We start from the raw sequence: 234,232 nt of genomic DNA, 5'->3' as shown, positions 1-234,232 counted from the left end.
TTGACAGATAATATCAGATCATGAGCTCTTTCTTCGAACTTTTCTCTTCCCATCATTCTGGTCCAAATGGTTTCATCTGTCCAAATATTATTTTCCAGAACTGTGCAGATGCTTTTAGATGTTTTCTGTCAAAATCTAATTAATCTGTGCTTCTTGTTCTTGAGTGTACTGAGTTTGCACCTTGTTTCAAATAAACCGGAGGTTATTGTACTCAGCCCTACAAATCTTAGAAACGTGGTGTCTAACCAGATACTTACTCTGTATGGCACCTTGGGCTCCAGTAACACTGTGAGAAATCTTGGAGTAATTTTTGACCAGGATATGTCCTTCAATGCACATATTAAATAAATATGTAGGACTGCTTTCTTGCATTTGCACAGTATTTCTAAAACATGTCCTGTCTCAGAGTGATGCTAAAAAACTAGTTCATGCAGTTATTATTTCTAGGCTGGACTATTACAATTCATTATTATCAGGCTGTCCTAAAAGCTCCTTTGAAAGCCTTGAGTTGATCCAGAAGTGAGAGTATTGACAGGAAAGAGAGACTATACACTATATTGCCAAAAGTATTCGCTCATCTACCTTCACACACATATGAACTTGAGTGACATCACATTCTTAATCCATAGGGTTTAATATGATGTGGGCCCACCCTTTGCAGCTTTAACAGCTTCAACTCTTCTGGGAAGGCTTTCCACAAGGTTTAGGAGTGTTTATGACCATTTTTCCAGAAGTGCATTTGTGAGGTCAGACACTGATGTTGGACAAGAAGGCCTGATCAAAGTCTCCGCTCTAATTTATCTCTAATTCATCCCTGTAAGGTTGAGGTCAGGACTCTGTGCAGGCCAGTCAAGTTCTTCCACACCAAACTCATTCATCCATGTCTTTATGAACCTGCTTTGTGCACTTTAGAAGTGAGGAAATTTCACGACTGGACTTGTTGCAGGTAGCATCCTATCACAGTACCACGCTGGGATTGTCCGTGGACCTAACTGTAAACAAGATTACAGTGTTCAGGTGGTCAAGCTGGAACCAGGTACTTTATGTAGTGATTACTAGTTTAAAAAGTGGCAATATGTGATTTTATGTAAATTCTGCAAGTAAATATAAATACAGTGTATCACAACAGTGAGTACACCCCTCACATGTCTGTAGATATTTAAGTATATCTTTTCATGGGACAACACTGACAAAATGACACTTTGGCACAATGAAAAGTAGTCTGTGTGCAGCTTATATAACAGTGTAAATTTATTCTTCCCTCAAAATAACTCAATACACAGCCATTAATGTCTAAACCAGCGGCAGCTCTACAGCTCTCACACTCTCTCATACTGGTCACTGAAAGTTCCAACATGGCACCTCATGGCAAAGAACTCTCTGAGGATCTTAAAAGACGAATTGTTATATAAGTTGCACACAGACTACTTTTCATTGTGTCAAAGTGTCATTTTGTCAGTGTTGTCCCATAAAGATATATACTTAAATATATGCAGACATGTGAGGAGTGTACTCACTTTTGTGATACACTGTAGCAGAGAAATGTGTTGAATTTAAAATATTACATGTGTTATGTTAAACTTTTTTAAAGGAACACATATGAATCTCGGTGTGAGCTGAGAGTAATACCACTCTCATTTCTGACATTAGGCAAAGGGCTACAAATATGACTACAAATTAGATTTTATTGTAGTTCATTCTTTCTCCTGCAGAGGGCGGAAGATATACATGAAACAAAAGCAATTTAGAAGCAGATCAATGACCCACTTCTTAAATGTGAAGCTCTTCTGCTTTTTTGATTATAAGACAAAATTCCTTTTTCTTTTAAATAGCTGATTTAGAGAAAAGAGTGAGAATTTTATTTTTTATTTTTTCCTGATGGTAAAGTTTCCCTCAGATCTCATTAGTCCAGATAGAAGAGAGCCCTTGTGGTGGGTTTTTGTTTTGTTTTGTTTGTTTTGTACGTGAAAAATCAAGAAAATACAGCCCTGCGACAGGCTGATGACCTGTACAGGGTGTACACTGCCTCTCGCCCTATGTCAGCTATAGGCTCCAGCCTCCCTGCGACCTTGAACAGGATAAGCGGAAGTGAATGGATGGATGGATGGAATCAAGAAAATAACCTGAAGATTAATTGATAATCTTTGTAACAAATTAAACTGCATTAGGCCCATAGAACAGTCTGGATCCAGGACAGTGCATGCTTATTGGCTAATGCTACAGTTGGACTATAGAAACAAGATCGCAGCACAACCAACAGAATTATTACCATATGCAATGAACTTCTGTACTTGGTGACAGTGGAAAGGAAAAACTCCCTTTTAACAGTAAGAAACCTCTTAGTTTATTCCTAGCTTTGTGATTCAGAAGTGAAAGCTTACCAGCATACAGTGCACCCTCGCTCGTCATGATTTAAAAAAACAAAGATGGCAACGCTTAAAATGCTCAACACAGTTTTTCAAAACAGGAGTTCACAGTCTGAGGAGGAGGAGTTTGCCTTGAAGGCACTTTTCTGTAGAAAGCAAAGATATCGCCAGTCATTTCTGCTTTTTGCAGCAAAGCGCTTTCTGCCAGAGAGACGCTTGGCAAAAGAGGTTTTAGAAAGTCAGGTGACAGTTTAAAAAGTGACTTAGAGAGAATGCTGAAGTGGATGAATGATTCAAACACAGGACTAAATTTACTTCATATTTTATTTCCAGTTTTTCTTTCTGTTTATATTTTCAGTGGTCAGTGACAGTTTGTTTAGCTTTAGACACCAAAACAAAGTGGTTAGGTTTGGGAAAAGGTCATGGCACAAAGCTGAGGTCAGAAGTCTCCCATGTTTAATGCTTGTTAAAAATTATACTTTAGGCTGCTTGATCACCAGAAGTGACAGGATTATGTATCACAAAAGGATTCTGCTACTTTGAATTTCTATTTAATGCAGCACTGTGCATCTTTTGTGGCTATGAGATTCAGAAGTAAATAGTGTATCAGCATGCAATGATTAGTTTCACAGCTGGATCCACCATCACTCATCATTGACTACAAAAGCAAAGATGGAAACGGTCAAAATGTATTAAAGAGTATAAAAAGCTGGTTCCACGGAAAAATGGGTACGCACACGCAGGCTGCAGAATAAATTTTACAGGTTATGAACAAAGTCACACACTCTGAGCTGGATGTACTGAACAGGCACCATGCTTTGTTCTTCCTATTAGTACATATCAAAACGTATTATTTTCTTTTTTATACACACCAATATCTGATTAAATCTTGTCTCACTTTTGTTGTTTAAAAAAGCTCAAAACATCTTTTAACTTCTTGTCACAGAACTGAAAAATCTTTGTTTTATCATTTCTCACACCACATTCATAATGTCCAACAAGTTAATTGTATTTTTCTTTATATTGTAACTCTTTGTGAGATCCTTTGAAGTCTAGCTAATATTTGAGGCCAGAAAGATGGATGCATCAATTGACACTATGAAATCAAATCTGTGTTTCCAAAAACTAGCAACACTGAATTCTTCCTCGATGAGAAAATCTCATTCAAAGGATGTTTAAATCACAAGGTAAGAGGCTCTTTTCTTATGGACATCCTTATGATCATATATGGTGCTCATTATGGACAAACAGAAGTCACATAGAAGTCCAATAACAAAACATCACTCCGGTTCGGATAGATCAGACAGGCTGTTCCTCCCACGCCCCTAAAGGTCACTCTGTCATTGTTCACATGAGCGTTGAAGTCTCCAAGTGGGACGATGGAGTCACTGGATGGAGCACCCTTGAGCACCCCACCCAGTGACTCCAAGAAGGCTGGGTACTCTGAACTGTCATGACCCTTTCCCCTGTCCAAAGGCACAGGGAGGCAACCCTCTCATCCACCGGTGAAAACTCCAACGTGCAGGCAGCAAGCCGAGGGCATACAAGAATACCCACCCCAACTCGCTGCCTCTCACCGAGGGCAACTCCAGACTGGAGAAAGATGCTCGAGAAAGATCAGTTTTAGGAGGTGCAAAAGGGTCGAGTTAACACTGAAAGTACAGGATTTTTGAAAAAGTCTGTTTGGAACTCAGCAGCAAATGTTTGTTCCTCACTGATTAAGTTACAGACTATCTGAAAGTGACGTAGTTTTTAAATCGAGCCGGGTGGTAAAATAGAAAATCCAAATGAAAAAGCATTTAAAAAGTTTAATGGTACCCTGTGATTGCCTTTCTTCTCATCTTGTTTACCTTTTAACACTACAGACAATCAGCCTGATGAACAGCAATTAATTATTCAAAATCCACAATTTGCCTTTTTTTAAAAGCATTTGTTAAATAACTTTTTAATGCCTGCAGTCAGCGTGCATATTATGAAATGAAAACACAACAAAGGAGCCCCCATACAGTTCAGCAGCTGAAATCAAGAGCAGGCACAAACATTTTACTTTCAAAACCACACAATACATAAAATTCAAACTGAGCATGTAGTTTTCAAAAGACATGAAAATGCTCCTGGGTCTGCCCCGGGGCCTCTTCCAGGTAGGACATGCCCGGAACACCTCACCCAAGATGCACCCAAGAGGCATCCTAGTCAGATGCCCGAACCACCTCAACTGGCTCCTTTCAATGTGGAGGAGCAGTGGCAGGTTACTCCTACTTGGGACTACCAGACCTAACCTGATGTTTTACACACACTGTTGAAGAAAAAGGAGGCTGTATGACTTAAGTACTACTCCAAGAGCATGGAGAGCACATGGGAGCTGTATTTTATTTGTCTACAAAACTTGATCTAGGAGTTGCAGGCCTGACAAGGTGCCTGTGCACAGTTGCTGCTGCAGACAAAGGTCTGATTTGACACTTGTTCTAAATGCTGTTTTATTAATATTGTTAGAGCAGAAAACCTCACACTTGTCTGCTGTACATTGGCTAAGATATGACGCACATTATGGAAACAGAAATTTCCCGATTTCAGATATTTCACATCAACATGTCGTGTCTCAGTTACTGGATGCTGTCCTGTTCTCAAATAAGAAAGCAAATCCTAAATATGATGCTCATACCTTTAACACTGATCCAGTTCCACAGTGTGATTTTAAGTGGGTGATGATTCAGCTTTGGGAACGATGACAGCGAGCAAGCAAGTCAGTCAATTTTCACTCTGGCAAAAAAGTGGCTGCCTTCACTGATGGGATTCGGTATGGAAAACCCTGTCGTCCTAAATACCTGTTTTCACCTTAAGCAAAGTTGGCACATGATTAGATCATGAGCCAAAACAGGAGATGACTGATATGACACAACAATTTGCAAAGCATGCATTATAAGAAAGACAAATATTAATAGCAGCTCACCCACCACCTGACATGTTTTTTGGTGTCTAGGGATAGATGTAAGGACACATTATGCAGATCATCCCTCCAGCGAAGGCCCTGTAGAAAGGGAAAATGCTACATAAAAAAATAAATAAATTAAATAAAAACCTTGCCAAATGTTGTGAGAAAATGAGTCTGACATGGACAAAGGTTAACCTGCCCCTGGTGCTCATGCAGATCAGAACCAGAGGCAGCCTAAATATGGTCTTAGCCCTTCTGAAGTTCTTTTTAGTCGACCACTGAACTCAGGTATTGGACCAGTTAAAAGGAAATTTCCATCAACAGATCATTGTGAAGATGGAATGATTGTGCAGCCTTGTCCTCTGTTTTGTCTGATTTCTGCAGACAGGTAGAGAACATTCTTCCAACTCCAGCATCAGGACCTCTACTAGACCTCAAACCTGGAGACTGCGTTGTGCTAACAGATCTGAAAAAGAAGGCATTGCAGAAAGTGGCAAAGAGTAATGCGGATTCATGACAATTACTGTAGACAAGTTCCAGGACGAGCACACAACTCTCATCCTGACTTACACACTCACCACGAGAGCCAGAAAGAGTAGAAAGCAAAGTTAAGCAGTCTACTCCACCAAGTGGCATGCCAAGCCACGCACAGGTAGAGGGGACATTGTTAATTCCCACCACTACCTGATATCCCGGCTGTGAGGGAGGAGTATTGATTGGGCTCAGCCTGCACTCCAAGTTACCTACCCACCAAGGTAACATGGAGTCTTCCACTCAGCCAGAGCAGCTTGGCACAGAGAAGACCAAAACCTTAACATTTTTTATTACATTCCTCCCTTTTGGTCCTTCACTGATGACACAAGTGCATCACATTTACAAATATGGCACAAACAGACCTAAAAATCTAGACATCACTGTGTGTCATACAGATAGCATAGTCTGACAGATGGTCTGACAGAACACTGTCAATCAGTGTTAGTCTAAGAGACAGAACTACACAGCAGAGAAACAGAGTTAACACTGAGACGACATATTCAGCTCACAGTGCTGATAATATTTACTCTATATTTTTATTTTAATTTTAGTTAGTTTCCCAAATTCACAAATTTACTACAATACCCAAACAGCACATTAAATCACAGCCTAAAAATGTTTGGCAATAGATAGAAAACAAAGATGCATGTTTAAAGTTAGAGTTCCTCTAATTCATTATTAAGGTAAAGTAAAAAATTCTCTCACCACTTGTCCTGATGCCTGAGCAGAGTGAATATAGTTGCCACTAACCTGGGGAGGAGCTGGAAACTTTCACTTTGTCTTCAACATAGAGAAGGTAGGGTATCGTGTGTGTGTGCTGTAAGTGTGTCAACTTCAGGCGTCAACTGAGTGACTCCTGTGCCTCCCCCTAGTCTCAGTCTGCCTCGCCATGCTTGCCATCAGCAGTGCTGTCCCTGTTGGAGCTGTCTCCAGCCCAGTGCCCTCTCTAATAGCACTTGAAACAGATGTCCTGGTCATATCCATTGTTTTGTAGCCACCTCTTCCTCTGGCAGGAGCTTGATACACGGTTAGGGCTGCCATGTGGTGCTCTTTTTTTCCATTTGCTCCTTTTTCTTCTTTTCCTGGGCTTTGAGGTTAGTCTCAACATGAATGGCATGAAACCTGACCTCCTCTAGTCTGGCCTCTTCCCAGGAAACGCAATTTCTCCTAACCTGTGCTGCTATCTCCCCTTGAAGACCACTGATAAAACTGTTTCTGAGGTGGGCTGTTTCTGAGGTCCCATTGCCCAAGTCTGCAGGGTGGTCAGTGTCACTGTGTATGGTGAGCACTTCTGTCAGACGAGCATAATATTCCTGAACAGACTCATCATCCCTTTGTTTTTGCATACAGAGATTTTTGCAGTGTCATTATGCGGAGGAAACACCTTCTCCAATTCTGTTACAAGCTCCCTATATGCCTGATTGCTATCATCATCATCCCAACCATGATGCTGTCTGCAGATGTCTCATGTAGGATATTTGCTAGAAATTTTTGCCCAGTCTCTTGCTCCCAATTTTAGCACCAGCAGGAGCCACAGCTCTGCCATGGTACAGATAAATTATCTGTAGAAACAACCAACTCTTCAGCAAACCTCTAACCTGCAAATGAGTCATGGCTTCCATAAAATTCAAAAGAAGGGGCAGTCCATTGGGGACCACCACTTCAACCACAGGCATTTCAGGGCAGCTGGAGGGTCCGCACGCCAATGTCAAGTGTGGTGGATTATGGGAGAAGAGGTGGAGGTGGCTGCGGTTTCTGTCGAATCACCTTGTTGATGTGAAACCTACTGTGGTCGGCATACTGCAGCTGGTTAGTCATTAAAAGAGTCTGCCCGTGCTGCGTGCGGCCATGTGGTGGCAGTGGCGGTTGAGGCTGAGCAGGTGTAGCCACAAGGAAGGATGCAAAGGATTTATTTGTTTCATCCTCATCCTCCTTTTTCTTCTGAGTGTTTTCCTTAGCTTCTTTCCTGTCTCTACACTCTGCCTCATAATTTACATCTCAATAAACTCCTCTCTTTTAAATTTTTTTTTATTGGTTCTTATCTCTTATTTATTTTTATTCTATTTTCTCTTCCAGCTTCATTAGCTGTCTCACGCTGAATGTTCCTCCTTGTGTAAACCCAAACTGTTTTACCTAAACATGCATAACACTGATAGCTTTTTTCCCCTTTATATGAATCACAGTTGAAAACATGAAATCTACCCCTTCACTGGGGTTGGGGTTTTGTTTACCAGACTCGTTTTCATTGCTGACAGATGTCCAGTTTTCTCTACTCTAGACGCAATCATCACCACAAATCCAAACCCTCTTTGGATTTGGTGAGCCAGTCAGTACAGTGAGGAGGACCCAGGCTTCAGTTACTTTCACTCTTTGAAACCAATTCCATGTGTTCCCAGAACACTGGGTTTACTCAACCCTTTAATGACCTGTGGACCAGATGTGAACACGGCCCTCTTGTCTCTCAACTACGTGAGGGTAGAGGCTGGAAAGGCTTCTTTCCAGGGTGATCAGTCACCATCGTGTTGACCCCAGAATGCACATCAGCAAAGGGATCCCACACCAAACTGTTATGGACCAAACTGTTATGGGTTTTCTCTGTGAGGTTTTAATTTGCCTCTCAAAAGGGGTCCAACAACAATACAGAGTTCAATTCAATTCAATTCGTTTGACAGCAGTCACCTCAAGGCGGTCTATATTCTAAGGTAAAGACCCAACAATAATAGAGTGCGACAGCAGTCTGCATGACATTTGACAAAGAAGAATAACAAGAATGCAAGTATTGCAAGTGGAACTCCTCACCCAAGAGGTCAGATGCCCGAACCACCTAAACTGGCTCCTTTCGATGTGGAGGAGTAGGGGCTCATCTTTGAACTGAATTCCTCAATTTATCGATAAAGGTGAGGGTGGATCAATGGGAACTGTTTGAGTGGATCTGTCCACCTCTGTTGCCATGGTAACACATACTTATTTTGTAGTTACACTGGTTGAGTACGCAGACTAAGCGATGTATTACTGACACATGCCGAAGTTTAATAAATGGCTGCCCAGTTTAGTAAGAATCGAAGTTTCTGCAGTTATTTTGAGTAGAAGAGGAAAAAGTCCAACATGGTGATGCAGGTAGTGGACTTAGTCTGTGGTATGAGCTCGGGATGGGATACTGGGGAGAAAAGGACAATGGAGGAGAAAAGTGAGGATCAGCATAGGGAGAGAGACTGAAACCACCACAAGGTTTTGTACCTGGACTGCAGTAATTTAGCGAGGACCTGAAGAATGAGTGTGTGCTCTATGTGGACTTAACAAAGGCGACAGAAGACGAAAATAAAAAAGTCAAACTCTTCAGCTATCTCATCGGGGCGAGTGGCACGGAGCTGCTAGACGCGCTAATGGGCAACACTCGGAAAGATGCTTGGAAGGTAAAGAACATCAAAAAATTTGATCTTTACTGCACTCCAACTGTAAATGAGACTGCAATACTGCTTCTTTATGAAGAATCAGGGTGCTGTGCAACTAATGACAGTAGAGCTGTCTCGGGAGAACAACCACGCCATCTCGGGACAGGAGGTTCATGGTGTTCAGGGCACAGCAAGCCAGAGATAAACCAGCAGCACAGTGGAGTGCAGGTACTCTGGGAAATCACATGAAAAAAATAAACTCAAATGCTCAGCATACGGTACGAAGTGCAAGAAATGTGGCGGAGACCACCACTATACAACTAAATGTAAAGCAGACCCAGAACACAGAAATCTTTTCACAACGTAGCAGAATGTGAGAGTAATGAAGAAATCATCCATGTTACTGAAGCAGTGACAGAGAATGTGAATTTATTGGGCACTAGGCAAGTGAATAGTGCTCAGCTTTGTGCAAGCATGCTTCTGGGCAAGAATGTAGTGAAATTCCAAATTAACTGTGGCGCTAATTGCAAAGTAATTCCAATTAGTTTGCACAACCCTAACACAAAGCTCAAAAACAACAACAAAAACAAACTGAAGCTGCTGGGAAAATGCAAAGAGAAGCTAAGAAATCCACGAAACTGCAAATTGTGTTCCAGGTGGTAGACTAGGAAGGTATTGTACCAGCAAATGAGTCAGTGAGGCCATGAAACTCATAAAGGTCCACGACGAAAACATTCTGTCAACAGACAGCATTGTTACCTCAGAAAAGCCCACAAGCAGACAGTGGTTGATGCAACAAATAAAAGCAGAATACGCTGATGTGTTCACTAGATTAGATTAGATGTCTACTGCCCCATGTCTTCACTAATTAGTTAGTTAATCAGGGGTCCCTCATAACCAATGTGACTAAGAAGGGAAGGGAGTTGATGGGGGTTTGGTAGTGAGTTAGGTAACAGCCTTCTTTGCTTTTCTTTTTTGTTTTTTCCAGCTTGCAATCTGTCTCTGCAGTGTTGGACGTGTCTTGGATCATTTTCTGGTTGCTGGCATTTTTAAATTGAAGTATTGTGAACTGGTGAGTAAGTTCGCATCAGGTTAATTGTTTTTCTTCACTTGCAGATCAGACCATTGTAACAGTTGCAGCTTGTACAGTGTTACAGTGTGACTGGTGCTTCTGCTGCTGTCTGACGCTGCAGGTCTGTGATCAACTCAGAAGAAAAATTTGTAGAAAAAGCAGGAAGCAGCTGAAACACATGTGAAACTGTAATATGTTGTTATTATTTAGATCATTCTCCAAAAGATCCATAAGTTTATTATCTATTATTTTTTATTGAGGATGTATTCTGTGGTGCTTTAAGCTTGATACTACGTATTACTGACGTTTTAGTGTAGAATAAATATACATAAAGATAAGCAAAAATATATAATAGTACTGATATATTTGGTACCCTTGCCATTTGTTTACTATGATTGCATAGTTTAGACTCAGACTTTTCTTTCCACCTCTTTCAAGTAAAGGTTTCCCTATACTATAAGAGTATAGCTAAAATAGTATTTTGTGTAGTCATTGCATGATTTGTTATTCTGGGTAATATTCATGAGATTTGTTTTCCTACATTTTTACAGATAAAATGGCTGCTGACCAGACCTGCAGCTCCTACTTTGTAAAATTTTACACTGGGGCAAAAGCCACAGTGTGCAATATTTCTATAGATCAGGCAGCAGTGGTATATAATGCCTCAGGTTTGACTTTTCTTAACTTGGCAGCCATATTATTTGGTACTTACTTTGATAATTAGATACCGTATTAAATGGATCAGACCATTTTTAAACTGTGGCTTATAAATGGCAGCTCACCTACAACTGCCATTTGCTGTTAGTTCTTGATTGACCTTCTCTCTCTTTCAGAAATAATTTATGGGACATCATTAAGGGCTCACCACTGTTGAAGCTTACGGAAAGCTGCTGTTCAAAGCTCAAAAGAAACATTTCCAGAAGCAACAAACTGACCCTTAGATCTTGTTAACATTTCATTAAAACTATAATCATTACTGGTGACTTTTGTTGATTTGACCTGTCACAGACTGTTTCCATCCTGATAAACCTGCTAAGTTTAATTACAAACACTGTGTATGTATAGACAAGTTTTCAATTTATAATAGAGGTGGAATTGTAGAGCAGTGTGAATGAGGGAAGCGTAGCAAGCATAGAAGGTGATTTTGCAGAGATGCATGTGTGTGTGTGTGTGTGTGTGTGTGTGTGTGTGTGTGTGTGTGTGTGTGTGTGTGTCCAAACATGCATGTCTTAAAGACATGAAAGCCTGGATCACCTCTAATTTCCTGCTTCTAATTTTAGTCTTAAAACTTTCCTTTTTTGATAAAGCTTATAGTTAGGGCTGGATCAGGTGACTCTGAATTATGCTTTAGTTACGCTGCAATAGGATTAGGCTGCTAAGGGGCTTCCCATGATGCACTGAGCACATCTTCACTCATCTCAGTTCACTGTGTGTGTCTACACCATTACTGCATTAATCAATAGCAATGATTAAACTCTGGGTCTCTCTCCCATTGGTGTGTTGTTTGTCCAGTCTTTTTCTGCTTTCTTCTCTTTTCCACCCACAACCAGTTGTGGCAGATGGCTGTTCTTCCCTGAGTCTGGCCTCTTCCCACTGTTGCTAAGTGCATGCTCATAGGGGATCATCTGATTGTTGGAGTTTTCTAATATTTTATGGTTTTTATCCTACAATATAAAGTGCCTGCTGTTGTGAATTGGCAATATAAAAATAAAATTGAAGTGAATTGAATTGAATTGTGATTCTGACCAGTCACTAATTTAGTAGCTATGATGTTACACCTGGGTGAAACTGTTCCATTTGACTGTGGATCAGATTGATTTGAGCATACTGGCAAGACCTCATAGTCCCATATCACCCCAACAGAGCACTTCGCTCTCAGACTGCTGGCTTTCTCATGGTTCCTCGGATACTTAAGAGTAGAATGGGAGGCAGAGCCTTCAGCTTTCAGGCCCCTCTTCTGTGGAACCAGCTTCCAGCTTGGATTCGGGAGACAGACACCCTCTCTATTTTTAAGATTAGGCTTAAAACTTTCCTTTTTGATCAAGCCTATAGTTAGGGCTGGATCAGGTGACCCTGAACCACCCCTTAGTTTTGCTGCTATAGGCCTAGGCTGCTGGGGGGTTCCCATAATGCACTTTTCATTCACCTTATTTACTTTGTTTATACTCCACTCTGCATTTAATCATTAATTGTTATTAATCTCTGGGTCTCTTCCACAGCATGTCTTTTCTGTCCCCTCAGCCCAACCGGTCGTGGCAGATGACTGCCCCTCCCTGAGCCTGGTTCTGCTGGAGGTTTCTTCCTGTTAAAAGGGAGTTGTTCCTTCCCACTGTCACCAAGTGCTGCTCATAGGGGGTCGTTTTGACTGTTGGGTTTTCTCTGTATTATTGTAGGGTCTTTACCCACAATACAAAGCACCTTGAGGCGACTGTTTGTTGTGATTTGGTGCTATATAAATTAATTGAATTGAATTGAATTGAATTGGCATCCTGGTTCCATGTGTTGGCTAACACACGGAACCAGGATGCTTCATTCACAGTTAATGTAATGAATGATTCATTTGGCCGCTTAAGCATCCTGAAAAGCTACAGCTTTAAAGCCTCCTATCTAAATTTGTGCAGGTCCCTTTTCTGCTGCCAAAACAACACACGAGACCTGTGGGTTTTGTGGGCTGCTTGGTGGGAACTCTGCGCATATGGCCTGTTCTGGTATGTTTCATGGATGTTTGATCACACTGATTTCTGCATATTTTGGAGGCATATTGCCCTGCTGCAGGGAGACCAAGATCAGAATTCATTGTCCAGGTACAGTACATGTAAAAAAAATTTTAAAGGAAATGCAACAAGAGTCTCAATAAGAAGCCTATGAAGGTGTTGCAGACTAATTTTCTGCAGATCTGATGTCCTTTCTAACTTTTTTCTAGACTGCTATTTCTTTACATGATTTTATGTGACTATTCTCTCCGTTAAGTTATATGTGGGACTAGTAGTGTCACATTTCCCATCACATGAGCATTTATTTCATCTCTGAATGTGAGGAAATCCGCTGTAGGTTTCCTCTTCGCTGTCTTTTATAATTACAGATCTGCTTTTAATTCCTTCACCTGATTACTGAAAATACACTAAACATTCAGACTGGAACTCAGTCAGTGTAGCGCCATGACAACACCATCCATCCTTTCCCTTCCTCCTCCCCAGCATTTAAACTTGTGTGATGTGAACCAACACTGGTGTGATGAAGAACAACATCGATCTGTCACATTACAACTGCTACTCCTTATGTGCTCCTTCAGGGAACCACAGAGTTGCTCTGAGCAGAGTGTCAATAAATAAAAGATGTTTTATTCTGGTGAACCTCAGACTCTAGTGGCGTCATGTTATCCCCCCCATCCCCTCCGCCTCTCAGACAGAAACTTACTGCACATACACACACATAAAGATACACAAACACACATATTCCTCCCTCAGAGACACCATGGCCTCAAGACAGGCACCATCATCTTCGGAGTTCCTCCTGAATAAAATAAAAGCCCTCAGGTTGAAAACAGGTAAGAAATTCAGCTGGCTCTCCTGCATTTAATTTATAATTCAGGACAGATTTTACATTTATTTTTTAAAAGCGATCATAACTTCGGAGACAAAACCTCCACAAGCTGGAACAAAGGCTGTTAGCAGCCAGATCAAAGGCAACACTACCGTCAATAATTCACAGAACATGAAAATGAAGAAGGAGGAGGAGGAGGAGGAGGAGGACAGGGATTTGCAGACAAAAGAGAAATGGAACAAGACTTATTGATAAAGGGGGTCAGATGAGAGAGGTCGCTGGTTAAAATCCATGGCAGTGTATTGTTCAGGGCACTAAAATTAGGATATTTTCTTGAAGTAAAATTAATGTCATGGTTGGATTTGAAGGATGCTAAATTCCAAAGTTTCAGTCGGCTTTTATGTAACCTCCTCCTATCTGCTACAGATACAGAAGACCCACATTTCCAGATAAATTTGAGACATATTTTGCCTTTGGAAACTGGAAATTTGTCAAAATTACTCGTGTGTATGGATACTTTTCTCATCGCAGTAGGAGGCTCATTAATTGAACTGAAGTTTAGATTAGGTAAAGTAGGATGTCACTATGGGAGAAAAAAAAAAAAAAGCTCAAGTCCTTTTACACTACCATAGTAGTCTCTGGAGCTTGGAAAGAAAAAAAGGTAACTGAACTTCTTAAACTCCATTTTAAATGCATAGACCAGTTACCAAGTGCAGCCTCAGGGTGTGCTCCTTGAGTTTCCAGATGCTGTACTCAAAACAGACAAAATTCTTTAAATTAAAGTTAAAGTTCCATTAAAGTTACTTTTTATTCTACTACCTACAACATGTGACTCGAGGCATGACTGGTAGTATTCTATTGTGTGTTTTTCTAGCTTAAGATTTTCAGTATTTCCAGATGTATCTAGCAATAAATTTTTATTTTGGCCTGAAGCATTAAATCCGTATATGTTTACTAGGATACAATAATGCTCATCCAGTTTCAGAACACACATAAGCCAGTGACCATTCATACTAGATTTAGTGGTTACAACATTACCAGGAGAATTACAAAACAGAATAGCTAGGCCTGCTGATTTCCCAGAGTCATGATCAAAGAGAATTTTATCTCCCCACAAATTTTCATTTTCTGGCTTAGAATGAGTTTTTTGCAAAAAAAAAAAAAAAAAAAAAAAAACTCAAAATGAGATTAGCTTTCTCGCCCTTACAAAACAAAAATATAGATTTTCTCTTGGTGATGTCTCTTAAGCCCCTGACATTAAGTGAAATACAACTAAGACAAACATTTATAACAAAGAAAACTAGAAATCACTAAAGGAAATCCTAATAATTAACCAGCAAGAGCTACAAAGTAGTGTAAAAAACTCCCAATAGGAGAAAAAAAAAAAGAAAGGGAGGTGTGTCCCGTTAAAGTCAAAATTAGAGATTTTTTGCCAAAAAGAATCAGGTGTCTCTTTAAATTAGCCATTAGTCATCTCTTACGTGTCCTCTAAGTGATTCTTTTTCTATTGATGTACCCATCTCCTCCTCTGTAGTAGGCTTGCTTGCCCTCCAATCTTGCCTGCTGGATCTTTGGCCAGATACTAGCATGTGCCTCCATGTCAGCCTTGCAGAGATCTTCCATGAACTGAATATTCAGTTCCTTACAAAATGCTGACTCTTTGGTCATCTTCCACATCTCGTCCTGATGCGCTCTTTGGGTGAACTGGATAATAACATGTCTAGTTCGGTTCACCTCCAGTCTGCCCAAACGATGCACTGAATCCACAATGTGATGAATATCTTTCTCCTTTAACCCTCGAATCTTCAAATTCCATCGGCGCTTACACTGTTCAAGCTCCACAGCACGTCCCATTGTCAGGTTTTGGGCTGTGGCAAGCGTGGTAGAGGACCCCAATGCAGGACTCAGACGAGGAGGTTATCATTAACTTAAAGCTTTAATCCAAAAGACTAGAACGTAGCATAAACATGACCGTGGCATAAAGCACACAGCAGGCAAATAAAACAGAACAACATAGTCCAAAAAACAAACCAAGGAAAGAAACAAAAAGCGGCAGCACAAGGCTGGAAAAAGAGTCCAAAAACAAAACATAAGCGACGCAGCACACCAAAGACCCAACCATTCAGGGGGCCTGCCAGGGAAACCACAAGGGTGGCAACACAGTTCATGGGGCCGACCGCAATCCCAACGCGGCAGCAAGACAAAACAGGAGGCTGGCCGTGCTCACAGCGGCGGCGGTGAGGACGAAGGTGAGCAGGAGGCCAACCGCACTCCCGGCGGCGGTAGCGAGGACGTGGAGACGAGACTGGAGGCTGGCCATGCTCTCAGCGGCGGCGGCAAGGACGAGGGACTGCGCTAGCTAAGGAGACCAATATTAAAGAAACTGGGGAGACCTGAAGGATTGAGGGTACTTGAGGCACTAAAGGGGCCGAGGGCACTGAGGGGGCTGAAGGCACTGAGGGGGCTGAAGGCACTAAAGAGGCCGAGGGCACTGAGAGGCCTGAAGCGACTGAAGCTGAGGAGGCTGAAACTGCAGAGGGAACCTGAGTGGCCAATGAGAAGGTTGCAGAGGAGACTAAAGGGACTGAGGTAGCAGGAGAGGGTAAAGGGACTGGACTGACCAACGCAGAGGGACTTGAAGAGACCGAAGCAGAGGGGACCAAAGCTAAGGGGTCAGCTAAAGGAACTGAAGCTACTGAGGGGACCAAAGGAGCTGAGGGGCTGGAAGGGACCAAAGAGACCGAAGTTGAGGGAGCTGAAGGGACCGAAGCTGAGGGAGCTGAAACTACTGAGGGAACCTGGGGGGCCAAAGAGGAGGGAACCGAGGAGGGACCTGAGCTGATGAGGGACCAGAGAGGAACGATGCTGAGAGGCCTGAAACTACACGGATCAAGGCCGAAGCGACTGAAGGGAGTGAAACTAAAGGGACTGGGGCCGAGGGACCCAGGGAAACCGAGGGAGCAGATGAGGGGCCTGAAGGGACCGAATGGACCAAGGGGACTGGAAAAACTGAGGGGCCTGAAACTGAGGGGACCGAAGCTACAGAGGGAACCAAGGGAGCTGAAGCTAAAAGGACTGACACAGAAGGGAGCAAAACTGAGGGGTCAACTGGGGGGACCAAAGGAGCTAAAGCTGAGGGGCCCGAGGGAACTGAAGCTACTGGGGGGACCAAAAGAACTAAGGATGAGGGAGCTGAGGAGACCGATACCGGGGAGACTGAGGGGACCTGAGAGACAAAAGCGGGAGCTGGGGGGACCTGAGGGACTAAAGCAGGAGCTGGGGGCACTGAGGTTAGAGGGGCTGAATGGACTGAGGGAACGGAAGGGACCGAAACAGTGGGGACCAAAACAGATGGAGCTAAAGGGACCGAAGGGGCTGGAGCAGAGGGAGCTAAAGGGACCGAAGCTAAGGGAACTGGAGCTGAGGGAAATAAAGGGACCGAAGCTAAGGGAACTGGAGCTGAACGCACTGGAGCTAAAGTTGAGGGAGCAGAGGCTAAAGGAGCTGGGAGAACTGGAGCTGGGGGAACTGGAGTTAGGGGGACTGATGCTGAGGGGAGCGAAGACAAAGCTGACTGAAGGGGAGCTGCTATAGCTGGCGTGGGCATCATGGAGCATGGTCGTGGCTTGGGTGCTGCTACTGCAGGCAACGTGGTCATCATGGAGCGTGGTCGTGGCTTGGGTGCTGCTGCAGCTAGTGGCTGTGACGGCTGATGAGGAGACTCTGAAGCTGGTGGCTCTGGCGGCTGACGTGGGGCTGCTGCAGGCGGCTGTGACGGTGGACGTGGAGGCTCTGAAGATGCAGAAGATAATGATGTTAGTGGGGTGTACTCAGCAGGACGCACAGCTGTCTCCTCTGACAAGGCTGCCGAAGGCTGCCGATTCCCTCGTTGAAAATCAAGCTTCCTACTCTCGGAAGCTGGCGGCAAGGTGACGGATGGCATAATCCATGGAGGAGGCGAATAGAAATAGCCACCCACCGTGATTGCCGTCGGAACAGGCGGAGGGGTTGCAGCTGGCGGAGCGATCAGCTGCCGTGGCAAGGCCGGGGCTCGAGGCTGAGGTGGAGCGCGACATTGCTGGGCCTTTTGCCAACTAGCCAGCCCACCCAGGGCCAGGCGAGTGCCAACAAACTTTGACTGGCATTCAGGGGTGAGCCAGGGCTTCCACCTTGCTTTTTCACACAGGTAATAATCCATTACCTCTTTGCGCTCCTGTCGATCATAGTGTAGCGATTCTCTTAGTTAGAGAGCGTGTTGATGTTGTGGGATTTCGGACTGTTCGGGAGGTTCGTGAAGGCAGCATGGAGAGAGAGAAAAGACCGAGAGCTTGCCTGTGTGTGTGTGTTGCTGTTCCGTTGTTGTAGTTGTGGTTGGCGTGGCTGTGGCCTACAGCAGCCGTTTTTCTGCTAATAAAGACGACCTTTGTTGTGAACATCGCCGACTGTGGAAGTGTGTTTACAACGTTACATTGGTGTCAGAAGTCAAACTGCTAACCGTCGGCTAGCCCTGCTTCGGCTACCTCAGTTGACAGCCTGCGCTAACTATGGCAGCGCAGCGAGATGTGGCCGGGGCCCGCCCGAAGATCAAGAGAGAGGCTATGGACAGTGACTTTGGGGGCACGCTGGGTCCTGAGGGAGCGGACAGTGCCGGAGAGCGTTTGGCCCGCCTCAGACGGACTGCCAGAGGCCTGGCGGCCGCCGCTGGCTTTAGCCCATCGACTGCAGGAATATACGCGGGCGCGGAGACGCCCGCCCCGAACAGCGCGGGGCCCGTGCTTGGCGATAGTGGCGCCCGGCCCTGCCAGGCAAATGTGAAAACCCCCAAGTACTCCGGTAAGGCTGACTGGGAGGCCTTCCATGCTCAATTTGAACTGTTAGCGCATGCTGCGGCCTGGTCCACAGACACTAAAGCACTCCAGCTAGCCTTGTGCCTCACTGACGACGCTTTGGCATGCCTGCTGCTGCTTAGCCCAGCGGAGAGGGGTGACTACAGGGCTCTGGTTGGTGCTCTGCAGCGGCGGTTTGGGCAGTGTGGCCAGCCTGCTGTCCTGCGGTCCGAACTGACGAGTAGACGGAGACAACCGGGTGAGCCGCTTCGCGCTTTGGCTAATGACATTGAGATGCTAGCGAAGAAAGCATATGCCCACATGCCCATCGACGTGCAGAACGAGCTGGCCAGAGACCAGTTCATCCGCGCCATTATCCCTGGTGAGCTGCGCATCCAGACTCAACTTTCCCACCCCCGCAATCTGCACGAGGCCCTGGAGATGGCCTTGGAGAGGGAGGCCGTGGTGGCTTCTGCGGGGTGCGACCATAGCGAGTATGACCCGGTGGTGAGGGCTGCGGTGCCGGAGGCCCCGGGCCAGGGGGTGCCAGCTTGGGCGGCCGAATTGACCGAACTGGTTCGAGGCGTGTCTCTACAATCTTCACGCCGCGGTACTCGTCCTCGCCGAGACCCTCCTGTTTGCTGGACGTGCGGACAGCTGGGCCACATCAGCGTGCGATGCCCAGACCGTGCCGGTGTTCAGGGAAACGCCTCAGGGCCTGCGTAGGCGGGACGGCGAGGGTCCGTGAGGGTGGTGGGCTGGACGCGTGCAGGGGATTTTTGTCACATCCCCATCACCCTGGCAGGGGCTCCGTGCATAGCTCTGGTCGACACTGGCTCCACTGCGACCTTGATGAGACCTGACGTGGTGCCGGTAGGAACCCAGTTGGAACCAACTACAGTAAAACTGCGTACAGTGACTGGTGAGTTAGCCCCGATGTTGGGAAAAGGACTGGTCCCTATTCAGGTGGGGGGCCTGGGAGTGAACTTGGAGGTGTGGGTGGCAGCGGTGCAGGACGTTTGCATATTAGGCCTGGACTTTCTGCGGGCCTCACAGAGTGTCTTAGACCTGGGGAATAACACGCTGACCTTTCCAGGGGGCCCCATGGTTGACCTGGTGCGCCCCGCACAGGCCCCGAACCTACACCCGCCAAAGTCGAGAGCAGCGGGGGTGCACCATGAGGCACACCTTCCGCCCCCGATCTACCCCCCTGCACCCCTGTCCCCTGACCCTGATTTAGCCACCGTGGTGGGTTCTCCTGCCTCAGACCAGCACACTGTAATGGGGGAGGGGGATAAACTGGCAGTAGTGAGGGACATATGGACACGTAGCTGCCAAGATTTAGATCATCCACAGCGGGAGGAGCTGTGGCAGGTGCTGCTGGAGTTCAAGGACATTTTTGCTCTGTCAGAAGACGAGGTAGGCTTAACTCACCTCCTGCAGCACGACATTGACACGGGAGATGCACGGCCTGTGAAGTCACGCCCTCGCCGCCTCCCCCTGGCGCATCAGGCTGCGGCTGATAGTGCGATCGGGGAGATGCTCAGGGCTGGCGTCATTGAACCCTCCGACAGCCCCTGGGCCTCGGGGGTTGTGATGGTTAAAAAGAAGAAGAGCCCCAAAATGAGATTCTGTGTCGATTTTAGGCCGTTGAACAGTGTGACTAAGAAAGACTCATACCCGCTGCCCCGCATCGATGAGTGCCTGGATTTGGTTTCTGGCTCTTCCTGGTTCTCCTCGCTGGACCTGCGTAGCGGGTATTGGCAAGTGCCCCTCAGCCCCGCAGCCAGACCAAAGACTGCTTTCAGCACAGGCAGGGGGCTGTGGCAATTCCGTGTTCTCTGCTTCGGCCTATGCAATGCGCCGGCCACGTTTGAAAGGTTGATGGAAAAGGTGCTGGCCGATATTCCCCGACAGGAATGTTTGGTCTACTTGGACGACATCCTGGTCCACGGAAGTTCCTTCGAGGCAGCTCTGGCATCCCTGCGGCAGATTCTACAGCGGATAGCGGCAGCGGGCCTGAAACTCCACCCTGATAAGTGCTGCTTTATGAGGAAAGAGCTGGAGTTCCTGGGACACAAAATCGGGGGTGAGGGTATCAGTACGCTGGAGGAGAAAGTGCAGGCGGTGAAGGACTGGCCAACCCCCACAAACTTGAAGGACTTAAAGAGCTTCCTTGGTCTGGCGTCCTACTACAGGCGGTTTGTAAGGGGGTTCTCCTGTATTGCTGCGCCCCTGTTCCGCCTGCAGAAAAAGGATAGTGACTTTGACTGGTCAGCAGGATGTGAACAGGCTTTTGAGCGGCTGAAAAACGCCCTAACAGAATCTCCCACCCTCGCCACCCCCGGACCCCAGTCTGCCGTTTATTCTAGACACAGATGCCAGCGATGTCGGAATGGGGGCAGTGTTGAGCCAGGTGGGACCAGCGGGGGAGAGAGTGGTGGCGTACTTCAGCAGAACCTTTAATGAGGCTGAACGACGCTACTGTGTGACGCGAAGGGAGCTCCTGGCCATAGTACGGGCAATAAGTCACTTCAGGTACTACCTTTGTGGCCTGCCCTTCACTGTCCGGTCAGACCATTCAGCCTTGCAGTGGCTAATGGCGTTTAAGGAGCCAGAGGGGCAGATTGCACGCTGGCTGGAGGAATTAGCGCCATACGTCTTCGAAGTGAAGTACCGAGCGGGGGCTCACCACGCCAACGCAGATGCCATGTCCCGCCGCCCCTGTGCTCCAGCTGGTTGCCGGTACTGCGAAAAGCGGGAAGCCCGGGAGGAGGAGCTCCGGGCTGCGGGAGAGCATGATTCCGGGTGTAGCGGAGGTGAGCTGGCCTGCAGAGTGGCACAGGTGATTGACCCGCTCGAGTGGAGAGCGCAACAGGAGCAGGATGTTGACCTCCGGCCAGTGCTACAATGGGTGGAGTCTGATCAAAGACCGCAGTGGAGCGGAGTGGCTGGATACTCACCTGCAACTAAAGGACTGTTTGTGAAATTTTCAGCTCTCCGAGTAAAGGACGGAGTGCTGCAGAGAGCCTGGAAGGAGCCAGCTACGGGGGAGGAGAGGTGGCAGGTGGTGGTCCCCAGGGCCCTGAGGGAGGCAGTTTTGAAGGCCTCCCACGGAACCGCCGGGGTGGGGCATTTTGGAGTTTCCAAAACCCTTCGGCGGCTCCGGCAGAGTTTCTACTGGGGGCAGCTCAGGAGGGATGTTGAGGACTTTTGCCGCCGGTGTGACCTCTGTGCAGCGCACAAGGGTCCCTCAGACCAGTCCCGGGCCCAGCTACAGCAGTTAGCAGTGGGAGCCCCGATGGAGAGAGTAGCAGTGGACGTGATGGGGCCTTTTCCACGCACAGACAGAGGAAATCGTTATGTCTTAGTTGCCATGGACTACTTCACAAAATGGCCGGAGGCATATGCCATACCCGACCAGGAGGCGGAGACGGTGATCGACAGGCTGGTGGAGGGCATGTTTGCCAGGTTCGGGATGGCAGAAACCATTCACAGTGACCAGGGAAGGAACTTTGAGTCGGCTGTTTTCTCTGTCATGTGTGAGCGCTTAGGGATGCGAAAGACCCGGACGACACCGTTACACCCGCAGAGTGATGGGCTCGTCGAGCGCTTCAACAGGACCCTGGCGAAACAGCTGGCCATCCTCACTGCAGAGCACCAGCGTGATTGGGACATGCATCTCCCCCTTGTTTTGTTGGCGTATAGGTCCGCTGTGCAGGATTCCACCTTGTGTACGCCTGCCCTGCTCATGCTGGGGCGAGAGCTACGGACGCCAGCGGAGATGGCACTGGGGAGGCCTCCGGACGCTCCGGTAGTCGTACCGGGTCCGGAATACGCCAGGAGACTGCAGGACCGGCTGGAGTCGGCCCATGCTTTTGCCCGTGATCAGCTGGAGAAAGCGGGAATGAGACAGAAAAGGAATTATGACTTGAGGGTAAAAGGGAAAGACTTCAGGGCCGGTGACCTTGTGTGGGTGTACAGCCCGAGGAGGAAGAAAGGCCGGTGCCCTAAGCTGGACTGCCACTGGGTGGGGCCTTGTGTAGTGGTAGAGAAGCTGGGGGAAGTGGTGTACAGGGTTCAGCTGCCGACTAGGGGGAGACGAGTGGCCCTTCATAGAGACAGGCTGGCTCCATATAAGGGTGATGTGCGCCCGGTCCAGTCGACCCCCCTGAGAAATGAAACAGCCACAGCCCCAGACTCACTGACTATGCCCCCTTCTACTGCCCCACAGCTTCCTCCACTTTTGCACCCCATCCCAGATCAAAAGCAGGGTGCTGCAGGACAGCAGACACAGCCCCAAGTGTCGTCTACAAGGGGGCTGCAGAGGCAGAGAAGACCCCCAGGTCACCTCAGAGACTTTGTACGGGATCCCTCGGGGCGAGGGATTTAGTGAGGGGGGGGCAATGTAGCGATTCTCTTAGTTAGAGAGCGTGTTGATGTTGTGGGATTTCGGACTGTTCGGGAGGTTCGTGAAGGCAGCATGGAGAGAGAGAAAAGACCGAGAGCTTGCCTGTGTGTGTGTGTTGCTGTTCCGTTGTTGTAGTTGTGGTTGGCGTGGCTGTGGCCTACAGCAGCCGTTTTTCTGCTAATAAAGACGACCTTTGTTGTGAACATCGCCGACTGTGGAAGTGTGTTTACAACGTTACAATAGCCCGCAGGGTCCATTTCCTGGTCGCGTCCTACTGTCAGGTTTGGGCTGTGGCAAGCAAGGCAGAGGACCCCAATGCAGGACTCAGATGAGGAGGTTAATAATAACTTGAAGCTTTAATCCAAAAGACTAGAACGTAGCATAAACATGAATGTAGCATAAAGCACACAGCAGGGAAAAACCAACAACGACGCAACAAGGAACTAAACAACACAGAGATCTTAAATACCCAAAGGGATAACGAGGGAAAAGGAACACAGGTGACAACACAGGAGAACGAAATACACTAACGAGACAAGGGGAAGTAAATCTAAACACAAAGCACAAGGAACACAAAATCATCAAAATAAAACAGGAAGTAACTGATCAAGATACACATGTAAACTTAACAGTGGTAATCTAAACCAGACCAAAACAGAAAACTAGATACAACACACAGGGAACACTGGGATGTCAAACCAAACACAAAAGGGCCAAGACACAGGCAATACACACAGGAACACAGGGAAGACCAGAACTAACATGGAAAACTAAACAAAGGCAAACTACAGTCCTAATACTAAACTATAACCAAAACTAGAAATAGAACAAAACAGAACTTCACAAAAAGAACTCAAAACACTGAGCCACCGGCCCAGGATCATGACACCCATAAGCTGCGCGTTGTCTTTCTCCACTGTCTGAAGATGCGTTTTGCAGTCTTTAATTTCTTCCGCATTGAACTCCAGGGCTTTAGCTATGTTGGCTAGCATTACTGAGTTTTGTTGCATTTGGGAGCCAAATGTGTCTATCTTATCTGTTAGGTGTTTTATGGCTTCCAGGACAGTTTTCAGGCAATCCGAAGCACCACTGTCTATGCATGTGTCTTTTTTTTTAGTTGCTGGTGGGTCTTTTCTTTTCGTGTTACGCACAGGAACTTCCATCTGAGCATAATAAGTTAGCGGAGACTCACCACCACATGTAGCCAGGAGGTTCTTGTTCGACGCCATGTCTTCCTTGTTCTTACTTTCCTTTTATCTTTCCACTGCAGTCAACAAGAGTTACTTAAAGGTCTACATAACAATGGCTAAATAACAGAGTTGGACTTAAAATTTGGGACAAAAAAAAGGAGCTCAGACTCGGCACCCGGTTCTCCATTTTGTGCCATCTCCCCTGGCCTTTTAGTCGCGGACACACTGACCTCCAGGTTATTAAAATCTCAAGAATTTGAAGAAGGTATTAAATCTATAATTGTAAATGTAGCATCTGATAATACTATAATGTCTTATTCCACCAAATGGGAATTCTTAAAATTTTAAATACGAGAGTACTCTATTCAATTTGGGAAAATTCTTAGCAAGAACAAATCAGAGGAAGGTAGGATAATCAAAGAAATAAACAGTCATTATAGTAAGATGACACCCTCTGAAGAAGATAAGCAGGAATTACAAGCTCTGCAAATTAAACTGGATGAAATTTACATTAAAAAGGGGCCTATGTTAGATCTCGAGCAAGATGGATAAAAGATTCTTACTTTTGTCGACTGGAAAAGAGAAGACAAGAAAGAAACTCAAAGCATTAAATATACAAGGACAAGTAGTAACAGATGCTCCTCTGATCACTAAGTTCTCAGCTTTTACAGTCAACTTTATTCCTTATCTTTCTCTAATGAAAATTTTTTGGCCTTCTTCAGTCATATACATAACCTTATTCCTCGCATTGATGATGACTTTGCAAAACAATGTGATGCTGATATTACAATTAATGAATTAGATAAAGCTGTAGAATGTTGATCTTTAAACAAATCCCCTGGTTGTGATGGTCTCACATCTGATTTTTATAAGCACTTTTGGAATCTCTTAAGAGAACCACTCTTCTATATGGTTAAAGAAGCCACAGAGAATATGGTGATCCCTCCAACTATGGAACAAGGGGTGATTTCTCTGATTCCTAAACCTGGTAAAGATCCTAAAGTTTTGGATAACTTCAGACTGATTACCTTATTGAACACTGATTATAAAATTTTTGCTTTCATTTATACAAACAGGCTCAAAATAAATTTGCACAAAATTATAAGTGATTCTCAATCGGGCTTTATGAAGAATAGATCTATTCATAATAATATACGTTTAGTACTTGATCTATTAGATTACTACCATTTATTAAAGGATGATGGTTTTATTTTATTCCTCAACTTCTGCAAAGCCTTTGACTCAATTGAGTATCAGTTTATTTTTCTTTGTTTAGAACTTCTAGGCTTTGGCTCTAAATTTTGTCAAATTATAAATTATCTCTACAAAAATACAAATAGTTCAGTTTCCCTACCAGGCAGAACTTCACCTCGATTCACTGTCAGGGGTGAAACAAGGCTGTCCGATTTTACCTTCTCTTTTTATAATAGCTGTGGAAATGCTCTCAATATTTATTAAAAACTCGAATGTTGCTCCACTGGATGTCATTGGGATGCCAATAATTATTAGCCAGCTCGCTGATGATTCAACAATTTTTATAAAACATATAAGTCCCAAAGATATTGAAATTAGTTAATGTATTTTCTAAACCTTCAGGCTTAAAACTCAATCTGAATAAGTGCGAGTTAATGTCTATCCATTCAGCTCATTTGGTATACCCATAAAGTCAACAGTGAAATACTTAGGAACTTACATATCCAGTGATTTTGCTGAAAGGGAAAATATGAATATATGAAAAATAATAGATAACTGCCAGTCTAGACTTAACTCTTGGTTATCATGGGATATTAGCCTCTTGGGTAGAATTTTCTAAACCAAAATGGAAAGCGTTTCAAGATGCATCTCAGAATCAGAATCAGAATCAGAAGGTTTTATTGCCATATGGGTGAACAGGTTCACAGCATTAGGAAATTGCTGCGGTACTTCGTGCTTACAGAAAAAAACAAATAAGTATAAAAACTATAAGACAATATACAAGTATACAAATTGCAAATATACAGAGATATTAGAGCTATAACTATAGCACAATATTACAAAATTACAAAATATACAGTGCAGAGACTAATTAAAAGATAAAAGAATGTAGACTATATTCCACTAATATGTACATCAGTGCAATCAGACAGGTGCATAGACATAGGGTCATCAGCGTTTGTGGAGGGTGGTGGTAACAGTCTTAGGGTAATTGTTCATGAGTCCAACAGCAGAGGGGAAGAAACTGTTCTTATGGCGGGAGGTTCTGGTCCGTATGGACCGTAGCCTCCTGCCTGAGGGGAGAGGGTCAAAAAGTCTGTGCCCAGGGTGAGAGTGGTCGGCTGTGATCCGACCTGCACGCCCCAGTGTCCTGGAGGTGTACAGGTCCTGGAGAGATGGGAGGTTACAGCCAATCACCTTCTCAGCAGAGTGCACAACGCGCTGTAGTCTCTGTTTGTCCCTAGTGGTGGCTCCAGCGTACCACACAGTGATGGAGGAGGTGAGGATGGACTCAATGATGGCAGTATAGAACTGCACCATGGTCCTTGCTGGCAAGTTGAATTTCTTCAACTGCCGCAGGAAGTACATCCTCTGCTGGGCCTTTTTGACAACAGAGGTGATGGTGGGCTCCCACTTGAGGTCCTGGGTGATGGTAGTTCCCAGGAAGCGAAAAGAGTCCACTGTGGTGATGGGGTGTCAGTCAGGATGATGGAGGGTGGAGGGGCTGTGTGCTTCCTAAAGTCCACTATAATCTCCACTGTCTTCTGGGCGTTCAGTACCAGGTTATTGTGGCTGCACCAGGACACCAGACGTTTGACCTCCATCCTGTAGGCCGACTCGTCCCCGTCTGAGATGAGTCCGATGAGAGTCATGTCGTCTGCAAACTTAATAAGCTTGACAGACTGGTGGTCAGAGGTGCAGCAGTTGGTATACAGGGAGAAGAGCAGAGGAGAGAGGACACAGCCCTGAGGAGTGCCAGTGCTGATGGTCCGGGAGTCCGAGACATTCTTCCCCAGCCTCACGTGCTGCTTCCTGTTCATCAGGAAGTCAATGATCCACCTGCAGATGGGATCTGGCACGTTCATCTGGGACAGCTTGTCTTGGAGGAGATCAGGGATGATGGTGTTGAAGGCAGAGCTGAAGTCCACAAACAGGATCCTGGCGTAGGTTCCCTGGGAGTCCAGATGCTGTAGGATGAAGTGCAGAGTCAGGTTGATGGCGTCGTCCACAGACCTGTTGGCTCTGTAGGCAAACTGCAGGGGGTCCAGAAGGGGGGCTGTGAGGGACTTGAGGTGGGACAGCACCAGACGCTCAAATGACTTCATGACCACAGAAGTCAGTGCCACAGGTCTGTAGTCATTTAGTCCAGTGATCCTTGGCTTCTTGGGGACAGGAACAATGGTAGCGGTTTTAAAGCAGACAGGCACGTGGCAAGCCTCCAGTGAGGAGTTGAAGATGTTCGTGAACAATGGGGCAAGCTCGTTAGCACAGTGTCTCAGTGTGGCAGGTGAGACACCATCTGGACCTGGAGCTTTGCGAGCTTTGACACTCCTGAACTGCTTTAGCACCTGGTCCTCCTGAATACAAAAGACTGTGGGGGTGGGGGAGGAGGGGGACTCTGGGGTGGGAGTCCTTGATGATGTGGGCTTCTCTGAGGTGTGGGGAGTGGGGGAGGTTGGGGGGTGAATATTTGTGTTGGCTGTATTGTGGTTGGGACTGGTGGAGGTGTGAAGGCTGCTGAACTGACCATCAAAACGACAATAGAACTCGTTCAGTCTATTTGCAGTTTGTAGGTCGTCTGTGGAGTGGGGGGTTTTAGGCTTGTAGTTGGTAATCTGCCTAAAGCTTTTCCATACAGCATATTCAATGGCAGTCTCTAAAAGAGCAATCAAAAAGATCACTCAGGTTAACTTTGATTATATCTTGAGAAGGAAAGCTCACTACACTAAAACAGTACTGTTAATCAAAGAACATACAAGCCATAGACTTTGATTTTATGAATGGGACTCTAAAAATTAACTGGCTGAAATCCCTCCTAAATTCTGATAATCTGTGGTTCCACATTTTCCAGAGAAACTTTTAAGAAGCTGGGAGGCATGGATTTTCTACTTAGACGTGATTTCTCAATCCAGAGACTCCCTATTAAATTTATCTCTTTTTCACCAGCAGTTCCTTTTGTACTGGAAACTTCTCTATAATCATAATTTCACCCCCCACAATACACCGATCTGGAATAACAGATATGTTACTGTCAGAGGCAAATCGCTGTACAACAAGGAATGGCTAGCTAAAGGCATTTGGTCACCAATTCACTTAGTAGACAATTCTGGGCACATTCTATCCCTATAATGATTTCTGCCTCAAATATAAAAATCTTTGCAATGCTAAAACACATAAAACTATAATTATAGCAATCCCTGATGCTGTTTGAGTTTGATTAGAGGATCGTTAACAGTACCGGTCTCTCCTCAGCTTCCACTAATACTGATTGGAAACTGCAACTTTACTGAAATTTCAATCCAAAACAAAATAATTAGAAAACTATTCTGTTACACCTTACATCCTAATCAGTCCTATAAGAATTCAGTCTCTCAAATATTATGGGCAAACCTATGGGCAATTTAGAGTAGCCAATCAACCTAACCCCAGTAAGTGCATGTCTTTGGAATGTGGGAGGAAACCGGAGTACCTGGAGGAAACCCACGCAAGCACGGGGAGAACATGCAAACTCCACAGAGAGAGGGAGAGGCCTGGGCCAAGGTGGAATCGAACCCAGACTTTTTTTTTTTCATTTTAAGATTCTGAATGGAATTTATCCGTCCAATGAGTTTCTGCACCAGTGGTTTGGCTTTGAAACAAACTGTTGTATATTCTGTGACAATGACATTGAATCCACTGATCATCTGTTTGTGCATTGTATGTTCTCTGAAGCTTTGTGGCTTGACATTTACGACTGGCTCTTTTTTAAGTACCTCGGTTGCAAAGGTTCTATCAAAAGGACATAATTTACAGTTTAATTATGGACAGTGAAAAAGATGACTTTTTAGTAAACACCATTTTGGTTGTAAAGAAAGCATATTTACATAATTCTAAGTTTAGGAAAGTTATCCCTAATTTTTATGCTTTCTATAAGGGCTTCTTATAGACCCTTTTACTGTTTGTAAATAATGATGACTATGTAGCGATGCGTGCGCATTTTGGAAATGGAAATATGGCGGAGTACAATAGTGTTTCAATCTATGTGAAGGGATTATCAATGAAAGATCGTGAAAACTATCTGCAAAAATTAACTTTGACCACTTGCAACCGACTTCCCGATCCCTGTGGTACGTTAGCAAGTGGGCCAATATCCGTGGGCGGATATATACGTGTATTTGGTGGAGAAACCCAGCGTATACACCAAGAGAAGTTGCACAAGTCATATATACAAGTCACTGGATGCTTACAATTATGTTGTTTGCAGCCATGTACCGAACGCCAAATATCATGATACAGACTCTGAGTTTTGTGTCTTGAAGGCAGAAGTTCTTCCAAGTCAAAGACAAGGAAACAGTACCACTGTGTATGAGGCTTGGGTCATTGTAAACAAGTCAGAGAACTACGTCCTCACAGTGAATTGTACCTGCATGGCAGCATGAGTACTTTGTCAAATTGCTTTTCTAGCTTGCTAAGAGTTTTCCGGCTCCAGATATTATTGATTTACAATGGTAAAAATATATACGGTTCCAGTCAAAAGTCTGGACACACTCAACCATTCATATGTGAGTCTGCTCAAACTTTTGAGTGGCATTGCATATTGGAATCTACAGGATATAGGATTAAATATTAATTTAAAAATCAGGACTCTCTGAGTCCAGCGATATCTCACCTGTAAATAGCCAGCCACACTACAGTTTAAAAGCCAAAGATAGATATTAGTATTTATCTAAACCTGACATTCTGGTATAACCAGAGTAGATAACTTTACTTGATATAAAATGGATGCTTCAAACGCGAGCATTTCTGATCGTGTCCTCAGTCCAATTTTTATCAATACATTTGATGGCTTGCAACCACAGGCGCCTCCGTTTTTTTCTCAAACAGCCATGATCCTGTTGGATTCGGTACAACTTCAGTCCGCTTTTGGTAGAGTAGAAATTCTGACAGCCAAACATGCAACAGCCTGACATTTTGATGCTGATATCCCTTTTAAATCATGTTTAAACGCTGCGCAGTCTCCTTGTTCTTATTGATTTGAATGGAGTAGCAGTTCACTTCCGTTGCCAAAATGCGCGCGCATCCTTTGATGACGTAGGCTGTAAAAGGGTCCATTGTATATAAAAGCCCTTAAAATACCCACTAAGCTATCCAGGTACTTTTAGCCTGGTCCCTTATTTATAAACATAATTTTTCTCCACAGAGATGTTACATCTGGAACAACTCTAACATACTATACAAAAACAGGTCATTATTTTTTCAAAAATGCTTTAATTATGGCATTATTCAAGTTAATCAGCTATTTAATAATAAAGGCCTTTGTTATGTCCTACACTTATGACATAACTATTTAGACACCATGGAACCTTCAGTGGAGCGTGACTTCCTTTTTATTAGCCATTTGCAGAAGAACACAGCAGATCAATGCGCACATACGCCACACTTGGTGCTGTTCTACTTAAACACAAAATAGTGCCACTGAACCATGTATTTCTAATGCTAAATACATAACAGTTCCTCCCATCCAGCTTTGATGAACCACAATTAACATCAAGCACCAAAATATATTCTAGGAAATGCTGTAACCCAATAAATTTGCTCCAGAGAGTGTAACAGAAACATAATAACTACTCTGAGATCTACAACATAGTGGCAGATTGTTCACTCTAAACATTTTAACTGTTTCCTTATAAAATGAACTGGAAATCTATAAATTCAGTCTCTGAGGTGCTCTGCGATTTCTCTCAGGGTAACGTCTGCCAGAATGGCCAGAGTCCATAGTACTCTGTGTGGAAGGTTCGGCTGTTTGGGCATCAGTGGTTTCACCTAAACCCTGAACTTCAGGAGGTGTTGCGAAGATAAACTCTTCTGAATCCTGAGATGTGGATGTGCTCTCAGGTTGCCTTGGAACCATGTGGGTTTCTGCATCTACAATCTGATCAACATGTCGCCGCCAGATTAAGTTGTCTCCAACATTAATGTTGTATGTCAGAGGTCCAGTCTGTGACAGAATCATGCCAGACTGCCATTTCTGATTTGGGCCTCTATAGTCTCTGGCAAGAACTTTTTGTCCAATGTCAAATGATCTGGTTCGGTTCTTTGTTGTTTCCACCAAAGAAGATTGTTTGCCCTGGACATTCTTGCGGATGTCTGGTTTTAACAGATCCAAACGTGATCTCAGATTTCGTCCCATGAAAAGCATTGCAGGTGTGTGTCCAGTAGTTGCATGAGTGGTGTTTCTGTAAGCCAATAAGAAGCTGTCGATTTTGTGTTGCATTGGCTTTCCCTCCAGTCGGCTGGCTTTCATTGACCGCTTGAAGGACTGAATGAACCGTTCAGCTTGTCCATTTGTTGCTGGATGATGGGGAGCTGAAGTCATATGTCGTACACCGTTGTTCTTGAGGAAACTCTGAAACTCCTCTCCAGTAAACTGACGGCCATTGTCACTTACAAGCTGTTGTGGCAAACCTGTGCGTGCAAAGAGTGATCGAAGGATGCTGACTGTGCTGGCAGCTGTTGCTTGCTTCACAGGAAAAATTTCTGGCCACTTTGAGTGAGCATCAACCACAATCAGGAACATTTGGTCCATAAATGGTCCAGCATAGTCTATATGAATGCGTTGCCATGGAGTGGATGGCCACTCCCATGTGTGTACAGGTGCTGGTTGAGGCTGGCGCAGTGTCTGCTGGCAACCAGTGCAGGATTTAGCCACGTTCTCTATTTCACAGTCTATGCCTGGCCACCAAACATAGCTCCTAGCAAGACTCTTCATCTTAACAACACCCAGATGTCCATCGTGTAGTGAGTCTAGTACCCTTGTACGTAGTTTGGGTGGAAGGATGACACGGGTTCCCCACAAGACACATCCTTGGCAAACAGATAGCTGGTCTTTGCGGGTAGAATACACAGATAATTGAGTGTCACTGGAGGATGGCCAGCCATTCACAGTAAAATCATACACTTTGGATAAGATTGTGTCTCGGCTTCCATCTGGTTCCATCTGTGCCACGTGAAACACAGTTGCTGGGTCAGTGGTTTCTTCAGTGGTTTGCCTTTGTGGAAGGCGTGACAGTCCATCTGCATTCCCATGCAGTTTTGTCCCTTTAAATTCAATGGTGTAAGTGTGTGCACCAAGGAATAAGGCCCACCGCTGCAACCGTGCTGCAGCCATGGTTGGAATGCTTTTCTGAGGGTTAAAAATGGACACCAGCGGTCGGTGGTCTGTAATCAGGGTGAAGTGTCTTCCATATAGATACTGATTAAACTTCTTCACTCCCCACACTAGACTGAGCGCTTCTCTGTCGATCTGTGCATAGTTTCGCTCTGCTGCATTTAGGGACCTTGAGGCAAAAGCAATTGGTCGTTCCAATCCATCAGGCATTTTATGAGATAGCACAGCACCGATGCCATATGGGGAGGCATCACAGGCAAGGCGAAGGGGTAGGTTTGGGTCAAAATGCGTCAGCACCTCCTCTGACGTAATGAGCTGCTTGGCACCATTAAATGCCTCTTCACATTCTTTTGTCCATTTCCATTTGACATTTTGTTGCAGCAGCAAGTGCAGGGGGTGCAGAACTGTCGACAGGTTCGGTAGAAACTTGTGATAATAATTAATTAAGCCCAAGAATGAGCGTAGTTGGCTCACATTTTTAGGTTCCGGTGCCTTCAAGACTGCGTCAACCTTGTCTTTGGTTTTGTGGAGTCCATGCCTGTCGATCTTATGGCCACAATATTCAATGGCATCCTGGAAGAACTCACATTTGTTTTTGTTTGCTCTCAGTCCATATTTTTCTAACCTGGCCAGGACTGCTGCTAGGTTAGCCAAATGAGTCTCCTCATCGACACCTGTGACGATTATGTCATCCAGAAAACATTGCGTTCCTGGAATGCCCTGCAGAACCTGATCCATAGCGCGTTGCCATACTGCTGGGGCACTGGCGATACCAAAGACCAGTCTGTTGTACTGATATAGGCCTTTATGAGTGTTTATCACTAGATATTTCTTGGATGTCTCTTCTACTTCCATCTGAAGATAAGCTTGAGCAAGGTCGATTTTTGAAAAGTGTTTGCCACCTGCCACTGCTGTGAATATGTCTTCTATTCGTGGGAGTGGGTACTGATCGATGCGGAGGACTGGGTTCACTGAAACCTTAAAATCACCACAGATTCGCACACTATCACTTGCCTTCTTGCTCACTGATACTATTGGTGTGGCCCAGTCTGACCATTCCACCTTGGTGAGTATTCCTTGCTCTTCCAGGTGTTGGAGCTCTGCTTCGACTTTGGGCCGTACAGCATATGGTACAGGACGTGCTTTGTGAAATCTGGGTTTTGCATTGTCCTCCAGTATGATCTGTGCTTTAATATTTTTCAGAGTGCCAATACCTTCCTTGAACACCTGAGCATGCTTCTCGAGTGTCTGCTTCAGTCTTTCATCCACAGGATGTGCACTCAGACCATGTGCTAGTCTCATGGACTTTATTCCTTTCCAGTTGAGGTGGATGTGTTTCAACCAGTCACGCCCAAATAATGGCACACCTCCATTTTTCAGAACATAAAGTTCCAGGTTGCACTTATCCTTCTCATATTCCACTTTCACTTTCAGTTTTCCCAAGGGAGTTATTCTTTCACCTGTGTATGTTTTTAACTTCACTGAGGTGTGTTTTAGTTTCAGATTGGGAAATTTATCTCTGTAATCTTCATATGAGATTAGTGAGAGGGCTGACCCAGTATCCAGCTCCATCTTTAACTTAACTCCTTGTATTTTTGGTGTGAGCCATATTGCATCATTATCTTTCCCCTGTATTGTGTTCAGCTCAAGACATGCCAAATCCTCTTGAGAATCATTTGAGTCTGTTTCATTTAAGTCATGCAGCTTCCTTTCTCTTTTCCACATTTTGTTTTTCTTTTTATCATACTGCTTTGATTTGCACATTTTCTGTATATGCCCCTTTTTGTTACATTGCAGGCATTCTTTATCCTTAAACCAGCAATTTGCAGCGTCATGTGACTTCTTTCCGCATCTGTAGCAGGTCTGTGACTTATCATTACGCTGCATGCGCATTTTATTTACAGAACGCGGTTCTGTGTATTTTCCCTGTAGCTCTCCTGCATCTTTTGCTGCTGTCTCCATAGATATGGCGATCTCTAATGCACGGTTCAACGTGAGATTATCTTCTGTGCGGAGTCGTTTCTGTATGCTTTCGTTGTGCAGCCCGCAGACGAAACGGTCTCTCAGTGCATCTGAAAGCCCCTCCCCAAACTGACAGTGCTCCGACAGCCGCCGGAGATCCGCGATGTACTCTGATGTGGACTCCGTTTTTAGCTGATGTCGTTTATGGAATCGAAATCGCTCGGCTATGACCAGTGGTTTCGGTTGGAAATGTTTTTGAAGCACCTCCGTGATCTCCTTGAAACTTTTGGCTGCTGGTTTGGCCGGTGTGATGAGGCTGCGCAACAAGTTATACGTTTTTGCTCCCATCACACTCAGTAACACAGCAACTTTCCTCTCATTCTCTACTTTATTAGCCACACAGTATTGTTCCACTCGCTCTACATATGTTGTCCAATCCTCTGTGCAGTTATCAAATATGTCCATTTGTCCAACACCGCCCGACATTTTCTGTGTCTTTATCAGTGTCCTTCACTTAAGAAGAGATGTTACTCACGCTGTCTATGCAGTTCGCTAGCAGGGGTATTAGCATCCACACGAAGGGTTAGCTTTTTCTCTTTTTTTTTTTTTTTTTGTCTTGTCCGTCACTTCCACAAGGATTTCCCCCTCTCTGTCGTCTCATGCACATCAGGGATCCGTTTTAATCTCGTCGCCAATTTGTTATGTCCTACACTTATGACATAACTATTTAGACACCATGGAACCTTCAGTGGAGCGTGACTTCCTTTTATTAGCCATTTGCAGAAGAACACAGCAGATCAATGCGCACATACGCCACACTTGGTGCTGTTCTACTTAAACACAAAATAGTGCCACTGAACCATGTATTTCTAATGCTAAATACATAACAGCCTTCTTTATAGCTATGAAGAATTTCTGACTCAGTACAAGGTCCCTGTCACTCCAAGAGAATATAGCATTGTCTTTGATGTTGTCCTATCTGGTTTCCTCATGTTGTTCAGCGATGTTGACTTTTCTTCCATCCAGCCTATGAGCCCTCTTGACCCTAAACAGTCCGCTGTTGGTAAGCTCTGTTTCACAACTCAACTAAAAGCTGTTAATTCCAAAATCCGTTCTTTATTCCAAGAAAATCTGGTTTTATCCCCATGATGTGTATCTTATTGGAACTCCTTTATGCAGAATGTTAATCAGGAAAAAGTTTGGTCTCTCCCACACAAGTTTTTCTCACTAATAAGGTCAAAGAAGTCTCTTTTAAATAAATTCATAAATTGTATCCAACTAAGCACTTTCTTCAGAAATACAAAACTGATATTGATATTTCCTGCTCTTTTTGTAAGCTTTACCCAGAAACTTATGTTCATCTGTTTTGGAACTGTATGTGCTTGAAGAGGTTTTGGAAGGACATTGTCGCTCTGATATCCAATTATATTCAACCAGATTTCCTTCTTTATTTTGGGAAATCTTTGTTTGGTATCACAGATCTCAAGGCGAAAGATTCCTCTCCCACATACCTTATCAACCTAATACTGTTTCTTGCTAAGTTTCATATTCATAAAAGTAAAATAATACACAGGAAACCACTTTTTTGACCTCTTCGTAATAGATGTAAAACTGTATCTTGACTCAGTCTTGAACTCAATTAACAAAAAGGCTATAAAAACATAAAGTATTTGGAAAGACTATAACTGTCATGGTCCGGGGTCCACTGGACCTTGTGTATTTTTGGTTTGACTTTAATTTGTCTGTTCTGGGGTTTTTCTTTTGTTGTGGGGTTTGTTTATGTTTGATTTTCTAGTTCCTTGTGTTTCCCAGTGTTCAGTGTCAGGTCTGCGTCTCTGTTCCCTTGTGTCACTTCCTTTTTTTATTTTGACAGTCTCGTGTTCCCTGTGCTTTGTGTTTAGTTTTGCTTCCCATTGTCATTAGGATCATTTGGTTCACCTGTCATTCCCTGTTGTTTTCACTTGCCCTAATTTCCTTGTGTGTATTTAAGCTCTCAGTTTTCCTCTGTTCCTTGTTGCATCATTGCCATTGCTTCCTCCAGTGTTCCACTCTTAGCTGTGTGTATTCCAGTTTAGTATTTTTGTGGTTTCTTTCTCCCAGGCTTCGTGAGTGTTTTTTGACTTTGTTGAGATTTTGTTGCATTTTCGAGTTTTGTTTGTTTACGATTTGAGAGCCTTCAGCAATAAAGCTGTCTTTGAGTAAAGCTCCAGTTCATGCGTCTTGCATTTGGGTTCACCCCTTCCCAGCACACAGCCCCCTCTGTGACAGTAACTTATTTTTGTAACTTGCATTTATTTGTGTAATTTATTTTTTAATCTTTTGTTCTGTTTTGACAGTTGTCTTTGTGTTTTATGACTATATTCTTCTTTTATATTATGTCCTATGTTTATTACTGTACAATTTTTTTTTCATGAATGCTGTTACTGTAATTGTTGTAAGATTATAAATAAAGCTTATTTTCAAATAAAATAATTTTTTTAATTTTATTTATTTAAAAAAAATTTTATTTCAAATAAATAAAAGCCCTTAAAAGATTGGGGGGGGGGGGGGGCTAAAATGCTATCTGATATTATTGAAGAATACAAATTACAAGAAAAGCCATGACATGGCTAAGTTTTAAGTTGCCCTTTTTTAATGTTTGTTTTTTGTTTTTGTTTTTTTGTTTAGTTTTATTTTTGTTGCGCCATTACAACGGTGCCTTAATTATGTACTTATCAGTATTACTTCACGTGCCTTAATGTTTATACAAATTGTAAATAATTGTATATAAATTGTTTGCAAAAAAAAAAGTTTTCTGTAAGAGCGTACATAAGTTGCCACTTCCTTTTAGGGGCCTAGAGTTTGTGCTCCTCTGTAATTATAGTATTCCAAAAATAGCTATCCAGTGTAGCTATCCAGTTTTCACCAACAGGTAATTTTAGCCTGGTCCCTTATTTATAAACATAATTTTTCTCCACAGAGATGTTACATCTGGAACAACTCTAACATACTATACAAAAACAGGTCATTATTTTTTCAGAGGTGGTTTATTTATGGCATTATTCAAGTTAATCAGCTATTTAATAATAAAGGCCTTATTTATCGCTATGAGGAATTTCTTACTCAGTACAAGGTTCCTGTCACTCCAAGAAAATATAGCATTGTCTTTGATGCTATCCCATCTGGTTTGCTCATGTTATTCAGGGATGTTGACTTTCCTTCCATCCAGCCTATGAGCCCTCTTGACCCTAAACAGTCCGCTGTTGGTAAGCTCTGTTTCTCAACTCAATTAAAAGCTGTTAATTCCAAAATCCGTTCTTTATTCCAAGAAAATCTGCTTTCATCCCCATCTTGTGTATCTTATTGGAACTCCTTTGTGCAGAATGTTAATTGGGAAAAAGTTTGGTCTCTCCCACACAAGTTTTTTCTCACTAATAAAGTCAAAGAAGTTTCTTTTAAATAAATTCATAAATTGTATCCAACTAAGCACTTTCTTCAGAAATACAAAGCTTTTTGTAAGCTCTACCCAGAAACTTCTGTTCATCTGTTTTGGAACTGTACATGCTCGAAGAAGTTTTGGAAAGACATTGTCGCTCTGATATCCAACTATATCCAACCAGATTTCCTTCTTTTTTTTGAAAATTTTTTGTTTGGTATCACAGATCTCAAGGCGAAAGATTCCTCTCCCACATACCTTATCAATCTAATATTGTTGCTTGCTAAATTTCATATTCATAAAAGTAAAATAATGCACAGGAAACCACTTTTTGACCTCTTCGTAATAGATGTAAAACTGTATCTTGATTCAATCTCGAACTCAAATAACAAAAAGGCTATAAAAACAGTAAGTATTTGGAAAGACTATAACTTATTTTTGTAACTCGCATTTATTTTTGTAATTTTTTTTCCTTTCTTTTTTCTTCTGTTCTGTTTTGACAGTTTTCTTTGTATTTTATGACTATATTCTTCTTTCATTTTATGTCCTTTGTTTATTACTGTACACTATTTTTTTCATGACTACTGTTACTGTGACATTGTGACGATAAATAAAGCTTATAAAAATTTTTTTTTAAAAAGTTGCCACTTCCGCCGTCCGGTTTATACTTCCGGGTACCCGGGGTCAGAGCCAGCGTTAACGATAAAATTCGGTTTCTTTGTACTGTAACGGGCGGCTTTATTAGTTCGAACATGAGCTCGGGTTCAACTTGTGCTGCTGTCGGTTGTTACAACAATACAAGAAAATTGAAAAATGAGTTAGAAAAATTTTGCTTCGAACATCATCAAATACGAAAGGTTTGTCCGTGCCCAGCGCCCTACGCACTGCACTCTATGCCGAGGAAGGAGGATCGGAAAGCAGCGTGGCTGGCAGCTTTAAAACTCAAACGCCCGCCGAAGAGAGTTTATGTTTGCTCTTTTCATTTCATTGACAAAAAGCCCACTGAGCTACACCCCGACCCGGAGCTCTATCTGGGCTGTGACCGGCCATCACCAAAGAAAAGAAAGCGTGTCATCCGGACCATCTGGAGCCGGACAGCCTCCAGCAACATTAACAAAACGACCGAATCTGTTCCCGGTGAGTGAAACTGTAAATGTGGTTTGTCCCCGTTTCACATCCTTAGCTTTTACTGAATTATACCCTTTGGTGAATGGCGTTAGCATCAGCGCTAGCTGGTTGCAGTAAAGTGTTATGCAGTGAAGACTGGATGTTAGCACGTTATTAGAAGCCAAGTCTCAATTTTAAAGAAAAATTAAGCCCGTGGTTAGTAATTAACACCAGTTAACAGATATTTGCTGGCGGAAGTATACATGGCTTCATTCAACTGTCCCAGAATAGGTTTTTATTCAGTAAGCTAGTAAAATTCAACAATCTACTTCCCAAATACAGGCAAAACAATTTTTTGTGTATGCTGGGACGTCAGTAGGATTGAAAGACGGGCTGAGATTAGCCCCCAGGGCTTTAAACGTCTGAGGTTTGTGTTCATAAAGAATATGTTAAGTTATTTGAGGCAGTTATTTATTTTTCATTTATTTAAAACAACTGCAGATGTATAAAAACTCCAGTTAAGCCCAAGTTAAAAAGGTTAAATGCCACCTACCACCAAGTGATTTTTTTTTTTTTTAAGAAAGAAAAAAATAACATCTAATCACAATATTTTAACAATATTATAACAAAATTTTAGGGGGCATAGGAACATTTCAGGGGGCCTAAAGCCCCCCCTGAAACAGCTCTGTTGACATTTATGATTTTGTGAGTGTGTAGAATTAAAAATTTCCCTCATAAAATGTAATAAGCTAATTGACACTTTACAGTTTCTGTTATGCTAACATGCTTTACTTGAGTGTACATTTGATTGTATTTTTGTGTTATTCAGGCTGCGCTGTGGATGCAGCTTCAGTCATCCAAGACCAGGCCAGCATCTCCACACAACCTCCTGAGCCACATCTGCACTCAGTCCAAACACAGTGGAAGGACCCTTCACAACATGATCATCAATACTGCAACACGTCCCACAGAAAAGATGCCCAGGACAAGATGACTCCGTGTGATGAAGCTGCAAATTTTATTCTTCAAAATGACGCAGACACTTTGCTGTACACTGGTATAGCCTTAGAAACATTTAACACTCTTGTGTCGACACTGGAAGGATATGACAACAGTGAATTTACAATGCCTGTACGAGATCAAGTCCTACTGACACTTATGAAATTAAAGACTAACCGTGTAATAGATGACCTAAGCCGCCAGTTTCATATATCACACAGCATGGCTAGCAAGATCATCTCATACTGGTTAGACAGACTGGAGGAACTTTTCCGACCATTAATTCCATGGCTGCCAAGAGAAACTATTCAAGCAACTATGCCTGCATCCTTCAAGAAGAACTTTCCAAATACCACATGCATTATAGACTGCAGTGAGAGCCTTTTACAGAAACCCAAAAATCTGGGCTCAAGAACAGAATCATACAGTCACGATTCTTCACACAACACAATCAAATATTTGGTTGTTATTGCACCATGTGGACTAATAATGTTTGTGTCTGCTGCATATGATGGTCGATGTAGTGACAAATTTATCACAATGGACTCTGGGGTATTAACATGCCTGAAACCTGGTGATGAAGTCATGGCAGTTAGAGGTTTTACAATAAAAGACTTGCTCTTTGAGAGAAAAGTTAGCTTAGTAATTCCTTCTTTCACAAAAAAATGCGGACAACTAACTGAGGAACAGGAAACATACACGCGTCAGATTGCAAATGTCAGAGTCCATGTTGAAAGAGCAATCAGACGTTTGAAAGTCTTCAAAATACTATCACAAACTGTTCCTATCGGCATGGCTCCTAAAATAGACAAGATTCTGAGAGTATGTGCTGCTCTAGTCAATTTAAGAGAGGATCTCATCCATGATACAGAATCATTTTGATGTACAAATATGTAGAATGTAAATAATATCCAGGTCTCCCTTTTTATCTTTTCTACACAGTGTGAGTATTTTTGTTTAAAAAAAAAAAAAAAAAGCTTATGAGAGACAGTTCACATATAGTGCAATCAACTGAACAATGAATATTTTCTTTATTCAACCACAAATGGCAACAAATGGGTTTTCTCAAAATGACAAAGGTCAGTTGTGCAGTCCTGGCATTTTATTATTGTCTTGGAAGATTTCAAAAATAAAGAACTAATTGCAACATTTTATGTCATCAGTTTGTCATAAATTTCCCACCTTTTTTTTTTTTTTTTTTTTTTTTTTTTATAAATTATGTTCATTTTTGTTGGGGTGAAATTTTAAATGTCTTCTTTCATTCAGAGATTGAACTCTGCCTGTATGTTAATGTCTGACGGTCTCATTTATAGTTGTCACATGAGCAAATGTGCATTAAATCTTGCCCATTATCTTCAAGTATCTCTCATTGAGCTGAAATCTTCCTGCTGCATATTGTTCTACAAGTTGAAGCAAGAAACATGAGAAGTAAAACCCTCTCAAGCACTTTACTTGTTCCTTTACAAATGCTTCATCATATTGCACTGTAAATGAAACATGCTCACTAGGTGTCAAGATCACAGGTGTGGCAGTCTAGACCTGTGCAAAACATTGTAAGCTGCACTTGCATGTCATAGCCTCTGCTTCCAGTTTTCTGCAGCAGCTCTCCATCTACCAATGTGATACTGTATCGCTGCATTTTTGGGTAAGCTGCTCAGTGAGTGAAGGAGGGGTTGGTACACGACATTTTATTTCTCAGTCAATGACCCCATCAGGACTAGCAGAGAGCCAAGGTTCCTGGATGCTGATAACAGTACCCATGTGAATGATGTTCATGCCCTGTTCTTACAGCTGATTATAAGCTCTAACTTCATTTTCTTTACTGTAGTTTTCATAATTACCATGAAAGGAGGGGTACATGTGCTCAGATAAAAACTTTTTGTGGTTGCTCAATATATATATATATATATATATATATATATATATATATATATATATATATATATATATATATATATATATATATATATATATATTTTTTTTTTATATATATATATATATATATATAAATAGCTCAATATATATATATATATATATATATATATATATATATATATATTTTTATATATATATATATTTATATATATATATATATATATATATATATATATATATATATATATATATATATATAATATAAAGAAACAGCCTTTATTGTCCCACAGAGGGGAAATTTGGGTGTAACAGCAGCCGCTGTTATAAATATAATAATTTACATTATTAAGAAAAAGAATACATATATAAAAACAACAAACAAAGATTAAACATAATAATAACAATATATACAATTTACATGATGTGCCTGTGTGTTGAACCTTAACAGGCTGGATTGTTTACAATATATTATATATTATCCTACAATGTGTAGGTTATTGTGGTTTTGTTGGGAGCAGTGATGGTTATACAGTCTTACAGCTGCTGGGAGGAAGGATCTACGATAATGCTACTTTTGTGCATTTAGGATGCAGCAGTCTGTCACTGAAGGAGCTCTCCAGTTCAGCAACAGCTTCATGCATGGGGTGGGAGACCCTGTCCATCATTGGTGATGAGCTTGTCTATCCGCTTCCTCTCAGCTGTAGATAAGCTGCTGCTCCAACATACTACAGCATAGAAGATGGCTGATGCTACTACAGTGAGAGCACCCCCTGCACTCCAAAAGACCTCAGCCTTCTCAGCAGGTAGAGTCTGCTCTGACCCTTCCTGTATAGCGCATCAGTGTTATGAGTCCAGTCCAGTTTATTGTTTAGGTGAACACCCAGGTACTTATAAGAGTCCACTATCTCAATGTCCACTCCTTGGATGTTCACCGGTGTCAGTGTGGTGGGTCTGCGCTTGCGGAAATCCACCACCAGCTCCTTGGTTTTAGCGGCGTTGATCAGGAGGTGGTTCTGCTGGCACCAGTCCACAAAGTCCTGAGTCCACTGTCTGTACTCTGAGTCATCCTCACCTGTGATGAGGCCAACTATGGCAGAGTTGTCAGAGAACTTCTGCAGATGGCAGCGTGGGGAGTTGATGGAGAAGTCTGCAGTGTGGAAGGGTGAAGAGGAACGGTGCCAGCACAGTTCCCTGTGGGGCCCATGTACTGCAGACCAGCCTGTCAGAGACACAGCCCTGTGTCCTCACGTACTGTGGGCGGTCAGTGAGGTAGTCCAGTATCCACTGGGACATGTGGTGGTCCACTCCTGACAGCTCCAGCTTGTCTCTCAGAAGTCCTGGCTGGATGGTGGTAAAAGCACTGGAGAAATCAAAGAACATGATCCTCACAGTGCTTCCCAGCTTCTCCAGGTGGGTCAGAGCTCGGTGCAGGAGGTAGATGATGGCATCATCCACCCCGATGCCAGGCCGGTAGGCGAACTGCAGTGGGTCCAACGAAGACGACACCATGAGGCGTAGATGGTTGAGGACCAGCCTCTCGAGGGTCTTCATTAGATGCAACGTCAGGGCTACCGGCCTGTAGCTGCTAAGATCCTTTGGATGTTTGGTCTTTGGTACCAGTACCACACAGGAGGTCTTCCACAGTTGTGGTACTTTCCCCAGCTTCAAGCTCAGGTTGAACATGTATCCCATTATGCCACACACTGTTGATCTGCGCAGCACCTCAGGAGCCTGGAGCTGATGCCGTCTGGACCTGCAACCTTTCACACCTTGATTTTACGTAGCTCCTTCCTCACATGATGAGTTGAGAGGGACAAGATGGAGGTGGGGGATGGGGGTTGTGAGATGGAGTCCCCTGAAGTGAAGGGGGAGGGTGATGGCTGAGAGCTGAGAGGTGTGAGGTCCCGAGAAGAAGAAAGGTTGGCAGTCATTAAAGATGGTGGGGCTGACAGCAGGGGGGACTGGGCTGGGGGAGGGATGGGTGGCTGGTCAAACCTGTTAAAGAACTGGTTCAGGTTGTTCACCCACTCTAAGTCCCCCATGACCCTAGGGCTTGGTTTGTGGCCTGAAATTGAGTTCAAACTCTTCCAAACCCCACTGATGTTGCTCTGCTGTAGCTGGTCCTCCATCTTCTTCCTGTAGATGTTTTTTCCATCCCTGATTTTCCTTCTCAGATCCTTCTGCACAGCTCTCAGCTCCTCCTTATTTCCAGTATGGCAGTGAGACTTGGACCATCCCCAAAGAGGTCTCCCATGGCAAGCTAGTCTCTGGCAGGAGAAGCACTGGACGTCCACAACTGAGGTTTAAGTATGTCTGCAAGAGAAACATGAAGGCTCTTAACATTGACGCAGAGTCCTGGAAAGGGGTTGCAGCCGATTGTGTGAGGTGGCCCGACACCTCAAGTCAGGAGAAGAAAAGCTTATGTACACAGCGGCTGACAAGAGGGCATGGAGAAAGGCTCAAAACAATACCCACAGACAGGCGACCACCAGTGACCACATACAGGTGTGACCTTTGTGACATTCTCACATTGGTCTTCACAGTCACAAGCTTTGCTGCTTCATCCAGACACGTAGGATGTATTTTCCATGGGCAGCATTGACCGACGGAGCTCTACAAAAAATGTAAAAATGTATGTTGCGACCATGGTAGTACACTAACTAAATTATTTCTACCACAGCGATTCATGGCATGAGGATAAAAACAGTCAAAAATCCAAAACCATGATGTTAATAGCTAAGGAAGAAGAAGAGTACTAAGGCATTTTTGCTGATATCACACATCCCGACCTTATGGCTGAGGTGAATTGCTGCTACAAACTAAAGATGTTTCTGTCCTTAAAAAAAAAGCAGGAGAAAGCCAAGAATATCCAGTTTCAACACTTAGAGCATCATCACAAAAGTCAACATCTGTATGTATTATTAACAGAGCAGAAATCTGCCTTTCATCAATAATACAGAGTGCTATCAGGATAAGCTGAGATCCACAAACTGAAAGTTTTTTCTTACTGAGGTCTGCAGTTTTCCCATGCTTCCAGTCTTTGTGCTAAGCTAGGGTGGGAGACAGGGAGTAGGTCATTAAATACTGGACTGCTCCTTTAATATCTCTGAAAGCACAGACATATATTACACCAGTCTTCATCTTTAGTCTGTACGGGTATCTATCTATCCATCCATCCATCCTTGTCAATCGCAACTATGGGTTAAAGTAGCCCGGAACAATCTGGAACGGCATTCCAGTACCTTCAGTTATTGAGCAATTAAATCCGGGAGGCAGATCAATACATAATACAGTCCAGGGAATTAGCCTTTTGTGTACTGCATCCTGGAGTTGCTTCCAGCTGACAGCTTGGAGATGGAGTAATAGAATAATTGATGTGATGCGTTCATGGTGCACATGTCAGTACTCAGCAGGTAGTTTCCAGTGAAACTACTATGTGAAACAAACAGCTCAACAAATATCAAACACAGACTGTTTCTGTGCATTTTGTCCCCAGCTAGTTAAATGTAGGCATGGGATGCTCAATACTGACATTTCAAAACTGTGCTGAGATTCCAAAGTGCAGATGTTTCAAAACACTGCTCCTAAGTGTGGTTCAAAACAGCCACATCACATGACCATAGCTAATTGAGGTTCATGTGCGTCTCACCCCATTTTTCGACAGGTAGCTTACCTGTTGCTTCTCAACAGGCGAGGCACCAGGATTCACATTTTGTAAGGACCAGATTATTTTGGGCTGGGCCTTGTAATGATCAAATTAATGTTTCTGATACTACTGCTTCTATTTATTACAAGCAGATACACGCACATATACAATACCTGAGCTATTATTATTTTTGTTTTGCTGTGGATTGGGAAGATGAATATACAATATCTAGTCACTTAAATGCCGAGATCCAAAGTGTAATTAAATAAATATTGGCTTATTCTAATGATTACTGTCATATAGATGAGAGAGAAAGAGTGAGAGAACAAAATAGACTGCTGGGTGAGCTCCAATGAGTCGTATCAGCATAGAGAACCCAGCACACTGAGCTGTAAATTCATTAAATTACCTCAATAGAAACCACCTGCTTTGAGAAAATAAAACAGATCTGTTATCGATTTTTCTACTAAGAAAACAACAGCCATTAATCAGATCATTCTCATGATAAATTATGTTTTTTTTTTTCTTTTCATTCACCTTGACACTTCTGATGTAAATATAAACAATCGCTGAAAGGTATTCAGGTAATCAAAACCTCAGACTGACCACAGACTGAGTAAAACATCATGCCCATGTCACAAGATATGGCTCCCACAGCAGTATACAAGCAGTATCCTCTGCTAAGCAACCTCTGAATATCATGTGTTTGCTCAGATTTAGCAGATAATGGTTGCTGTGAAATGGACTGCTGTCTCTGGACAGAATTAGCCTACGATAATGAAATAAGTGTTACCTTTTAGCTTCTTTATAAGGAAAAACACTCATTCTTAGGTTAGATCAATAGTTCTCAAACTGTGTGTGGTGGGATGTGAAAAACAAAAAAATATTAAGTTAAATTAAAGTGAATTAAAGTGAGTTCCTGCCCCAGATGTAGGAGCTTAAGTATCTCAGGGTCTTGTTCACGAGTGATGGGAGAAGGGAACGGGAGATTGACAGACGAATTGAGGCAGCGTCTGCAGTGATGCAGACGCTGCACTGGTCTGTCGTGATAAAGAGGGAGCTAAGCATCAAAACAAAGCTGTTGATTTACAGATCGACATCCCTACCTTCACCTATGGTCATGAGCTCTTGGCCCTTAGAGACAGGGTGAGGAGTGAAGCCTTTTGGGAGGGGCTCAGAGTAGAACTGCTGCTCCTCGATATTGACAGGAGCCATTTGAGGTTGTTTGGGCATCAGACTAGGATGCCTCCTGGGCACCTCCTGGTGAGGTGTTCCCCCCACAACCCCAGATAAGTGAAAGAAAATGGATGGATGGATTTTTAAGTGATTCTTTTCCCACATTGCATCACTACATCCAATCTTAGGCTTCCCCCATCTGCCAAATCTAGTGTTAACGCCTGATCACAAATCATTAGTCAATGCACATGCACTGTCCCTGGGTCATTCCTAAGATTTGGCGCATTTGAAGGTGCTAACGCTGTATTGACAAAAATATAAAATTTTGTAAAAATGTTAAAATTTTCACAATTTCCTTCCATCCATTTTCTTCAGTCCCCTTATAGCTGCAGCAAGAGCTTGGATTGTCAGCAATAAGCTGGACTTGTTTCCAGTGTTGGACTCTGCCAGGGCTGCCCTTTACCACCAATTCTCTTCATAATTTTTGAATATATTTGGTGACAACAGTCCTGCATTCTGAGTCTGAAGCTTCAGAATGCAGGACTTGGGAGTCAGGAAGTGAACAGAAAATGACGCTTTAATGCTGAACTCTTTCCAAATGCAGGATACAAACAGAGCAGGACTGGAACTAGGAATTCAGACTAGGAACTGGAACTGAACTGAGGGACAACATAACAAAGAACAATGAGAAACACAGACCATTTATACACAAGGTAACAAAGAGGAGGAGAAGAAGAAGAAGCTGTTACCCACCTGTTTCAATGACTACCATCCAGTTGCACTTACCCCTATCCTCATGAAGTGCTTCGAACAGCTAGTCATGCAACATCTCAAGCCTGCCCCACAACAATCTTTCTCTGAATGTGAAGAAGACTGTTGTGGACTTCAGGAGGGTGCTCCCCCAGCATTCCCGTCTGACCATCAACGCTTCTACTTTCTCCGCAAACTGCGAAGAGCCAGAGCCCCAGCCCCCATCATGCACACTTTCTACAGGGGCACGATTGAGAACATCCTGACCAACTGCATCACAGTGTGGTATGGTGCCTGCACAGCATCCTGCCACAAGACCTTCCAGCGCATCGTGAGAGCAGCTGAGAAGATTATCATCGTCATCATCATCATCATAAATGTCCTCACTTTGTAGAAGAGAAAAAGATTTTGGTCCACACTGATATGACAGCATTATGCAGTAACTGCTGGTGACTGCACATCCATGATGTCAATCTCCCATTCAACCAAAGATGCTCTGCTGGCTTGAGCTCTGATGATTGTGGAGTAGGGCTGTGCTATAACATAGTGTCCCTGATAATACTGATATGGCAGTGGTACGTGATATAAAAATGTTGTATCACAATATCATTGCATTTGTACACAAAAATACAAACCCATGGCATGTATGGGAGTATGCCAGCCTCTGATGATTTAGTACCAAAAAGGAGATATTTCAACAACCTTCAACAAAGGACAGTAGTTGGCAAAATTGACAAGAAACGTGCTTCCGCTACTGGAGCGCTGGCCAGCTGCACTATCAGGAAGAGCAAATGGTAGATGTTAATTTCTGATGTGATTACATGGGGAAAAGGAGGGCTTTAGGCAACTGCTTTCCTATTAGCTTGAAGTAGTCTATTCATCAGTCTCTGGCATCAGCAAGAGAACTGCCACTCATTGGATGTTTTCGTTTTTCCAGACCAATCTCTGTAAACCCTAGAAATGATTGTGTGGGAAAGATGCCAGATCAGTTTCTGAAGTACTCAGACCTGCCAGCAACCATGTTCAAAGTCACTTAAATCAAATTAGCAGTTTGCCTTGACCATGTCTATGTGTCATGTGCTTAGTTGCTGCCATGTGATTGGCTGTTAAGATATTTGTGCTAACGAGCAGTTCAACAGGTCTAACCTAACAAAATGGCCAAGACTGTATATAATACCTTTCCAAAAATGTGCTTACGTTCTAAAAAAATTTGTTTTGTTTTTCTTCTCTCTGTTCTTTGACACTTCTTTTTCTTCTTCCTTCTTTATAGTCTCTCGTGGTGTCAGTCATGGCATCTCCTGCAAAAACAGACCATCTGTTTGCCTATGGCTAATTGCTCTGTTCTGGTCCTCTTCAGAGACCATTAGTAGCTTATACCATTCATCAGGAGCTGGAGCTCTATTACAGTCAAAACTCTATGCAGACACTTTATTCGTCTAATATTCTGAGATTAAGAGCTTCTGCATGAACACTGGAGCTTTGGTGCTGATCGAAGCTTCAGACAAACTGTGGGATTGTTTTTTTTCGCTGAATGTAAAATCATCAGTTTTATTCAGATCACACAAAACAATGTAGTTTGTTTTCTTTAGCTTAGTTTAAAATATACATGTGAGACTTAAACTATCAGACCTTCCTGGAATACTATACCACTTCACACTGTGTTTGAACACAATGTTAGTTTTGTCAGTTTCTACATTCAGGATTCTGTCACCTGTGTATAAGCCAGTCACTTTGCTGCTGTCATTTTTAAAAAGGTTTCTGTCACAGATCGATGTGGCCCTCCTTCACCCTATTCACCTTCAGTTTTCATCAACTTCTCATTGAGCTCATCCATAGCCAACTCCACATCACACGCATCCAGATCTTCAGCATGGTTCTTATGGCGAAGCAGATTAGGGGTCTGGCCGGGTGGCCAGCAGTGAAGGCGAAGCAGTTCGAGGGCCTGGCCATGAGGCCAGTGGTGAAAGCGAAGGAGTTCCGGGGGCCAGTGAAGTCGGAGATATTCAGAGGCCCAGCTGCGGGACCAGCAGCGGAGACATGAACTCAGGAGGCTGGCGGGGGGGGCCAGTGGTGGAGAAGGGAAGCTTCAGAGGCCAATGTCGATGGAGACAGCAGGTCCTCTTTAGAGGCCTGGCAGGAGGCCGGTGTTGGCAGGGTGGTCCTTCTAGGGGGCGATGTCGACTAAGAAGACAAGACCCATCCAAAGTTCGACAGTGGAGGAGATTCTCTGGGAGCCGACAGGACCTCTAAGACATGGCCAACATTGGACCCTCAGGCTCAGGACATTTGGGTGGTGCGGGACCTGTCAAACCCTCAGGCCTGGGCTCCAGACCCTCTGGGCACTCGGGCAGAGTGGGACCCATCGGCTCCAGATCGTCTGGACACTTGGGTGGAATGGGACCCATCAGGAGGAGATGGATGCAGTGCAGGGCAGGACACTAGCCACTGATGACCAGGGCTGCAGCAGCTCACACTTGAAGCAATCAGAATACTTGAAACAGCCAGGATACTCCGCAGAGCTCACAGCTGTCTCCTCAGTTGACTGGGGCTGCTTTGCAGGTTTCTTGGAAGGCTCTGTAGACATTGAAGACTGAAGAGGTGTTGCTGCAGGCTCTGAAGACTATGAAGGCTCTGATTGCAAAGGGTGCACCGGAGGCCTAGACTAGGGCGGCGCAGGGCTCATGGCCAACTACACTGATGGCTGGGGCACAAGGTGCTCACAGCCGACTCAGACTAGACTCAGATTAAAGATCCTGTGGAGAGCTCGACACAGTCGGGCAGCACAGTCCTTAAGCAGCCTTAGACACACAGCATCAGGGCCAGCAACCTTCCCAGAGCATAGTCTTCCTAGCTCCAATTCACCCCTGTCTCTGAGACAGACAAGGGTGGACAAACAGGTGTGAGGGGGGAAGTAGCTGCCACATTAGAGATGCAAGGAGATGAGGTAGCTGTTGTAGAGAAGCACACTTGTGGAGGAAAAGACTGAGTAGGAGTGAAGATTCCCACATGTTGCAGAAGCTCTGCAAAGTAGCATTGAAAATGTCAGGTAATTCAACCCAACTTACACTCCACCACCACAGAAGAATGATACGTCTAATTCATTATAAGCAATGGGAACTAGAACATTGAGAAACATGATGAAACACTGGTACTAAGACTACACATGATTTCAGACTGCTGAAGTGACATTATTTACTTGCTACAGGATTCCAGAGGCACTAAAAGAAAAGTGTAAGCACAAATTAAACACACACAGCAGTAGAGGCAGATAGCTGGGTGTCTTTTTTAGTAATTGTATTGATTAAAGCTTGGTGCCTCCCAGCTGTTTGAGCAGACTTCCCCAGATGAAGCAGTGCTGCAGGGAAATTTGTTATTATTAATGTAACTCTTCCATAGGGCATCTGGACAACATGTGAACTAAAGCTCTATGGAAGAGGAGACTGTTTGGTATTCTGCTGCTTGTCTCTGCTGCTTTGCTGTAATGAAAGTGTGAAATTAGAGAGGTTTGGTTCCACAGTGACTGAACCTCGAGTCCTGAAGAACTGAGAACAGCTCTTGATTGACACATCTGAGTTAAAGGACACGAAGTAGTTAATAAAAGAGTACACACAAACTGGATGTCTCAAATTTTCTTTCAATTAAAGACAAATAATGAATAATCCACATTTTATTGATTTACTCTTTGGTTCTGTTGAAGGTGTTATATTATTCTGTTTTTCTGGGGTTTTATGTTTAATTTTTTTTGTTTGTTATTTTTGTTTTTCTTTTTACTGATTTTTTGTTTTGTTTCCTGATGGTCTGGGAGCAGACACAATCTCTATCAGTATGAGGTTTTAGGGTGATTATAGGAGCAGAGAAACTGCAGAGAGGCGTGTAAAACTGCAACTCTGCTTCCTGGTCCAAACTCTGAATAGTTGCCTTTTGGCATGTTTAATAAATTTGGTCAGATTTCTAGAAATGAAAGCTGCTCCATCTAAAGTGGGATGGATGCAACAAGTCCTCCAATCCAAACGACAGTATCACTGGTTTCTGCAGACCCTGAAATACGACCCACATCATTTTTTGGACACCACTCAGAGTCAGCAATTTTAATGAGAACTTGTGGCTAAACATGCCACTACTGGTCTGATTGGGGGGAGACCAGAGAAAATCTGACATTGTTTTAGCAAACTTCCACCCCGTCTCAGTATTTTAGTGACCTCCGATTGATGCATTTTTTTCTCAGATTGTGTATTTTTACTGCCAAGGTGAAGTACAATATTCTCAAATCTGCGCTTACTCTTGGTCAGCAGTTTCAAATTGGATTCAGTCACTGGCTCTGGCCCCAGGAATACAATCGACTATGGTAGCTTCATGTTTCTAAGTACAGAGTGGGCAATAACCAGAGTTTTTTTCTTGATGGGTGTGTCACTGAGTGGGGACCATGGATTTGAAACATGAATGGGTTGATGGAGTACCCGGGGATTCCGTTTCAGACTGCGCTTCCTCCTCACAGGCCACCAATCCAGTCCAGTCTACTAGAAGCTAAAGCCATTTTAAATGAGGATCAATTTTTTCCAGTCAGGATTGAATTTAGTGTAATTTAAATCTAGGATTGCCTGAGTTAAACACAATTTTAATCCAGCATAGAGTGATATTAAGTAATATTTACTTGTTGAATATCTTTAATCCAGGTCCAATTAAATCTTGAAAATTTTAATCTTTAACTTACTAAGTCAAGAATAATTTAAATCCAGTATTTACTTAAAAGTCTTTTAATCCTCAAACAAACTAGAAAACAGCACTGCAGATTCCCACAGCAGATTTCAGTGTGAAATGGGTCATGTTAAATTGGGGGAAATTTCTTTTGTTTCATTTAAGTTTATTGGGTTAATTTCCTTTTAATCCCCTACTCTCTCCTACTCAGACATGAAGGGGAAAATCCCATTAAAGTGTTGTAATGGTGCATGGAGCTGCTGCTGCTCTAGATCTCTTTAGTGTGTGGAACTGATTGTATGCGGGGAAAAAAAAACCTTATCTGAATTCTTATTTCTGTGTGTGTCACCATCTAATTCAGTCTCACTCTCCTTAATGCTCCCTCTCTGCTATCTTTAATTATCAGGTTGAGGTGATTTGGTCACGATCAGCCAATCACCAGACAGGAATGGTAATAATGTCTTTAGTATTCATTCCTTTGGAGAAGACTGTATTATGTTAAGAATTCATCTGGCCATGCCTTTTTAATTTAGTCTGAACTCAGACTGAAACATACTGAGCATTTAAAACAAAGAGTTTCTGATCTCAACCCAGCTGAATGTAAGGTAAATATGACAGTACAACATCCTGTTGTGTCTTAGCTGAGTTTAATTAAAAATGCTGCTAGTTACTGGATTACAGTACCAGTCAAAAATTTGGAGACATGCAAAAGATAAACCTGTTATCCAATCTGTAATGCATGTAACAGCATTTAGGCACTGCCTCCACATTTTTTAGATTTTTAAATAAAAGAATATACACAAAATACATTTTCCTGTGTGGGATCCTCCTACTAGAGACATTTCATTGAGTTTTAAAAAACTCTGAACAGAACTGTCATGATGAAGACAGGCAGGACAACCCAAACACAAACTGTTCCAGTTCCTTATTAAGGCAATTAAGTTCCTTAAGGGAAGAGCAGAATAACTTCTGGAACAGAAATGATGCAAGGCTTTGACAAACAGCTTGTGAAAGATGGCAGGCACGCAGAGCTCAGTGGGGAATGGAAATAAGGTGAGGTGGGAGGAAAGTCTGCACACATCTCGTGAGAGGATGGTGAGTTACAGGGGACAGAGGTGAAAATTGTAAAAATAAACAGAACTGTGACAATAATTATTACAGACTATGCTGCACATAAGCCTGGTCTTCCAGGCACATCAAGTTTGGTTAATAAATCTTTGGATACTTACATTTTTTTTCCAATAATTTTGGCTTGGTGTGCCACCACAATAGAATGCAATAAAAATAAAACTAACTGCAGACTCAAGGAGTTGAAAAAAAAACATTCAAATACCAATTTAAAGCCATTTGCTGACATATTACACACATTTATTCCCTGTTTTCAGGAGCAATCTGTTTAATGAGCGGGTGTCGCCTTGTTACTACTACTTCATGTTTTCAGTAATTTTGCAGGTAAAAGGTTTTGGAGTTGATTCCAAGTGTGGCAATTTGCATTTGGAAGCTGTGAACCGAGACCAACCAATCATAGGAGCACTCACACCATCCTTTGCAAACAGCAGAGGAACCGGAGCAAATACACCAGAGTGAGAGCAGGTACATTAGGAGGGCACAGCTGAGAATATAAAAAGGCCTACATGTCTACAGAAGATGAGAGTCATGAATGATCACAGGATCCTTTCCATGGTAAAGCAAAAAACACGAACAGATGCAGTCAAGATATATAACACCATCCCTGATTAGACAAACACATCCAAAAAAAAGGAAATCCAGTTTGGAAACATTATTATTTGTAGAGATGGAACTAAGATCAACCTCTACCTAAATGATGGTAAGAAAAATATATGGAGAAGCCTTGTAATATGGCTCATGATGAATGCTTCTGTAACGCATTGGCCCCTAGTGGTGCTGGACTCTGAGAATGTGTAGAGCTATACTTTCTGTTCAGATTTAGTCAAAGGCAGCAAATGTTTGTTCTGTTTGTCTTCTTGGATGGGTGTTCTGTTAACTGTAATTTCCCCATTGTGGGATCAATAAAGTATCATCATCATCATGAATGGAAAATGCTTGACAGGATGGTGGCGCAAAACATGCTGTGAAAGCCACTCGGGAGATTTTAAGAGTAAAGCGTTGAGTGATCTGCAATGGATGTCAGTCAACTGATCTTAATCCTATCGAGCAGCATTTAACTAAACTAGATAAGGTCATTCAGTCACAACACCTGAAGGCAGCTGCAGCAGAGCACAAAGGAGGAAACACACACTCTGGGTTTCCTGCTTTGTGATGCTTGTTGGTTTGGCCCCTGGTTTGGTTCCAGCATGTCCAAAAATTCTTAAAAAATAAAAATAAAAATAAATAATTAAAAATAATTTTATTTAATGAGGATTTTTGAGCAAGATGCCCAACATCACTACCTGAAATACAGCCCCAAACCATGACAGAGCCTCCACCGTGTTTTACAGATGGATGTCGACACTCACTGTTGTACCTCTCCTGACCTCCTCCATACATATTGGCGATCAATTGATTTGTGTAATTGGGTATATCTCAGCCCCGGTTCCCTTCCTTAAGTATGGTTTCTTGACTGCCACCCTTCCACTGAGATGTTTTCTTATGAGGTTGTGGCACAGTAGCTGGATAAACTGAAGGGCTAGATGCAGCTGTCAGGTCCTGTGTCAGATATTTCTTAAGGACATGACTTTTAGATCTTGTTCATCTGCTGTTGATAGTTTTTAAATCTGTTTTTTAAGGACACACTGCACACCATGCTGAGATATGCCAAAGGATGGTCTTGTGGTGAAAAATACTATTTTATGCCTGTCAAACTTTGTTATGTTTTAGCATATTTTGTGGATAAATAAATAAATGAGAACAAATGATGTTTTAGCTGCTAGTAACAAAGTGCCTAAAGATACAATTTAAAACGGGTTCTTTGCTAAGTTGTCTGTTATGTGCAGACACAATGCGGGTAAATAATTTACCCCAATGGCTTTATCTGTGACTTCAGTAAGTAAATACCTAGAAGTCTGTGTCTTGTTAAAAACTTTACAATTTGCATCAATCTTTCTGTTTTTAGGGTGAGCTGACATCTTTCAGGGCTAACACACTCAACTCTCCAACATCTCGTCCAACACATTTACAGTAAAGCTGCACTCACTTGCACACACGTATGTACATAAATACATTTTTATTATAAAAGCAAGAAAAATAAAAGTCCAGCTTTCTAAAATTAACTAGTATAAATACAAAGTATTATCTTTTGCCTTGGATAAAATATTTGTTTTTTAAAAGGAGTGGTATCAGAATGTTTTCTGATACTGTACATCAGAAAACCATTCCTGCTATTTCACCACCGACCTCAAAGTTGAGTAGAGAGCAAAACTGAACGTCTGTGTCAAACTGACCTGTCTTTGCTCAGCAGTGTCAGGATCAAAGCTGCTGATGACAGCTCAACCCTGAGACCAAACAGGACTTCTTACTTAAGGAGATCCCACTTTCAACAGGATTTTGCAAAGATGTCTAAAGGAGAGCATTTGCAGGAAACCCACCAGAACAGAAGTGCATGTCATCATGTGCTTGCTCAAGGAAAAGGCAGGAGGTTTTTGACCCTACCACAACAATCATCACGTACCACATGCCCTGCTCACAGCCATGAATGAGTCACATATGAGTGTCAAATACCTCGATATTATTCCTGGCATGCTACAAATGATATCAGGAATGTTCTCCTCAAGAAGCATTAATTTGTTTATTAGATTTTATTAAATTTTATCAATTATCATCCGTCCGTGTTCACTGAGACCTGGATGTAACTTGCCTCCATCAGTCTGCTCCATCGCCCTCTGCTCCCGCCAGAGCCTTGAATTATAACAGAACATCAAACACGTGCGCAGTGAGGGCTCGCGCTGTCATTTCCATCATGCATGCCGCCTACAGGCGCTGCTTGTCTCGTGAGGAGTTTTGTCCTTTCTCTCTCCACCACAGGTGCAAAAGGAGAAGCTGTTGGTGAGGCTTCGCGCGGCAGAGTCCTGGATTTGTGTCAAACCAGCTGCAGTTTGTCAGGAAGACACCGGAAATCAGCCCGTTTACTCGTCAAAATAATAGCCTAGCCCAGGACTTTACTGTAACAATACTCTCTGCCTTCCCCAAAGTTTCTTTTTTAAATTTATTTTATGAAGGTTTTTTTTCTTCTTTGTTTTATCTTTTTATCTTTTAAAGGTTTGTCAGCATTAGTCTTTTAGTCAGTCAGCTGAAAAAAATGTAAAAGATCTGACAAAATAAATTAGTCCATTACAAAATAAAAAAAAAAAATTAAAACATTGTTCAGCCACTAAACACTAAACTAATACTTTTTTCTGTTGTTAATCTCATAACCGAGTTTATTGTGCAAAGACTTGGTCTCGTACTAGAAATACAATCCTTTGCTCCTTTCCTGATCCTTGTGTCAGTAATCCTCACTAAACTTCATCATTTTATTAGTAATTTAATTGATTTTAGGAAAATGTAAACCATTTGCTGCTTCTAAGGTCTCAAATGAAGAATTTTTTTGTTGTTTTTCTTACATACATGCAATATTGGGGGGTAGGACTACTTTTAATTTTATTAATGTCTCCTTGGACTCCTTGCTATTTTCTGAGGTCTTATCAATCAAATGATTAATCAGTTAATGTTGTAAACAGTAGCCTGATGAATTGAAAATAAAGATCCTTTAATTCCATTCCAGATTAGAAATCATTCCAACCAAAGCTTTCACACTCACACCTGGAAAACATAATCCATGTACTTATTTTTTTCCTCTCTGGTATGAAGTCACTCCTACCTACAATCCAGCATTTCACCTTCTTAATATTATAAGCAGATGATGTTACATTAACCCTCATCGTCTCTCCAATGGCTTTCTATAAATTATAGTCTTGATCTTAAAGTTTTACTGATCACATTTAAAGCATGTATGGGTCCAGGCTTAAATCTTTAGATGACTGTGCTTTTCCCATCAAGGCTCGAACAACCTGCTTGATGAGATAAGGCTGGCAGAATCAGTGATGTCCTTTAAATCACTTCTTAACTTAATAATAATAATAATAATGAAAGTTTTATTCTGTGATATATTTTAAATTTAACTTTGGTGATTGGATGGGTGAATTAGTCAAACACCGTTCAACAGTTGGCGGATGAGTTTTACTTTGAAATAAATATACCGGAAACCGCTCTGTTCTCCATTCCCAGCGACTTTACTGCTCTGTTCGCTGGGTGACGTCTCTCACCGACCGGTAAAATCCACCGACAAATCTACCGGGCTGACCGCTTATCTTTCTTCGCTGGGACTCACGGCAGCACAACGGCATCAGAACCCTGACTGTCCTTTTCCTTTCCCCGGCCTGAAGGGCCGCGACGAGCCGCTGACAGCTAGGACGGGACACAGAGCGGGTACCGCTTCTCCGCAGGATGATGGATGTAACTCCGGTGCTGACCAACGGACACGCATCCCGGCGGACTCGGCGGACGGGCAGCGCACACTTTTAAACAGCCCTGTGGTCAGAGAACACTGACGCACCGGCTGTTTTCTCCTTTAATGTTTATCTTTTTTTTTCTTCGCAATGTCATCATCAAGGAGACAGTAAAGCATCTGCTCTTCCTATCCAGTTTCCGCTGGACGTCATTCTCGTCAACTGTTTCTGACGGTTTTAGCAAACGTTAGTTAGCACCGGTATGAGCAGAACCGGATCTGCCCGTCCTATCTAACCGGGGTCGGAGGGGTGGTGGCGGGTCCTAGTAGGGAAACATTTGGATTTGTGGATGAGAGCCGGTCACCGGGTTGGATTCTGTACGGAGGTACGCTGGCCGGAGCGGAGGAGGAGGACGGGGGAAGAGCAGCGGCGGCAGAAGCAGCAGCGGAGAACCGAACTGACAACCTCATTCCCGGAGGGGGAGAGAAGCAGCGACGAGGCCATAGGACGATGTGAAGATGGGTTTAGTTTTCGGTCTCCTTTGGCTGTTTACCGGCTACCTGCAGGGCGTGCACGGCCAGGGCGTGTATGGTAAGAACGTCATTAGCATACAATTAAAATATTTTGAGTTAAGGCGCACCTTACAGATTACATGAGTACGATTTTGAGTGCACGTAAGCAGCGTTTATCTCGGAGTACTACCCACAACAACTTGACCTTGTGAGGGATTTAGCTCCTGTGTATCCTTTATGTGTGTGTGTGCGTGTGCGTGTGTTTGTGTGTGTAACTGCTTTGCTCATTCAGTCATGTCATATTCATGCCTGGCCTCAAGGCACAACAGGTAGGCTGCTATACACAGCTTTGTACACAGGGACAGCCGCAGTGATTCCCAATAAACATTCCTGTGGTGATCCTGCATGATGGCTCTTTGTTATTCAGCACTAACAGTGTCATTTTTAGATGTCACTGTGGTTTTAATGTGTGCCAGTGGGTCTTTATGAAGCAGCCTGCAGGTCTGTGCAGTATCTCTCTGGGACTCAGGAGATGGTGACATGGTGTTGCTGCTGCTATTTTATTTTTATTAGTCCTGGCATGACTGGAATATTCTTGTGGGGACTGGAAATGACCTTTATTTCATTAGTATGATGTAACACATCACAGTTCCTTCGTGGTGGCCATTCTTGTACTGTACACATACCGCAATCTTCTCATTTTCCTTCACTTGCACATTTCACGTGTTCTGATGTACTTATTATCACTTTTTATTAACATCATGTGACACATGATTATCTTGTTGTACTTTAATCCTCCAACAGAAGTTAAGTTCTATGTACTAGCTTGGGACTTTAATGCGACAGTCTTTTTCAGCAGATGTTGCGTTTATTTCTGACCCGTGTTGTGGCTGTTACCCAATAATAACCCACCATTAGCTCATAAAGAGCACGCTAGTCTGATTTAAAATGCACAAATCATCTCCATTAGGCTCTTTGTCTGACAACAGAAAAAAGTCTTACATGTCAGCTTGAAAAATCTGTGTGAAATCAGTAAATAGGTGTCTGGCGCTGTGGGTGCTCCACAAGGAAAAGCTTTCTCTCTGAGTGGACCGTTCAGCGCTACAAGGAAGATGAAAGAATATGTCAAACTTTGTGCAAGTCCATGAGACATGAGTAGCAGCAAAGCATGTGTCTGACCTGCTGCAGAGAAAAAAACAACAGAGATTTTCATACATGGCAGAGTCAGCATGAGCATAATTCTCTGACTGGTTTGGGTAACGCACTGCAACAGACTGGCGACCTGTACAGGGTGTACCCTGCCTTTTGCTCTGTGATAGCTGGGATAGGCTCCAGCCACTTTGGTGTTAATGAAATTAACAACAGTTCGCTAGAGGGGCAACAATGAGACAACCCCAAAAACAGGAATGGTTTACAGGTGGAGCCCACTGACATTTTTTCCTTTCTCATCTTTTCTGACTGTTGTTTTTCACTAGTTTTGTATTTGGCTGGGGTCAGTGTCACTACTGATACTATGAGGTGATACCTGGACCCTACATGTGCAGTCTCTGTAGGGTCCAGGTATCACCTCATAGTATCAGTGTCACTACTGATACTATGAGGTGATACCTGGACCCTACAGAGACTGCACATGTAGTCCAACTCCTCCAGGATGGGACATCTATACCTGACATCCTCTAATGGGCCCTGTGCTTACTGCCTGGCACTGTGGAACCCAGTTGGTATTTGCCATAGAATACCAGTATTGGCAGATCCACCACCGGTATCTTGTTCTTTTCACAGATGAGACCAGGTTCACTCTGAGCATGTGACAGATGTGAAAGGGTCTGGAGAAGTCGCGGAGAACGTTATGCTGCCTGTGATATCGTTCAGTATGACCGGTTTGGTGGTGGGTCAGCGATGGTCTGAGGAGGCATATCCATGGAGGAACGTACAGACTTCTACAAGCTACGCAGCAACATCCTGACTGCCATTAGGGATTTGGATGAAATCCTTGGACCCATTGTCAGACCCTGTGGGTCATGGGTTCCTCCTGGTGCACGACAATGCCCAGCCTCATGTGGTGAAAGTATGCAGGCAGTTCCTGGAGGATGAAGAAATTGATATCATTGATACCCCACCCTTGCCTGACCTAAATCCAATAGAACACCTCTGGGACATTATGTTTTAGTCCGTCCGATGCCGCCAGGATCTCAGTGATGCCCTGGTCCAGATTTGGGAGGAGATCCCCCAGGAGACTATCCATTGTCTCTGCATGCCCTGATATTGCCAATTGAGATCTGGTGTGTTTAAAAAGTGTTCCTTTAATTTTTTTGAGCAGTGTAGAATCGAGGCGTAATGAGAATCTGGGAGATCAGTATGTAAGCAAGTAAAAGGTGTACTATTTGTGCAACTTTATTATTTTTGTAAATACACCATTGCGCCAAATTGTCATCGCACAGCTATGCTCCAGATGGCCGTACCTCCAGGGTCTGAAAAATTAAGTCGATATGGAAGGGCTTTAAACCTACATTCTTTTATATGGCCACCAGGGGGTGATAACTGTGGTTGCAAAAAGAATTCCTATAGAATTCTATGGAGGAATGTGTTTCAATTTTAAATCTATATAAAAACCTACTGATATAAAAATAATATTAAGCAAAATTATATCACAATATACCATGAAACAACTAGAATCTAAAAAAAAATACAGTAGTGCAAAAGTCTTGAGCCACCACTCTTTTAATGATACAGTATATAGGAATATATATATAATTCAATTCAATTTTATTTATATAGCGCCAAATCACAACAAACAGTCACCTTAAGGCGCTTTGTATTGTGGGTAAAGACCCTACAATAATACAGAGAAAACCCAACAGTCAAAACGACCCCCTATGAGCAGCACTTGGCGACGGTGGGAAGGAAAAACTCCCTTTTAACAGGAAGAAACCTCCAGCAGAACCAGGCTCAGAGAGAGGCAGTCATCTGCCGCGACCGGTTGGGCTGAGGGGAGAGAAAAGACATGCTGTGGAAGAGAGCCAGAGATTAATAACAATTAATGATTAAATGCAGAGTGGAGTATAAACAAAGTAAATAAGGTGAATTAAAAGAAACAGTGCATTATGTGAACCCCCCAGCAGCCTAGGCCTATAGCGGCATAACTAAGGGATGGTTCAGGGTGACTATAAGCTTGATCAAAAAGGAAAGTTTTAAGCCTACTCTTAAAAATAGAGAGGGTGTCTGTCTCCCGAATCCAAGCTGGAAGCTGGTTCCACAGAAGAGGGGCCTGAAAGCTGAAGGCTCTGCCTCCCATTCTAGGAACCACAAGTAAGCCAGCAGTCTGAGAGCGAAGTGCTCTGATGAGTTTATGGGTTCAGTTGTTCATTCTCCAAGTCATTTAGTGAGGACTAACTAGGGTATGTTTGCTGGCTAATGATTTGTGATTGACATCACAAACCATCATCTATTCTTTTATGTCATCTTTTATGCTGTTTTTTTATGTTTTGGTCTTTACTTTTTTAAATTAATGCATTACTTTACTTATTTACTATCTGTAAATATTAATTTGTTACTTTGCTTTTGTGTTACTAAGTGGTATGACCTGTGTGATTGCCAGTACAGGGTTTATGGACAGGGTTTGTCCATAGACTGTGTTAAAGACTGTGTCCTAAAAGTGATGCCTTAAACCTACTTTCTTTCTTTGTAATGGCCAGCAGGGGGTGACTGGTTGCAGAAAACCTTCTTGTATAGAAGTCAATGGGAAAACCGTCCTCAGCTCTCTCACTCTGTGACTTCAGTAAACACTTTCCTGGTGACTTTACAAGCTTTCAGGTAGTATTAAACAAAATTTGAAGACAAATTTGTATGTTATGAGTTTAGAAGGTCTCACACACATAAGTGGAATTGGTCTGTGTATAGAAAAGGTGAGTCTGTTATTTGACATACATCTGCATTTTCCTATTATTGCTGACTGTTTAATAAATAATTGTCCATTATACAGGGATAAATATACCTTAAATATCCAAATTAACAAAATTAAGTAAAATGATCTTGCTATAATGCTCTTGATTTTCCTTTGGCTCTGGCTTCTGATAATTTTTAAAAATATAAATATTCAATTAGAAATATCAAATGGTGATTTTAAAATGAATGGCATTTTTTTAAAATGATAAATAATTGCCTGCAGTACTTTCACGGCCACCCAAGCGGCCACACTTTGGGAATTTCTACCCAGTTCCGCAAAGGAGGACATACCTGTTCAAACATTACCAAAAAGCTGACAGCAACGTTGTTGAAAAACACCCCACGGAGCACTTCACAGACAAGTGTTGTGTTGCATTAATTTTACTCTGGGAACAATAATGAGTAGAAAGGTGTGATCCCACAAGCCTGTTCAGCTCTACTTTTATTATCTGCTGAAAATGAAGCGTGGTTGGAGCTGGTATGCACTCTCCTTGGGCATCTCGCTGTGTCTGGGGGCTCTGTTGCTGCTAGCTTTGTCTTAGGTTTCTCATAGGTTTTGTGGAAAAGAGGTTATCATGTTGCTTTCACATGTTGCTTGGAGAGTTGTGATATAATTTTCAAAGCAATGGATTGTTGTTTCTGGGCAGAGCTCATTACTATTCCTGTCCCCTTCAAGTAATAAGTTAAAAATAAATCAATTTTTCCTTAAAAGTTGCAGATCACTGTGATCACTTTTGTCCCATCTCCTGAGGTCAAGTAATTGTTGTGCAAGTGCATAAAAGAACCAACTGATCCTTTATTTTATCTACCCATAATCTAGATAAATATATAGATAAATATAATTTGATTATAAATTATACCAGCAAATGACAACTCATTTGTTAATTTTACTAAAATGAATATCCAAATTATTGGATTAAAAAAATTGCTCCTTTTTTAATGACTTTTATTGAATCTATCAGCTTTAACCTCTTAACATCCAGCAGATGGCCACTTTGATCATTCTGCAAGGTTTTGCTTACAAAGAGAAATTTTTGGTGTTCTTCAAAGCCTTTTTTTTAGCCAGCTCCTAAGGAAAATGCCAAAATGATAAAGTGGAAAAAACTGACTCTGCGAATGTTTTTAATGAAATACACACCTGCTGAACAAGCAGGACATACACTTATTATAATACTATTATTTGAGTTCCAGCGGTCAGCTCTCCTCTCATCCACAGCTGCTGTATTTTACACAGATGCTGGATGCGCTAACAAAGCTGCAGTGTTTTGGTTTTGACTGGGTCTGACTTTTATACTGCTCATGGTCTCAAGGCTCCGCAGGAAATGCTCTCAGTTGCAGTCCCGGTTCTGCTGGTTAGTTTTATCTGTGGTATATTACAAGGGTTCCCAACACTCACCTAGTGTGACACACACCTCTTCATTGTTTTAGGCTCTGCAAATCAGCACCACTACTGATCCAATTCATGCTTTCCCAGTGTTTGAGCAGTTTCAGACCCAGTGGATTAACTTATCTTCAATAGCAGTGTATCCAGGAAAACCACTGAGACTACTCAGACAGTAAATTTGAAGTCACACAAAACTAAAGCTTCTTCTTAACTATTCATAACAGTTCATAGCTGACAGGTCTTTAGAGGACACTGGTAACTAACATTACCTTGTTTTCAAACTGCCAACTTCATGGAAAGATGAAGTATGACTCAAAACACATGTTACACACAGAGTGAAGGGATATCCTGTAGATGACAGTGTACAGTATAAAAAACTAGGGTGTTTTTAATAAAACTATTCTCATAGAGCCCCCACTTAATAAATTTCTAGTGGTGTAAAGGGCCACATCACCAAATGCCAGATGTTAAAAAGCCTCCTTGGTGAGAAAAATGGAAATGATTTGCTGACAGAGGACTATAAAGCATAACCCATGCTGACTCACTGGATGAATCAGTGAATGCATAGGTTTCTGTCAAATAGCAATGCGACTGATTGCTTTAACTGCCATGAGGTGTCACCACAGAAAAAAACCCTGATTTTGTTTTTACAGCGTATATGTGACACAGATATCTGATGAAATATTAGACAAAAAAGTCATATGCCTAAAATGCTTTATAATATAGTTTAGTCCAGTTATTGCCTACTGGTGTTGGTTATGTGGATGAACATATTGGCCATCACTGATTAGTCAAGTCCTTATCAGTTTGATTTTTTGGGGGGATGTTCACTCTCCTCCAAAAGTATTGGAACCGTGAGGCCAATCCCTTAATTTTTTGCCGTAGAATAAAAATATTTGAGTTTGACATTAAAAAAACAAAAATCAAGACAAAAGATTGACATGTCAGCTTTTATTCCCAGGTATTTACATCTCGATCTGATGCACACTTCCGAAGAAAGCACCTTTTGTTTGAACCCACCCATTTTTCTTGTGATCAAAAGTATTGGAATAGAAACTTAAAATAGATTAAAGTGAATAAGACTTAATATTTAGTTGCAAATACTTTGCTTGCAATAACGGCATCGAGCCTGTGACCCACTGACGTCACTAAACATTTGCATTCTTCTTTTGTGATTTGTGATTTTTTAGCAGGTAAAATGCTTTTGTTTTTGTTAGTTTTATGAATGAGTGTCCAAATATTAATGTAGATAAACTACCAACAAGCTGCTGGAAATTGTAGTTCAACTTGTAACTTATTTACATGTCGCTGATTAATCCCCACCACTGTGAGTAGGTTAATTGATAATGAAAATATTCATTAGTTTCAGCACTAGAAATCAGCTTTAATGATATTCTTAAGCATTTAGTGCAGTGCCCTTTTTTAGCAAACTTCTACATATATATTCCAATAATAAATGATATTTCTGACAGTCATTATTAGTATTTATGATGCAACTGAGATATTCCTGTAATGTTTGCATAATAATGTGATAAGGTGCTGTGGGTGGCAAAGCAGAGGACCCCAATAGGAACACAGGGACACATGGATTCAATATATCTAACTATAACTAACACCAAAATACAGAACACTAACCAACTAAGAGTCTAAACAATAAGTAAACTTGGACACACAACAAAATAAAACCATAAGGGCAAGAACGCAAAACGCTGGGCACACGACTCAGGACCGTGACAAATAACCCTGCATGAATGTATCGTTTGATCTGTTCAGAAATTCGACTCTTGTATTCCCATGGACCCACACTGGCCTTATAAAAATACATTAGTATATTAGATTGCGCTCCTTTCTCTGGCACATCAGTAATAATCCTGTTATATTCCAAAAGTTAAAATCAGTGACTTTACAGCTCTCTCATCTATTCTTATGGTCGTGTTGTATATTTAATATTTGCAGTGGAGACTTCCAGTCCAAGCTATATAACTATATGCTTGTTGCAGTGTCCTTGGGAGCCATGTTATATGTGTCATGTTGGTCTTGTCTCTCTGCGCAGTCGTGCATTAAAGCATCAGTCAGTTAGTCAGCAGTGCTGCTCCTGTGAGGAAACACTCAAAAGATTATTTTTCTGTTCGCTTTGTGTCCAGCTGCAGAATATACACATGAAGGATTTATAGGAGAAAGTAATATGAGTGTCGGGACAGTAATGTAACAGTTGTGGGAGCACTATAAAATATGAATTTTTTTTTTTTTTTTTTTTTTTTTTTTGGCAACAAGTGGACCCAATAGCAGGACACTGACACAGGCTTTAAAAAAAATATTGCAGAAAAGCCTTTAGAGAAGACTAGGCGCTTAAGGTGAATTGGCATTTGGAGGGCACTGAAGGATGAGGGATGAAGGATGCAGGCTGAGCAGACAGAGAGGGGCACAGGGAATGGAGGATGAGTATGGGGAGGTGGGTGGAATGCTTAGAGTGGAGCATGGCTGGAGATGAGCTCGGGAGGCTGACAGGTGATCGTTGAGTGAAAGAGGCAGCTAGTTGGCACATGAGAGAATCTGGACCTAGAAAAAATACTTGTTAACATGAAGAGTCACAAATGATATACTGGTGGAATGGGTATTGTGGTAATGTGTAGTAGGCTGTTTCTATCTATGGAGGCATGCTTACTCTAACAACAGCCTGCTGGTCTAAGTTGAGCCTTTGATTTTTAGGATCTTTCTTTGCATATAAGCTATACCTGTTAAGTGAGCTAATGTATGTAATCATCCTACTGTTCATGTTAGTTGCATTTACAAATATGAAAAAGTGACTGAATATTTATAAAGAAATTGATATTAATCCACTTCTTAATATTTATGCTGAAAGAGCTAAATAAGAAATGCCCTGATGTCGCTCTCTTTTGATAGCCAGGGCTGCACCTATGCAGCTCTGCAGTAAACTGAATTCTGGGGGGTTCTGTCTTTTGGCTAAATACTACAAGCTCATTCAAAGATTCAACTTGGATTTCAAAAAAAGATAATGATGCTCACTAATGGCTAATTATGTCATAAATGGTTTATTCATGCTTGTCGAATAAAAATAGTTCTTTATGACTTGTATGTAGGTTTTTGCATTATGTCATAGTTAATGAGACACAATAAAAATTCCATTCTTGAGACAACTGCACTGTAAACTATAACTTATTGTTTCAATATAAAATAAGGGCTACCTTAAAATTTAAAGTTCAGTTAAGAAATAGAGTTTGTTCTTGAAACAACCAAATGTTATGTTGCGAAAAATCAACTCACAAGCACTTTCTAGCAGTGAGTATCCCATTCTTCCTGCACAAAATGTGCATCAAACATGAGGACAATATACAGAAAAAAGGATGGTGTCATTTATTGATCATAACTATGGTTTTACTTGGGCTATCAACACAACTTAAAAATGGGAACGTAGTTTGAAGTCCGCACATTTGATTCATGTTGAAACTGTTGAAACAGAGACTCAGCGAGGCAGCACCCTGACGCTACATCATCTGAAATCGTCAATGTTCTTTGGAAGCACTGCCACGTTCGTCGACCCCAGAGGGTTAAACAGTTAGTGAAGTACTTTTGTTAAACCCCGTGGAGTTTGCAAGCCATGGGCTAAGTGGAGACAGAGCAACTCCGGAGGCTTGCCAGGGGATTGCCAATAGCTGAGAGATGGGACCCTTCTGGAAGCTTGGCTGGCAGCTGACCGTGACTGAGGAAATGGTACTCCTGAGGACAAAGAGGTGGAAGCCAGCAGTGGGGCCTTTCAGGGGATTAACTAGAAGGCCAGTGATGGAGTCCCTCTGGTGGCAAAGGTGGCAGAGGAGGAAGCTAGCGATGACAGAAGCGACGGGGCAACCCAGATGAAGGAGACGGAAACTCTCTGGGGCTGGTGGAGGCAATTGGACACCACTGACAATGATGGCAAAGACCCTCTGATGGCATGGCCAGAGGCCCATGATGCTGGTAGAGGTGGAACCCCCTCTGGTGGCATGGCTGGTCTAGGTGATGGTGAAGGGACACCTCTGGTGGCTTGACTCGGGGCTGGCATCTGCGGCAATCGAGGAGACAGAAGTTCTCAGGAGGAGACAGAACTCTTCAGGAGGCTGACCAGTGAAGACCGAGACCCTCAGACACAGGTGGCACTGGACCCACCGGCTATGGTTGTTATGAACCCCATGACAAACATAGCCTGTGGGTTATGGTTGTCATGAACCCTGGTTCATGACAACCATAGGTTCATTTACAAAGCTAACTCAAATACACAGACAATAAAAAGGCAAATATAAAAGCAGCAATATTAATTAGCTGAGTTAGTTTGTCAGCAATAAACAAATGTGTAACCTTAAAGCTATTACAACATTTAATCTGCTTTTGATTTGGTCCTGTCTACAGTAAATACATTAAAAAAGGATAGCTGTGATAGTTTATTAGCTTAGGTTTCAGCATAACACACAAGCCAGACCTTCTTGGCTAACATTCCATTAGGCAAACCTTTTGGTAAACTTTGTATTCCAGAGAAAAAACACAAGTCACGCCTGAACAAATTCTAAAAATTTTCCAGCTTTTGTTTCTTTCTGTCCGTGGACTTATCACCAATTCTACTCCCCTTGAAAGCAGACTGTAATGGCGATGATGACACAATGTCCAAGTAATATGAGTAAGTCCTTAACCACCGATCCTCCATGATGCACCTCGATAACAGTCATGGAAACATAATGACATGAGCCAACTGTCTGATTTATTTACATGCTTGAATTTTCAAGTTATCATTTTTGTGTAGTTGAGATGTTTTGAACTTGTAATTCCATGTTATAACAACCACTTCAGTAATCTATTGTCATACTGACATTTTACAGCTTTTACACATAACATTGTATATTGTATATTGCATATTTGTGAATGATAATAAACTCTTGTTGTGTTGTAAAGGTTTCATTACTGATCACTGAGTCTGGGTGTGACTCTTTGACGCTGTTTGGTTCCTCTGCATGGCTTCAGATCACACCGGGAGAGATTAGTCTTCATTTTTTTTCTTTTTTTTTCATTTTGTCAGTTGACTGGATTTTCTGTGCCAGTCCTGTGACTGATTTCCTGCCCTCCTGATCAGGTCTGTGCTGCTCAACCCAGCTTCTGTCAAAATTAGAGCTGGCACTGTTTTAAGCACCAGAGCAGAGATTACCTTCTGAGGCGCTCCTGGAATACACCACGATGCATGTTGTGAAATCTCAAGCATTGCCTTTAATGGATGTGATCAAATCTCGTGGCCAGAACACCACACAGCTGCACCCAGTGTGTTTAATTTGTCTTTCCCCCCTTTTGTGCTGGTGGATTTTTAAAAAAAATTAAAACAGAGTAAAATAAAAAAAAACTCCTAAAGTCTTTTAGCTCTTTATCACAATATCCTGAATGTTTTGCCAACACTATTGTGACAGAAGATTATTGATCAGACATCATTTAGTGGAAATGATACTTTCAGCTGCTCCCTTGTCACAAGGAGTTGCCACAGCAGGTCGCTCTGCATGTTTGATTTGGCAGAATTTTACGCTCTTCCTGACGCAACCCCAAAGGGGAGACACCATCCTGTGAAAATGAAACTCAATAATGAGTTTCATTTTAGCAACCAGTCTTCTATGGGTTCAGTATCACCTTACGATTGCAGTGACAGTCAGTTTGACTTTTACGTTACTGAACTGTGAAATTAAAGCAAATACAGATATAAAAATATGAATATAAATATAATACAGTTATAAACTATAATATTTAGTTGTTTATAATTATTATTATATAACGCCAAATATGAGAACATAATTTACACCGTGTGTTATAAACCATTTAATGAGTGTTTATATACTCCTGCCTGTAAGCCTCATATTGATATGAACATGTAATAAATTTTCCATTTTTGCTTTAAACCAAGATAAGAAGTTCAAAATTTTCAGTTCAATTAAATAATTAAATAATTTTTCATTGGCGTTTATGGTCTTCCGTACATTTACCTACTAATTCTGTGTCATAATAAAAGCACGGTGGCAGTGTGTGTTTGTATGTGTGTGTGGTTTCCTTTTGGGCAGCGTATGACTCTGTGACGTCACCTCACAACCAGATTATCTGTAATCTTATATGTAACAGATTAGAGGAGAGGAGGCGTATTACATCACATTCACTGTTACTTACATTCACAGAGTTTACGGGCCTGATGTGTCTGCAGAGTCATGCTGATGAAACTCTAGGCTCTTACCAAAACTGCTCCTCATGTTGGGGAGAGAAGGATTCTTTCAGCTGTGGGGATACAGTGGAAGAGAGGGAGGAAGGAAAGGAGGGGGGATTAGGATGCGACATCTGTGTGCTTGTATTTTAACATTTGGTGAATGGAGGCTGATTGTTCTCCTGGTTTCTGTGTGATTCTGGAAATGCTACAGAGGCTTTGTGACAAGCTGAGCTGAAACAATAAGTTGACTAATCTATCAGACAGAATATTAATTTGAGAGTTGATTATCTTTTACCTCAATTTCAGAGCAAAAGTAGGACAATGTCACTGGTCCAATCTAGGGCTGTGCCATATCATATTGTCTGTGATAATACCGATCTAAATTTTTACGTTATAAAAAAGTGTTCCTTTTTTTTCCACTGTTGTTATGTGACAGTGTTGTGCAGCTCCTGCAGAGTTATAAGTTACATATACATGATACTTAGTTATAAAACAATACCTGGGCTACTTTTGTGCTTGCATTTGATTTATGCTGTGTCACTGGATAAAATGCTGTGTCACTACTATTGCACTATAATGCTGCTGCAGCTGTGGCACCTTGTTTCAGAAGATTCACACTTCAAATAAGGAAATCCGTGTTCAGTGACAGTAACTCTTTGGAACAGATGGATGAAAATGCCCTTCATTTACTTACACTTATCAATGCTGCTGCCTGCAATCTGCATCATATTTTTCCTATATCGTCAGAAATATCATTATAATTTTCTTGAAATATTGTAATATAATTTTGAGGCTATATTACTCACTTTTTTTAATATTCAATAAACCGTTAACAAAGAAAATCAGAAAGTAATGTTCAAGATTTTTATTTGATATCATTTTGATCGTTTGATTGCTTCACCTAATACTTATTTTCATCAAAAATTTATATGTGGATTGTTTTTGATACATTAGTTAATAGTTGAGACTGTTTAAGAAAATGCTGATAAAATATCCCTGTCGCACTCCAAGGTGCGACAGGGATATTTTATCAACTTCTGCTTTTATTCAAAGCCCAAACAGATTCTGTTACAGTTTTACACTTTGACTCTGAACAATTTTTCCATATTTAAAAGATCCAGAATTTCCCATTAAGCTTTATGTGTTTGAAATACTTTTGAAATACAAGTTGTATGAGTTTTTGATGCACATTTTGTTGCTCAAAGCCGAAACTGAAAGACGATGTAGACGAAAGATTGGATTTTGTTTGGCCCGGGCAGCATATATCGTGAATTTGAAGGTCTGGAACATTTTTCTTGAAATGAGATGTGAGATTCCTCGGCTGTGTGTCAGAGCCTTTCCACAGCTGAAAATTATTTTTCTGTCCTCTCACATTATCTCTGTCAACCTCTCTGAAAAGACATTTTTGTTGTTCACATTTTCTGTTTTTCTTAACCTGCTGTATGTTCTGTATTTGCTGTGACATTCCAAACATTACAAAAACTATAAAAAGAAAAATATATAAAGCTTCATGGATCATGGTATAGGGGAGGTTTCACAGCTGTGATTTTGGTTTGGTTGAAACTAAAACACTCATAAATCTGTACTAAACAAATCTGCTTTCAACGCACCCTCACACCACTGTTAGCAAACCGCTGCTGTTAGCTTGAACGCAGACCAAAACGTGGGAGTCCTATTACTTACTGTGAGATTGGTTCAGCGTTGCAAACTCTGATCTCAAACACGTGTGTACAGTTAGCAGAATCTCTGTCTGAAACAAAAGTGGCAGCTGGACATTTACCAAATAATCCCCAGTGACGCCCTGCAGCAGCTGCTGTTTGTTCATGTGGCTCAGCTACTCCTGGTGATTTTCTGACCAGAGCTTACAGCATTTAAAAGGCTACCGGCTTAACTAGTCGGGCCTTTCCTTTGTTGGTCTGCACAGTAAGGCCTGGGATCGCATGTATAAAAGAGGGCATGAAAGAGTATGTGAGCACAAAAGGCAAAAATCTTATGGGCAAAAAAAGTCATTTTAATTAAACTTGTGTATCTGCATTCAGTTTTTCCTTTTTTTTAATCACAGTCCACCTTGATGTGGGTCAGTTTGTATGCAGACCTTTAACACCAACATTAAATCATAAATAACACAAAGTTCTTTATGAATGTTTTTGCATATAAATCAGGCAGGTTTTGCTCAAGCTGTGATGGTGCAGCATCCTGAAGCATTACACATGAGTTACCTCAGTAGTTACGTGTGCGTAATGCTTCTAGTGACTGTGATACACACTGGTATCCCACATCCAGAGATGTCATTTCAGAATGACATATTTGGTGAATGTAAATTTATTTGAATTCATTTGAAAGATTTTGTCATGAACTTTGCCAGTGCTATAATTAGCACTCATAAAGCAGATGTGCGGTGTTAGAGCTGTGTGACAGCACCACTGGATTATTTCTACTCAGTTACTCAGTCCTTACCTCCAGGTGGTAATACTGTACAAGAAGACCAGTGTTTCCTTAGACAGTATACATGACAGACAGAGCTTCCAGGTCTGAAACATGACGTGAACATGGGAGTGACTCTTTAATGGCCACCTCTGCACCATTGACTGCAAAAAGATTTCTGGTTTTATAGAAGTGAATGGGGAAAAAAATAGGCTCATTAGCTAATTAGCTAACTTGTCAAACACAAGTGAGCGTGTGTTTTCACACACAGATCCACTCCTCACTTGTCACATCCAGTTTCAGAACCAAGATGGCGACTGTGAGAACTCTCAGCAAACAAACCAGTGGGTGAGAGCCATGGTGGTTACATCCATCTTTTAAACCATCTGTGGGTGTTTCTCATGTGCTCTGTGCACCTGTCAGCTGTTATGTTCACAGAAACCAAATGAAAATGCACAGTATTAGAATTCAATTACTGAAAACTACACTCTGTTCCTCAACTCTTTTGCTGAGGATGATTTTACTAGCTACCCTTGTTGGGGGTGAAAAGGACTCGTTCCTCATCCAGTTCTCAAAATTGTGAATCATACATAGAAGAGACCCCACCAACTAGATTGAACTTTTTGGATGGTATTCCCTAGTTTTTTCCACCTTGCGAGTACATTCTCCTACAGTGCCTTAGAACTTGTGTGTTCATCACAAAACTCTTCAGTTGTCTGGCGTTCCCAAATATCCAGGAAAATCTTCTAGTCCCAGAAAACCTCCTAGAAAACTATGTTGAAAAACGTTGTTCAGTAAAATAATGTTAGCAAACTTTAGATGAACGTGAACTGTCAGATTTGTGGAGCAGCTGAACTCAGACTGCAGAGACAGTCAGGATGAAGGCAGCAGTATTTGAAGGGCAGTCGATGGTTTCATGGTGCCTTTACAACACAGTTTGTGAAAGATTGCTGACTATAATGAGCTGACTCTTGGGACCCAGCATTAGTCCTGGACCTGATCCTGCTTTGACACAGCAACCTTATGAAATTGAAACTGTTATGGAAAATGACTTCTTGGAAAGCGTAAACCTTGGTTAGTCCTATGAATCAGCTGCTGTCATCCTCCGATGGCTCCACCGTCACCATCGTCACCGTTGTTCAGCCTGCAGTCAGTGCAGTGAGCGTGCAGCGGTCTGTGTTGTTGTCGTTGTTGTGCTCTCTGGCAGTCAGATGTGTTGTTTGATTTGTTGTTGGTGACACTGATCTGATTTCACAGCCATATGGGCTAATTTTCTGCCTCATAAACTCTCCTCAGCACAATGCAGTTAAAGCTCATTTGGATGGAAAAGGTCAAACAGAAACAGCCAGTCTGCCACTCACTCACTCTCTGTTTGGCAGCTTCTCGCTGAACGCCAAATGACAGGGTGAGGAGCCAACAGCGGCTCCTACAGGCTACTCCATTCACTGCAGGCGCCAATCTTAATTATTCATATCATTCATACAGTCATCTTAGTTTGAGACCAGATCCATTTGTGAGATTGAGGATACTAAGAGGTCATGTATACAGTCATCAAATCCAGGACTTTTTTGACCTTATAGATAGATAGATAGATAGATAGATAGATAGATAGATAGATAGATAGATACACAGTAAAATGGGCAGTGTTAATGCAACACTAAAAGAGTCAATTTTAACACTGAGCCAGTGAACATATGGTCCCGCCCTGTACAGTGTTAAAATTACACTGAGCTCAGTGTTACATTTTCAGAGTTGATTTTACTCTGATTAGAGTTAAATTTAGCTATAGAGTAAAATTTAATCAGCACTCACACTGTTAATATACTTTTACTCTATGACATAAATAACACTCACAGTGTTATTTAAATATGACACTGCTACTTTAAGTGTTATTCTAAATCAACTCCTACAATTTTTTCTTAACAAGTGTAAGATCTATTTAACTGTTAATTAAATTTAACTCTAAACAGTGTTAATGTGTAACCAATTCAGTCAGTGTCAAAAAAATTTACACAATTATATACTGTTTTTATAAACCTATTGTTAATATTTCTTACGACATACAGCCAAAGATATTTGTAGCACAAAAAGAACCCATCTTCCTTGTCTTATTAATTTATTAAGTTCAGTACAAAAATAAAATGCACTTAAAGGCTTCTCTGCATTTTCAGTTTGATTAGAAAGAAAAAACTTTTCTAAGACAATGTGAATTTACTGGAACATCTTTATCCATTTATCTAAGAAATACATATTTTTTGAAGAACTTGACATTAGTGCCATTTTTAACAAACGACAAATATCAATTGGTCAGTGACAAAGTTAAAAGCACCCATTTTCTTAAGGTCACATAAAATTTTACACAAAAGCTTTTCAAATTAGATCTTTAGATTACCAGTGACCAATTAGGAATATGTTGTTGCCGATGAAATTCTGTAGCCCCAGTTGAAAGTAATTTTGTGTTTGACATGGAGAGAGAGAGTGTTCACTACAAAGTTCTGAAGCAATTTCAGCACCTTCCTTTAACTCTCCAAGTTCCAAGACGTACATGTTGTGGAGCATTTGATTATAAACAGTTCCAAATACGAAGTGAAAAATTTCATCAAAAGCTCCAAGTGAGCTGGCTGACTTGCATGGTACGACCTGCTTGTCCAGAACAATGAAGAACTCATGAATGGTGCTCCTCTTTGTCCCAACAGCAAGTGGGTAGGGCTGCGTAGTGGAGTTCATGGCATCAGCATGTTCCTGGACACTTGTTCCACTCTAAGTATGAAAAAAAGGAAAAATAAGTGGGATTTAAAATTTCTGTCAAAAACTGCCAGAAGCTTTCCCTGTCAAAGTTCAAATCAACACCTAACCAACACTCTCTGCCCCCAAATAGAAGAATACATAGCAATAAAAGGAATGAAATTGGTTCCATATAATTTTAAAACAGAATCCATTTCATATATGAAAAGAATCATAGCAAAAGAGGAGAAAGGGAACAGGTAATAGTTGTTGCAAAAATTAACATACATTACAAACCTTCTGGAAGACCACATGGTGCTCCTCATCCTGGGATGGAGAAACCTTCCCACGTCTTTTGTAACCCTGACAGGAAGGAGGAATCAGGTGGAACAGGAGAATGATGGAAGCAAGATCACTGTCCCAGCCTGTGAGAACAGAAATAACACAGAACATGAAAATAAAGAAAAAAAATTAGAAGGCTATTCCTTTAAAGCCGAAACATAAAGAAATCCAATAGAAAATTCAATTAAATAAAAAATTCTTTACAATTCCTCCAGCTACTATTAATACTTAGGTTTAAGTCCTACAGAATAAAACTACCAGAGGTAAGGGTCTCATCCAGTTCCTCCTCACTTGAAGCTCCTTCAGCACAGTAGATCACTTCTTCAAGGTCGGTTGAGGTAGGGAGAGTCTTGCTCTGCTGGATCACTTTATGCTTGAAAACAGTCGGCCACCTAAAGTAAAAGGCATTCTATTAATTGAGCACAGAAAATAAGACAAGAAGTACAACACTCATCAAAAATAATAAAAAACACATTGAAAATAATCACTGCAAACCATACACTACCATGTTGAAAAATTATGTAAAATAAAAACAAATGTATTCCAATATAAAACGAATGTTTGCAGTTTATGGGGGAAAAAAAAACGTTGGCACTAACCTCTCCAAAAACCTGGAAGCTACATCTTCTCCAAATTCCAGAATGAAGTCTTGATCAATCTAAACATATGGAAAAAGAGCTTATTGCAATATAACACAAAGCCAATTCATCTCCAGGCCTTTATTTCAGGGGCAGGTTTGTTTAAAGAGGTTATTAATTTAAAAAACAAAGATCTTACTGGATTGTGTGATCAACTCATGATCAGAAACTAACTTCTTTGATTTAATTTTTTTGACCAAACCTACTTAGGTAAAGCATCAAAAGTAAAGTGTGGAGTTTGCCCAAAATGAGATGTATAGCTATTTTAGAAGGTTTTCATTTTAGAGAACAAGTCAATTCACTTATGAACACACAATTGTACATCAACAGGCTATTTGTGTAAAATGCTGAATTACCAAGCCTCTGACATCTCTGAAGCGAGGAAATTCAGTCAAGACGCTGGATGATCTGTTTTCGTCCAGGACCATCTTGCAACGGTAATCAAACATCATCTTCATTTTGTTCCTGATGGCGGCCTCATCAGAAGAGTATTTCATGAAGGAATTAGCTTCCTTATATGGCTCTTCTCTTAGGGTCACCTCAGGGTTAAATGAAGCATCTCCTCTGGCTGTTGGTCCACACCCAGTCAGCTGACATGATGATCTTCTCCCCTCTGATAAGGTGCTCTTCCTCTGGATGGTTTTAAGCCTCCATGCTAAGTAGCCACTTTAACCATAATAGAAATCTTCCTTTAAAATAGGTTAACAGGCTATTTTATTAGAAAGGCAGCATTTGGGTCAAAAGATAAAGAATTTAAAACAACTTGGATATTGGATTTAATACTTACATATCCATTTTTGGAATAAGGATCACGCAGGTTTGGGAACTTTTCAATCATGCCTTGAGCATACATCTCTCTCACATGTTGTGGTGGTGCTGTCCTAAAGGAGCAAATTAAATTAGGGCTGCAACTTTAGTAATTAAGTATTCTATCGATAATTCCATTGATTACTGAAGTAATTGGATAAGAATTACAGTTCATCTGCATATTTTAACTTCCGTACAGCAGTTTTTCCCTGTGTGAAACAAACAGGGTGGATGAAGCAGCTACAAAGTTGTCTTTTCTTCACTTGCTGATCAGGTGGTTGATGGAGGACTTCCAGCTGCTTCCCAGTAAACGTTTAATAGTGGGTGGTTCGGGGGGGGGGGCTTCTTTTGGATGCTAGAAAAACGTCTCCTTTTGCTCCACCTGAGCTCACGTCTCAGTAAGGGCTCCGCCTCTTTAGGTGTGTATGAAGCAAGCAGCAATAATAGCAGCGATCTAGCCGGTGTGGAGTCCGCGGGGTGTGCTCCTGTCTGCTAAATGCTGTGACAGCAGAATTCTGAAAGTAAACCGATTTTCTCAGCCCAGTGCAAGGGCGTCTCAGCGCCTGGCGATCAACGACTAAAACACTGTTTTGACTCAAGAATTACTTTAAACAAACCACAAACGTAGTTGATCATTTGATATTCATCTGAGGACGATTTCATGTTCGTTGATAGTAACAAGCATAACTTTAATAGAATACCATTAAAAAGTAGAAATAGCTGAGATTTAATTAACACCGACGATACATTTCATGCTGTTTCAGAGGAACCGCAGCTCCCGCAGAAGGAGTTTCCCCCGAGGCAAATTGAAAACATAACCCGGGGGAGCTCGAGGCAGGTGTCTGAAGTCAATTCCCAAAATCAGCCCTGAAGTATATTTTATAGGTTCCTATCAACGTTTGGAAGCGTAGTGACCCGTTAATGCAATTTTATGTCTAAAATGCCATCTTTATTTAATGCTAAATATAGGATAACATTTTGAAGGTTTAAGCTAGCTAACAACTCCTCAAACATCTGTCACGTGAAAAGCATATTTTTTTCTGTCTGAAGAACCATGTTATTTTAATATGCTGCTTTGAGTGTAACGACAGTGAAAATTCAGGAAAAAAATGAAAAATTGAGGAAACTTACCGAGACTTTTCCAGCAAGGCGGAGAAGTTGAAAATGGCGCCGATAAAATTCTCTTCGGTCTGGCACAAAGTGCAAGGGGGCGGAGCTTTTCAGAGTACTTTTTTACACTCAGTTTGGAGAATTTTCATTAACACTGCATTATAGTGTTTTAGTAACTCTAACCGAGTGCATTTCCTTTAACACTTGACAAGTTACACTGTAAAGAGTTATTTTTAAAAAACCTGTTTTAACTCTGAATATTTACACCAACACTGCAGAACATAAGGAGGCATTTTACACCCACTGGTGTTGAACTGACTCTTATAGAGTTTACATGTTCTGACACTGCTTATTTGACACTCAGGATTTTACTGTGTAGATAGATAGATAGATAGATAGATAGATAGATAGATAGATACTTTATTGATCCCAAAGGATCAATAAAGCTTAACATGTGCAATAAATAGAATCCAAACAATGGAGGTATAAATTATACAAACTATGCTAACAATACAGACTAACAAACTATACTATTATACAAACTATACTAAGCTGCAGGGGCTTAGTGCTCTGAAAACAAGGAAAACAAAACAAAGAATACAGGGATATGAATGAGTCCGGTAGGGCAATATACATATACAGATGGATGGTCATTAGTGTAGAGGCAGATGTGCAAACAATGCAGTGCAGTAATATACAGTAGTAAAGTGATAAAGTGTCTGATTTAACATCTGATGTGAGTGAATATGAAGGTTTTATTGTGTGTATGTGTTTTGTGGGTGTGAATGGGGCTAGAGGGTTTTCTGGCTTTTTTTTTTCATATTTCATTATTCCCTTTGGTCACGATACAGGAATATAGGTGGGAAAAAAATCATCTTCTGTCTATGCAATCTTTTTTAGGTAGGATATGTCAGAAAATGAATATTACAGTACAATATATAACAATAGAAAGCGATGTACACAATCGTGTGCACGGTGACTGAAGGGGTTATACTACTCTACTTGTACCTTACATTTTCTGTCTGATTTATTGTGTGTAGCAGCCCAGAGAATTCAGATGAAAATTGGCTCATGAATGAATCTGGTACAAGACATCATTTTCTCTTGTGAGATACATTTTTTTGTGCATTGTCGCTCAAAAATACTTTGACTTTACACACAATCCAAATGGAACAACAAATAACTGAATAACAAATAAATACTTACAGTAATTTTGAAATAGCTCAGAGTAATTTGTTTCCCCCAATGTTTTCATAATTGGTGGAAACAGAAATCATAACTGAAATTAAAATCCAATTAATCACCTGCCTGCACTGTGTATATATATGACTGATAGGAATGGGAATTGCCCTACATCAATTCTGATGTTTCTAACTGCTGGAAATATGAGAAAATGTTTTGAAAAATCAATGGAAGCCTAACACAACTGTGCACAGTCATTTGAGAGCAAACCAGCATGTGAAGATCTGCCAAGAATAGCCAGATAAGTCTTACTGAATACTGAATGTACTTTTGTCTTGAAATGCCCATCCAACTGCTATGATACTGAATACTGACACTGATAGACTGTGATAGATGATTGTGGAGTCTGTCTGAATTTGGATAATGTGGGTTTTCCAGTGTGTGTTTCCAGTTAATCTGCTCTTTCAGCAGCACACTTAGGCCATCTGTAACATGCGTGTACACACACACACACACACACACACACACACATATCTTTGGAGTATTACCGTTGTGAGGACTGTCTTGTCCTTACCCTGAACCTGATTTGTTCCAAAGCCCTCAAACACAAGTCTGAACCAAGTCCTGTAAAAACTGGCCACTAATGCTCTTCCTGACGAGGTTTGAATGTGGTCTTGTGTGTCTTCACAGTGAAAAGACATGCAAGTGCACATTCACACTACCCAGAAATGCATACATTCACCCACCAGAACAGAAAGTGTGTGTACGTGTGATTACGATTTGGACACATCTGTCACCTTCAGTTACACTCCTGCCATCTGCCACAGCTGCAGCAGGGCCAGTCAATCAACATACAAACACACACATTCATGTCCTTCTATGCTTGTGGGACAATCATTGACAAAATACATTTAAAGTCACTTAAACCTAAAATGCCAACCTAAACGAAGCTGAAGCCTAAACACAAACAGCCTCAGAGTGCAAACATGGCCTCACAACAATACATTTGTGATACTCAGTATTCCAGAGGACATAATGTACTTTTTTTCCAGCGGTACTTTTACCTGATAAGTTACACGCAAAAGCTTTACAAAGGTTAAAACCTCCAGCACGTTGATTTTTCAGCCCAGGAGGATGTCATTTTCTGATTGCTTGTATATCCAGCCTTTCCACTCATCTTTTCAATGTGTCATTTGTAATGTAAAAATATTGCTTGAATATAAGCATATTTGTTGTTGTTTCATAGTGCAGCAGATAACTTATTATTACAGAGAAATCATTCACAAGTAGACACAACAGTGGCGTTCAGTCAGGAAAGGCAAAGTCAGTAATGCCTGCCTAGTCAAATCTAAAATAGACGCCAGTAAAATGTACCAAAGTGACATTTTTAATAACTGCACGTTAGCAACGAAAGCCTCGATGATGGAGAGGAGATATTAAATCCAGTTTAATAACACAGGCAAGTGGAACAGGTGGAGGCTCAGCCACCATTTTCAGATTAGTGTCTGAGAAATCACTAGTAAGTTTAACCAGCTGCTTTGCCAACACAACACCTTCATTTTTCATTAATACTTTGTATCCTTCTTCAGACATTTACAGTTAACCATGTCACACACTGCTTGGGCCTATTAGTTCAATTTCCATTCAATTTACATGCAAGAATTTTGAAAATGTGTCTGTGGATGCAGCTTGCAGTGTAAATCTGTGTTAGCCTGTTAAAAAAGAAAATGATAACAGGGTGTGCCAGCATGAGAAAGCTGAAGAGTAAAGGAGCCTTCATGTATTGAATGTTGAATTTTAAATGTCAGAAAGTAGTTATGTGCGTCATAGTGCTATCAAAGGGGTAAAAGGGTAATCCTGGCACAGCGCTGTACGGCTGCATTGAACCACTGGAACAACATGTAACGTGTGTCATTGCAATTTTGCTGTTTTACTTGAAACTAAGAAGCTCTGAAGAAGTTTATAAGTTTATAAGAAGTTTGTAAATTTGGCATGTATCCAGTGGTTGACATACTGTAGTAAAACAGCTATTTCCTAGGATGGAAATGATAGCTAAATGGAGTTTTTTTGCAAATTTTTTGCCCTTGCATCTTTGCAAGATTTGCACATTCAAAAGATTGTTTCAGTTATCTGCTACATTACAGATAAACCTAGCTTTGAAAGACTTCTTAATTTTGATGGGTTTTGTGGTAGTGCACTCATGCAGCAACAACACATCAAAGGATGTCAAGCTCTGCTCCCTGCTCCTCCAGGCTTCACTATCACAGATATAATTAAACTAAAGAACACCTACAAGCACTTTATTATCTCCACATTTGCTTTTATCTGGGCTGCTGCCTGGATTCCTGCCACCCAATGCTGCATTTTCTTGTCAAGGATGAAGAGCAGAGATTCGGCCAGCGTTCAGTTTTAATCCTGAAGTTTTGGATAATCCCTCTCTCTGTGTGGAGTTTGCATGTTCTCCCCGTGCTTGCGTGGGTTTCCTCCGGGTACTCAGGTTTCCTCCCACATTCCAAAGACATGCACTTACTGGGGTTAGGTTAATTGGCTAATCTAAATTGCCCATAGGTGTGAATGTGAGTGTGAAAGGTTGTTCGTCTCTCTGTGTTGGCCCTGTGACAGGCTGGCGACCTGTTCAGGGTGTACCCTGCCTCTCGCCCTATGACAGCTGGGATAGGCTCCAGCCCCCCCGCGACCCTGACCAGGATAAGCGGAAGTGAATGGATGGATGGATGGATGGAAGTTTTGGATAATCCGTATCCTCTGGGGCCAAGAGAAGGGAGGAAAGGAGGAGGTCCAGATTGCTCTATGGTGACAAAAGTCAGGAGATGGTTCATTTGAGTGTTCATGAAATTGTGATGAAGAGAACAATAGGAGAAACTGAAACTGACCTCTCAGGGAAAGTTCATCCGTTTCTAATGCCTTAATTAAATATTATACCTTTCCTTGTTTTCCATCATGCACTGTTCCACTATTCGAACAGTGCATGAAAAGTTTTAAATGATCAAGTCAGAGTATAAACAAGTAAACCTTGTGAGCCAGAGATGCCAGTATAAGATAAATAGAGATTATTTAGAATTGTAAACCATGCAAATATACTCTTAAAGTTCAAGAAAAAAATAAGCTGGCATAGTTTCCATGCATTAACCCTTTTACTACCACAGGGGTCAAGGTCATCGGTGACCCCTGTGGTAGCTCAGGCCACAGACTGGCTGAATTCAAACACTGGACTTACAAACTAGGTGTTCTGGTCTAAACCCAGTCCCTGGTTCTGCTGATCTCTTTGAGGTGAAGCAGACATGACTTTGTCAGTGATGGAGTGTTTAACTCAACTACTAGCTGAACTTCTTCATATCACCTCCTCCTCTCGCACCCTCCGGTCTTCCTCTTCTATCCGCCTTACTGTGCCCTCTGCCCATCCCAGCACCATGGGGAACAGAGCTTTCTCCCACTCTGCTCCCCAGCTGTGGAACTCACTCCCACCAGACATTCGCAATATTGACTCTCTTCATGTTTTCAAATCACTACTCAAAACTTACTTGTTCAAGATCGTATACTCGCTTTAGTTCCTTTGGTCATTTTAGTTTCTGTTTGTGCTTTATGTGTTTTGTTTTGTTCTAACCCCTGTAAAATGTCCTTGGGTGTCATGAAAGGCACTTATAAATAAAATGTATTATTATTATTAGGAAAATGTATTTCCATTAATGTAAGGTTTAGTTTAGGCTCGTATTAAAGTTAGGGTTAAGATAAGGTTAAAGTAAAATTTAGGTTATGGTTAGGCTCAAGGTTAGTGCTATAGGTTTAATTTAAGGTCAGTTTATGCTTAGGCAGGTTTAAGTTATGGTCAGGGTTAAGATAAGTCTTAAGGTAAAGTTAAAGTCAGGTTATGATTAAGTTTAGTTAAGCTGAGGTTTGGGCTAGTTTCCAGAAAAAGATTTTCAGAGAATACCATGTCCTCTGAAGTGACTGAAACACGTGTGTGTGTGTGTGTGTGTGTGTGTGTGTGTGTGTGTGTGTGTGTGTGTGTGTGTGTGTGTGTGTGTGTGTGTGTGTGTGTGTGTGTGTGTGTGTGTTTGTGTGTGTGTGTGTGTGTGTAACTCTGCATATTGGACCTGCTCTTCTCTGGGCAATCGGGATTAATTATGATTGTTTTATCATTACCCTTTGTCTCCCAGCTGTGGAGCATTTTTCTCACAGATAGAAAACACCACTGCCCTCTCTCCCCCCTCTCTCGTTCCCCCTCCCGATGAGTTTCTGTGTTTATCAAGCCATTAGCTGTTGGTTTACTGTGTTAATAAGTGTTAATGTGCCATAATGAGAACAAAGCACTGCAGATTACTGGAAGCGCTGTTGGCCCGCCTCCCATCTCTTGTCGGCGGGCTGCTCAGTGGAGAAGTAGGAGGAGAGGAGGAAGAGGAGGAGGAAGAGCAGCATGACTCAGGTTACTAAGTCAAGTCTGCTGCTCAGAAATAAGTACCACTAGGTGTAGGAAGGAGAGCAGAGTACCTTCATGCTATACAGTACACAGCACAATAAATGATAACATTTATTTTTTCCAGTATCAACAAAATATCTAAGCCTGCTGGTGCACTCATACTCAGCTTCAAAATCTGCAACCTTTTCCAGGGCCTGCAGGGGAAATGAGAAAGTTTTTCATTACTGGATAATTATTGTCCAATCAGGTTTCCGCTGTAAATACAGCAGTACTTTTAACTGTTTGGTGTACTGCTGGTGTAACATCACCACTGATATCATTCATGTCACCCAGCCTCAGTTTTTTTTTTGCTACATGTGTACTAACCTGAACATGAATGCATAGTTTTACAAGGTTAGTTTGAGCTACAAATGTTGATTGTGAAAGTATTTGTGACCCTTAAAAACAGTATTGTGTGACAATAAGCCAAAAATCTTCAAGGTCACAGTATCTTCTAATATTTGAACAGGCAAATTATTAATTTAGAAACTAGCATTGAGATTAATTGATAGTGAAAATCAAGCAGCAACCCCTGGGGGTGAAAGATGAAGCCAATTCACAAGTGCCAAAAACTGCATTTCCTTCAATGGTCTCTTGAGGCTCGCTCCAAGTGAGTCAGACCCCATAGACTGTCACGTTGCATTAAAAAGCATGTTTACATTCCTTCATAACCTGATGCAGTTGCAGTCTCTGGGTTCTAGCTAGCAGCTGATCACCCAGTGCTGCGCTGGGCTGAGGTACTGTCATGCTGGTAGCTAATCCTGTGACAGTGTTCCATTGTTTGTTTTTCTATATAGGTATGCTTTTTTCTGTGTTCATAATTCCGTCAATTTTGACAAGATCTCAAACATGGCTGAACTGCAGCTCCAAACAGAGCCTCCACTGTGCTTTACAGATGGCTGCAGACACTCAGTGTACCTCTGTCCTGACCTCACTACATAATTCATCACTGCATAAGCTCTTTTGCCTCTGATTTTCAGTCCAGCTTTTCTGTAATGTGGCATACCTCAGCCTTTTCTCCATTCCCCTTCCTTAAGAATATCTTCTTGACAGCCACCCTTCCACTTAGACCATTTCTGATGAGGCTTCAGCAGACAGTAGATGGGTCAACTGAAGCGCCAGATGCATCTCTCAGGTCCTGTGTCCTCAGGTCCTTGCTGATTTTTTTTTCCTGTTTCACTAAGGTCATGACTTTCAGATGCTGTTCATCTGCTGATGATAGTCGTTAGGCCTGCCACTTCTACTTTTGTCCTCCACTTGTCCAGTTTCCTCAGATTTTTTAAGGACACACCTCACACCATGTGGTGATATGCCAAGTTTTTAGCTAATAGCACTTTGGGAATCACCTTGTTGATTGCAAAAATAATATTTTATGTCTATCAACCTGAAATGGGAACAGCTGATGAGTTTTTGCCACAGGGTGCTAGCAACAGTTTGTCCTATCAGAAAAATTCAAACTTGGAAAACTGTTGCTTGAGACCACTTTAAGAAATCATGAAGTCTGGCAAAATATAAATAAATGAGGGGTGGCTGAATACTTAGTATTTAATACACAGTACTGTAACTCATCTGTAGCTTTACTAATAAGGCTTAGCATTAAGCTGTTGGTTGTTTTGATTGACAGGTGTGCTGATACAGACAGCTACGTACAGTCAATAGCTGTCTTCTAGGTAACTGCTGTTGGTACATTTTGGAGCATTTTGAATCAAATTAACTGACAAATAATATGACCTAATGTGTGGTACTGATGTTCCAGGAAGCTTGTGCTCCAGTTTTGGTAAATAAAACATGTTTATTATGATTTTAGCACTTGCTCATGTAGAGTAGAAAAACACATTTACCACTCAAAGCACTTTATACAGTATGTGTCATTCACACGCATACTTTCTATCCAACATTCACACTATGATGAATGCATCTGAAGTAACTCAGGGTTCAGTATCTTCCTCAAGGACTCTTTGGCATGCAGACTGGAGCAGCTGGGGATCAAACCACCAACCTTCTGATTAGTAGATGACCTGCTCTACCCCCTGAGCCACAGCCATCCTCCAATCTCTAATCTCATTGTACATTCTGTATAATGACAATAATAGGCATTCTATTCTATTCTATTCTATTCTATTCTATTCTATCTACATAGACAGTCATATAGAGACAGATGGAGGAACAGGAACAGACAAGGAAACACTGAGGAACCATTAATAAAAATTATAACTTGACACAGCATGCAGGAGAGTAAAAGTGAAAGTCATCAACATACTATAATGATCATAGCACATGTTTGTATGTTCCCTGTCTCCCCCGGGTTTTGTTAGTAACGTGAATAACCCTAAAGAAAAAATGTTATCAAAGGCTTAATGATAAAAATAACACCAGAAATAAAATTCACAATCTACTGGAATAATAAAGAAATCTAAAAAGAACCCAAAGTTCAGCAAACACAAAAATCAAAACTTCAAACACTAGAAACATTATGGCTTAGATGGAAACCCAAACTCAAATGCATTCACTAAGAATTCAAAGGACTGATACAGCCATGTCCAGTTTCACAATTCTCTTCACATGTTCCATAAAAATTTATTACAAAGGGATTTAGACACTGATGGTAAACCATGTGATAAACCTGAGCTCTGCTGTCTTTGGGACATCAACTTTTAAACACTTAGTACATGAACTTTTGACAGTCGGACTGCAGTCGGATGTGTTTGTTTTGCTGCTTGGAGCGGGCTGTTGCTAAGCAGAGCGATGCATCACGGCTCTGTGAACATCTCTGTGTGTCTACCAGCCAGCGTGACGACTTCTTTTCTCTTCCACTAAACATTTGGGTGAAGAAGTTAACCAACATGTCCGCTCAGATCTACTCTGGATGGGCTTGGCTGTGCTGAGCAGTGGAGGAGAAGTAACTTCTCTGATGGTAAGAGGAGGACTTAAACTGAGAGAAGAACGACTCCCCAGGTGTCAGTTTCCTCATATCCTGTCTGGCTGGATTAGAGAGGCCACCTGGTAAAGTAGCGTCAGCATTTCTAACCCCCGGCACTTCTTCAAAGCAATTTCTCTTACCACCAAATCGTGTCTGTGAAGCTGCTTGTAGCTTTGATTGGACAGTTAGATGTCAGACTTTACTGTGATGTCTTTTAGTTGTTTTTTTTTATCATGTGTCTGATTAAAAAAAAAAAAAAAAAAAAGATGTCATGTTTACTCAGCACTGATCACTACAAATTAAACATGTTTTTAAATGCTGACCTTTTAACACTTTTTTCTTGTTTGGTCTAATTTTATGTGTTTGGAAGTGTAATATAAAACCCAGGCTGAGTAGGCTGCTGCTTTGCTAAAATGAGCCAAGGATTGCTGTCTTTCCTTGCGGCTTTGGCATCAGATTTGGTAGACATGTAGTGAAGGAGTTTTTGTTAAAATGTTCATTTTTGTTGCATTTTTATTGCTCCCATCCCAGCAATCAACTCATTATATTGCAAAATTCTCCCTTGTTTCTGCTGTGCATCCAAGTTTCACAGTTGTCTACTTCTTACTGAGTGAATTTGGTTTGCAGAAATTCCCTCATTTCAACAGCTATAGGTGAAAAAATTATTTGTGTGCTAAAAAGGGAAGGTTTTTCTTTCACTGCCGGGTGCTCTCTCTGGAAGATTTATGTAGTAGTTTTTGTTCTCCTCAGAGGATGGGGAACTGACAGGAAGTTGGAGGTGAGACAGACATGACCCCTGACAGGCTGTGTGATACATAATGTGTAAGCGTGTCACATTGATCGTGTGTGTGAGTGTGACTGTGGGTTTGGCTATGATTCATATGGAGGTAGAGGAAGTTTATGTCCTCTCAGTCATCACCGTGACACAGATATAGGTCCTGTGTGTGTGCGTGATTCATGGAGAACGTTACGGAGCACACTTAGTCACACGAGCTGCTGAGAGAACTGTACATCCTGCAGCACGAGCACAAAGTAGTCATGTGTGCTGAAAATGTCTCATGTGAGATTTAATCCATCATAATGAGCCTAAGGCAGCAAGGAGGCTTTAAAATGATCTCTCCATACATTGTTTTCACACAATCACATTCCTACAAAAGACATTGTGCACTGCTTGAGAGTGTGACAATGTATTTTAACCTCTGAACATCCAACAGGTCACCGACAAACCACTCAGGGTTAAGATGACGGGTAGTTTGTATTTTTGCTATATGATAAACAACTTTCAAGTCTCTTATCCAGCTTGTCCGTATCAAGATTTCCATTTGGTTATGCTAAAGTTCTCTTTAAAGCCCTAGATGCAAGCTTAACCCTGTCACCAGTGCAGAATACTGTTAATGTTTGTTGTTTCACATATAAGTCTAGTCTACAAAGTAAAAAATGACTCATTAAAAACAGCTCTGTAATGCAGGTCAGAAGCTTCTTTCATTGTACTTGTGTGACTAACTGCTCAAACACATTTAGAATCTTTTATATTTTTTAGTTTTCTTCAATATCAGAGTATTCCAGTGATAGCTGTGTGTACATCCATGGAGACAGTACAAACAGGATCTGCTAATACATAACTTTGCATACTGGTGCTGTTTGCTGTTAACACACTTCCAGCAGATATTCGACTTTCTCTGCTCTTTTCCTCAAAAGCTGAGCTTCAGTCTGATGTGCTGATTAAAAAAAAAAAAGCTGACAGAAGGAATTTAAATTTCAGGGAAAGCAGCCAGGAGGTAGTTTTAAGTGTAATAATTACTCAGCGGACTGGATTAAAATCAGTGAGCAGGGCAGATAATATTGAAATAAGCCATCCTCCCCTGCAGAGTAAAATGATAGCAAAATGACTCATTTCTTTATGAACATCACACTCTGCCATGCATCCTTCTAAAAAAGGTGCAGTGATGAATGATTGGCCTTTATCTCACAGCTCGCTGCAGACGAGGGCTGGTTGAGTAAAGAACGTGAGCAGCTGTGATTTGTGTCACTGAGGATCAACCGTGGGGCTTTCAGGAGCACGTAGATCAAAGAAAGAGCAAATGTAAACGTGCAGCAGCATCGCAGCACCTCGTTTTCAGCAGCTGAAATACCACCTTGGGGAGACTCATCTCTCCCAGTGTGAGGATTAAGGCCATATTTGGAGAATAATACATTGCGTACAATGTGCTTATGTAAGCTGTCAGCATGTGAGTGTGCAGGCTTGTTCAGCCTCAATCCACCAGGACGTGACAGAGGCAAAATCTGCGTGAACAGGTGGAGGTGATCAGTTCAACAAGTCCTCATCTGCTAAATGACACCAAATGCTGTAACCAAGGTTGCAATAAAGTCTTTTGTTTTGTGTGGTTTCAAGCTAACTACTGAACTGTGCTGCAGCTGTCAAACATCAGAGCTTCTTCTAGCTATTTCATCCTGGTGTACTTCCCATTGCTTTTGTATTGTGTTGTTGTGGCTCGTGGTAACTTTGCACCCTCCACCTCAGAGCAGTGCAAAACAGACCCCAGATTTCATTTTAAAGGCCTCTGTCTGACTTAAAGCAAATACAGAAATCAGATCAGTCATTTTGCTAACTATATTAAATCTGAATCGCTCCTGGTGCAACGGTGTTGGATTTCTCCAGATGCATCACCGTGCATTTTGGAATGCTTCAAATGTTGTGTGACTGTCTTGTAGTATAGAGTGCTTTGAGTGAACACTAAGATTGGAAAGGGCTATATAAATAAATATATATAAATGCCAGTCTATTTCGCGACTATGCACTAAAAAAGAAAGAAAAGCTTCTTTTTTCAAACTCCATGTGTCAGCTATCTGTTGAGCAGAAAGCAGGCTACTTCAGCATCACTTTAACATCCTTCCCTCTGCAACTCCTTCCATCTGGGAAAGGTTACTGTGCCAATATTTACTTTTGTCTTATCCTGATGCCGGTCACATTGTGGCTTTCCTTTATTCCTTTCATTTCTTTGGTGAAGGGGACCACCAAAGTCACTATATGATAGAACATAGGCATGATTCTTCATGTCTTGAGTCTGAAGATGCAGGCATAAATTAAAATTTGCCTCCAGGACACACAAATGCCTGCAAGTTCTCTTCTTCTCTGCCTTTGGCGTAGTACGTGTGGGGCCGGTCTCTAGCCACTTACATGAAACGTGATTAGGCAGAATGTGATGTCCATCTCGCCACTGTATTCAAGATGGCAGGGCAACATGGCGGCTCCCACAAACCGGTGCCCACTCCTATGTATTTTTAAGTGATTAATTCTAAGTTTCTTTTGTTGTACATAAATGGACCTAAATGTATGGATGTATATAAATGCATCCGTATACATCCATATGTGGATACGTAAAGGTATGAATGTATAATCAAATCCATGTATATTTCTGAATGCAAATATTCTTTTTTTTTTTTTTTACTATTAAATAACCTCAAAAAATGGCTGAAACACCTTTAAACTGGACACCGTGGAGCCCTGCTCGGCTCTCTTCCACAGTGTGTCTTTTGTCCTGTCTCTCTCCCCTCAGCCCCAACCAGTCTCAGCAGATGGCTGCCCCTCCCTGAGCCTGGTTCTGCTGGAGCTTTCTTCCTGCTAAAAGGGAGTTTTTCCTTCCCACTGTTGCCAAGGGCTTGCTCATAGGGGGTCACTTTGATTGTTGGGTTTTCTCTGTAATTATTGTAGGGTCTTTACAATATAAAGTGCCTTGAGGTGACTGTTTGTTGTGATTTGGCGCTATATAAATAAAATTGAATTGAATTGCTCTAAAAAAAACTGTCATACATTTAACTCTGTCTGTGAAGCTGGATTTATGACAGAGTGTTGGGTAGTTGTACTGAAATGGGAGACTGCACCTGTTTAGGGTTTGTGGAGCACTTTATAAATGAGGACTGTGTGGAGGACAGCCTGTTTGAGTCGGGTGCACTGGTGGTTCACCGGATTAAAAATTATCGCTGTTCACTTGGAACCACAAGAGACACTGAAAGCGCTGTAGTTTCCATGCTGCATCAAGCTGCAGAGAGCAGAGGAGGAGGGAGGGAATTCAGACACAGGCATAGACAATCCAGTCAGTTTTCAAGTTTTAAGACTAAACCTTTTCTCTTCTGAAGCAATCCCAGTGTGAACTGAAGCATCTGCAACATGAAACCACAAATAACACCCATACATTCCCAAGGTGTGGATTTCCCATGCAGGGATATCAGCCTGCAAATTCTGTGACAAAATCTTTTACACTTTGGGACTTTAGCAAAGATCAGCTAAAAAAATATGGCTGGACAAATACACATAAATACTGTTTCCACTATTACCACAGTTAGATTTTAGTCAGATGTGAGACAGTCAGGAAGGATAGTGATAGGATAATGAAGACTAAGTAAATACACCAAACTGAACAGCTGGAAGTTCTGGAGGTAGACAACCTAACTTGTCCATTAATAATGCCCACCCATGTGTTCTTGAACCAAAAGAAACATGGCTGACATCCAGCAGTTTTCTCTGCTTCTGCACAGCAGTATTTGTTCTGAAGAGACCAAAGAGGAAGAAGAACCTGGACAGTTGTGAAAACTGTGGAGCTACAGTGGGCCCACTTTGTAAAACTGTGCTGCACCCTGCTTTTATTAAAGGGGACCTATAATGAGGTCAGCGTATGTCAAAATAATCCCTGTGACCTAAAAGCCCAGGCTTCAAACTGCTCTAAATACTGAGTTTTTTTTCCACTGCTGGGTTTGTAGGTGGGTTTGTCAATGAGACAAGACATTCGTAATATGATCACTCAGAAGAAGGACAGCTTCAAGTAACCAGAAGGGAACTAAAACAGCTTGTCTGTGACACAAGGCCCACTATAAGGCTTTTTGAACTGCACATTAGTGGAGTCACAGAACAATAACAAAATAGCTGGACATATATGTTGGACAGGATACAATAGTCCCCCTTAATTAAGACTAAATGATTGAAATTACAATTTCAAGCTCTGTTTGCAAATTATCAGCTAGATAGAAGTATATAAATGATGTAATTGTGCCCCAATCACCGATGCTTGCTCAGGAAAAGACTTCACCTTTGTATTTAAATTTCAGATTGAATTTACCATTTACACGGGTAGTCAGGGCCATAATAAGGATGTGCATGACTAGAGCTAGTGATTAGCTCTTGCTAGATGGCACCTAAAATGGTAATCTGTTAAATTAATTATTGTTAATTAATCAATAATATGTACAATGGCAGTTACCTGTTGGTTCAAAGATGTTACAAAGCCACTCGCCACTTATGTGTCTTCAGGCCCGAGAGCAGTAGTGTCTCGGTCTGTCTGTGACAGGAAGTTGCAAATGAACAAGGTGGAAAGTAAACAGATGGGGTGGCTGTAGCCGGTCTTCTACTAATCTGAAGGTTGGTGATTTGATCCCTGGCTGTTCTAGCCTGCATGCATGCAAGATACTGAATGCCGAGATGCTCCTGATGTGCTCATCGGAGTGTGAATGTGTGCGAGAATGTTAGATAGAAAGCATTTAGATGGTGAAGTGCAGAAAAAAGTACTTATGTAAATCTGTGTGTGAATAGGTGAATGAAGACATGCTGTTTAACCCTTTAACAGCAAGCTATTGCCGCAGATACACCTGTTAGCTGCCCTTACTTGCTGTGAACAGCTGGTTAACGCCGAGCATATCACCGCTGAGACGTCTCATCAAACGCACTTTGAATTACTGTAATTACATGACCGTTTGTCCTATCAGAAAAATTCAGGCGGTTTCTGAAAGCTGAGAAATTGTGCTTCACACCCATCGTGGGGTTATTATGGTAATTGTTGCAATTTAGAATTGCCAGTTAACCTAACCCCATGCATGTTTTTGGACTGACAGAAGAAGCAATGAACAAATAACAAAAAACAAACAAATCAAAAAGCAAAACATAAATACAGCCTAACTCAAAATATATGAAAATTTTCCCTTTTGGCTGCTCATTTTTAAATGATAGGCCATAAATGCAGCATTCAAATTTGACTAACATGATTTGATTTGTATGCATTAGACCTGAATGAATGGAGAACTCTATATATTTGTCCACTCATCTCTTGAATGTGTTGTCAAAGACAAATGGTCATTTCATAGTTTACATCACATTCTGCTTTTTCACGTAGCATTGCTCTTAACACCATCCCTGCCATTAACAACATGTTCCAGCAATCAGTGTTTTCATGTTATGTTATAGTTTACAAAAAACATTTCTGCTTCTTCTTTTGATATATATATATATATATATATATATATATATATATATATATATATATATATATGTGGATGTGCATATATTAATAGAACAAAAACATTGTGGGAGTCTTGAGTGAATCATGAGTGGCTGGTAAATTCAAAACACTACACTGACAGGGAAATTGTTAATTATACAGTTACATCACAAATTCATCCCTACTGATTGACAGGCAGAATCACCTGAGACACAGTTCAGGTCAGCTGTTGAACCAATTTCATTTTAAACTACATGTAATTATAACAGCAGTGCAGATGCTCCTGCTACAGTACATATTAACCTACTAAAGGACTCCAAGAATGTACTCAACCAGTAAATGCCATAAAACACACACACACACAAAAGGGGGGCTGAATACAGGAAGGGAAAGCAAAGGTTCAGCCCAGAGGAAAAAATCTTTTCAGTCAATCCAGTAAGTGCAAGTTTAGAATTTGGAGGAAGGAAAAAGGGACAGGTACACAGCCTGTATATCCTCCAGGACAACTAAAACCTTTTCAAAAAAGAGTACACTCATCTTTAGGACCTGTACAGCATTTGAAAGGTCCTCAGAACCTCATTAAGGATCTCTTCAATAATGTGTAGACCCTCTTCAAGAACCTCAGGATGTCTAAAACATTCTCAAAGACTCAGTTCTCTTGGGTATGTCCTTTAAGACTGCTCAGACCCTCTTGGTAATCTCTGTAAGAGTCCTTAAGGACTCAGGAACCTTAGAATTATTTTTCTTTTGTAGCTTCCGTTGTGCTCTTCTCTAGAACTTCAGCAAACCTCTGAAAGACAATGTAAAATCTTTCCAAGGAACATCATAAAGTCCCCAAGGACTGGCAGAATATTCTAAATGTTCCAACAGGTTTTTCAGACCTCGAGCACCTCCTGCAGGACTATAACTTCTTTGCCCTGAAATTTACAAGGACTCAATGACTGCTAGAACCCTTCCTCCTATAGAACCCTAAGAGCAACTGGTCCAAAGAGCTTTTAAACTCTCAAAGACCTTAAATAATTTCTCAAGGACTTCTGGACTACTTTAATCTCTACACCTCTAAAAAGTTGCTTTTGTCATAATGTTCAGTGAACAGGTGGGACTCAAAACGCAGGATTCTGATGAAAAGCTCACAAGTTTATTGTCCAATACTGGTTTTGGGACTGAACGGGGAATCTCCAGATCCAGTGGGGGTTCCGGTTTCCGAGCAGGATTCTCCGAGGTCACTCCTCTCACTCTCGCCTCACTCAGGGGAAAACACACAATCTGGTAGGCAGTTGAATATCTGTGCAGACAGAAGCAGGTGAGTGATACAGCTATTGCATTCAACAGTGCAGGCAGTAATACAGGAGTCAATCCAGCACTGACAGAATGACCCGCTTCTGCTTAAGAAGCCACAGTCAAACGAGATAATGAGCCACAGGTGCGATCATCCTCTCCAGGTGTGCAATCAGCTCCCAGGAACCCCGCCTCTGGTATACCAAGACAGGACACCAACTTCACACACACACACACACACACACACACACCACTGAGGAGAGGGAGAGAGAGCGAAAAAAGGAGAACAGAGCACCAATCCAAACAGAACAGGAAGGCCCTGACAGCTTTAGCTTTTGAAATGATTCCTACTTCCAGACCTTCAGCACTTTCAAAAGAACTGTGAAACTTTGGTACCATTATTAAACTTTTTCAACAGCTGCTGGCCTCTAGTCGCACCTAAAAAAGCAATCAGAGCACAGTGACAAAGGTTAGGGCACATTGGGACTTAACATATATATTTAAATGTGATGGCTCAGTTGCACAACAGTAAACAGTTAATGATGTTTTGCTTACATTCACCCTTCTCCTTGTATCCCATCGAGTATGCAGACAGGGCCCTGTACTGCCAGCCAATTGGAAGTCTGTTGTTATTTTTAACTGTCCCACTGACTGAGCAGCTTTCTTTGTGAAACCCTCCACTACAAAAATAGAGTGAAACAGCTTACATAACATAGAAAGAAGGAGAAGGGGATGGGGTGGGGGTGACATCCAGTATGAATAAGACTGTAAAATCTGACCTGAGATCAGAGTCAAGTTTTAGAGGGGAAAAAAAGTCAAGTTTTAGAGCGAACCCGTGTGATATGGAGACATATTTAGATGTGGGACAAGTAGTGTTTTTTTAATATTTAGTTTCACGTCTGTGTTCTCCCTCCATTTCTGCTCTTTGACATAAATAAATGAAAACTGCTGTGGTACCTGACTTAACTCTGAGAGTAGACCAAAGAAGCCAAACCAGGTCCCAGATCATTCAGAGCTGAGTGGATGTGGTTCAAAGTCTGCGGTTAGCTTACTGAACAGAAACAGGACAAGAGACTGTCTGTGGTTTGTTCACTGTCTGTAATAACAACAGGACAGTTGAGCATCTTGGTTAATTCAGTGTCTGTAACAGTGACAGGAATGCAGAGTGTCTGTGATTAGTTTGCTGTCTGTAATGTGTGCAGAACAGCAGAGTACTATGGGAAGTGTGCTGTGCATAGTAACAGCAGGGCAGTCAAGCATCTGTGCTTGGTTCACTGTCAGTAATGACAATGGGACTCTTAAGCATTTATGTGTAGTTTACTGTGTGTAATAACAGCAAAACAGTGGAGCATCCATGGACAAACTGTCAGTCAGGACAAATAATTATCATCTTTTCTTTTAATAGTTACATTTAAAAATGTCTATTTAGTAATTTAGATTTATCAATTTGCCAGGTCAGAGGTCACGGTTAAATTGTGTACAAGCTGTCATTTTCAAACATAATTAACATGTACAACATCTGCTGTATGAATTGACACATGCGTACACACAAACAAATGCACACAATGCTACACACAAAATGGGGCTGCAGAGAGCAGCTCTACTCTGCTGGATGATGACTCACTGTGTGTCGACATCACATACACACATACAGACACACAGAAACAGCGGGTAAATCAGGGCGAGCTCCTGCTGCCCTCAAAGACTTGCTGCTCTACTGTACAGGCCTGAGGCTAACTGTGTGTGTACTTGCTTTACTTGTGTTGTGGGGACTTAAACCTGTTTACGTAAGCTGAATAGTGGAATTGGATGATATTTGCCCTTTAACTGATATCAGCATATCTTTGTTTCCCTGGAACAATACGAGAAAAAAGAAAATAAAAAGACTTAAAAAATTTTGGCATTGGCTACTGGCCAAATCATAATCGCAAAGATCATTATTGGTATCGGCCCAAAATTTCACAACCTTCCTTCCTTAAAATTAATGTTTTAAAAAACTCCTCATGTAATCTGGGTTATGTGATAATGTGGTGTTTTCGACTTTGGCCCTTATCTTCACCAAGTAGCCTTGTTAATATCCTGTATTAGTGTGCATGTTGTCCAATATGCAGCAGCAAAAGACTATGAGCCATTATACTGATAACAATACTGGAATCTTTAGTACACAAAAATCTGAATGGAGCAGAGAAATTCAGACACTGATGAAGGAAAAGAACCTCAAGTTCTGTGTCGTCTTAAGAGTGGTAATTTTATGAGCTCAGAATATTTATGCTTGTTAGGAAGCACCATAGTAAGTCTTTAGGCAATGAATGTAAGTCAATGTACTGTCCTCCTAAGTGATGAAAATGAGTGTGTGTGTGTGCGTGCGTGCATGCGTGTGTGTGTGTGTGTGTGTGTGTGTGTGTGTGTGTGTGTGTGTGTGTGTGTGTGTGTGTGTGTGTGTGTGTGTGTGTGTGCAGCATTCAGCTTTCCCCTGAATTAAATGGATAGAGAGATTAGAGTGTTAAAGGGGAGGAAACAGATCCCTGATTCTCCCTGCAGGGGGCCACTATGTTTTGAAACAGACAGCTATATCCCACAGCTAACCCACAGTTCCCACAGTAATGAGAATACAATGTATTATGTAAATGGTCTCATATACAGCTACACATCTGTCTGAACAAGCCAATATCATAGAGATTACTGTCACATGTAATCTGTTGTCCATATCAAATGGAAGCTTCATATTCATTTACTCTGGTTCCAACTGTACAAAACCACAACAAAGACAGGCCCAGGGTGCCATCTGTTAAACACAAATTCACAGCCATGTGAGCACATATGTGAGGATGAAAAGCAGTGCATTCAGTTGTTGAGAAAGACAAAGCTGTAGCAGGTTTTAAAAGTCTGCTGTAGGTACTGACTGATGTTATAACATCTTCATCTGACTATAGCAAAACTGGCTGGAAAATTGCCAGTGTTTCTGTTTCAAACCTCTGACCTTGGACCTTAAATCATTTCATCCATCCATCATCTGTTCCTTTTCCAGTTTTATTTGTTGATAGCTATGATAAGGAATAATTGTTATCAGGATTGTAGCTACACATCACACCAGTGAATTTGTTTGTCCAAAGATATTCTTTCTTTATTGTTGTGGGGTGAGGTATGTACAGATGCTTGTATGTATGGATGTGTGCAAAGGCTTGCATATAATGCGTAAAAGTCACCAACACGCTGTTGACTCAATAGCTGCAGAATTCCAAACCTGCTTTGGCATTAACATCACCACAAAAATTGTGCACCAGGAGCTTCATGGCATGGGATTCGATGGCTGAGCAGCTGCTGATGTAGTGTTTGGGTGACCCAGAACTTTTGTCCATATAGTGTATTTTCCTTATTTGTGACAAATAACTGAGGAATACCATCAGCTGTCTCTTCAGTGAGTCTCTCCTTCTGTAGTTGAAATCTAATTCCTCTGTCTCAGACTGCAGCTGGTAGCTGTATTCCTGCAACCTGAGTGAGTTTGGCTTAACTGCACATGAACCTATTCTCCACCTGTTGCAGATTGTGGTTAGAGTGGCCCTCCAGCTTGCAGTGAATCTTCAGATCAGACAATGAATCGCTGTTGCCAACTGCACTCCAAGATGATGGAGTTGGATTCTGTTTTAAAGTTGGATGAGAGACTCACAGGGGAGGCAGATGGACAACGGACTGCCACAACAACTGCAACTGCAACATAAGTCCCAGTAGGGAAAACATGAGATGGGAAGGTTTCAGGCTACCTGGTTTGCAGCAACAGAGCTGTTTAAAGTTAATTTCCCACTATTGGGATCAATAAAGATGTCTGTCTGTCTGTCTGTCAAATAAGAGCAGGAGGATTGTCCACTAGTTAACTGATCATGGAAGGTGTTGGAGGAATGAAAAAAGAAAAAGAAAAGCTAAAGCGAGTCATCAAATGTATTCAGACAGCCATTAATATACCTCATAAACTACAGATTTATGCACCCTCTGTCATGAAGTGCAAGTTTAGGACCCAAATGCAGGACTCTGAGTCAGGCAGACGCAAAACAGAAAATTATTAAAGCCAAAGAAAAGTCCATGAGTAGAAAAATAAAAAACAAATGTCCAACAGGAGCAATGTAAACTGACTGTAAACAGACTAGAAACACATGGTGATGATAAACAGCCACTCTGACAAAGACACTAAGCAAAAACCCAGGAATCAATGCACCCTGTTGTATTTTAATAGTTATTTTTTATGACTGACCTGTGTGCCCCTTTCCAGGTAAACTATGTGTGGGACACACTGTGACTGAGAGGTTTTAACTGTTGACTTTAATATTTACATTTATACTACAAACCAAGTGAGAATGTCTGAGAAAAGTGATGCAGTCATAAGAAGACCTCTCAGAAGCTCAGTGAATTCCAGCGTGGTAACGTGATAGGATGCCACCTGTGCAAAAAGCCCAGTCGTGAAATTTCCTCACTACTAAATATTCCACAGTCAGCTGTTAGTGGTATTATAAAAAACTGGAAGCAACTGGGAATGACAGCAACAAAGTGGTAGGCCATGTAAAATGACAGAGCAGGGTCAGTGAATGCTGAGATGCATATTGCACAGAGGTCACCAACTTTCTGCAGAATCACTGCAAACCTCATGTGGCCTTCAGATTAGCTCAAGAACAGTGCATCATGGTGTGGGGGTGTTTTTCAGGAGCTGGGCTCGGCCCCTTAGTTCCAGTGAAAGGAACTCTTAATGCTTCAGCATACCAAGACATTTTGGACAATTTCATGCTCCCAACTTTGTGGGAACAATTTGGGGATGGCCCCTTCCTGTGCCAACATGACTGCACAGCAGTCCACAAAGTAAGGTCCATAAAGACATGGATGGGCAAGTTTGGTGTGGAAGAACTTGACTAGCCTGCACAGAGTACTGACCTCAACCCTTTGGGATGAATTAGAGCAGAGACTGTGAGCCAGGCGTTCTTGTCCAATATCAGTGTCTGACCTCACAAGTGAGCTTCTAGAACAATGGTCCCATAAATGCACTCCCAGAAGTCTTCCCAGAAGACTTGAAGCTGTTATAGCTGCAAAGGGTGGGCCAACATCATATTCGACCCACTGGATTAAGAATGGAATGCCACTCAAGTTCATACAGGTGTGAAGGCAGGTCAGTGAATACTTTTGGTTCTATAGTGTACTTGTTCTTAAAAATCCCCTCAGTAGTGATGGGAATCCCTGACAATGAACACTTGATTGATCTTTGATGTTGGGTGATGACCTGCAGCTGTCTTTGTCCTTACTGAACCTAAATGTTGCCTGCTTAGTGTAGGGCAGGTGTGATGTCCGTCTTCAGTTCAACAGAGCTGCATTCATCCAAGGTGAGAGCAGATGCTTCCTTTGTGTTTGTTCTCAGCGAAGTGTCAGCCCTTTAGTGCGATTTCTTTCTCTTTGCTCTGATGTTAACCCAGACGCAAACAGAAAACCAGAGGGCCACAAATATCCCAAATATAGAGCTCGGTAATCGCAGTGCATTCTTGGAAGTTGCCGCCATGTTGTTGTTCACACAAAATCAAAACAAAGACAAATGTCAACACGTAATAAGGAGAAAAAACTCAAACGAATACTGAAAAAAACACCCAAACACCTGTGAGAAGATCAGCAGCACAGTACGATACAGAGAAAAGCAAAATGAGGCAAAGGAGTGTTATTAGCAGGCGCTGATCCATATGAACACAAAGAATGGTCACTTTATTTTTAGGAGCTGCGGATGGTCAAGTGCCGTGACATTTTCACAAAAACCATTTGTGGTGAGCGCATGCACATCAAACAAGTTAAGAATTATAAATGGCTTCAAGCTCGCATTCAGGCGTGTGGGACTCGGTCCAGCAATCTCAGCCACTGAGCCATGGCTCTGTGATACATGCAGATAAGCATGCATCACTGAGCCATATACAAAAGACATAGTTTATTTTACTTAATATTTAATACTGTACTGTAGTATTTTTTTAATCTTTTCAATTTTGTATTTCAGTTTATATTTTTTCATCTCATAGCACTCCATACGCACTCATAAAGCATTGCGTTTTCTTGGTAATTAGCACCATAAAATTATCCTTACATGTTCTACCTTGTAGTTGCACTAAATTGTATTGTGAAGCTTAAAAATGAAAGTAATTCAGATGTGAAGTAGTTTTATATCTGCACTAGAACACAGCACGTGCAGGAGCTCGTAGCGTCTTTGTTCTCTGTTCATAGCAGTCAGAAGCAGCCACAGTAACTTTTGTGTGTCTGAGGTGTAACGATGTTACACGGTCACAATCACACTGTTGCATTTCATAAGCTGGTTTTGCCAAAAGAATAAAGATGTTTTTTGCGTTAGCTACGCTGCAGCAGTCCTGCAGCCTGTAACCATGTAACAGTCAAGTGTGCCTCAAGTGTAATGTTAGCACCCGGTCAGCATCACACTGGCGCTTTCCTCAATAGTTCTTGAATTTGTACCAAGCGCATGTACACAACAATCAGCAGTTTCTGTTGTCTAATAGGGCACATGTCTTGTTGAATCACTATGTGATTTGCACTGCTTTTACCATAATTGCTCACTCCCACTGAATGCGTCATTCCTCAGAATGTCAAAATTAGAGATTTGTCCTTTGTGGAAACAAACTCTAATTTCATAAAAACAAAAACAAACAAACAAATGAATACTTAAATTCAGAATAAATCAGCAACTCAGTTGAATTAAAACTGGCAACATGTGTCATGTGGCATAGCATCAGGGACTGCATTGAATATAGATATACAGTTTACTTTGTTAATCTTTAGGGGAAACTTGAGGAAACTAGAGTTCCAGTGATCTGATATTTGGATCACTTATCAGTGTAATCCTGGCTCAAAAACCTGGATTGGGTTAGAAAGAAAAAAGCTGGTTTGGTACCTTTCTAGTGGTAAAGGGTCCAGGAAACAAAATACTTCCAAGTCTTTTTAACTCACTCACATGTTCTGAAGTAACTTAAACCAAGACCTCCTGTGCTTATACTGGACAATTCACTAGACATTGTACGAAACAGCTCAGTTCATGGATAGTTCAACAAAGGTAATCTAGCCAAGATGTCACTGAAACAGAAATCTCACAATTGAATTTCTCCATCAGGTGGGCTTCAAACAGAGTGAATGATTAGAAAATGGTGACTGGGACTTTCATGGCACTGCACCTTTAAATGCTCCTCCTGCATCCAAACTGCATAAACTCCCAGTGTTCCAGAGCTGCACTGCTGCTCTCATCTGTAGTCATTTATCCGAGAGGATTAGATTTGATCTAATTCCTGGTTTAGAAGTGATTGTAAAGCCCGTGAGGGGGGGAGTGTAATTCCTGAATTTAAGAGGTGTTGTGTGGGTCTCTATGTGTTTTGTTTGCTGCAGCTTGTAGTGTGGGGATCAGCCGGTATGCTGCATTCAGGCTGGATTCATCACTTATTAGAACGTGAATGGTTTGTGGTGCTGTAGAGGGTGCAGGGATTAGTCTGATACCTGGTTTTAGAGGAGAAACACCTGAGCGAGAACAGGATCACCGGAAAGAGGGGATGAAGCGAGAGGGAAATACTGATGAAATGTTGAACTCCTTACTCCTTCAGTAAGTCATTGCTGAGAAAATGTAGCTTTCTTCAGATTATTTAATGATACATTGCACATTATAATACACTACATTCAGTTATCATCAGTGTGTGACGTATAAAACAATGAATCGCTGTCAGTTTAATGTGGCAGATTTTATTTTTTCAGATACTAATCACAGTCAAACAAAGGATGAATAATGAAAAGGGCCCCTCTGCACAGACTTCTATCAAAGCAAGATGCCCAGACTGGAAGAATCACAAAAGATTTCACACGTTGTGTGTCTGTTAAGTCAGGTCCATCTCTTTCCACTTGTTTCCATTCTTTTCATTTGTTTCACCTTTTTAATGTTAATTTTGCATCTTTTTTTCAGTTGGACCTCTTTGGATGTTTTTGCATTACCTTTTGGCCTTATAGGTGTCACTGAAGTAGGGCTGAATATGGCAAAGACCATAATTGTGATTATTTTGGTAAATCACTGTAATCTTGATTACTTAAGATTATTTATTAATTTAACAAAATCATGCATTTATTGAACATTAAAAAATGTCTTTATATGGGATTTTCTTGAGCTCTAACATAACTGATAATCACCCAGTCCTAATCTAAAGTTATTTTCAGTCTCTTTGTAGGTATCTGTCTTTTCAATTTTGTGACTGTTTTGTTTCTGTTTAGCCAAGTAATCCTTTCATGTTCCTTTTCTTCATTGGTTAATGTCTCAGTTATTCTGGTTGTTAGATATCTGCTGGTTCAAGGGGTTAAATGGGATCTCATATAGAGTACCAGTCAAAAGTTTGGACACACTCACCCATTCATGTCCAAACCTTTGGCTGGTACTCTACGTACTGTTCCAGTGGTGTTTTTCATATTAAAAACAGCCAGTAGTTTTCCTACTTTTGGTTCTGTATGATGTCGATAAGGGCAGATATCTCAAATATGGTGATCTGGATCACCATCTCTGGCTGTGAGCCCCCTGAAAAATTGACCTTTTTATTGAGCCAGTAGCACAAACCACTGCTGTGCGATGATATGCTTTAACTTTTAACTTGCAAAATCAAGTTACAAGTGAGGGTTATCTTCCAGCTTGCACACAGTATAAAACCCTCAGCAAGGGTTTGAGCGGTCACTTGAGAAAGCATGAAAACAAAAGAAATCATTTTAGACTTAAGAAAAAGAAGTGTTGATACTCACAAAGCAGGAGATGGATATACAAAGTTATCACAGTGTTTCCAAATGTCAAGAACTAAAGTAAGAAGTATCAAGACATTCAGAGAGATCCACACACAGTACAGAACAAGCCTGGCAGAGGTAGGAAATGAAAGATTTCAAATACTCTGGAATACAAAATAGTGAGAGACACTTCTAAAGACCCCAGAACAACTGCCAAGATACCAGTGAATCACCTTGAAAATCTGTGGGGTGAACTCAAGTCTGTGCCAGAAGACCATCAAATCTGGAGGATCTTGAGAAGAATGGGCTGGGATTACTCAGGGCATGTGAGTGTGTGAGACTACAACAAATGACTGCAGGCAAAAAGGATATGCTATTGACTATTAGCATCAGGGAGGCGAATAATTTTGACCCTAGTAGTTTTTGATTTTTTGTAAAATAACTTTGTTCCTGTGTGCAAAGTAAACTAATGAACACACCTAAAATAAAACTGTTTGGAAAAGCTGTGTTAAAAATTCCTGCTCTGTTAGCAGCACATGTGAGATACATTTTTTTTTTTAATTACATTTTCATGGGGATATTTCTGTCCTTATTTGTATGATGCTCTTGCATACAATTTATGAAATGCAGTAAAGGTTTGCAGCACTTTGTGTAAATCCACCTGGATGTGCATCCTGAAGTTATTGTTTGTAACAGTAACAAGGACAGGAATGAATCCAGTCAAACATTCCCATAGCTGCTGTTTCATTTGACCTTTGTAACCCCATAGTGACATAAATTCTTTGCTGACCTCTAACCTGGATACTCAGAGCCCTTATGTCCTTCCATCTGTCAAGTTACCAGCAATGACAAAAATAGAAACTCATCTGTGTGAGTCCAGTACACGTCACAGGTTTGGCAATGAGGAGGAGGGAAGAGGAGGCAAAGAGAAAGGAGGTGAGGAGAGAAGAAAAAAGAAAGGAGAGAAAGACAGAGGAGAAGGAAACAAGAGAAGATGGCAGCAGTAAGATGTGTTTTTATTTAAAAAATGTGTTCACTGTCTATCAGCTGTGAACATGTGAAGAGACACAGCTGGTTCTCAACACAAGTGTCCTTGGCACAACACTGAACCACAGATGACTGATCCTTTTCTGGTAGCTTTAATGTGGATAAAAGAGTGACTCTGATTCTTCAAAGAAATAACATCGACACATAGGCAATTTGGGGTGGGCCAATTAGGCTCTTTACTGAGTGCCCTTCTAGTTAGTCCACCCATCCATCCATTTTTGCGACTTCAGCTTTGGGTGGTGGGGGCAATAGTTTAAGCAGAGATGCCCAGCCCTCCCTCTCTCCACTTACCTCCTCCAGCTTATCTGGGGGCCTCTGCCAGACGCTCCCAACACACCCTCACTACACGTTTGTTATGAACAAAGTGTGATTAGCACAGAAGTCCAACAACATAACACATACTCAGGAGTCCCCAGTAGGGGCACCCTCAAGCACCTCATTCAGGGACTCTAATGGTGACATGCCATGTTCCTAAAGCCAGATTCATCAACTGGGGATCAGATTGCCAGGACCTCTGCCCCTGACCTCCACCCAGCCCAAAAAGCACTGAACCCCTGCTGCCTATTCTTTCAAGTGGTGGATCCACAGGCGGGCAGGCCCATCTGTTGCTTTTGGGCTGTAATCGGCCAGGCCCCATGGGCTAAGGCCCAGCCACCAGGTGCTCTCCCATAAGCCTGGCTTCAGAGTGGGGCCCCAGTAACCCCATCCTGGGCAGGATATCCATGTCCCTTGGTTTTGTTTCCATCATAGGGTTTTTAGTTTTTTTTTTTTGTTTTTGTTTTTTTGGGGGGGTCAGAAAAATACACAATATTGCATAATTAGTGAAGAACAAATATAAAACCAGAACTGAGGTCTTAAGGGTTTTTACACAGTTAAAATTACAGTTGGATCTACATTATTTTTTCAGCTGGCCCTTGTCCAGTCTCACTGACCAGTCAAAGCTCTACTCTGTAAGCCACATTCATACAGTGCATTTGTGTAGGTGTAGCTACATACAGTGCCTTTCTTATAATACACTTGCAGAGCTGTGCTTTGAGTGAGTAGGCTGCATTATGAGTTTAACATGTTACAGTTGTATCTTCTTTGTTCTGCTGAGTGTACATCTGTGTGTTTGGGGATTGGGGAACACTGGGATGTCTTACTGAGCTGATAGTGGGTATAGGTATGTTACACTGGCGCATTCAAATGACATAACAGCTTTAAGATGACGTAGCAGCAGAACGCAGCCTCACTGAGTCTCCGTTACAACTTGTGTCAAAAATGCGGAGCTTCAAATTATTGTACTGATAGGCCAAGTAAAACCAGACTTATCATAAATAATTTATTCCATGCTTTTTCCTGAATATTGTCATCACATCTGATGAAGAAAGAAACTGTAAAAGGGGGATATCACTATGAGGGGCCGTTAGGGACATTATTACTTAAACGCGCTCACACACACTACTGAAACGCTCTCACACACACACTACTGAAACGCCTTCCTGTTTAGCCAAAACGCCTTCCTGTTTACACGAAATGCGCTCACACACACTACTGAAATGCCTTCCTGTTTAGCCAAAACAACTTCCTGTTATCACAAAACACCTTCCTGTTCACACAAAATGCTCACACACACACACACACTACTGAAACGCGCTAACACACACTACTGAAACGCGCACACACACACTACTGAAACGCTCTCGCACACACTACTGAAGCGCTCTCACACACTACTGAAACGCTCTCGCACACACTACTGAAGCGCTCTCACACACTACTGAAACGCTCTCGCACACACTACTGAAACGCTCTCACACACTACTGAAACGCTCTCGCACACACTACTGAAGCGCTCTCACACACTACTGAAACGCTCTCGCACACACTACTGAAACGCTCTCGCACACACTACTGAAGTGCTCTCACACACACTACTGAAGCGCTCTCACACACACACTACTTTTTGGCTTCATTTTTCAGCAGAAGGTTGCCTCTTGTTTAGGGCCCTTAGTAGCTGGAAGTTCACGGCCTGTTACCTGCAGTTCTCCATCTGATAGCTCAATGTGGCTTCATCTACCTGTTCTGTTATTCTTTATGACATCTTTATTTTATCCCATGTTCAAAAATGACCATTGTCTTGTTTTCTAGGCGTTCTTGATGAACTGTACTAATAGGTGCTAAGTTCACCAACAGACGCATTGCATTTCCTGAGACACCTTCATAATAAAAGCTCTCAGTGAGCTGCAGCATAAAGAAATGTTTGGTTTGAATAAGCAGTAGCTTAATACACCATGTTTTTCGGGACTATAAACACAGACCCCAAGTCATAATACTGCCAATTTATAAATTCACTTTATCAGTTTATCAGTGTATTACAACATTCTATGATAGTGACTTAAAAATGTTTGCTGAAATGAAACTCTTTCACGTTGTGAGTAATGTATCGAATCTCTGCTGTGGTTCTTTTTAAACTGTCCTGTGGCTCTGCTTGAATTCTGCCTGTTGTGCTGCAGTAATTTCCTACTGTCAGGTTCTCCTACAATAGTTTTGCATGATTCGTAGCCCTTCAGTTCATCCTAAACCTGATACACGACAGATTAGCTTGTCTCCCTTTAGTGGGTGGGGCTTCTGCACTAACAGCCAGAGCTTTTTGGCCGAGATCTCCATATTATCAATATCTGCTCTCAGTGATGTCATAAAGATTTAGGAGTAGAAAAAAAACTTGAAACAGAGTGTTTAGAGTAGTCTGAAGCCTAATTTTTGTTCTTGTTTAAAAAGACCATTCACCACTGTAATAGTATTTATATGACAGACAACTTGTTGTAGTTATCATTGAAATGGTACTTGTATCTGTTATAGTGTTTTTGTTGAAGTTCTATCCGGATATTTCTGGTGTAATTCTGATTCTGTTCTGGTCCTGTTGGTGTCTGTCAGTGGTGTTCTGTATCATGCTGCTATCTTTTCAGATAAAACCTGATTAAAGCGCGTGCTGGGACAGAATCAGTCCATTGGCGGGGGGGTATTTGTGTATGTCTGTGTTTGATGACATCAGCAGGAAAACATTAGCAGAGTCACTGGAGAATGGGAAGAAAATGAGAATCTAAAAATAGAAAAGACAGAAAAAGTAGGACAACCAGATTATCCATACCTCCTGCTCCCTCTTTTCTTCACTGTACTCCTCTAATCCTTCTTCTCACCTTCACCCTGGTCTCCTGTCCGTCACTCATGCTGCTTTCTTTGTCCATTTTTCTCTAGTTTTCCTCTTCTTTTGTCATCACCTCCTTCTCTCCTCATTTTCTTAGGCCCTTCATTATTTTAGCTTTCTTCTCTCTGTTTCCTCTCATCTCTTATTTACTCCTCTCAGCTAGTTTCCTTCTCCCTCTCACTTCTCTTCCTGGCTACAGTTATTATGTTTCACCTTTAGGTTCTCTCCTTTGATGAGCTAAAGGTATTGATCGGTTTGTTATTGCATTAACACTGAAGGCTCAGGGGTGACTTAATGGTAACATGTTCCAAGCAGTGGGAATACAGTTTACACTGGCATTCAGTGTTGTTAGAGGCATTCAAGCCCTCTGTGATGACTCTCAGTGTTTTTGTACTGTGCACATCCACCCACATGTCAGAATACTGTATCTCACAGATGCAGCAGGTCAGGCAAAAATAGAGGTGAAGTGTAAAAATAAAAAAACGAGTGGTACTTACAAGATGCCTCGCAGATGCCTGCTGACACAGAAATTCTGAATAACTGCTGCACGCTGCTTGCAAACAGTGCATCAAAATTGTACTTGTAAGGCTTGCAGCTGAATCCACATCAGGGTTAGTTGTCCAGTCTGCAGCCCATCTGCACCACTTACACTCATGTCAATTAAAAATTAATTTCCTGCTGACCTTTTTCTCTGCTGCTCATTTATAATTTCACAACTTTAATTAGCTGAGCAGCATGTCTTCACCAGCGATTGGCCTCAAATCTGACCTGGAACTCCAGGTGGGTGTAGTCTGACACTTTCTGAAACCTACATACACATGGGAAGTAAGGGATATTCTGAGTATGAAAACTAATGTAAGTACTCCTTTCAGGAATACACTCATCAGAGTTTTTCAGTCAGCTTAGGTCAGTGTTCTTTCTGAAAGCAGAGAATTGTTCGTGTAAAATCTGTGTGTGTTTGTAACCAACTGAGGTCAGCTTCTCTACTTTTATTTTCACTTTCATTAGTCATCATTTTCCAAGCCTTTTATAAGTGTGTGGGGCGACACTGATACCCAGCACATTTGATTTGGTCTGCATAATGGGAATAAAGAGAGAGAGAGAAGAACTTCTGACAAGTGTCACCACAGAGAGAAGAAAGCTAAAGGATATTTATTCCCATATATATATATATATATATATATTTTTTTTTTTTGTTTGTTTGTTTGTTTGTTTGTTTGTTTGTTTGTTTGTTTGTTTGTTTGTTTGTTTGTTTTTACCTTGCCCCCATGAGCAAAAACTCCCTTTTAACAGGAAGAAACCTCCAGCAGAACTAGGCTGAGGGAGGGGCCGCCATCTATAGTGACCGGTTGGGAGTGAGGGGACGGATACAGGACAAAAGACATCCTGTGAACAAGAGGCAGAGATTAATAATTGCTAAGGATTAAATGCAGAGAGGGGTATAAGCGCATAGAGAGTGAAAAGAGGTGAGTGAAGAAAAAACAGGAAGCCACCAGCAGCCCAGGGCTATTGTTGCGTAACTAAGGGATGGTTCAGGGTCACCTGAAACTTTATGAAAAAGAAAAGTTTTAAGTCTCAACTTAAAAGTAGAGAGGGTGTCTGTCTCCCAAATCTAAATTGGGAGCAAAGTGCTCTACTGGGGTGATATGATACTATGGGGTCTTTAAGGTAAGTTGGGGCCTGATTATTCAAGACTTTCTATGTGAGGAGAAGTTTATTAAACTCATTTTTGGATTTAACAGGAAGCCAATGAAGAGAAGCCAGTATGGGAGAAATATGCTCTCACTTTCTAGTCCCTGTCAGTACTCTAGCTACAGCATTTTGGATCAGCTGAAGGCTTATCAGGGAATTTTTAGAACAACCTGATAATGAAATACAGTCGTCTAACCTAGAAGTAATAAATGCGCACACTACTTACATCTATGCTTTCAAATGGCAACAAGACAACAACAAACAAACAAAAGAAAAGAAAAAAAACAATTGTGATCAAAGCTGAGCATTCCATCAATATAATGAAAAAAAAAATAAACTAAACGTGATGTTTTGACAGATTTCAAGGATACCAGACAAAGGGAATGAATGTGGGAGCAAATACTCTCTATGCAGTCATTCCTTTCAAATCATGTATTGACCTAAGACAGGTGCCCATTTTAGTAAGCTTACAAATTCAATACAAGGACAAATTCAACACTGACCAACAACCAAAGTCATCTTGCGTACAAGTAAGAAGGGCAATAAGTTTTGCCAAATACAAATCTCTAAATTTATTAGTTAGCTCAACCCCTAAAAAGGTAAAACTGTGATGTGCTCTTTCCCTGAAGACAATGTGATGCGAAAGCATTTGGGGGGCTTTTACTTGAAAAAGTTCATTTTTTTATGTTCATTTTTTACCACAGAGTTTTTCTGGAGGTAGTTGAAAGGCTTTAACAAAGCTGAAATGTTTTTACTGCTGAGCAGATAAAAAAAAAAAATTTACTGTAAAGGACTTAAAGCATTTTATTCTGAAAGAGATGGAGGAATTCTAATATGAATGTCACTGATAAAAATGCTGGTGAAAAGACTTCTGATTTAAAAATAAAACATTATAAATTGGATCACAATCAGTAAACTTTTGTTTTTTTTTTTTTTGGTCAAAATAATTTTTCCAAAAAAGTTCAACAGTAAGATGTTCCCTTGTAAAAACAAGTCAACACAGTTTTTGTTTGATCCTATTTTATCCCATTGGTCACAAATGTATGAATATGGATTCACCATTCTAATAACTGACTCATAGTTGCACTTATTCTCAAGCAAAAATTCCAAAAATTTAAGTCTTAACTGTGAGAATTTGCCTCTTTTCCTGAACTCACATTGTAGCAAAGTTAATATTTTTGGATTTGTTTTAGGATTTTAATTGTGCTAATTGGTATCAGCCTGTAGAGTGATCAACATAAGCACACGTACAACATAAAATATATTACACTCAACAAAGGAGACCTACAGATTTGATATTGTATTAACCTTCTGGGAACCTGGTGGCTGTTTTTTCTTTAGTTATTAAATTGACTTTCAGTCAGTGGAATGGCAGGGATGCAGCAAAAAGGCTCTGAGCAGAGGATGGGGTTCTTTACTGCGGTTTTCAGGGACTCAAATGCCACGCCGCCTCCTCTCCATGTGGTTCCCATGACAACAGGTAGAGAACATCCTGCACGCTGCGATGTCTGTTCGAGGCTAACAGCTCCCGAACAGCCTGTTCAGGCGCTTTTTTTTTTTTTCGAGCTTTCAGTGAAACAAAGCCAGCTGCTCCTCTGTGCTCAGTAACAACACAAGAGCTTTTTTTAGTTTCATATCAGAAATTCAGAAGACGCTGAATGTGTGTAAGAAATTGCTTGTGTGTCAAGGCGGCGGCGGTGAGCCGAGTGGACTGATCGGAGCTGTTGCTGCTGTTTTAAAGTCTGTGTTTTACAATATTTGAAGTCGTGCAAAAGAAAGTCACTGAAAGAAAAGTTTAACTGTGCTGCTGAAGTATGGTAAACTGTGGATAAGATAAAAGATTTTTAGCAAGTGGCCAGCTAACAGTCTATCGGCCCTTGCAATGTCTAACTCTCAGTCTTAATTTCGTGGTCTTTATGCAGTAGCTTTAATATGTTTACTGATTTTTTTTTTTCCCGTAACACAGGAAATGGAGACTTTCCCCATTTCTTGACACTGTTTTATAAACCTTTTTATTTTTTATTAGTTTACAAAAGCTCAGTGGTTGAGTTCACATGCATTAAGTGATAATTATAGAATGGCAATGGCCTGGAGATTGGCATGGAATAAAAACTGTTAATATCACATATATATATTTGTATTCATGTAAGTTCAGCTTTTTACATTTTTTTCTACTGACATTTATAGTAAACATTAAATATGTAAATATTTTTATCTATTTCTGTTTATTTATATACATTTAATTTTGATATACAATAAAGTTTTGATTTAGGCCAGTATTATGTGTACATTTAATCTTATTTATACCTAGTGAGCACACTTAAATAATGTGTCCTCTTTTTGCAAAACATTATTTGAATGCAAAAAAAAAACAAAACATAAAAAATGTTAAAAGGGAACTATTGTGCTTTTATTAATTTTTGTCACATGCATACTATTCCAGTGGTGGATGTGTTTATTAAACCTGGTTACATTTTTAAACAGTGAGGTCCTAGTCCCTTCTGTGAGTACAGAAGTTCCACTCACCTGCTCTTCAAACCTTCTGTTTACAAGAGGCAGCCAATCAGAGGAAAGCTGGCCTATACAGGAGCTGGTCTGAAATGGAGAGGAGCTAAAATGTCTATTTTCAGACAGAGGATGAACTTAAGGACAGCCCCGTTTGAGAGAAAGGCTATTCTGAATTGTGAATCTATTGTGAATTTACTACTCTAATAAAGTCCAATTATATATACATATGTAGCTGGAAATAAAGCACAACAGATCACTGTAATGATGAAGTAGGATGGGGTTTAAAAATGTATATATACAGTAAAACAGCTTATTCAAATACCAAACTACATTTGAACCACACTAACCTTAAACTGAACAGGTTAAAAGTTGACACTGAAGAACACGTTACAGTTTCTGAAATACTCAGACAAGCCTGTCTGGCACCAACAACCAGGCCGCATACAAAGTCACTTAAATCACCTTTCTTACCCAGTGAGTGTAGTTCGCTTGTGCAGCAGCATATTTCATTGTTACAGCGCCTTCTTGTGGACAGGGCGATGAAGGGGAATGGAGGATGTCAGGTGATATAGTTATTAGGGAGGAAGTTGAGATGGATGGATGGTTCCAAACATTAGACTTTCACTCAAAACAACCACACTCAAAACATACAAAGGTGTTTTCAGTGGTGACTCTCACATATTAACCTTTTGCATATGTGTTGTTGTCCACAGCGCCCCCTACAGTGCGAATTGTGCACTCCGGTCAGGCCTGTAGTGTGGAAGAGGAGCGCTACAGTGAGAGGGTTTACACTATCAAAGAGGGAGAGACTCTAGAGCTGCAGTGTTTGGTGACTGGACACCCGCGACCACAGGTAAAACACTCTTACTTTGTGTATATACAAATCAGTGGAAGAAAAAAGGATGAGGGAAGTAGGATGAGGTCTTGAATAAATTCACGAAGATTGAATGAATCTACAAAAGAGTGAAGTTTACATTCACACTTCTACACACACTTCAACCATGTTGACTCTGCAGAGCGCTCAGTAACAGGAAAAAAAAACAAAAAACCTCCCATTATCCCCAGCGGCATGCTGAAGTGCCAGAGCCCCCGCTGAGCAGAGCTACTCTGATGCCTTTGTGTTTCATAAATGACAGCAATCATACAGCGAAGAAGAAGAAGAAGAAAAAGAAACCCCTTGAGGAGGAGAAGAGCCACTGCCAATTGGGAATGAAGATAGACATTTACCAGGAGTGAAGACGAGGAGAACGACAAAAAGGGATGAAAAGGGTAAAGATTTTTAGAAGACTTTTAGTAAGTGTGGCTATTATTCATTGCAACTTTATTTTTATTGATGTTGCAGATGCAGAAATAAGTGTTAATGTGGGGAACTTTGATAGTGAAGGCCTTTCAATCAATGACTCATGTATAGTTACATCTGACAGGCTCACAGTATATACTGTACCTTAGCAATGAAAAGTTGTGGCTCACAGACTCTTTCATGGATTTTTCTTACTTCACTGTCATCAATGGAACAACAGTAAAGACATCTAAACTGTGAAGTAACTTATGGCTTTATGCACGCTCTTCATTCTCCAACCATCTTCATTAGGTCATTAACTGGAGATTTCCCAGCACTGTTTGAGAAGTTTCCACATTTGCTGAGCACTTGTTGGCTCCTGTTCCCTTACCCCTACCAACCTGAACCAGTGAATAATGCATTAAGTTTACACTGATGCACAAGAAAATGGGAGGGTGTATGATTACTGTTGCTTTTCCTTTTAAGTTGGAAGTCTGCAATCTTGAGTTCTGAGTCAGAATTTTCTACTGGAACACCCCCTCAAGTCGGATTTCCCACTTGGAACATTGGAGAAGCCCCACTAACCCCAACTTCACAATAACCAATAGTAAATGGTAGTAGTAAAGCTGTTAAACTTGTAATTTGTACTACCACTGTTGTGTATTTGAGACTCGAAAAATAGGCCATACACAGAGCATTGTCCAGGCTCTATCCATGAGCATGAGCTGGGAGTGATGTCACTCCCAGCTCCAACTTCCGATGTATAAGGAGAACAACATTACATCTGAATGTTAAACAAATACAAACGTTATAACATCAAGGGAAGACAACAATGGGATGACATAATCAAAGACTCGTAAGACTTGTAAAGGGTGATAGGGTCAAACACTCCATTACTTTCTGGTTATGGGGATTATAATCAAGAACAACAGGCAAACGATTCAGGGAATAGTGAGTCTGTCTCAATATGTTTCATCATATTTTCTGTTCTCTCACAAAGACACTGCAGGAACCAACTATGCCACATCTGGACTCAGCCGAAAATTCAGATTTCCACTGTTGTAATGTCAGCCGTTTGAGTTTCTTGATCCAAGCAGTTCTCTTCTCCCTATTGGTCTTCCTCAGCAGCAGTAGTAGTAGTTTTTAGCAGTAGTTCCACTATAAAGGCCATAAGTGCCTGCCTCTTGAGCCTTACCTGTTTAATGGTGATGAGCTCTGTGAACTGGTAACAAACTGATAGTATCACTCACACTGGCAAAAGAAGTCTTTTTACTCTACATACATCACATGATGTAGTGGCTTTAGAACAGTCATATGTGCTCTACACTGATTAGATTAGATTCAACTCATTGTCATTGTGCACACAAGGCACACAACGAAATGATCGTTCCAGATCACTCATCCAGAGACAAGCCTCTGCGGTCATGCAGCCAGAGACCGGTTCTACCTTTAGGCAATGTGGTTTAAGTGTCTTGCCCAAGGACACAGTGCAGGGACAGGGGCTCAAACCGGCAACTCTCTGTCTGCAAGGCAAGCACCTACCCACTGCACCACTGCCACTTTATTTCTGATAAGCCTCATTTTCAGACTCAAATTCTGTTTGCCAATGGGAATAACACCTTCCAGAAAAACTCAGATTAACAAAGAAAATCTATCTGCAGTTGGTACAGGAGGTGGTGATATATTTTCTGTCTGCAGTTTTCATACAGGATGAACAATATATACAGTTAACATATAATAACAAATCAACCAGGGTTGTCATGATCTGCACTATTGACAAGATGTTGATATTTCAAAAAAAGATCCCAACCCATTCCACTTGTCTCCATGCATGCTGCATACATGCATACAGCCATCCTTTCATGTCTCCATTATGGTTTACATTAGGGCTGCAACTATCGATTATTTTAGTAATCAAGTATTCTATCGATTGTTCAATCGATTAATCAAGTAATCAGACAAATGCTTTTGACTTAACAGTTCATCTGCATATTTAAATTTTCGTAGATTAACTGCAGGTTTTTCACTGTGGTGGATGGAGCAGCTTCAAAGTTCTCTTTTCTTGTTGATACAGTGTATCACAAACGTGAGTACACCCCTCACATGTCTGCATATATTTAAGTATATCTTTTCATGGGACAATACTGACAAAATGCAGCTTATATAACAGTCTTCATGTAGAGCAACAATTCGTCTTTTAAGATCCTCAGAGAGTTCTTTGCCATGAGGTGCCGTGTTAGAACTTTCAGTGACCAGTATGAGAGAGTGTGAGAGCTGTACTACAAAATTGAACACACCTGCTCCCTATGCACACCTGAGACCTAGTAACACTAACGAGTCACAAGACATTTTGGAGGGGAAATGACAAGCAGTGCTCAATTTGAACATTTACGGGTGTAGTCTATAGGGGTGTACTCACTTTTGTTGCTGCTGGTTTAGACATTAATGGCTGTATACTGAGTTATTTTGAGGGAAGAATAAATTTACACTGTTATATAAGCTGCACACAGACTACTTTTCATTGTGTCAAAGTGTCATTTTGTCAGTGTTGTCCCATGAAAAGATATACTTAAATATCTGCAGAAATGTGAGGGGTGTACTCACTTTTGTGATACACTGTACCTGTTGATCAGGTGGTTGATGAAAGGCCTCCAGCTGTTTCCCAATAAAGGTTTTAATGGTGGTTACAGGAAAAAGGACCTCTGCTTTGGATGTTAGAAAAACGTTTCCTTTCGCTCCACCTGAGCTCACCGTCTGGATAAGGGCTCCGCCTCTTTGTGCTTGCCACGCACATGCAGACAGACTGCACGTACAAACTGCTGCTGTTGTGTTATCAGTGTTTTTGTTGAAAAACTGAGGGCTGCCTGAGCTTGACGTCGTAATGCTTTGTATTCACAAGCTTCCTCCTAAATACGGTTCTATTGCAAGTCTATTTTTAGTCACTAATCAGGGATTAAAGCATAAAAAAATATTTTGATGAAGCCCCTCAGTACCCAACAGGTGACCAGGGGGTTTCCTGTTGTTACCAAACGATCGTTAGTGCTAATGGCAGCACCTGCTAGCAAGCTGTGGAGATAGCGATCCGATCCGGTAGCTACAGCTGAAATTCTCAGACACAACACACACACACACACACACACACACATGGCTGTAGAGAGCAGTGGAGGTGTGAAAAAAACTTGTCAGCAATGATCCACTCTGTGTTAAAGGGTTGTTTTTTCCAAATGACGGAAATCCATTGTGAGTTTAAACGAAGCACAGAAGCAAGAAATTTGTGTTGAGGATTTTTTTATAATCAAATTATTCGAGTTACTCGAGAAATTGTTGCAGCATCGTTGCCTAGTTTACATGTTTTAATAAACTCTGTTTTTCCATCCCCACGCCAACCAGTGCTATAGTTGTTTGTGTGGAGCAAAATTTCGGGCTAACTTACTGGTTCTTTCTTTCCTTTTTTCCCAAAGTGGTATTGGTTTGGTGTTGTTGGGTCAGCTAGGTTTGGAAAATAGAAAGTGATTAGGCCTTTATGGCAGTGCTACAAATGTAATCCCACTTCTAAGTGAGAGCAGATGAAAACTTGTCTCCTTCCACTTTAAGTGCAGTTTGCTGTTAGTCTGTTATAAACCTGGTGCCTAAACCACATGTCAAGACCAGAGGCCATTATGTCTGCATCATTTAGCAGCCACTTCAGGCTTCCCAAAGTGAAACCTTTTGGAAGTCTTAAACGATGATTCAGTTCACAAAGTTTATTTCTACCGGGTGTATTTCCCATCAGTGTGTCTCACTCTGTCTCTATAATCATACTAACTTCCATTGTAGAGATTAATAGAAAAATCATTATATAAATCTTTTTTTTTTTTTTTTTGAAGTTCACGTTTGTTTTGTTTTGTTTTCCTCCCCATATCTGAAAGTAAAAGCAGAAATGAATTTTGATAACTGCATTAGGGATCTCAATCCAGTGACGTTTGCTGTCTGACCCACTCATGCTCACCCACACACAGATACTATGCCATAAAGTCTCCCTTATTGCTTTTGGCTTTTAGAGAAGAAAAACAAAATTGATCAGCTGCACGAAAATTAAAATGCAGCTCAAAAATCCCTAAAAAGTGAACTCCATTAATGCAATAACAGTGATGGAGAGAAAACACAACCTTGCTACTGGGGTTATAAATATAGTTAAGAGTGAGATTGGAGCAAATGCCTGAGCAAACAGAGCTGCATTACTTGCTGAAACTGATGTTTGACAGTTTATGTCACTTCCTGTTAGCGCTAAATGCTGCACTGCACAAACGTCTTGTTTTGGTGGACTGTAAGTGGACCCTTTTCAGTTCTAAAGACTGTTGGTGTGAAGTGGAACAAAATGAAACAACCTCAGTTATTAAAATGGTAAATGGATTGTACTTACAGTGTATAGCACTTTCCTCCTCAATTTGAACACTCAAAACTTTATCTTACTACAAGCCTCACTCATCCATTCACACCTTTTTCTATGCTTAAGTGCTTTGTCTAACATTCACACACTCACACTCCAATGGATGCATTGGGAGCAACTTGTGGCTCAGTATCTTGCCCAAGTATACTTTGACATGCAGACTAGGAGAGCGTGAGATCAAACCGCAGACATTCCAATTAGTAGAGGACCTGCTCTACCTCCTAAGCCTGCAAGTTACCTGCAAGTTCCCCAACTGAAGTCTTAAGTGTCTTTTTCTTCCTCCAATCTGTTCTCTGCACTCGAGTTATTTTGCCTTCTTTTTCTCCCCTCTTGTAACCTGTCATGTAACCTGTCCCCATTTTTGTCGTCTTCTCTCTCTTTTGGTTTTTTTCTGTCCTTGATTCTTTGCCCTTATTTCCTCTTTTCTTCCCTGTTTGTTAATACTCTCCTCTACACTCCTCTGCTATATCAACATTTACTTCTCTCATTTTCTCCTCTTTCCACCTCCTGTTCTCTCTTTCTTCTTTCTTTTTTTCCTCTACTTGTCTTCTTCGAAACATACTGCTGTGTCAGTCATGACAAGAGACCACAAAATGTAAAACTTTAGCAAGTTCATTTTGAAATGGTCAGATGTTTCTGGGTGAAATAACACTGCATGACTACCAATAGCAGCAAGGCCCATATCAATATTGACTGACCAGTTTGTAACTGTTATCAATGTAATACTGGTGCCCTGCCGAGTACCCATCCCTACTTCAGATGGACTATAATGAGGACTTAGACATAGTGGATGTTAAGATGCAAACATAGCACAGCACCTACATGCCATGTTGAATCTTAGTGTGGACATTATGTCATCCGCAGTTTAAAACAAACAAAAAAACCAATCAGGCCAAAGCAGCTGTTTGAGTGACGCCAATGACTCCATACCTCTTTTTATCCTGTCCCCCTTTTCTCCACTTCCTGCTCTCTCCTCTTTCATTCTTTACTCTCTCTGCTGTCAGTCTGTTGTAGCTATAAATAGAACAGCTACTGGCACACACTCTGAATCCCCCCCCCCCCCCCCCCCACACACACACACACACACATACACACACACACACTAAAAACACACTTTTTTCCTCTGCAGAGCTCAGCTTCCTCTGCATTTTTCTTTCATCCCTCCTTTCTTCTTAACACCTTTCTGCTCTCTTCTCTCTGGCTCCACTTAGCAGTGTTATAATGACAGTAGACTTCAAGAGATGTTTTTTCACATCACACAAACAGTCTTTTAATGAGCTCAGATAAACATGTATTAGAGTTGGCGGTCATTTTGTCGAAGTATTCAAACACTACATATCTAAAGGTACTGATAGCGCAATGTACGTTTACAACGTACTTCTATATTGTGCTATTAATACAATGTATTAGGAAAATGCACTCTCACTTGAGTCTAATGTAGATAAATCCAGTGATTTATTTTTGTGATATTTTGTCATTGATAAAACTCCTGTCTCAGTTACCCAGAAGAAAATTGCAGGTCCAAACTTCAAAATCACTATAAATAAATAATTAGAACAGCAACAAACTCACATAAGAAAAGCTCAAAACTGTGGAATTTGACATTATTACATCATAATAATGTTTGCCAGTCAACTAATACTTCCAGCTCTACTTAGATTTACTGTTGAGTAGTTTAATCTATAATAAAGTATTACATTTAATAAGCTCATCATATATTTTGTGTCTTCATTTGGAACGTATCAACAACTGTCAAATAAATGTTGTGAAAACAAGCACAATATTGGTATCTTTAATACTATAAAGTATAGTATTAGGTGGCATCAACAGAAATTACTCTTATTACCAGCATCTCCAGCTGGTAGTGAAAAAAAAAAAGCATTCCAGGTGGCAGGGAATTCACAATGGTCCAAAACAGACTTTGTATAATTTGAGGGAAATTAATCATCAACTAAAATTAACTACTAACTAGCGAAGAGCAGCTTTCAGCTCTTGATTTAGGTGTTCAGTCTGGCCATTAGTCTGGAGATGGAAACCAGAGGACAAGCTTTTGAATGCCCAAAGCAGTACAAAATGCTTTCCAAGCCTGCGAGGTGAATTAAGGGTGCCGATCAGAGCCTATGTTGGAGGGTACATCATGAAGCCAGAACACATGCTGAACAAAGATTTCTGTAATCTGAAATGCTGTTGAAAATTTAGTGAGAAGCACAAAATGAGCTGCTATACAAAACCTGTCTACTTTGGTAAATCTAACAGCATTGGCGTAAGAAGGTGGTAGATCAGACACTAAATCCAAAGCTATGTGACCAAGGTCATGAGAGCACAGGAAGAGATCCATGCTGCCTCTTGTCTCAGGTTCATGCTCCAGTGCTTGGTAAATACTCAAATCAATCTTTTTTTTATCTGATCATTCAAACTGTGACAAAACACCTCTTAAAACTTTGTCATCCCAACCATTGTCTGCAGCCACTCTGTGGAAATCTGCAGAATAATCTGCAACACTAGTTGCCCCTGCCACATCCTCAGCAGCCAATTGGAAGGCTCATCGGGAATCAATGAATAATCAAAGGCTAATGTGAATTTTTGCAGACCAGGTGCAAGTACAATCTTTATGAGTAAGTCGATCAAATAAGATTGCACTGGAGAAGGAACCCCTGACACTGGCGTGGAAGAGTTGACTGAATTAAATGATTCATTATAGTCTGCATCATACTGCCAGGATATTACAGCTGCTCCTGAGATGCCTGGTTCTGCTTAGATAATGCTCATAGTGCTTGATTATGCTTTCCTAGAAGGAATCCTTGATTCGCAAGCTCTTTGTACTGAATCAGCATTCCTGAGTCCATGTTGTGACAGGATTGTTCTGTTGCAATTAGTGTAAAAGATTCAAAAGCTGGACTCATCTGGAAAGGTTCAAAGACTTTAACACTTTTGAATTCAGAACAGGTACAAATTTGCAGCTTTTTGGAATGTTACTGATATTCAAACAGTGGTTTTCAAGTCTTTTTATAGGATTGACTTCAAGGTCATATGACAGGTAAGAGTTCACTGTTCTCACAAGTTGCAGATGCTGGTTGATTGTGGTTAATTTCACAGGTGGAATTGCAGGTAAGACTTCTGTTTTCCACAGATGTAGTTAGAGGGAATGATTCAGTTTTTTTCTCCACAGGCTCTGGTGCAGGCAAGGCCTCTCCAAGTCCACAGATGAGTATTTCTTTGTGGCAGGTAAAACAGGACAGAATCAGTGAACAGTTAGGAGGTCAGGTTAGCTAAGTACAGAGCATGGGTCAAAAGGTCAACGGGTCAATAAGCTGACCTGAAACTATCTCAGAATCCAGTAAGGAGAAGAGAACCAGGATTATACACTGCTGGAGATGGTTGATTAGGATCTGGTGTGTTGGTGGAAACTGGGGCAGCACATTTACTTTTGGGAGGGGTAAGCAGAGTTAATACTCACGTTCACACACACACACACACACACAATAGCGAAAGGAGAGACAGATCAGGTAGAGGAGAAGAGAAGAGAAGAAGGCAGGTCAGAACCTGAGTACAGGGGGACCATGGCACTCTCACTTACACAAGTGCTAAATAACACTGAAGAAGTTATTACCACCTGTACCAGGTGAGATCCCCAAATGACCACAATATTGATATGAAATATTAATGCTTGGAGGAACATGTTTTTCCCTGTGGGTCTACCAGTTATGTAGGGAATTCCAAAACATTTATTTCATGGATATTCCATATCATATTATCCAAAATGTTTCAACTGAGGAAGAAAACAAAAGAAAAAAACAAAAAAACTCTGCACCTCCAAAGCACTCTAAACCGCTCCAAGCGGGGTGTTTTCAGATGAGTGCCCGGGGCTTTCAGCTGACAAAAACACTTAGGTTTACATGCCCCTTGACATAAAAATAACTGGATGCAGCAAAACATAGGCTCCAGCATGAACTTCACATAAGCACACAAAACAAAAAGCGATCTAACTTGTGATCAGTTAGTATTTTGCAAGAATTAACATTAGTGAGCAAGCAAGGTTAGGCTGGACAGTTAGTTGTGAACATGCTGGATGAATGTGGAGTAAGGTTAGGTTATAAGATAAATTGTCAGTTAAAACTATATCTGAGAGTCTGAATAAAGTGGCTGACGTCATCTACTCCAAAATAGTGTCTACTACTGTGGGCAGTTAGCAAATTTGTTTATGTTGGCAGGACAAAAGCAGTTGAAATTAACAAGAAAGGCAATTTTATCATGTGAAGCCTGCCTGGAGAAACAAGAATGTAACCTCTAAACAAGCTAGGGTCAACATCAGTGGGGCGTTCTTTTCATTGTTTGGTTCTGAGAATCAAAACTGCACTGCAAAAACTAAGTCTCACAATCTTATATTCAGCCAAAAAGTATTTTTGATCTTGTTTTAAGAGTGATATACTAAGCAAGAGCTGAATGTGTACGATTATTAAACTTGTTTTGTCTAAAAACTAGATATTTTGTCTTATTTCACAAAATCTTACCAAGTGTAATTATCTTACTGCACTGGCAGATTATTTCACTTGCTTTGGAAAGATTCAGACTATAATCAAGTGACATAACACTTGGTAAGATTTCTTGACATGAGACAAAATATCAGTGTCCCCTTATGCTATTTGTAAAGGAAGAATATACATTCTCACTGCACGTTCTGCCTTATATTTTGGACTATGAGTACATACGTGTTGTTTTGTTTTGGAACAAGTCAAAGCTGATACAGTGCTGTAGAAATGAAATGAGATGAGACATAAAACTAAATTAAACTTGTAAGTTTGGAAGAGTAGCTCCATGTGGTCCATAGCTGAAATTCTTCCAAAATAAATGTGGTCAAACTTTGCTAACTTTGGGGCACTGAAACTGAGAACACTGCTTAAAATTATTGGATGGCTCTAGTTTTCATGATGTGCTACATGGTCAGTTCTAAGACCAAATGTTTTTTAATTGAAAGCAGAAACGACTAAAATAGATTTTGATTCCATAATTTTGGCAAAATGTCTCCAAATGACGATAGGTGCCAATTTTGAGACAGCCAGTCTTCCTAAACTATTCCGCTAATTTTGATGAAACTGGGTTTGTGTGAATTGGAAACTTACAAGTATGAAAGCCAATTAACAAATTTCAAATCTTATGATACTACCTCTGGTTGACCTCTACTTGGACCCTTTATTTGACCTTCCCAGTAGCAGGAAATCTTTAGTATAGAGTAATGTAGAGTAATGTCATGTATTTTAAAGTATATTAAAATATTGCACATTATTTTTATTTTCTTTCACAGTATGTTGATGACAGTACTGTGACTCATAAAACTTTCACTAATAAAACGCATGACCTTTGCTTCTTCTCTAATTTTTCCCTACATTGTTAAATAATTTTAGTTGTGGAGGCATCAATGAACAAACATGTAACCAAGTGATGAAACCAATGTAGAACAGTACAGTGCAGTTTCTGTATAGACATGTTTTTCACTCATTTTCAGTCAAGTCCTTGTACCTGAATTTATGTTTTGTTTGTTTCACGACTTGACACTGACCTATGAATCATTCAAGCATAAAAATGGCAACTAACTCAAGGTATGAACCAGTGTCATGCTTTCGCGCATAACAGACAACTTAGCACAGAACCCATTTTCAAAAGGTATCTTCAGGTTCTTTAGGTCTCAGTGGAAGGGTGGCTGTCATAACACACTGCCAATGCAATAAAGAATACCTGGATAGAAAAATTACACAATGGACATGAAATGAAGTGAGGGCTCATTCTGACAGAGAACAGAACCAAAGGCAGTCAACATCCAAAGAAGAGCTTTGAATGTCCTTCAAGAAGCCTGGAGAACTATTCCTGAAGACTGCTTAAAGAAATGACAGGAGAGCTGCCTCAGAGAGTTCAGGCTGTTTAAGAATAAAAACGGTCACACCAAATATTGACTTTCCAGCTTGTTCAAATTGTACAAACTGTTATTTTTTTCTGCTCCTGCTCATTTTTAAAAAAACAAAATATAAAGAAATGAGGGGTGGCTCAAGACATTTGCACAATACTGTAGATGTCATAATATTGTCGGTAATTGATGAAACTGAGATTTCTCCATGTCCCATCTAGATATAACATTCTGATTTCTAGATTGTTACAACCATAAACAGATAGGACAAGCTGACAATGTATGATTAAATCTCATCTAAACAATGTAAAATTGATAAGATATATATCTTCGAAATGATAGCAATTGCCTATTTAAATGGTCATATTTGGACCTATGGGAGCTTTGTTCTTGCAGTTCATGTTGTTTTTACTCTTTGTGTAGTTACTGTTTTTAAAGTTGTTTGTTTAGGCTTAGAAACGTTAACATTCACAATGCTAAACCAGCAGGTTCAAAATTAAGCTTAAGGCGACCTAAGTGTGCTCAAAAGGAGTCCTTATGTGAAGAGTTGGGAGTGAGACCAGGCTCTGCAAACCTGTTTTAATTTATGCAATTTATCATTCATAAGCTGAATTATAAAATCAGACACCTTCCAGCCAGTCTTGTTTTTGAACTTCAGTTTTATTTGCTGTTAGAGTACTTTCCGGCACCAGAACTACTCAGATCTACCCTATTTTGGATATGGGTTAAAAGTTGCCCTTTTAAAATGAATCACCTGTTTGAAAGTTCAATTTTCAAAATTAGCAGAAGATTACATGTGCATTGTGGTCTGTGTTTATATCCAAATGATGAACTGAAAATCAGGTTGCTAAAAATCAGGCTTATGCAGGTGTGTAAAATTTCCCTTTATTTAGTTAAAACATTTAACAGCTCCTGGTGAGGCATGTCAAATTGAGAGGAGACCCTGGGGCAGATCTAGGACTTGCTGGAGAGATTATGTCTCTCTGTGTACCACCAGAAGAGCTGGAGGAGGTGGCTGGGGAGAGGGAGGTCTGGGCATATCTGCCTAGACTGCTGCCCCCATGACCCAGACCTAGATAAGAAAAGAGATGGATGGAGATCTATAAAAAAAAAAAAAAATAGGACCATGCATATGCACATCTTTATAAGTCTGGCAAATAGACTGCCTATGCATATTTGTGCCTCTGTGTGTATACACACACACAATTTAGGTTGTGTTATCTACACTGGGTTTTATGTACAAGTACCTTAAAGAGTGTTAAGTGTCATGTATACAAAGAAAGTCACAAAAGACCCAAGATCAACATTGCTCTATGCCTGCAAATATAGTAAGAGGTAGCAGTGTTGTAAATGATGCAACTACAGTGATGCTGTGGTAATTAGACTGCGTGTCATCACACTGATCCAGGATCTATGGACAGAGTATTTTTAGCTCATTAATTCACTATTTTGAGGTTGTTAACCGTCTGTCTGCACTAACAGGCAATAAAAAGTCAGTTTCACTCCAGCTGGCATCAGAGCAATCAGCATGTGGGAGGACTGTGTCGTGGGACAGAGAGGGGGAGGGCTGGATGATGGAGCAGGTGGGACTGAAAGAGAGAATCAGAGTGTAAAATCTGCTGATGAAGTTAATATATAGATGTTTAATTTAGCTTAGAACCAGGGGGGACAAAAGAGAGCTAAATAAGGAATCTATCCAAAACTACTAAAAAACACATAGTAATGAAATTGAGCTGTCTGAAAAATTTAAAAATACTGTGAATTCCAAATCATGTTTTACATTGTTTAATTGAGTCTGAACAGTCTTTTCAGCTTTACCACAAAAACATTCAATATAGGAAAATAAAACACTAAATTTGGATAAATGTTTTTTGTGTGACAATCTGGCTCGTGAGGCCATGACAAAAGGCTGGAAAACTGTTCAGCATTTTAGGAAGGTAATGTATTAAGCAAACTTAAATAACTTAAATTCAAAACTAATGAGGTATGCAAATCAGTAAGACCAGTAGTGTAGGATGTGCATGAGTGCTAAGATGCATTTGTGTGTTGTAAATCCAAAAAATAAAATAAAGAAACTAAAGAAAAGCTCATTTAACACATGATATGATGGCAGGCAGGTGATAGACCACAACCACAACTTTAGAGCTTTTGAACACAGATATTCCCAGTTGGCATTGATGAGACCTCTTCCTCAGGTGAAACATTTCCTACAAATATACTTTTGTTTGCCAAATCCAGTTTTTGTTGCTGAAATTAATTATTATATTATTTATCATTCTATATTTATCTATTATTCATTATATTATTTATCATTCTAATTTCCTTTTTTCTAGCTTGATTTCATTTTCTCCCTCTCAGTTTTATGGTCTTGTTTTAGCCTTTCCAAAGCTATTAGCTTAGCTCTTTCACTCTCCAACTGCAACAAAAGCAAGCTGCTCAAAAGTAAGCCCAGCAGTCAACAGAGGAGTAACCACTGGAAATGGCTGTAAACCTGAACAAGGTTCCTCATCCAGAACTTGTTTAATAACCAGTCCTTTTGCCAAAATAGCTTTAATGTCAGCTGTATGGATACAGACGACAACGTCAACACCATAGTATTCAGCTAGTTTCAGTAGCTGTTCTTTGGTACACTTCTCTAACAAGCTCAAAGAAGACGAGTCAACAAAAGCTACAACTGAAGGTGTATCACAGGATGACACAGAACACCAACGAGAACAAAGACTGGGAGTACACAAGCAGAACCAAAATGATGGTAACAATGGACCTGCAGAATATTCCGTCTACCCAACCACTAGCTAACATTTTATCCCTAGCCTTCATGTGGCTTCTGGCAAGTTTTAGGCAATCTCCAAGCAGGCAACCCCAAACATTCCTACAAGACAGCTGTCCGGAGAGTGACACTAACCACAAAACCACAGCACTATGAGAATGTGAAAAAACTGATGCAAAACAAAGGAGAAACACCTCTAAAGCCTACCTGGGAAAACTCCAATCAGCACTTTTCTTAAGTTCCCAACAAATAAAACTGATGGCAAACATGTTCTAAAATTGAATTGAATTGAATCCTTCTACATACATGTATTTTCTTCAAAGTCCAGAATTCGATCCACTAATCATGGCAAACTCAAATGTACTAAAGAAATAAGGTCATGACAAAATGGTGGACTTACAAGTTGAGGGTTGTTGTTCCTTATGCTTCACCTTTAGTTTTACTTCCTGTGTCTCGTCTGCTGTGATTCGGTTCACCTGTGTCTCGTCTTCCCAAACTGTCCCATGTCTGTGTAGGTTCGCAGTCATCCAGGTCATAATAGTTTCATCCAAAAGGCTTCTTCAGTTCGAGAACTGAAGAAGCCTTTTGGATGAGAGGTGAAACATCTTCAAGAAACAAAAAGAGGTCCAGTCGCTCTTTTTCAAGCTCCACACCCATAATCACCCTCCTGTATATTTATTACCTCAGTCTCCCTTTGTCCATTGTCTGTTCTTCTTTCCTCAGTATGCTCCAGCCCCAGTGTTTATTCTTACTTCAGGTTTCTGTAATTGAGGTTTTCAGTTTCCTTTTGTATTTTATGTTTCACCTTTGTTCTCCAGTTATTAGCTAAATAAACGGCTTGCTTTTAGTTCACCACAGTGCTCAGTGACAATTATGGCCATCACTTTAATGCATGGGCTTCGGCTGCAGGTCTACAATGAACCAGGCGCCTCAGGAGACATGAGCTTAATTTTTGATGATGACAGGGCTCTCCTTTATCACACGAAAAGCTCAACATATTTTTACTGGAGGGAAGCCTACAAACTATGTCTGTAACTTTACTCATTGTGCTTTTTAAGTTTTTCTAAAACATTTATTACTTTCTGCTGGCATGCCATAATAAAGCTTTGTCTGACACGTAGTTTATTTTTTTATTTTTAGAGCTGTACAACCCACTCTTACACCCTTTCTCTCTGATATACTCCAGAATAGTCACAAGCACACCTGCTGTGAGACTCGCTCTCCTCCTGCTGCACACCTCTTCAGAGTTCTCGCTCTGAACTTTCACCCATCAGTCACGTCACACCATATATACATGAGAAGAGACTTAAAAACATTAACTCTTGAAGATCAACTGCAAGTTCTCATGAACCATGCCAAACATACTATTGGAAAAACAAGGGACTATGTGGTGCATTCAACCTTTTAAATTTTCAGATTGGGATGGACTTTCTGAAAAATCACCCTGATGTAACTGAAAATGAATTGTGAAAGTGAAGAGAAAGTAAGTTATGGAGAGAATGTAAGAAATAAATGTGTGGTTCAACTTTACAGATCTCTTTTTTGTAATGAAGAGGTCTGTGACTGCATATGGATGAAGTGAATAGTTTTGTGTGCCACAGAGGATTTTTTTTCTTGTAATATGGCAACCCACCACTGGGAACGAAAGCAGTGTGACTTGCTCCGTTACTGCATAAACCTACACCAAGTGTGGGAAGAAGCACTTCCTTATGGAAAAATGAGACAAGGGTGAAATTTTTTGCTTTAGTTTGACACTGGTCTCATCCACTAACATGGAGGGGGTGAGGTCTATGATCTATGCTGCAGCCCGACACAAGGGGGTGATATCAATGTTTTGGGTTCACCTTTGAGGAGCTGTTGGTTCATCTATGTTTTTTACAGTCATTGGGAGAAAGAGCACATAGTGTGGACAGAACAAGGATAAATCTGGCCAAAAGGCTAGACTAGACACTGCTCCATCTACACTAACATGTCCACAGTCGCTAAAAATGTACATAATGTGAAATATATATAGTAATAATCTTCCACTGTCCTGTGCAGATCCGTTGGACTAAGACTGCTGGTGGAGCATCAGACCGTGACTCCTCACTGCATAACGAAACTCTGAGGATCGAAAACATCAACCGACACCAGGGAGGGCGTTACTACTGCAAGGCTGAGAATGGATTGGGATCCCCCGCTATCCGTTCCATACGAGTAGATGTCTACTGTAAGAACACAAACAACAGATACAAATTCTGAAATTCTGGACAAATACCTGTATTTGGATAATTTCACTGATAGCCAGATGACTGTTGTTGATACTGAATATTTTTTTTCTGTGTAAGCCTTGTTCTGTCAGGGTGACAAAGATTTATAGAGGCAATCATCGTTGATAAAATAGTGATGCCACAGGTGGCATATAAACTGATTAGTTAATTTTAGATTGCCAGGCATCAAGAATTGCCCTGTTGTGTTTCTATCAACCATGTGGTTGCACCAATATAGTGCAGACTCCGCCTATTCGGTACATGAAGGGTGCAGACCCACTTGCTTTGCCTTCTGTGTCTCTTTTGGTTTTTTACACAGAATTGAACGTGCTAAACAGAAGATAAAAACATAAAACACTATGTACATTTACAATGCCTTAGGGCAGTGAAAACATTAAAACAAAACTTAAAACACGCAGACATGCACACACAGAGGTATTGAGTGTAGCTCTGTGTAAACAAAAAGATTTTGAGTCTGTTTTTGAATCTCAGCACAGATGTCATTGTTCTCAGGTCACCAGGCAGCTTGTTCCAAAGAACAGGACCACAGTAGGGGTGTGCGATATTGACAAAAAATAATATCTTGATATTTTCTGTAATTTTTGCAATAACAATAATAAACGATATTTTGCATTATTTAAAAATGTGTTCGTAAGAGAAGGGCAAGCTAGTAAAAATATAAGACTTGACACGTTAACTTTTATTTTTATTTTATTTTATTTAACCACGAAAAACACATTGAGATTAAAATCTCTTTTTCAAGAGTGTCCTGGGCATGACAGATGTAAATAGAAAAACTTCAGCTAGTTTTTCAAAAGCAATTGCTCAATTTGGAAGACTTGACAGAATGAAAAAAAAAATCGAAAAAGAGGCTGTCCAGGGGGATTCCTCCAACATTACTGCCAACTTTTGAGGAATGTCAGTCTTTTCAAATCCAAACCACCTCCTCGCCTAGGAATTAAATCTAAGGCGGTAGACTGCAAGCCTGGCGATATCTGAATTTCTTCCCCTGGTGCAGTGTGTTCACTCATTTCCAGCTTTAGGTGTGTTGTTTTGACACCTATGCTAGCACACAGCACAGGCACTCTCAATGCACACGCACAGAAGCCTATTCTAAGGCATAAAGTAGTGAACTCGTGGAGCCAAGGCGTTTGATTGTTGTTGTTTTTTCCCAGTCATTAACATACTCAATAGTGTCAGCTCGCACATTATTAACACGGCAGTTACGATATTATCATAGACGATATATATCGCACACCCCTAGACCACAGTAACTTTATTCTGCCTTAAAGAAACCTGGTTAGAGCAGGATGAATATAATAGTTTAAATGAACCAACAGCCCCAAATCATACTGTCAGAATCATCGAAACACAGCCGAGGAGGAGGAGTCGCAGCAACCTTCCACTCCAGCTCATTAATAAACCAACGACCCAGACAGAATTTTAATTGAGTTGAAAGCCTGACTCTTAGCCTTGTCTGTCCTAATTGGAAAACTAAAGAAACAGTTTTATTTGTTGTTATCTTTTAACCACCTGGCCCTTATTTAGAGTTTCTATCTATTGGCTATTTGGCTTCTCTCAAAATGTAAATGAGCCCACCCACCTCTTTAATCACACTTTAGATCTTGTCCTGACATATGGCTGAACAGAAACTGAACATTTAACAGTATTCCCTGAAAACTCTCTCTTGTCTGATTATTTCTTAACAACATTTAAATTTACAATAATGAATTACACAGCAGTGGGGAATCATTTTAATTACAGTAGAAGTCTTTCTGAAAGCGCTGTAACTACGTTTAAGGACATGATTCCTCCACTGTTATCTTCAATGCCATGTGCCAACACAGTACAGAACAGCTACCTGAACTCTACTACCACTGCTGTTTTCTAAAAAAGTAGCATAACAAATAAAAAGCCATTCAGCTAAATATGGTTGGGTACAAGCAAAATATAAAGAAATGAGGGTGGGCTCAAGACTTTTGCACAATACTGCACATATAGTACCAGTCAAAAGTTTGGACACGTGTCCAAACTTTTGACTGGTACTATATGTTAAAAATGCCTTTTTTACTTTAATAAAAATTAGCATAATTACCATAAGCTGTATTATTTCATAAGTCAAGCAAGAAAAATGGTCAAAAAAGCAAAATATTTCTATTGTGCAAAAACAAAAATGAACTTTTCATCAGACTAATTAATTAAAGAAAAGCTCTTTAACTTACACATGCCATAAATTTGCTCTTCTTATCTGAGCGTGGCAGTGTTTTTGTTAATGGTCCTGCTCTGAGGTGCAGACTAGCTGATGAATGTCTGGATTAAAGAGCAATCTGTATCTTCCTGCTGATGGTATTAAAAGCTCCTCCTGACCTACATGTCTCTTCATCACATGTGTTGATGCTTTCTGTTGCTAATCGTGTAACTCGTGGCTTGAGCATGTATGTGCGAAGCAATGTATCAAACTGTTTTGGGCAGCTGTGGCTGAGGTGCCCTACAGTGAGCTGGCTCACAGTATCTCACAGGAACCATAAGAACGGAGGATTTTCTCTGCAGATATTTCATCTTCATTTTCATTGTTCCAGCCGCTATGTGGTAAAAACCCAGTAATCTCAGTAGAAGAAGCAGCATCCTCTGGGTGTTTTGGTATGATGATTTCCTTCTTGTAATGTTTCCTCCAAAATAACAAAAATAAGGAGAAAAGAATACCTGTATGCTGAGTGTTGTTGTATAAAAGCCATAATATCCTGGAGGATGTTTCTTACTGGGATTACAGGGATTTAAGTGGTACCTCAATGTATCGCAGCAGAGTGCTGCCTTTAAGGCACAGAGGCTTTTACACAAAGTTAACTGCAGCAAGAGGCCAGATGAATGATTTCCTTCACCACACCTTAACCTGCAGGCAGTGCAGCATCACTGTACAGGCTGCATTAGCAGGTTGTGGTAGCAGATTGTTTTGGCCTGTGTGTAACTGCATTGGCCATTTTTTAGAGTTTGACGTTGCTCTGTGTGAAGTGGATTAGTAACCATTAGCCCTTCTGCCTGTGGCAACTCTTCATAACCACACTCATTAAGACTGTGGAGCACAATTGGCCAGCTGCAGTCAGCTGATCAGGGAGCTTGCTGTGTTTCCATACACATTAGAAGCCCTGGGCTCTGCAGTAATTATAACAACCACAGGAAAACTGACCCCACTGTTTGGAAAATAGGAGAAACTGTAAATTCAGACTCCACAGAAGGAAACAAACTGCCTCTGCAGGGATTCAATGAAGATCTGCAGGGCTGCATATATTCAGAAAGTAAATAAATTCAGTGGGTAGTAAATGGCTGTACAGTGAAGTGGCCTTCAGGCTCTGATGACTGATATTATACTTTGTTACAGAGTTTAGTCTGTTAGTGTTTGAGATGCTTAAAGGGACAGTGAGCTGACTTCTTGGTGTGGCACTATGAGATCTTTAAGTAAAGCTAACACTGAGTTTTGTCCTGGTTTGGATCATGTGAACACAGGAGAAATCTGGTTCTGCATGTCCTCATATAGATAAACAGTGACATGTAAGTGCTCAATATCACTTACATGTACACAAAGTTTGCACAAAGATTATGCAGAATTGTGATTTTCTTGTAATGTGAACATGACTGTAAATGCTGCCCAGACTACATGTCGGGAAACAGGTGTACCGTAATCTGTTTACTAAACTGGATGAGCTTTTTCCATCTTAATTACCAAACTCCATTCAAATCACTGCTTACTTAATGTTAGCTTACATGTAGGTGAACACTGACAATGAATCATAATGCATCGTCTTTAATATACTTTACCTGGTTCTCTTCCTCTTCTGCCTGTCTCCCTTCCTCCTCTTCTCTCTTCTTCTTCCTCATCCCCTCACTTCTTGTCTTCCTCTTCATCTTTCTCCAAATGTTCAACCTATTTTCCCCCTCTACTTCTGCTCCTCTTCTCCTCATCCCTTTTAATGCTCTGTCACTCTTTGCTTCCTTCACCCCCCCCTCCTTTTCTAACGCCTCCTCCTCTTCCTTCGCCTCCTCCACCTCTTCTTCCACTCCTTTCTCCTCTCCTCTTCCTCAGACCTGGATGACCCAACAATAACAGTGCATCAGAGTGTCGGTGAAGCAAAGGAGCAGTTCTACTTTGAGCGGACGGTGTTCCTTCGCTGCGTAGCCAACTCCAACCCTCCTGTCCACTACACCTGGAGGAGAGGCAGGGAGGTGCTCTCGCAGGGCTCAGACACTGGGGTGGAGATCTATGAGCCATTCTTCACACAGGTGAGGAGACACGTTTTGATTTACTTTTGCATTTTGTGCCCTAAACTTTAGTTCATGGATTGCAGCCCTGACACTCTCCTGAAAAATTTTATTGATACAATTTTTCATTGTTCCCAAGACAGCGAAGCAGCCTCAAACAATGATGCTCCCTCCACCATACTCCACAGTGGGGATTAGGCTGTTTCCTTCACACAAAGCATTGTGCAGTTATCACAAAACTTCACAATATTGTCCCAGATGTTTCATGAAAGGTGATCTTCTACAAAGTTGAGAGACAATGCTTTCTAAACAGAAGCTGTTTCCTTGATATTGTCATCATGTTAACTTCATTCTTATTCAGGACATTTCGGGCTAGATTTTAGCTAGTCGAAGATGTTTTGCTGTTACCCTTTGGGATCTTGTTCACCTCTTTCAGGGTGCTGGGTTTTTTTGGATTTTTGCAGGGAACATGGCAAAAGCACTGAATTACCTTCATCTGAAGACAAATTGTTTTTATTGTCAAATGATTAACACCCAGGTCTTCAGAAATGCCTGTGTAGCTTTGTGCTTCTTAATAAGGTTCTGAGAAAGTTGTTGTGATTGAGACGTGGTTCACACAGTCAGCCTTTCACTGAGGACAAAGCATGATCAGTGGACTGGTTCTTATATAGTGCAGGTGACCTGCTCTTTATACAACACGCCTCATTTGCGCGAGCACTATTTTCTACACCTGAATGCTTTCTATCTAACATTCACACTCCAGTGAACACATCAGAGAGCAACTTGGGGTTCAGTCTCTTGCCCAAGGATACTTTGGCATGCAGACTGGAGCAGCCAGAAATTAAACCACCGACCTTCCGATTGGTAGATGACCTGCTCTACCTGCTGAGCTGAAGCCTACTTTAAGTTTAACACAGTATGATTTGAGGAATGCTTTATTGCTCAGCTCTCAGCTGTACCCAAATTACAGATGAACACTCGAGCACCGCACAGATGCAAACTTTACAATATTATTTTCCTGAACTGCATCTTCTACAACTTCAGTTTTGTTTTAATAATCTGCAGCAAGAAATGTGTTTAGAAAGAAATGAACTCAGCTATAAATACCTCTCCATATAAATTGGGACACTTTGCTGCTTGCAGTATTCAGTAATTTAACTGTGAGACTACAGCAAATAATTATTCTTAATTTTCTGTTTTCACCCTCTCCTGCTGATAGTCAGCCACAGAGTTTCATCACTAAAAGTCTTTAGTTCCAGTTTAAAACAGTATGATTCCTGTGAGGGAGGCTTCTTTGTTTGCTTGCATGTTTTTTTGGTTTTGGTTTTTGGTTTATTTGCGCAGCTCTCTTCTGTGGCCAAATATAGTTGAAAGTTTTTGTCCAATTTTAGCCTCACACAGACATCCAAACCACGGCTGATTTTTACAACCCCCTGCCCTGCTCATGAACAAAAATGTGTTTATTGGAATGATGGGGAAAAAAACTTTGTTTTACTTTTTTTATTATGATCTTGAACTGCAAACTCTCAGAACCTTCGCTCTCTAATGCTTTTTTTCTTCCATATATCTGTGAACTTTTTCTTATGTCTTCTGAGAATGTACTGAAAGCTTGTTTGCAAAAATATAAGAAAGAAAGAAAGAAAGAAAGAAAAGCTTCGCCAGATAAACCAGATTCTGATTCTAATTTTGAATGTAAATATTCTTTGTGAATCCTCCATTCGTGAGTTCAACAGTTGGGAAAGTCATAGTTTAAGCCTCATCCTCTGCCTCTTGAGGATTAAAAACCTCTGCAGATGGAGAGTCCAGATTTGCCTTTTTTCCCCCTTTGGCCGAGGTTTAGATTTAATTTGGAGCAAAGGGAAGCCAGCCAATCAGGCAGCTAGTTAGCGGGCCGTGTAATACCGCAGCAGAGATAACATTCACGCCAGATTTGAACGCTGTCGCCTGTAATGCCTTCAGCCCAGAGCTCATGAACTGGTTAACCCCTCCCCCCTTGCATCTCATGGGCTGTAATGAGGAGCTTATCTCCTCCTCCTCTTCCTCCACAGCCAAAAAATTGGCTGCCATCTTTGCGCAAACATCCCATTTAAATGTCATCTAATCTCATCTCATCTGTCCGTGAGGCGGAAGGCAGCGTGGAGGCTGCCAGAGGAGATAAGAGAGATTTGGCAGTAAGGTGGAGACAAGGGGAGGAAGAGAGGGAGGAAGAAGAAAAAAAAAGGAAAAAAATTAGGGAGGAAAGGAAGATGTGTTGTCATCCTTCAGTTTACTGTAATTATTATATTTTTTCCAGTTAAAAGTCAGGCTCAGAGATGTTTCCCATAATTTGTAAAGTTGAGTCCACAACTATCTGCAAGACAAATATCAAACAGAAAAAGAGATTTTGTTGATTGAGGGAGATTTATAGATAGTTATATAATTCCTTATAATTATAAGGAGTTATTTAATTTTTTAAAATTATAAGTAAAAGACCTGAACATAATTACCAGATTATTAGAGAAATGGTTTGTGATGATGGACATAATACTGTTTTACAACATTTATTTTATCTTTGCCATCATCTGAATACCCATTCCTCATTCCAAAAATATGGTACAGTTTCAGGTATAAGGTTATGTTATGCCTGTTTGTGTTTTAGGGCGAGACAAAGATTTTGAAGCTGAAGAATCTTCGTCCACAGGATTACGCTGACTACACCTGCATCTCCTCTGTCAGGAACGTCTGCGGCATCGAAGACAAGAGCGCCCACTTCACTCTGAGCAACAGAACAGGTCTACACACACACACACACACACACACACACTTCTTGTCCTAACCCTGAAAACAAGTCAGAATCTTAAAATTTAAAGTTTTATACATAGACTGTATATAAAAGAGGGACATAGTCACGGTGATGTGACTACTTTCCTTTTTGATAGTTAGGGCTGGATCAGGTGACCCTGAACCCACCCTTAGTTACACTGCAATAGGCCTAGGCTGCTGCACCGAGTGTTTCTTCTTCACTCACCTCTTTTCACTTTCTCTGTGTTTATACACCCCTCTGCATTTAATCACTAGTCATTACTAAACTCTCCCATAGTGTGTCTTTTGTCCTGTCTCCCTCTTCTTTCTTCTTTTCCCCTCACCCCTGGCTGGTCATGGCAGATGGCTGCTCCTCCATGAGCCTAGTTTGTTCCCATCTGTTAAATGGGAGTTTTTCCTTCCCACCTGTCGCCAAGTGCTTGCTCGTAGGGGGTTGTCTGATTGTTTGGGTTTTCTCTCTAATATAGTAGAGTTTAACCCTTTTTTTTTTTTTATCAATAGCATCTCTCACATTCATGTTTGTTGAAGCCTGAAGTGACCTTGTTTGGACAAGAGTATAGAATGCTAAGTTATTTGGGAGTGCTGGAAAGCTTGGTTGCACCCTTGGTGCATCACATAGGGGGGTAGAATTTCACTCATCAACCCTGGAACACAAAGTCCTTGAGCAGTTAACCATAGAGTTAGTCACCTTGTTGTCAATCACATGAGGCCATGTGACCCATAAGTTAATTTTAAGCCGCAATAAAGCATAATAAAAACTAAATGGACCTTACAGTTGTAAACAAATGAATTTTGTCTCCAGAGACCCAAATTGATTTTTGTACCAAGCTGTAAACATGTCGTTGAGACGTGAGTTGCTTTTGGGGCCAGTCTCAAGTTGTTAGCTTAATTTTTCTGTCATTTAGGTTGCCACGTGGTTGTGGGGGCTGGATTTTCTACTCAGAAGTATGAGAGTACTCACAGTGTAACAGATTAATTTTTACCCGCTCTGACAGCATTGCTTTTTTTGTGATTCGCGCGTGTGTGTGTGTGTGTGTGTGTGTGTGTGTGTGTGTGTGTGTGTGTGTGTGTGTGTGTGTGTGTTTAAATGTCTGCTTCTATCTGTCTGTGCAGTCACAAATCTTTTGTTGTTATATTTTTAAATCTACCTTTTTGCTTTCCTGCATTCTAATCTGTTTGTGTACCTGTGCGTGTAAAGTCACATGAATGTAAATTATAAATTATTTTCCTCTCATAGCTCAAACTGCAGCTCTCTGACCTGTACAGTAGATCCTGCCGCCCCACCCCGGGGGCTGATGGGATTTACACGATGTCAGCTTAACAGAGGTCGACTCAGCTATTTTTACCTCCCTCATTATTATTTCTGCATTTAGCTGCTTTTCTGCAGCTTCTCCTGTGCAGCTAGTGGAAGGAATGAGTTGTTTTGCAGCATTTCTTTCATAATACAAAGCTTTTATACTCCATTTCAGCAGCTGGGGGCTATATCACTATGGATTATTTAAGCATGATAAGATATTTAAAAGCTTTCAAAGAATAAAAAAAATATAAAAATGAGATCCACTTGCATATGAAATGACCAACCTAGGCTTGAACTGCTTGGACTCTCTTTTCATTTCTGGAAGACCTCGATTTTGCAGATGATCTAGCATTATTGTCCCATACTTACCAACATATGCAGGAGAAATCATCGCACCTCAGTGATTTTTGCTCAACAAATTGGCCGACTGTCAGCCAGAAGAATTCACCTTAAACACTATGAACCCATAAATGGCAAAGTTTTACAAACAACGGAGGAGTTTACCTGTCTGGAAACACAAGTGTTACAAGTGAGGAAGGAGCAGATAAAGATATAAAGAACAGACTCAATAAAGCTAAATATGCCTTCAATATGCTCAACAATGTCTGGAAGTCTCAGTAATACAATATTTAGACCAAACTGAAATTATTTTAGAGCTACATCCTTTCCACCCGGGCAGCACGGTGGCGCAGTGGTTAGCGCTGTTGCCTCACAGATAGAATACCATCTGGAAGGCCTGGGTTCGATTCCACCTTGGCCCAGGCCTCTCCCTCTCTCTGTGTGGAGTTTGCATGTTCTCCCCGTGCTTGCGTGGGTTTCCTCCGGGTACTCCGGTTTCCTCCCACATTCCAAAGACATGCACTTACTGGGGTTAGGTTAATTGGCTATTCTAAATTGCCCATAGGTGTGAATGTGAGTGTGCAAGGTTGTTCGTCTCTCTGTGTTGGCCCTGTGACAGGCTGGCGACCTGCTCAGGGTGTACCCTGCCTCTCGCCCTGTGACAGCTGGGATAGGCTCCAGCCCCCCCGCGACCCTGACCAGGATAAGCGGAAGCGAATGGATGGATGGATGGATGGATGGATCCTTTCCACCCTTCTATAGTCATCAGAATGCTGGAGAATGAGAGAAGATGACCCTAACAAACTATCAGTCTTCCACATGAAGAACTTAGGAAGAATCCTGAGAATATTTTGGCCAAATAAGATTTCAAATGAAGAACTGCTGAATACTGCGAACAGGAGAACATGGGGACGATAGTTGTGAGAAGGAGATGGAAGTAAGATAGTGTGTTTATTTGTCACATGCACAGTTATACACAGTACAATGCACAGTGAAATGTATTAAGTGGATAGGGCATGGCCTCAGAAGGGTTAAACAAAGCATTGCAATGGACACCAGAGGGAAAGAGAAAATGGTGTAGACCAAAGAACACATTGGTGAAGAACAGTGGAGGGAGAACTGAAAACATGGGAACATGTATGGGGTACCATCAACAGAATAGCCCCAAGCAGGCAGGAGTGGAGAGCCTATGTTGGTGCCCTACATGCCAGTTGGCATAACAGGCATTAAGTAAATAAGTATTTAAAAGATACTTTTATCCATGTGTCACATACAGTAGCAATGTATTATGTGAAAAGATCGGGGGAACTGAGTCACTGTTTCGAAAGACATTTTTGTAAAGGTGAAACAAATAAAACTGGCATATTTTTATATGCAGTATTTAAAGCAGAATTCAGGTTTACTTTGTCCACTAAGATGTGTTTTTTTTTTTTTACATGAGTGTGGCTCACTTTCTGGAAACTCAGCAACTAAATGCAATGGCTGATCACCCCACGGGCTATTACGAGGACGTCACAGGTCATTTCAGTTTATGATGCTTATTAGTCCACAGACAAAGAGCTAAAAGAAATGGGTGACAAGCCAGAGAAGAGAGACAAAGATACAGAAAGACAACGTGTACTTCAGGAAACTGTGGCATTCCAGCGCTCACTGCTCTGTTGCCAACTTTAGCTGCAAAGACTGGGACCTGCTGATGTATCTGAACGACAGGAAGCCCAGTTGTGGAACTTCAGCTATTGAATCTACAGCTCTGATTAATGTCTTGAAGATTGTTTTTCACTTCCCTGAAATAAACTGCAAAAAAGACTGACAGTAAGACATTACCAGGTGAAAGCCATTGTACGTGCCACATACTAAACAGAAGGCTATGCACAACCTTCCTATTGGAAACAAACATTTTCATAACAACAGCCAGCCATCAGACTGCAATAACTCACATCTGAGGACGTTTGCAAACTATGCAAAAATCTCCATAATTATTTTGCTCATTTCCTGTTTTATTCTGAAATCTCTTGTACTGATGCATTCAAGTAAAATTTTCTTCCAGTCTTTGGTTTTCTCACTACTCTTAGTGCCCTCCATCATAAAGCTTTCCTGCTTTTTCTCATTGTTCATTAGGATTGTCTGATGTCTATGTTGTAAGACTTTTACCCGTTTCTTCTTTCCTCTCCGGTTGTTTGCTTCACTGAGTCACCATCTGTTTGTGAGCTCTAGCTCTGAATGAAGATTTGGACATTGGGTTACAGCCTGCATCTGGGGGTTGTGGGTTTGGATCTGCTCATCTTTTAGTGCAACAGATAATGTAACATTACAGTTAAAATTGTTCACAAGTGGATACAAGTACCAAAATTGGCACATAAACTCATTTATGATTACTCTTCTGATAAAGCCCATTAGCAATTTCATACTGAAAATGGCTGCCAACTCTCATAAGAAAATGTAACACTTCATTTTTGAGACAAAATTAACAAGTCTTGACCAATTATTTATTTTAGTATCAAACCATACATGTTTAGCCATGTAAAAGTTGACTATACATAATGGTACTTTCAGCTGTTTTCCTTATTTCCCAAGTGGTTGACACAGCAGATGGATTCATACAGATGTTGGCACAGATGTTGTACCGGATGCCCTTCCTGATGCAACCTTACCATTAATCTGGGACAGGCACTAGGAGTACATTAGTTTGTGGTCACTCTTGCTACTTTCCCACCGCCGAGGTTCCGGAGCCGGAGCAAGATCCCGCGCCGATCCCAATGAACCGGCGAAAAGCTTAAGAACGGGCCCGCGTTCCCACCGCGTTTCTGTGAACTGCTCCTTTACGTATGAGCGTGGGCGGGTCCTCGTCTGGACACGGAAGCCGAAGGTCACAAATGTGGGAGAACATGCTCTCCTTTCTTGTGCTGCAAATACGTTTTAGGGTCCAAACCAAACTACTGCAGCATCTGTGTGCAGCACAGAGGTAAACACAGACAGCGATTAGAGCAAGACAACAAGTACGCACTTTGTGTCCTTTTATCTGTGATATGAACCGATACAAAGCAGCAAGTTCAGCCTTAGAGCCCAACCTAATTCACAGCCGTGAAAATCGCTTCACTTTTCTCCTGTAATACACATGTAATATGGTAGAAAACTTGATGTTGAGTCGGCAGAGTCACGCCCCTCTGCCGCTTTCGGCACGGGTTCCTGGTGCCAGACCAGCTAGTTTGCGGGGCCGGAATTGAACCCGTTTTTCGGCCGAGCACCAAGTGCTTCGGCGGTGGAAAACCCGCCTAATGGTTTAATTCACGGCTCCGGCTCCGGAACCCCGTTGGTGGGAAAGAGGCTTCTGTGAGCCATTCCCCCTTGCTCTGTCTATTCTCTATTACTGGCCTGTCCAATAAAGTTAAAAAAAAAGACTGTTTAGTGAATACACAACCACAATCAAGTCCAATTCCACAAGCATCACTTCACAAAGAATGCGCGCTTTGGCCCATCTGACTGTAATGACTCACATGATGACAGGATTGGTCAGTGATTCTCGGGACCACCTCCAAGATGACAACCCCACTAGGGGTTAGATTCCTGGGACTTCCCACCAATGGTTAAGTCTTACTTAACTTAAATCTTTTGGATGAGAGGAATGTATCTTTAAAAATTTTAATAATTAATTAAAAAAGACAGAACATTAAGGAGTAGCCAAACATTTGACACACTGAGCAGGAAAGTGCGAGAGGGACAGGTGAAGAACCCATGCTTTGTGACTCAGCTAAGAACTAAGAGCTAAGAACTAAGCTAATAGCTGTGCTAAGCTAGTGAATGCCTAAAGATACAATGATTAAATACTATGAATATAATTTACAGGTGATTCAGCAGAGTGTGCTTTTGATAGAGCAAGTGAAGTTTACACTATGAAATTAGTCACTATCTTAGGGTTTTGTAATTAAATAAGTTAATCTCAGCTGAGATTTGGTACTTCAAAGAAAGACCTTCAATTATTTAGCTGCTGCAGTACAATTGATATATAAGGGTTAAAGAAGTTGCATCAACACACAGGCACTCCTGGGACAGAGACACCCTCACAGACACAACAAGAAACTCCATTTACTGAGTTGAGTTTAAAATAAGGGAATCAAGAGAGGGATTCAAAGTTGCATGAGTCTCATGAAATGGTGATGGAACAAGTTTTCACCTACTATAGAGAGCTGTCAGTAGTTGATAAATCTGAATCTTTGGTCTTACCAACACAGGACTAGACAAACGTTTGAAGAACTGTTGCTCCAATTATCATATTGGATGATGATTCACTAAATTTGACCAACTGAAAATATCTGTTTATGTATGTGGCAAACTTAATGTGGATAAAGGACCATATCAATTGTGTGTGTTTATAAATTATGTAGACAATTTTGAAGTTCTTTAGGTATTTCTGCATTGTCTTACTATGTTTCTTCTTGCAATTGTAGTTTGGTTTTTCTTTGGTATTATAATTCTAACAGTTTTTGCGAAAAACCAAATAAAGAAGCTCTGAGGAGCTTTTTAAATTGTCAGTTTGATTTCCCCATTGTCAAAAACATACAAATCACAAGCAATAATTCTAAAATTCACTGTTGAGCTGTCAGAAAGTTTATTAATTATGTAATAAACAGAGTTTTGACATTTTCTCCCTTCTTAACTTCTCCCCCTTCCCCTTTTTCCTTCAGCTCCTCCATCTATCAGGCTCCTCCTGGACGACCCCCTGGTGGTGAACCATGGGGAGACAATCACTTTGGTATGCGTGGCATCAGGTGGAGACCCTCGTCCCAGTCTAAAATGGATGAGAGCCGAAGTCCAGGAACTTCCAAAGAGGAGTGTCGTCAAAGGGGGCACACTGACCATTCCTGCTGTTACCATTGATGATGGAGGTGTCTACAGCTGTCTGGGGTCCAACAACGTCGGAAATCCCGCCAAGAAATCCACCACCATACTGGTCAGAGGTAAGACACTTAGAGCCTGATAATATGACATGCAGGCCAGTATTAATATTTGCCAATATATCAGTATTGGCATTTATAACCACCGATAAATGAAAATCAAATCATGCTTTTAGTGTTGATGTCGCATAGTTTGTCCATCAGAGGGCACTCTGCAAATTTCCTGTTGGCAACAAAGTGCTTGGAACACCACAAACACGACAACCAGCTGATCTGCGCATAGCCAGTCAGAGCAACAAAAAAACAAAACAAGTCAGCCAGTCAGAGCATAAGTTGCAGAGGCCAGTGGCTTGACTCAATTGATAAATCCAACTGAGATGCTTTGACAGGACCTTAAAAGGGTGTTTATGCTCAAAAACCCTCAAGTGTGGCTGAATTAAAACAATTTTGCAAAAAAGAGTGGGCCAAAATTCCTCTACAGGGATGTGAACAACTCATTGAATGCAGAAGGATAACTTTACAGCCCCATCTTATAATAGAAAACCCTTCAGCAGACATCTTACTACTTTCTGCAAAACTATTTTTGCTCTAATTTGGAGGCCTTGCCCTAAACTTTTATCCAAATACTTTTAGTCACCCCTGGGTTGGTAAAGATAGAATTTATATTCCAGTAAAAATATGTTTTCAATATTAACAATCTTCATTAAATCAAAGCAATTTAAAGCATGCTGTAAGAGATTGATATTCTGTGATTATCTCTAACATTTCTACAAATACCTTTCAGTAACCTCATCCTAGAACAGACACAAAAAATTAAGCAAATTAGAGAAAGTACATACTGCAGTCTTGTACAAGAGTGTATACTACATAAGGAAGTTCTATTTCTATAGTCTTATGACAATAAGACAGATATAATACATACTTACAAGGTATTCACAGCATATTATTCTCATGTGTGTACAGGAATTATACTATATAATTCACCCATACTACATAAGCTGCTGCTATCAATGCATATATATATAACATCACTATAAACATTAGGCAACGATGTTGTTTACGTTTGAGCAATATTGCTGAGCAGTAGGTATGGCTTTAATATTGCCTAATCATGAGACATAGTCTGTACTATTTATGGCTATGAGTCATCCTTGACCAGCATGTTAGACAATGCTCAGCCAATCAGAAGTCACAGGCTAATCAATGAGGCTGCAGCCAAGAACTGATGTTACTATAAACAGACTGGCTCTTTATTTAGAAATTTGGCATTCCCCAGTTTCTCACTATCAGCTACTGCCAGCTGTTCGGTGACCGAGGTCAGTTGCTAGATATGGGAATCCCCCCTTTCTCCATTTCAGTCAATGATGGTCAAGTAGCCAGTCACACAGCACAATATGATCACATGATTAGGCTAAGCCAATCAGGCATGAGAAAGAGGCTGCATATCATTAGCAAATATAATCATAGCATTAGCAACCTGAAATCCTCCTTTGTTTGCTCTTCACTTCAGATAAATATAGCCAAAGTGTACAAAGGGTACTAAACATCCAGGAATATGAATATTGTGTTGCACATCTTTGAAAATTAAAGCACTGTAAGTCATGAACTGCTGAAGTTTTGTATTGATGAAGGTTGTCATTATTTTGTCACGTATTGTGAACGATTTATAAAACTTTCTTTCTTTGGCCTCAAAAACAATTGAAAGTGATAATTTTTTTTAGATATATGGAGTAATAAAAAGAGAGATCCAAAATCCCTTTTGTAAAACCTCTTTTTTATGTGGAACTTGGCTTCAAGGGTTGGATTTATGTTCTGAAAATGTATGCAAATATGCTGACATTTAATGACCCCATTTGCATATTTAAAAATAAAATTTTAATAAACTTGTAGTGAAACACACACAAACACACAGAACATTAGATTGTTGCAGAATGAACCATAATATTTCATCAAGTATTGCATGGGCTGGGATTGCCTTTTTGTACACCAAAGGTTCAATCCAAGCATCCTGGAAAACCTTTTACATTTCAGATGATGATTGGATCCATGGAAGAAAAGCATGTGTTTTATCCTATTTTCACTGTGGATCATCAAAGCTATTGTAGTGCCACTGTGCTACAATTCAGTCATGTTACTTCTAGCACAGTCTGACACTTTGCATATTGGGCCTCTGGGAATTTCATTGCAGTTCTGACGGTCGTCTACCTATTGAAACATGTTTTTTCTTTCCATTTCAGTGTGTGTGCTTCTAACAGGTGAGCTGTTACAGATATAAAGGAACATCACTGTCTTTACTGGTTGTTTAGAATGTACAAGCTGCTGCAGAGTAGACCTGACACCCCAACAAACACAGCATTTATTTGCTTCTATACAGAGAGATCTTAGGCTCTCTGATTTTTTCAGCCTTCTAGAATCCGATCCTCCATCTCCTCCTCCTCTCCTCCACTGTGTGTCATCCTGTCCTGCAGTGTCATGATGTATTGTTCTGAACATCATCAGCACGCTTCAAAGTTTTGATGACGCATCCTGCCCAGACACTGAGATGATGGGAAGAAAATCAACAGGGCAAGCTGAGCAAAAATACATGTTTGTTCTGGGTTCATCTGTTTGTTCAGGACCTTTTCTTTTTTCTATTTTTTTTTTTTAAATAAAAGCTTAAATAACAAAACTTTAATAATGTGCCTTATTTGAAACGGCCAATTAGTTGTATTGGACGCTATGAGCTGAGCCTTCAGGTTATCAGATCATGGAAGTATTTGACTCAGGAGGAGAATGTGGTGATTGTTCTGGTGATGATCGACGATCAGTTGGAGCAGATTGGTGATTACAGGATGGACAGAGTGGACTTTTCTTGAGTGTTGAGAAATCTTTGCATGTGAATTAGGTCCCATTCACAAAAGCATAGAGACCACCAGTAACTAGGGAAAAGTGAATATTCCCTAAGAGGCTACCAGTGGTTGCAGAAGGTTGCTGGCAGTTGATGTGAAATAGTGAGCTAAAACAGAGATTGTGCCACTTGGAAAAATAAAGTCAATCTAACATTTGATCAGTTACTCAGTTAATCCTGACTAATTTATGTAAACTCCCACTGTGTTACATAGCCTTAGAAACAGCCAACAATTTAACTGTGCATATGGCGGCATACACCATCAGTGTGCTGCATTACAGCATACAGCATTACACCTCTGGCAGCGACTTCATATCCTGAGTGATGGAAGCGCTTGAAGACCTTGGTGGATGTAAGCCAAATGTTAATGGATTGTTAAAATGACCCCACTCTACACCCCTACAAAGTTTTATGAGAATTGGGTGAAAACATTTTGAACTATTGTGTTTACAGACAGAATGCCACATACACACAAATGTAACAAATGTGACAGAAACATAACCTCCATGGTGGAGAGAAAAAGAAAAAAGAAAGAAGTGATGCTGTTACTGGAATTTCCTGCAGCACATACACAAAACCAAAAACAGTAAAGTTGTAGCTGGGCAGATGAGCTGAAACTCACTCTAGGGTGGAGACAATTTTGTGCTTCATTCTGAAAGTCTTAAATTTTATCGATTTCTTCAGACTCTTCCTTAACTGATCTGAGTTCAGCTGGAAATTTTTCCCATGGCCTAAAATTTATGGGATAAAAAAATACACCTTCTTAGGAAGCACCAGAGATGTTCGACTGTTCGTCCCATTTTAACTTTGAAAAAAAAAAATACCAGCCTCATCCTTTTTCTCCACTAATTACACTAACAATAAAAATGTAGTGTACAGCTCTGAGCTGTTGGGGCATGGACCTTGGCCCTCTGGAGCTTTCCTGAGGTATAGGACCATTGGTGGCAGATAAACTATATAGATAAAAGTATTGGGCCACCTATGCATTAAACCTACAGGAGCTGCTCAGCCATGGAAACCCATGCCATGAAGCTTCAGGCACACAGGTTTTGTACTGATATTAATGTTAGAATTGGGATGTAAAACAGGTAAAGAAGGAGGGGTCTGAGGTGAGGAGGAGCAGGTAAGGACATAAAGTTCCTCACTGTCAGGAAGGCCCCTGCTGGTCTCAGGTTTATGTCATTTCTTTGTAATATGGGCACTTTGTTGGTAAATTAAGATTAATATTCAGGTAGATTTCAGTCAATGTTTATTCAATAAATTATACCAGAAACTGTATTAAAATGCTTTGCTTTGATCCACAAAGTCCAAAACACCCAACTATTCAGTTCAAGATCATATTTGAACAAGAAAAGCAGCAAAATTCCTCAAATGTGATGATCTCTGCCTGGCTGATATATCTAATTGTGTACCCATCTCATCAGTCTGTGCTCCAGCTGATATCTGCCTCTTTATACAGCTTTACGGTGACCACTCACTTTTTTAAGGGCTCTGGTTCCAGAAGTGAATTTCCCATTCATTTTCTCTTCTGATGTTTCTGGAAATCCTCATATAAGCAGTCTTAGGCCTGATTTAGACTTCTGTGTCCGGTCTTTGTGAGGCATGCTTATGTAACTGGAAATTCCCTCTGAACCCTACGCGGTAATCACAGTCCTTGCAGGCTGTGTCAACCCGACGTGTAGTTACATTTTTTAAGAGGTGCACGTTAGGTTATGTCGTAGGTTACCACGTAGGGTTCAGGGGGGATTTCTTGTTACCCCGGAGACCCCTGAAAGACTCGACACAGAAGCATAATTAAACCTTGAAACAAACCAAGCTGCTACAAGATGAATATTCTCCCCGTGCCTGTGTGGGTTTTCTCTGGGTGGTCCGGTTTCCTCCCGCTGTCCAAAGACATGCAGTTAGTGGGGTTAGGTTAAGTGGTGATTCTAAATTGCCCATAGGTGTGAATGTGAGTGTGAATGGTTGTCTGTCTCTCTGTGTTAGCCCTGCAACAGCCTGGCAACCTGTACAGGGTGTACCCTGCCTCTCGTCCTATGACAGCGGGGATAGGCTCCAGCCCCCCACGACCCTAAAAAGGATAAGCAGAAGAGGATGGATAGATGGATGGGGGAAAAAAGGCAACAGTATGGACTGTATACATAATTACTCTTAATGGTGAAGGAATTACTCATCCCATAACATACTGCAAATCCCAGATTCCACAGTGAATGGCATCCAACTTCTTAAATTTAATCCTTTTCAGTATCATAGTGTTTACAGTATATGGATAATAGTAGTGTTGCATAATAATAGTGTTGTGTATATATTATGTGGCTGTTTCTGCCAGTTAACCATGAGTGTAAAGAACCAGTGGATAAGATATATCAGGTATGTTGGCTTAGTCATTAATTAATTTGAATTCCTGGTAGTTACATATGCATAGCTAATATTATGCTATTCCCATGTCAGTTAAGTCACAGCTGCAAGGGATTACTAGCTAGCCACATTAGCCACGTCAACCCGAGGGCGAAAAATGTGCATTTTACCAAAACACTCTCAGCAAGTTGCACCTCTCGGCTGGCATAGTTGCAACGCCATTGAGCAGTTATTTTAAGGCTAAATTACTTCACATGTAAACATGCTCACTGCATAAAAGAGCTGAACTGTAGTATACTGCCTTTTCAATTAAGAGCCATCTTTAGGTATGTAAAATTTACTGATTGTATATTGGCTTCTGCATCTTTTGTAATTCCAATCATCTCAAATGCAGTGCATTGTGTTAACAGGCTGTGAGTAGGATTTTAAAAGTATTTCTCTTCCTCTTTACAAGTTTCCACTGATGACTCTGGAGTTATCCACTCAAGTGTCCCTGAGGGGAAGACAAGTGTAGCCACTCTGCTGCTTTGATGATGTGGGTCATCCACAACCTCAGCTCCACCGAAGCTGAGTGCAAGTGTAAAAAACCCACTGTGCCTGCATGGAGGGTTAAGGCAGTGGAAGAGCTTTTTCCAGCACGAAAGTAGAAGCCTTTGACCTGTGCAGCAACTCCAAACCGCAAGTGGCTGTTAAATCAGACAGATGACAGCTGACAGAGGTTCATGAGAGGCAAAAAGATCTGGGTTTTGAATGATATATATTCCACTTTCCAGCCAGCATAATAAACCACAGAGTCTTTAAATGTTCTCGCATTGCCAACAAAGATATTGAAGACGCTTCTGTCTGAGAAGCCAGTTTCCATCCTTAGGACCTTCTCATCAAGAGTTGATACATAGTTGTGAAAAGTTTGGGTGTCAGAACTTTAACAGCAGATATATTTTCCTCCACGGACAAACTGCCCTTCATGAGCAGACTCTCCTCCACAGGCCATCTCTTTTCCACAGTCAAACTGCCCTCCACAGACATACTCTACCACAGGCACACTGTTCTCATGACCCCTCTCAAGCCCCTCTGTTAAATCACAACAGCACACGCTCAAACTGCCATTGGGTATTCTGACAACTTGTCTGTAAGAAGAAAATAGTAATTATTCATACTATGTTATATATGAAGGTTACACATGACAAAATAGCATAATAAAATTACTTAGTAAAGCACATTACAAGTCTAAAGCTTGTAGGAAGGTAAAGAGTCACTGACAGAGCTGTATGTAGAGAGAGCTATACGTTGTAATCTAAGACAAGACTTAATCCACATAAGGGTTAATTATTTATGGAAAAATCTTACAAAGGAAATCCTTATCTTAATAGCACAAAACATTAACCCATTATTGTTCATCTGCTGTAGGTAATTTTTTAGACCTGTCTGTTATTCTTTTGTCTTTCCCTTGTCCAGTTTCCTAACATTTTTTAAGGACACACTGCACACCATGTGCCAAATTTTTGGCTAGTCCAAAAATACTATTTTATGCCTGGCAAAATATTTTTGACAGTTTTCATAGATTTGAATAAAGAAACTGGAACAAATGGTGTGTTTTTGTGACAGGCTGCTATTAAAACCCTTTATGACCGTCTGGAGCGCCCATGCTACCATTTCCATATGTATTTTTAAATACCAGTAGAATTGCAATCAAATAAGAGCAATAATTCTTTTAGCATATAAAACCGGGGGAGTTACACTTACATATCATGCGTTGAACCTGTCCCAGAGCGCTGTTTCCTTCCACTAATGGCTTTGCAGAAATCACACAAAACAAACATTATAATCCAGGTAATTTATTGATCTGATTAGCTGCTCACAGCACTTCCTACGTTGGAATATTTGTCATCACGTTGTCGGCATGAACTGTAACGGTAGTTTTCATGTGAACCACTAAGGTACTTTAAACTGTACACCTTACATTACCCAAACAGCCAACATTAAAGTTGCTACAGCAGCTCTCCTGTGCAAAATAAAACCTCACTGCATTCTGGGATCACTCAAAAGAACTGACATTTTGGAAGCGCTCCAACCCAGTCTGCTGGCCATCATAGTTTGGCCCTTGTCAAAGTCATTCACACTCTTATGCTTCACCATTTTTTCTGCTTCCACACATAAACTTGAAGTGACTGTTTACTTGCTGCCTAATTTATCTCACCCCATGACAGGTGACATTTAAAAGGAGCTAATCAATTTTATTCACTTGGCAGTGGTTTTAATGTTATAGCTGATGTAATGCTGGCAGTGTTATATATTTGTCTGAAAAGGCTCATGTTTCATCTTGAGCATGTTCTATTCTTTTTTAAGCTGCTGCAGTACAGTACTACCAGAGTACTATAACACATTCTACTGTGTTCTGACAGCAATAGTGTGTTTTGTGTGTGTGTGTGTGTGTGTGTGTGTGTGTGTGTGTGTGTGTGTGTGTGTGTGTGTGTGTGTGTGTGTGTGTGTGTGTGTGTGTGTGTGTGTGTGGCTGGACCTTGGTCTGAGGCTTGTTGTGTCATGTGTAGTGATTTCTATGTGTGAGCGACTGCATCCACCTCTAGTTATGCAACAGACCTTTTACTGATGCAGTAAAACACACACAGCATTTTGTTCTGAGGCGTTCTTGCTTTAATCTTAATGAACAAGGACAATCAGCTGCTCGCCTCACAAACTGAAGCTATTTATATACACATACCCCCAGAACATGCACACTCATGCAGAGAGCTGGGATTTGAACCTCAACCTTCATCCACTGAAAACTGCAGCTCATACAGAGCAGAGGCAGCAGACTTACTGACTGTACATGAACAGAGTGAGGCTCAGCGGCAGTTATCAACACAAAGTCAGTGCATGTTTACTGTTGGTGTAAGATTTTCAGCACATTTACTGGGAGCACTTGGTTTAGATTTTGATGATAATTTCAGCCATTTGATACGTGGATAAATGCTCCATTGTTAGCGTACAATTACCACACTGCTGTTTTCATCATTTGTTTATTTATTGACAGACCCATTGGGTGTTTACAACAATACAGATCTGGTTCTCTTCGAGATCTTACAACCCTAATTACAAAATAATGACTCTGCATAAAATGTAAATAAAAACAATGACCTGCAAATCTCATGAAACATATTTTATTCACAATAGAACATAGAAAACGTATCAGCACAAACAGTGCTGTGAACAAGTATTTGCTCCCTTCACAATTTCTTAGTTTTTTGCATATTTGTTGCACAGATCATCAAACAAATTTAATATCAGACAAAGATGACCTGAATAAATACAAAATTCAATTTTTAAATGATGATTTAATTTTTCAAGGGGAAAAAGCTATCCAAACCTACCTGACCTATTGCCTCTTTTCCACTAGTACCTACTACTTATGAAAAAGGTACAAAAGCAAAACTACCATATTATGTATTGTCAGTTAAATGTGCCGTTTAACTGAGAAAGTTAAAGACAAAAATACAAAGGGATTATATATCCATGTAACTGGTATTATATATATATATATATATATATATATATATATATATATATATATATCCTCATCCTTGTTACATGCTGCTCTTTACATTCAGGATAATAAACAGTAAGTATCCTCCATATCCTCTGGTTTTAACACTCAATATAATCAGCTTCATGAAGAGTACATTATATGTAGATTTTCTCTGACAGCTTTATCTGAGGATGATGTGGAGTCCTTCTAACATTACACAAAGCAAAGGTCGCTATCACACTGTTCACCGGGTTTTGAAGATTTCCCTCTGAGGGAGCTGCTGGTGAAGATTATGAGTCCTGCTTGATCCCTGCAATAAGCTTGAGTGCGCCTGATATTTCTGACATGATTTCTGCCTCACTGGCTTAACAGAACATCTGGCAAAGGACACCTGTGATGAAAGAAAGGGAGGAAGTTTCTGGATTCCAGATCCAGCTATCCCTGATGATCTGTGGAGTACTCTCTTAGTGTGTAATGGATCTTTCGTTTTATATCATCCTCAGTCTTATATTAAAAACTTAAAAAGTGGAAATTTAATTTACAGATAATTCTGATATTTACAGTAACTCTGGGCCTCTGTGGAGTGATTAGAATTGCTAACTAGCTAACAACAAGCCTCTAATACAGTGCATGTGTTGGGTGGTGTATAGAACTATAGTGTTCCAAGATGTAGGCCTTTTTAAATATAGCGATATGGTTGTATTTACCTTAATTTAACAAGCCATCAGTGGCAGTAAAACCATCAGCAGAAGTTATCAAAACGGAAGAAGGTGGGCTACATAAAAAAGTGCAGGGGGTGTGTTTGTGGTCACATCCAGCGGGGGGCATGGGCAGAGGTTTCACTCCAACCCAAATCACTACTGCACAGACTCTGGCTCTAAAAATGCAAGGTGGCATCAGCGGGAAATTTTGGCTTCTATACAGTGAAGTAGAGCCACGTCGTCCATCTTTTATACAGTCATTGGTGTTGTCCATGAAGTTTATCTTAAAAACAAGGAGGGGAGAAAATATTCATTTTAATCAGCCTCTCTGGGCCTCTCTATCATCTTCATAGACAGTATAAAAATTCAATATAAAATACCATATAATTTACCCAACTGGAACTGTTATATTAGTTACACATAACAATAGACTCTGGGACGGATCCACCCTCATGTCAATTTTTTTGTTTTTGTTTTTTTAAAAGGTACAGTCAATCCTTTTGTGAGTTTATTTAATAGAAAAAACAGAAAAAGTAGTCCTAAATATATATTGATTAATGTGCAACTGCATCTTCCAACAAAGTGATGCATTCTTTTAAACTTAGAATTAATCCATTAAAAAATACATATGAGCGGGCCCTGGTATGTGGAAGCCACAATGTTGCCTTGCCATGTTGAAAACAGTGGCTGAGATGGGCATGGCCATTCCTCCTAATCGTGTTTTATGTATGTGGCTAGAGACAGGCCTCATACGTAATATGCCAGAGGTGGAGGAGAAGAGAACTCTTAGGTGTTTGCGTGCCATGGGGAAAATTTTAATTTGTGTCTGCACCTTCAGACTGAAGAAATGAAGGATCATACGTATGTTTTATCATCTGAGAAAGGGTCCACTTCACCAAAGAAGCAAAAATGAGAAGGAACGACACAACGCGATCGGCATCTGAATAAAATGTCATCCTCTTCCTCCTCACCTCAAGCCTCATCTTCTGAACTGAAGTCAGGGCTCTAACACACAAAAACGTGCATAAACATGTTTATTTATTCCCGATATTGTCAGTTACTTATTTTCAGCAGATTAGCAACCCTCCCATCTCCAGACAGCTAACAACAAGAAGGCAAAACATCATCAACAGCTACTTATAAGCTAACATCATGATAGCTAATGTTAAGCTTGAGTGTCCTAAAAATAACATTTTCAGTCTGATAAACTGATTTATATTCTGACATCATATGAGTTTATTCGTTAAGTGTCAAAGTTCAACAATGTTAGATCCACATCAAAGAAGCTTCACTATCGCTGGTTAACAGCAGCTAACAGGCTAAGCAGAAAAACCGCAGTGCTTGCTGACAGAAGAGTTCAAGATAGCCTCATCAGCTCAGTTTAGGTGTATAAGTTACCATGGTGATTTAGCCAGGTAAGAAGAGAGCCACTTTCATGACACTAAAAACTCTGAGTTTATGCTTGACATAGCTCGCTAAGCCATTAATCTTGCTTCGAAGTACACCCTCTGATCACCTAATTGAGGCTTTGTGTATAAATAGTCCTGTCTTCCCCTTTGCCTTTGTTGCAGTTTCTTTTAATCTCCCCTAGTGTGTTTCCCACTGTGCTCTCTTCAGCATGTTTGGATTTTGTTACATCTCATTTTGGACTTTGTTTTGAACTCGTTAGCTTACTAAATGGCTAAATGATGCCAAAGAATCAGCTTACTAAACGTCTCACCTTCTGTATTTCTAAGTCAGCCTCTGGCATATTCCATAGTTCTCTCTCTTCTGTACCTCATGACACTTGCTGTTTGTACTTTATGGTTTCTAGTGATAAGTTCAATTTTTTGGTACCTCAGTCACGCTTTGTCTCTTATTTGTAGTAGCAGTAAAGATGATCATCTTCCTTGTGTTTCTGTTTGTTCCACCCTCTGACCAGAGGAGTGGACAACAAAGCCACATTAATGGGTTTAGCAAGCTGTGTTGAGTCAGTTTTCTGTGTCACAAAAGTGGCTTTTGTTTTACCTGGCTAAATCACTATGGTAGCTTCTGCTGAATGCATAACATAATTGAGAGCATGTTCAGAATTTAAATTTAAAATCGCTGAAAGAACAATGTAGATTCTCCGCTGCACAAATATATTTTATATATGCAACTTTCCAACCGTGCCTCAGTGATGTCATTAATGAAGCTCAGCTTTAAATTTATCATGACTGCGCATCGCATTGTCACTGGAATTTGTGTGCGTTTATTTGGGGATGACGAAAATGTCCAAATGTTTTTATACTTGATTCTAAATCTTTTACACTGCTGGAATTGCAGTGACTAGACAGTAGAGACACAGCACACATTCAGTCAATTAAATGATTTTCACTTTGATTTGCCACCAAGCTAAAGTGATTTTCACATCACCTTCATTAGTTTAAGGTAGTGTTTCTCAAACTGTGGGGCACGCCCCACAGTTGGGGCGCAGGGTCATGACAAGAACAACCTGGGAGAAAAGTCATTCGGAAAAAATGTTGAACATCTGATTCATTTTTACAGTGGAACAAGGAAACATTAGCACAACATTAGCACAGCGACTAGCTAAACTCTCCACCGTCACTATCTGAAGTTTACATACAGATGTTGTCCCACTGCCTCACCCTCCCACCCCAGGCCTCGCTTCGACACTGGTTAATTTAATTTATGTTAATTTTGGTTTAAATATTATTTATTTTCTTTCAGAAGATGAACATGATAAATGTACTGTAACTGAATTTGAAATAAATAGCATGAGTATATATAATAAACTAAAATCTTGATTCCCCTTCAAGAATCGCCACGTTATTGTGGTGGAGGGGTTTGTGTATCCCAGTGATCTCAGGGGCTATGGCAATTGGCTATGGCTATGGGGCCAAGGCAAATTGGTCCTGGGTGAGGGGCCAGATGAGGAGCGATTCAGATGAACTATATAGAAGAAAGATCAAGGGAACAGTTTACCCTGCCTGTGATAGGGTTATCATGGCCCCACCCTGGAGCCAGGCCTGGGGAGGGTGCTCAAGGGAGAGCACCTCGTGGCCAGGTCTTAGCCTGTGGGGCCTGGCCAGGTGCAGCCTGAAGAGGAGACATGAGCCTGCCCTCCTGTAAATTTTTGAATGCAAAAGTGAAGAGTTTTCACTAGTTTCTAAATCCCAAGTTTAATGCTGTGGACCACAGAATATTTCTAAAAATAAGTGAGGTCAGCTGCTTGTACAGTCTGACAGGTTAGCAGTGTGAAGACAGGTAATGAATCCTGTCAGCAGGCAGTCAAATGAAAAGTGAAAGTAGGAGCAGCACATTGCTGTGGACAGTCCCAGGATTAAACTGAACAAATGGCTTCAGTGATAATTAAGCTCCATTTGGACGGATTAGTTTCTCTACAGCAGGAAGGGTGCTTGTAATAATCTAAAATATGAAGAGAAAAAACTGTGCTGTGGGTCTCATTGGCCTCATAGAAACTAATGAAGTTCTGATGTGGGAAGCAAGCCTACAACACAACCTACCATTGTGCCACCAAACAAATTATTGAATAGCCTGACTTATCATGTTTAAAATAAAAGAAAATTAGCTATTATTATAAACTTATTGTATTTTAGATTTATTCAAAATGACAGAACTAAACTTACCACAAAAAGTAAAGAAATTTGCATTTAGTTGATTATTTATTTGTTGTAACAATGCTTCTTGGCAATAAAATGTATACTGTTTGAAAGCCTGTTTATTTCCCTTTAAATGGTTCCACATTTGTAAGGAAAAAGCATTTGTGCGTTGAGCAGCAGAGTTGAGTATGTGGGTTGTGTCCATGAAAAACTTGCTAAATCTTCTCTATTGACTCTCGTGTTGAGCTTGGCTGACTGGCTTGCAACAAATGCTGGTTGAAGAATGGGATGTCATCCTATAGCAGTGTGTGGCCAAGCTGGTGACCAGCGTGAGGGGGAGGTGCCAGGCTGTTGTGGCTGTGGTATGGTTCTTCCACATGCTGCTGAGGCCCCTGCTTGTTAAATGAATAGGGTTAACTGCCAATATGCCTTGTTTCTTCAGTCTTCAATCATCCAATCCAATAAACAACATCAAATTTAAAGATTAAATATGTTCACAGGTCTAAAGTAACATAATATTTAGAATCCCTATATATCATTCCCTGTATGCCCACATGTTGTCAGTACAAGCAATGAGAAACACAGTTCTAAATAGCTGTATATAACATTATTATCACTTTGACTTTCACACCAATCTATTTATCTTGAAGGAGAGGTCAGAACTCAAATGTGACATATTTGGATCCAAACTATAATGTGATATTTAGAATCCCCATATACCAGTATCCAGGCTTTTTGCCAATTTTGGACCAATGAATCGTGAAGTTGACTTTGAAGACCTTGGTGGATGTAAGCCAGATTTTAATGGATTGTTAACATGACCCCACTCTACAACCCTACAAAGTTTTTTCAGAATTAGTTCAAAGCTTTTCGAGCTATCGTGTTTACAGATGGAACGTGACAGTGACAGAATGACACACACATACACACACGTGCTACCAAAAACATAATCTCCTTGGCAAAGGTAAAAAGAAAAAAGAAATACACAAAAATAACATCCTAGATATTAAAAGAACTATATAAAAAAAAGAAAAAAAACATAACAGCTGGTGCCTGGTAATAATGCTGTTATTGCTATCTCCAAAATGCCTTTTTGATATTTTTCTCTGAAAAGCTGTCTGCTGCAGCCAAAAACAGTAAAGTTATAGCTGGGCAGATAAACAATGAGCTGAAACTAATTCTAGATATTTGGATGCAAACTATATTGTGATATTTAGAAATCCCAGTCTCATTTCATAAATGTTGCCAATACAAACAAAGACCGTATAATTTTTATAAGTTTAATGAATTTTTAAGAGTTTTACAGATAAAAAACTTTTTATGAAAGTTTGCTCTTATTCGATCATATCATTCCCTATATGCCTATATGTTGTCAATACAAACAATGGCAGTGAGAAACAGTTTTAAATAGCTCTACATAGCATTATTATCACTTGACATATTTTAAATCTTTATATGGTACTTTCTATGTATTGACAGTACACACAACAATTGTAAGAATTGTAGTTTCTAGGTTATATGGCTTTTTGTCAATTTTCAATTAATAAATCATAAAGTTGACCTTGACGACCGTGGTGGATGTAAGGCAAATTTTAATGGATTGTTAACATGACCCCACTCTACACCTCTACAAAGTTTTATCAGAATTCAGAACTGTTTACAAACAGTATGACAAGCACGCATGCAAAGGCTACCAAAAACATCCATCCATCCATCCATTCGCTTCCGCTTATCCTGGTCAGGGTCGCGGGGGGGCTGGAGCCTATCCCAGCTGTCATAGGGCGAGAGGCAGGGTACACCCTGAACAGGTCGCCAGCCTGTCACAGGGCCAACACAGAGAGACGAACAACCTGTCACACTCACATTCACACCTATGGGCAATTTAGAATAGCCAATTAACCTAACCCCAGTAAGTGCATGTCTTTGGAATGTGGGAGGAAACCGGAGTACCCGGAGGAAACCCACGCAAGCACGGGGAGAACATGCAAACTCCACACAGAGAGAGGGATACCAAAAACATAATGATGAAAAAAATAATGAAACAGTTACAGTATTAAAATGTAGTTTTTGTTTTGTTTTTGTAAAATGTCTGATAAAATGCAAGCATGCAAGATTCACATAGATGAGAAGAAGCTGATTGGTCATTGTAAGAATCCTGTTACAGCTGCACGCCTGCTGTTGAGTTGGACACCTTGTTCATAAATCCATCAGTTTGATGTTGCAGCCTGACCTTCTGAATAATTTAAGAAGCTGAATTCCACAAAGCAGCGGTTGTTTCTGGTAAATGTCAAATATCAGAGTATGCCTCTGTATCCTAAGCTCAATGTAAGTAGAAAATTTGTTTTGTCTGGTAATAAAAGTCACTTAGTGATCCCTCCAGTGCTCTTTAGATCATTTTATGGTTGAAACTTTAGACTTAAGCAATTGTTACTACAGTACATCCATGTAAATTGGTGATTGGGTTTTTCTTGTTGATAGTTGTTCTGTTGGCTCAGGGCTGTGGTTCAGGGGGTAGAGCAGGTCCTCTACTAATTAGAAAGTTAGTGGTTCAATCCCTGGCTGCCCTGGTTTGCATGCATCCTTGGGCAAGATACTGAACCCTGAGTTGCTCCTGATGTAGAGGGTCATGTTGATCCAAACAAAGGCTGTCCCCAACTGCTTAATAATGATGATAATAATAATCATATTTAAAAATGAAATATCAATATTGTGTCAATAATGCAGAAAAACAAAGCTATAGATGAATTTGGCATATACCAGTTACTGGCTTTTTTCAGATATTCTAGTGATGTTGCAATATCATTGTTAGTTTTTTAGAAAATTTTAATTAGGAAGTAAAAATCAGATTTTATGACAGCCATCCCAACATGAATGGGCTCCACTGTGGGAAAATGAAATCATGTTGATTTGTTTTGCTCCTTAGCAAGGTAGAGCCAGTCATGCATCACTAGCAACACAGTGGAAGGCTTGTTTTTTTTTGCATTAAAAACACCACTGCAGCACATTCATAGAGCCTGATCAGTGTGCTGCATATGGCTCATTTAGCAAGTCACAGAATCAACAGTACTAGTACAGATTGCAAGTTTTGACTTATGTTTACATACACTGCTGCCATCTTGGATTGCTAAGTCTGGGTTGGTGAGGCTGCTCCAACTTTCCAAGTGGGAAGTCCAACTTGAGGGGGCATTGCAGATGAAAATTTCAACTGGGAACTTTAGTACGTTAGGACTAACTAATTGTCTGTTCTTTTTTTTCCCCCTTCTCAGCTCCTTTTCCTATACTTGTGCTTTGATGTCTGTCTCTAAATTTAAGTGGCAGATGAGTTATTTTAGCCCTGCTGTAAACAAAATTATTTATGCAGAACAATAAAGCTGAACATTTACTCTTGGAAACATTCTAGTACTAATGCTTAATTGACACTCGACTCCTTTCAGTGATTACAAATGTAACTTACTACAGTGCTTCTTAGCTACTGTACTTCTCTTTGACAGACATCTCAACTCTAAATGCTTTAGCAGCCCCACTGCCACTTGATCTCCTTCTACTTAAATCTGATTCTAACTCACCTGAATTGTTGTTCTCTGAATATGTTAGACGTTTAGTCTGGGACATTGGGCTGTTTTTGTGCTGTGTGATTTGTCTGTTTTCTACTTTATCTTAAAGTCAAACTCCTACAAGTCGGTCTCTTCAAGTAAAAGTTTATCTTGCTTTATCCATTATGTCTTGTAGGTCTCCGTAAAGGTCGCTTCTGGATCACACCTGACCCTTACCACAATGATGACAATATCCAGATTGGACGGGAAGTGAAGATCAGCTGCCAGGTGGAGGCCACGCCTCCAGAGGAACTGCAGTTCAGCTGGCTGAAGAACGGTCGGCCTCTGAGGAGCTCTGAGCGGATGGTCATCACCCACACTGACACAGATGTCTCACCGGGAACCACCAACCTCGACATCATCGACCTCAAGTTTACCGACTTTGGCACCTACACCTGTGTGGCATCACTGAGGAATGGAGGGACCCCAGAGATTAGCATTGACGTCAACATTTCATCCACCACAGGTAAGGCTCACTGTTATGGTAGATAAAGCTGGATTTTTTTGTCTGTGTCAAATGAATGTTGGATGATTGGATGGTGTCAGAATCCTCCTGGGGGTGGATGCCTCTTTTAAAAACCAACATTTTTGACATTTACATGCAATTCCTGTCCTGGATGCCCAGCTGTGTGGAGGTGGTACAAGGAGCAGGGCATTGTCCTCCCTTTTCTGGCTCCCTGTTCTTATAGAGCATCAATAAAACTGACAGCCTTACATTATTAACAATCCTGTAGAATAAACATGAAATTTCTGCCCTGATGATTTGACAGCCCTTTCAAAGTAGCTGCTGTGATCAGCTCTGGAGCCTGATTGCAACATAGGACTGAGACAGAGATCCACTCAGTAATAACAGAAGGCAGGACAAAGGTGGAGCATTCAGGATGTTAAGGCAAGATGAGTGATATCCATAGGGAATGGGGCCTGCACAGTATTAAACATACAACAAGGTGAAAGGGTGCAGCAGCACAGGCCTGTAATATATATTGTAGAAATAGACCTGTTAAATTTCTCAAAATGTCTGAGGCAAGAAATAAGACATGCAGTTACCATCAGTTCTCTTAGAAAAATCTCTGGACTGCTGTGACTACCTTTTGGCATGTTTTCATAAACTTGCATACTGTCCCTGTGCACCTTCATCAGGAAAACTTCTGGTAAGTTCGGCTGGTGCTGGACAGTTTTCAGGGAGTTTTTCAAAGTATGGTAATCCAACCACTTCTAATGAAAATGACATTTAGTAATATGCACGCTGCACAATTTGACAGGGTCCTTTAAATTCTTCTCAACAGGAAGGCTATAAATTTTCATAACCCACACTCAGCCAGCTTGTTAGCTCTGCATGAGGTAAATCCACACAAATGCTGATTACAGTGATTCAAGTCAATTATATGAATTCTACCATAAAATTGTATTGGACCTGATTATAAAACCCCCCCACCCCCTTTTCTAAAATCACTTTTTCAGAAACAGTGCCTCGAAGCTCTGAAATATTTCCTACTCGGTCTTTTAACCTCATCATCTGTGACAGCTGTTGGACCGATTCTCTGCATCATTTCTGCAGTAAATACAGTGGGAGACTCAATGAACTCACTTATACTTGTCATCAATTTATTTCCTCTGCGGCACCAAGACAAAGATTAAAATATATATATATATATATATATATATATATATATATATATATATATATATATATATATATATATATATATATATATATATATATATATATAGAGAGAGAGAGAGAGAGAGAGAGAGAGAGAGAGAGAGAGAGAGAGAGAGAGAGAGTAATTTTAAACCTTTTTTGGTTTAATGAAAAGCCTCCAGTCCTTGAACTCCGTTACAAACCACTGAGTTCGGTTTCTGCAGAGACAAAAGGAGCATAACTTTTCTTTCAGGCAGATGTCATGCAGATAAACGTCTGCTGGCGGCTGCGGCTGGCTTCCTGTTTGTTTATGACCTTGGCAGAGTGAAAGAAACATTCAGCGAGGCTAAGAGGAGGAGTGGGGGGAAGGGGAGGAAGTTTTGTTTTTTTTAATCAAAGTACTGCTTTAGTCGCAGTCTGAGCTGTGCTGTGTGTGAAGCCCGCTGAAGGATGCAGAAGGTCGCGCTTGGGTCACTTCTGAATTCCCTAAAGGAAAATAAATGGTAAAACAGTGCAGCATCTGTCTTAGTGTCTCTAGATGAGGGACAATTTCCACATCAAACATGAAAGAAAAAGAAAACCATTTTGTTTGGGGTTTTTTATGTTTTATTTATTTATTTATTTTACTTTTTACCCAGAATCCTACTCAGAAAAAAAAAAAAAAAACTGGAGGCAAAGTCAATCTCATGGATGAATCAGTCGTCACTGTTTGAGAAGACAAAGGGATTATACCTAAGCTACTTTCAGCTGCTCTCTTATTCACAAGGAGTCATCACAGCAGGAAACTCCACATATTCGATTTGGCAGCTTTTTGCACTGGATGCCCTTCCTGATGCAACTCCCAAGGGATTTGTGTCTCCTCCTGGGATCAAACCAGGGAAACCACTACACTAATGCCACCTAATTGTATAACCTCTTACTTTATTTCTTTTCTTTCAACAACTTATTTGAAATGCATTAAACGTTAAATGTCTCACTAGTTTGAACAGACATGAAATTGCAGTGATACTGAAGGAAACTATAAAATATGAAAACTTTGTGGCAAATTCTGAAGTGCATAAAATTACATCTGAAGCTTTGTTATGGGCGAACATCCAAGATGACTTTCTGGAAAATTCACACAGAATACTTAAAAAACATTAAAATAAAAATACTGTCGGGGAACTATTGCTGGAAAATCATCTTCCACCTCAAAACTCCTCTCACATGGCATGACACACCTTGTTGTGGTAGACTTGTGATTTGCTAGCTTTATTTGACAGAGTTTGCGCTGCAGCACTATCCTGTCTCTCTCCCTGTAGTTCCTCCAGAGCTCACCGTCCCCAGGGGCCGCTCTCACCTGATTGCTCAAGAAGGTGACACCGTGGACCTGCAGTGCCTGGTCTCAGGAAAACCCAAACCCATCATCCTGTGGTCTCGGGTGGAGGAGAGCGGGGTGGCGGCGGCGGCGGCTGCAGTGGCAGCTCTGATGCCAGACGGCTCCGTTCAGACGGAGAGCTACGACGGCATCCTGAGGATCAGCAACGTGACCAGAGAGATGAGTGGGACGTACCGCTGCCAGACGAGCCAGTACAACGGCTTCAACGTCAAACCCAGAGAGGCCTTGATACAGTTGGTGGTGCAGTGTGGGTAACACACATACATCACTCACACACCATAGACAGCTTTTAGGGACTAAAGCAAGCGTCTAAAAATGATTCCACAGTAAAATATAGCCAAGGAACAGTGATGAGAACAGGCTGAACCAGGTCAGAAATTTTTGTGAGCACGCTTTGCTTTTATCAGTTCTCTTCAGAATACTTGTAAAGTTATTGGAAATGCTTGTCTTGAGATCGGGAACTGCTATTTGAATATTTTCGAGAAATCACCATTGTTTTTCTGTGTTAGTATGATTAGTTTTAGTCAGTCCTGCTCAAGCAGACTCCATTGTGGTTGTGGACTGGTTTGGGGCTGGTTTTTCATTTGGGTTCGAACTACAGCTGGACTGATACTGAAAAAAATTCAGAAAAGCTAACATCACTCCAGTTCTTGATCCTTACACTGACTTCTTACACTGACTTCCAGTTAAATATAGATTGATCCAGAGTTCAAACCAAACATGGTGAAATGGGTTTTAAGCCATTATACTTCCTGCTGCTGGAAGCAGCTCCCCATGGATTTTAAACTTTCCTGCAACAATGACGTTAATTAAGACATCACTTTCACTGATTCTGTTTGATTTTATACTTTATCTTCTTTATTTTGTATTCGTTGACTGTATAATTAGTATTGCATATACCTCCGTCAGGCCTTGTTTGTGCACATGCCATTCTTATCAGAAGGGAAGAACAAATGACCTATAAAATTCTAAGTTTTGTACTGGTCATTGGTTTATCGATAATTGCCCATTACTGCACTTTTTCCAGTCAAAGATCGCTTTTCAGCTGAAACCAAACATAACATCTGCTGCGGATGCAAACAACCACCAGCCATCAACAACTGTGCTGCTTTAGCCCCTGAAATCCCCAGAATGCGTCGTGGTGCTGATTCCTAAGCCCCGCAGAAGAAATGTCACATCATCCAATCAAACTAGATCACAATCACTGGCGCAGACAGCAGCAGATCAGTTTGATAAAAACACCAGAGCAGTTTAAAAACACACCAACAGCTCCAGCTCAGCAGGTACACATTTCAAACGCCTTGGCTTGAGGGCACGCGGGCAGATGCTGACGGACACATGCTGCCTGCCTGTCTTGGACGGAACTGAATCCACCACCTTCCAGTCACGCTCTGTCTAACCTGCAGGCTGCCGTGTCGCACAAAATACCATCAGAGGATGTGACGGGAAGACTTGCAGCTCTTGGCTTCATGCCGCACTAAAAGGCTGTCAGAGCGAATCTCCTCTGCAGCTCGACTAGTCCTCATTCTCCAGAGAGTCAATGCAGATGCTCACAGGAAAGCAGCAGTCCAGTGCTTTGAGTTTAGGGAACAAAAACTGACTCATAGTTTAAAAAAATCTTTTTAGTGATGCTTTATTTTTCATGTTCTTTTGGCTTCCTGACAGTTCAGCTTTATTAAGTGCCAAGTTTATTTCATTCCAGTTTAAAATTTAAAAAATCTCAGAAAAGCAATACAGTATCTGAAAACTATGAATACAGTAAGATGTCTAAAAAACTTTAAATTGAAGTTAAATGAAGAAATTAAGAAAATATAATGAATAGTAGAAGAAAATCTCATGTTAAAAATGATAATGAAAAATTAAAAAAACGCAAAAAAAAAAAATCTGACAAATTCATGACAAATCTAAATAAAATATTCCAAAAATATTCATAAATGCTTGGAAAAGAATAATAACATGCACAAAAATGTTTATTAAATGTCTAAAAAGAAAATTTCTTACAGTTAAAGTAATTTATTTATTATTAGTTTTTTAATGTAACTGAAAAAAATGTGGTGGTGGTGGGTAGCACTGTTGCCTCACAGCTAGAAGGTCTGGGTTCGAATCCACCTTGGACCGGGACCTTTTCTGTGTGGAGTTTGCATGTTCTCCCTGTGTCTGCACGGTTTTTTCCGGGTACTCCGGTTTCCTCCAACAGTCCAAAGACATGAAAAGGATAAGTGGAAGAAGATGAATGAAAGACAACAAATGTATTTGTTCAGATTTTTTTCATCTTCCCTGCCTGCACTTTTAAGAAGATTACACTCATTGTAGCTGTACATTTTTTGTAGAAAGAACTTTCTTTAATCCCTTTTACTGCAGAATTTTCATTCTGTTTGTGCAGTGCATTTGCTGGTCTTTTTTTTTTTTTTTTTAACTGTGCAGCCACAGTAAGCAGATTAAAGTCAGGGCAGGTTACAGGTGGATTACTTTGAAATAAGTAAAACAACATTTAAGTCACAAGCGACACAGATTTAACTTCTAACTGTAAGTGAAAAGAAACCCTCCCTGATCCTCGAGAAAAACTGCTGACAGAGAAATAAATAAGAGTAAATCTGTGTGAACAAAAATCAAGCTGTACATGAGCTAAAAACTGACACAGCACCATGTTAAGTCTGTTAGAACAGAAACCATATGAACCATGCATATGAAGTGATGCATTCACTTCTCTATAGTTTGTAAATTCTTGCCCATTAATTACTTCCTGCTATGATTTAAATGAATATGCTAATGAAGTCTGTATGAAACTTGAAGATAAAACCTTCTGAGCAACATTTCAAATGAGCTGTTTTAGGGTTTTACTTTGACAATAATCCCTCACAGGCTCTTACTGGATCTTACTGGATTACAGGCAAGACAGTGATGTGTGGAGGTGACATCTCCACAATCCTATCTTCATGTGGAGTTTTAACCACGTTACCAACATGTTTCAAAGGGAAAAAAATAATAGTGACTAAAGAGGGAAAGTGATGACAGTGGCTGTTGTATTAAATCCCCTTGAGGTTTTAACATGAATTATGAGAACGTCAGTAATCTGTTTAGATGTGAGAGTTATAGTCCCCATAAACTGAATCACACAACATTCCGTAATTAGTTTTCTGAGAAGGTTTCAAAAGGGAAACTAATGGCAGTACCGGTTTTATAAGATCCCCAAAGGTTTTCTTTTTTTTTATGAATTATGGGGACAAAAAGTTGTGATCTCCATAAGACATAAGACACAGCATTCATATAGGAATTATTACACTATATGCTGACTGGAAAATAATGAAAAAACTGATGTAAAATGATGACTGCAGCAAAAACATGCTAAGCTAACACCTTATTGGACCCACAATCTGTTTAGCTAGAAAAATCCCTTCAAAACAAACAAGGACTTTTGAAGTCAATATGTTTTGATATAACGGCGAAGTCTTATGGTATAAAAGTATGTCGTTCTCTGGATCAATCTTACAGCTCAGGATTTATCCAGAGAAGGGCTGCTGTATAAGACGCAAATCTCTAAATGCTAACCTGCAGAATATTATTAATGAAATTGCAGCCACATAGGTAAATGCATGAATAGTTTCCTACATGTTGTGTGAGGCTGTAGGTATTTAAGACAGTCAAAGGAAACATCAACCATAAAATATCTTAAAATACCTGTAATGAGAATCAGAAATATGCAGGTCTTGATTCTGCATTTGGGGTTAAGAGCTACAGTCCACTCCACACACAGTTTTGGCACAGCTTTGAGTTTTGAGTAATCCACTTGCAGCAATAACATCTCCCACTGGCAGTCCAAAAACTAAAAAATATGCTCCTGACTGCAACTGTCACATCTCCATCAGGCTCAAAGTAAGACATGTTTTTTCAGTATTAAATAATAGTAAAATCTGCAGTAAGCTGCCAAACTTAAAGAATCACATTTGTACCCCAACCAAAAAAAGTCACACACTCTAATATTTATTTGGACCACCTTTAACCCTCATGACACCATGCATTAAGAGTAGCATCATTTTTGATAAGTTTATCCAATGCCACAACACTTATTTATTTATTTATTATATTTTTCACCAAGATCTTATATTGATGAAGGTGTGCCACTTCATATCCTAAAGATTCTCCATGGGGTTAAGGTCTGGACTTAGTGGCCAATCCAGGTGTGAAAATGATGTCTTGTGCTCCCTGAGTCACTCTTTCACATTTTGAGCCCAATGAACCCTGGCATTGCCATCTTGGAATATGTTCCGGAGGGGGCACAACTATAGGATACCCCTGCCAGTAATGATTGGTTAAGAAATTAGAATCTACTCACTGCATCATTTGGGGCTATATAACCTGTTGGTCACTGAAACATGTTAATCAATACAGTAATTATCAAATAGACTTGTATAAATTCATAAAAATAGCAATTCATACAAATACATATACAATAAGGGAAGGTGCAAAAATAGCTTTGTCTGTTATTCAAATCATTGTCACTGCACCTCTTTGAGTAAATCCTCACAGTAGTTTTTTTTTTTAATACCAAAAGAGGGTATTGTGCCAGTGTTGTAGATATGGCCCTTGCTGCATTATGACATGAAAAATATGACAAAGATGCCCCCAAACTGCAGCTGAAATCCTGCATCAAACAAGAATCGCTCTGCTCATTTCCTGCCTGCAGTGTCATTAAGGAAAAGGTGTGAAACAGTATGAAACGTGCCCCTTTCCAAACCTAAATATGTTGCTGAAATCAAATTCCAATGAGCATAAAAACTAAATCTCTCATTTTCAACTTTTGATATGTTGCCTTTTTATTATCTTTAATAAAATACAGGATTAAAATGATTTGCAAATCCTTGCATTCTGTTTTATTTGCATTTTAAACAGGCCCCACTTTCTTTGGAGACAGAGTTGTAGAGGACTATCTAATAACTGTAGTAAATAGATGACAAGTTCCCACAGGGGCCTCTTGGCTCTCCCCAAGGCACAATTTGGGGCTGTTCATTGCAGGAAGTTGAGTAACAAAAGTGAAAATTGAAGGGGAGACGAACAGCTGTTCCAAAACTGTCACTATATGGGATCATTTTACTGAATTAAATTACCTTGCAAATTAAATTGTTTCTCATTTGGCCCTGAAGTTTTCTATGGAGCAGCTGTTCAGACGAACCTTTGAAAGAAAGTTATAGGAATGAAAACTGCAGAAAAGAGCAGAGTTCATTAACGAGATGGAACTGAGTCCAGCAGTGTACTATGGGCATTAAAAAGCAGGGTTAGAAGTCTTCTTTAACCAATCAGAGATCTTGGTTGAAGGTCGCCATCAGGCAGAAGCTTCCAGTTGACCTTTATATGTTCCTGGACTGTTTCCCTCTCAGTAGGAAGGTCTTGGAAACATTTCTGGGGGCTTGAAATGAACCTAAGGCCTTTATCTCTGTAACCTCTGTGTGTGTGTCCTAGTATGTGTTTTAGAGCTTGTAATGACATTTTGTATTTCTTTGTTTAGGTTGTAGGGTAAGAAAATCCGAAAACAGCTAACTGTCGGGCTTCAGCTGCTGCACTTCTCTGCTTTAAACTGAAAGATCACTTTCTGTTTATTGTCTTCTTGAATTTTTATTATAATCTGTGCATGTGTGTATATACTTTTGTTAGTCATGGTGAGGTCATAAAGCATGTACACATTAAAACTGTGGCGGACTAGGGGACTAAAGGTTAAGGTTAGGATGAGTAGACGAAAATAGTAAAGTATCTGGAATCATCAATTTAAATTGGAATTGAGAACATTTGCTAAAAACTGGGGATACTTCCTGACTTGAGACAGACTCTACAAAGATTTGGCTGTGTGGTTTTTAGGGTTCAGATTAGAGTTTAGGGAAATGGACTGGTACTTACTATATATAGCACCACTTTTCAAGTTTCACTAACTACTCCAAGCCATTTTACATTACAGTATTCACTCATTCACACATATATTTATACTGTGTTTGTTGCTTTATTATATGCACTTAAGCACTTTTATTCATCGTGCATGTGCATATCCTGGCAATTTAAAGTTCAACTATCAAGCTGGTGGACAACTTGCTCTACCTCCTGAGCCACGAGTTGATAAACTGTGATCACCAGTATGAGTTGGATGTGAAGACTGTAAAAGATCTTGAGTTTGTGTTTTAAAGATTCAGGTCATAGAATTAGACTACTGTAGACTCTTTTTTTTGTGTGTGAAGGCTTGCTTTGAGGTTAGTGTATGTTTAGCGTAAGGTTGTGAGACACTTGGGAGGAAGGAAAGTTGTGGAAAGTAAAGTTAATAGCTCTTGAAAATGAATTTTTAGACACATGTAGTTGTTTTAGGATTCAGGTGAGAATCATGTTTTGCTTATAATTAAGTTTTTAGCTGTGATGTTAAAGCTGAACAGTTGCATGAAATTAACATTTGTTCCACTTCATTTCCACATAAGGGGTGGCTGTGGCTCAGGTGGTAGAGCGGGTCATCTACCACCTGGAAGGTCAGTGGAGCAATCCCTGACTACTCCAATCTGCATGCCAAATATCCTTGGGCAAGATACTGTACCCGGAGTTGCTCTTGGTGTATCCATCCATGTGTGTGTGTGTGTGTGTGTGTGTGTGTGTGTGTGTGTGTGTGTGTGTGTGCGTATGTTTATAATACCTTAAGGGGACAATTTTCCTGACATATACTATGTTGTGGGGACCAATTGCTCCTTGTGGGGACTGGAACCTTGTCCCCACAAAGGGGAAACCCTGTTTTTGGGTCAGGGGTCAGAGTTAGGGCTAAGGTATGAATTGAGTTTAGGTTAGGGTTAGGGTTAGGTATGTGATGGTTAGGGTTAGGAAAAGGGTAAAGGTAAGGTTTAGGCTGTAGAAATGAATGGAAGTCAATGGAAATTCCCCACAAAGATAGCAAAACAAACTTGTGTGTGTGTGTGTGTGTGTGTGTGTGTGTGTGTGTGTGTGTGTGTGTGTGTGTGTGTGTGTGTGTGTGTGTGTGTGTGTGTGTGTGTGTGTGTGTGTGTGTGTGAATGTCAGAAAAGGTTTAGACATAGATAAAAATGTATAAATATGTGTATGGTAGGGTGATTGCAGTAGAAAGTGCTTTGAATCCTCAACTGAGTAGCACCAAATCCATTTACCAATTCTGGTAAGGTCTATCAGCAGCAGGTAAATCCTTCTGCATTTGGCTATTTTTTTTTTTTTTCAAGTAGTGTCTGCATCACTGGAACTTTGGTAGACATGACTTTAATGTCAGACAACAGTGACTCGTTGTTGAAGCAGAAGTGGGGAAAAACTGGAGCAATGAAGAGAAAGTTTAGTACAGCAACTAGGAGTACTAATGTCCCTTATGGCTATGGTTATGCTTTCAAATTAATCTCTTGTGGGCATACCAATTCAATTCAATTCTATTTATATAGTGCCAAATCACAACAGTTGCCTTTGTATTTATATTGTTTTGTATTGTAAAGGCTCTGCCTCCCATTCTACTCTTAAGTATCCTAGGAACCACAAGCTTGCTGTCTGAGAGTGAAGTGCTCTATTAGGGTGATATGGGACTATAAGGTCTTTAAGATAAGATGGGGCCTGATTATTCAAGACCTTGTATATAAGAAGGATTTTAAATTCTATTCTGGATTTAACAGGGAGCCAGTGAATAAAAGCCAATATGAGAGAAATCTGCTCTCTCTTTCTAGTCCCTGTCAGTACTCTAGCTGCAGCATTTTGGGTCAGCTGAAGGCTTTTCAGGGAGCTTTTAAGGCAGCCTGATAGTAATGAATTACAATAGTCCAGCCTACAAATAATAAATGCATGAATTAGCTTTTCAGCATTTCTCTGAGACAGCATGTTTCTAATTTTAGAGAGACTGCACAAATGCAAGAAAGCAGTCCTTCATATTTGCTATCTACAGTAAGTATCTGGTTAGACACCATGTTTCTAAGGTTTGTGGGGCCAAGTACATTAACTTCAGTTTTATCTGAATTTAGAAGCAGCAAATTAGAGGTCATCCAGGCCTTAATGTCTTTAAGACATTCCTGCAGTTTAACTAATTAATGTGTGTCATCTGGCTTCATGGATAGATGAAGCTTTGTATCATTTGCATAGCAATGAAAATGTATGCAGTGCTTTCTAATAATACTGCCAAAGGGAAGCATGTATAATCTAAATAAAATTGGTCCTAGCACAGAACCCCGTGGAACTCCATAATTAAAAACAGCTAAGTTTTGATGTGCTTCAGCCTCCCGTTTACATGAGAACAGCATGAAAATGATACTTTTTGAAAATGGGCTCCAGAGTGGAGAATTTGTGACGTGCTCCGGTCTCCATTTTCATGTAAACAGGTGAAAATGCTACTTTTTGAAAATGGGGGAACTGTGAACTATGGTTGCAGGTCCTATATCCACAGCACCAACTTGTGGCCTGGCAATGGGAACTGCAGCTTTTTCAACGTCTTCCATTCCCATGTAAACGGAGATAGTTTCTGAAACGTTTTCATCTGAACGTGCTACTTTTTGAAAATGAAAACAGCAAAACAACACCATCCCCACTTAAAACACTCTTATGTAAACGGGGCCTTAGTGTGTGAAGAAAACTCCCCACTTACATGAACAAATTGGAGTCTATTAGATAAATATGATTCAAACCACTGCAGCATAGTACCTTTAATACCCATACTGTGCCTATCTCTGTAATAAAATATTATGGTCAACATCAAAAGCTGCACTGAGATGTAACAGGACAATCACCGAGATGAGTCCACTGTCAGAGGCTGTAAGAAGATCATTTGTAACCGTCACTAATGCTGTTTCTGTACTGTGATGAATTCTGAAGCCTGACTGAAACTCTTCAAATAAACTGTTCCTCTGCAGATGATCAGTTAGCTGTTTTACAACTACTCTTTTAAGAATTTTTGAGATAAATTGAAAGTTGGAGATTGGCATATAATTAGCTAAGATAGCGGAGTCAAGTGATGGCTTTTTAAGTAATGGTTTAAATTACTGCCACCTTTAAGGTCAGCTTTAGGAAGGGAGTAGCACTGTAGCTTCTGGTTCTTTTAAGTGAAGCCACTGCCAAAGTACCTTGAATCATTGTAATTGCCAGCAGAGTGCAGTCTAAAGAAGTCCAGGGGAACACAGCCCTACTCCTCACTTTATCTGTGTTCTCAGTAAGCACTCCTGATGAGTTTATGGTCTCATTCACTAATAATTGTAATTCTGGTTGAAGATCGAGTGTTTTTGTGCCACCTCGACCCCACCCCACCTGCCCACAAAAGTAGCCTGATCTGTCTACTTTTCTTTTAATCTTTTAAAAGTCAAAATTTTTAGACATCAGGAAACTTTTATAAGCTTTTATTTATTTCTTGTTGGTTTTTTCTCTCTACATCCTTCAGATGATGCCCCACTTTGCTGCAGAGAGGTCACAGGATGGTCGCTGCAGTTGATTTTTTCTTCTTCTTTTTTTTTCCTGTTGATCCATGTTTGACAACAGGATGTTAATCTGTGAAGTGACACCTGTAATTTGGTTTAAATCCTCTGAGTAAGTTCTGCTGGAGGGATTTAAAAATGCAGCTTAGACTCTGTCTTTGTACCCTCTCGCAGAGCACTGCAGCACTACTTTTGAGGCATTTTGGCTTCATTAGCAGTGAACTGAGGGAGCAGGAAATGAAATGCAGCCTTAACTTGACTAAGATGTAGTCTATTTCAGTGAAGAGTTTCATTTTTTATCAGTTTAATGTAGTCTAGTGAGCTCAAGTGATAACATTTTTTCCAGTAATTTTTTTGTTTGTTTTATTTGATTGCTTAAAGCTATTCCATCATTGTGCGATGTTTTTAGGCTACAATCCAAAGATGATCCCAAAATCAAGATATTAAGACATATATTAAGCTTTTAGCATTATGTGTCATTTTGACACTGAAATTGTAAGATAAATGTAGGTGTAGAGGCAAAGAGGTCACAGTAAACCTCCAAGGAAAGTGTATCAGTGGTTTAAAAAAAGTCCTCCTGGGGCGCCTGGGGGGCTTAGTGGTGAAGCCGGCGACCACATACACACGCCGTGTTGCAGTGCGGGCGGCCTGGGTTCGCGTCCCGGCCTGGCGCCGATTTGCCTGCGTGTCTTTCCCCCATTTCCTGTCTCTCTCCACTGTCACAAAAAGCTGCTGTGGCCAAAAATGGAGAAAAAAAAATCCTTCTGAAAGAAAAACAAGTAGCAAAGACCTTGAAATAATTCTAACCAGTGGCGATTGTTCTTAAAAATTTGTTCTGACTAACATGAAACTTGTCCTTAAAATAGTTTAATTGCTTAACTGCTGTGACAAATTTCAAACTTGTTTTAACAGACTTGAGAAAATTTCTCTCTCTGTCTTACAGTCCCTCCGACTGTGGAGCCAGTGTACACAGAGATCCGTCAGGCCCTTGGCCGGGCATTCAGCCTTACCTGCCGTCTGCTGCGAGCTCATCCAGCTCGCCTCCTGAGATATGAGTGGAAGCTGGGCACCCGCCTCCTGACTGTTGGACAGTTCAGTGACCAGAAGGATGACACTAACTACCATGTCAGAGCTTTGAACCGAGAGGGCTATGGCGAGTACACTTGTGACATCACTAATGAGGCGGGGGCGGGACGCTGCACCTTCCTGGTCACAGGTGAGGGAGCTTAGGTTTATTAATTTTTTATTGAATTATTGGACCATAATGAGGGTTTTTTGTGTTTTGTTACTTGATATCTGACATGACTTAGGCTTTCTTGAATTTCTTGATTTGTTTCAGCTCACTTTAGACAAAGAGGTTTGACGAGGACTTGGTTATCGATCTGGTTTTCAGTACACTTGTAAATTATTTGGTACCTAATCTGAACACGTGTCTCAGTTTGGCATGTTTTTGACAATATTTAACTTGGACTAGTGTTGAATGGCTGAAGATGATGTGACCTAACGACATCCTGGATGTCTCTATATTTTTTTGAGCAGTGACTGGAATGAATGATTTGAGACTCAGTTTGTGCATTTCTCTGACAAGGTTTAATTTGTACTTATCTGAAATGAGTTTGGACTTGACTTTAAGCTTTCTCAGCTTACTCCTTTGTCAAATTGCTTGTGAACTAAGTATGTCTCAGGAAAGTACATCTTCTACTTAGGACTTCACATGGGCTCATCTTGGACATGGTTTTACATGTCTCAAATAATAAGTGATACAAAGCTGTGCAAATTACTGGAGATAAGACATTTTTTTACACTAGACTTGGGCTTGCAAGAGCGAGAGAGTGAAAACAGGTCATTCAAAAATGCTAGCTAAATAGTTCTTCTTGGTGGCATTTTGAAGATGTAAGTACAGCCTTAGCATACCCTGAAAATGATCTAATAATATTTTTTTGCATTTGTAATATGGATAATTTTCTTCCTAGAAGTGGATAAATTGTTGATAAATTTCAATCTTAGAGGAGTCACTATACACCTCAATATTTAAAAATCAATATATCAAGTAGGGATGGGCAATATAGCCTCCAAATTATATCATGATATTTCAAGGAACTTTGTAATACTTACATTCTGACAATAGAGAAAAAATACTGAATAAAATTTTTCTGTAATTGCAGCTTGCTGGCAGCAGCATTTTTTCAGTACAAACAACAAGAAGGACATTTACCATCCCTCTATTCCAATGAGTTGCTATCACTGATGACACAATAACACAAAGTGTGAATCTATTGTGACAAGGTGCCAGCAGCAGCAACAGCATTAAAGTGCCATAGCAGTGACACAGCAATATGTACAGTGACTCTAAGTTATGTGTAATCACAGTGCTTTCAATAGAGCGTTTAAGTAAAAGTATGACATAACTGTTAAACAGTTTGACAGTAGTAATAAATGTCCACACCATGTTAGCTGGCTCATCATTATCGGTGTGACCAAACTCCAAACAGGCTCATACAGACTAATTACACTTTTTACTGCTTGCAGGTTCCATGTTTCACAGCTTACTGAGCTCAGTAATCTGATGATGTTTTTATACAGTCCCCTACAGTACATGATCTCAATACAGCATCTATGTATTGGTTTAATCAAGAAGGGAATACCTGTTTTTATGACACTGTTGAAAAATAATATTGTAGGGATTTCTAAATAGTCTTGTGTGTCATGCAATATATACACATGCATATATAATACAGCCCAAAGTTATTTGTCATCAATGGGTTAAGATTTAGCTTTGACTTTCATGTTACTGGAATTTTGACACATTACTTGGCACTTGATTTGAATCAAAGTCATTTTCCAGTGAGGACACAGTCTCACACCTCCTGCTGCTGGTTTAAGGTTTTTCAGTAGGGCATAATCAGAATCAGAATCAGAAGAATCAGAATCAGAAGGTTTTTTTATTGCCATATGGGTGAACAGGTTCACAGCATTAGGAAATTGCTGTGGTACTTCGTGCTTACAGAAAAAAACAAATAAGTATAAAAATCTAAAAAATCTAAAATAAAAATATAAAAATATAAAAATCTATCGCATAATCTGCTTTCCAGCTCTAAATGTTTACAGCTTGTGGATGAGTACGCAATGCTTAATTAGGGTTTATCTCATCTTTAAATCCTGTGTGCTGGCAGACAGAAGGAGACACACTGGGAGCCTCCTCAGGGGTGTTGAAGGCATCATACATAATGGGCAAAGCTTCAGGAAACCTTCGCATCCTCTCACAGATCGGCACTCACACAGACAACAATTTACTCTCGCGGGAAGATTAAAAACCTTCCTGCTTTTAATACCTGGCTGCTTCTTCTGCTGTTCAGTTAGTGATGGTCTTTAAGGATGAAAGATTAACACTGAAAGTCGAACAAACATCTAACATGCATGTTGGAACTTTTCCAGTTTGTGAACAAATATAAAGTTATTTTTCTTTTTTTTTTTGTAAAATTTCTCCTTATGCTGCATACTATTGTTATCAGACATACTTTCTGTATTATTTAAAGGACCGTTTTCTTTACAGTTTGTTTTCCATTCATGGTGATCATTTTTCCAAACACGTAGCTTTTGACTGATTAGTGATTACTGATTAGATTTTGACAAACATTTACATGCTGACAGCTGACACGGTTGTATCGAAGCTCCCATGATGTGTCAGTAACACAACTGCAATCTTTTCTCCTCTCCTCCGTGTGTGTGGGAACACACACTAAAGCTGTATCAACACAGGCAGTGATTCGCAGTAACGTGGCAACCAGAGACCACACAAAGTCGGTGATGTTCAGCAAGCAACTTGTAGCAACTACCCGCGCCCCAAAAAATAAAAATTAAAAAATTAAATTAAATAAATATATAGGGTTACCTAGGTAACCAGAACCTTGAATTTCCAATAGCAACCAGCTATCAGCTTCAAAGTGATGTGCACACACGCGCGCGCACACACACACACACACACACAGTGAAAATAAGGAGAGCTAAAAGACAGAAAGTAGCTGCACCGTAGGATATCCGGGATTCTCACAGTGAGCTGAAATTAAATAATTAAACATTTTTTATTTATTTAGGTATCTCAAATGCTTGGATTGCAGCCTTGCTGCCAAGGGTGGCATAACCAGTTATTAGGTTTAGGGGAACTTTTTACTTTTTTCACACAGGGCCAGGTAGGTCTGTATAACTTTTTTCCCTTAATAAACGAAACCATTTAAAAACTGTATTTATTATTTACTCGGGTTATAAATTATATCATTATTGTAATTATGATAAAATTCTCTTAAATTTTTGATGATCTGAAACAGTGTGAGAACGATGTAAAAAACTAAGAAATCAGGAAGGGGCAAATACTTTTTCATGGCACTGTAAATATGAAAGCAACTGGATGGTGTTCTGGCAACTTTGGAACAACAGGTTGGGGGGTTTGAATCCCAGCCAGGGCATTCACCCAGTAAGGCTAGACCCCACATGCCACACAAGCCTACCTTGGAATATAAGCGAGACACATAAGGAAAGCCATTGCCCATTGCCCAGCTTAACAAGGTCCGTGTCAGATGTTGGAGAACCCAAACCTAATGATGAAGGTGGCAACTGGAACAAGGCATACATGAACAAGGACTGACAATATGGAATTTTTGGAATGCCCAATGAGAGAGGTTATATGTAACGCATGTGGGAACTATGGATGAGTAGAAAGACCACATCTGCACTCACCACAAAGCGCTAAGTAGCTCAGTGCAATAACAGCAGTAGAAGACAGCTGCTATCGAAGCTGGAGATTCAGAGGCTATGGCAAAGTGAGAACAGTAGTGAGCAGCATGGACACAATGAGCCAACCCTGATAGAAGAGAGAAGTGTAACTCAACTAGATGCCACCTGCAATGACAGATGCCTCTACTGTCGTGTACCACTAGAGAGAGTCGACACTGGTTTATTTGAACATGTCAAAGGAAAAACAGACACAAGAAGGCTGCAGGTTTCTCTGTGGGCGCGCACACACACACATACACACACACACACACACACACACACACACACACACACACACACACACACAGTCGCTGTCATGAGTTTGAGTTCCAGGGCTGGCTGGTTCTGTTCAGAGAGAAATGTTAATCCAACAAAGCAAACACACAGGAGACTAATTGGACCTGGAGCCAGAGTGTATTCCTGAGCTGACGCAAGGATCTGGCAATGGCTGAGAAATTTCTTCAGTCTTAAATAGCTGGTCCTTATTGAGTGCACCACAGCAACAGGTGAGTTGATCAACTGACTCACCAAAAGTGAGGCAATGACAGAGGGGCAGGGAGACCTGAGGAAACACCGTAAAACCAAGATAAATAATTCACACACACATAAACACCCACAGAAAAAAAGAGAGAAAAGAAAGAAAAGAGGCAGGCCAGCTAGGAAGACTCAGGGATCATGACATCTACTGTGCTGAGGATGAAGATTGTGGCCAAACTTAATGTAGCCACCTAACCAAGAGCACGGCTCCCCCCAGCTCACTGACAAGGTCCTATCAGAGGAGATGCATGCAAATGTGAACACTGCTCTATGCACAATTCCCACTATTAGTATAACTGAAACCAATGAGCTCATATTACTGCGATGGCAAGTGGGTAAGCAGTTGGGTATAACATGAAGGATGCATGTAAAGGAAATCCCCCATGGAGAAGACAGCTTGAAGCCAAAATCAGGGAAACCCAGAAGGATATTAGTCATGAGACACAGGTCCTGGATGAAAAAGAGGTACAACAAGAGTCCATAACTGAGGCTCTAGAAGCTGCTAAAGACTCGCAGCTCTGGCCACTAGAAAAATCAAATAAATGAACATATCTGTGTAAAGCTGGTCTGACTACATTTTGTATTAAATTTGGTCACAGATTCAGATTCAGTCAATAAATTATGTCAAACAACAGTTTAAAAGGTAATACAGTGTTTGAAATTCAGAGTCCTAAGCTCAACATATTTCCTCTGAAAATCACCTGAATCAGTCTCAGTGGGTCAATCCAGGACCAGATCTGCCCAAAGAAATCAAAGACTTCATAACGGATCAGCAAAGATGTACAAGCCCACTTGCACGGCAGTGAGGAACCAAAATGATAAGGGTCACAAATTCAGACTGGATCAGGCTTGGATCCAGTTTGGCTCTGTTCATTTCCCAGCTCATCCCATCTGGACCCATTTTGGATCCATTCACAGCGGCTTATTTTGTCCTGACATGATCTACATTCCTTATTTAAAACATCTCATTCTTCCAAAACTATACTGAAATGTCCAAAATCTAGACATCTTTATAAAAGGTGACACTTGTAATATGTTTGCTTTTTTAGATAAAACTTTACATTCAATAAAAAAAACTGCCCTGCATTTTTTTTCCCCAAGGTAAATGTGAAACTCTTAGTGCTTAACTCTTAATATGAACAGTAACCCAGTAGCCATCATCTATCAGTGAAGGTCTGAGATTAGATCAAATTATAAATGTTTACAGTTTTTCAGTATATCTCTTTAAGCATTTTTATCCAGTAATGGCCGAAATTAGAAATTCTCTTTTTTTTTTTTTTTTTAAAAAAAGCAAGGTTGTTATATTTCATCTGTAGATAGGGGGGAAAATGTGTTCTGCACAAGAGAGAAGAAATTGGACCAGAAATCCTGTTCTGTGATTACAGAGATCTGGTTTTGTTCTTGCATGAATTTGGAGTTGTCATTGAATTTCAGCCTAAACAGAGTTTCAGTCTCTGCTCTGGCTGAGCCTACTTGTATCTCCGTCTTCTCCAAAGGAAAGCTCCCCTGCAGAGGCACCCTGTCAGCGCTGAGAGAGTTCCTGTAAGACTTGCCGCTGTGTTAAGCCTCTTATCAGGGCTGGCCGCTGAGCAGCAGTGCGGTCTGCAGACAGCAGCAGAAAGTGTTTAAAAAGGGGAGTTGTAAGCTCAGGATGGAGAGATGATAGAAAATGATGGTGATTATGCCAGACTTGTCATTTGCTGAGGTGAAGTTTGCGTTGTTAATCAGGTGTGAACACACTGGTGGCATTTTAAACCTCGCTCATCCTGTAGCGACCAATGAGACAACGTAAAGCTTCAGAACAAAAGTGACAGAAGCAAAACATGAAACTGTGAGACAAAATGCCAACATGAGGACTCGCCAGACAGTTTGGCTGTTACTCACAACTTCAGACAGATGAAAGAAACTGAATTTTTATAGGCTGATTCATATCTTTCTATTCAAGTCAAAACAGAAAAAATGATTCTCCTTCACTTATTTTTTTAAAGCTCTAATGTCAGCATAAATACACGAGAACACACTCCATTCATTTACAACAGTCACATATAACACAACACAACGGGACATGAGACATGAAGGCGATAAAGCCAAGACAGTGCTACTCACCATGCTGGTCTGTATTGCATTTTTTATTATTATACTGCATAGAATATAGTCACTCAACCAATTTTCAAATGTATATATTTTTAACACAATATTTTCTTATCTGGTATTTCGTGTAACAGTTTTTGCTAAATTGGCAGCCAGCCTTGCTTTTGTTAGTAGTTTCACCTGCTATCTTGCCAAGCATCACCATATCAATGCATAAAGGTAATTGGTCTGCAACTTCACAGTTCAGTTTCAGTTTCCAAGGCCATTATCAACAAGTGAGATACCTTTATATTCAATTGTATATAGACCAAATACATTAATTACTGCTGCTACAACTACTCAGCAAGCAAAATGTGTGAAAGTGCTAAACAACAGAGATCAAACCGCATCTTATTAATAGAAAAATGGCTGTGACGGGCACAGGACGGTAAAGGGAGGTGGGAATCTGAACAGAATAACGCTATTTTTAAAATAAAAATAAAATAAATCCTCAGCTCATCAGGACTCAGCTCTGTGAGAGGCTTTGATCTCAGTGAATCCTTCAAGCAAGGAATACATAATCAGACAGAAGCTATTAGGAGCTAAAGCTGTAGGGAGCACAAAAAATAGAAGTGACCATTCTTAACAACATAGTGTCACACACCGAAACGCATCGAAACAACACTCTTTTATATTTATGTTTGACTGGATCTGAGTCCAGCCTTGTATGACCTCTGACCTCGGTGTCTCCTCAGGAAAAGCCTACCCTCCAGAGTTTTACTACGACACCTACAGCGCTCTATGGCAGAACAGACCGCGAGTCTATGGCTTCAAGCTGCAGTGGACTCAGATGGAGCCCAACGCTGTGGATCGAATCCTGGCCTACAGACTTGGTATAAGACAGGTCAGTATAGAACACATCCCACATCTCACTGATGAGATGCCTGGGATTTGTTATTTGAAAGAAATAATCAGTCTTCCCCACAAATGCCTTTATTTGCTGGTGAAATTGCCTGTTCTCTTCTGATATATCTCAAATCGGTTCACAGCTGAACTGCAATGTAGGTTTTTGATAAAGCATTTGGTGTTTGAAGTCATAAATGTGATGAAAGACAAAGATCAAATGTGGTTTGATTGTTACAGCTGATAAATGAAGGCTTTTAATGAAGGCAAACTGGTTTGGGAGGTTAATGATGGAGAGAAATATGAAATTCTCCAGGTGTAAGTCCATGTGTGAGTCTGTTTACACACACTAGGGCTGGCTCCTCAGGGTCATCACCTCAGTCAATGCTGTAACTCGGGAGGCTCTGCCAGAGTTTCTATGAGTTCTTTAATTGTCTAAAATCCAATAACATGGATCTTAGGCTTTAAATGTTTTACACTGGATTATGAGAAGGTCTAAAAATTATTGGGTTGTTATGTTAAAATCAATGTTTTATTAAATAAACTACTTCATTTCTAGCTTCAGGAAGACGTATAAGATAAATATGGTTTGTTTTTGAACTGTGAATCATGCAAAGCTACTCTAACAGAATAAATTTGTGTTTTGAATAAAAAATATGGAAGTGGAAATGGGTCCCCTTTAAAACTGATTCAGTCTACTAACAGATTATGAATAACTCGAGCGAGTTCAACAGCTGTGGTTCAAAAGCATCCTTTTTTGGTTGAAGCCTTTGGAAAATAATTTTAAAGTTACTGTACTTTGTAAAGACAAAAATGCTTAAATCAGGAACTTTTATTTTAAGTTTGCATCAGACATTAGACAAAGTAGAACTCCACAAACCCATGCGTGCTTTCATCTGTACCAATGGTATTTATTGGTACCATTGCTACCATTACCAATGTTTGGCTACAGCACATACCACTGCAATAACAGTATGAACTCCTACAGTTTCAGACAGCGGTGGATGTACTCCATCATTAAAAGCTCAGGTATTCTGTACTCATTCAAATAATTATCAGGGGCTAACTGTAGTCTGGTCCAGGGTTATTTTCAAGTCAAGTTCAAGCCAAGTGTCATGCATCCTTAATGATTTCATGTACACATAATGAGAGTGGGAGAGAGACGTGCACACAGTACAGCCATGAATTTCTCACAGTAAGTTATCCTTCAATAGCAAATTAAAGATACAGTAAGCTTCAAATGGATCCTATACATAACAGTGAGTCAGTTACACTGATGAAATTGAAACTGTCTCAACTGAAACTTGTAGCTCTACCAAATCTGATGCAACAGAAGTGAAGGACCACAACGCTGCCCTAATTTTATTCAGTAGTATTGGATGGCCTTGCCAGAGAATGTGTTGCACTCTGAAAGCTTCTAAAAAGATTCCTAATCCCAGTTCACAAACCTCCAGGACAGAAGTTAATGGTATTGTTTAGAATTTTATTTCATTCATGTTGTAACGTTAATAAATTTGTGCACTTGGTAAATAATTTAAACTTTAATCTGGACTGTAATCATTCCTAGTGTTTCACATCCTTTGCTCATTATGATGATGAAACATTTGTTATATTTCACTCTACTTAAAATTTTCTTTCTAAAGCTGGACTCAGTGAATCCTGCACATGTCTTGGTGTTAGTACACTACACCTAATCTCCTGTGCTGTCTTATGTGTTTGATCCAAACATCAGATGTGCACTCAGTCTTTACAAATAAAGAGGAGTTTACATGCTCTCCATGTTCATCCATGGGTTTATCTCAAAGTACTCCAGCATCTTCCCACAGTCCAAAGATATGCATGTTAGGTTGTAAATTGGCTGCAGGATGGCCGTGGCTGTGAGCATGTCTGTCTCTATGTGTTAGTCCTGTGATGGACTGGCGACTTGTTTCCCAGTGTCGGCTGGGAAAGGCTCTGGCCCCCCTGCAACCCTAGTTAAATAAGCAATTAAGAAAATGGATGGATGGATGGACGGATGGACAGATGGATGGATTTTTTCATACCTAGTTAGCCCATAATGATTTTACTCCTGCACGTGTTTCTTCGTGCATTAAGGACATCACAAAATATGTCATGTGACATGCAGCTTGCAGCAGTGTGTTTAAGTCATGTGTGAAAAACAATCTGATGGTCAAACATGCCTCTGCTTCTTTGTTCTTCTATCCATGTGGGGAACATATGAGGCCTTAAGTTTTATTTTTCTATGCTTGGTTTTCAAGTTTAAGAGTCAGGTGTAGGTGAAGCTCATGGTGAGGGTCCTCACAAATGTAGAAGCACAAACGTGTGTGTGTGTGTGTGTGTGTGTGTGTGTGTGTGTGTGTGTGTGTGTGTGTGTGTGTGTGTGTGTGTGTGTGTGTAAGAGAGCGGGAGATGGTCTTTGGCCAGATTGCAGTAGCTGGCAGTAATCCTCCCTCGTTCTCTGACACATATAGGACACAGCCTCTCTGTTTAACCCTTGCTCAGCCTTTCTCAGGCTTTCATGTGGAGTGAAGCTCTGCTAAAACGATCAGTTGCATAATGGTTATGCTTTCACAGATGTAATTACAGGTGATCTGTCGGGTTTAACAAATATTAAAAAACTGTCAATTCAGTTTTCTTAAAGTTTTTCGAAGGTATTAAAAATTATGTGTATATTAATTTCTCATTTCTTAAAGTCATAGTGTTTTCCCACCTGCTGTTTGTAGTCGACAATAAACAGAAACCTAAAGCCATCTAATGTTCATCATTTGTTTGAAAATGACTAAATAGTTATTCCATTATTCACTGACATGACTGAAGCTATATAACTTAGAAAGCTAATTATCTCATAATGTCTCAAAACGCTTAAAGATTTCAGAACCAAGTATTTTTTTCCTCTGTGGTGTAATTTTTGGGTGGGGCAAATCCGCCTGTCTCCAACAATATTGTATCCCTTCGGCTTGATGCCGGTACGTTGGAGTTTTCACCGGTGGATGAGAGGATTCTTTCCTTGCCTTTGGGTCAGGGAATGGGTCCTAACTGTTGTTTGTGCTTATGCTCCATCAGGTGACTCTGTTATCGTACTGGGAGACTACAAAGCTCACGTGGGCAACAACAGTGAGATCTGAAGGGGCGTGAGCTGAACCCCAGTGGTGTTCTGTTATTGGATTTCTATGCAAACCACAGTTTGTCCAAAGAGGGAGCTGAGTGTAAAAGCAAAGACATCAATTTACTGGTTGATCTATGTCCCTACCCTCACCTATGGTCATGAGCTTTGGGTAGTGACCAAAAGAATGAGGTTGTGGATACAAGCAGCGGAAATGAGTTTCCTCTGAAGGGTGGCTGGCCTCTCCCGTAGAGACAGGGCTCAGAGTGCAGTCATCAGGGAGGGGCTCAGAGTAGAGCCACTACTCCTCCACATCTAAAAGAGTGAGTTCAAGTGGTTTGGGCAACTGTCTAGGATGCCTTCCGGGTGAGGTGCTCCGGGGCAGACCCAGGACATGCTGGGCAGATTACATCTCTCAGCAGGCCTAAGAATGCCTCAGTGTTCCCCCAGATAAGCTAGAGGAGGTGGCTGGAGATCTGGGTTTCTCTGCTTAGGCTGCTGCCCCCACGGCCGGCAGATGAAAATGAATGGATGGATGAGTACCTGAAGGCAGTTGGTATTTTGCTCCTGGTAGCTTAACCTTTGAATGATTGCTGTATTAATACATTTTTATTGTTGATATTCATATCTGGAATAGATCTGCGAAAAATTAAATTTATGCTTTAATGTAAAGCATAAAAACTAAAATCTTTTGTCATTTCTTTGTGCTGCGGTACTTGTTTTATTTTGTTTTGTTTTACCCCACCTTTAAGATCACTTTCTCTACCCAAAATCGATTCATCTATGTTTTGGTCAATTGGTTTTCTGTGTGTTTATAGTCTTGTCCATTTTCTCACCAGCCCCTCTTCATTTTTTTCCACCCTCCTCCTTATTTGCCTCTTTATGTGTTTGTGTTCAAGTTCTTTAACATTTTATTCTTTGTGTTTCTTTCTGATTGAAGTTATTTTGTATTTCTTCTTCAGTGCCTTTCATTATTTTTAGACTTGTAAGTTCATTAGTTATTTTTTTTTTTTTTGGTATCTGCCTCTTTTCCTCTTAGTGTCCTGCATTTTTATTTGCACCTTTTAAATCTTCATGAAACATTGTGGACTGAGGAGCTATTGATCCAGCAGGTGCCTTATTTTAAAAACAGCTTTATGACTTGGCTTACTCCCTTGACTGGTTGTATGGCAAATAGAAACTAAATTGTTTCTAATTGTTTCTGTTTATTCCTTGATATGCATGAATCCCAACCTGCTCCAGCTAGTGTAAAAAGCTAGCCATCAGCCTGCCAATGCACAGTCAATTCTCCAGCTTACAGCTTACAGCAAGCCAGACAGCCTCGAGCCTGAGACCGGCAGTATCCAGTCTACTTGCCTCTGGCTTCTCATCCTGCCAGTTCTCTGCTTATCCTGAGCCAACTATGGCAAAACATCCAATGCCCAGTTCCTTATCCTCACTGGTATCCAGTGTCATGGAGATTCACATTTCTCGCACCTCTGTCTCCACAAGTGCAAAGAGTAATGCTGAGTAAGCTGATGTTTTTGAGGCTATTCAGCCAGTTCATAAATCACCTGATCATGAGTCTGGGTTATTTTCCTATGTCAAAGGCCGTAAAGAATGTGACTGAGTTGGCAGTGCTTTTCTTGATCCCAAAGTTGGCTGCCATCTTCCCTGTCCCTGAGCTAGAGTTTACTTATGATCCTGTAAGGCACACCTGCCAGTGGTTTACTGCCTAGCCCAGTCTCCATGACCACTCTCATCTGCTTGCTCAGCCTTCCAGCTGCCATTTACAGCAGTCCTCCTACCACTGTGGTGCACAGTAAATGCTGAAGGAATTTTTCAACTAATCAAAATGAATGAAATTACATAAGGCTGTTTAACTTGTGTGCTTTTATTTTGAAGGCGCAACATAGCGTCATGTCACTGCGCTCCCCCGCCCCCCTCTGAACGACTCTGGACCTGCCCACACTCGTACGTAAAGGAGCAGTTCAGAAAAACGCGGTGGAAACGCAAGCCCGTTCTTAAGCATTTTGCCAGTTCACTGAAACCGACACCAGCACTGACACCAGCACTGGGCGGTGGAAAAGTAGCATAATAATATCAATTATTTTTATTGATATTTATTTTTATTCATTAGATTTTGTTTTTGTTGGCCAAACAAATAGAGTTTCAAACTGAATAGGCACATTTAATAGCTGTTTTTTTTACTTAAGGTTTATAATAAAAAGTGAATAATTTGTTCATTACATTATTTGTGAGGGTTCTTTCATGTCAGAACGTCGTTTAATTAAAGAACCAGTTCTATTGCCAGTCAACCTACATAAATGCATTTTTGACCAGTGTTAAATGTTTTTGACCAATAAAACATATCAGACTTTGCTCTTGTGTGTGCTACTAAATTATTTTTGTGCTACTGAAATATTTAAGCCTGCTAGTACCAGTGCGGCCACCTGATAAAGTAAGCGTACAGCTCTGGAATGACATGGTCATTATGCTTGATAAAATACTCAAGCCATTTTGTTTGGTGGTTTGCCCACGTCTTACTATTATAAAACATATGTAAATTATACATGCAATAATATAGGTGTACACAACACTATTTTTCCAAGACACATTTGAAAAAGAAGAACGTAAAAGATCATTTTTTATGCTTTGCTCAGAGTATTTATGGCTCTGTCAGGTTTCCAATATGTGTCCCCCCCCCAATAGTAAACTCATTCCTACGCCCTTGCTTGTAGCCTTTTAACCTTATAGCCTTCAGGTACATCAAACAAATACATGCAAATTTTATCTGTACAAGGAGTAATGTCATTATAAATAAAAAAGTGAAATGTACACAGTACACTGTAGATATATACATACACATGCATACATGTACAAAGTGTTTCTGCAGCACAGATTCCTGAAACTGTACCGGAGGTCCCTGCAGCAGCCTGACGTAAGAGAATAAGGAGCAGCAGGAGGATGTGTTCCCATGGCAACTGGCTTGTCTTTTCATTTGTACAGAGCATTGTGCTGCTGAGAAGGAGGAAGTGCTGACGGGGGAAAAAGTTATGAGGAGGGAAACAAAGTGGTTGAGAAACATCAAAAAGTTTTATTTTGGAAAAGATTTTAAGTTGTACACAGAAATAAGTATTTAAACACTTTGTGTCTCAAGTTTTCTGAGAGCTTAATAAATGGCTTCACAAATTTAATGCCATACAGAAATTCAAACCAAGTGAAATTTGAAAATAATAAATAAATAAGATTATTTTAAAGAACACAGCATTTTGCACTGATGAAAAAACAAAAGTCCCAATTTTAATACATTCCTGGCTCAAATCTTTTAATGTTGGATAAATGTATATGTTTTTGGCTATCTATTGTTTTTTGTTTTTAATTTATGTAGATGGTTTTTGAAAAGCTGGTTTTACAGATTTAAGATAAACTGTAATATGTGTCGCTGAAGTGTAAAAAAGTAAAACAATGACTGACTGATTGCAGCTATTACAGAAGCTGCTACAGTCATTACTAAATAAGCCAAATGAGGAGAAATGTGTAATTGTGAAGAAGTTTGTTATTCTTGAAATTAGTTATTGTTGCTGTTGAGATTTTACTGTATAGTGTACTAAAAAAATGACTGAAATTTAATAATGGGGACACTGTGTTGGTGTGGGAGACACCATATAGTGACAGATCAGCTCCCTGTAAGGTAAGCCATTAAAGATTCCATATTGTGTTCTGTACAGGTTCATACTTGTATTATACTAGAATAGGTTTATGTTCAGAAATGACATTTTGTTATACATTACATTTCTGCAACACCTCTTCCTAACCCTCTTTAAATTCACACTAAAATCCAGCAAAAATGCAAAATTCAGAAAAATTAATTTTCATTGTGAGCCAGCTGAGATATGGTTGTTCTAGAGCACAGAAGGCAGCATGGAAACAAAAATGCGTCTAAAAGTTTCCACAATTTCTAATTCTCCATCAGTTTAGGGTTTTCGCATAGCTTTTGCTTGTCAGCATACAATCAAAGGTTATGGTAACAATGGCCACACGAGCTACTTCGTGTTAACACAGAATATTCCTGTTGTTTTGGGAAGACTGCCAAAAAAAAAAAAAAGTTAAAAATCTGAGTCACTGCTTGAAGAGTCAACAAGTGAACATTTGGCATGCTTTGGTTGTGGCTGAGACTGAGTTTAGACTGAAATGTTGAGTTAATATAAATGAACTTGTTATTTAAACAAATTATAGAAACAAGCTTTGCGTTTCTCTCAGATGGGTCAGTCTCGCTGGTGGGAGCAGGAGATTCCCATGGAGGGAACCATCCAGAAGGGGGAGCTCCTAACCCACAACCTAACTGAACTCGTCAAACCCGAATCCTACCTGGTCCGCCTAACACCCATCACCCGCTATGGGGAAGGAGACTCCACTGAACGCATCATCACATACAGCGGTATGTTGTCCCTGTATATCATACCTTTGCCAAACAAGAGCGAGAATGCAAATATTGGCTGAACATCTGTGGTGTTGGATGTCATTATTTACCGCTTTGCTGATTTATCCTACTGCAGCACTTTCAGACTGAAGGATTCTGCTATAAGTGCACTGCATTTAGCTGGTTTAGGAGTTAATGAATTACATTGAAGTTTATGATGTAATTCATATGCTAATAAAATCTGTGTGAGGATCTGGCAATATTTGTGCTGCCTGGTTGTTTATCTAGTTGTGAAACTTAATACAATATTTTCAAACAGTTGAAATAATATTAATATTATAATGATTGTGTTGGTAAAATAGGAGTAATATTGTAAAAATGTGTTATTTGTAGAGTTCTTCTAATGGATGTAATGAGTTAAATTTATTATATTATATTTGTCTTACACGCTGGAGTTTTATAGTGCACTCCTGAAGGCATTGTTACAAATCTTTGATGGTTCATTTGTGTGGGGTTGTTAGTAATTACATATATTCAACTATGTACATTTGTGTAGAGCTTGCAAAAGGTCTTTTGGCTTTTGCAGTGGCATGAGTTAACAGCTGGGATTGGCTCCAGCATGTTTCAGAATTATATGGAGACTCAAAATGTACTCTGTGATAAAGCTTCAATAAAACTCCCCAGAAAAGTAGCCTTGTGCTTTTCACTTTGGCTGCAGAGTAACTGAGCAATTAGAGTTTGATTAGATTTTCCAAATGGTGAAATTCTCAACAACTATAGGTTAGAAAGCAGTCATACTGCTTGTATAACATGGGTTTATATATTGTAGAATATAGTTACGCCACAAAGAGCAGTAAACCTCAGAAATGACTCAGGTCAGCTGATCACAGCCTGTCCAGGAAGAAAATCTACTGGAGCTCACCGCAGAAATTATAACACTTCTTTTAGGAAAACAGAATAAAACTAGGTAAAAAATAAAATAAAATAAATAAGGCTATAAATGTCCAAAGTGTTGAGCTGTCACACATAAATCCTGGTGGGAACATGGAAAAATCTTGGATGTCAAAGTAAAACACAAAAAAATACATGAGTGGAGTAGAAGTGAAGTCAGGCTGACAATCAGAGGAAAAAAGGAGTGAATGTTCACAGTGGGAGACGATGATGCGCAAACACAGTACACATAAAGCACAAGGAGAAGAAGATCAGACGATCTGAACCTGAACTTGTCTGCTCTGTGATGAGTTTTGAGTAACTGTCAGTGAATGCCTCACCACCCACACCTCCAGATCATCACATTAACTCCTTGCCACAGACACAGCAAGGGCTTAGATAGGAAGTTGACATGTTTGATCAGTTGATGCAGTGATGATGAACACCTGATGGCATTCAGCTGGGTCACATGATGCTCTGCATCTCACCACTTAACACATTTTGGTTCAACTGTTTGATTTAAGGAAAAAGATGGAGACCCCAAACCATTCGACAAGAATTCAGTAATAAAAACTGACTCCATTGAAACTTATCATTTATAACTATTTTTCATTTATCTATCATATACGTAATTTTTATTTATTATTTTACCCATTTTACTTTTGTTAACAAAAATAATGACAATAATATTTCTAATTTCTTTACAGTGAAAATGAGACCGTAAATAAAAAATTTAACAATGGAGGATGATGCACTGATCGACATTTACTTCCTGTGCACTGTAAACCTAAATTCTGTAAAGTTTAACAGAATTTAGGGAAACTGTTATGACCCAGCATATTTTGTTTTCAGTGTCAAATTCTGTTAATGTTACTGTTTGATTCTTAGTTTTTTGGGCTTCTGCAGTTTTGAGTTTTTGTACCTTTTTATATTTCTTGGTTAGGTTCCTTATTTGTCTCCTCAGACCTCTCTAGTTCATTTATCTAAGTTATGGTTATTTGTTTCCAATTTCGGTCTGTCATGTTCATTCATTTCCTGTTTTGTTTTGTCAGACACTTGTCTCGTGTTTATTGTATTGGGTTTAGCTTCCTTGGGCTTGTCTTCTGTGATTAGTTTCAGATGTGTGTGTGTGTGTGTGTGCGTGTGTGTGTGTACATTTTAACCAGGCCTTAATTTGGGAGACTTTCAAACAGCTGCTTGAGTGTTCACACTTGGTTTTATGGTTGGAATCAGGTTTAGGTAATAGGGTAAGCACCCTGGGAGTCTCACAAAACTTCACAAAAATGAACAGAACAGTGTTTTGTGTGTGATGGTATATTTACAGTTCAGCCACAGAATCTAATTACAAAGCAAATAACTGTCAAACCTTCTGCTGGTTATATTTCTCTGCTTCCTGTTTAAAACTGAAATTTTCATCATAATCTAAAAAGCTAATGAGCTGTTCAGAGTCCAACCTGATGTAAGCTACACGTTTTTCACATTTATATTAATGTCACAGACAACTCTTCTTGTGGATCACAGTGTTTTTACTGAAACTGGGTGTTTTTGTATGGTGGAGCTGCCATCTGTTCCTGTTACAGCTGATCTGACTCACCTCTTGTCTTTTGTCCTTCCCCAGCTCCTGTTAACCCACATCTCAGTAAGTACCTGTCCAGATTGACACACACAGTCACACACTAGGCTGCACTCAGGTTTAAAACACCACATTTCCAAATGAAGTTCTATATTGGGATCCTGATTAAAGGCGGATTTCTGCTTCTACGTTAAGGGTTTAGCCATATGTTGAGAGTGTTAAAAAGAAAACTTTCCTTTTCAGATGCCTCCCACCTGACCCCCTTATAGCTGATATTTAGTTATGTATTTGTTTATTTATTTATTGTATCATAACTTTAGCATATCAAATGAAGCCAGCAAAATTTCACCTTCACACTATGAAAACTGTCCAACCTACAGGCCCTCAAAGTCCACTGGAATGGTTTGAAAGAAGCCTGGTTTAGTCAGAAGCCTGAACCACCTCAACTGGCTCCTTTCGATGTGAAGGAGTAGTGGCTCTACTCTGAGCCCCTCCCAAATGACTGCACTCTTCACCCTGTCTCCAAGGGAAAAGCTAGCCACCCTTCGGCGGAAGCTCATTTCCACCACTTGTATCCACGATCTTGGTCACTACCCAAAGCTCATGACCATAGGTGAGGGTAGGGACGTAGATTGACCGCTAAATCGACAGCTTTGCTGTCTCTTCACCACAACGGACCAGTACAGCATCCACATCACTGCAGTCGTGGCTCAATCTGTCTGACAATCTTCTGCTCTCCTCTTGTGAACAAGACCCCAAGATATTTAAATTCCTCAACCTGGGGCAGCAACTCATCCCTAACCCAGAATGGGCAGGCCACCCTTTTCTGACAGAGAAGCATGGCCTTAGACTTTGAGATGCTAATTCTCATGCCTGCCTCATTACACTCGACTGTGAACCGCTCCACTGCGAGCTGGAGGCCACCACCTGATGATGCCAACAGGACCACATCATCTGCAAGAAGCAGAGATGAGATTCCAAAGCCACCAAGGCAGAAGCCTTCCGCCACTTGGCTACACCTAGAAATTCTGTTCATAAAAATTATGAATAAAATCGATGACAAAGGGCAGCCCTGACAAAGACCAGCACCCACAGGAAATGAGTCTAACCTATTGCCAGTAATGCCAACCAAGATCTCGCTGCAATTGTACAAGGACTGAATGGCTCGTAACAACGGCCCAGACATCCCATACTTCCACAGCACCCCCCCATAGAATGCCCCGTGAATCCTGTGAGGGGGCGCCTTCTCCAAGTCCACAAATCACATATAGACTGGAGAGGTAAACTCCCACGCACACTCAAATGTCCTTGAGAGAATAAAGACCTGGTCTAGCACTGGAATAAAAGCCCTAAAATACGGTACTATCCGAGGTATGATATCTCTGTATCCGTCACAGATAGGGACAATATCCTGACGAATGCGGACCGGATCTTGATGGATACATTTTTTAGATTTCTCTGTAAACGGACAAGATTGGACCCTGAAAAATCCAAACTCTGAATGAACATCAGTTGCATATCCGGATAATATCCATTTAAACATCTGTGACAGATCATCCCATATTCTCTCCGGAAATATTACAGATAAATGACAGATCCATAAATTTGGATCTGCCACAGAGCATTCCGGAGCGTTTTGGATGCAGGCCCTTTTTGCCCATTGTAGCGTTCTGCAACCACTATTAAAAACTACTTTGTACTCCTGAATCTGAGGTTCGACTAATGGACAAACTCTCCTTTCCAATCACCTTGCAGCTGCAGCTCTGAGCAGCAGCCTCAACAATGGAGGTGTGGAGCATGGTCCATTCAGACTCAGTGTCCTCAACCTCCCTCGGAATGCTGTTGAAGTTCTGCCGGAGGTGGAAGTTGAAGATCTGGTGGACTGGGGCCTCTGCCAGGCTTTCCCAGCACACCCTCACTATATGTTTAGGTACTAAGTGGTGCTCAGTTGACAGCTCAGCTCCTCTCTTCACCTGAGTGTCCAGAACATACAGCCTCAGATCTGATATATGATTACAAAATCGATTGATCCTAGAGTTATTATACAAAAAAATTGGCTTATTCTGAGGTGGTCAGGTGGGAAGTTTTCTCAGATTTAGCTGGTTTTTATATGGACTGGCCCAGCAACTGACATGGAAACAACCATAGATATGCATCAGTGCAGCATGTCAGCCATGTTACAGTAACTTCATTAATCCAGATTAAGATTATTTAATATTTATGATGTTTTTATTTAATATTTATGATTTTTTTTGGACCATGAAAGTACAGCTGTGAATTTGACAGTTGAGTTTTAATTATCTGTAAGTTATATGATTGTATGATATGTATTGTATTATATGTAAAGGTTATATTTGTGTGTGTGTGGTCTGTGTGTTCAGGGGAGTTCCAGTGTGGTTTCGAGGACGAGGCATTGTGTTTGTTCTCTCAGGACAAAAATGACGTGTTCGACTGGACACGCCACAGTGCTGCCACGCGAGACACCAAATATACGCCAAACACGGGACCAAGCTCCGACCACACTGGCTCCAAGCAGGGTATACACACACACACTTAAAAACACAGCTATGATTCCAAAGGTCATTACATAAATTTCCTGGCTATAGTGATTCGTTAACAAATTGTTCAATAAGATTTCAACACATTTTTAAATTAAATGATAATAATCATCATGATCATCATTATAATAATAATAACACTTTCATTTTGGGTATTATTTACAGTTTTTTAAAACAATAAAAACAAAAGGTACTAGCAGAATTAAATATAAATATAAAGAACACACAACACTAAGTGTAAAGGTCTAGATTAAAGCTTTAGCATAATTCACATTCCCTTTTTACATAATATATTCTAGTAAGTGGTCTTTGCACTGCACAGCCAACTTTTGAATGCTAAACATATTAAACCCAGTTTACCCAGTTCTTGAAGTCATTTACAGACTCATTTTAGATATTTGTCCAGTAATTATGGTGACCTCCTTATCTTGGCCTCATAAGGTTAGACACAAATATGTGAATATTGTCCCTGTCTCACAGTGGTAAAGAATCCGGTAACAAAATCTGGATCAAGATCGTGATCTGGATCCCCACCAAAATTTAATCAACCGTTCTTTGTACCACGCCCCAACAAATTTTCAGCAAAACCCAGTTATCCTGCTAACAGACAGACCAACACAACTGAAAACATAACCTCCCTCCACCTATTGGTGGGCGAGGTAATAAGCAAAATAAAAAAAGAATGAAATGGCAACAAAATAAGAGAACAGATGATTAATTGCTAGATAGTCAAGTTGCATTGCAAGGACTTTTTGCATGAGGCCTGAAAGATTTCTTGCAACTGTCTTTGTGGCAGGGGAGCTGAATCAGTACTGTTAGTGAACACTGCCTGTTCAGTAAGTGGTGCAAAGGGTGGTCAGTTTGTTCGTGTATTCCTTTTCCTCCATCTGCTTCCTTAAATTTTTTCTGCTATTATTCTTTTATATTGCATCAATTTTCTTATCAAACCCTTTCTTTTGTTACCTCACCCACAGTTCCTGTCTCCCTGGACAAAACATTCAAAGCTTTTTTAAAACATTATCAGTCAAAGATCCAAAGATGTGCCTGTTCTGGCTTCCTCCTTGGACACTATTGATTCAGCTTCTTCAGTTACTAAATTTTCCTGCCTTGTTAGCTGTAATAGCTGGGCTTCTCTAAATCCACAACTTCTCTACTTTAACATCTAGCTCACAGAGATGACTCGTGCATATATACTGTATGACAGAAAATAAGGATAATTGGTCCCCTATAAAAGATATTAAAAAGTTTTAAATGTATTTTTTATGTTGGTGTCTGAAGTTTATAACTTAGCCTGTTTGTATTTTGTTGTGGTAACTTCTTTTCCATCGCAGTAGGAAATTTTCTATTCCAGTTTGCAATTCCACTTCAGTTCTCCCAAAGCTTAAACTGATACAACAAATACAAATGTCGGAACAAGTCAACTAAACTTTCAGGTTTATTTATACATCTTATTTTAGGAGGAGACAGGATTGCAAATGCATCTGTCCTTCACCCAAACTGCTCTGTTCATGCTATCGCCTGCAGCTCTGACAGCAGGAGAACAACTGTGGATTAAAACTGACACTGACTGTTAATCATCTCATTGAACTGTTCAACAGGGACCGAACCGTTGCTAATACATGCCACTGAGGACAGGTGACACCCACCCTCAACAAAACAAAAGGCTGAAAATAAAAAAGAGGCAAAGCAGTCTGAGGAGTGCTCACTGACTGAATGAGAGCAGCGTGATGGACACACTGCAGAGTTTTGTTCTGCATTGGATAAAATAGTTTGTTTCCATAGTGTAGTGTTTGGGGAAAAGCCACGCGTGAGACTGTTCTAAAAAACTGTCACTGACAGGAAACAAAGATTTGAGAAAGGCAGAGAAAGGGGATTAAAAAAAGGAATTTTATTTTAGGAATTATAATACCAGGAAAAATAAACGTAAAAATGAATTCAAATGGTGAGATCAAAAATTTATGCTGCCAAAATATGAGCTTTTCATACCAGATCGGTTGGGGCCCAGGTTAAAACAACAACCGCCTCCGGTGCTGCTGGCTAACGGGGTGCTGGTGGAAACTGTGCTACTGTTGGCTGAAAACAAAAGAAATGGAGAGGGGGAAGGCATGTTATGAAGCAGCAAGAGAGAAGAAAAGGCAGGAATGTGTAGGTGAGATAGGGACTTTAAATGTAATGTAAAGGGAGACAGCTGGCTGTTATGATAGAGAGAAGGAAAGTAGATGCAGTGCTGTGAAAAACTATTTGCTCCTTTTCTGATTTCAAGCATGAACAGCCTGTTTGAGGTTATGCCAAAGCATCTCAATCAGATTCAAATCCAGATTTTGACAGGTCACTTCAAAACTTTCATTTAATTTTTCTCGTATAGAGAAAAGTGGTGAGGTGTACAGTGGGTTTGAGGCTCTGAGCCCCTTCTTGTTTGCAATAGTGGTGGACAGGTTGACAGATGAGGTGTTTGCAGACACCCATTGTGATCTGTAGTGAGAGTGGGGACAAAGGTGGAGGAAAGCCTGGAGAGGTGGAGGTATGCTCACCGAGATGAAGAAAGTAGACAGGAGTACTGGGAGGGTAGATGTACGGGAAAGTTTATAGTGTGTTGTATGTGAGACTAGACACAAAGGCTGGATCTCTCTCTGTCTAGCCGACACAATTGGCTAGACACTAGGATCTGTAGTGAGAGTAGGTAGCAGGTGGAAAAGAACCTGGAGAGGTGGAGTTATGCTCTGGAGAAGAGGTAGTGAGGGTAGATGGGAATGACCACCCAGAGCAACAGACAGTGCACAAGAGAGGTGAAGAGACTGCAGGCAGGGTGGAGTGGGTAGAGTGTCAGAGGTGATTTGTGACAGAAGGATAACAGCAAGAGTGAAAGGGAAGATTTACAAGATGGTAGTGAGACCGCTGCTTTGGAGACGGCGACACTACCAAATAAACAGCCAAGTTGAAGTTGTTAAGATTTTCACTGAGAGTGAGCAGGATGGACAGGATTAGAAATGAGGGATCATATACAAATGATCATATACAAAAGCTGAAGGAAAAATAGTTGTACTACTTCCTCTTCAACTGAGTGTTAGAAGCTATAGTTCAGCAAAGGAGACGCTTCCTTCTTCCTTCACTATGTCCAGCTAGTGGTTAAACATCTGTTGAAATGGGCACTTTCAAGCCGTTCTCCAAGAACAGGTGTTCCAAGGGGAAGTGAAAGTTGCCATTCTACCTGTTATATTGTATCATTAAAATGATTTTTAATTATTCATATGGTTTCATTATGTTGCTGTACGTTAGGTTGCATGGTAACATTCAACTCCTAGCTAGCAAAATAAGCATGAAGAACAAATGGAAAGAAACTTTACCCATCATTGTTTTCTTATTTTAGACTACTTTCTTTGCCAATTTGTCTAGAACTTTAAATACATTAAAATCTTTATCTGTAAATTTTAAGGACATAAAAACCAGACTGATGAGATGCTACATTAAACGTCTGCTTTCTATACAGAGCTGGGCTGAAATTAAACATGCTTATTTGATGTGATTTAATCAGGCAGAACAACTCACAACTCGCGGGAACAAACACCTCTGATATGGTCATTTCATCACTAGAACACAGTGATAAATTGCCACATTTTCCAATGAGGTTTGGCATTTCTTTGTGCCAGACAGGCAGACGAATGTTATCAGGAAAAAGCAGCACATCAGTGTCAGACTGACTTTCACAGCCTGATTACAGAGAGACGTGTCTGACTGAATTATCTTTATACTGTCACACTGACACTGGCTTTGTAAGTAGGCGTAGTAAGCCAGCCTGTCAAACTGTCCAGTGGGCCTTCAGTTATATTAAGATAACTTTAACAGCTGTCCCCAGCTAAAATAGTTTGAAAATAATGTTGACAGTTCAGTGTTGAGAGTTTTGTTTATTAATTTACTTCTTATTTCATAACACTCACTAAAAACTGCCAGCTGTCACTGAGCTATTTGTAGACGCTCCACTACTTTTGGTTGACAGCTGAAATCATCTCAGCAATCTCAAACATAAAAATACAGTGTGTCGATGTTTTGGTGCCGCTCAAAGAGAAACAGAAATTAAGGTTGCGACCATACTGTGGTTCAGGAGGCAGACCAGGTCATGTACTAATCAGAAGATTGGTGGTTCAATCCCTGGCTGCTCCAGTCTGCATGCCAAGGTATCCTTGGGCAAGATAATAAAGTTACTCCTGATGTGTTCATCAAAATGTGATTGTGTGTGATTGAGATGCTGTATAAAGTGCTTTGAGTGATCATGTAGAGTAGAAAAGCACTATATAAGAACATATCTATTTACTTTAACAATATAATAATTTTTCAATATATAACAAGAGTAATGGTAAATGGACTAGCTCTTATATAGCGCTTTTCTACTTACACAACATGTTTACATTTACCCATGCACTCACATTCATACAAGCACTTCCATGTTTATACTAAGCTAAGTGCTTTTAATTAACTAGCATTCACACACATTCATACTCCGACAGGATGGTCGGAGAGCAACTTGGGGTTAAGTATCTTGCCCAAGGATACATTGGCATGTAGCCTGGAGTAGCCAGGAATCGAACCGCTGACCTTCCGATCAGTAGGTGACCTGCTCTACCTACTGAGCTACAGCCACCCCACTGAGCTACAGCCACAAATGTCACTCACATTTGTTGCTAAAAACATTCAATTCCATCCATCCATCCACTTCCGCTGATCCTGTTCAGGGTCACGGGGGGAAGGGAGGGGGGGGGGGGGGGGGGGCTGGAGTCTATCCCAGCTGTCATAGGGTGAGAGGCAGGGTACACCCTGAACAGGTCGCCAGCCTGTCGCAGGGCCAACACAGAGAGACAAACAACCTTTCACACTCACATTTACACTCTCATTCACACCTATGGGCAATTTAGTGTAGCCAATTAACCTAACCCCAGTAAGTGCATGTCTTTGGACTGTGGGAGGAAACCCACCCAAGCACAGGGAGAACATGCAAACTCCACACAGAGAGAGGAACAGGCCTGGGCCAAGGTGGAATCAAACCCAGACCTTCCAGATGTTATTCTAACTGTGAGGCAGCAGTGCTAACCACTGTGCCACTCAATTCCATTAAATTTATTTATATAGTGCCAAATCACAACAGTCGCCTCAAGGTGCATGATATTATAAGGTAAAGACCATTCACTAATTACAGAGATAACCCAACAGTCAAAACAACCCCCCTATGAGCAAGCACTTGGCAACAGTGGGAAGGAAAAACTCCCTTGAAACAGGAAGAAACCTCCAGCAGAACCAGGCTCAGGGAGGGGCAGTCATCTGCCGCTACCAGTTGGGGGCTGAGCGGAGAGAGACAGAACATGCTGTGGAAGAGAGCCAGAGATTAATAATAACTAATGATTAATTGCAGAGTGGAGTATAAACAGAGTAAAAAGGGGTGAGTGAAAAATAAATACTTAGTGCATTATTTCAAATTTGAGAAATATTGCACAAATGCAAGAAAGCAGTCCTAAAAATGTGTTTAATATGTGCACTGAAGGACATATCCTTGTCAAAAATAACTCCAAGATTTCTCACAGTGTTACTGGAGGCCAAAGTAATGCCATCCAGCGAAAGTGTCTGGTTAGACACCATGTTTCTATGATTTCTGGGGTAGAGTACAATAACTTCAGTCATATCTGAATTTAGAAGCAGGAGATTAGAGGTCATCCAGGACTTTATGTCTTTAAGACATTCCTGCAGTTTAACTAATTGATGTATGTCATCTGGCTTCATGGATAGATAAAGTTGGATATCATCTGCATAGCAGTGAAAATGTATGCTATGTTTTCTAATAATACTGGCTAAGAGAAGCATGTATAATGTAAATAGAATTGGTCCTAGCACAGAACCCCGTGTAACCTTAGTGTGTGAAGAAGACTCCCCATTTACATGAACAAATTGGGGTCTGTTAGATAAATATGATTCAAACCACTGCAGTGCAGTACCTTTAATACCTATGGCATGCTCTGATCTCTGTAATAAAATGTTATGGTCAACATTATCAAAAGCTGCACTGAGGTCTAACAGGACAAGCACAGAGATGAATCCACTAAATACATCCTAAAAACATGTGTGCACCCTATTTAATTTACATAGTATTTATTACTTCGTTGGCAGATAGATTTATAATGAAAATGCAGCCTCCACTCTCAGTTTGAAAAAGTGCCCATAACAGTGAATCTAGGTTGATGTGAAAAATATTGTTTTTCTAAAGTTGACGACAGCTATGCTCACTGTAAACACAGTCAAAACGTTAAAATCCAAATCCAGTGATAATCCTTCATCACACCACCTGTTCAACAAGTTCAAGGCCTTTGCCACCTCTCTCTTTGCTGTATGTCTAGCCTCCCAGTACTCCTGCCTACTTTCTTCATCTTCCCAACTATCCCGCTTTTCCTTTGCTAGCTTCTTCCTTTGAATACTTTCTCTACTTCCTCATTTGACCATCAAGTCTCCTTGTCCTCTTCTAGAGGATACACAAAATATCTTTTTGGCAATTTCCTTCACCACTACAGCTGTACTTTCCCAATCATCTGGTAACTCTTCCCTACCACCCGGAGCCTGTCTCAACTCCTTCCTGAAATCTGTGCAACATTCTTCCTCCTCTAACTTCCACCATTTAATCCTTGCCTCTGCCTTCACTCACTTTCTCTTCTTGATGTCCAAAACCATCCTACAGACTACCATCTGATGCTGTCTACTTACATTCTCCCCTACCTTGCAGTCTCCTATCACTTTCAAATTGCACCTTATGCATAAGATTTAGCCTACCCATGTGCACTTTTCTCCACTCTTTGGTCACCCTATGCTCATCTGCTGGATCCTTCAAACAGATCAGTCACAGAGGAGAAAACCATGTATTTTGAGTGGACATAGAGCTTTGGGGTATTTGGCCACTTTGGGTTGGTTGGTTTGCTGGTTTCTGATCTGTTTGGATCTGACCTGTTTGTGCCCAGCCCCCACTCCTTTTTTTTTTTTTAAATTTATGTAAGCATATTGAATTCAGGTATCAGGTTTGTTTTGTTTTGTTTTCTTGCCATTGCTTCCAAATCTCACCTGAAGTGACACTCTGAGTTCAGAGTTTTGTATGTTCACTCTCCACCACATCTTCTCCCTGGTAACAGCACTGCAGTTCATACATTTAGAGCCTCATTGAAATTTTGCCAGCCAGAGATTATTTTGTTGTCACACCACATAACTGGGAGAGCACTTTAGTCATATTGTATTACCAGCTGGGAGAGCTGGAGGTGTTTATAAGGAAGCCTTGCTGTCAAAGTCACCTGTGAATCTCGATAAATGTGCTGGCGATCTCCAAACCTGAACACTTGTGTCCTGTAGCAATTTGTTGGCAGAGAAAAAGCAACACAGCAAAAATACGGACTGTAAGTCACAACCTGTCATTGCCAAAGCTGCTTCAGGAGGGAAGAAGCTAACTAATGTAATGTGATTGGTTGTCAACACCTGGACATCAGACTCTACCCTGAGGTAGAGGGACAACATCACTGAGAGAAAAATACACTTGCAGAAAATCCAAAGAGCTGGAGAAGCAGGGAAATCCCAAACCCAGAGCTCCTCATAAGTCTTTAGAAATATAGATTTGTGGATTGTAATGTCCTGAAACAGCTGCTCACTTTAGTGGGGAAGAGTGCATTTGCTGACAGACTGTTCTCAGTGTTGGATTACTCCACATCTGGTGATGTAGTAAGTTGAGGCAGCTGAACAGTGTGTGTGAGGCTAAATCAAAATGAACTACAGTGTGTGTTTTCTTAATGATAAAAGAACATGTCAGCCAGTGTGTTTAAATAGTTTTTAGAAAACAATAAAGCTCTGTGGCACAGAGAAATAAGATACTTGTTTCAAATAGGACCGTTTGATTGATCCATCCATTTTCTTCCACTTATTTAATGCAGGGTTGCTGGGGGATCGGAGCCTATTCCAGTTGATTGTAACATGAAATCAAAACACTATCAGCTTCATGTATAAAATTACAGTTTTCAAATAATATCTTAGTTTGACTCATAAATGAAATGAAAACAAGTCACAGCTGTTAACCTTTGTTATAAAAAGAAGCATGAAACCCCTGAAAACAATTTGCATGTAAAACACCCGGACTGGAAATGATGAAACTCCCCATAGAGCTAAATGACTAATCAGGAGAATAAAACTCAAAATTATGAGATATAAATTCAGTATTGAATAAAAGTGACTTTAAAAGTCAAATATTCTAAATTAAGTCAAATATCTGACACAACTAACTTAATAATTTCATATGGAGTGGATACACATGGGCTTATGAATTTGCTATTCATTTATATTTTTAAGGTAATCTAAAATAGGAAAATAAACACTTGATTTAGTCCTGATTTGGGAAATTCTTTTGTTACAACAGTTATTAAAAGTTAAATCACAATAAATTAAGTTATACAGCAAACATAACAAATAGCTTGACATCAGTAGAATGGTATGTAGCTTAATGAATACAATACAATACACAGTACTGGGCAAAAGTTTTGAGCCTGCACCAATGCCTCCACAGGCTTGTTGTGTTCCTCCAACTCCTCTAAACATTTATGTGGACAAACAGTTTAGAGTTATCCAGAGATTTCACAAAATATCAAGCTCATATTTTCATTTGTAATGAAACATGTTTTATTAAACTTATAATGAATACAAAATAGAAGTATCTTAACTAGTGGTCCTAGACTTTTGGATCCCACTGTGTATACACTTCAAGAAGCTTTATCAGCAGCGAGTGGTTTTGTCCTCCTTTCTGCTCACAAGTACAATAAAATTTGTTGTAAACATTTAGATTTACATGCATTAGGTACTCACATCCTGCTCGCTCAGATTTGAAAGGTTTAAATAAAACGTTCCTGGCAAAAGTTGGCAGCCTAAAGTGGATTAACAGTACAACATGGAAAAATAAAAATAGCTCATGTGTGCTCAGAGTTTAATCCCAGAGTAAACAAAGGTTAAAATAACTGCAGGCATTTCAGCTGACATGTGACAGCGGCTGTTTGTTGTTTATCTCCTTTTCGTTTTCTCCAAGAAAATCTCTTCCTTTTCTGTGGCTCGTTTCCTTTGGAAGATCTCACTCTGCAGAAGAATCTCATTAAAACGAGCCTCGGGGTAAACTCTGTAAACACGGCCGTGCGTCTCCACACTCGTGTACAGTTTAATTTGTTCGGATTGTTTCCGTGCTGGATGAGCTCGAGGTGGATTTGCTTGCACTGCTGTTCCTGCAGCACTTTGCAGGACTGTGACATTAGTTTTTACAGTTCCTGCCTCAAGGACAAACCCATGCAGATCAATGGGAAGGAAGGCACGGCAAGGTTATAGGTTCAATTCCCTGTACAGCTGCAGAGGTCAAAGGCAATTCCCTGGAGAGTTTTGCCCTTCGGCACTAATTTTCTTTAACTGCTGTTTCTTTATTTTTGTATTATTCAAATGATTCTTCCAGAAGAGGAATGAGACGAGCTGTTTAAAGCACTTTGAGTGCTCGAGTAGAAAAGCGCTATATAAGAAGCAGTCCGTTTAGTGTAAGAGTTTTAATCAGAATCAGAATCAGAATCAGAATCAGAAGGTTTTTATTGCCATATGGGTGAACAGGTTCACAGCATTAGGAAATTGCTGCGGTACTTCGTGCTTACAGAAAAAAAAAAACAAATAAGTATAAAAACTATAAGACAATATACAAGTATACAAATTGCAAATATACAGAGATATTAGAGCTATAACTATAGCACAATATTACAAAATTACAAAATATACAGTGCAGAGACTAATTAAAAGATAGAAGAATGTAGACTATATTCCACTAATATGTACATCAGTGCAATCAGACAGGTGCATAGACATAGGGTCATCAGCGTTTGTGGAGGGTGGTGGTAACAGTCTTAGGGTTATTGTTCATGAGTCCAACAGCAGAGGGGAAGAAACTGTTCTTATGGCGGGAGGTTCTGGTCCGTATGGACCGTAGCCTCCTGCCTGAGGGGAGAGGGTCAAAAAGTCTGTGCCCAGGGTGAGAGTGGTCGGCTGTGATCCGACCTGCACGCCCCAGTGTCCTGGAGGTGTACAGGTCCTGGAGAGATGGGAGGTTACAGCCAATCACCTTCTCAGCAGAGTGCACAACGCGCTGTAGTCTCTGTTTGTCCCTAGTGGTGGCTCCAGTGTACCACACAGTGATGGAGGAGGTAAGGATGGACTCAATGATGGCAGTATAGAACTGCACCATGGTCCTTGCTGGCAAGTTGAATTTCTTCAACTGCCGCAGGAAGTACATCCTCTGCTGGGCCTTTTTGATGACAGAGGTGATGGTGGGCTCCCACTTGAGGTCCTGGGTGATGGTAGTTCCCAGGAAGCGAAAAGAGTCCACTGTGGTGATGGGGGTGTCAGTCAGGATGATGGAGGGTAGAGGGGCTGTGTGCTTCCTAAAGTCCACTATAATCTCCACTGTCTTCTGGGCGTTCAGTACCAGGTTATTGTGGCTGCACCAGGACACCAGACGTTTGACCTCCATCCTGTAGGCCGACTCGTCCCCGTCTGAGATGAGTCCGATGAGAGTCATGTCGTCTGCAAACTTAATAAGCTTGACAGACTGGTGGTCAGAGGTGCAGCAGTTGGTATACAGGGAGAAGAGCAGAGGACAGAGGACACAGCCCTGAGGAGTGCCAGTGCTGATGGTCCGGGAGTCCGAGACATTCTTCCCCAGCCTCACGTGCTGCTTCCTGTTCATCAGGAAGTCAATGATCCACCTGCAGATGGGATCTGGCACGTTCATCTGGGACAGCTTGTCTTGGAGGAGATCAGGGATGATGGTGTTGAAGGCAGAGCTGAAGTCCACAAACAGGATCCTGCCGTAGGTTCCCTGGGAGTCCAGATGCTGTAGGATGAAGTGCAGAGTCAGGTTGATGGCGTCGTCCACAGACCTGTTGGCTCTGTAGGCAAACTGCAGGGGGTCCAGAAGGGGGGCTGTGAGGGACTTGAGGTGGGACAGCACCAGACGCTCAAATGACTTCATGACCACAGAAGTCAGTGCCACAGGTCTGTAGTCATTTAGTCCAGTGATCCTTGGCTTCTTGGGGACAGGAACAATGGTAGCGGTTTTAAAGCAGACAGGCACGTGGCAAGCCTCCAGTGAGGAGTTGAAGATGTTCGTGAACAATGGGGCAAGCTCGTTAGCACAGTGTCTCAGTGTGGCAGGTGAGACACCATCTGGACCTGGAGCTTTGCGAGCTTTGACACTCCTGAACTGCTTTAGCACCTGGTCCTCCTGAATACAAAAGACTGTGGGGGTGGGGGAGGAGGGGGACTCTGGGGTGGGAGTCCTTGATGATGTGGGCTTCTCTGAGGTGTGGGGAGTGGGGGAGGTTGGGGGGTGAATATTTGTGTTGGCTGTATTGTAGTTGGGACTGGTGGAGGTGTGAAGGCTGCTGAACTGACCATCAAAACGACAATAGAACTCGTTCAGTCTATTTGCAGTTTGTAGGTCGTCTGTGGCGTGGGGGGTTTTAGGCTTGTAGTTGGTAATCTGCCTAAAGCTTTTCCATACAGAGGCCGCGTCGTTCTCTGAGATCTGCTGCTGTATATTCTCAGAGTGATGTGATCTAGCAGTGGCCACTTCCTTGCTAAACCTGTACTTGGCCTCTTTGTAGCAGTCTTTGTCCCCACTTTTAAAAGCCTCCCTCTTCTCTATCCACGGCTGCTTCAGTTTGGGAGTAAACCAGGGTTTGTCACTGTTATAACTCACCCTGGTGCGTGATGGCACAATGCTGTCCTCGCAGAAGTGGATATACGAGGTTACAGTGTCCGTGTAGTCATCCAGACTGTCACAGGCAGCCCTCATTGAGTCCCAGTCTGTAGTTTCGAAGCATGTGCGGAGCTCCTCCACAGCCTCACGGGTCCACTGCTTTGTTGTCCTCACCACAGGTTTTGAGAGCTTCAGCCTCTGTCTGTACGCGGGGATCAGGTGGATCATGTCGTGGTCAGAGAGGCCGAGTGCAGCGCGGGGCACTGCGTGATAAGCCCCGCTTATCGTGCTGTAGCAGTGGTCTAGTGTCTTCTCCTCTCTGGTCGGACATGTGATATATTGTTTATATTTGGGAAGTTCCTGTCTCAGGCTGGCTTTATTAAAGTCCCCAAGTACGATGATAAGAGAGTCCGGGTATGTCCGCTCCATGCACAGAATCTGCTCTGTGAGCGCGCACTGGGCCTCGTGCACGTCCGCGTCCGGCGGGATGTAAACAGCAGCCAGTATGAATGAAGCGAACTCCCGCGGAGAGTAGAACGGTTTACAGTGAATGAAAAGATATTCCAGTGAGGGAGAGCAGTGCTTAGCAATCTCTGTCACATCCGTACACCAGCCACTGTTTATGTAGAAGCAGACTCCTCCACCTGTAGCCTTGCCGGAAAGCGCAGCTTGCCGGTCTGCGCGGAGGAGATGAAATCCCTCCAACTGGAGCGCGCAGTCCGGTATCTCCTCACACAGCCATGACTCCGTGAAGCATAACACACAGGATATGGAAAAGTCTCTATTCATGCTCCTCATCAGTGTCAGTTCGTCCATTTTGTTCCTAAGTGAACGCACGTTGGAGAGGAAAATCCCAGGTAAGGCTGTGCGTAATCCACGTCTCCTTAGCCTCACAAGGACACCAGCGCGCTTCCCTCTCTTTCGGCGTCTCACTTTCTGGGCCAGAGTGTGTAATAAATCCGCCGCAGATGCGACAAAAACAGGAAATAAATCCGAAGGTGTTGTGGACCTAATGTTGAAAAGCTCTTCTCTGGTGTAAGAATACCCAGAAGAGTGTCCAGACACAGAAATAACGCACAAAAACAAACAAAACAGAGCGCACCGAAGTACCAGGGCATCCATTCGCGCGATGATCATTCAATCATCAATCATTCTAAGCCCTCGACCTGACCTCTGACCCGGCCTGTGTTGTTGTGATCTGTCAGGTTTCTACATGTACATAGAGACGTCGAGGCCAAGGCTGGAGGGCGACATGGCCCGACTGCTGTCCCCAACATTCAACATGAACTCCAAGAGCTCCTCCTCGTCTGTCAGCAACAACCCCACCTACTGCTTTGCTTTCTATTATCACATGTATGGGAAACACATAGGTGAGAGTGAAGTAGAAAACCACACGCCTCAAGTACAACATGTGATGAATTAAAATGACCTTAAACAGTGCTGCTTGATGTCTTGCAGGTGCTCTGAACATTTTCCTGCGTCAGAAGGGTCAGTCGGTGACAGATACCTTGGTCTGGAGCCTCACTGGTAACCAAGGAGACCGCTGGCGTCAAGGCAAGGTCAACATCCACCCAACCACAGCCTTTCAGGTACAGACCACACCAACATGACAACACCCAGCTTACTATAGACCATACGACTTTCTTAGAGACCATCCCTGCTCTGTCACAAGCAACACCAACTGCACAGGGTGGCTGTGGCTCAGGAGGTAAAGGTCTCGTAAGGTCTCAGAAGGTTTGGTGATTTGATCCCTGGCTGCTCCAGTCTGCGTGTCAAAGTGTCCTTGGGCAAGATAATGAACCTTGTGTTGGTGTTGTGTGTGAATGTTAGATAGAAAGCCTTTAGATGTATGTAAGTGCTTGTGTGAATGAGACATGCCGTATAAGGTGCTTCTTTACACAGATGAGTTTTATTTAAACACTGACAGAGTAAATGATTCAGAACTGACAGTCTGTTACCTCACTAACTCACTCAGAGTTTAAGTCTTTCTAGAACATAAAATCTGGAGTTTTCCTCATCTCAGGGTTAACAAACTCAGAGTTGTTATCCTGGAATAGGGCCCTGACCACATGGCGCATACTGCGAGCAGTATCTACCCACTGTACTATAAACGCCCAGTTTTCTAGAAGGCTCACCTACAGTTACTTCCTCACAAAACACACCCCAGGCTTCCTTTCACTCTGTGTCTCTGCAGATGGTGATAGAGGGAGTCCGAGGCTCTGGTATTGAGGGAGATATTGCTATCGATGATGTCACCATTGAGGAGGGAGAATGTAAAGACCCCCCTCCCAACAGTGAGTATGATTACAGCGTCGAAATGCTAAACACTTTCTTTATTAGTTTACTCTCATAAAGAGTTGTGAGCACATACCCCTTTTTTATTTTTGTGAAACTTTTATTTATGTTATTAGCGGCCACTTAAAAACTCTAATTCATCCTTAATTTTCCAGGGAAAACACACCAAAAACTTTTTTTTTCAATATCTTCACGACTTTTAGTGGTTCAGTTGATTAATATGCTTCAAGCTTCACCCTCCTTTTTGAATTTAAGCTAAGTTTAACCAAATTGGACAGAAAATGGACAAAAGAACATGAAGCAAGCTGGATTAAAAGTCCACATTTTGAATCTGTTACATCTTTAAATGATTTTCTTAGATTTCTGATGTAACGTGGCGCGTGTAACATGCTTTCGCACAAAGATCCTGCAGCTGCCGCTTAGTTCACACAGTTTAAATGTTCAGTTTGATTTTAAATGTGATTTAAATGTTGCTGCCACAGCATTTCCTCCTGTCATTCATCCACGTGTGCTCTGTTTCTTTCTCTCTTTTTTCTGCACAGATCTGAGGTCACTTGCTCCACCCTCATCGCCACATATATGGCAGCTCTGCGTCACTCTGATTCTGGCTCTGATTGGCCAGCAGAGGTGACCCCTCCCTCTCTCTTGGACATCTCAACCTTTGACTCTTTGCCCACCTATTCCTCTTCCATCATTCCCAGCATTTAACCCCCCTTCATCCCTCTACTACCAAAGATATAGGCAGAGCCAAGATGGCTAATGCAAGAGGTCATATGATGATTTGGAAAAATGAGAGCTGAGGTTTAAAGTATCAGTTTTATTTCAATGAGCTCCTCTTCTTCTCTCTCACTTCACAGTAATCTGTTTTAGACAGATATTAGCTGAGCTGAGCTTAGAGACTGGAAGCAGGGGGAAACTGCTAGCCTGCTGCAGCTCCATTAGAAGAGAATTTTTTAAAAATCCACCTTTAAACAACAGCAATACTGTCTGGATACACACCATATTTCTCTATTTGTACCATTAAAAGCATGCATTTGTATATAAGACAGCTTTATTTAGAATTAAATTATACAGGGAATGATGTGATCTGCTGCTCGAGGGTCGTTTGTTTATCTTCCTGTCGACTGCTGGACTTTCTTTGTTTTGTTCAACTTAGATGAGCTACACGCTTTATTTTTCTGTGGTTTTCTTATGTGTCTTCCATGCAGACGCAGTAGGGGGGGCCTTTTATTCCCCAAAGACATTCCTCAGGTCGCCTTTATTACAGGTGTAGCTTTTGTTTTTATTACAGCTTTATTTCAAAGCAGCTTTTTTTTTCTTATTGGGGGCTTTTGATGCTCTGCAGATGAAGCTGTATGTGTGGCTGCTGATGAGGAAAAGGAATTAGTTTTAGTGTCATTTATTAGATAATTTCAAAGCAGAACCAGAGCATCAAAATTACACTAACATTTATATGAGTCCGATTGAATCTTTATTTTTGGCACTTTTATGAATTTAACCATGGATCCATATGACAGGTAACATTCTGCATGATGGTAATTTTATAGGCAGTTCAAACTCTGAATCATGTCCCCATCCTGCCAGCAGGCCCTGGTTATTAGTGCCAGTCCAACATTATAAACATAAGTAGTTTTCCAGCACAAATGTCAGACATGTGAAGCCAGAAGCTCTGAGAAGCACTCCTGGAAAATGTTGGCATTCAGCTCCAGCGAGCACGTGTGCAGAAGAAGAAAGAGTAACCAAAAAGGCAGATTAAAAAAAACCTTCTTTTGGCTGCTCCCTTATTAACAAGGGTTCTCCACAGCAAATTCAATTCAATTTTATTCATAAAGCCTCGAGCCAACCAGTCCTAATATTTGATTTGACAGAGGTGTATTTATTTAACATCAGACGCCCTTCCTGACACAACCTTACCAGGAATGTGTTTCCTCCTGCTCTTGAATCAGGGATCTTTCACATGTGAGGTCATTTTAACCACGACACTGTGGAGTAACCAACAAATAACACACTCTGAAAGGCTTCAGTTTGTCCTGGATCAGTTGTCCATCCACTCAGCTGCAAAACATTTGTGCATTAACTTGGCTACAGTCGCCACAAGTCTGTGACTGTGATTTATGATTGATGATACGTGAGTTGGATGTGATATGCATCCATCTATAACATATAGCAGCTCTGTGCAAGACAGTAGAAATATGAAATGCATCATTCGGGCCTGAGAGGGGATAAATACAGCTCTGGCATCTTTAAATGACTGTGATATTTTATAAATGTTTCTATACAGCAACAGTATGATTATATGTGCTCTTCTGTTGATAGGTATATAATAGGAATATTGCATTTGAGAGTTAATGTGCAGGAAAGTCGTTAAAAGCACATTACTGAAAGTGGCAATCTAGGAAAAGGGAAAACATCTTAATAGTGGTAGCTAAAAAGAAATAACTAAAGTTAAAGCACGCATCTAAACACATTGCAACACACCCGCTAAAATGACCCACATCCACTAAAATGCTGCCCGTGGTTATATGTGTGGAGTTTTCCTTAAAATTAGCAGAGTAATTGCAAAATGTACCTTAAAAGTAGGAATAGCTACTCTTCAGTCAACCACAGAACAGATACTTTATTCAGTCTTCACTGCCAACATCACAGTCTGTTGTTCTGTTTTTACACAAGCCCTGAGAGCTTGCAAAACACAGGTAACCTACAGCTTAGTACTGCCCCTGAATGCCTCCTGCCCTGGAGTTTTCATGTGGATAGACAGAGTCTGCCATCAACCATATGCAGCTTTATGTCTCTGTTTCCAGTCTGAGATCCAGTTTTCTACAGTGAAGCTCTTTAAACTTTCAGGCACCAAGATCAGTGTTAGAAGAGAGGAAAGTCGCAGCTTGAATGTCAACCTTCCTCCCTGTCCCACCTGTTCCACTCATTTTCCACGTTCCCATTAATCCATTCTCCCCCTGAGCACATCAGCAGTACTGTACTGTGAGATGGACCGGCAAATAGTTGTCTCTCTCTCTCTCTTTTATATATATATATATATATATATATATAATTTTTTATTTTTTTTGGAGGGCGGGTGGACCAAGCAAATGGCATTTTAAAAACAAAGTAGTTTCAGAGCCTACTTTGACATCTGTCTGTCTGTGGCAGTCCGAGGAGGAGAGGTCAGCATCTGCCATCAAGTGCCTTCAGATTCACAGAGGGAAAGTTGGCTGGGCCAGGGGCTGCCAGCCTTTGTCACAGAAGCAAAGAATCAAACATCTTTCTGTCTTAATGACTGGAGTGAACATAAAACATCCTCCGGTTTGATTATGCAGAGAAACAGTTTCTTTCTTTTTCTTTTCTTGGAGATGAAAATATTGGATTTTGAGCAAACGTAAGCCATGTTGAATGGCATTTTTTAAAAAAAGGCACCAACAAAGAAGCCATGGACAAGGAAACTGACTCTGGATACAGGACAGGACAGGACATCTGATTTATTTAAGTACTTAACTAAAAGAACAATCGTCACCTAACGATATGCTACTTGTGTTGGACAGTTTTCATCCCTAATCCAACGGGATTCCAGCGTTGGTGTTTCGAAACCATTTTAGTATTCCAAAATAAGAGTTTCCTGAAGGAGCCGAAGACTTTGCTACCTGAGACCATCAGTTACCTTAAACTACAAAATTATCTAAAGATTTTGAACAAATGAAAGAAGAAAAACCTGTAAAATCAAATCCTATATTGTTCATATGATAGTATAAAAATGGTGTTGGGGGAGGAGAGGGTGTTTACACCTCTCAGCTCTTAACCATCTGTTTTTATTTTGTTGGTTTTAACAGGTGTGGGGGTTTTAACTGAATTTTTGTTTTGGGTTTCAAGATTTTTATTGAATCTATAAAAAATATTAAAGAAAATTTTAAACTACAAAGCATTTTCTATCCTAAAAGAATTTGTCATCATGGTTTAACTGAAGTTCATGGTGATAAAATATTTCTAAGGATCTATTTAAAAAGCACAAAAGACGTTTATTTAACAGAATCAACACATGTACAACACATCTGCACACCTACATGGAAATTTGTGGATTCATCGCCTCTGCGTTATATATTGTATGGAAGCCCATTTCTGCCAGGAAAATGGTTACAAAATTAGCATGATAAAACACTGAAATGCTTATAATTTGTCATTTACAATTTTTTTTTTTTTTGTTACTTTTTTGACATCATAGGTTACTTACTTATCATCTCCTGATTATTCTGCTAAAGAACTGAAAAATAATGGATTACGAGTTAGCGTGATCTAACAAAAAAATAAAGAAAAGCCAAGTTTGTTCACTTTCTGCATGGGTATTATCTCTGTATTGTAAGTAGCAGTTTTGGTTTAAATTCATCAGAGGTCATAATTTTGACTCATTAGACCCCGGCTTAACCCTTTAACACCGAGCGTGTTGTCACTGAGACGATGTGTTTCTGCAACAGTGCAGTGGAATTAGCCTAATAACCACATGTTGGCTGTGAAGTGCAATTTCTCAGCTTTCAGAAACCATTTGGGTTTTTCCGATAGGACAAACTGTCGCTTGATTACTGTAATGCAAAGTGCATTTGTGCAAGCGTGTCCGCGATGATAGCTCAGTGTTAGAGTTCATTTTTTTTAAAAGTACGAATTTTATTTCAAAAAGTGGTCCTTTCCTACTTGTTTCTATAATTTGGCTTAATTTTCCATTTTGAGTTTAAATTATGCATTTTGGTTTATACTTTTTGAGTTTCTAAAGTGTTTTTTTTTTGTTGTTTTATTTTTTAAGGGCTGTCTTAATTTTTGATTTGAAAAACACACTCATATTGCTTTCAAATTTTATTTAAAAAGTCATTTTAATTTTAATTTTTTAGATTTTTACTGTGGCATTACTGACATGCAAAGTATTTTGATTTGCTTTCACAACTTTGACTTTTTTTTGGCTTCTGTACATCAGCTGGAACTCATCCTGCCACAGATGTAGCAACACATCAGAAAAAATCCTTCTTAAAAAAATTAATTTAAATAAATAATGAGAGCACGCTTTGAATGTATATGACAAATGAAAAATTTTCTGAATGGATCAGGATATGTGTAGGGAAATTTTTTGGTCAAACAAAAATGGGTTCATTGTCCTTAATCATTTAATTTAATAATAAAAGATGCAAGTTTTTTCAGTACACAAAAGTGATAAAGCTGCAAGAAAGAGCGAGAGAGCCTTATTTCCATCCTAGCCACTGTTCCTCACGCTGTTACTGTGTGAGTGTGTCACACTGTTATTGAACTTGGACCAGAAGCTAGCAGAGGATCCACAAGACGAATGCTTCCCCCGGATAAATGTAATTTTTCTTCAGTGTTTTGTTGATTTCTTTTTCTCCCTGTGGTGACTCTTTTCTTCTTTCTGTGTGTTTTTCCACTGCAGCTGATGATCAGATTATTATTTCAGCCCCTCTGGGTATCAGTTTTTCCTCTACTGCATCATAATCACATTAACTCGAAATGATTGGTTGCCACTGAAGAACACCACTGGGTTTATGTATTTGTTTTCCACATATATTGAACACTGTTCATATTCCCTATTCCGCAAATTTTTTACAGAAAGAGGCCTCATTTAATCAAAAAGAGATCAGTTTATATAAATATATATATATTATTATGTTATACTTTAATTTACACTTTGAAAGAAAATTTCTAGACAGCTTGGACAAGAAAAAAGTTACACTTACACATGATTGAAAAAAAATATCAAGTTTTGACATACATGTCAAATGTTTTCTGTCGCCATCACATTTTTACCTTATGATATAGCAATACTTCAATAAACATGGACAAATGACTTAGTCTGTACAGGAATATCATCCATTTAAATGTATTTGAAATGCATTACAGATGACAGGGAGAACATGGAGACTGTTGTGAAACAAGACTTGCAACAGTGAACAATTATGACAAGTCACAAAACATAATACTTTTTGTGATTTGACACTGATTTATTGTCTCATTCTGGCTGAAATTGGACAAAATGCTTCAGTTTCTACTGATTTTAAACAGCTAATGCTTTGTTTGGGTGTGCTCCAAACTCTTTCTGAATTCTTCCGAGGACAATACAGGATATTCTTTTTCTGGAAATATTTCATAGTCATTGTGGTCCGAGACCTTCAACCCTTTCTGAGTTAATTTTATTTGAAAATGCAGAGTATAGAGCCTGTCAGCAGCCATATAGAACTGAAATATTCCAAGACTAAATTTTACTACATTAGTTACATTTAAGTAATATTTTTTCTGGCCTTTCTGTTCTTGAGGTTTATTAATGTTTTGCACCTTATGGTTATGACAGTTTCTATTTATTTTACAATTGGATAATATTATCCGTATCTCCTGAACAGGCTGAATTGATTTTTCTTAACCACTGAAGATCAGCCACCTTGTTTTATCAGGTGTTTTTGTGTTGGAAAGCTCACCGGTGAATTCCTTCTGTCTGATGTATCAAACTATTGATTTGCCCACTCTCCAATGGATTTGTTTTGTACTTGCAGCCTAAGGTTGGCCTGTTTCATTTTCATTGTGATCGCCTTTGACCATTTTAGGTTAACAGCGACAGCTGCATATTTTAAAGAAATAACAGAACAGCCCAAATCTGTCCAGGCTTTAAGGCTCAGTTATGTCTGAACCACTGAAAACAGGAGACTTGTCTATAAAATAATTGTAATTCACCAATGGTTATTGCAGTAGCTTTGTTAAAGCTAAATGTTTCAATGCTCATGCTTTAACTGTAACAGCAAAAATGCTTGGGCAGGCGGATAAAGATTTTTGATGAAAAAAAAAAAACAGCTTTGGGTTCACTTTAATCATAGCAGCTCATGTGCACATTAAAACAGCAACTCAGAGCGTACGCTGTATGAGACCCACGTAGACAATAAAGGACTCGATGTAGCGGTCCAACTTTTATCCCCTCCTCTCCTTCGGACTTGATTTTTTTGGTCCAGGTTCAAGCCCAGATTCTCCAGAACTGTGGGCAAATGAACAAAGCCTTGATTCACACTAATCCACACTCCACCCTGCAGAATGTTTTAGATCCATTTAGGTTGAATTTTGGCTTGGCCTCAGCTGAAGTCTGACTGAAGATATAATTTTCTGATCTATTTCCACATGAACATGGATGTCACCAAGGCTACAGTATGCAATTAAGTTGGGAAACCCTGCACACTGGTTTATCTTATATGAAGACGATATAGCATTGTTTCTATCCAGTTTGGTGCAATCCATACAAAGTATTTGAAATGTTATTAAAACATTGATCTCTGTGCCAGTATAACTCACTGGGTAGAGCAGACAACCCTTATGCTGTAAGGCTATTGCAGAGGCCTAACCCTAACCCTCCCAGCTTTCCTCTCCACTGTTCTATCATAATAAAGGCTAAAAAAAGCCCCTGAAAATCTTTGGGCAATTATATAAAGTAAATGAAACCAATACAACTTCATGTTTTAAGTACCTATGTAATCATAATACTTTAATAATACATTACAATATGGCAAATATTTTTAAAAAGACAATGCAAGTAGAGTGGTCATGATAATATTACTGGACATTATTAAATATTTTACAAAGGAGAAGCATAATTTAAATGAATCAGTCTCACAATTATAAGCCATTCAGCAGATAAAAGAACGTCAAATATGATACTCCAAATAAAATAAAATAAGACAAAAATAGCCACAAAAAGAAAAAAACACAAAACACCAGAACTTAAAATAATTTTCAGCCAATCTAAAAACTTTTTTTTTTTTTTTTTTTTTTTTTTTTACTTTAGAGATTTTACTTCCTCACAAATTGGTCACATTCTAAAACTCAGGCAGCGTGTAGGCAATTAACCTCAGGCTCTGATACCACATGACACCACTTTGTTTTTAAACCTCACTTTACATTTCAAATAATGTAACACATGATATCCCAGCTGCTCAAAGCTTCTACTGTCAACTTTGCAGGGGCGGGGGGAGCATGTCCTCATTTATTTCCTCAGAGGTCGGCTTTTTTTTGACCGTGCTGTTCATGTTTGACTTTTTGGAAGAGGGATGGGCAATAAAGTTAAGGTTTTAAAAGCTGCCAAGACTCTGTGGACATGTGAAGAAAGATATTTTTATAACTGATTATTTTCTGCAGTACATTCTTAAATCAGCTGGACTAAGTGATGCTACACTGCATACTGGTTATTATTATTAGTAGTATTATTATTATTATGATGATACAAATAAATACACTCCAAATGTAACTTTTAACAGTGTTCTGTTGTGTGTGTTCATTGCTTCATCTTGCACATACTCCCATCACATACAGCAGTGACCGTAAATGCTGGAGATGAGAGTCGATGCCTGTGTGGTTTCTGCTGACTGCTTGCCCCGTTTGATTTCAGTCTGGAAAATGGAAAGGAAGAAAATGTAATTTCCATCATTTGAATAGAAAGATTGACAGCATAAAATGAAGCCTAGTAATGAGAGTTTTTAGCAAGCAAAGGGGGAGCTGAATGAGAAGCTTTCACCATCTGGATGGAAATGACAGATTTCAACCAGACCTGAAATGTTTTTACTGAATCGAGTGACGTCCCTGCAGGATAAAAATGACAGCGTTGAATTAGACATATAAACATTTTAGACATGTTTTCCTAAATTCATCCTGATGTGAATGTGTGGACATCTAGATATGCGGATGTGTAATATCAAGACTTTTTTTTAAATCGGGGTTTTTTTGGAGATAAAATCTTCTGTTTTGGTTCAGAAGCTTCACCCATTGTCGTGCTGCTGCTACTCTGGATGTATATAGTATGCTTGTTCACTCGTAACTTGTAGTTACTTTTAGGTGCCCTCTCTGACCTGGGCCTGTACAGTAATTACCTGCAATGTGACCATCTTCAGTACTCAGACTGCAGCAACGGTCATGTTTACCCAGCCTTCATTTACTTAATCCAGCCTCAGCAGCCTTACAGCCATCATTCATCCTCCTTCAGCTGATTTCCAGTTGCAGGCCTGACACGTGTTTAGCAGCTCAAAGTCAGGCTGGTCTAGCGTGGCTGTAAGTGGGTTTGTTAACTTCCTTCTGTTATGATTTAAACCAGTGATTTTCAGTGATTTGGTCCATTCAAAGGAGCATTTTATTTACAGTATATCTAAATAACAAACAAACATGTTGTAAATGTTTTCTGGTTCCTGTTGATCTTCCTCCTGGTGTTTCATAGTGTTGTCCTTGTCATTGTCTCTGCCTCCCTCTGTTGGTCTTGTGTCCCTCATTATCACTTGCTGTTTTATTTTGGTAATTCTTTTTTCTTGTGTACCTTCTGTTATTGTACTTCCTGTTGTCCTTTGTCTCTGTTGGGGACTTAATCTTGTTGACACTGAATAGATCTGCTCCAGAGTAGACTTTATGGTTGTGTTGCTGTGACAGTCAGTCCAAAAAGTGCTTTAGAGAAGCAAAAGACGCAGTTTTGACCTGGCTAACACATAAATCCATATATGGAGAATGGGCCTCTGACCTGACCTAACCCTGAACCCCTTTTGTTACAGTTCATCTGAAATTAGCGTGTTTAACTTCCTCCTGCTGCTTTTTTTTCTCTCTCTCTCTCCCATACTGTATGTGGCTTTCTTCATGAGCAGGTTCATCTGGAATTTGCCTTTTAGGCACTGCTCCTGGTTTTCTTGATGAACTCCTTTGTAGTTTTAGCAGTGTGTGTTTTGGGTCATTATCTTGCTGCATGATGAAGGATCTCCCAATCCGTTTGGTTGCATCTTTCTTTAAATTGACAGACAAAATGTTTCTGCAGACTTCTGAGTTCATTGTACCGCTGCCATCATCCGTGGCATCATCAATGAAGATTAATGAATGCATCCCAGAAGAAGCCCAAGCCATAACATTACCTCCACTGTGTTTCACAGATGAGCTTTGTTTGGGATCATGAGCAGATCCTTTCTTGCTCCAAACTTTAGCCTTTCCATCACATTGGTAAAGGCTCATCTTTGTCTCATCAGTCCATAAAACTTTCTCAGGCTTGTCTCTGCACTTGTTGGTAAATTCCAGCCTGGCCTTCCTGTTCTTCTTGCTAATTAGTGGTTTGCATCTTCTGGTGAAGCCTCTGTACTTTAGTTCATGAAGTCTTCTGCAAACAGTAGATTGTGATCCCTTCACTTCTGCCCTCTGGAGGTTGTAGCTGATGTCACTAACAGTTATATTAGGGTCTTTCTTTACAGCAGTTACAATGTTTCTGTCATCAACTGCTGTTGTTTTTTTTGTTCTACCTGAACAGCATCTGTTACTTAGTCCAGCAGTGATGACTTTCTTCTTCAGGATGTTCCAAACCGTTGCTTGTTTTTCACCCACAGACAGCTGTCTGGTTTTCATGTTGGTTACTCCTGTAACTATAAATGCACAGACTGCAAAGGCAAAACCCAAATCTGAAACTGAGCGTAGCTATGTATTGCTTGATTAATCAGTGTAACACCTGGGCAACAAAACACACCATCAGTCAAATGTTCCAATACTTTTGCTCACAAGAAAGATGGGTGGCTTCAGAAAAAAGGTGCTATCTTCTGAACTGTATATCAGATCCAGATGTAAATACATGGAAATAAAAGCTGAGATGTTGATCTTTTGTCTCATTGATTTTTATGTCAAACTCAAATGTCTTCAGTCTACAGCAAAAATAAAGAGATTGGCCTCACGGTTCCAATACTTTCGGAGGGGAGTGTAAGAATCTCATAAAGTAGTTAACTTGGTGTATAACAAAAAACAAACTATTTATTGTAATATTTAAAATCTTTTTTAATAGTGAGTTGACCGTTAGTAAGGTGGAAGAAACAGGACTGATATTTGCTTCTAATAATCAGGTTCAGCTCATAGAGCTTTGATGCAACTTCGCACTGACAGAAGAAGACGAGGTTCGTTGGTGAACACATAGTTTTGGGAAACATCACCTCCAAATTCTTTCATTTGCTTTGAACACGAAGTTCAAACAACAGCACACTGACACATGTTTAATTCTCAGTGGAGGAAGAGAGCGGAGGGTGTTTTTGCGTCATCGTGTTCAGATCAAAAACGCTTTTAGAGCAGCACAGTTTAGCAGTCATCTGAACACAAAGCTGCTCTCTGATCTGTCAGTTAACCTGAGTGAGCCTGATGCCTCATAGGTCAGTGAAGGTTTGACTGTGTGAAGATCAGCACTTCAAACAGCTTTCACATTAACTGGAAGAGCTCAGTGCAATAAATAGATTTTCCTCCCTGCCGGTGTATCACGTCTAAAACCAAAGAATGATCTGACGTTTTTAACTCCGTGTTAAAACTGGTGTCATCTCAACAAACTGTCTTAACAGAATGTAACAGAATACTTAATCAGAGAGAGATTACAGAGGGATGCAAAACTGCTGAAAAGAGATGTAAAATCACTACACAAAGACAAAACTGACACAAAAAGATGCAAAACAGCACTGAAGCTGTATCCATAAACTGCATCCATAAAGTGCAACTCATAAAACTGATACCCACTAAAGTGAGAGACGAATAAAATACTAGAATTCTACTCATCAAAACTGCAGTGCAAAGGTCTTCCATGCCATTCAGCATGTGAGCTCTGCACCAACAGCACTGCAAGGGAGAGAGGTCCAGGTCCGTGAGTTGAACCAGCAATGAGGTGAAGATTCAGAGTCAGCTAGCAGCCTGGCCGGCACCCCGTGGTACTTCAAAGGAGCCCACCCCTAGTTATTTAAAACTGTAAGCCTTGATCAAATTTAAGCTGTGAGTCACAAAAACTGAATTCACCCTCTGTACAGTTGTTATGAAGTGGGAACTGGTACAAAAAAGTTTTTTTTTTACTACATTTTACTACTGAGATAGCATTTTTTTTTTTTAAACAGCATGAAAAACACATCACAGTGGCTGCTGCCATCTGTTGGTGATTTCTGAGATTAATGTCACAGAAAATCACCGGAGCTCAGATCAGATCAGTGTTGCATCAGTCAGAGCTGCTGCTGCCTTATTACCACCTGCAATAATACAGGAAGTGAATAAAGTCTGTTATAATACAGTGGTGCAGTAGCACAAAGAGCAAGCAGTAAAGGAAATACAGACACGTAACGCATACTCAGTGGGGACTTTATTATTGAGTTCGGCCACTCTTTACTTTCAAACAGCTTCAGTCTGTGATTAGATTTTAGAAACCGTCCGGTGAGATTCATCACATCAATAATCTCCTGTTCTTTCTCACCTGCTGCATTCACATCTGGTGAAAATTTGTGGAAAAAAACTGAGCTATAATATGAGTCTGAATATGACCCTCTTATTGGTTTGAAACATTTTTTCCCCTGAAGATGAATCCATTTGTGGTATTTGTCATTCTTATGTGCAGTACACATAAGAATGACACATTTTCTTGGCGTAAATGAAATCCTCTGAGATTCCAAGTTTTTGAAAAAAGCAAGCAAATAATGTCAGCAGGTTAAAAGTGAAATATTTACAGAATGGGTTTTTATATTTAAAGGGAAGGCAGCTTTATTTCACACTAACACAGGTTAGTGTTTTACTGGCTTTAGAATAACAGAGAAAAAATAAAGTTAAGTAGAGACACCCGTCTATCAAAGGCACATAGAGAGTAGAGCTGAAGCTGTTTCCATCTGTGTGCAATGCTGCAACTGAAAGCAGCTTCACCCTTCAAAGAGGGACAAGTTTAGCAGCTGACCTCTCCTAATGAGCATAATGATTGTCGAGTTTTCCAGTAAAATGTGACCAGTCTAATATCTCTTTAGGATGAAAAAGGTCTCATAAACCAGAAAAGAATAACTTTGTGCAGCATATAATGAGCTCAAAGCCGGAGTCAGTCTTTGACAAAACCTCAGCAGCTACATCTGTGCAGAAACTAAATCAGCATTTTATCACCTGAAACAAACAGACAGAAGTGCACAACTTATTTTGGACATGGTTCATTTTGGACCATGGCAATATCTGCACCAGTGCTGTGGCTAAAGGGGGCCACTCCCACCTGAAATTAGTTTCAAACAAAGAGGATCCTTTTTCTCTATCTTTTCTCTGGCAAAAACATTGTTTTCCTCATTGCGTTATTGCAAACATTATGGGAAAATCTTGTCCACAAACATTTTCGTAGCATATTCATATCATGGTAAATTAGCAGCACCTTATATAGTAAAAAAATTGTTCTGATGGCCGGTTCTCTTATCTTTACAGAAGACTTGAAGCTCAGTTAGAGTGACCTCCTTGACTCAAACCCGTCTTTCTCGATTATTCAGTGTGTCTGGACGGCCACTGATGGGACCAAATGAATTCCATTTCACAGTTATTGATTTTACATTGATCCTGGGAATACTCCAGTCGTTTCAGCCTTGCTTCGATCTATGTCTTACCACATTTTTTTAAACACAGATGTACTCACGGATCTTGTCAGTTTTGACCCGATGAGTATGGAGGGCTAAAAGTGCCAAAATGAAATAAATAATAAACATTGTGTCATTAAATGTTTAAAATTTGAAATAAATAAATATATGATTTATTAATGTAGTAAATGCATAATTCCTTAAATTTATAATAGTTAATTGATTAAACTATCACTTTTATTTTAAAAATATTTAATTATTTCACTATTTAAATAATAATGTGCTGCATCATGAATTTATGTTATCTGTCAACCTCACCCATTAATGTCAGGGAGCTGGGCAAACCATAGCTTTGGCCTGGAGTTTATTCTTTCAGTGAGCACTTCTCAGTACAAAGTACACAGTTTGTACTTGCAAACTACTCTTTCAACAGTTTGGAGATTGCCCTAAACCTCGACAGCCAGGTTAGCATGGTGGTCAGCACTGCTGCCTCACAGCTAGAAGGGCTGGGTTCAAATCTGCCAGGGTCTTTCTGTGTGGAGTTTGCGTGCTGTTTTGTCCGGGTACTCCGGGTTTCTCCCAGACAGACTTAACCCTACTAACTGCATGTCTTTGTTGCTGTGAGGCAACAGTGCTAACCACCACAACACCTTGGTGCTGCAGTGTAGTCCATTATTGTAAATTTAAAAGTTTTTAAGGGTTAAATGTTCAGTTTCTATGCTATATGTCAGGACAAGATCTGGAGTGTGGTTAAAGTGGTGGGTGGGCTCATTTACATTTTGAAGATTGCTGCTACTCCTCCTCCTCAACCTGTGCTTAAAGAATTCTGACAGGAAGAATGGTTCAGGGGTGCTGACTAATCTAACATATTCATCCTGCTCTGTAATACAGAATAAATCTATATGTTGATCAATTATTAAATCATTTAGTAACAGGGACTTAGAAGAGCGAGGCCTAATGTTTAATATTCCATATTTAACTGTTTTACTCTTTGGTGCAGTTGAGGATGCTATATTGCTCTTACCAGTTTTACAGAAGCCAGACCACGATGTCAAGATGCTCTGAACAATAGAAACATCAGCTTCACTCTGAACAAACCCCACCTCTGTGGCAAAAGCAGCGACATCTGCAGTGTTCGCAGCGGTGGATATGAAGTGAAATGGACAGATGTAGACCTTCTGGTCAAAGGTTAGGAACAAACTCAACCACCAACCCAGTATTCATACAGGGCATACTTTCAAATATCACCTGTGTAGATACAAATTATCAATCAAATGCCAATAATGGGGTCAGGGATACATTATCAGAAATGAATGTTGGTGTTTCCAGAGCAAGTAATAAATAGATAACATCAAAAATATGGTGAGAAATTAGGACTTTGTGTATAATTACACTTTATTTCAATTGTCATGTTTTCTGTTCATAGTTTATTCATTTATTTGTGACATTTGTTGTATAACTCTAATCTAGAAAGCACAAATGCAAATTTCTGATCAGCAACAACTTAGAGACTTTAAATTGAACTTCATCAGCATAAACTCGTGAAAACGAAAGATGCAGTCATGAAAAATTATACATGTACATATACCTCATGATTCATTAGCTTGTAGAATTACATGATATGCTTGGCGTGTTTGGTACTATACATTGTAGCCAAACATCTCTACTTTGATCATGTCTGTCCGAAGGACATTGTTCCTGAAGTCTTGTAGTTCGTTCAGATGCAATTTCACAAGCCTAAGCTGTGCTGCCATGTTCTTTTAGCGAGAATAGGCTTTCCCCTGGCAACCCTTCCAAACAAGTCATGCTTGTTCACTCGTTTTCTAATTATTCTGTCATGAATTTTGACATTTAAAATGCTAACTGAGGTCTGTAGAGTCTGAGACATGGTTTGGGTTTTTTGGCATTTCTCTGAGCATTACATGCTCTGACCTGGGGGTGTGTTTGCTGGGACATCCACTCCTGGGTAAACTGTGGCATTGTATTAACACACACTTGAAAGCTCAAGACCAAACTTCTGCCAAACTTCCAAAAACTTTCAAAACTTGTGCTTTTACAGAGGTGGTCACACTTGCTCAATTAATCAAGTGCATTTGATTAGGAGCATTTGGTGCTACTTACCCTCTTATTTCCTGTGGAATTAGTAAGGTTATTCTCGGTTTTTCACAGGACTGCACAGAGTCCTGTTAAAACTTTATTTTTCAAATGACAGGGTTTCTGAGCTGTTAGAAGGCCTCATTATCATCAGCCCACATCTTTATTCTGTCTCTATAATTAGAGCACTTAGTTGAAAACTGGAAAGATGAACAAAGCATTAATCGAGGGGTTGGTGTAATTTTATGAAGATTTAAATGGGAAATTTTTCATTCAATTAGAATACAGAACAAAAAACGGTCAGCTCTAAACAGGAAACACTTTCATATTCTGTGCTGGAAGAAACTGAGCTCAGACTGTTTCAGTGAATAACAAAGGCAAACAGAAATAGAAATCTCTGTTTGGAAATGACCAAAACTGTATCAAATTTAACTTGAAAATGTTGCACTGAAGCAAGAGCTCATCACTCAGAGTAAGAAGGTGATGAAGATTCTGCAGATCAGGATTCACTCCCACCACCAATCATTACTTCCCCCAGGCTGTCAGAGTTATTATCCGTCAACAGCAAAGATGATCTCACACACTGGATGAATCTCCCACTCTCATAGCAACAATCAAATGAAAATCCACCCTCGGATTAATTATTTCTTTTCAATACTCCTCATCACGCCCACAGAAGGTGATGAACAAAATACATTTCTGACCATCGACTGAAAGCAACAGGATGATTTTAACCAGTGGCAGTAGCTTAAGCAGGCAAAATTATGGTCTGCATGCTGTGTTGTGCACAAGTAAGTGCTGACTGAATCAGAAAGATTTTGGCATCTGTGTATTGTGTGTTTGTTATGAAACATACTTAATAATGAGGGCGAGAAGCCGCAACAACGCCCCACAGAAGCCTGAAGAAGACAGAGAAAGACCTAGAAGACCCAGGCTGTCTTGTAGGGTAAAGACCCTACAATATTAGAGAGAAAAACCAAACACTCAGATGACCCCCTGTGGGCAATCACTTGGTGGCAGTGGGAAGGAAAAATTCCCTTTTAACAGGAAGAAATCTTTGGCAGAACCAGGCTCAGGGAGGGGCAGTCATCTGCCACAACTAGCTGGGGGTAAGGGGAGGCAGACATGACAAGGAAAACGGCACACAATGGGAAAGAGCCAAAGATTTTTTTTTTTTTTTTTTTTTTTTTTTTTTTTTTTTTTTTTTTAGCCTGTCATGTCTGGTAGATCTTGCAAGCAGAACTGTGATCTGAATGCGTTGTTGCGCCAAACATATTTGCTATTTCAAGATGAGCTCTATAGGTTCTCAATAGGCTCTTCTTGTTGATGTTTTAACCCTTTATTTTATTTATCTGAGTTATTTTTCCACATACTATGTAACAGCCAGAGCTGACAGGCTGAAGAAGAGGAAAATAAAGAGAAGAAAAGGGAGAGAGAAAGGGAGCAAAAAAAAAAAAAAAAAAGGGGAAAGAGCACAAGTCTATTAATCAGATACTTCATCACTTTAACATATAAAAAAATACTATCAATACTTGCAAAAATAAATTTGTGTGTGAAAAACAAAACTAACAAAGCATGTTACGCACACCAACAATTTTGTTGAGTTGTGATTGAGTGGGCGTTTGTTTCTGTGTCATGTTTGTGTCTGTGTCATGGAACGTACTTACCAATGAGGGCAAAACGCTGCAGCTCCACCCATCAGAAGCCAGAGGCAGGTACGGAAAGCCCCCGGAACCCCAAGAGCCAAAGATTATTAATAGCTAATGACTAAATGGTGTATAAGTGAAGAGAGTGAATAGAGGTGAGTGAAGAAGAAACCTGGAAGTGGGCTGGATCTGTCGCACTGCAAACTAAAGACTCACTAAGTTGTTTTAGATAGATAGATAGATAGATAGATAGATAGATAGATAGATAGATAGATAGATAGATAGATAGATAGATAGATAGATAGATAGATAGATAGATAGATAGATAGATAGATAGATAGATAGATAGATAGATAGATAGATAGATAGATAGATAGATAGATAGATAGATAGATAGATAGATAGAGTGTTAGCCTTGTATCTGTGTTGTCTGTTGCTGCTTCAGCATAGGGTATTTACGCTTGTTGATGAACTTCACATTAAATTACATTTACTGCTGTTATGGGTTGTTTTAAACTTTTATTTAATGAAGCATATTAGCATATTTCTGCCTTAATAAAATGAATGGTAATTTTAATTATGACCTGACAATAACTTACCTGACTAGCTAACTGGATACCAACCACAGGCAAGCTGAACTGGATGAATGAACGACATTCCAAACTCTTCGATATCCCAAAGACAGCTGGAGTTTATCAGTTTAATATGTGTTTACACTTGTTTGTAAACTTTTGAGAAATGTTCACCATTGTTTTGTGATAACTTTAGTCATGATATTTTAATCGTTGGACTCTTGGAGTCATTTTTGATTATATGTCCTTCAATGCACACCTTAAACAAATATGTATCACTGCTTTCTTTCATCTGCACGGTATCAGGAAAAAGAGAAACATGCTCTCCTAAAGTGATGATGAAAAACTAAATCATGTTCTCGGTTGGACTACTGTAATTCATTATTGGAGGAATTATTAGAAGAATGCCTGGCCAGCTGTACAACTCCATTGGGGAATTTGCAATTACCAGAAAAGCTGTTGGATCAACAGTCCTGAGCGAGTAACTTGGAACAAGCCCATGCAAGCACGAATATGTGAGCAACAATATTTTAAAATGCACCCTGTATTTTACAAGAAGCCAGTGTAACAGTTTAAGAGTAATTGAGGTACTCTTTATATTTGTCAACACTGGCCATGGTTGTAATGATAGCTGGTAGAGTCATAGCTCAAACACTACCAGTGTGAAACTTGTTTGTTTTGGTGACTGATGCAGACTACTTCCTGCAACTGCGGCCTTCATATGAACCTGAACAATCTGAACAAACTGTCTACATCCCATGGTGGTTTAAGAGGGAATAACTCTTTCCAGGAGTTTAAAAATGAAAATTAAATTTCAGTGTGTTCCTTGTGCAAACTAAAATAAAATTTCTCACTCCTGCCACAGACGATCAGCAGAGTAACGCGACTCGATTTTTACTTTTTCTGTGCCAAAAAGACACTTCGGATTAACAAAGATTCCAGATGTACAGCTACAATCAAACACACCAAAATCATGTCCTAAGCATTTCTGGGGATTAAGAGGCAGATATATATTTTAAGCCTTTTGTAGATTGAATGTGCCCAGAATTAGTTTCAGCTGAGGTAGGCTCCAGCCCTAGAAGAGAATGGATGGATGGTTCAAAGATATATATTCATGCAAACTGCAAAGGGTATTTTTCTAATAATTAACTGTATTCTTTTCAAATATTAATGAAGAGATTTTAGCTCTGCAGCAGACTGTCCACAATGTCCCCTGCCTCTCACCCCCCTTGTATGCTCAACACTGAGCCGTTACCAGAGCTGCACAGATGTTAAGACCAAGAAAACTCAACAAGACAGTTCAGGGGACAGTTTTATAAAGACAAGGTTCAGTAAGTACTGCAGTATAAAAACAGTTATTTAAATATTGTAGAAGCAGAAGTAAGTAATCCTCAAACAATCTGATCATTTGCAGGCTCTGTCCTGTCTGTCTGTTATTAATGCAGAAAATGGCCTAAGAGAAAGTGTAAAAAAAAACCCACACAAAAAGACACAAATAAAACTTCGAATGCCACATTAAAAATGCAAAAATCATTTAATTTAAAAGGCACTCATATTTAAGGCCTTGCTATTTCAAGCATAAGAAACTAGATGGCAGCAGCACGGCATGTCCAGGAGAGCTTCTGTGCTCCAACCTTCACATGCTCTGAGTTTCATCTCAGCCGTGGGCGCACACTTCCTGCACGGCACAGCAGGAGAAGTAACAACGTCTCTGGAGTTTGATTTCTTCCTCCAGTACAACCGTGGTCTGAGGTTCTGTCTCTGAATCCGGGAACAACCGAATGGAAATCTCCTGGAACAGTTTCCAGGTTCTTCAGCAGTCCCTCTGAGCTGCTGTCTCTGTGAAGCCCACGTTCTTCTGATCTTTGTGGGGGAGCGGGGATACCAAAAGCAAATAGTAAACCTATTGAATAACATTATTTCTCATTCTTAAAAACTATCATGTGATTAAGGTACTAAAACACTTCTCTGGAAAAATATGAATCTACTGATATGAATATAGTTTCTCAGTACATGCCTGCTTATTTATATACCGGGGTATATTAAAAGCCTGTAACTGCACTGATGTTTACTGTTTTGGGAAGGTGTGCATAGATATGTGGTTTGGGTGTGGTGTGCTGGGAGCATGCGACCTTATAAAGAAATCTGTGACGAGCTGGCATCAGCTCATCAAAGTATTCAGAGCAGTTTTGTTTACGTCACAGATTGAAGATATGACCACACATAGGTCAAAGGTCAAAAGTCTTACACAGCATATATATATATATATATATGAAAAGATGAAAAACTGATGAATGAAGAAAATGAGAGTGAGGAAGAGACGTGGAGGCCAGTTAGTAAATCAGGAAGTGCAGAGGATGAGTAAGGAGATTGTTTAACAATGAAGAGAATGGATAGTGGAGAGAGAGCAATGGAGCTTTAACCAGATTGTTTAACGTGATCTTGGAGAATAAGGGGATATCTGAAGAAGTGCACTGGTACAAGAACAAGGGTGATGCACATGAGCTGTAGTAACTATAGAGGAATAACACCAACATACCATCAAGAGTTGTTGAAGCTGGGTTAAGAAAAGGGGTGATGATCAGTGAGCAGTAATATGACTTCATGCCAAGAAAGAACACTACAGATATGATATTGAGAGTGTTGGTGAAGTATTGCACTCTTTTCTTTGTGGATCTAAATGGACTGATACTTAAATAGTGCTTTTCTACTCTAACTGAGCTCTCAAAGCATTTTTCACTACAAGCCTCATTCACTCAGTCCCATATTCATTAATACACAGAGAGGTGAGGCTGAGATGGTTTGGACATGTGCAGAGCAGGGACAGTGGATTTATTGGACAAAGGATGTTGAAGATCAAACTGCCAGGTAGGAGGAGAAGAGGAAGACCACAGAGAGATTGATGGATGTGGCGGAGAACGACAGGCAGAGGGTTGGTGTGACAGAGGAGAATGAAAGCGACAGGGGGAGCTGGAGACAGATAATTCACGGTGCCGACTCCTAAAGGCAGCGGCCAAAAGGAGGAGGAAGTGTTTTTATAATCTTTTTTAAAATGTCTATACTACCATCCGCCAACATTTTCTTCCTCTTTTTCTTTACAAGATGCTTTTCATCCGGTATCTTTATCAATTTACTGACCTTTTACAGCTACAGTTATTTTTTAGTGTGCATTTAATGTCAGCTAAGTATGTCATATGCATAGAAGGGAATGAATGAAATAGCTGTTGCAAATAATAAACAGTTCATATTATTCATTTTCAGCCACTACAGCTGGTAGGAGTAACTTGACAGGTTAGTTGGATTAGTGACGATGTTATCAAGTGCAAAAACATCCATTTTAATATGGTTTTGTTGATTAAGCTTCAATACTTAATCAACAAAACCATATTAAAATGGTGTCGATACTGAAGGCTGGGAGACCTCGTGGATGAAGAGCATGCTTGATAATTTGCATAACATCAGTTGACCACGCGATGACTGTGATTACAGTGCAAGTCAGGAATGTTCTCTGCATACACCTCATAAAGTATGAAGGACATTCTGTAGTTAATCTGATGTTATCATGATGAGTGATAACCCGGACTCAGTTTTTTCCAAGTGTGAATAGAATTCGAGTCAGTGCACAGTTGTCGTGGAGAGTGGGAAGGCAGTCCCCATCCAGCCTTCAAATGTTGCCACTGGATGATAAGTTGAAGAACAAGTGTGGAAGAAAGCCTGAGCCCAAACTCTGCCCCCAAGGTGGAACCCACTGTGGAACTTAGAGGTTCAGTTCAGTTCAGTTTTATTTATACAGCTCCAAAATACAACAAACAGTCACCTCAAGGTGTTTTACCCCCTATGAGCAAGCACTTGCTGACAGTGGGAAGTAAGAGCTCCCTTTTAACAGAAAGAAACCTCCAGCAGAACCAGGCTCAGTCGGGGTGAGGGGAGAGAGACATGACAAGAGACATGCTGTGGAAGAGAGCCAGAGATTAATAAGAACTAAAGATTAAATACAGAGTGGAGTGAAAAGCAGTGAAAGAAAAAGGAATGCTCAGTGCATCATGGGAATCCCCCAGCAGTCTAGGCTTATTGCAGCACAACTAAGGGTTCAAGGTCACCTGATCCAGCCCTAACTGTGAGCTGTATAATAAAGGAAGGTTTTAAGCCTAATCTTAAAAACAGAGAGGGTGTGGGTCTCCCAAATCCAAACTGGGAGCTGGTTCCACAGAAGAGGGGCCTAAAAGTGAGTAAAATAAACACAAACAACCTGAAAATGTCCCGGCTATGACAGATACTGTATCACGCCACTCACATATGGAAAGGAATCCTGAAGCAAAAGAACCAGTTCTGCTGACGAACACCAAAATGTTCCTTGAATTGCTGAGTTATCAAAGACGTGAATCAGAGGCAGGGCAGGAGGAGAAAGGCTGCAGACACACCTGCTGTGTTTTCACATCTGAGTCTGGATTGTCTGTTTCTAATAAAACCAACAAGTGGCACTACATGTTACAGGTTTTGACAACAACTGTGTACACACTGTCACCTCAGTTTTTATTTAGATTTATTTTTATACATGTTTCTAAGATACATTGAAGCATAATCCTAATAATTCAGAGGATTCAAGACTTTTATTGTGAGATAAAGAAACATTTAGCTTTGGGAGTGGTGCCACTGCCAAAACATTTGGCCACTGTACTATATTATCACACAATACTTTAGCTCAATACGCATTTGCATTGTATGAGAGTTGGGTAAACAAAATAAAGCATAAAGAAAACTTAAAAAAAAAAAAGAATAGTAATACAAAGATTGCAGAATAAACGATGATAAAGACAATAAAAACTGGGAATCAGAGACAGCTGCTTTGCCCCTTTATACTAAGTGAGCATCATGTAAATGTCACAGCCTGTTGTTGCTGCTGTTGTTGACCATGTATGTGTGGGCTGTTCAGGTGATAAACAGCAGCTACATTATCCGCTGATTATCATCTTGGTGGTGAGTTAAATCAGATTGCAGTCAAGCATTCTAAGAGAAGCCTGTCTGGGAGATCTTCATATCAGAGTTTTAAGAGCATCTGAAGGAGGCTGTAAACACAGAGTCCATGTTCTGCACCTCCATTGTTGAGGCAGTGGAGGCTGAAAGAGTCCCCTGATTCCTGGTTAACTTGTGGGATTTTGTAGACAGCTGGCAGGAACCGGTGAGCCAAGATGAGAACAACTTTGGCAGGGGAGTTAAAACTCTGGTGAAGAAGTTCCGTGAGGGCATGAAGCAAGACTCTCACCTCAGAGCTGTGGGGTGTGACTGACAAAGAATGCTGTTTGAACACAAAGAGGCGTGTGCTACCTGGGTAGAAGCTGGAACAGGTGACACCTGTTCCTTTCAGCCTCTTGAGCTCAGGGAAGATCAAAATGTTCCAAAGGCTGCTCAGCAATCAGACATCTGCAACAGAGGCAGGGCTGCTGTGTTTTCAAGTGTCAGCCTGAATAGTCTTTTTTTCAAAATTATACCATCCAATGGCAGCACATTACTGTATTTTACTATGACTGTAGCGTATGCATGCATTTCTGTTCCGTAACCCCTTCTAGATGCCTTAATCTGGATGACACTTACTATATAAAGTACCAAGGTTATCAACATCTATATAACTTTTAGAAATTATTTTATAACATTCAAAATCCTTAAAAATTATGTAAATTATGTGTAGAAGCTGATCTCAAAACAAATAATGGCATGCATATAATATTATACATGAAGGGTGCATACATGCATGAGCAAAGCAAACTAGCTCTGCAGGCCATTTCGAGGGCTCAGAGCCACAGGGGTATAAGTGACATTTCACCAACTTCACAGGAGAGCGGAAACAAAAAAAATGACCATAATTTGCACAGATTTTAGTTTTTTTAAGCATGTTTCTTTTTACAAATTGATGACACAATGCTTAATGAACAATAATCTTGTCTTTTTCGTAAATGCACTTATGCCCTTTTGGCACCAACTTCTGTGCATTCAAAAATCAAGTCTTTTTGTTTTTGTTGAATAACTCTTAATATTTTCTTCTGTAATTTTGACAGTAGAGCACATCAAGAGCTTGCTTTTTTTTTTTTTTTAATTTTGACCAAAATGTCAGCGTAGTAGTGCCACAGCTGCAGTTGAGGAAACACACTTGGAGGCTGGAATGCTCTTCACCCGATGTGCGATTTATTTACAAGGAGGGTCAGGATGGTGATATGACTAAAAAGAGAGATACAGAAACTATAGAAAAACAAACTTAAAACTGTTCAAAAGAATTCAAAAGTTTACTAAACCAAAGAAACCCAAAGGCTAACCCCCTGGCTACTGGGCTCTAGCCACCACACTAGGCCTGCTATACCTCCCTCTCTCTTCCTCCTCAGGAGCATTAACTCTGGCTTATAAAGCCTAAGCCCCTCCCCAGAATAACCCACACAAAAATTCACTTAAGTCCCCCAATTAATGATTTTCTACCTATGAGGAAACAACTTTCCAATTACCTCCTTTAAGCTCTGACACAAGATCATCAAAACATTAGCTGGTTTCCTGTGTACCAAAACTATTTCACAAGAAAAGAATAAAAAGATTTGGAACCTTCCACATCCTGTTTGGCAGTCCGGATCTCCAAGACGGTGGCAGCATGGAACAGAGCATTCAACAAACATTTGGTAATATTGACATGACTTGACGCTAATAAATGGTTTTGAATATGTGGGCCCATTGTATTTTATTTTTCTGTGGCATGGAAATAATGAGAATGTTAATGCTAAGGGATAAATACCAAAAATCTGCATACTATTGAATCTGAACTGAAATTAAAGTAAACCAATGAAGGACTGGACCAATGTAGTGTTGGCCTCACATTTACCACTGAACAACCTCTATTTTGCTGGCAAGATGTTATACTAATAGAAGTCATTGCAGTCTGTTGTTGGCCATTAACACATTTAGTCTTACAGGGCATGGGCTACCCCGTGACAGTCAGTTACGCCCTTGAGGTGGCAAGCTCTCGATTTGTGAGCATAACATACTTTAACTCTGCACGTTGCACAGTAACATGCAGCACAGTAAGGAAACAAAACACACAGACCAGAACTGGGTGACATTTTTTATTAAGACAAACTTCAGTAAGTACCGCAGTATGAATACAATCTACGGAAGATGCAAATATTTACATAACTATACAAAATTATAAATAAAGCTTATGAAGAAACTACTAAAATATTCTGTAGTTTTTCCACAATAAATGGAAGAGCAACAGCTCCCATTAAATATAGTATTTAAAAAAAAAAAAAAAAAAAAAAAAGCTCCTGTGCCTCAAACTCCTCCACATACTGTAAGTTTCTAAGCTTGTATTTATAAATGATTTAAAATGATGTACTTTGAGAAATGCTAGATGTATACACAGCATGGCTATGCCAAGGTATCACACTGATACACTTAGAAAGGACAGAATGACATTCACAGACAGAGTTCATTGGTCATGGACTGTACAGCCACTGTAAGGTATACACATTTATGAGAGTCCACAGAGGCTTTCGCTGACCTCCCACAGTTTCAGGGCCACACTGTCATCTCGGGCATGGGCGTACACATTCTCTACAGCACAGCAGGAGAAGTAACGCCCACTGAGAGGTTCGATTCCTTCCTGCAAGGCACAGTGCAGTGTGGTCTGAGCTCCTGTCTCTGGGTCCAGGAACAGCAGCCAGGCCACAGGCTGGATGAAAATCTTCTGCCACAGGCTGACGTTTCTGGACAGCTCAGTCTGAACAACACCTGCGGGGGGGGGGGGGGGGGGGGGCAAAGACGCTTTCAGCCTGAGTTTAATCAATTTTATAGTTCTTAATGCCGCAACTGTGCAATTAAAATGTTTTTTTGTTTTTTTTAAAGTAATCTGTCGTTTTTGAATCCTTAAAAAACATTTGCTTTTGTTTTTCCCTTCACAAGCAAACTTTATTCATCATTCATGCATAGATGAAAGGCACTTAAATCTGTGGGAGTGTTTTACCTGGGTGAACACTGTAGCATGTGACACCAGTTCCTTTCAGCCTCTTGGCAAGCTCATGGGTGAAAAGCACATTGCAGAGTTTGCTGTTGCAATAAGCCTGGAAGAACTGCCAGCTGTACCTGCCCGATCCCAAGTCTTTGTTTGCAGCCAGGGCCTGAAGGTACAAACACAACTTTGTCAGCACATGTTCAGACAAGTGCCAATATTTAGGTGTAACATGCAGTGCAGTGTTACATGTGTCATGTGCAGATGTTACATTAAAGATTTGAGTTAAATGACTAGGCTTTTCTCAAAAAAAAAAAGAAAAAAAAAAAAAAAAAAAGAAATATATATATATATATATATATATATATATATATATATATATATATATATATATATATATATATATAAAAAAATAAATAATCTGAAAGCTCACCTCAAAGTCAATGTGTCCCCAGCGATAAGCCATGGAGGCCAGGGTGATCACGCGTGCCCCCCCTGTCTTCTTCATCCTCTCCAACAACAGACAGGTCAACAGGAAGTGACCCAAGTGGTTCACCCCAAACTCAATGCCATATCCATCCTCAGTCCGCCCATCAGCCACCAGACCTGTGGACAAGTTCATATTTGAAGGATGGTTTCTGACATGTACTTCCTTCTGCTCATGTCCATAAGAGCACATGTATTTTCACTAGATAATGCGATTTTGATAACCGTGTCTCCCTAAAATGGTTTACATCAATTTCCACCACTGTAGTTTCAAGCCTCTTTGTAACAATTGTATGCTTTTTTGGTGGTGGTTGTGTGCATTCATTTTGAGTTTCTGGTCAGTTCTTTGTCATCATTTCTCATCTCAATAATAATGCGATCTAAATCTTGCATTTGTGTTCCTTCGGACATCTTTCAGGGAATGTTTTGGGAGTTGGAGTATCAGTGAAAGCGTGATTTGTATTGCTGTAGCATGTGACCTTTGTCACCCTTTAATGCCTTTAACCCTTTAATTAATGCCCTTTGTCTTTAGTAATTTTTATGAATAGAATTTCTAGGCACAGCCAGAATGAGGGTTTATGGTTTATTAGCCTCAGAAGCTCATCTGTTTCTGCACACGACATGGTTCTGTTGGCTTCATCAAGCAACAGCCTCCATGCTAACACAGTATATGTCTGTGTTGGTTAGTGCGTAGTGATTACATTCATTGCCAGGTTTAAAAAAAAAAAAGGGGTGGGTTTGAGTGTTGAAGGAGCCTTTCTCATGACTCATCTAGTGACATCACTGTCTAGCCAATCAGTGGCATGCAGTCTGCTGATGTCACATTTTCAGCTCCACTCAGCTCACTTGGAACCACGGCTGAGTAGGTACTTAAAAAAATAAATAAATAAAAAAAAAAAAGTATCAGGTACTACTACTTAATGGTAAACCCTAAAATCCGAGTCAAGTCAAGCTCAGTAGGCACTAGTGGAAAAGCAACAGTAGACTGTTGATGCAAGTCCCAGACATGGGTTTCCTGTGAAGGCTGTCTGGGCTCTCTCAGAGATGGAGTGAGAAGAAAAATGGATGGATGGACCATCCACTTGCAAGTAAAAACACCAACATGTTGTGTTCATGTACTACAGTGTGTGTTCATGTACCAGCATTGTTGATGAGCATATCCAGCCTAGGCTCATTTTTCAGAAATGTGTTGGCGAAGGAGCGGACAGACTTCAGACTGGCGAGGTCCAAGTGCATGTAGAAGACTTCTGTGCTTCCAGTTTCCTGAAAGAAGGAGTTTGATCGCATGAAACCCCAGTGGGAATTTTATAATAAATTTAACATTCAACTTATGCCTCAGTGCTTCAATTCAATTGCTTTCACTGTTTTTTCTTAAAGCAGCAGTTAACTTCATTTCACTGACAGTATGTCTGAACAATTCAGCTCCTTTCAGCTAATTTGCAGCTTAAACAGCACGGTCTTTTAAATGTTATTTCATTTCTGTGTTCATAGTTTAGTGGTTCTTTGTTGACTACACATCAACTCCTTTCATGGCTAATGTTTCAGTTCAGAATCCAGCTTCCATGAAAGAGTCAGAGTTCTTTAAAGAGCTTAAATTTTACTTACAGTTATATCCAATTACCACTACAGCTTTCCAGCACTTGCCTCAACTGCTTTAATTACTTATCACATATTTTAGCTAATTACAGTAAGGTGGGACTTCATTACCGAGTCTCCACTCCCTGCTGACAACTGCACAAACTATTAAATTCAATATAATTTTATTTATATAGCACCAGTTCACAACAAATAGTCACCTCGAGGTGCTTCATATTGCAAGGTAAAGATAATACAGCAATTACAGAGAAAACCCATCAATCAAAACAACCCCCTATGAGCAAGCATTTGGTTACAGTGGGAAGGAAAAACTCCCTTTTAACAGGAAGAAACCTCCAGCAGAACCAGAAGCTGGGAGGGGTATTCATCTGCCTCAACCGGTTGGGGGTGAGGGGGGAAAAAAAAAAAGCATTTAAATGTTAGTGCTCAGAAATATTTTGGATAAACTGTCATAAAGCATGAGGAAGTAGTGGCCCATGTGTCATCCTTTTAGACTGTTCCTACCTTTTGTATTTCTGCAATGGCAGTTGCAGCTTTGTCCTTGTTTCGGCAAGCCAGGACCACTTTGGCCCCCTTCCTGGCTAGATGCAAAGCCGTGGCTTTACCGATGCCTGTGTTTCCTCCTATAGAAAGAAAAGGAAGAGGGAGAGAATGCACAAAGTCTATCAAAACCATTACAAACAAGAACTATCATCTATTTAAATGTTTCGTTTGGCATCATTTGAAAGTCAGTGGAAATTTATCACAATCAAGTTTGTAAAAGAATCCTAATTGTGGATTCTAGACCAGGTTGTTATCAGTATACAGTAGATATTTTATGTTTACATTTTTTTAAAAAGAAAAAAAGGCCAGATTACTACAATGGCCCTGAGGCTGGGAGGGAGAGAGGGGTGGGAGGGGGATGGTCATGTTTAGATGCAACCCTGGAGAAGCAAATCCAGTTTTAGTTGTGAAAATATTATGCAGGTTTTATTCAAAGCATTCTTTAGAATTATCCAGCGTTTAATTGCTTCTGGATCATCTCAAGTGTCATATTTACTTTTCAATTATTTTTTGATGAGGCTTTTCCTGAAAGGTGACCTACATTTCCCGTCATCGGAAGTGCATCTCACTCAAAGGCCAATGCCCCGAAATAAAGGTGGAAACATCAATTTA

The 234,232-nt window shown here is 40.6% G+C and overlaps 4 protein-coding genes across 8 annotated transcripts in view; 2 read left to right on the top strand and 2 right to left on the bottom strand.

The window, feature by feature from the left end:
* The first annotated feature begins 38,667 nt into the window (after window positions 1-38,667).
* Window positions 38,668-41,239, top strand: LOC115772844 (uncharacterized). Its single transcript, XM_030719255.1, has 2 exons — window positions 38,668-39,121; window positions 39,921-41,239. Exons 1-2 carry the CDS (start codon window positions 38,737-38,739, stop codon window positions 40,970-40,972), a joined length of 1,437 nt encoding a protein of 478 aa, XP_030575115.1. The 5' UTR covers window positions 38,668-38,736; the 3' UTR covers window positions 40,973-41,239.
* A 16,202-nt stretch (window positions 41,240-57,441) lies between these two features.
* Window positions 57,442-211,334, top strand: mdga2a (MAM domain containing glycosylphosphatidylinositol anchor 2a). 2 transcript variants are annotated; one of them, XM_030719301.1, is made up of 18 exons: window positions 57,442-58,267; window positions 111,813-111,952; window positions 127,517-127,685; window positions 131,804-132,000; window positions 134,618-134,750; window positions 141,100-141,372; window positions 158,110-158,439; window positions 160,917-161,240; window positions 171,362-171,634; window positions 178,551-178,699; window positions 186,044-186,221; window positions 188,752-188,772; window positions 191,088-191,243; window positions 204,252-204,416; window positions 204,505-204,635; window positions 205,241-205,340; window positions 205,884-205,968; window positions 210,758-211,334. In XM_030719301.1, exons 1-18 carry the CDS (start codon window positions 58,195-58,197, stop codon window positions 210,759-210,761), a joined length of 2,901 nt encoding a protein of 966 aa, XP_030575161.1. In that variant the 5' UTR covers window positions 57,442-58,194; the 3' UTR covers window positions 210,762-211,334. The 2 variants fall into 2 exon arrangements, with proteins under 2 accessions (XP_030575161.1, XP_030575162.1); XM_030719302.1 differs by lacking the exons at window positions 57,442-58,267; window positions 210,758-211,334 and adding an exon at window positions 112,236-112,368 and having other exon boundaries at window positions 111,885-111,952; window positions 205,884-206,562.
* On the bottom strand, window positions 74,149-78,111 carry LOC115772878 (uncharacterized). 4 transcript variants are annotated; one of them, XM_030719304.1, is made up of 7 exons: window positions 77,804-78,111; window positions 76,653-76,746; window positions 76,222-76,531; window positions 75,827-75,885; window positions 75,486-75,619; window positions 75,174-75,310; window positions 74,149-74,921 (listed from the first exon to the last, which is right to left on the bottom strand). In XM_030719304.1, the coding sequence occupies exons 2-7, from the start codon at window positions 76,658-76,660 to the stop codon at window positions 74,550-74,552; spliced, it is 1,020 nt and encodes a 339-aa protein (XP_030575164.1). In that variant the 5' UTR covers window positions 76,661-76,746; window positions 77,804-78,111; the 3' UTR covers window positions 74,149-74,549. The 4 variants fall into 4 exon arrangements, with proteins under 4 accessions (XP_030575164.1, XP_030575166.1, XP_030575163.1 ...); XM_030719306.1 differs by lacking the exon at window positions 77,804-78,111 and adding an exon at window positions 76,870-76,914 and having other exon boundaries at window positions 76,222-76,554; XM_030719303.1 differs by lacking the exon at window positions 77,804-78,111 and having other exon boundaries at window positions 76,653-77,008.
* Window positions 211,335-230,286: 18,952 nt separating the features above from the next.
* Window positions 230,287-234,232, bottom strand: part of LOC115772297 (dehydrogenase/reductase SDR family member 13-like) — a 4,494-nt gene continuing 548 nt past the window's right edge. The window contains exons 2-6 of the mRNA XM_030718436.1: window positions 233,582-233,700; window positions 232,621-232,744; window positions 231,429-231,601; window positions 231,011-231,164; window positions 230,287-230,778 (exon numbers count right to left, since the gene is read on the bottom strand). Of these exons, the coding sequence (XP_030574296.1) occupies window positions 230,519-230,778; window positions 231,011-231,164; window positions 231,429-231,601; window positions 232,621-232,744; window positions 233,582-233,700 (830 nt within the window). The 3' untranslated portion in view covers window positions 230,287-230,518. The remainder of the gene's footprint in view (window positions 230,779-231,010; window positions 231,165-231,428; window positions 231,602-232,620; window positions 232,745-233,581; window positions 233,701-234,232) is intronic.

The sequence above is a fragment of the Archocentrus centrarchus genome, chromosome 22 (assembly GCF_007364275.1).
Source record: "Archocentrus centrarchus isolate MPI-CPG fArcCen1 chromosome 22, fArcCen1, whole genome shotgun sequence".
Taxonomy (NCBI): Eukaryota; Metazoa; Chordata; class Actinopteri; order Cichliformes; family Cichlidae; genus Archocentrus; species Archocentrus centrarchus.
The sequence above is the reverse complement of the archived record's forward strand: the minus strand, read 5'-3'. Positions and strand labels throughout refer to the sequence as shown.

Excerpts from the sequence above, each read along its gene's own strand:
- LOC115772844 (XM_030719255.1), top strand. The coding sequence starts at position 38,737 with ATGAGCTCGGGTTCAACTTGTGCTGCTGTCGGTTGTTACAACAATACA. Across the intron at positions 39,122-39,920 it reads AACGACCGAATCTGTTCCCG|GCTGCGCTGTGGATGCAGCT; the intron begins GTGAGTGAAACT and ends TGTGTTATTCAG.
- mdga2a (XM_030719301.1), top strand. The coding sequence starts at position 58,195 with ATGGGTTTAGTTTTCGGTCTCCTTTGGCTGTTTACCGGCTACCTGCAG. Across the intron at positions 58,268-111,812 it reads GCACGGCCAGGGCGTGTATG|CGCCCCCTACAGTGCGAATT; the intron begins GTAAGAACGTCA and ends TGTTGTCCACAG. Across the intron at positions 204,417-204,504 it reads CATGTATGGGAAACACATAG|GTGCTCTGAACATTTTCCTG; the intron begins GTGAGAGTGAAG and ends GATGTCTTGCAG.
- LOC115772878 (XM_030719304.1), bottom strand. Across the intron at positions 75,886-76,221 it reads TCAGAGATGTCAGAGGCTTG|ATTGATCAAGACTTCATTCT; the intron begins GTAATTCAGCAT and ends CCATATGTTTAG. Across the intron at positions 75,311-75,485 it reads GGATGAGACCCTTACCTCTG|GCTGGGACAGTGATCTTGCT; the intron begins GTAGTTTTATTC and ends CTGTTCTCACAG.